Source organism: Drosophila mauritiana, chromosome 2L (genome assembly GCF_004382145.1).
Source record: "Drosophila mauritiana strain mau12 chromosome 2L, ASM438214v1, whole genome shotgun sequence".
Classification (NCBI taxonomy): Eukaryota; Metazoa; Arthropoda; class Insecta; order Diptera; family Drosophilidae; genus Drosophila; species Drosophila mauritiana.
The window spans coordinates 1,088,175-1,302,889 of NC_046667.1; the positions used below are offsets into that span (position 1 = coordinate 1,088,175).

General features: G+C 46.4%; 29 protein-coding genes across 41 annotated transcripts; 19 read left to right on the plus strand and 10 right to left on the minus strand.

Annotated features, from left to right (window-relative positions):
* Positions 1-7,027: 7,027 nt before the first annotated feature.
* LOC117148850 (DNA-directed RNA polymerase, mitochondrial) lies at positions 7,028-11,883 on the minus strand. The gene is made up of 8 exons (XM_033316550.1): positions 11,554-11,883; positions 11,350-11,487; positions 10,912-11,296; positions 10,695-10,850; positions 9,895-10,645; positions 8,698-9,837; positions 7,418-8,640; positions 7,028-7,361 (listed from the first exon to the last, which is right to left on the minus strand). The coding sequence occupies exons 1-8, from the start codon at positions 11,738-11,740 to the stop codon at positions 7,232-7,234; spliced, it is 4,110 nt and encodes a 1,369-aa protein (XP_033172441.1). The 5' UTR covers positions 11,741-11,883; the 3' UTR covers positions 7,028-7,231.
* A 116-nt stretch (positions 11,884-11,999) lies between these two features.
* On the plus strand, positions 12,000-16,203 carry LOC117148918. 2 transcript variants are annotated; one of them, XM_033316676.1, is made up of 7 exons: positions 12,000-13,431; positions 13,492-13,952; positions 14,009-14,203; positions 14,790-14,923; positions 14,977-15,490; positions 15,550-15,966; positions 16,022-16,203. In XM_033316676.1, the coding sequence occupies exons 1-7, from the start codon at positions 12,237-12,239 to the stop codon at positions 16,157-16,159; spliced, it is 3,054 nt and encodes a 1,017-aa protein (XP_033172567.1). In that variant the 5' UTR covers positions 12,000-12,236; the 3' UTR covers positions 16,160-16,203. The 2 variants fall into 2 exon arrangements, with proteins under 2 accessions (XP_033172567.1, XP_033172599.1); XM_033316708.1 differs by having other exon boundaries at positions 13,492-13,898.
* Positions 16,204-16,483: 280 nt separating this feature from the next.
* On the plus strand, positions 16,484-17,649 carry LOC117135948. The gene is made up of 4 exons (XM_033296538.1): positions 16,484-16,649; positions 16,701-16,998; positions 17,056-17,262; positions 17,324-17,649. The coding sequence occupies exons 1-4, from the start codon at positions 16,485-16,487 to the stop codon at positions 17,446-17,448; spliced, it is 795 nt and encodes a 264-aa protein (XP_033152429.1). The 5' UTR covers position 16,484; the 3' UTR covers positions 17,449-17,649.
* Positions 17,650-18,188: 539 nt separating this feature from the next.
* On the minus strand, positions 18,189-32,264 carry LOC117135953 (protein pinocchio). 3 transcript variants are annotated; one of them, XM_033296554.1, is made up of 5 exons: positions 32,109-32,264; positions 31,416-31,629; positions 20,961-21,033; positions 19,960-20,209; positions 18,189-19,460 (listed from the first exon to the last, which is right to left on the minus strand). In XM_033296554.1, the coding sequence occupies exons 2-5, from the start codon at positions 31,627-31,629 to the stop codon at positions 19,251-19,253; spliced, it is 747 nt and encodes a 248-aa protein (XP_033152445.1). In that variant the 5' UTR covers positions 32,109-32,264; the 3' UTR covers positions 18,189-19,250. The 3 variants fall into 3 exon arrangements, with proteins under 3 accessions (XP_033152445.1, XP_033152438.1, XP_033152455.1); XM_033296547.1 differs by lacking the exon at positions 32,109-32,264 and having other exon boundaries at positions 31,416-31,644; XM_033296564.1 differs by lacking the exons at positions 31,416-31,629; positions 32,109-32,264 and adding an exon at positions 22,058-22,530 and having other exon boundaries at positions 18,190-19,460.
* A 331-nt stretch (positions 32,265-32,595) lies between these two features.
* On the plus strand, positions 32,596-35,683 carry LOC117146865 (TBC1 domain family member 23). The gene is made up of 3 exons (XM_033313455.1): positions 32,596-32,793; positions 33,100-34,462; positions 34,552-35,683. The coding sequence occupies exons 1-3, from the start codon at positions 32,777-32,779 to the stop codon at positions 35,239-35,241; spliced, it is 2,070 nt and encodes a 689-aa protein (XP_033169346.1). The 5' UTR covers positions 32,596-32,776; the 3' UTR covers positions 35,242-35,683.
* LOC117146874 lies at positions 35,618-37,382 on the minus strand. The gene has a single exon (XM_033313467.1). It carries the CDS (start codon positions 37,325-37,327, stop codon positions 35,768-35,770), a length of 1,560 nt encoding a protein of 519 aa, XP_033169358.1. The 5' UTR covers positions 37,328-37,382; the 3' UTR covers positions 35,618-35,767.
* Positions 37,383-37,950: 568 nt separating this feature from the next.
* On the plus strand, positions 37,951-44,222 carry LOC117150394. Its single transcript, XM_033317257.1, has 5 exons — positions 37,951-38,295; positions 41,715-42,158; positions 42,225-42,486; positions 42,559-42,839; positions 42,901-44,222. The coding sequence occupies exons 1-5, from the start codon at positions 38,115-38,117 to the stop codon at positions 43,023-43,025; spliced, it is 1,293 nt and encodes a 430-aa protein (XP_033173148.1). The 5' UTR covers positions 37,951-38,114; the 3' UTR covers positions 43,026-44,222.
* Positions 44,223-46,319: 2,097 nt separating this feature from the next.
* Positions 46,320-50,470, plus strand: LOC117135233 (sialin). Its single transcript, XM_033295355.1, has 4 exons — positions 46,320-46,548; positions 48,530-49,558; positions 49,625-49,911; positions 49,979-50,470. Exons 1-4 carry the CDS (start codon positions 46,509-46,511, stop codon positions 50,159-50,161), a joined length of 1,539 nt encoding a protein of 512 aa, XP_033151246.1. The 5' UTR covers positions 46,320-46,508; the 3' UTR covers positions 50,162-50,470.
* Positions 50,471-50,870: 400 nt separating this feature from the next.
* Positions 50,871-52,450, plus strand: LOC117135232 (5-methylcytosine rRNA methyltransferase NSUN4). Its single transcript, XM_033295354.1, has one exon. The coding sequence runs from the start codon at positions 50,916-50,918 to the stop codon at positions 52,425-52,427; it is 1,512 nt and encodes a 503-aa protein (XP_033151245.1). The 5' UTR covers positions 50,871-50,915; the 3' UTR covers positions 52,428-52,450.
* Positions 52,451-52,491: 41 nt separating this feature from the next.
* On the minus strand, positions 52,492-53,768 carry LOC117135234 (general transcription factor IIH subunit 3). The gene is made up of 5 exons (XM_033295356.1): positions 53,669-53,768; positions 53,431-53,611; positions 53,183-53,378; positions 52,702-53,120; positions 52,492-52,637 (listed from the first exon to the last, which is right to left on the minus strand). The coding sequence occupies exons 1-5, from the start codon at positions 53,697-53,699 to the stop codon at positions 52,565-52,567; spliced, it is 900 nt and encodes a 299-aa protein (XP_033151247.1). The 5' UTR covers positions 53,700-53,768; the 3' UTR covers positions 52,492-52,564.
* Positions 53,769-53,823: 55 nt separating this feature from the next.
* On the plus strand, positions 53,824-54,727 carry LOC117135235 (vacuolar protein sorting-associated protein 29). The gene has a single exon (XM_033295357.1). It carries the CDS (start codon positions 53,916-53,918, stop codon positions 54,462-54,464), a length of 549 nt encoding a protein of 182 aa, XP_033151248.1. The 5' UTR covers positions 53,824-53,915; the 3' UTR covers positions 54,465-54,727.
* On the minus strand, positions 54,728-61,193 carry LOC117135231 (adenylyl cyclase-associated protein 1). 3 transcript variants are annotated; one of them, XM_033295352.1, is made up of 5 exons: positions 61,085-61,193; positions 56,425-56,782; positions 55,810-56,357; positions 55,216-55,739; positions 54,728-55,159 (listed from the first exon to the last, which is right to left on the minus strand). In XM_033295352.1, exons 2-5 carry the CDS (start codon positions 56,541-56,543, stop codon positions 55,076-55,078), a joined length of 1,275 nt encoding a protein of 424 aa, XP_033151243.1. In that variant the 5' UTR covers positions 56,544-56,782; positions 61,085-61,193; the 3' UTR covers positions 54,728-55,075. The 3 variants fall into 3 exon arrangements, with proteins under 3 accessions (XP_033151243.1, XP_033151241.1, XP_033151244.1); XM_033295350.1 differs by lacking the exon at positions 61,085-61,193 and adding an exon at positions 58,814-59,568; XM_033295353.1 differs by lacking the exons at positions 54,728-55,159; positions 55,216-55,739; positions 55,810-56,357; positions 56,425-56,782; positions 61,085-61,193 and adding exons at positions 56,792-57,423; positions 57,569-58,070; positions 58,814-61,037.
* Positions 61,194-61,652: 459 nt separating this feature from the next.
* Positions 61,653-63,237, plus strand: LOC117145346 (dehydrodolichyl diphosphate synthase complex subunit NUS1). 3 transcript variants are annotated; one of them, XM_033310973.1, is made up of 3 exons: positions 61,653-61,814; positions 61,871-62,471; positions 62,776-63,237. In XM_033310973.1, the coding sequence occupies exons 2-3, from the start codon at positions 61,980-61,982 to the stop codon at positions 63,118-63,120; spliced, it is 837 nt and encodes a 278-aa protein (XP_033166864.1). In that variant the 5' UTR covers positions 61,653-61,814; positions 61,871-61,979; the 3' UTR covers positions 63,121-63,237. The 3 variants fall into 3 exon arrangements, with proteins under 3 accessions (XP_033166864.1, XP_033166873.1, XP_033166856.1); XM_033310982.1 differs by having other exon boundaries at positions 61,653-61,786; XM_033310965.1 differs by having other exon boundaries at positions 61,653-62,471.
* Positions 63,238-63,315: 78 nt separating this feature from the next.
* On the minus strand, positions 63,316-66,986 carry LOC117145338. Its single transcript, XM_033310953.1, has 5 exons — positions 66,840-66,986; positions 66,068-66,217; positions 64,949-65,168; positions 64,312-64,891; positions 63,316-64,241 (listed from the first exon to the last, which is right to left on the minus strand). Exons 2-5 carry the CDS (start codon positions 66,154-66,156, stop codon positions 63,466-63,468), a joined length of 1,665 nt encoding a protein of 554 aa, XP_033166844.1. The 5' UTR covers positions 66,157-66,217; positions 66,840-66,986; the 3' UTR covers positions 63,316-63,465.
* A 565-nt stretch (positions 66,987-67,551) lies between these two features.
* Positions 67,552-69,547, plus strand: LOC117150925 (integrator complex subunit 14). Its single transcript, XM_033318090.1, has 2 exons — positions 67,552-68,189; positions 68,248-69,547. Exons 1-2 carry the CDS (start codon positions 67,649-67,651, stop codon positions 69,468-69,470), a joined length of 1,764 nt encoding a protein of 587 aa, XP_033173981.1. The 5' UTR covers positions 67,552-67,648; the 3' UTR covers positions 69,471-69,547.
* A 33-nt stretch (positions 69,548-69,580) lies between these two features.
* On the plus strand, positions 69,581-70,340 carry LOC117150974. Its single transcript, XM_033318161.1, has 2 exons — positions 69,581-70,044; positions 70,105-70,340. Exons 1-2 carry the CDS (start codon positions 69,682-69,684, stop codon positions 70,282-70,284), a joined length of 543 nt encoding a protein of 180 aa, XP_033174052.1. The 5' UTR covers positions 69,581-69,681; the 3' UTR covers positions 70,285-70,340.
* Positions 70,282-73,038, minus strand: LOC117150919 (phospholipase A-2-activating protein). The gene is made up of 4 exons (XM_033318078.1): positions 72,755-73,038; positions 71,822-72,688; positions 71,136-71,765; positions 70,282-71,078 (listed from the first exon to the last, which is right to left on the minus strand). Exons 1-4 carry the CDS (start codon positions 72,910-72,912, stop codon positions 70,367-70,369), a joined length of 2,367 nt encoding a protein of 788 aa, XP_033173969.1. The 5' UTR covers positions 72,913-73,038; the 3' UTR covers positions 70,282-70,366.
* Positions 73,039-73,308: 270 nt separating this feature from the next.
* LOC117150980 (zinc finger matrin-type protein 5) lies at positions 73,309-73,898 on the plus strand. Its single transcript, XM_033318175.1, has 3 exons — positions 73,309-73,475; positions 73,531-73,665; positions 73,722-73,898. The coding sequence occupies exons 1-3, from the start codon at positions 73,346-73,348 to the stop codon at positions 73,871-73,873; spliced, it is 417 nt and encodes a 138-aa protein (XP_033174066.1). The 5' UTR covers positions 73,309-73,345; the 3' UTR covers positions 73,874-73,898.
* Positions 73,859-75,738, minus strand: LOC117150933. The gene is made up of 4 exons (XM_033318103.1): positions 75,142-75,738; positions 74,846-75,045; positions 74,162-74,775; positions 73,859-74,064 (listed from the first exon to the last, which is right to left on the minus strand). The coding sequence occupies exons 1-4, from the start codon at positions 75,736-75,738 to the stop codon at positions 73,901-73,903; spliced, it is 1,575 nt and encodes a 524-aa protein (XP_033173994.1). The 3' UTR covers positions 73,859-73,900.
* A 420-nt stretch (positions 75,739-76,158) lies between these two features.
* On the plus strand, positions 76,159-80,615 carry LOC117150893 (RNA-binding protein 5-A). Of its 2 annotated transcripts, XM_033318035.1 has the most exons (12): positions 76,159-76,447; positions 76,508-76,951; positions 77,006-77,258; positions 77,322-77,391; positions 77,622-77,695; positions 78,023-78,100; positions 78,160-78,286; positions 78,400-78,636; positions 78,692-79,156; positions 79,214-79,994; positions 80,059-80,308; positions 80,373-80,615. In XM_033318035.1, the coding sequence occupies exons 1-12, from the start codon at positions 76,329-76,331 to the stop codon at positions 80,487-80,489; spliced, it is 3,015 nt and encodes a 1,004-aa protein (XP_033173926.1). In that variant the 5' UTR covers positions 76,159-76,328; the 3' UTR covers positions 80,490-80,615. The 2 variants fall into 2 exon arrangements, with proteins under 2 accessions (XP_033173926.1, XP_033173934.1); XM_033318043.1 differs by lacking the exons at positions 76,159-76,447; positions 76,508-76,951; positions 77,006-77,258; positions 77,622-77,695.
* Positions 80,616-80,814: 199 nt separating this feature from the next.
* On the plus strand, positions 80,815-85,359 carry LOC117150906 (RNA-binding protein 5-A). 2 transcript variants are annotated; one of them, XM_033318056.1, is made up of 12 exons: positions 80,815-81,153; positions 81,217-81,612; positions 81,929-82,157; positions 82,215-82,284; positions 82,562-82,635; positions 82,966-83,043; positions 83,102-83,228; positions 83,318-83,554; positions 83,617-84,027; positions 84,100-84,865; positions 84,928-85,177; positions 85,243-85,359. In XM_033318056.1, exons 1-12 carry the CDS (start codon positions 81,008-81,010, stop codon positions 85,357-85,359), a joined length of 2,901 nt encoding a protein of 966 aa, XP_033173947.1. In that variant the 5' UTR covers positions 80,815-81,007. The 2 variants fall into 2 exon arrangements, with proteins under 2 accessions (XP_033173947.1, XP_033173956.1); XM_033318065.1 differs by lacking the exons at positions 80,815-81,153; positions 81,217-81,612; positions 82,562-82,635 and having other exon boundaries at positions 82,139-82,157.
* A 5-nt stretch (positions 85,360-85,364) lies between these two features.
* Positions 85,365-87,090, minus strand: LOC117150943. The gene is made up of 2 exons (XM_033318116.1): positions 86,602-87,090; positions 85,365-86,542 (listed from the first exon to the last, which is right to left on the minus strand). Exons 1-2 carry the CDS (start codon positions 86,990-86,992, stop codon positions 85,566-85,568), a joined length of 1,368 nt encoding a protein of 455 aa, XP_033174007.1. The 5' UTR covers positions 86,993-87,090; the 3' UTR covers positions 85,365-85,565.
* A 55-nt stretch (positions 87,091-87,145) lies between these two features.
* On the plus strand, positions 87,146-88,788 carry LOC117150951 (queuine tRNA-ribosyltransferase catalytic subunit). Its single transcript, XM_033318128.1, has 2 exons — positions 87,146-87,306; positions 87,376-88,788. Exons 1-2 carry the CDS (start codon positions 87,218-87,220, stop codon positions 88,568-88,570), a joined length of 1,284 nt encoding a protein of 427 aa, XP_033174019.1. The 5' UTR covers positions 87,146-87,217; the 3' UTR covers positions 88,571-88,788.
* A 400-nt stretch (positions 88,789-89,188) lies between these two features.
* On the plus strand, positions 89,189-99,757 carry LOC117150959 (dnaJ protein homolog 1). Of its 2 annotated transcripts, none has more exons than XM_033318141.1 (6): positions 89,189-89,524; positions 94,381-94,519; positions 94,584-94,893; positions 94,954-95,182; positions 95,244-95,613; positions 99,170-99,757. In XM_033318141.1, exons 3-6 carry the CDS (start codon positions 94,668-94,670, stop codon positions 99,395-99,397), a joined length of 1,053 nt encoding a protein of 350 aa, XP_033174032.1. In that variant the 5' UTR covers positions 89,189-89,524; positions 94,381-94,519; positions 94,584-94,667; the 3' UTR covers positions 99,398-99,757. The 2 variants fall into 2 exon arrangements, with proteins under 2 accessions (XP_033174032.1, XP_033174040.1); XM_033318149.1 differs by having other exon boundaries at positions 89,190-89,524; positions 95,256-95,613.
* Positions 99,758-101,344: 1,587 nt separating this feature from the next.
* Positions 101,345-102,140, minus strand: LOC117144792. The gene has a single exon (XM_033310167.1). It carries the CDS (start codon positions 102,047-102,049, stop codon positions 101,477-101,479), a length of 573 nt encoding a protein of 190 aa, XP_033166058.1. The 5' UTR covers positions 102,050-102,140; the 3' UTR covers positions 101,345-101,476.
* Positions 102,141-107,282: 5,142 nt separating this feature from the next.
* LOC117150447 lies at positions 107,283-108,188 on the plus strand. The gene is made up of 4 exons (XM_033317333.1): positions 107,283-107,462; positions 107,571-107,693; positions 107,768-107,846; positions 107,912-108,188. Exons 1-4 carry the CDS (start codon positions 107,314-107,316, stop codon positions 107,984-107,986), a joined length of 426 nt encoding a protein of 141 aa, XP_033173224.1. The 5' UTR covers positions 107,283-107,313; the 3' UTR covers positions 107,987-108,188.
* Positions 108,189-122,099: 13,911 nt separating this feature from the next.
* LOC117144201 (nose resistant to fluoxetine protein 6) lies at positions 122,100-124,955 on the plus strand. Its single transcript, XM_033309253.1, has 8 exons — positions 122,100-122,328; positions 122,385-122,763; positions 123,018-123,079; positions 123,144-123,453; positions 123,508-123,724; positions 123,781-123,968; positions 124,030-124,501; positions 124,569-124,955. The coding sequence occupies exons 1-8, from the start codon at positions 122,100-122,102 to the stop codon at positions 124,785-124,787; spliced, it is 2,076 nt and encodes a 691-aa protein (XP_033165144.1). The 3' UTR covers positions 124,788-124,955.
* Positions 124,956-135,315: 10,360 nt separating this feature from the next.
* On the plus strand, positions 135,316-137,526 carry LOC117150357 (carboxylesterase 1E). The gene is made up of 2 exons (XM_033317216.1): positions 135,316-136,245; positions 136,324-137,526. Exons 1-2 carry the CDS (start codon positions 135,343-135,345, stop codon positions 137,455-137,457), a joined length of 2,037 nt encoding a protein of 678 aa, XP_033173107.1. The 5' UTR covers positions 135,316-135,342; the 3' UTR covers positions 137,458-137,526.
* Positions 137,527-151,554: 14,028 nt separating this feature from the next.
* On the plus strand, positions 151,555-191,391 carry LOC117148033 (roundabout homolog 2). 3 transcript variants are annotated; one of them, XM_033315218.1, is made up of 14 exons: positions 151,555-152,111; positions 168,601-168,794; positions 175,513-175,615; positions 179,451-179,735; positions 180,147-180,287; positions 180,349-180,480; positions 180,588-181,892; positions 182,003-182,101; positions 182,360-182,600; positions 183,012-183,172; positions 184,316-184,589; positions 187,528-188,468; positions 189,840-189,948; positions 191,208-191,391. In XM_033315218.1, exons 1-13 carry the CDS (start codon positions 152,057-152,059, stop codon positions 189,908-189,910), a joined length of 4,002 nt encoding a protein of 1,333 aa, XP_033171109.1. In that variant the 5' UTR covers positions 151,555-152,056; the 3' UTR covers positions 189,911-189,948; positions 191,208-191,391. The 3 variants fall into 3 exon arrangements, with proteins under 3 accessions (XP_033171109.1, XP_033171101.1, XP_033171118.1); XM_033315210.1 differs by lacking the exons at positions 189,840-189,948; positions 191,208-191,391 and having other exon boundaries at positions 187,528-189,572; XM_033315227.1 differs by lacking the exons at positions 180,588-181,892; positions 189,840-189,948; positions 191,208-191,391 and having other exon boundaries at positions 187,528-189,572.
* Positions 191,392-214,715: the final 23,324 nt, after the last annotated feature.

Consider the following 214,715-nt stretch of genomic DNA (forward strand, 5'->3'; position numbering starts at 1 on the left):
AGGAAATGCCCAAAGACTTGCATTGGCTAATTGGGTGAATCGTCGTGGGCCATAAAACAAACACACGAAGGCAAACGTTGCCGGTTAGACAATTGATCCAATGATTAGCGCACTCTGCTAAGTGACGGAACAACGTAGTAATTAGTTATGTAATTATTCGACGGAGCAGTATATGGACACCAAGTACAAGCAGTGGAATCGAAGTTCCCGGAATCCATTGGCAGCCTCATCGGATTTAATAAGCAAGCGTATTAAGTTCTCAAAACTCAAATGGAGCGAAGACAACTTGAACACCTGCTGGGTTCGCAATCATTTTCTCATCTTTCGCTGCTTTCCCTAACCCCTTTTCCGGATCAAAGCCCCTTCTGTCCACGGAGGCCCAGCTGTTGCATGGCCGGTGGTTATAGATTGCCTCACAGCACATTACGTTTGATTATGAGTCTGTGTGCGCGTGTCGGCGCAACTACGCCTCGCAAGTGCCACTGCCCTCTGCCTAGCATTTTCGCCCATTTCCCCGCTCATTTCCCGGCCATTTCCCACAAGCACTGCAAGTACAGGAAGGAAGCTTCAAGACGCGATTAAATCGGCAAATAAAACAGCAAGCGGACGGTGTGTGGGAGTGAGATGGAGCCGAGGAGATAGGTGACTGAGTGGGGAGCAACAGGGGAAAAGCAGGGGGATATGCGGAAAACTCGGAGATGGAAAGCAGCAGTGCAACTGAGTAAACAGAAAAATGAAAAAGCAAGCTGGGCAAAATGAATTTTTGAACAAGTTAAGCTTCTACGTACAGCGGAGCCTCGACCGTCTTAAAATGTTGAATTTTTTGGCAAGGAGCTCTGCTTTTCCGACGGACTTGACTTTCTGATTGAATAGATAAGTGAAGGACGGAAAAGCACTGAAAATTGATGGGCTTCTCTATTGAATAACACAATGCGAACTTGTTTGTGTGTGTTCGCAGCGAGGAGAACAAATGAATAGACATGAATATAATGGATTCGAATCGAACGAAATGGAAAAATGCAACTAAGCTGATAACAAATTTGTTTACCCGCCGAGTTCAAGGCTGCCAACAAGTCGCTGGCTTTGGGGCAGGTGGGACGAAGGACTTGCCACATATCGAAATTTTTAATCAATCGAAGGAAATTCTACAACATTTGTAAACACACAACAAAAGCCGACGAACTGGCGAAGCAGAGTGTTAAATTCATTCATTTAACCCTTTCGATGCCACTTAATTTTGTATAGATTGATTCAGTGATAGTGTTTCACAACCAGCTTGTATTTCCCACCAAGCATTTATTTACCGGCTGGCAATTCAATTCACTGGCCCACAGCTCTTCCACTGATTAAGTTGTCGTCTAGACTTGGGCACTCGTAACACAAAACCGTTGACAAATTGAAAATCGAGCGGAAGGCAACAAAATGACAAGAAAAGAGTTCGTTATGCGGGCTTCACCTCTTGCCAACTTCCCCGAAAAATGTCTCAAATGCTGTGCGTTGTTGGCCGGGCCGAAAATGATGTGAACCAGCCTAATTGCGTTGATTCCCCAGTTTTTTGTCAATCTTTGAGGTGTGCGGAGTGGTGGATGGAGCAGATGGAGTCCCATGGTAATTGTTGAGTGCCATGGCAACGACGAGGCGTCGGTGCAGGAGAATCGCATTAATTTCCCAACCCAACGTGGCCAATTACCGGTCAAATGCTATTAGCCACAGACCCGCAACTGGCCAATTACGAGGGCAGCTCGAATGGGCGAACCTAATCAAGGCCCGAAAAGAGCTGCCAAAATGTTCAGCTTGAACTGAAGCGAAGTTACGTGAACAGCGCTGCCCCTTTTGATTTTGGCCAAAATCATTTTTAAAGGCCAACGAGCAATTTAAGATCCAGCTCTCCGGCTCAGGAGGGGATTTTCTTGGCCATCTCGGCCATCTTGGCCATGTCATGCTCATTCCACCGCTGACAGCTTGGACAACTCTCTTTGGCTGTGGCTTCTGTTCTGTTTTCGGGTTGCTGCTGCTCTGCCGGTTTTATGGCAAGTCAAAAACCTATTAATGCCCAGCTCAGCAGCACGTTCAACTTGCCACAATTTTATTCCCTCTTTCATCGCTTTCTTCATACTCTTAAAAAAAGTTGCTTGGCTCGGCGATTAAAGATTTTTATCGAAGGTGTATTTTTGTCGCACATGCATATTCATATTCAGATTCAGATTCATATTCATGCCCACCTCCGGATGACCTTGGCCCGCCGAAGTGACTGGCCATGTCAGCTTGGCTGTAAGCATGTGTAAAGCCAATCGGCCGAGGAGAAAAGTCGGAAAATGTGTTTAAATGCCAGATAACACCTTTTGCAAGGTGTGTTAATCAGCATGACAGTTTGAAAAGCTCAATCAGAAGTCAATAGAGTATTGAAATGAATCCGAAAGTAAGCTTATCATCATTTTAGACTTTTTATAACTCAATTTTCCAGATAGACTCAACTCAATTATTTTCGTAACAAGTGTATAGCATGTTCGCTTTGCTCGAATTTAATTCGTCTCTTTCCTGTTCTTTTATTTGTTTTCTACTAGTATTTCCGCCACTTGGCTTTGCTGTGGCTTTTGCATTAGCTTCTGCCTTCAAAGTATCTCATAGGTACGAATGTATATACATGTGTATACAGTACGTTCGTGCCCCCGATTGCCCCACCCTGCCAGTTCCCCCACCTCACAAACAATCCTCTATATCAGTGAAGCGAAAGAGAACCGTGTATTGAGCCGCCTTTGGCGCATTGTTTGACATGACTTTAATATTTCAGAAAACGATAAAAAGCGACGAGTTTTTTGGTGGCAATATACATTTTGGCACTATTGTGTGTGGCACTTTTAATCGATACGAAATATCAGTACAACTGCATTCAGACCACCGATTGCTCGGCAGGTGGAATTTTGATTCTCGAACGGTTACCAATTGTATCTGGTATCTGGTAACTAGTATCTGTATCTGGTAGCCTGCGCAATCAATTTCAATTAGGGTAAGTGGGCCAGGGAGGGTGGGGGCGCATAATTAAGCTGCGTGTCATTATGCATTGCTGGCCAGGATCGCTGGGCTTAATTCAATCAGGAGTCCATTGCTTCGGCTTGGAATGAACCACCCCGAACCATGACTGTTCCCGGCCAGCAGCGAAATAATCACCGGAAATCTCCGAACGGAAACGCTCGTAATAATGGCACCCAGACGAAATGGACGACAGCGCCGCATTTAGGCAAACAAAGTGAAGTGAAGCCACCTTGGCATTGGCCATGTCCCTTCGCCTTTGGGCCAAAGTGTTGTTGTGCATGCCAGCGGTACATTAATTCGCACTCATAAATAACGCCAACGAAAGCGAAAGGAAGCCGGTCGCCTGGCTTTCCCAAAGTGGAAATCAATGCAGTCCAAAATGGAGCAGTTGGATAAGATGGGGAAACAGTGGTCAGATTGTCTGATTTGGTTTTTTCAGAGCTGGTCTAATTGCTCTCACGCCAGGCGACCAGATGACAAATGGCAGCAGTCGGAAAAGCAGGGAAACATAATGGGCATTATAAACGCATGTATAAAAACACGCAGGTAAGGATGATTGTCCCTCTAAATGGGAAAATAAATGCATAAATAAATCAAGGGAACGTACTTCTATAGCTTCTCTACTTAAAGCACCTACTAGCAATGTGCTGGAATATTTTCATATTTAATCTCAGTTTCCAATGTTTTCCCAATAGCATTGCCCATAAATTACCACCAGTGTCGCCATATTTCTGTTAGTGCCTCCGGGCGGCAGAAAAGTGAGCTGCCAAAAAGCGTAATCTCTGCCTGCACTCGCACTTGACTTGATTTGACTCCCCCGCCCCCTAATGGCCACAGCTCACGCGAGGAGTGGGTGGTTGGGAGTGGGTGGACTTCGAGTGGGATTGGGGCAGTGACAGGCGGTAAGCGGTGAGTGGTTAGGTTGACAGCCGGCTTGCAGCTGACTAGCTTCTTATCTGTTGCTGGATTTGCGAACCAGGAATCAGGCATCATCCTCTCCTGACATCGCTGGCTTGGAATGGATATTGTTGTAAATTAAATATGCAATAAATTTCCCGTGCTGAGTCACAGCATAAATTCAGTTGTCCGGGAAGGCATTAAGAATGACTCAACCTTATGGAGGCGCAGGGAAAGTGATATTGACAGCACTGAAATGGGCAAAAGTATTGCTCAATAGCTCCGATTAAAGTCGCATATCTCTCGAAAATATTCCACCAACTATTTTGCCGGAACTTCAAGATGCTTGCGCTTGCGTCAGCATATGAAGGGAAAGTACGCATCGCATTTATCTCACTGCTATCGGATTTTACCACTTCGGGTGCGGTAATTCTAGGGCCCACAAAGCAATAACTCTAGCCAAATAAAATAAATCTTAGCCCCACCAGTTGGCACCCCATATGCATCGCCATCGCCATCGCACGATGATTTAGGCACCTCATCCTCCGACGTCGTGCCGCACGCCACATGGCAGGCCAGGACAATAAATTTAAATGGCCATTTCCAGCGTGGCAAAACGGATAATAACCCATTTGATGTGCGGACACACTTTTTCCATTAGGGCCAAAATACAAAGCGATGCTCGCTCACCGGCAAAATACAGCCCAAAGAGGCGTGGCGTAAAAGGGGGCGGAATTACACGGCGCTTGTGGCACTCACATATTACGCATACGCACGATTGGCCCATAAAAATCATTTCACTATTCATGGCGATTGTTGACTGTTTTTAATTGAAATCAAGCCATGTTTTCGCCCAGGAGTCGTTCGTGTGTTCCTTGCTAATGGATTTGCTCCCATATTACGTATACGCCCAGTGGCGCTTGAAACTAAAACGAAAACTAGTTGAGGAATTATAAAGTTTAGATAACTATTTCCAAGTCCTTTTTAATTGAAACATTGCTTGGTATCGCTAACAAAGTCTGCAAGTGAACTTTATTTTCTTTTTGCAACTAATGTGCATGTTACGTATACGCCCCGTGTGCACATGTGTACTTATTTTCCAAGCTGCAGCTTGTTCTGCCACTCACAAAAGGGTTAATTTCCATTTTAAACGTTTTCAATTGCCACCGTGTCGAGGCCTTATCAATATTTTATCAAACGCGTTGCGATAATTTCGTCACTTGCTGCCAACTCACTTGCAACTCAATTTCAATTTCCCCCGCAAACTCAATCAAACTCGTCCACAGGCCGTCAATTATGACATTATCACGAGCAGACAACTAAGTTCCAACTTTTGAGTGCACCCATTTACAAAGTGGGTTTATCTATATATGCTACTGATGTGTTATTGGGAGCGTTCCTTGCCATTTGCATGCCCCTGCTCACATGGCCGTAATTGAATTAGTTTTAATGCGATATTCGGGCGATAAGGCGACACCCAGATAGCGCCTTTATTCGCTTATGAGTGGCCATTTATCAACTGCAACTCGCACGATTCACTCGCACTTACCCAAACAAAAGGCACGCGAAAACCCGAAAGATTTAGCGCTGGGAAAACAAGAAAACCAGAGAGTCACATTGGCGGAAAACCACGGGGAGGAACAGAAACTACGAGGAGGGAAACACAAGTTCATCTGTGTTCACCAGATTACTTAAGAGAACAACTGCCTTGTATACACTTCATTGAATATTCAAAGCATTATTTTTTCTTTTCAGTGTATTTGTTTGGCGGCTGCTTAGTGTCTTTCAGCACACATTCACTTTGCTGAAATTAATTTGCACTGCACTCTGCGGTTGCCGCTCATCCCGATGGATTGCAATCCGATGGATTTCTGTGACATGCGGTGATAAAACGCTAATCAGCCGCCGCGCTGCTCCCGTTACCTGGGCGATCCACCTGTGCGGCGGAGCAGGTGCAGCAGATGCGAGAGTGCCGATGCAGATGCAGATGCCAGATGCGGAATTCCGTCGCTGTTGCCTCGGCAATCAGAAGTCGGGCAGCGGACTCGAATCGCAACGTTCTCGACGCGTCACATGAACTTTTCAGACTGAGCGGCAACTCGGAAGCGAGCGGCCAGCCGAGCCGAAAAAAACAAACGAGAGCGGAGCGGCCAAAGAAAGGCGACGCCGACGCCAACGCCGCCGGTCGCCGGTGGCAGAGGCAGAGGCAGCAGCAGCAGCAGCAGAGATAGTACCAGTAGCCAAAGTGGGCGCATGTAAAAAGGGGGAGTGGACCCGAACGACGTGGGCGTGCTCCCATGAACATCCACTCGGAATCGGAATTGGATTCGGACTCGGACTCGGAATCCGAGTGAGTGAGTGAAAACGAAAGCGGAGCAAGGCGGTCGCCACTGGCCAAATCGGGATGAGGTCGAAAGTCGAAGGTTTGAAAACCACTTTCGATTTCAGCTAAGTGAATATTATAGAGCTAATTTCTGCGTATGACCATATATATTTCAAAATCATTAGATAATGTTGTGTTATATTGTTCCAAATATAAATATTATTTAAACAAGCAAAATGATGCACTTTCCCAGAACATAAGCTTTCATAAACAGCAGCACAAAGCGGTCGGAACCGCATAAATCGGGATGTGGCCATGAATCAATGGATACCATACCCATCATGCCAAACAATATGCCTTAAAATTAAAACCAATCAAATGTAATTGCCACAAGTTAATTGAAATTCAAAGGAAAAGAAACAAACACTTTCCGCATAAGAGTTAAAGGTACACTTAAATAAAATATTTATAAACACAATATGGGTCTTCCACTCAAAAAATATTTAAACTTAAATAGCAATGAGCACAAGATAAACTCGCATACTACTGACTGTTCGCATACACAGAAAGCAGGTGGAATCCACGATGTGGTGGCCAAATTTAACTAAACAATCGCTTTGTGGCGCAGATCCACGCGTTCAAGTATCAATGAAAAACCTTGAGGTAGCATACAAATAAAATTTAAATTAAATGGAAAACAAAATGGATCATTAAATGAAATGGATTAGATATGCCTACTTCCTCCAACTCAGCATAAAAATTGATTACAGCATGTCCTTTAAAAGCGTTTTTTAATCAATTTAATCAATTTATCGTTACAAAATCACATCTGGCGTCGATCCACTTGGCGCCTCGTGTAGCTTCTGTCTTCCTTCGTGTTTTTGGTATAGAAAGCCGAATTGTTCAACAAATTTAACTGGTATTCTAACTAAAACTAATGACTACGATTAAGCCTAGGCACTGTCGTTTAACTAGCATCTAGCTGAAGAAGTACACTGAGTCGAGCACGTTGCGCAGGTCAAAGTCTCCCTTCTGGGGCAGCTGCTTCAGAGTGCGGTTCAGCTGGCGCTTGGACAGATCCTCCACGGAACCGTCGTTGATGAAGTCGCTGCGGGGAATCATGTGAATAGTTGATGCACTTAAGTCGGAAGTGGCATTACTCACCTGTCCTTAAAGCTGTAGGTGTGTCGCATGAACTCGGAGAGCTGCTCCAAAATGGGCTGCGAGTGCAGGGCCACAAACTGCTCCCGGCACATCCGGTTGAGCTCGGGCACGCTGTTGGCGTGCGTCCAGAAGCAGTCGTGCACCGAAACGAACGTGATGCCCTGCCGCTCGCAGTGCAGCGAGGTGAGCATCATGTGCGAGGAGTCCAGCGAGTGGATGAAGTTCGGCGGGAAGGCGTTCTTCTGCTTGAGGATGTTTGGCCGCTCGTACATGTCCATGGGCATGTTGGCGGAGACCTTGAAGCCGCTGCGAGGCGAGTGCTTCATCTCCTGGCGGTTGTAGGGCTGCACCACCGGCAGGCCGAGTGGCGTGACCCACTCCACGTTCTGGCTGCACACGCCGGAAATCAAGCGGGCGCACTCCGTGAACCAATCCTGAATTTCTCTCGTGGACGTGAACATTTCCCGCAAGCTTTCGAACGTCTTGGTGGTCAAGTATGTGGACGCAGGCCACACCCAGTCCTTGGGGAAGTCGTCGATGTCTTTTAGCTGGCGCGCTATCTGCAGTCTGGCTCCGTAGCGAGTCACTCCGTAGACCGTTGTCATCACTGTTTGCTTGATCACCTTGCGGCGAACGAATCCGGCCAGTGCTTCCGCCACATGGAGACCGTTCTGGGCATCCGCCTTCCTGCTCTTCTCCACCAAAGCGGCTACCGCACTGTAAACGTCCTGCGGAATGGCCGACGGTGCCAGGTTGACACTGCGAGCACCAGCTTCATCTCTGCCCAAGGCAGCGTAGTGCTGCAATCCATTGCAGGAACCGTCTTGGTGAATGGGAAAGCGACTAAGGTAGGCAGCGGGATCGGGGCAGCGATGCACATTGGCTATTTCCATGCAGCACGCCAGCGTTTGCCATGGCTCATCCGATTTGGACCACCACATTCGCCCGGTGAGTGGATTGTCCGCAGAGTCCAGGATATCTGGCATGATCTCTTCAGCGTACAAAAGACGTTCCCTCACCGAGTCCCGCTTCTTCAGACCAGTCAGATTGATGCAGTGCAGCTTAAGCCAACTGAATCCATCGACTCCCAGAGGCTGCGCTTGATCAAAGATGAGCATCGAACGAGCCAGGTCCGAACCCAGGTGATTGAGATGCGGCGGCACGGGATAGACACGTCCACGGAAGTCCATGTTGTGTGGCAGCCAGAAGACCTTATCACGGTACTAAAAGCGAAAGCAGTTTTAATGGAAGTTCATGAAAGATTCCCAAGGACAACTTACATGCTGTGCCAGCGACAACCTATAGAGAGCATCGCACCACAAGCTGTACATCTCGGCCTGCTTCCTTCGATGTCCGAGCTTGTCCCGGAACTGCTTAGCTCGATCCGCACTGGAGGTGGCATTGCCTTCCGCGTCCTTAGCTGGCAACGTGGGAAGCGGCGGCAGGGAACTGGGCGGCTGAGGAACATCCAATTTCGCATCGCCTCCGTTCTGGAACACCTTTATAATCACATCCAACAACTGGGTGTTCACCCGCCAAGGCACACTGGCCAACTGATTCAGAGAATCTAGAGCAGGATAAAGGTGCTGCGGGTTGGAAGCCATAATGCGGTCCCACTGCTGGATGGCTTGGTGAGGCAGGCGAATGAGCTCAGACTTGTTCAGCAGGTAGCCACCATTGTGCGGAGTGCTCCACGGTTGCGGAGGACACAGCATGGGCACCAGGTTGGAGTCGAACGTGAGCGTCTGTTGGCGGGACGCTCGGAATAATCTCGAGAGCACCGGATGCGGCTTGACTTCCTCTTTAACAAAGCGTCCTTGATTCCGGAAAAGAGTGTAAAAGGCGGGCAACAGATTTTGTGGCTGAGCGGCCGCTTTGCTTTTGCTCTTCTGCCTCATTATATGGGCGTCGATCTTGATGTCCCGCATCAGAATGTTGTACAAAAATCGACCCACGCCTGTTAGGACATTCGACGGCCACGGCACCTCCGGCAGATCCATGCTGGGTCCACTCTCCCGCTGCTCGTACACGAGACGCTGCCAAGCCTGCCGCGTGTTATCCTGCGACATTCCGCTGCCCCACAGCTCACAATACGAGCTGTATATCTCGCCGATCTTCTCCAGCGTCCCGTTGTGTTTCTTCTGCTCAATTTGATATCGTTGCTGCACCTTCTGCCCGAGTTCTTTGTACAGCTGACCCACTGTTGGACTAAAGGTCTCTGAGCCCTCGGCCAGCTTGTAGAGCTCCTTAATCAGGATGTCCGCAAAGTGCGAGGCGTCGAGGGTCTTTAGATACGTGTAGTAGTTCATGAAGCCGTGTGGCTTGAAGCGCACTTGTGCACGCAGCGTGTTGAGATCGCGCACAATGGCTGCCAAAATTTGTTTGCGCCACGTGTCCTCCAGTTCCCTCAGACGTTCGCGCTGCAAGTAGTCATGTTTAGATATAAGAATAGTATATTTTATTAGGTTCTAGCATACGCATTTCTCGGAGTTGGCGAACTCCTTGGATTTCTCGATGGACTTGATGGTAATGCTGCCGTCCAACTCAATTCTCAGTTGCTCCCGAGCTAGCTGTTCCAATTGAGCCGTGGTATAGCCTCGCTTGGAGTTCATTATGGCGTAGTCAGCTTTTCCCGGTTCTTCCTTAGCTCCAACAGGTATTATGTGCTCGTTGAGGTGATCCAGCAGTTCGTTGTCGTATCCGAGTTGCGGTGGCACATAGACCGGCTTAAAGTCCGGTCGAAGCCGTCTTATCGCATCCAAAGCAATGTCCCGCTGGTCAGCTACAAACTTTGACTTGTCCATAATCTGATTCAAACTGAATCCTTCCTTTTCGGCTTGGGAAACGTATTCGGATATGAATTGGTGGTTCTTCTCGTCCGGTTCCAGGCGACCCAAGCACTCGAAGATGGCTGCGTACGTTTGCTCGTTGAACGACAGTCCGTCCTCTTCGATGAGCTTGAACACCTCCTGGGATCGATCGAAGGATCCCTTGCCCGCATAGCCGTGCAGTAGGATGTTGTACAGGTCGATAGTGATGAGGCCTTCGGACATGTGCGGCAAAGAACTCTTCCTCACCTTGCCGCGATAGGCAATGATGGTGGACAGGGCGCGATTCAGCATGTTGGCCGAGACACACACATTGAGATATGTGATCAGGTTCATGTGCAGTGCCCGCTGCTTGGCCAGACGCTCTTGCTCCTCGTTCACGTGAACCTTTGACTTGAAACTAAAAGGATTTGGTTAAGGAATGTTATTATTTCGATTAAACTGCTCACCGTTTCTTCGACTTGGTTGTGACTGCACTGGCGTTGGGCACGGCCACAGCAGTTGATGAACGTTTGCTCTTGTCCAGGGGACTGATGTACGGCTCAACGGCCTCAAACGGATCCAGCGTTTCGTGTTCTTCAGGAAGCATTTTTGTGGTGCTCAGACTAGAAGATGACAGCACATACTTTAGACAGTTACATATAGCTCAGTATTTGATGTTGTTACCCAAAATCCGCTTCGTGCTGATCATTTTCCATGCTCTCGATGATGTCCCGAAAGTTGTGGAAGCTTTTGAGAATGTTTTGCACCTCCTCGGGATTCGCTATCACCTGTTTGGTGTACTCATCCTTGCCAAAGAAGAGCATTGGCCGATCGTCGTATATTCCAGACTCTAGAATAGATCCATCCAAAGCCTCCATATCGATTTTCTGATACTCCACAGGCTGACGCTGCGCCAGGTCGAGTGCGCCTTTGCTTTTCTTATCCTTGCGATCCTCGCGGGCGCGTCGCTCCAGGATTTGCTGCTGAGCCTTATGTATGAAGTCGGCCAGCTTCTTGGACTTCAGCCGCTTCACCCGCGACCTTCGTTCGCTGATGGCTTGTTCGGTGACTGCAAGGATCGGGTTATACCGGGTCGAAATGCCAGGACGAGGAGGCACTTACCCTCGAGGAGCTCCACGTATTTGGCGTAGCGCGGCTTGCGCAATCGCTTCTTTTTCACCTGGGCCGCTGCATCTGTTTGTGTGGGTGTTGTTGTTTGTGTGCGAGTGGTTGTCGTCATTGTTGTTGCTGTAATTGCCCCTGCAATGGAAAAGCACATGTTGCATTAGATCCATAACACTTTATCCGTTATAGTTAGCTACTCACCTGCCGGCATTTGGCGGTAGAGCATTTGATAATACTGCTGATAATGCACGAAATTTGAAGGCGCAATTCCGCAGCCGCAGCACACTGTTGTTGTTGTTGTAGCTGTTGTTGTTGGGTGAGCAGTGGGTGGCACTCGCAGTGCTTTTTGCACGGCCGCCGCCCGATTTGCACTCAGCAAGCGATACATTCCGATGAACTGCAGCTAGAGGCACACGTTCCACGCAAGCGACGGCAAATTAACGCAGATTTTGGCAGTTTTCACACAGCATTTGTTGCATAATTACACACCGATTCCGACCAATTGGTTGTTTATTCCCGCACTTCACGTGTGGCGGCGCAAGCAGTTGGCAGCACTGCTTGCTGGGCAGAACAGCTGACTGCGATGCCAGGGCTGGCGAGAGGAAAATACTGAAGAACATACTGCGAACTACAAAAGTTTTAATTTATTTGCCAGTTACTACAAATGTTCGAATTTACTTATAAGGCTGCTCTTGTATGGCAAATCTAAATAACAGCGAACAAAAAGTCAAATTTCGTGTAGCACAAACCCTTTAAACCTTTTAAAGCATTGCGAAAGAGTTACCGATTTTGGTATTTTTCTGGTATTCATTTTCCGACTAGCTGTACCGTTGTCAACGACTTTTCCGTTAAAAGTAAACACAATTCAAAAGTTCGAAGCGAAAATGCCGCCCAAGAAGGCAAAGAAGGGGGCGGGGCCGAAGAAGGATGACGATCTGGAAAACCGCCCACAGCCGCCGAATGTGTTCCTGTACATCCAGCTGGCGGACATCGTCAACGTGCCCGAGTCGCAGCATCCGCTGGAGATTCACATTAGCCAGGGCGACAGTTTGCTGGTCAAGTGCGATGAGCACTACAACACCGATGGCATCATAGTGCAGGAGGAGTTCCACTCGAAGCCCACGTTCACGCTGATTTTCCAGCAGGACAATGTGGACCGGATCAACCATGCCGCCGACAATCCCCTCCTCGTCCAGCTGTATATGCGCGTCTTCCCGCCGAGAAGGATTGTCCAAGTGGAGTACGAGATGCTTGAGGAGGAGCAGGAGGGGGACCTGGAGGCGGATTCCGACTCGGATGTGACCATGTCGACGACTATAGCGACGACAATGCTGGACGATGACGCGTTCGAGGCCAGGGAGACGGTCAAGCTGGTCCTCCTTTGCGTGGGCTATCTGGACGTGATCAAGTTGTTTGGCCACCGGCGCAGCATGATCTGTGAGGAGCTCTACCTCTATCCCATGCCGGATGTGCCCAACGAGATGCGCTCTACCATCCACACGGAGTGGCACCTCTACACCCTGCTGCCCATTGCCAAGAAGCTGATCTTCACCAACATGACGTTCGTGACCTTTGAGAGCATCTACTGCCTAAAGGACGAGTACGTGCTGGACCTGGAGACCCTGTGGGTGCGGGTGAGCTTCCGCTCCCGGCTGCCCGGCGACCGAAACGAAGCCCTCATTCCGCTCTGCGAGTTCGGGAACCTGGAGCGGAAGATCATATGCATGCAGGACAACCACCACGTGTTCGAGTCCTTCCGGCGCAGCGTGAAGCCCTGGAACGTGACCGGGCTGAAGTCCGCCATGGAGGTCCAAAGGCACCGACTCTTCTCGGAGCTCTTTTACTCCGAGAACATGACGCCAGACTTCGATGAGATCGACCCGGCCCTGGACGAGGCCCTCGTCTGCAACTCCTTCCACCGGTTCATCCTGACTCAGAGTATGGCCGATATCCTCTCGTTCGCCATAACCTGCCAGCAGTATGTCCTCGCCGTGGAGGTGTTCCAAACGTTCGGGGGCGCCAAGCCGCAGAAGGTTTTCCAAGGAGTCATGGACCCGTCCATCATGGTTTATCCCGGGGGTAAATATACCACTATCTGGAGAATCCGGTTCTATATCATTTTACCTTTATTCTGAGCAGTGCAGAACATGAGATTCGCTGTCCAGCTGGACTACCTCGGAAAACTTAAGCCCAAGAAAATAATGAGCACGTTTAATTTGAAGGCTATGGAGCGTGCGAAAACCCTTCCCACATTTGCCATCATCAAGCTGTGCCTCCTGGCCCCGATTGGAGAGATCTACAAGGAGCTGAAGGTGTTCCGGGAAAGCTTCATCCGGCAGAACCGGCTGCTCTTCTGCGATCGTCCTTACGGTGCCATCAATGTGATGTCCCTGCCCGAAATCCAAATGGAGTGCTACGCTCGCTTCGACAAGTTCATCCGCGACTGCATATCCTTCATCATCGACAAGAAGGTGATGAAGCTGGAGGACAAGAAGCAGCACTTTTGCTGTGCTGTGCAAAACTTGACCAACATCCTCATGAAGGTGGTGGGTAGTGTCTACAATACCAGGACGCCCACGAATACGAGCGTGGACTTTGCGGTGCGTAGTCCTCTGGAATATTGAATATTATGTTTCGTTGCTTCTCCCATCCCCAGAATCTCTGTGCATTTGCCTACAACGAGTTGGAGCCCAGGGTCCACACGGTGGTGGAGCAGATCGAGAACGAGGGCTTCGATAGCTACACGATCAGTAAGCAGGTCCAGAATGAGCGAATCATCGACTACTTGAACACCATCAAGCTGCTCCTCATGGTGAATGATGAAAACCATGCTCACCTGTTGATGGAGAAGGTCAGTTGATTGATTCATTCGTTGGCTGTCGCTGGAAATGTGAATCATTGATGGGTTTTGGGTGCCATCCCACCATTAAAAACTTTCTTTATAAGTTCCTAAGCTTGGTAATGAAGTTCTAGCTACTTAACTATATTCTTTCTATAAAACAGATGACCATCAACAGTCATTCAGCAATATCAATACTCTCTAATTTAATTGCTTAAAAATTATTGAATTAGCATTGATCTGAGTCATGTAAGATTAAATTAACAACAGATTTCAAATTCCGATTAACTTTCGATATGATATAACCGGAAATGAAAAAGCTTCATCAAAACCTGTAAGTGATTCACATAAATTGTACGCTAATTTGATTAGATTGTGTATAATGAATAACGGTAGTGTATCAGTTATGAATGAACAAAATTCGGAAGTAAACAATTAATCATTAAGGTGGTTAGGCTCTGAGTTTGTCAACAATCAAATTAAACAAAACTCGCTTGCAATTTGTTTAAAAGTAATTCAATGAGTGTGGAAAAACCCTGATGATGAAACATTTTTGCAGTTCTGTGGCCAATTTCCTTTAACTATTTTCCATTTACAGGCCATCACGGAGTATCCAAGTAACGAGCGCTTCTTGTTCTACATGGTAATCGCGTACATGGAACGCGGCGAGCTGGAGAAGGCGAAAGTGTACTTTGAAAAGAATCACCTGGCGGACACCCACGACTATTTCGCGTAAGCCTCTTGATATTCCACAAAATGAAGTGAATAGCGATATGATATCACAGGGGCTGGATTAAGCTGTACATCAACTACGTGGACACGCGAAACAACCCGGATACCGCGCCCGACTGCACGGAGTGCCTTCTGAAGAGCATCACCAACTACGCCGAGCGGTATCCCCGCCAGCAGGACGCCTGGATCCTGCTCTTCTGCTACTACAAGCGCTTCAACTACGAGCCGGGCTGCGCCTTCGCCCTCTGGAGATTCGGGGATCAGCATGGGCACTGCCGGCTCAGCTCCTCCTCCAATGCACCGCACAGCCTGTGGGGCCTCTATGTGAACCTAAACATCACCATTCCAACGAGTCGGGGCACCATGTTCCTGGAGGTCTTTAGAACCTTCGCGCGGCTGGGCCTCTATGAGTTCGCCCAGGTGGTCATCGCCGCAGTGTTGCAACTGGTCAGCGATGCGGATAGGTATATGCTCCAGACCCAGCTGGACATGATGCTCAACCAACTGGACGAGAACTTTGTGCCCCAGAGCTTTGAGTTTGAGGAGGGCGTGGAAGGTGACTATGCGGTGAGTTGCTCATACTCCTTTGAGGATCTTTGATTTGAGTCCGATTGACTCCTTTGCAGGCCGCCATGAATGCCCAGATCAACGGCAATGTGGAGTTCCAGCGTGGGAACCTGGAGGAGGCGGCCTTGTACTACGAGAGCGCCCTGACCCTGCCGCCTCCCGAGGTGGACGAGCGCGACTTCTTCGAGGTCAGCAGACTGCGCCTGGGCTACATATCCTACGAGCTGGGCAACTACAACAAGTGCATCGAAGCATTGTCCTTTCCATTCGCTGGCCAACTACTCTCCATTGTGGCCAACTATATGATAGGCAAGTCCTACTACAAACTGGACCTCTTGGACCAGGCTCTTGAGTCCTTCGCCAACGCCACCCACATGGACACCCATGTGCCCAACGTCTGGGGTTTCCTGGCGCTGATTAACCTGAGGCTGGGCGAGAACTACAAGGCCATCGAGTGCTGGAAGTACGCCAAAATAGTAAGTATTCCTTTGCAGCTCCTAGATGTCATCGTTACTAATAATCTTGCCGCAGGAGCCCAACTATCCCATTGACGACATGATGATCTATGAGGAACTGGACGCCATCGACTATGACTCCGTTGACCTGTACATAGATGCACCCAGTCAAATGGTGGACGACATCTTCAGGGACTCGCAATCGGACTCATAACTTGTATATTTTGTGTGAACCCATAAAGACCAACATTCTGGCTGCGCTGCTAAAATGGCTATGTTCATAATGGCTTCATCTGGGCCTGCATCCAAATGGGGTAAAGGGATGGGGGTTTGCGGTGGGCTACTTTTTCCACGAGGCTCATTTGTTGCTGTTTAGCTGGCGTGACTTGTTGACACAAGGTAATGAGACGGGGCAGCAGCAATTTGCTTGCATAAGACAGTCCACCCAGCCAGTGCACAGACATGTGTACATATATATCCTGGCTTTTTATAGAACCCATTCGTGGCTTGAGCTCCGCTGCTGCAGTCTGCATCCAAACATGGCCCACGGAGGAGGCATCAGCTCGTTGGCCGGGCTGGAGGAGAAGCCAGCGGCCTGTGTGGCCAGCAGCACGGCCTTGGCCATTAGGAACTCGACCATAATCGCCCACCGGCTGTCCATTTACCTGCCCCAGCTGCTGCTGCCCTCGCGGGATCCCCAGAAGGCAGGGCATGCCACTCCACAGCCATTCGAATTTTAATTGAATCCCTTCCAGCTCATTACCGAAATCAACTGCTACGTGGCCCAGTTTCGGGAGCTGCTCATCTTTATTGGCCAGGCCCGCGATTCCCCAGAGCTGCGCGAGAAGATCAGGAAGCTGAGGCGCAGCTGTGTGGATGCCTGCAAGCACACCGCCCACCTAATCACTCCCCAGCCGCGTCACTGCCTGGGCAGCCCCAGTGAGAGGATGCACTTGACCCTGCTCTACCACCTCACGCTGCAGTTTCAGCACGAGTTGATCAAGAGCCATCGCTTGATCCAACTGGTGCCGCTGGACATGACGGAGTACTATGGTTAGGGGTCCGATATACTGGGTGAGCTGATGGCTAAGCTTCTATGCTCTCTTCCAGCTCCTTCCCGCACTGCTCCATCCAATCTGGGCAATGTCATCAGCCAATTCTTGCTGTGCAAGCAGATAAATCCCGATTTCCAGCAGGAGGAGCTGTGCAGCATTGTCAAGGACTCGCAGGAGCTCAGCGAGCTCTTGGAGGAGCTGCAGGCCCACATGCCCTTGACCGAGGCATCTCCAGAATCCGAACTGGATCCAGCACAGAAATGTGAGTCAGTTTTATAGGGCTTTTATACCCCCAATCGTTAAATCTTCATTCTGTTTTTCAGCTGAAAGCAGCCTTGTTTCCCTCAACACTCCGGATTGGTATGCCCGGCAGCGCAGGAGGAGTTGCAAAAGCCGGAGTCGTAGTCTTTGTTGCTGCCTGGCCAGGAAGTCAGCCAAACCCTTTTAGGGGGAGGTATCTAGCAGCTAGATACATAAATAGTTCGCGGTCTTTCAATGTTATATAGTCATAGTTTCCTATAAGTTTCGTGTTAAATGTCATGTAAGGGAAATGAAAACCTGTCCAAGATAGAAGCCAACTATCAACTAGGAACTAGTGATTTTACGCCCATTAATAAGTCAATAAATCTGTAAATGTAGCACTGTTCAATGATAACGTGCCAATTTTGGAAGCGATAAAACGTATTCCCAGAAATGATAAAAACGCCAGTTATACCGGCAAAGTGGCACCTCAAAGAGATCCAAGGCAATAATCGTAACGAAAGCGATTACAAACCGAGTATTGGTGTTTTCTCGATTCGGGGAATCTCGAGCAGAATGATGAAATCCGAAATCAGTGCCCATCACGCGGACAAAGCGACATAAATTCACGAAGAGCTGGTGAAATCCCGCTTTACGACCCCCGAGAAAGATGTCACATTTATGGGCGAGAATCCCAGAATTCCCCACTTGTTTACAGACTACTTAGCGGAGGAGGTGATGTCGGCTCTGGGCAGGCGTCGCCCACCTGGCAACCGTAAATCAGATGAGATTCCGGCTTACACCGCCTGCCGCTCGTCATCGGACAATGGCGAGCAGGTTGGGGGGATCGCGATCCGCGACTGCTGATGCTGATAGAGATGCTTGGCAACAGAGATCTCGCATTAATTAGAATTCATTGGCTGGCTTGGTTTTTGCATAGTTTAGGTATTTAATTTTAAAAATATGCCTTTGTCTTTTACAAAACATATCTCTACATTAAAAATATATATATTTATTTATGTATATTGTATGCAGATTTATGTGGTATATAATATATAGGTGTATATATTAGGTATAAACTTCTACATGTCATATGGATTTTCACAGAAAATCTTCAACTTTGAGTAATGCTTTTCAATTGTTTCCTTGTGCGTGATCTCACATCCTTAATTGCTCATTTCTCGCGCTTTCACTTTCCCTTGGAGAGACTGTTCAATCCTGTAGTTACTTTGTTGAGCTCTATGCATTAGGCAATCTGGAAGATTCTTCTTTCTTCGCTCACTGAGCCCTCCGCCGGCACCATCGCAGCTAGCTTTGATCTGTGCCCGCGGAGCTCCTCGCTTCGAACAAGCTTTGACACAAGGCAGAAAGCAACAACTAACTAATTGTTAACAACAATCTCTACGCGATTACACGGGTTGTTTGATGTGTTTGTGTGCGTGTGGGCTATACAAAAATGATCATCTCATGTCGCTTAGCTATCGTTAGACATTTGCTACATCATTTAAATTCACTATTTGCTCACGATTCTTTCTGGCTAATATCACCGTTATCACTGCATTGCCTAAACTCGGCTTAAGTCTAAGCAGAAAGAAGTCTTCTCCTGGATAGAACAGGTAATGTGCGCAAACCAAATGGTGCCATTGGAAGGTAAACAAAGGAACTAACTTAGTGGCTAAACATTTGCACTGTCACACAACGAATCGGAACGAAAACGATACCGGTGAAATCATAAAACAAAAGATTGTGTGTGCTAAACAAAGAACTAAAGACTCAACGCTGCACAACAATAATACCTTACAGCTAAGAAGCTTAGTAATTAGGCCCTAAATTACGGGTGAGAGACTGTGTGTTTGGGTGTGCAGGTGGAGCTGATTCCGCTCCAGCTTTCTGCTTCTGCTTCAGCTATCTGCTTCTGCTTTCCGGATGAATGGCTGTGTGCGGGGGTGTGGCTGATGTGGAGGCGTGTTTGCAGTCTGGCTGTCGAAGGAACTGGGCGGGGACTCCGCTCTAGATGCGACCGCTTTTGCTCGCCGTCGACATGGACAGCTGTTCCAGGCGGGAGCGCAGCTCCTGGGCCAGGCGCAGTTGATTCGCAGCGGCGGCGGCACACGAGGTGGCGGCTCCAGCGGCTGCTCCCACGGGCAACTGGACTCCGGCCACGACTTCCGGGTAGCTGATGCACACGCCCACCCAGCGAGCTTGACTGCAGGCATGGGACTGTAAGGAAAAGAGGAGGAAATGGTTAGTTTGGTAAGCAAACACAAACGCGTTCAGCTGAATTTGTATAACTCGAATATGTTTCACTTTTATGAGAAACTTAAGTCGTAATATTTTCTATTGTTCGCCAAGTAGAAGCTTGGAACATTTGTTTAAACAATCTACGAAAAGTGTATGCGCGTATAATCTAGAAAACCTCAATGCTAATTCCCGGCTTTGAATGCTTTTCGGTGTTGACTTATCGAAAAAATTTGGAGGTGTCAAGCGGAGCTGTTATGCATATTAACTTTTCTCAATTATTATCGGTTTCATTTTTCGTACTCCCAAATAATTAGTATCCATCAAAATGGGACTAGCAGAAGGGCTCAACACAGCGAACAAACGGCTTGAGATAAAGAAATTTCAGTTATGACGAGCAGTGAATCCAGGAAACTTTGGCTTTGGTTCGAGTTACGCAAAATTCGACAGTGGGAGATTCCACTCGTTAAGTGCAACTCACCATGGCGAAATCACGTTTCCATTGGACACCGCACTGGCCGTCGCACAGGGGACAGGGACGCTCCAGGCTGTAGCCACCGCACTCGCTGCAGTCGAGGGACACATGGTCGTCCGTCCAGGAGACGCCGCAGGTGAAGCAGGAGCCCATGTGCTGGCGCAGCTCCTCGATGGTCAGCACGTTGTCCATGCTGATCTCCAGGGGACTGCCCACCAGATCTGGCAGCGAGGCAGACAGACCGAGATTGTGATGCCTGGAAGAGATTAGACCGAAGCGGGGAATTCTTGATTAGTAATCGTGACCAATTGCGGCTGGCGTCGGGCAACCGTGACCTTGCCAAGTGGGTGGCGGCGTGCGCTGGCGTGATTATGATAATGAGCTGCGTGCCGGTGGGCAGAGTGGTGGAGTGGGATTGGGATGGCCCGAGTGGGATGCGGGGATGGGGACGAGGGCAATGATTGGCAACTGTACCCGACTCTACGGCGCGACTTTCGCCCGATCATGTGAGCGATGGCGACGGGCTTTTGTTGCTTTTGTGCGGCCCCAAAATGCGAAATGATAATGATACGACTGCGAACTTGTACAAATGTATATATATGTATATATGTATATGTTTATGGCTGTATACAAACACAGACGGACGCCAAACTGTTGAGCTCTGAAGGTGCTGGCCCCCTTCATTAATGGGCCAAAGTCGTGGCCAAATTGCAGGTGTGGTTTCTACTGCGACACTGTGTTTATTGAGTGGTATTGTGGCTGTGTACTCTGCACCCTGGCCCAGTCGCCATTCCCCGCCCGATAAGATTGCTAAAACCATGAATGAGCCACCTACTCACGCCCCTTCGTATCCCCCACAAATCAGCCCTGACATTGTTTACATCGATATTTAGCAAATGCGAAAACGGAAATGGAGGCGAATTAAATCGAATCGCTGCTTCCAGCTAAATGATTCATGAATGTACGTCTACAGATCTAAAGATGGGCATCCAAATGGAAATACTTACGACAGGGGACTGCAGATGTCGGCGATTTGGGGACCGTGAACACTGGCGATCGACATATTGGCTGCTGATGGCACTGCAAAGAGGGAAACAGAAAGCAGAAGTCAGTTAAAGTTCATCAAATGTAACAAGGTGAGTTCAATGCTGGTTGGTAGGTAAACAATCGACGGCGAAGGTAAGCGAGCTTGTTGTACAGGTGCGTGACTCAAATGTCGGAGAGCTCGACTGTACACACCGTACCAAGCTGAGCTTCAGATCATTCAAATGGCTATATGTATCATTTTCCGCAGCAACTCGGACGACATTCTTGGCTAAAATTAACAACTATTCGTGGGGAAACTGAAGGTGGAGTGCGGTCCAAGACCACAACCGCTGAAATCCGGTTGAAAGCACCATAAAGACACTGCGAGGCCGTTGATCAGTGCGTCATCTCGTGTAGTTTCAATTGTTTGGGGCTCGGACAATTAAGAAACTTTAATGTGCGAATTATTCGGAATTGGAAGCGGAACGTTAATGGCCCGCGCCTGTGTCTCAAATGGGGGAATACTGCTTATAGGTATATGTGGCCAATACTATGAGGCTGGCCGTCTACATTGTCCACACGATTTTGGCAAAGTTGCAAAAATCTTTATGGCGAGCCGAGGCACATGACTGCCGTGGCGTCTGCTGGCCTGGCATCATAATAAATAAATAAATAAGTACGTTTTCTGCGTTGTTATGCGGCCATCCGTTGGACGTTCTATATTTAGCTGGATCGAATTGAGAAAGTATGTATAATCGCGGGACGTGACCGAAATAAACCAAACAACATGGGATAGTCTGGGCATTGGTTTGCGCGCCTGCTCGGCTGCAGTTCGGTTTGAGCCTCGGCTGAGAGGCAATTTTCAGTTGCTGAAACGGCAACGGCGCAAAAGCGAAATTGCTGTAATTTATCCGATCCGAGCATATTGTGTGCCGCACACACAACTAGTTGCATTTAATTTGATTTGATTTTATTTATTTATAGAAGGGCACACACACAACGGCACACAAATTGGGGGGACACAGACGGGCGCTTCATTTTTTTTTTTTTGAGTTATTTTTGGCACGGAAATACTTACATTTGTTGGGTTATTTACAGCAACGGTTGTTGTTTTATGTTTTTTACACAGCGCTATTAATAAATCCAAATTGGGATTTCTGTGCTGCTTTATTCGCCGTATTTATTGGTAATTGTAGTTGGCCTTGCGTAAGCCAGACAATCGAATTGCTTTTTATAATTGCCTGGACATTAACATTAACCGTTGGCAATTGTTTTTGTGTTGCTTGTAACTTTTCACACGCGATGCGAGACAGTTAGCTCATGAAAATGCAATTGGCAATTGTTTGTATCTGAATGCAGTTGTTTGACTGGGACTGCAGCGCACTTTTATAGTTGGACTGGGAAGCGAAACTGAACTGTGTAGCTGGGACTCGGACTGATTTCCCCAGATTCAATTCGATTCGATGCGAGTAGTTTTCTCCAGAGCCGAAAGACCAAGTGGGCAAGCAAAGCACCTCGAACCGCGAAACTCAAATGAACGGCGCTCGCCGAGATCGCACCGCTTTTATAGCCGATCCGACTGGCGAGAGCGGAGAGCCGTTAGTCAGCCCGGAGAGCGAGTGCGAGAGTCGAGCGAGTGATATTGCTCGGACCCGAACCCGAATCCGAATCGCATGACAAAGCAAAGCTAACGAACTGAACTTGCCAAAACACAAGCACACGCACGAATTTAAAAAAATCACCCAAGTGCCGTGCAAAACACGTAATAAAGATCAAAACACAAGCAAAATGCCAAAACAAAGTCTGATGCTGCCCAAATTAGCGGTAGTTGGCAACAGGAGAGGCTCTCAGCGAGAGCAGAGATAAGAAACCAAAACAAAGCGATAACTAGCGAGTGTCCCGACCCGAGGATACCTGTTACTCGCTGGTGACACCAATTATGTGGCATCGTTAAACCTTCTCGGTCTTAGATAAATATTAGATAATTGCAACTATTAAGTTCAAGGTGCCTGAACTTATCTATTCCCAGCATTCGAATCATATTCAAGGTATAGAACATGCTACACATATCGCTCCTCAAACACGTTATACCCTTTGTACTCTACGAGTAGCGGGTAGCAGCACAGATGGCGAGAGGGCGAGCACATTTAACGGTCAAGCACAGCAGGCGAGCACCCTTACACCCATGCACCCATACCGATAAGCAGATACCCACACCGATATCTCCTCCATACGCCCCGTCGGCCGGACGGTACGTATACGACACATTGACCGGACGGACACTAGTACATCGACTAGGTGTAATCGCCCGCTGGTTATTGACGCATGTCCAAGAAGACGGCAAACAAGATGCCCCCTGACAACCGTCAGAGGAACCGGCGGACGACGTTGCTTCATTTGAATAACAAATCACTTCGCGCTATGACAGGTAGAGCGCCGGGCAAGGACAGGGACGGTTACGGGTTCGAATTCGGGTTCGCGTCCGTGACAACAGCGCAGGTGGAAAGCCGCAGGAAGGACAGAGAGAGGTAGCCGGAAGATGGGATCCTCGAAGCGGCGCAGGTAGAGCGCATCCCTAATCACTAGATCCGCAATGGCCTGAACGGAAAATTCCATCCGGGGGTGTTTTCCCATAATCATAATGTCTAATAAATGTTATTCGGAAAATCACTTAGGATTTTCGAACTATGTCAAAATAACTCGGTGAGAATTGCGACATTTTCAGACCATGGGAGCCAGAAATGTATATTTAGTTAGTTCAAAAAGGCATTTAATCAGCGAAAGATGACAATATCATGCTGATAGTATTATTCTTGCTCTGCGGTTATTTCCCCACCATAAATATACATAAACGCCGCACATCCACCACTTTTCGCTTATCAATCTGCTCATAATCTTATCAGCAAAGTCCGCCTCCCACCCCCTCCTTTTGCCCCTTTTTTAGCAATGCGCGTGTCTCTGCGGCAAATTGTAAAAAAAGTGTAATGGTGAAACCCACTCGGTATGTATAATATGAAGACGGGGTGACTCCCGCGGCTGTCATCCCGCCGGAATGGAAATTTTCGCTAGCGCAGGCATGTTAATGGACAACAAACTTGCCAAACTGCAGCTAGACAGGGCCCAACTTATGCACATGAGCCGGCTTCCAAGGCGCGCGTCGCTCCAAAGGTGTCTCCAATTACGCCAGCCAAACGAAAAGGGAGCACAGCACTCCGACCAAAGCCGCAGCCGAAAATTCAAAACCCAAAACCAGAGACGAACCAAAGCCAATCCGAGCGACCCTCGCCAAATTAATGCAATTCAGCGTCGCGGGCGACGGTCAACTACACACAGAACCAGATACACACATAACTACATAAACTCGGGCCAGCATGCATAGTATAAACAATTAATGTTTATTTAGAAAGCAAGAACGGAACCCTCGCCATACAGCACGCTTTTCAACTGATGTCGCGACGCAGTTTCGAGCTTCGCTGCACGGAGAGAAACGGAATCGGATCCATTCCGGCGGATTCTGGTGGAAATCCGTTCGATGGACAAGCCACACTTCATGCGTAACAAACATATTAGCTTAGATGACAGCCATCGTTTTGGGTAATTGCATAATGACCGCGATCATTTCGCGGCACTTTGGATTTGGCGATGGTGGATGGGGAAGTGGAGCAAGCGGGGGCTACCATGACAATGGGAGCGGGAAGGTCACACGGCAATTGCCCGAGATGCTCGCACAAAAGAGACAGTCCCACCTCAGCGGAAATTGCGTCAGTCAACGTGAGGATATTAGTCCGAAAATAACAATATTTAAACAATATTTTGCAAGCCTTTTAAAAACTTATTAAGTGCCTGCGCACTCACGCGTGTGTATTTATATACCCTTCCTTTCCTGATTACTATATATCCACCAATTTTTCACTGGCGCGAAAATAATAACAAATATATTTCGCCACCGGACGAATTAGGCTTGCATTTGGACAGAAATATTTATTTCAATCTTATCGCTTGATTTATACACCGGGAAGGTGCTATCGATGGATCGAATATCATAAGAATGTATTTGTTTATAGGGGGCCTTCCATTAATATATACAAATATTCTACGAGGTATATAGAATCCCTTTCAGGGTATACATCTGTTTATTAGAAAACGTAAAGCTGTTTATTTTTTTCCAAAGCGTGCTTAGAATTCCCGGAGATTTCCATCGGGAAAACTGCAATCTAAGTGATTTACGCTTAAGTACGTTTTTTCAGCTCTCCAAGGGCTTGTGGTGATTATTTTAGCCGGCTAAATTGATTTAGAATGTATAAATCAGAAGCTCGACTTAATTGCACACTTAGCTACCGGCTGAGCTACCTTACGGAAATAAATCTTTGAAATTTAAGATCATTTTCTGTATACGTTTGCCTTGCATTCCGCAAAAAGCAATTTAGTGTGACTAAATCAAATAAAGTTAATTGCGGATTCAAAAACAAATAAATCATACCGCGTTGTTATTTGTTGTGAGCAAATAAAATAGTATTTAGTTCATTTATGATCTGTAAAAAGGAACCCGAAACTATTTGGCCAGGGTATTGCAGTTTCACCTATGCCGCAGCTACAAAACTGTGTGAGCCGAGATAGCCCATTTGGAACCATGCGAACCCATAGTGCTCAAGTGCTGCTCGAAGACATGCGCTTCCTCTTCGGATTTGGCCAGCACGGGAGGCCTTGCCTTGCTCCGCCTGCAGCTCAGTTGCGAGCAACTTGCTCCGCAGCTAAGCAAACAAAGCTGCTCCTGAAAGTAGCTGTTAATTATTGTTATGGGTGGCTGTTGTGGCTGGTGTGTAAATACACAGCTCACATGCGGATGGATCCGTCACAGCCAAATGCAAAAACAAAGGCGATGGCTTGACGTCAATGGCGAGGGAAATCGGGAACCCAGCCCCGAAAGACAACGACCATGCAGGGCAGAAGCGCGGCTTTGTTTTGCCTTCGATGCCCAAAAGACGGCGACGAGCTGGGGTTCGTGGGAGGCTGATTCACTGGACTGGGCGGGAAACTACGCCACTTTTGGCCAGTCAGCGCCACACTTAGATCGTAAAACGGGTCTTTGATCGGGGCTCCGGTGTTCCATCATCACATGCTGATGCTAATGAGTTAGCTCGAATGCGACAAACCCGTTCCACGGGATTCCCTCGCCCCGAGATGCGAGTGTAAACAAACCGAAATCAGAATTCCAAACCGCGGCTGTACTATGGAAACCGTTTACTTAATTAATGGGGGAAAAGTACCCACGAATCTCGGGGTAAACTGCCAAAACGGGGCGTGACTCCGTCTGGGCGCAGCAATCCAACGAAAGTGGCTATCGGTTCTATAACCACAGGCGCACTTAGTACCCGACCCCATACCCTCCCGCCCCAACCGGCAATTCGATCCGACGTCGATCGGAAAGATTTACGGCCGCCAGACGAAACTGTTGACAAGGGCAATTAGAAAGCCGACGGACGACCCTGACCCTTGGCCCCGTGGGCATGCTAATTCCACGGGTTTTGTAAGACTTCCACGTAATTAATTTGCATAGCGTGCCAGATGAAGCGATCTCGTCATTGGGAAATGGGAAAAGCTCCCATAAAGAGGTCTATGACATGTTGTCTCACGGCGCCATTGCATGTTTGCGAATGTATACAAATAGATCACGTTGCTCTGGATCGACCAACTGACTGACACTGGTCGCGACCATGTCCATGACTGGAAGCGCCAAGAAGGTGGGCTCAGGTTTACGCGACCCTGGCCCTGGATATGTGTAATTCGTCCAAGAACTGGAGCTGCCTCCCCACCGAATGCGACGATGAGTTGCTGAAAGAGCGCATATATCATCAGTAAGCAGAAATGAAGGGGTTATCATCTTCGAAAGTCATAAACAAAGCGGTATTTCATCTTAAATAACATGCATGTTTACTCATAACTAAATAAATAATAATATTCTAAGGGCCTCTGTCGCATGCGGTACATACATATATGTTATTTATATTGGGCAAACCTATTTCCTATAAACAAACTTAAAAATAGAACGTGTTCTATTCAGGTTTAATGACGCCTCTTCAATATTTATAGATCTCGTTTATTTTGTCTGATCGTCTCACTATTATATACACATACGATTCATACGTAACCTTCGGTAAACTCGACTGCAATGATGGGTGATAAAACCACAAAGCGATAAGATCACAGGTAAAGTACGTTAGAATAATAGGGCAGGTTCTAGGAACGAAGTCTAAGATCTTTTAAACTAATATAATGAAACAGCACTGCATGGAGCAATAAAACATATAAAGCAATAGAATAACAATAATTGCTGACAAATATGAAAGCCGGTAATCCCAGAAATTTGCAGAAGTTAATTGCCGTCGAGTATTGACTGATTAGAAGAATTAACTTGAACTTAAAAACGATTTACTTCGCCATAGCATTAAACGGTAGTCAGAATAGGATTACTTGTAAAATCCACTGTTATTAATACTCCTCAATGTTTATTCAATAAAAAAAAACCCCCTACTCATGCATCATCCCACTGGAAACACAAGCCGCAGATCACATATGTTTATGTCCAGCTAAATTCCTAGGAAGCGATATAAAATGTACTGAAAACAGTTGCGATATGTTCTATTATCCGGGGATTACATATATCTTTCCGTGCGAAAACAGAAAATTCGATTCGATAGAACGGCCCAGAAACACTTTGTTGTGTTTCTATTTCGATTCCTGGATTATATGGCAAAACAACGCCCTGATTGTTACGCAATTAAATTAAAACGCGAAAACACAGGGCGGCTCATTGAACGCTAGTTCAAGGTACTACTTGCAACGCAAAATCGCGATTTGCAAAATTCCCAACCTCAGGCAAAGTGCGAAATCCCCAGTCGGGAAACTAGAACACTCCACATGGCCAAGGGAATGGGATGGAATGGGTTGGGTTGCGGCTGCGGTTTCGCTTGGCGTGCGACAATTAACACTTGTGGAAGTCTGGAGAACACTTAATTAGCAATTTGCATAATGCAACAGTTTGTTAATTACACGTGACCCACGTTGATTTCCACGGGAAAGGTGTTCAGCCCCGTGAAGATTGGGTTCGGTTCGATCTGGTTTCACTCTCCGTTTGCTCAATGAATCTAGTCGAGTTTCGGGTTTTAGGCTTTCCCTTGGACAATATTTAATTAGTTTTTAGCAGGCACACGGCTAACAAACAAACTGGTTCCCCGAACTGACAATTTTCTCGAACTTGCAGATCAACCGGAGAACAATGCGGTTTAATCTGGTTTGCTTGTTTAATTTTCCCAGTCTAATCATTTCGAACTGCGAGCTGGAGAATGAGAAGCCTAATTAATAAACTGTCAATTAAGAAACTAGTTTGATGAGCTACATTATATGGCTGAAAAATGAAAAGCGTGCTGAGCATAGGGAACTTTTCTAGTAACTCACTAACTAAGATCTTAAAGGCTTTCTAGTAACTCTAGATTAAACATCGCGATTCTACAGAACACTAGATTAGTGCTTTCCCAAGAAGATTGCGGCTGAATTCTTATCTGTGGGCCTCAACTGTTTAGGTTCTCAGAAAATTGGATTCCTATTTGAACTATGCTTTGTGTAAATTGCGCACAACCTGGAGTTCGCCAATTACGAAATAAACAATGGAAATGTGGAATCTCACAGCTTTGTCCCAGGTCCCAGGTGGCGTCTCCTAACCCTTCAGATCCCCATCTCTATGACGACTGTTCGAGGGGGTATATTTAGTCAATAAAGTGGCGCGAGCGACTAACTGACGTCGTCAGAAGTGAGAACGTCGTCATCAGCATCTCGCCGAGCCGTTGGAATACCAGAATACTATATGGAGGAACTGCGGCGCCGCATCCACATCATGGTTGGGCTCGCTGTTAGATTTGCGTCGCACGGAACATTTGCCCAGTGTAAACATACACACAACCGGTGCCGGTTTGAACCGATTTCGACCGCCGTAGTGGCCGGCAATGGCTCTATCCACATACATCTGCTCGATTGTGTGTGTGCTAAAATTGTAAATTAATAAAAGAACAAATGAATGAATGAGTGAGCGAGTAAACGGGCGCAATTCGAATTGAAATCAATCCGCAGCACACGGACACACCCAGCAATCGCATCGGCCGGGCCTCTCCAAGTCGAGTGGGGCTTTAACTTTACAGAACACGAAAATACTTGTAACTATAGATTAGCTGCGCTCTGTTGCCAAGTAAATATAGAAATGCTTTTGGCCCCATCACCTCGTTCTAAATCGAAACTCCTCGAACGGAGGAGCTGAATGAAAAAGTTTAACAATATCAACAATGATTATTGTGGTCCGGTTGGAAGCGCCTATTGGTTGACACTCTGGTGATCTTTTCTCGCTGTGTCTTGGATTATATCCGCCAAACGGGAGCTACTTAGCACCGAACCGGTTGAGCCCAAAGCGAATCGGTTGCACCCATCTGGAGCCGCCTCTAACTGGTGCCCAGACCACAAAGCCCGGCGCCAGGTCCCGATCAGAAGTCGAAGCTGGCGGATCGGATTGCATTTGGGCACTTTCCATCACGCCATCGCCGCAGAATCAGACACATGTCCGCACCTGTGCACCCAGCACACGTCCACTGCGTTGCGGAGGGCTATCGGCTTTCGCCGGAGATGGGAGAACCTGAGACGTCGGGGCTGCTGCGCCATTCCGGACGTCGGCGGGGGCAGTCAATGGGACTTATCATGTACGGACGCTCGAGTCGACAAATTAAACAAAATCGTGAACGGACTGCGCGTGGCGGTCCGTTCTATAATGAGCATGGGAACACAAAACGCAGACAGTGGGTTGAGGGGGCATTGCGAAACCGAAAACGGTTTTATTTTTAAAAACTGTCGTTACGTTTGTCGTTTTAATAAGCATTTTATGCATGCAAAACGCTTATGCAAGCTCCCGTGTCCGCACATGAGATTCGCCAGCGAATTCTACAAACGCTTCCCACCGCGCCAACAATTATAATTAATGTTGTATAAGGAATAGCCGGTCTAGACGGCGGATGACTCAAGTCCCACGCGAGATAAGCGCAAGAGCGATCAGTTCAGATAATAAAATTCCACTACATCCATCATGATAAGTGGCAAAGGTACATTAGATCAGATCTAATGTGCGTGAGTCACGCCGATAAAGCTGACTTACAGTCCTATAAATAGTTCGGATAAATCGCTGCTCAGCTTTGATCGACCGCGATTCTACGATTCATTTAAAACCTTACAACATCAACGTGAGCTGGCAGACGAAGCTGATTGCAAATCGTCTGATGCAATATGCTAACCATCCGCAAATGTGCGAGCTAAGCGCAATAGTTTGCAAGTGACCAACTTTCGCTTCCTTTCGGGTTGAGCAACGAAAAATGTGGGAACCAAAGTACCAATATTTGGAGCAATAAACCAATCAGTCTTAATAAGAAATAAATCATTCCTAGAAGTTTACTTTTATTAACTGGCCCACTTAAGACAGGTCCGGATAAGGGACATCATTTGTAACACTCATGGTGGGCTCACACGCAACTTTGGCTCCACAAGCCCTGCTCCACAGAAGCCTTTTATGGGCGACACGTGCCGGTTGTCGGTTGGGCAATATGCATGCAAAAAACAGCTCACGCTAGCACGCATAAGCCGGCAATGTACCAAAATTGGGGAAAAATTCCACTTGAACTGCCGGGCCATTGGAAATGTTTGCTCACTCTTTTGGCACCCATTCCGCAGCCGATGAAGCGAAGGAGAGGCATGATCGGCTGGAGAGGCCTGTCCGCTTCGCTTCGATCCGATCCGCAGTCACATGACAAACGCGTGAATTGGGCGGCTGAGTTCTGGGTGACAGGCGAAACGTGTGAATAGGCTAGTCGCACGACTCGGTTGTACGGCTAATCAGATGGCAGATAAACGGACGGGCAAAACAATTAGCCACACCGGGGAGCCCACTCTCTCATCCATTTCGAATGGTAATTGATGGATCGCCCAATTTTCGTGGGATGCGCACGGGTACGTGCTAAAAACAGCACGGATGGCACTAATTTTAAATGGAACTCTTTGGGGAAGACAGAGTGTTGGCTATTCCCGGATTGTATAATTGATGGCCCCTGCTTATAGGCGACCGACCCACTATCAATGCCACTCGAAGATAAAGCCGGAGTGTATGGGCATTAATAAAAGTGTACGGCAGTTTCCGCCCGATCAGACAAAAGCCGGGACTCCAAGAGTCGGGAAAACCACTGGGCGATAAGCCGCTGCAGCTGGTACAAAGGTGCGACTAGCCTTTTCCGCTGCTCAATTAGTGGGCTTCGCTACGGCTAATCGTAAATAACATAGATTACTCCGATGTCTAGACTATAAATATAATCGGGTGGCTAATTATATGTACGAACTCGCTACGGCGCACTCACCTATGAAGTTCAGCTTGTCGGTGGCCAGATTGCAAAAGTCGGGATCGTCCACATCGAAGATGATGCCATCCTCCCACTCGGTGACAATGTGCGACGAGGAGACGGAAACGGAAGTGGAGGAGCGTTGCTGCTGCTGTTGCAGCAAGGAGCTGTTGTTGTTGTTGCTGCTGCTGCTGCTGGCGGAGATGTGGTTGTTGTTGCTGCCCGTTTTCATCTCCATAGGGGTAAGAGAAACGCAATTAGAGGATTCCTTGGCTAAGCAGATACGTGCTGGCATGCAAACAGCAAAAAGTACACACGTGGCTCAAAGCGCAGCTTGAGTTGATTGGCCAAGTGGCTGGGTGGAAGGGGAGGGGGGTGGTGATAACTGAGTAAGGGGGGAGGGGAGCAGGCACACAGCTGTTGCACACACATACACGCGCTTACCCCTCCCCGCACTTCTAGCAACTCTTCTTTGCACAAGTGCAACATGCAAATCAATAGATGCAAGCTAAATTTTATTTGGGTGAAGGCTACATGTGTGTGAGTGTGTGTTTGCATGCATGAGTGAGCAATTGCATTCGCTTCGTGTGTTTGTTGCTATTATTGCATTTGCATTTGGCTTTGCAAATTTTGTTTGGCCCCCATACATGTGTGTTTGCATGGTAAGGGCTTAAAGCCTGTGTTACCGTGCTGGCCTTTAAACTCACTCACCTTTATACTTGCCGCACGCTCAGTCGACCAGCTTAACGTTTAGTATCCAAATTTAGGCCCACGCAACCGAATTTTAAGTTAAATTTGGATAAAATTCCTGCAAAACAAAACTTTGCTTGCAAAATTGCTGGCAACTGGAGGTGGTCCGCTGTCGATTATTGTAGTTGGCAACACTAATCGATAGGACAGAAAGCGTTATGCATTTCAAATTTGTTAAAATAAACAACCTAAAATATTCTGTTCCCTTTTGATACCTGTAATTTGAAAGTAATATAGATAGTTTGCTTAGATTATATATAACTATATCTTAAATTCATTTTCTAATTTGTTATTTCAAATTTTAACATGCTGACAAGTATCAATTATTATAAATTTGTAAGCATTTTGAACGATTTATTATAAATATCAATTCAATTGTATTATACGTTCACGTGCACACTGCCATCTCTAACGTGCGCCGTGGCAAACGTAAGCACCTCCCATCGCTATAAACGTAACCATCATAACGTAGCCAAAATTCGATCAAAATAAATTTGGAATATCACAAAAATCATTATTCGCACCTGGAACAGAAAGAAAATGCACCAGCCTGGCCTTCTGCAGCTGAATAGATTGCACTAAGGCAGCATTTCGAATCCGAAACGTAGGAACTAGCCCTCAGCGAAGTCATGGAGGAGAATATGTGGTAAATAATAAACATTGGGTTGGGGCTACGTCAACAACTAAGATTAGTCAGAGAATCTGGAGCTTCAGCTCCAGCGTCTCATTTGCTTTGGCATCCATCGCCTTTGGCTTTCTCGAACAGACCACCATTTGTTTCGCTGATTGAGTCAGCAGCCCGGTGCTTGGCCAGCGGGACGCGGAGCACCTGGGGGTGTGGGTGCTCCGCCTTATCAGCAGCTGGTTATTTAGACACGTTGACGTCCCCTGCACCCGTAGCATGAACAATACAAGCAACTGATTGTGATGGACATCCCTCTCTTGTATGCAGGATCATCGAGCTGGAGTCGGCACTGCTGGACGACTGCAATGTCAACGACATCTACGGCATATGCCAGGGCAAGGCTCTGCCGGAGGCACTGCGCCCGGACGTGTGGCAAGTGTGCCTGGATGTGCGCCACAAATCGGATCAAATGTCGCTCTTCAACGAGATCTACGACCTGCCCTTCCAGAGCCAACTGCGCGAGGATTGCCAGCGGCACGTCGATCGCATGGGTAACGACGAGGAGGACAAGGTCTCGGTGGTATCCGACCTCGAGTCCATCATCACCTTCTACTGCAAGAACAGAAACCTTCAGTATGAGCCGGACAACGGATGGATTGAACTGCTGCTCCCGCTGTTCGCACTGAAGCTGAATCGCTCCGACACATTCAACCTGTTCGAGTCCATACGGGACACGTACATACCCAAGGGCTGCCGGCCCAAGGGCAATGTCTTTCATGTCTTCCGACTGCTCCTGCTTTACCACGATCCGGAGCTGTGCACGCTGCTGGACACCAAGAAGATCACGCCCGACTTGTACTCGCTGACCTGGTTCCAGTCGCTCTTCGCCTCCTGCAGCAGTCTGTCAGTGATCATTGCCATGTGGGACCTGTACTTCCAGAACGCCGATCCCTTCATGGTCTTCTTCCTGGCGCTAATAATCTTGATCAACGGCAGGGAGCAGATCCTGCAGATGAGGAGCTCGTCCAAGGAGGAGATCATCAAGTTCCTGGGCCTTATGCCCTGCGCCCTGGAGTTCGACGACGTCCCCGACTTTTGCTCCCTGGCGCAGTACTATGCGCTCAAGACACCAACTTCCTTCAAGACGGACTATCTGAAGGCGCTGTACGGCAAGCAGAATGACACACCGCGCAGCCAGGAGGAGGCAAACAAGGTATCACAGGCCCTGTGCCTGCCCGTCTCCGTTTACGAGCTGGTAGAGAACTCGGCCACGGAGTTCCCTGTGCCGGATGCAGTGCGTTTCTTTCTCGTTGACTGCCGCCCGGCCGAGCAATACAACGCCGGCCACCTGTCCACGGCATTCCACCTGGACTGCAACCTCATGCTCCAGGAACCTGTCGCCTTTGCCACCGCCGTCCAGGGCCTCCTGACCGCCCAGCGGCAGGCCATCGAGGCCAACTCGAACGCCGGCGGCGAGCATCTGTGCTTCATGGGCAGCGGTCGTGTCGAAGAGGACCAGTACACACACATGGTGGTGGCCTCGTTCCTGCAGAAGAACACCCACTACGTGTCGCTGCTAACCGGTGGCTACGCCTCCATCCACGACTACTTCGGCGATCACATGGCCGATTGCCTGGAGGATCACAATGGGCGCAAGTGCCTCGTCTGCCAGCAGCACAACGTGCAGCAGGTAAGACATCGATAACTCCGGAAATGTACAACTCTTGATACTTTGAATCGAATTAACTTACTTATAATCTCTCAATTCCGCTCCTGCAGACTAAATCAGCGCCGCTAAAGACTTCAACGCCATCCTCTACCGACCTATTCAGCAAGTTCTCCGCCGCCATGAAGTCAAAGTCTGCCGAGGTCAAGGGCAAACTACTGGACATCATCGTGAATCCCAGTGCAAACGGCGGAGCCACGGCCAGCGGCTCCAATGGTGTGCCTTCGGCGCCAGTGCAAGAGCGCCATGTTAGTGCGAAGGAACGGAACGGCAAGCGCTACCGCAACGTGGCACCTGTGTTCAGCATCGACGATGAGAACGAGGATGCCTTGGACGGGGCTGGGGAGCGGGATGACCCACCGCTGACCGGCGACGGCAAGGAGATCGTGAATCTGAACCAGTACTTCAAGACGGCGGACATCATCAACGCCTTCAAGTGCCAGGAGGTGCACATGAGCGGCTACATGTACGACAGTCACTTGATCATCACGCCCGGGCAGCTGGTGGTGCTGCGGGAACTGGGACGCGGCCAGGCGCAGATAATGGTGCGTCGCCCGCTGGCCAGCATCGTGAAGATCACGGCCAAGAAGCGACACCGCGACCTCATCACGTTCAAGTACGGATTCCCCGATGGCGACGGCCTGCTCATAACCGACATGGACCGCTTCCTCATCCCAAATGCGGCCGAGGTTACGGCACTGATTTCAAGGCTCATCGTGCAGGTGCTGGACGACGCCAAGTAGGCTAAACCGGACATCCTCCGCATGCTTTCCTTGTTTCCGCCTTCCCGCATCAAGCTTTATTTCATGAACGGCCACTGATGAAAAATCAGAGACACAAAGTGCAATGCGCCGCTGCGAGCGGTGTAATAGTTTGTAATTGGCATTGTTTTCCTTGTATTAGCTGAAATAGTATAGTTCTTATTGTAAACGAAGCCCTGGCTGCAATTGTAACATAGTGCACTCCGGATTTGCAGAGAGCGGATTTGCGGAACCAGAAGAGGCGAACGTAGTCGCGGATCACACGCCCCTCCCCAGCATGCCACGCCCCCGCCCCGATTTTCTAAATTTCTAAGTGCGAAGAAGGAACCCTTACCGAAGCCCTGAGACTTACGACGTGTACATGAAGAGAGTAACTAATATTTATTGCAATCAAACCAAACAAATAAAACTGTATTATAATCGACACAAGAACTTGTTAAAGAATCTTAGCTCTCTTTGCAATTTCATCAGATGAACCTATGCCCACGCAGCCGCCTCTCCGGATTTTCTAGGTTTCCTGTTTTTCCAGCAGGGGAAGATTGCAGGTTTTGCGGCGATTCTGTGGCTCCTGGAGACCATTGACTTCGTTGACTGGACTTTGAGCCTGCGCAAGTTGTTTGCTCCGATGGGTGCGATATAACCAGGTCGCCGAAGCCAGTAAGGCGACCAGCAATATGGCTGGGCAGACAGCTATGACCACCATTGGAAAATCTCGGACAGCTTCCGGCTTTTTCTGGTTCAGCTCCAGTTGGCCCACGATCGCCAGGAGTTGATTAAATGATTCCAGGCTCACGGATTCCCGTGAAGATTTTGAGTCCTGCTGCAGCGCTGCGTAACCCCTTTTCGAAGGAACTGTTTTCCGGGGTTGTCCATGGAGGGTGACAGCTGGACTGCGCACGGCACAGTCACTTTGAATGCTCAGGATTCCACTGCCATTTATCTGGAGCTCCTGCCTCTCACCAGAGCACACTCCTATTAAAGTTAGCTCCTTGGTAAGGGCCACCATCCAGGAGTTCGGTGCCACCATCTGTGTCCACAGACTCTTCTCCTCCACTTGACGCAAGGTGCAGACTGCGGAAGACTGGTTCCGTATGGCCGCCAGGGAGCAGTCAAAACTGTCATCCCCAGTCCCGTAGATAATGTGGTTGTGCCTGCAAACGAACCTTTCTTCGCCCAACTTGATGCAGTCGTCCAAGTTCTGAAGCGGAAAATACCTGTCCAGATGATCGTTGATGCCCAGATAAGGTGTTTCGGTTTCCACCAGTTGGATTACGCCATTGTTTAACCGTGGAATGGGCGTCAATCGGTAGATATTAAACTTCTCCGCATCGAGCAAGGGCACTGTGATTTGGAACTCCCATTGGTTGCCCCGCTGCCGAGGAACAACGGAGGCGAGGAGGTAAACATTCCGGATTCCACTCCGTGAAAGATCACCCAGAATTGGCGGCATCTTCGCTTGCAGCTGTTTGATTGAAAGGACAAGAGGACTAAGCTTTCCCTGGTGGGCGGAGATTATGGCTTCAGTTATGGCATTCTGGGCACTTTTTAGTCTGTTGCCCATAAAGTATAGATACGGCTTCATCATATCTTGAAGGGGTTCTTGAAGGCTTACATTTATAACATTAATGGAGCTGTCAATGCAGGATGTTCCCATCCTAAGCTCGTTGCCCACGTCGTCTTCTGCTGAAGACCGTCGTCCGGCCATCCAGTACAACGCGTTCTCCAAGTCCATTAGTCCATCGTGAAGAATACTATCCGCAAACTTTGTAATGTTCATAATTTCTGGACAACTATTGCTTTGCCTTTCGCACTCATCGACCACATCCTTGTAGACACTATTGAATGCAATTATTGCCAGATAAAGCGACTCCAAGTTGAAGCTGGCACATAACTCCCAATCTTTGGAGGCTAGCGACGCCTGACCGCTGTACTCCACGAAAGTTCCCAGGCTGTTGTTGAATCCCCGCATCGCCATCGGACCTCCGATCGCCTCCCGACCAACTGGGCTTCCATGGGAGAGCGCTACCCGCAAGGTGACGAGGATGAATCCCAAACCAATCGCTTTCATCTTTCGCTTCTACAGGTGCTCGTTGCCCAGAGTTCCGCGCTAAACTGAAGGCGAGCTCCTGAGAGTCGAGTAGCAAGCGGTGGTAGTGCATGTCCAAATGTACGTATAATGGCTGATATAGCAAAATGATCGGATCAATGTGCGCAATATCAGTTTTGAAATTTTTGCAAGTCCAGCAGTTAGCCAGAGTGGCTTTCATGTCATGGGTTAACTCAGTCACTTGGAGTTATACATGAAACATAAGCTCCACAATTAATATACATTTTACACTAGTCGAGTGCATTGAGTACTAATATATTGAATTTACATAACAACCAGTGTCATAGCGGCATACCCCCAGCACCAGAGGCCCACCGATGCGACCTGGCAGTAACGCAGCTCTGTGCAGACCCGGCGCCGGCGCAGTGGAGGATTGGCTCGCTGCCTCGCCAGGGAAGTACGTAAGCAGGCTCCTCCGAGCTCCGCGGTCTTTATCAATGAGAGTGACGTAGGTTGTGTGCAGACCGGACGGGATTCGGTCGGCGGGTGGAGGAGGTGGGTGGCACTTCAATGTGGTCTGCAAGCCAACGGCCAACGGCACGGAATCGGGGCAATACGTTAAAAACTGTTGCACTGCGTCGCTGGGACGTCAGTTCATTCAGAACAGTCGAAGTGCGCAGACCACTGGGAGCGAAACACCGGGAGAAACCAGGCCAGGAGTCGAAGTCGACCGCCCACCTCCAGCCAGATCCGAATCCTATTTGGGACACCACCAGCCAGTGCAAGTGAAGTGCCGCTCGCCGTAAACATGCCACGCATCTCGTTGCCCGGCAGCAGCCTGCTGCTAGTCCTGGCACTGATCCTGTGCCTCAGCCCTCCCAGCCGGGCGGTGCCCGCCTCCGTGCTCGCCCAGGACACGGAGCTCTCCACCAGCGCCAACCACAAGCTCCAGCAGCAGCAACAGCAGCAGCAGCAACAGCCGGCCGCAGGTGAGTGCCAAAGTTCAGTCCAGGTGGAGCAGCAGCTCCGCCCACGCCCATTCTTAAGGCTAAAGGTCACTGGGAAAATGCGAGTTTTTGAAAAGTGCCCGGCCCGAGGAGGCTGTGCCTCCAGCCAGCTCGTCGTCTGCGTGGGTGGGTTGCTGGCTTTCTGGGGTCGGGCATCCGCTCGAGTGGCTCCATTCGGAGCTCATCTCGCTTAGCATTTTCCATTTCCCATTTACCGCTCGTCGTTCGCTGTTTCTGCCAGGAAATTGCGTAGGTGTTTTGCGCCAGGACGACAGCTGTCGTCCTTTTGAATGCCCCGCTCCTTGAGCGATTTACAAATTTCCATCCTGCGGTTGTTTTTCTTGCACTGGCTTAGTGAATCATTACTGTGCCTGCACAGCGAAAAAACAACCAAACTGTGTCGCGAATCAATTAAAATAAGTATTAAGTCTTAAAATTTAAGTTTCAACAAATAAAGTATATAAATTATATTAAATTATATGCATACATATATATATGATGATCAAATTTCTGCCAAAATATTCACGAAACATATATACTATATCTATATATCAAGCTGCGACTTAAGGCACAATGTTGCCTTTTTTCAACACCTCGAAAGAAACATATGGTGTACTGAATATACAACTCACGATTTCTCGCAGTGCAGTTACACTGCTCATACATGTAGCTCAGCGCTTACCAACACAGGCACATGGGAACCTACAGCGCAGTTAAACATCGCGTAGGCGTTCGCCACACAAAATGGCGGCCAGCCTCCTTTGTGAGCGTGTGTTCGTGAGTTCGTGTGTGTGTGTGAGTGGGGGCCTTCACGCTGTTAAAGTGTGCGTACGTGCGCGCGATTTCATTTCTATTTTTAGAAAGCGAGTTAGGCGAAAGTTTTCAGTCCCTTCTGCTCCCCCAGCGCCTCCTGCGCTTTCTGCTCGCCTGGCGCCGTTCGCCTAGCATCGCCTTTCGCCATCGCCATTCACCACATCTTGGGAGCCAGTGCCGCCCACTTTCACCGCAGCATTGAGCCCTTAAGTAGGCAGCCAGCTCAAGCTGTTAAGCCTTTCCGATCCATCCGAGTATGACTACGCGTCCGTGTGTGCAACACGTTCGTTAGCGGCCCAAACCGCAGCAAATATGGCCAAAAGGAGCGCGCTTTGGTCAGATGTCAGTCGCCAAAAGCCAGCGGCAGCCAGATCAAAATGTAAAGGGCAGAAAAGGGGAAGCCTGTGATTGGGGTGGACAAGTTAAAATTTAAATTTAAATTTCCAATCTTGCATTGTTCTAATGTAGGTTGGTAGATGCTAAATATGCCTTTGGGCTAGAAACAAATCTCTGGGGATTAGAATACATGACTTCAGTATTCGGAGTCCTTCAGGGACGTTTTCGAGAGCGATAAGCTCTCCATCGCATTTTTCGTAGCATACTTCCAGGCACTCCGCACTTCGTGGCACCACTAGCAGATTTTTGCCCCAGCACAGTTCGCCCTAAATAGATTTATTAAGCTCCAGAGTGGGCGGAGTGGCGGCCCCCCGACGTGTTTACAGAGCCACATATGGCAACCTAATGACAAAGGCAAACAGGCTGTCGCCGCCGAGTGTCCAGCTGTCGGGAGTGCTCCTCACTCCTCGAAATGCAAAGTGAAAACAGGGTCCACCCCAGCGATTAATCCACGCAGCAGCAGTCAAGAGGGCGCATTAAATATTTATGAGAGCAGTGCCTGCCCCTTTCCTTCCTTCGCCTGGTGATGAAGTTGTCAGGTGGCAAGGGGGGAGCATCCCAGTTGGCACACCCAATCCCGAAACCACAGGCTCCCTGCGCTTGACAAATTTTTCCATATGCCGCGGCTATTAAGTATTTCTGTGCGGGGCCAAAAGAAACGCCCAAGGACTTGGCCGTGGCGTTAATTGTGTCCATGTCCATGTTCATGTCGCGCTGTCTGTGGTGGCGACTTTTCGAACAGCTGCTGCTGGCCAAGAGCCACCCGCCAGGCCCCAATCTCTGCGCATGTGTGTGTGTGGGGAGCAAACAACTTGTTGATACTTTCGCAGTTCAGTGAACAGCCTGGCTAAGTGAAGGGAAGGGAATGGAGGCGCTGGGAAGGGAGGAGCAGAGGCCGAGGACGGCGTCAGCCAACGTCAGAGCCTGCCAGCTTTTTACTCATTTATTTATTCAAGTACCCCACCCGGAGCACCCACTCCCACTCGCTGATGGACATCCGAGAGCAGGACATTTGCCACACATAAACATATTCGAGGCGGGGGCGTGGGTGGCGTCATGGTGGCGAAACACGAGCGCATTGTGGGCATTAATGACTGCGAATACGGAGAAGCGTTTAGCCAGCGGGTTTCAGGAACTGTCGGCTGGCCCAAGGACTCCGGGGAACCGCGAACTGGGTTACGGGCAATCCATAAAGTGTGTCCACATTCAGAGAATGTGGAATTTTACAGCCCGACTAGAGTTGCACCAGGGAACGTAGTGTTTCTCAGAAGAAACTTATGTTTCCAAGCAACCTGTTAGTCATCCCTTTGAAAATAAACATATCGAAATAGCTTTCAAAGTTATCTAAATAACTCGTTTTTAGTTACGATAGTAAAGTTAGTAAGTACAAACTTCGGAACATTCATTTCCCATTCGATGCGAACCGCTAGTCATTTTATGGGACCCCATTTCCTGACAGCCTAATAACACATTAATCATTGGGGTCGTATAAATCATGGCTATTCGGGTATCTACTCCACTCCACTCCACTCTATATGCGATATCTCAGTTCCAATAATCATGGAGATAAGCTATAGATACTGGTATAGATATTCGCAGAGACCTGCGAAATACCTCATCCAAGTCCACTGCAGGGGAGTGGAACGAGTTTGGCTGGTCCATCTGAACTCGGGATTGGATGGCAGTTGGAATAACCGCATGCCCATGAGGAGGACCCGTGTCAGGTGCTAACTGAATCCTAATTGGCGGCGGCCAGCGCTCGATTAAAGATATCAACCGATCCGAGATATTAAAGCCCGTCCAATTAGCGGACCAACTGTTGCGCAAAGACCCCTTTTCGATTGGATGCCGGTGGGGCGGCGGCAATGCGATTAGGATAAATAAGGTCAGTCCTCCTCCTCTGGGGATTACATCGGGGATTAAGTGGACATAAAGCCGGCTGTCAGGGCGCTAAAAGCAATTAGCCCAGACCGAGAAATATGCTCGGGCGTATAAAACAATTATGGTACTCGTTCTGCGGACGGCGGCTAATTGGTTTTGCGGTCACTTCTCGGCTGCGGGCATGCGAATTTATTGAATCAGCCCCGGGTAAATGGTAAATGGCAAGTGGGAAATGGCAAGTTGCAAATGGAAAATTCGAGTGGCCCGGACAGCAGCAGCCGGCGTTACCCATTCCCCATCTCGTTCACCAGCCAAACGCTCCGAGGAGGCGAGTGCCGTGCCCACGGCGGACAAGAAGTCGAGTCCGGAAATTGTGCCCGCTTCCTTCAGCAACGCTCCGTCGGGCCGGAACAGCCCAGTTCCGGTCTCCAGCCAGCAGCAGCAGCAGCAGGTGCCGTCCGGAGTCTACGCCCTGCCCTCCAACGAGGAGATCCTGGCCGCCGTGGCGGCCGCCGCCCAGAACAGCCAGCAGCAGCTGCAGGAGGAGCCCTCCGCCCTGGAGGAGGCGGTGGCCAGCTCCACGATGCGCAAGCGGGGCATCAACTACGAGTACAACCCGTACTCCGTGGCCTCCAGCGACTACGGCAGCGATGTGCCCAGTGGCGTCTGGGCCGACGACTACGAGGCCGCCGTGCCCGTCAGCTACGGCGAGCGGGATCTCCAGGAGATCGATGACTACGTGCCAGAGCGAAGAGGTGCGTCCAAGAACATGGCACATCTATTGCTAACTAACTTGAATATATTCCAAACTGAATTTCCAGTGAGTGGCTCGAGTGCGCGGAACAAGGCCTACGACAACCTGCAGAATCTCCTGAACGCCGAGGCCTACCTGGAGAGCATTCCCCTCTCGGTGCCGCTGACCTATGCCAACCGGAACTACAACCTGGATGACCGCAACAAGCGGGGCATCTACTACAACCTGGCCACTCCCGGCGGCAACGGGGCGAGCAGCCTGGGCAGTGGAAGTGGCTACAACGGCGAGGGTATCAACCTCAACAAATACCGACGATTCAACGACATGCGGTGAGTTAGTTTTCCTAACTCATATAACTATTACTAAGGGGTAACCTTATGTGTTCTTTGCTCCAATCCCAGACTGAAACGCGACACCCAGCTGAACCCCGCCGACATGCTGGCCCTGGTTGCCCTGGTGGAGGCCGGAGAACGGGCGCGCAAGGAGGGCGATGCGGAGAGCTCCGGACCGGTGCCCATGATCGCCTCCGATGACCTGGACTACGCGCCCGCCGGCAGCTGGTTCGACGTGCCCGTGCAGGCGGACTACTACGGCGCCGGAGTGCCGCTGGACAACCAGAACCAGGCGATGCCCAAGTACGAGTACGTGCCGCGTCAGCACAAGTACAGCGGAGTCAATAGCCGTGAGTCCGGACTGGGTGGGCAGCAGGTTCGTGTGCTAATCCAATCTCAATAATCCCGCAGGATTCGGCTCCTCGAAGCAGCGCTACATGGTGGCCAAGAAGAAGCGCTCGGTGAGCCAGAGCCAATTCATGAACGAGCCGGTGGCGGAGCGCGGATCCGGCTACAATGGCGAGAAGTACTTCTAAGGATCCCGCGCGGAGATAGTCTACGTAGCACCTAATGATAGCCACAGGCCCCACGAAGAGTTTTCTCGTTTTTTGAGCATTGAACATATTGAACATAATCCAAGAAAGCATAAACCAAAATCCAAATTCAATTTCCAATTCAATTATGGTAAAGAGCTAGGTCAACTCGTGTGCAATTTTTGTGTAGAACTTCACTTTTAGAAGCCACTGGCGAGAATTAAGCTAATGTGGTGCTTCAGGAACATAATCAATCAGTGTCTAGGATTTCGTCCCACGGAATCCGCACCGAACTAAGCCGAATCTATATCTGCGCCACCTAATCCCTGTAAGAAATCGGTGTCTATGTGCAACTACTGCAATCTGGAATCCAGCGGAACGCAACTTGTATCTGTATCTACTTGTGTAATACTTATCGAACTAGAGGCTTCCCGACTAGTACAAACCGAGAGGAGAACGTCAACTATGAATATGAATATATATGAATATACCCATACCTATATCAATCCTAATCGAGCTCAGAAGCAACTAGCAACTAACCGCTTTAATTTAATCTAAACTTGTACTAACTAAAGCTAAAGCCAAAGCCAAGTATTTTGAATGCCATCACATTCCGAACTACACTTTTTATGGATCCCCGCCGACTTGGGGACAAACGATCTGACAATTGATGAGAATTTTAATCGTATTTAGCGAGTATCGCAGCTAACATGTTGGTAAATTATATATATATAACTATACGTATACAATATGCAAACAATTTGTCGAAAATTTTGTTAAGAAATGGCTCAGGGCATAAATATTTTAAATATTCTATGCCGACGACGGATAGGCGTATCTTTAATTTGAATAAAATTGTCTGACTGTTTTCGGTAATAATCAAATATACATACATATGTGTACTACGAATATGGTAAAATAAATTATATTATACAGACTTAAATAAAATAGCGTATATATATATGTGTGTGTGTGTATACAATACAATGCAGATTATATATATACGACGATATATATAAACGTATGTAAATGAACACTCAAGTAACCTTAATATTATATATACTTTCACTCTGAATATTCGGCCTTTGATTTGCGCCTTAAGTTCTTGGCGCGAGCTTAGTTTGAAGATACATTTATTTACAAGCAACTGATTTACGATTAATAAATACGTCTTTGGTTTGAAAACCAACCAAAATTGTATGAACGGGGAGTTTTTTGAACAGAAAACCAATTGGCGGTGCTCAATGGCAGAAAATTCAATGAAAGTGGGGGTTTCCCACCCATTTCGAATCTTGGAAATGTGTCAATTCAAAGCTTACAGCCATCGCCATCAGTTACAATTAGGGGAATTTGTATTTTCAGCTGCGCAGTACCGCCGCTCAATGAAAAAGTCATAAAAATCATTTTCCACTTCTACATTCGGTTGGTTGCCAGCCGCCGAATTGAAGGCGAAAGTTTGAAGGGAAAGTTAACTAATGGGAAATTGGGAGACAATTCAATGAAGACCAATTAACAACAACTAGACTTTTGGGGCCTTGCGAGCGAAGTGTGTGCCAAAAATTAAATAAAAAGCAATTGGCCTTCGCACACGCGTTGACATCCATCGCCATTCGGATGGGTGTCATCATCAATGTTCCATGCGAAGCCCCATTCAAGTGCTGCATGTCCGGAAAATGAGTGGAAAACCAGATAGCCGTGAAGCCGCCATTGTGGCCACTGCAAATGGGGAACCACGTTCTGCTCCGGACACCAGATGAGGTCCAACTTTGTGCAAACAGAGCTCGGAATGGCCACAAACGATTGAATAGAATGGCCATAAACAGTAAGCCAAATAAACAAAACATCACTGGGCTCCAGATAATCAAATGCTTTTGGCACTAGGGGCTCTGCTTTTTATATTATTATTATAATGACTACGGAATGCCCTTCATAGTAGTTATCAACCTGCATTGGATGCAAGTTGCATGGACACATCATGTAAGTTATAAACTAAACTAAATTCAGACTGGGTTGCAAAGTGTGCAAAATGTAATGCCTTTTGTATGCCAAATTGTTGCCATATGGCGGGGAATCTAAATAAGCACAAAATATGCATGGAGTGTGTGCAGGAGCATTGGAGCCTGAAGATTCTGGCAGGGATTCGGGTGCGCATTTGCATATCTCATCAGCAAATGACCAGGAAGACAAACAAGCTGGGCAACGAGGCCGGGAGCAGTCTTTAATGAATACGTTTAAAGTTAATTTCTCACCCCATGAATATGAATATAACTAATGTTAACTGCTCACGGGAATAGGAAGCATTTGTTTTAGAGATTCCCCCACGGGCAGCACGACTTCGCACCTCTCATCATGAGATCAATCCGCTGCAGAAGTTTTGAGATTGGCGTTAATTAGACAGCCAAGTGGGGAATTCACTTCGATTCATGAAAACTACACATTTTATAAATATATATATTTGATACATTTGATGGGCCATTGGGTCTGGATCGTCTTCCGAAATTTATACTAATTTCATGCACGCGTTTTGCATGTTTAATAACCGCTTTATATGCTTCGTTTTGTCCACCTGTAGAGGAAATTGTATCTTGTGGATTTTGTTTTTGTGTTGAGTAAGATTATATAAGATTGTATAATGCATTCAAATGAATTGCAGGTAGAAAGTAACTTCATATTTAAAGTACTTCATTTCGGATTTGTTATTACAATTACAAAAGAGACCCAAAAAACCGATCAAGATTGAATTAAAATTCGAACGAGCTGGCTCATAAACTAGCCGCTTGAATGGCCGTTTCCCCTCCATTCGAGAGTCTTTCGAAATTGGCTCAAACACGCGAATAAGCCATTGGTATGCTGGCCAAGTCAAATGCGTGGGCGCATTCGAAAAAGCCAACTTGCCCAGGACAGCAACCCAGCGGGGACACGAACCCAATGTATCTGAGGGATACGATGCAATTGAATGCGGGGCTCATGAAATTGAACGACGGGTGTGGCGCGTGTTGAACGAGGCATTTGACTTTGCGGTCTGGATGGGGGAATATCATCATCGGGTTTCGGGCTTGTGACAAACCATTTCCGAACCCCCAGAAACGAAGCCACCAAGATAAAGATACGCGCCAAACGACAGGCAGGCCAAGTTACTCGGCGTTTCGGCAGCGGAGAACAAGATCCCAAAACTCGGGACCCACCACCACAAGTACTGGGTCGGAAGCCCAGAAACACAGAGACACAGATACACACGCACACCGGCGCGAAACGAGAATTTCGTTTTTTGGGGACGACGCACAAAATCAAAGAGTATTCCAGCTAGCCGCTTCAGTTGGTGAGCAACTTTCGAGGCAATCGCACGTGGACTTCGATTTCGGATTCGGTTCGTTTCGTTTCGCATCGGTACGGTTTCGCCGCCTGAGAATACATCTCAATCTGTTTAAAGAAGATATTAGCATTCGCCAGCCGCAGTAAGGCCTATATATCCCCGGAAGCCCCAAGATGACGGACGAAGTGCCCGCCAAAGGCAGCATATTGGGCAGTAAGTTGGGGCTTGGACATCCGAAGCATCTGTTTCGAGATTGCACCACTGGAGTGCATCATGCATCATGCATCATACGGCGGTGGTGCAGCAGTGCAACAAGTGGGTGGGCTGAAGGCTCTCTGGGCCAAGATACACGTTTGACCTCCAAAGGTCGTTCGTGTGCGTGAGTTCCAGAAATCTTCCTTGTTCCCAGCGCGTATGTGTGTGTGTGTGTGCCACATCCTTTGGGTTTTTAGGTTGCTGTGGCTTTTTTTAGACGCCGCCCACGCCACGCGGCATATTTGATTTGTTTTTGGCGTTTTTATGCCCGGATACTAATGTCCGGACAAGGTCAAATGGAAGTCATAGATATAAACAATATTGGCAGGCGAATATATAGCCAATTTGTGTGCGTATCCCAAACAAACGCGACATTCTTGAAATTCGTCTACCTATCCCAACAAAAACGGCGAAAGTTTTCCAAGCTTTTGAATGGGGTAAATAATAGTGTTTACTTTAAGCAATCTACGTGATAATCTCACGCGGCGTTTTCAAATAAGTTTCAGTTTTTTAACATATGTCACCAAAGATGTTAAATTTAAAAGTTGATCTTAACGATCCACAATACTAAAGTTATAAGAAAGTAAATACATAATTCCACAAAGTTAACTATTTACCAATTACATTTCATCACTGTGCAATGTTTATATCACATTTGCTGAATTATTTATTGTTTATATACTAATATTATTGTATGACTAGCATAGTAATGATCTGAATCATTTGGGGAGTCGTAAAATATGTGAAACTTGCGCTTTTTTCCCACAAAGAAATACATTTAGAATGCCATGAATTATAAACAGGAATATTTCTTATGACCATGTTAAATGAAAGCATTGTTAGGAGCGATCTTATTTTAGCTCTCTATAGATTAGCCCAAGCACTTGAGATTTACCACCACGCACCACCTAATCAAACAATCAAATTAGTCTGGAAGTCTTGGAGAATTTATGCATATAGAACATCTGAAATGTATTGGTGCTCTGCAGCACAGAGAAGGAAGTACCAACGAAGTAGGGATACTCTTACATAAATCCATTTATAAGGATGGTATATAATGTCCTTCGAAATCACATCCTCTTTTCTAGCATCAACTAGCTAGTTAGTCGAATTAGAAAATTATTAAAATATGTCAAACGAAAGGGTATATCTTAAGACGTTGAGGCAGTAATTCCCCAGTATCGAAGGCACAATTAGCAGATATAAATAATCGGTTTGCCAGCTCGAAAAGCTTACTGTGACAGCCATGAAAGTGAAATTGAAAACACAGACGACGAATTTATACCCCTTGTTATCGCAACGCAAAGCACTCATAATTGCTGGACATGATTGCCTCCCCCACCGATTCCAAAAGGGGTGGATTATATCAATGCGCGTGCGGCGACTCCCTCTACTGACCCTACCCAACTGCCGATAATCAGTGGCTGCTCCATGTGGAACTCGTGGGTCACCAGGTGATTGGGCTTGGAGCAGCCGAGTGGTGTCATGTCCCTATAAATACCTTAATGGTAAGGACTATCCCTACTGTCTTCAGATGTTTGCCCTTCCTTCCGTTCAATTGAAAAAACAAACGAGAACGGTGTCGTTGCGACTATTGGATACCCTTCACTCAGACAGTGAAGCAATCATACGGACAAACAGACGGACATGGTCAGTTTGATTCGACCAGTGATTCTGATCAAATTACAAACACACATTTCACACGTGTCTGGTATACCCATTAGATCTTCGAGTAAGGGGTACAACTAATTCCTTAACTTGCTAAATGGAGCCATTTGTCGCACCATGTCCAATACGAATATCATTGGCATTAATCAAATTGACTTGTCAAGCAAACCAACCAAATGACTTATACATAAAGTTGCACTTTCCATCGATCCAAAATGGATGAATCAAGTAAGAATGAAGATTTACAAAACCCTTTCCATCTACTTTCCAGAACTTGTGCCCGCCCGCTATGTGCTGGCCCTCCTGGGGTCCATCGGCATGGCCATTGTGTACGGCCTGAAGGTGAATCTCAGCGTGGCCATGGTGGCCATGGTGAACCACACAGCCATTAAGGCCCACGGAGACGGCGGTGGACATGGGGGACACGGCAGCGTCATACTCTCGAACGCCTCCCAAGTGTCCCTGGTGGAGGAGTGCAACCCGCCGGGTGGAGCCTCCAATGTGACGGCTAAGGTGGAGGACGGACCCTTCGACTGGAGCGAGCCCCTGCAGGGAACCCTGCTGAGCTGCTACTTCTGGGGCTACTTGGTCTCGCAGATTCCGCTGGCTCACGTGGCCGAGAACTTCTCCGCCAAGTGGGTGATGCTCTTCTCGGTGGCCATCAACGTGGTGTGCACCCTGCTTACTCCCGTCTTTACCGAACTGCATTACGGTGGTCTGATTCTGATGCGAGTGCTCGAGGGCGTCGGCGGAGGAGCCTCCTTCCCGGCCATGCACGTGATGATCGCCTCCTGGGCCCCGCCCACTGAGCGCATGGTCATGTCCACCATCATCTACGTGGGCACGTCTGCGGGTACGGCTCTTTCCATCCTCCTGGCTGGAGTGTGCTCCGCCCAATGGGGCTGGGAGTCGGTGTTCTATGTCATGGGCACACTAAGCTGCATCTGGATGTTACTGTGGGTCATCCTGGTCCAGGACAACCCCAACAAGCAGCGCTTCATCAGTCTGGAGGAGCGCCAAATGATCACCAGCTCGCTGGGCACCGAACAGAAGACGGAGCACCACCCGGCGGTTCCATGGGGCAAGGTCTTCACCTCCGTGCCCTTCTGGGCCATCCTCATCGCCCACACCTGCAGCAACTTCGGCTGGTACATGTTCCTCATCGAGATTCCCTTCTACATGAAGCAGGTGCTCAAGTTCAACGTGGCCAGCAATGCGGCTCTCAGTGCTCTGCCCTACTTCCCCATGATCATCTTCAGCATCTGCCTGGGCAAGCTCCTCGACAGTCTGCAGGCCAAGGGTAAGTCGGACACATTATTGAATTTTTGAAGGGTGTGAGTTATAAATACCCAAATTTGCTTTCCAGGTAAGATCACCACCACCTTTGCCCGCAAGACGGCCACCTCCATCTGCACCCTGATCCCTGGAGTTTGTCTGCTGGTCCTCTGCTACATCGGATGCCGTCACTATGAGGCGGTGTCTGTCATGTCCGTGGGCATAGTGGCCATGGGCTCCATGTTCTCCGGCTTCCTGTCCAATCACATCGACATCGCCCCGAACTTCGCCGGCACCCTGGTGGCTCTGACCAACACGGCGGCTACGCTACCTGGTATTGTTGTGCCCCTGTTCGTGGGATTCGTCACCAAGGGAAATGTAAGTGAAATGCATCTGGATATTCTCGACTATATCTTCAATGGCCTTCTTCCATTCATTCTTTCAGCAAAACATTGGCGCCTGGCGCATCATCTTCGGAGTGACCATCGTGCTGTTCGCCCTGGAATTCTTGGTATTTGTGTTCTTGGGATCCGGCAGCGAGCAGCCGTGGAACAAGGCCGGAACTCCTAAGGATCCCGAGGCCAAGGACGAAAAGACTCCGTTGAAGGAGCTGCCAACTAAGCCCTAAGCCCACAATCTCGCCCCGAATCCTCTGCCTCAATTACTCGACGAACTGCTGCTTATTCGGATGCCTCTTGGATGAAGCCAGTTCCAAGTGGAATGGTCAATGCTGGACTGTAAATACCAATTACAAGTGTACAATGCCCACCCTGAATAGGGAGCGTTCGCTATTTGGGGCGTGCACTGTAGTTTTTAGATCGCTGTAAACCAATAGTTAGTAGCCGTATCTATTACGGATAAACACTTCAGCCCGCCTAATGTACTTAACACTCTTGATTTCAAAAGTTGTCTACAAATAAAGCGACGTCTTAGTGGATGCATGGGGGTTTTTAAACAAATTCTGGCGGGGAAGGGAGAATGGGTCTCACCCCCAATTTCGATGGAAATTCTGGGTGATTTACCCCATTTTCCTGTTTATATTTAGCGCTAGCAATAAGCCATTCCACAGAATCTCAGAATCTATACGTATATAAACAGGAGATCTGTTCTAAATGGATTTGGTTGAAGATTTGAGGAATTGCATGATGTAACTAAATGCCGAATGATGTAAGTCTAAAGGGTTATGCAAACTCAATAATGCAAATATTGGGTTGTGAAATTGATTGTAACATCTAAGAACCAACATTCTTTGCATCCTTATCACAATTTAAAGTCCGATAACCTGAGGCGCCAAAAGACAGAATCAGCTATCGATATTCCGGCACAAACATATGATTTCATGTAATCAGTTTGCCTTTGCCGGTTTCAACGGATTGCGGAAAATGCTGAAAGTACGGAGCGTTTGCTTGCTGTCCAGGAGGTGGAAGAGCGGCGCCAAGAAGCGATGGAATGTCCTGCAGAACAAGAAGAACAACTGCGACCGGGCGCTGGAGAACTTCGATGATTTCTACGGGAGTGTCTACGGCACCCGGTGGAAGAACATGCGGGCGGCGCTCCTCACGAGGCACAAGTACGTCGCCCTGGTCAACAATTTCGGGGACACGGAGCAGACGTGCGGCATGCTGGAGTCAGATGGAGCCATCAACATGAAGTCCCTGATCAACCTGGCACAGGATCGGGCCAATGACAGCACGGAGACGGTGCCGGAACAAGGCAAATCCCGCCATGAAATCGAGGGCAAACTGGATGCACTGCTGCGGAAACAGCAGGAGCGCGAGGTGGCCTCCATATACCCGAGCTCGCCAGAGGATGGTTCATCCGCACCACTGCCGCTGGAACTGAAGTTTGACAACGTAGAGGAAGAGCAGCCGGAGCAAGTGAATAATCCCTTCAAGCAGAGCCTGACGAAGGCTTTGGAGGAGGATGTGAAGCTGGACGAACATCGGCTGGTGGATCCCCAGTTCGGCACAGGCGGACTGTACGAATACATGCCTGCCCACAGCATCAAGGGCATGGAGGACTGGGTGGCAGAGTCGGAGCACTACAAGTACTACCAAACCAGCGCCGACTTCCCGCTCGCCATTGAGCCGGAGGCTTCATTTCACTACCCCGAGCATCTGTCCCTGTACACCTATGAAATGGGCAACTGCTCGGACTTCCAGGGACCCAAGAAGTGCATGACCGGTGTGCTCTCCCACTTCATGATGGATGGTGCCTCGACTTTGCCGCCTCTCTTCCTGCAGGTGAAGCCTGGCGAGCGCGTGCTCGATGCCTGTGCCTCTCCCGGTGGCAAATCGCTGCTTATGCTGCAGACGCTGCACTTGGACCACCTGGTCTGCAACGACATCCAAGAATCCCGCCTAAACAAGCTGCGCAAGGTGATGCAGGAGTACCTGTTCGACTACAAGGAGCGCTGGGCGGGCAAGCGCCTCATCTTCAGCCAGAGCGATGCCCGCAATCTGGACCAGTACGAGCAGTTCGACAAGATCCTGGTCGACGTGCCCTGCACCACGGATCGCCATGTGCTCAACGAGCAGGACAACAATATCTTCAAGCCGACGCGCGTAAAGGAGCGCCTGCGGATACCAGAGCTCCAGGCTGGCATCCTGGCCAACTGCTTGCGGCTCCTGCGACCGGGCGGCAGCCTGGTATACTCCACCTGCTCGCTGTCGCCCATCCAGAACGATGGTGTCGTCCACATGGCGCTGCAAAAGGTCTTCACGGAGTACGGCATCACAACTACCATCAAGGATCTGAGTCGCCACACGGCGCTCTTCAGCGATGTCTTCAAGTTCGAGCACCCAAAGGGACTCAAGTACGGACAAATGGTGGTGCCCTACCTGCCGGCCAACTTCGGACCCATGTACTTTAGTAAAATAACCAGAAATGAGTGATGAAATGAAAGTTCTCGTCTGATTAACGAGACTATATTCCTGTTGCCCCAATAAATCATTAGAGTTGTAAACTAAAAAGGTACCTTTATATTTAACATACTGCTTCCTTTGGTAACCAGTATTTCCTACTGCTGGAATTACATTTGCTTGTCGGTCTTCTTTTTCTTTTTACCCTTGATGGGCAGAGGGCCGGGATTCTTGAAAATGGTGCTGCAAAGTATAATAAAGGTAATTAAGTATAGTTCTAGTTAGTTGAAGTTTAAATTATACTCACTGGCAAGTGGTGCATATGGGACTGTATTTGCAGAAGACCGAGAGGCAAACCGAGCAGACGTAGCCAATGTCAATGAGCTCACGATGGCAGAAGCAGGAGGCGCGGTAGTCCACCTTGGGCGGTGGCGGCAGGACCAGCTTGTGACGGATCTGCGGGGCGGGCAGGAAGACCCACAGGAGGTACTGCAGCAGGCCGTCCAGCTGGGTGACCTTGAGGAACTGTCCGGAGGTAATGTCACAGCCTTGCTGGAGCAGACTGAGGGTCTTGTCCAGGGCGCAGGTATCGATCGTAATGCCCAGTTTCTGGGCGGTGAAGAAGACGTTCATGAACGTCATGTACTGCGAGGCACACTCGTTGCTGCCGGTGAGGACCAGGATGCGGGAATGCATCTTGACGCCAGGAGCCAGATTCCTCTGGAGCTGTACGGGAGTATTTCGTTTTAGATTTGGTTTCCCCAAGGTTATTCCTAGCTATTCTTTACCCTTGATATGTAGCACAGCGCCATGGACATGCTGCCGGCCAGGAGACTCTCACAAGGAGCACTGAGCCGTGGTGCGTTCATCAGGATGCTGCCCAGCTGCTGTTTTACCGTCTTCTCTACCAGATTAAACGCCTCGTACTGCCCATCCATTTGGCGCAGCTCCACTTGTCTTCTGGGCAGCGGATACAGGAAGTTTCTGTAATGGAAGAGCCATTAGCTGGTGCTCATGTGTGGCAGCGTCTACTCACGTGGCATGGTGGGAGCAGGATACCACAGCCAGTTTGTTCTGGGCCTTCTGCATCAGGTGAGCATTCCCGAAGGCAATCACCGCCTCCAGGATTTGCGTGAGGTTCTGTGGGTTCTGGCGCACGAAGTGCTGGGAGGGGTTCGTGTCCAGCACGATTACCAAGAGGTCGATGCATGATTCGGCTGCAAATTGCGTTCATAAAGCATTGTTTTCATTCGATTCTAGCTTAAAACAAATACCTTCCTTGCTCGCTGATTGATCCGCTTCCATTTTCGCCGGCAATGTTATCGCTAGAGATGCGCACCAATCGATGTTTGCAGTAGGGTAGCACAATAAACTTACGTTTTGTTTATTGAACACAAATCGGTCTCACCACCAGCCGCCTTCGATCAAGCTGCTATCGTTATCGCAGCCACCTATCGTTTGATTCGCTGGGCGTTTCACAATTTTTTTTGCGAATCACAACAAAGCTCCACAAAGGACACGATGCTCGTTCTGGTACTCGGCGACCTGCACATTCCGCACCGGTGCAGCAGCCTGCCGGCCAAGTTCAAGAAGCTGCTGGTGCCGGGCCGCATCCATCACATCCTGGCCACCGGAAACATCTGCACCAAGGAGTCGTACGACTACCTGAAGTCCCTGGCCAATGATGTGCACATAGTGCGCGGCGACTTCGACGAGAACCTGACGTATCCGGAGCAGAAGGTGGTCACGGTGGGCCAGTTCCGGATCGGCCTGTGCCACGGCCACCAGGTGGTTCCCCGCGGAGACCCCGAGGCGCTGGCCCTCATCCAGCGGCAACTGGACGTGGACATCCTGATCACGGGGCACACGTACAAGTTCGAGGCCTACGAGCACGGCAACAAGTTCTACATCAATCCGGGCTCGGCCACGGGCGCCTTCAACCCACTGGACACCAATGTGGTGCCCTCGTTCGTGCTGATGGACATCCAGAGCACCACGGTGGTCACGTACGTGTACCAGCTGATCGGCGACGAGGTCAAAGTGGAGCGCATCGAGTACAAGAAGATCTAGGGTCCTAGTATTAGCCACCAGCCATTCCCCTCCAATCCAATCCCTGACCCACGCATTCTGAGCTCGGCTTCATTAAAGAAATTGTAAATGTACGTAGCAATAAATCAAGTTCTCATTTTTTTATCTGATAAAAAATGCTAGCACCTTGTTTAAATAGAGAATAAAAGTACGAACGGACGAAAGTGGAGTTTTAGATTTAATGCAATAATAAACGAATACAAAGTAAGAAAAACACCCCCGAAATTGGGTTACTCCCACAATAATCTGATAAAAAAGTTTAAATTTTATTAAATAGAATATAAAAAGGAGTTACATCTGATGATCGAGTAAAGAGTCTGCTTAAAAGTGCGGAGTTTCTCATTTCAACACACATTCTCGATATAAATACATTGGGTTCGGTTTGTGGCCATCGCTTTTCCATCGAAATAAATTATATAAATACTTTCCACGAGCCAGGACAGCAATGTTTGTTTGGCAACATCATCAATACGAAAAGTTTGATCTAAAAATCTCTGAATTACGAAAACTGCACTTAGATTAAATACAATTATGATTGCTGCTGACGACAGTTGGAAAAGCAACGAACTGGATTCCCGAGGAGGGGAACCGCCTTAGCCGAGGCTGTCCACGCACACAGTCTTCAGGGTCTTGCCGGCAATCGTGGTCTTATACTGCTCCGGTAAAGCCAACTCGGTCTGGAAATCACAAAAATATAAACGACTGAAGACAAGAGAAAAATTTTTGAACTCACATAATCGCCGCTGTCGTCGGGCAACAGGATGTTCATCTCCGAGGACTTGGAGTTGACGATCTCCACGCCCAGCGAGTCTTTGGACAGATACATCTGGCAGCCGTCGGTCTTGTCGATCGATACCGTCGGCACCGAGCCGAGCACCTGCATCTGCACGCTCTGGCAGTTGACGAACTCCACGGAGGCCACCACGGAGTCGAACAGCAGGGAGCACTTCTTGCAGGAGTCGAAGACGATGTTGTTCACCTTGCCCTTGACGGTCAGAGTGGATCCCTCGCACCTGAACACATACACCACGTTGTTCATCTCGGCGTTCTCCACCAGCAGCCCGGTGTTGTTCTTCTGGTACTCGATGATCCACTTCTTTCCGTCGCGCTCGAAAACGGGCGCCTTGGCTTGCGCAGCAGGTGGAGCAGCAACGGCCTTGCTGCCGCCCGACTGGGCTGGCGATTTGAACGGAGCCGGTCCAGTGCGCAGAGATGGATTTTTGTGGGTCTGCATGTCGCCAGTGACCTTCTTCAAGCCTGTGGGTTCATCGAAACATACATGTTCTTACTATAGGAGCACTAAACCATATTTTCGGTGGCTGCTCACCCTTGGTGATGTCGGCACCCTGGTTGATCTGGGCGAAGAGGGCGCTGCGATCATCCCCGGCGCTGTCCAGCTTGAGGGCACTCAGATCCAGCATGGGTGGCGGTGGGGGCAGACCACCGGGTGGCGGTGGTGGCGGGGCACCTCCGGCGGGGGCCGCTCCCTTGCCGGACCACACCAAGCCCGTGGTGTGGTACTGCCGGATGTAGGCCTGCAGTTCGGTGAGCGTCTGCACCCAGGCGCGGGCCCACTCCACATGCGTGACATCCTTCTCCTTCCACTCCTTGAGCACGCGGTTCGTGTAGAACTGGCCGGCGTCGTTCATCTCCTTGACATAGGGACCCGGGGTCTTCTCCACGCACACCCAGCCCAAGGCGGGAATGCTTTCGCTGATGGCCGACAGGTGGTTGAAGAAGGGCGAGGAGCGGTGCTTCTCGCGGAAGTCCTGGATGGCGCTGATCTGCGTCGAGGTCGGCTTCAGGAGCTCCGCCTGCTTGGGCTGCGCCGGCTGGGCAATCTGGGTGGCCAGCGTCACGTACTGCAGTTGGGAGCTGTTGCGGAATTCAACGATGGCATTATTACTCTTTACCCATAGATGACTCATCCAGACTGACTCACCCAAAGGCGCTCCTCACGAGCTCCGCATGCTGCGCCACATCGCCGCCAATTTTGGCGGAGAGGGTTAGGTATTGGCTCAGCGGACCCGCCACAATGTCCTCGAATCCGGCGACACTCATGTTGCTGCTGGGCGGCGAGGGGGGTGGAGGTGGTGTCTCTGCTTTTTCAAAAACTGGAAGAGCTTCCTCAACCTCTGCTTCTTCTTCGGCTGGCGGGGGCGGGAGTGTGGGCGTGGGCAGTTCTATCGGCTGTGGCGCTGTTAGAGTCCGTTCCAATCGGTCGACGAGGGTCTCCAGTCGCTCGCAAATGCTCTCCAAGTGGTCGACGGCGGCCGAGGGCTTGGCTTCCGGCTCGTTATCTGAACCAGAATGACGCGGAGGAGAACGGCAAATGGTTAGTTCGTTTGGCAATTATCTCCAATTATTCAAATAACACTGAGTTTATAAAGAAAGTAACTTGAGTGAGATGATGCTTCAGCGTGATAAACCCCGTGAATCGTGCACTCACAATATCTGACAAAAAGGCGATATAAACTAAGGTGTCTCGAGAGGAATACCTCATCACGAGCTTGTGGATGATGATGAACTGGTGCGCTTAATACTTTTAACGTTCAATATGCAAAAAGAGCTAATCCCAACGAGTGAAAGTAATAAACCACATGCAAAAACGGCACAAGACAACGAAAAATCAAAAGAGAGAAGAACTAAGTTGAACCTTTAAACGGAAACACTTGACTTGCGAACCTATTGGCCATCGGGAAGTTAAGTGAATCGCTAGACTCTCAAAACTCCTTCGAAAGTCAAGCATCCGCTTAAATTACTGCTGAGATCGAAAAAAGAAACAAAAGAATCGGACTCTATCGAAGCTTGCATACCCCGCACGGCCACGCTATGCTCCACAGCCGCATGGGCGGCCCGCAGGAGCTCCGTGTAGAGACGCTGGCGCTTCAGCTCCAGCTCGTCGCGTCCCACCGGCGTGACCGGGGGCTCGATGCAGCCGCTGGACATGGAACGAGGTCAGAGGAGACGATGTACTAGCAATTCAAAGCGGGGCTGGGAATGCAAGGGTCGACCTGTTCTGGTTTCAGCTTAACTAGATGGATATCTGGGGCGTGAAACCAGAACAGGATCTTGGCTAAGCATACATGTCGTTCAGGCGCTCGTCGTCGAACCACGAGGGCAATCCGTGGGCAAAGAAGAGTGTTTCCGAGACGACATCCCCCTCGATGTAGGGTGCACACATGCTCTCCCGCTTCGGTGGCGGCAGGGAGTCGGAGAACACCTCGTCGTCGTCCAGCAGGGAGCCCTGATTCTGGCTGGCCAGCAGGAGCAGTGGCAGTGGATCCGGCTCGATGATCTCCGCCCGGTTGCTGATGTTCACCTTCTTCTTGATCGACTGATGCGTGGAGTTGTGCCTGGACAGGCAGCTCTTGGTGGGCGGCGGCTGCGGAGGCGGTGTGGTCGGCGTCACCGTCGCCACCACCACCACTTCGTCCGCCTCCTCCGCGTCGCCGCTGGTCATCGAGGCAGGTGGTGCCGTGGATGTGGAAGAGTGCGTGGAGCGGGCCAGTGGCTCCGGTTCTTTGGGTGCTGGTGCTGGATTTGCTGGTGGTGCTTTGCTAGCCGCTTCAGCCTGAGTTGGTTGGGCTGTGGAAGTGTTGCTTAAGATTACTCTACATGAAGCGACGAATTACAGAGACGGTCATCAAGGAAAGCGCCGATACTTAAGTTGATTACTTCACTTCACTCTCTGTTCACCTGGCTTCCTGGGTTCATTATGTTCATTTATCGCATTTAAAAGGCAGCATTTACCATGGTTTTCCATGATGTCATGGTCACTGATAGATTGAGTAGTTAGTTTTTACTGCTCACCTTTGATTATAGAATCTATAAAAAGTTGCATTTTCTTTCTAAATATTTCCTAAAACGGTAGAAGATTGACCTTCATTTTAGTTTCTATATTCGTCACGTAAGCTTTAAGTCACTACTATATACTATACGTTCACTTTGACGGATGAGCACGATCTAAGTGCTCAACAAAAACATGTATGCAATGTCATTAGCTATTCCTCATTAATCAACTGAGAATCGGCGCAATTCCTTGATATTCTTAGGTATAAAATTCACAAAAATAAACCGAAGAGAAAGCACAGGGAAGACAACTCAAAAGTAAACAGAAAAGGACACTCCAGGCAGCCGGAGTGCCTGGTTTGAAATGAAAGGAATCAGAAGTGGTGGTCAGCTGCAGTGGCAGTGCAGTGAGTGAGAGCCGGCCGGATACGGCTCTTCGTTCCGGAGAGCAGACAAAAGCCGAGACAGCTGTTGAGCTCGAAGGCCGGAGAACGCGAATAGATGGGGTGGTGGGTAAATACTTAGGGTTGCGTCAGTACCAGTGTTTGGCTGGGTGCTGGGCTCATCCTCGGGATTATGCGCTTCCAAGGGCTCCTTTTCTGGTTTCACAGGCTCTGGCTCCTCCTTCGGAGTTCCTGGCTTGCCGTTCAGCTGGGGTTCCTCCTTTTCGGTGGCCTGTCCTCCGTTCTCCTCCTCCGCACTCCGTTTTTCTCTCTCCTTCTTGCCCGCCTTGGGGTTCGATCGGCAGCAGGAGAACATTTTGCAGTCGCTTGGCTGGGCTTTTCCGGTGCTCAACACTCTAGATACGAATCAAGCACATTATGTAAGTTCCGTGGCTGGACTGCGGATGCCCGTGAAGCTCAAGCGGCGGTCACAACACTGACGGCACACCAAGCCAAGTCGAATCAGTAGAAGCAGCAACAGCAGCAGCCATACAAGACACTCAACGGGTTTCCAAAGGACGTGGCCACTCCTTGCTCACTGTGTACATATATCCAGTGTGTGGCCCGAATGTATTGGCACATTAAAAAGGTCCTCCGAGTTGTCCGCGCCTCCAACTGGGTCAAGTGACTGCCGACCAAGCACGGAACCAAATGACACACAAATGCGATTACACACGGAGAACAGAACACACCCTAAACGAAGCGCACGCCCACACACTCGGATTCGATTGGATTTCGAACTCGAACTCGAAGGACTCAACAGGACTCTGTTAGGAGAGCTCCGCTGTTAACTGTTGAGTTTCGCCGCCTTGTTGGGCTACTCCGCTCTGCTTTTGACCATTTGGGGCCAGCCACCGACTGGCAATGAAATCTGTTTCATTAATAACCGCTTTTGGCCTGGCATGCAGGATTTTGTGCCAGCTCCGGCGATGTCTTGCACTTTTGCAGCAGAGAAAGCTTACGGTCCAGGCGGAAAATGGAAAACTCTCCGAGAGAGTTGCGCAGACACCACTGTGATTTCGTGATACCCTCCTTGCCACGGGTGGCGCGACTTAAGTGAAGGAACACCACGCCGATCCCATAGTTTTATCATGTAAGGCATGGCAGGGTTTGCCTATCAATTAGTTTTGACAACCCCAAGTTATCTTTACTATTTGGAAAGTTTCCAGGAATGATCGAGAATGAAACTATGTTTCCATTTGGAGCATGAACATAGCTTTGAAAGCTTAATAATAGAGAGACGCAATGATCATATCTTGGCCGGCTATATAAGAGTTGAGTTATTTGTAAAGCAGAAGGGTATAAAGACGTCGACATAGCTCAAACTTCCAGTTTTTGTTTTGGCCTTAGTGCAATGGGTTTATTGCACCGGCGACGTTGTTTTTGTCTTTAAGTAGCTTAAAACAAATGGCTGGCAATTAGAGTGGGAAATGCATCAGTAGCCGGTGGATTGGAGGGAGGGGAAGTAAGCCGAGATTCAACTTTCGCCTGGCGATACTAGTTCTCCTTGCAGTCTTGATGCGTTTTCTGCGGCAGATGCGTTTGTTGCGTGCAGAAAGCAAAGAAGAAATGGGAAAAAACTAGAAACCAAGAAGATTAAATGTCTGCAGCTGAGGAACCGTTATTCCCGCCGCGAGAGTGTGTGTGAGCTCGAATTACCAGGGGGGAGGGGGGTCCGTAATGGTGGAAGGAAAATCGCCCACCTTATAAGGCGAGGTGTTATTTTCTTCCACCGAAATCGAGTGAGTGGTAATCTCTGCCGATTTTCAATCGCGATTCGCTGATAAAAGCGTTTTGGCCAACTTTTTGACTCATTCGCGCACGAACACAAGCAAACGTGTTTGCTCTTGCGTAAACTACATACATACATGCATGCATATATCAACTATGTGTCTGTGAGTCAGCGAAACAAAAACAAAAAATGGCCACAACAGCTGAGTAGTTACTTTTTCTTATCGGGGGTTAACAATCGCAATGGCAGCTGCTAAGGGTTAATTTGCATACACTTGCTGGCAGGCAATGAATTAGTTGTGTTTTTATGCCATGGAATCGGATATGAAATCATCGTTAAAAATACACCAAGTAGATTTAATTTTACAAACAACATGAATCACACAAAAATAGCCATCACACAGCTGTCTCTTGTCTTTTTGGCTCTCTTCGCAGTTGTTGTTGTTGTGTGTGTACAAACACCCACAGCCTGCATCACACACACACGCTCAAATTCGTGACAGCACCACCCACCCCTCCCCGATAACCGTTAATTCCGCAGACACTTTCAGCCGGCGAATGGGAGAAAAGAAATTGCGAAAAATAGCAAAGCCCCGCTTAAATGAACGCTTTAAGCAAAAATCAGGCGTTACTCACCTTCTTTTGTTGCTGATGAATTTGCAAGGATCTGCAGTTGTATTCCAATTAGAACTGACGAGAAGCTGAGTAGCGAACACCGGCGAAATGGCGAAAATAATAACTTGGCGTGGCCTTTGGTGGGACCAGGCGTACATTCGTGGAAATAGTCAAACGATTTAACCCTTATGTGTGTGGCAAGAATACTAAAAGTATATGAAACAACAAATTTTAGACTTAAGAAAAGGTTGGGTTTTTATGCATAAAATATAATATAAGAGCAATAACTAATCTTATAAGCTAATTCTATAATTATTTGCAATGCATTAAACACTTTTCGACAAACATGTCAACAAACTATATTTTGATTGTACACGGTACATTTCTATTAGAATTCATCTTAAGAAATTGACGCTATTTCTCGTTCTGCAAACTTTTTTTTTTGAATCGTTTATATTGTGTGTTTAATCCAATAGAATGTTATTCCCTTCTTACTAAGTCAACCATATTCATTAAATAATCAAGGCGCGTGTTTTATTTTTTAAGTTCGTTTTTAATAATAAAGTTGCTCCAGAATTTGCAAGTGGCCCCTTGATATTTGGCGGAATCCGGCGCCTGGTCACACTGAGGAACACGTATTTTCATATTCTTGCGAAGCGCATCGCTTAAAACTTGATTACGCTCGGATAACAAGATGCACCCGCGTCCCAAGTGACTGAACAGGTAGCGAAGTGACCCTGGATGAGCGTGGGTAGGCAGCCGGCACCTCTGGAAAGCCCTAATCCCAGGTCCGCCACCCGTTTGCAGGTTATGTCCGCTTGTGTACACTGCGACGGGAAACCGAAGAAGCAACAGGAGCGGATTCCTGGCAGAATAGACAACCGCTGGACGAGAAACCGCCCCTGACCTGCGCAACATGATCGAGGTGCTGTGCCTGCTGCTGGGCAGGATCCTGCTGCTTCTGGTCGGCGGCTACGAACTGATGTGGCGGCTCCGAGAGCGCCTCAATGCACTGGTCGTCCGGTCATATGACCTTTGGCGCAGCAGAGCGGCACGTGAGGCGCACGAGCGGCGCGTGCTCGCCGACTGCCGCTCCCAGTTGACCAAGACGCCGCAGCATCTGGTCCTGGTTATCTCCCCCGGGGATGCCGGCGTGGATGCGGTGCTCCTCAGCAGGATCTTCGACTTTGCCCTGGACGTGGGCATCAAACACGTCAGCCTGTACGACAGGCGGGCGAAAGGCAGGGGCTACGTGGACATGGCCGATCTCTGTCGGTCCACCAGCGCGGACACGGGCAGCTGCTTAAAGTGGCCACCCGTAGCCAGTCCCAGCAAACTGGAGAACCAGCCCAAAAACGGACAAAAGACAAATGGTTATGTGAACGGTTCACATTCCCCTCAACTGCAGGTGAGTGGCGTCGTCTGATAAGCCGTGATTAGTAATGGACTTTAGAACGATGTCGGAAATTCCCTTACAAGTGGTCTGCACTAAACTTTTTGTTTAATTTGCTGAATGATAGAAGTAATCATCATTCACATGATTATTTCACAAGCCAAACATTTGTTTAAAATACACATTCTTCGTGCTGAGAACCAGTTTCAACTTTGTATCCATTAAAACCTTTGTAAGGGTATAGCAACGTAATCGATTCCCGGAATTAGTCGTTGCCTTATCAGTTTTTAATTGACTTTTCGGCTTCCGCGTCTTTCAGCTCCATCAAATCAGCGCCTCCGACGGCCATGCCCTGATCGCCGACGTCTGCCGCGAGTTGTACGAAGGCAGGGAGACGGACTTGGTGCAGAGTTTACTTAAGCAGAAGCGCGAAGCGCTGACGGAGCAGATCAGCGACATGCTGAGCAAGCGACTCGGGTTCGAGGCCCCGGAGCCGGAGCTGGGCATCGTGTTCGCCCGGCAGACGTGCACCTACGGCCTGCTTCCCTGGCACGCGCGCTTCACCGAGTTCCACACGCACCCCAGCGGACGCCACTTCGACGTGGAGGCGTTCGCCAGCATCCTGTGCAAGTACTCGCGGTGCGAGCAGCGGTGGGGCACGTAGGCACATCGTTCGCGTTCGGGAAGCGACACCCTTATATTAACTAGTTACCTTAACATTATGTAAATTATCGCCAGGAATTCCTTTTAGTTCGTAAGAGTAAAGAGAGTGTATTGTTCACATGAAAGTGTCTTTTGCTGGACAGGATCGTGCGTTTCGAATCGGATCTAATATCCAATGGCGGAGCAACGCAGCAGCTCGTATCTTGTACATAATATTCGATCTTTATTGAGAGACGTTTTGCAAGGCGCAACTAGATGAGTATATGTAAGTGGGCAGACTTAAGCGCTATGGTTAGAAGTATTGTATTGCTTTCCGTTCAAGTTCCATCTCCGACGCTCCGCAGCTCTACTCCTGGCCGGCCTCAGCGTGGCGCTTGGACAGGAGATTGACGTCGGTCAGATACGTGTTCTTGTCGATGTTGTGCGGGCCGGGACCCGTGGGCATCCGCTCGTGGAGGCCGTGGAAGGAGTTGCGCAGATCCTCGAGGGAGTCGGCCAGGCCCTTCTTGATGCTGGCGAACTCGGTGGACATGAGCGACAGCTTGCCCAGCAGATAGTTGAGGTTCTCGTCCATGTCGATCATGTGCTTCTTGGTCTCCTCCACGCGGCTGCCGAGACCCATCATGGTGATGAGAGTGCTGTTGTTGTAGCCATCGGAAGCGGACTGGATCTCTCCGAGCATCAGCCGGCTCTGGCTGATCTCGCCGGCCATGATCTCGATGCGGTGCCACACCTGGTTCAGCTCCGTTTCCAGCAGTCCGCTGATGTTCTTGTTCGCCTCCTGCTGGATGCTGACCACCGCGCCGTCCAGCGACGAGAAGCGCTCCTTCAGCAGCCCGCTCAGCGTGGCCATTTCCTCCGCCAGCAGCTTGCCCACCCGCTGCACCACGTTCAGTGTGCCGAAGTCCACCTTGCGCTGCGTGTCCAGCACGACCTCCGAGTTGGTCATCATGATGTTGTTGAACTTGCCGAGCGCCTCCAGGCCCTCGTTCAGCTTGGCATTGCTCTCGTTCGTCGAGGCGAAGTGCTTGTTGAGGATGCCCACGTCCGCGGACAGCTGGCGAACGTCCGCCTGGATGTTGGCCTCCGCCTGCTGCAGTCGCTCCGTGGCCTCCGTCGCAGCTGTGTGCATAAAAGGGAAAGAGGAAGTGGATGTGGATTGACCCCCAGCTGCGAAAACTTCTACACTCACCTGACTTCTGAACCACCGAGGACTCGCTCTTCAGCTGCGCCAGCGCATTCAGGGTATCGTTGTTCAGTTCCTGGATGTAGGCGCGATCCTTCTCGCTCAGGTCAAGCGGAGCAGCTGGACGCTGCACAGTCTCGCTCAGCGCGGTCACCTTGCCGCCCAGCGAGGTGAGACGCTCCAGGAGTTGGGCCTCGAACTCAGCGTTCTTCGGAGGAGCGGCGGTGGTCACGCTGGCCGCGTGCTCCTGCAGCTTGGCCTCGATCTGGGACAGCAGCTCCGGTGCCTTGGGCAGACCCTCGAGGCGCTTCTGTGTCTGGTCAGCCGCCTTCTGGCTGCTTTCCTTGAGGGCGGCCACGCTGGCCGACAACTTCTGGATCTCCTCGAGCAGCTTGGCGTTGAGGCGCTTCTGATCCTCCAGGAACTCCTTGGGAATGGCGGGTGCGGCGGGCGCGGCTGGGGGAGCGATCAGGTTGGCGCTGACCGGCGGCCTCTTGAAGCACTCGTCGTTCTCCCGCATCCATTTGAACATGTGCTCCGTGGCCTGGTTGAAGCGGTCCGACTGCGAGTTGTACTTCTCCTCTTGCTGGGGATCGGATCAGTTTGGATGATAACATCTAATCCCCCCTTATGGCTGACTTACCGTGATCAGCATGGTCTCTATCTGGCTGACCCGCTCGTCCAGGCGCCCGAAGATCCCATTGATGGGCTCCAGGCTCTTCTGGCCCTTCTGGAGCGACTGCAGCGCCTTCTTGAGCAGCTCGCCCAACGCACGCTCGCGATGCTCGTGCCGCTCCAGCTTATTGTCCAGCTGGTTGTAGGAGTAGATCAGCGACTGGATCGTTCCGCGCAGCTCCTCGTTGCTGCAAAGGGCAATGGTGGTGGGGAGGGGGTTAGGGTTAGTGGCTTAATTTTAGCCTCGCTGCGGACCATTAATCATCGGAGTGGGGGAGGGCAGATGGCAGCGGGACCACCACCATGATGGCGCGTCTATAAATATTGAGGGCTGGGATCTCAGGGTCAGGAGCCCTCCACTCTAAACGCTGTTTGTGTGAACTGCATTGATGCCGATGGATGTGGCATGGCTATGTGTGGCCGTGGAGGGGGAACACGGAACACATGCCCATTTGCATGGGCGAGCACTGGGAGCTCTGGGAGCACTCCCCCATTCCCAGCCAGAGTCCCAAAATAAACAAACAAATAGGCGCAGCGCCAACATCTTGGCTCCCTTTGAAGTCACCACTCACTACTGGGGAGTGGGAGTGGCTGTGCATGGGCTGCATCCATACTCCACGTCCCACAACCATGATGCACACATGCGACGGCCCCAGGCGCCGACAACTGCACTTAGTTTGAAGTCTGGGCACAGTGGAGGGCATTATGAGCGGCTGTGGGATGGCCCGGGAACCAGAACCACTCCGCGATGTGTGACATGTGTCAAGACCATAAAACCGGAGGGCTGCAGTTGTGGTTCCTCGAATCCACCATGGGCATAGATGGTTTGAGCACCCAATTACCGCCCCTCCAAGAGATTCAAACGCAGAACTTGAAGTGGCATTGGATCAATTGGGTCTAGAAACTGAAGATCTGAGTGATTTTACGACGCTAATGGAAGTTTCCGATGGAGTTGGGCAATCAATAATGTGTATGGAATACCAGGAGTGTTGGTATTAAATGGTTTAAGGGAAGGGTTCCACTATGTCATTGGACCAAAGATCTACTTGTTCGAGCTTTTCCCCGAAAATGGATGCAATCTACTTACGAGACCAATCCAGCGGCGATGGGTTGCCATTGGGCGAGGGCAACTAACGCCAGGAGCACTAATTGGAGAGGGCGACTTCCTCCGGACATCGTGGGTTTGGTGCGTCGATGCGATCTTAAATTGGTAGCGAGTCCACTGCGTGTTGGTGACCTGGGGAAAACGAAAACGAAATCGATATCGAACAGAAACGGGGGATTGAGGATGGGTAGCGATGGCGCCTCCGTTCGCCGCCAGTGGATGCGGATACTTCCTCTGGAGCTGCGTCGGCGACTGTTTATCGCCAGCGACAATGGGGTAAACAAATGTAGGCTAATTTATGTGCCATATTTGCGGCGGTGCAGGCGAGCAATAAAGAAATGCCAGTGGAACAAAGCGGATTGGTTCCTTGTCCGGATGGACCTCGCTAAAAATATATATGTGTGTGTACATATGTGGATGCGATATTGTTCTTGTGGCGATAAACAAATGACGCGAATTATCCGCTGGACACTGCATGTGCCAGATGCAATCTCCTCCTCGCGGGAAGAAGGGAGGAAGTGGAGTATTCGGGAAATTGGGTCAGAAATGAGCGAGTGAAATTCGCGAGGGCAAATCGAAATTACAATAAGAGCGACCAGTAGCCATCGCAATTTCCCCGGAGATTGCTGTAGGTTGAACATATTCGCGGCGATAAGGATTGGGTTAGAGGTTGACGAATTGAGAGGGGTGCACGAAAAGTTCTGGCCTCGCTCACTAATCGCACATTGAACCAGGTAGATACGGAAAAACTCACCCTTGGCGGAAATTGAATGGTTCAAGTTCGAAGAGTAGCCTCTGTCTTCACACACACTTGGATCACTTGGGTCGAAAACTTGGTGGTGGTGCTCCACCAATCGAACTGGACGTCCTAACAGCTCGAGTTGCGAACGAGGAATGATGCTGGGCCAGCCGACTTTTCCGGAGCAGCTGTGGATCCGTGCTCCTCCCCGATAGTGGATCCTCTCTCTCCGCTCTCAGTCGCTCATGCGTTCAGCAATTAAAATGGGAGATGATGAGTGGATGAGTTGATGCGATGAGTTCCCGCATGGAGTCAAGTCGGGGTGCCGACGAATCAAAATTCAATTTATTCTAATACAAAATCATCGAGCGCAATGCAGACAAATGATATGGACGGCGAAATCAAAGCCAATTAAAAGCTAGCATCCCAAATCGATTGGTTGAGTTACTTATTTATTTGTCCCAATATAATCTAATTCCGCTGGGGGCGATTCCCGGAAATTTTATTCAAAAATGGGTAAATAAGTCTATTTGGCGTTTTGTTTACTTTTGGAGAAGAAAGTTACATAAGCTCAATTAATAAGTAATTCGTTTTCATAATCATCAAGATTGTATATTATCAAGATAGTAAATTCCACACTTTAAATATTTGAATTTCGGTTTGGCGCCAAGCCATGGACATAAAGCATTCACCCGAAACAATAAACCGTTATTCGCTGCGCTGCGAATGGCACTTCAGCTGGAGCAGAAGAAGAAGATGCATAAATAACACTAAATTGGAGAAAACATAAATAAAGCGTTGAACAAATTTAATTAAGCTACGAAATGCCCACCTTAATAGCGCTGGATGCATCGCTATCGATGCTGCGCCCGGTGCCGGGAAGAAATGAGCACACCTACCAGTCGCTGGCCAGCAAGGGCATCCAGCATCTGCTGGACAATCTCACGGCGGCCGGCAAAATGGAGCACGTTGCTCTGCTCTCCTACTCGACGACGGCGGAACTGAAGGTGGACTTCACGCGGGACTACGACCAGGTGCGGCAGGCGGTCAAGAAGGTGGAGCCCGTGGACAAGGCCTGCCTGATGAGCATGCTCAAGGCGGTGGTGTCCATCATGTCGCCGTGGGGCAACCAGAACATCCTGCAGGTGGTGGTCTTTACGGACTGCGGCCTCGGCTTTGGCAACACCTCGATCACGGGCTTCCTGGAGGCCTACGCCGAAAAGGAGTCGGAGCCGGAATTCGGCTTCCTGAAGACTCTGGCCAACTACAACCTGAACTTCATCTGTCTGGGCCTGCACAGCGATTACTACTTTACCAGGGGATTGGCGGTGTACCAGCAGCTGCTGGACAAGGTCTCACTGAAGGGTGAGCTGCACTCTATTCAAAGATATTCATGTATCTAATGGTGACCCTACGTTTCCAGGCCAGCTCTTCATGACAAAGCCCGCCAAGAGCAGCGATGCAGTCGAGGGAAATCCCAATCCCAACCCGAACCCCAGCCACAAAAGCGAACTGGGCCGCACTACGGTCTTCGAACTAATTGAACGTCTCTGCGAGGCCAGCTACAAGAGTTCGGAGGTGACCCTGAAGTGCGGCAGCTACTTCCGCATGGAGGCACCTGTTCTGCTCTGGCCACCGACGGCTCCGTATGAGCAAAAGTCCCACATCTTCGGCCGAGAACCCACCATTCGCCACACAGACCAGAAGATTGAGGTGTGTGGCTTCCTGGCCCTTTCAGACATTGGATCACCGGCCACCCTGAGTCGACACTGGGTGCTGCCCAAAGTGGAGCGGGAGAAGAGCGGCGGCAGTCGGAGGTCCGGAAACCTGAGCGCAGCGGCCAAGCCACCGAAACTCAATCTGGATACCAGCAATCCGAACTACGAGCTGGAGAAGCTGGAAGCCGATATCAAGGAGTTTTACGCCAAGGATTCGAAAGACACGGAGGAAAGTGGCGACGATGATGTGACCATTGTCTTGAAACCAGGTCCCCAGACAGAGCATCAAAAAGAAAACTTGTGCGTCCTCCTTCATGGAGCCCTCAAAATGGAGAACATGGCCGCTCTGGTTCGAGTGGGGGACAAGTGGTACGGATTCATATATGCATTCACCGACAGCAAGAAGAAGTCGAACCTGATGTTGAACATACTTCCACCCGGCACGAACGTGATTCCCTGGCTGGGAGATCTGGAGTCGCTGGGCTTCCCCGAGGACTTGGCGCCCGGAGAGACAGCCAGTTTTCCGGTGCGTGCCGACCGCAGATCCTATTCGCAGAGCAGTGTGGTGTGGATACGACAGGCCAGCCTGCAGTCCGACGTCCAGAAGGTACTGCGACACGCCAAGAAGATGCCCGACAAGACGCAGCACTTCTACAAGGAGCTCAATCGGATCCGCCGCGCTGCCCTGGCGCTGGGATTCGTCGAGTTGCTCGAGGCTCTGGCCATGCTGCTGGAGAAGGAGTGCGCCCATCTCAGCCTGAATGGAGCCAGCAACGACTGCACCCTGCAGCTGCAGCACGCCGCCACGGAGCTGAGGAAGACCTCGAACAGAGACATCAAGTCCACGATTGTTCCGCTCCAGAAAGTGGGTGCATCGGATGCGGGCAGCACGGCTGCCACGGCTCCCGCTCCTTCATACATGTATTGAACATTTATTACGACCTTACTCTAAGACTGTGTTTATTTTGTAATACAAATATTCGTAAAAATTTAAATCGTTTAAAAGTTCGGGTTTTAATGAAAGCGTAACGGTACATTTCGGCTCTTTCCGTTTGCTCTTCACAGCACTGGCAGCTGTGCGTTATCGTTATCGATGACCAAATAATATAGTAACAATATATCTCGTAAAAATAATAACAATGGGAAGTCCAGAATTGCCTTCAGATCCCGGTCAAGAGGGACTTCCCACCCCACCGGTTGACCATCCAAGGGGAGGAGTGGAGAGCGAGGAGGACGATGATTCGGATGCCTACGACGGCTACCAACCACTCGCCTTGGATGATGAGAACGATGCAGCGGATCCCGAGGAGATTTCCAGGGAGCACGAGACCCCGTCCGCAGATAATGACGAGGATGTTGACCTGATGACTGCCCCAGTCACCCACGGAGACCCCAACATGCCTGACATTGAGCCCGCTGACGTTGAAATCGAGAGACAAGTCTGGAGTGAGCCGAGACCCAGGGAACTCCAAATGGATCTGGATAAAACACGAACGGAACAGGTAAGATATTCCAATTTACAATTGCGAGACATACCAGCAATTTTCATCCCGACACTCCAGATACTCAAAGCCATGTCCACGATAACGTTACCCAACATCACAGTGCCGGAATGGGCCAAGGGAGTGCCCGAGGAGCATTGGAAGCATGAGCTGCTGGACCGGATTAACAACCGACACCATCCACCCGAACCCTCAACGTCGTCGTCGCGCGAAAGTCATCAGCATTCCAAGAAAGAATAGCGTTTGTTTTGTATATTTAGAAAAAAGTTCTCCAATATATGTATAATTTAGAATGATCATAAGAAGTTGGTTGGCGGAGATCCTAGAACACAGCCAGCAGGGCCTGGCCCACAGAATTCACCTTGCTGAAGTTCTTGTCCTGCGGAGTAGAGGTGAGTTTCCTCAGCTTGTCCATCACATAGTCCACGGACACCACCTGCGCAATGGTCTCCTGACCGCACGAAGTGGTGGTCAGGTTGCCGATGGCCTGCATGGATCGGTAGCACGCCTCCAAGTCCATGGTCCACTTGAGCAGCTCCACAACACCGGAGGTGACCATATGACACACCTCCGACTTCGCCGCGTTCAGAGTCTGGGAGATTGTGAGGTTCAAATAGAAGGTGGCCACGGCAATTTGCAGATTGGCACTGCCCGTCTTGATGGCTCCCACGAGTTCGATGATCTCCGCCAGACGGGACATCACATGTTGCCGACCGGTGGCGTGGCTCATGCTGTTGGCCAGGCAGCGCACCGCCATGAGCTGGTTGGCTCCCGAGCCGCTCAATTGAGGGATAACGGTCGCTAGGAAGTTGTGACTGTTGTTCAGGACACTGAAGATGGCTTCATTCCGCACGGCCAGGCGAACGATGTCCAGCACGGGGAACTGCATGGATGCTGGCCACTTCAGCAGGATGGCCAGAGCTTCCAGGGAAGTCAGATCGAGCTCAGGCGATTGATCGGTTAGTTTGATTACGGCCAACAAGACTTCCTCTCCCACTTTTCCATCAGGTAGGCTTAGCTTGCCATTGAACTCCCTGCCAAAGAGATGTAGGGATTAGTTGGGGAATAGCTGACGAAATAACTGAACCCACATCATTTTCTCTAGCACCTTCTTGGCATCACAGGTGTCGAAGGTGCGGTAGTTGCTGACGGGAAAGTGTTTGTCTCCAGACCGCACAAAGTTCACATCCACCTGCGACTGAGCGTTGCTACTCGCTGTGGAGTAACTCGAGGCTCCAGTGAAGGGATCCAAATTGCCGCCGCTCCGCATATTGGTGTGGCTCGATCCAGGAACATAGCGGGAGCCACCAGTAAATGGATCCTGATAGCCGGTTGGCGCCTGCTCCATCAGCCCGGGCCCACCTTCCGCGTTCTTTATAATAAAGTTGGCCACCTGGTCGAGGTAGGCCTGTGGGAGGTTATGGCGATGGATGAAGGTCTGGGCCGCCTGCCACGGATCTTCGCTGCGGTTGTAGGGCAACTTGATAGGTGGCTCCGTGTCCGAGATGTCCACGCTGAACACAAAGTCGTACTCCTTGCCCTCGTGCAGTTTCTTGCCGGAGTTCGCCTGCGTTCCTCCAGATGCGCCGCTTACATCGCCAACCAGGTTCCAGTTACCCAGTGTCCAGCTGTAGCACTTCACGGAACCATCGGCATGGCGCACCATCTTCGTTTGACCCTCGCGCGTTCCATTCGACAGAAGAGCCTCCGGACCTGGAAGGCTGGAGAAGGATAACCGTATGTTTAGTCCTATAACAGAGATTAACTTGTAGCTTACTCAGTTTTCTTGATGCCACCAATCTCCTCGTTAATCTGAGACTTTCTGGTTGCCACTTCCAAGTCGAAAGCTTTAAGGACTGCTTCGCTTGCTTGGCGAGCAGGAACGTGGCTGAATACCCTCACCACACCATCGCTACATCCGGTGACAATGTCCCCGTTATTTAGGCACGTTACGGACCACACTGAAATGCCGGGATGGATGATGGGTGCTCCCAGCTCTTCGCCGGTGATCACATTCCACATGCGCAACGTGCTGTCCTCGCCGGAGGAGACCACCACTTGGTCGCCCAGAGCCTTATTGTGAGCCATGGAGTAGATGTAGTTGGTGTGTCCGTTCATCTCGCGCACACACTCGCCATCCTCGTTCCAGAAGCGGAGAACAGCGTCATTTCCGCACGAGAGGAGAGTGTTCGCATCCAATCCCATGACACCCCTCACGCAATCCGTGTGCCCCTTGAGCAGACGCAGCTTCTCGCCCTTCGCGTTCCAGTAATAGATGTTCTTATCCGCACCACCGGTCACATACTTTCGCTGCTCCTTCAAGGTGGCCACCGCCCAAACCGCCGCCTCGTGTCCCTCTAAAGCAACAAAGGACACATCCCCCGCCTCGCTGATGGTCCACACCCGAGCGGTCTTGTCCCAGCTGCCGCTGATGAGGCTCCGTGGCTCCAATCCTGCCGAGAGAGCACACACTGTGGACTCGTGACCCTTGAGGGTCAACAGGGGCACAAAGCCGTCATGCTTGTAGATGCAGATGGTGGCGTCGTTGCTGGACGTGCAGATCCACTGCTCCGACTCCAGGAAGCAGATGTACGAGATGAAGTTCTTGTGGTCCTGCAGAGTAAGGCTCTCCACGTACTCGTTCCTATGGGGATCGAATGCAGTTTAGTATGTTTATAATTAATAGCGACCAGACAAAGCCAAAACTCACCCATGGGGCTTCCAGACTTTGGTGCTCTTGTCCCGAGAACCGGACAGAATGGTCTGTCCACCTTCCGGAGTTGGAGGTCCCACCGCCACCGCCCGCACATCCATGCTGTGGCCCAGGAGCTCGCAGCTCAGCTTGTAGTTGTCCAACGATGGCTCCATGCTTGTTGTCCTGCTCTTCCTGTTATCCTGTTTTAGCAGCTCCGGTCAAGAAATGTTACTTTGTTTGCCGGCTGTCAGCGATTTTGCCATTCGGTGCGAAAAAATCGCACACTCAGATAGTGGTGGACCGATCCGATGGGTTTGAGGTCAATAGACGATAGTTTCTGAATATTCTAATGTCTAATCTATTAATTAAGAAGTAAATATGTTGGGTATTCGAAATATGTAATGTCCTTTAAAATTGAATATTAAATTTTTAATTAGGTCAAATACTGACAGTTATGGTACGATTATAATTTGTTCTCAAAATTTACGATTTCAAAGAAATTCATGAAGGTGGTAGTGTTGGTAAGGTTATCTATGCTCCCGAAAACTATCGAGCACATTTGCCATCTCTACGCTTGAAAGTATTGTATTTATTGTTTAGATTTAAATGGGTGGCAAAAGTTATTATTGCGACTACTGCTGTTGCTTTATGAAAAACGATCTGAATGTAAGGAAATTGCACAATGGTGGCATTGCACACGCAATTGCAAAGAGCAACTATTTGAAGCGTTACGAGGGTAAGGCTTTTGGTGCACGAAATTCCCGAAAGAGCTCAATTTTCAAAATTTGTAGATCCGAAAAAGATTTTGACTGAAGAGCGGCAGAAAACTCCCTGCAAGCGATACTTCGGCAGTTACTGCAAGTTTGAAACGTATTGCAAGTTTACCCACTATAGTGGCGAGAATCTGCAGGAACTGGAGAAGTTGGGTGCGTGATAAAATGCAAAATTAAAACGAAAAATACTTCAGCTTGGAAACTTTCAGTTCTCGCCAGGAAGAAGAGAAAATCGCGAAAGGAAAACAAATGCAAGAGATGGCCCTGGAAAACTCATCTGCAAAAGGGTTTACCCCCTTCCTTGCAACACATTGACCCAGCAAAACTCAAGCAAACCAACTTTGAACTCAGTTGGGGCTAAATATATTTACAGAATGTACACTTAATGTCAAGTATTTAGTATGCCAATTACTTTCTCCATGACGCGCGCCACTTTCAGGTTGATGCGCAACGTGCGAGCGTATTCGTAGTGAAACGATTTCGGGGAATGCCCGCTTAAGTTCTCCTCGTCGGGATCGGCCAAGTGCGCCAGCAGGAAGTAGCACAAGTGTTCTGTACAAATAGGAAACATTTGAGCTTAATCGGACTTCTTCAATGGTTTGATTGTAATCCATTTAGAACGCACTGCGACTAATAGACAGCAACCTACCCTGCTCCCCTTCCACGGCGTAGAAAAGCGGCGGGTTTCCGCCCCTCGCCTCGGATGCATTGATGACATTCCGCTTATGTGTACGGTTCTTCAGGAACGGCTTGCTCATCTCCAGCCGTTCGCAGGCACGATCGTAGTACTTGGCGAAGCCCTTCTCGTCCCATTCATTTGGATTCGCTGCCTCCTGGGTTCTCCTGTACACCGTTTCCCCCAGCTCGCACTCGTCTATACTGTCTAGGATTGCCTCGGCAACAAGGAACTGATTATTGCGCACTGCCAGGTGCAAAACTGTATAGCCATCATCGTTGGTTAGCAGAAGACTGTTCAAATCGATTCTACGCAACAGCAGCCTAATGGACTCGATATTTATGTTGTTAATCACCGCCAGATGAAGAGCTGTGTTTGAGTTCTCGTAGAGGTGGTCGGTCATCATGCGAGCGTCCAGGATGAGAGATATAATCTCGGTGTCCGTGTCGTTCGTCAGTGCAAGTTCCAGGCAGTCCTCGCCGTCCCTGGTTAGAAGTTCGTTGATGTTCACGTTCGTGTGGCAGCACACAAATATCTGACGCTTTACGCCGTAAACATCGCTGTGCAGTATTTCCTCGTGAATGGGTCTGATGTGCCATAGGAAAAGATGATATCATTACGATGATGATGATCTCATTCGACTAAATGGATACTTACAGCAATCCTTCTTCGGACATTATGTGCCACTTCCTGAATTCGTTTGCCATGATGCGTATAATGCGGTCCTCGTTGTTTCCGCTTATAAAGTTTTCCACCCGGTTCAACTCCTCTGAATTGATCGATATATCCGACATGATAGAGTCGCTGCGCACAAGGGTTTTATTCTGTATCCGATTTTCTCCGAAGTTTTGAGCTTGCTGAAAGAAAGATATTTATAATTAAATCGTATATATATTTCCATTCTTAGTTCTTTCCAGGAAGAACTACTACATCATAATAATACTTGTACTTACGGTGACATCCCTTTTCTTTCTTTTAGTGATCACGGGCGTGAGCTGCTTCTCCTCGCGCTCCTTAAGCGCCATCTCAGCCGCTGATCGCTTGACCACCTGTGGCACGCAGTTGTTTCGCTTTCTACCGCGCTTTTTAGGAACTTTGGTCGGTTCTACTGGCGGTTTTATAGGTTCGGAACTTCGACCGGCCATGTGGCTATGGGAATTCCCATTGGCTTCACATGAATTATTAGTAATGCTAGGCTTATGCGATTCCTCTGTGTCCCAATCCGTTTGTGTAGATGAATCGACTTTTTGGACTCCACAAGAACATTGTTTACCTTGATTGGAGATAGCGATCTTATCGCTATTATTGCTCCCGTTCATCGCGTCAATCACCCTTTGGGTGAGGGCCTTGTCTGGGATTTTCATGAGTAATTTGAAGATGTCCTCATAGACGGGCTGGAAGGACTTGCGCTGGATGTAGGTCGCGGCGCTCTGTGGCGCTGAGATGGATATTACTCGCAGGGAACCGACTGGCTTGATCACCAAGACATCCGAACTACTAGCGACGACTGGTTGGATGTGCTGGGCTTTGGTCAATAGAACCTTCTTCATCGTGGCTGGTTTACAGTACACTGCTCAATCTCGCAATATCTACCAGCGATAAGGCGGTCAGCTTGTGATTGAATTCGTGGGACTTACAAGTTCCTAAACTTGTCCAAAAAAAATAAATTGGTTTTTCCCCACGACACGCTGCACGGAATGGCAAGTGGCGGCACTTGGGCGCTGCTCAACACTGCTGCTAGGGATGGGCGATGGGTTTGGTGGGCAGTCAGACAAGAACACTGTTGTTGTTGATAGCTAATGTCATGATTGTACTTTAAGAAGATAGAGTAGTTTTTGTTAAAAAACTTTAGACTTATGTTATGGTCTAGCACCTAGAGTTCTTCATGCTTAAAAATATATTCCCATATTTCCTTGCAAAATACATAAATATAAAAGGGCCATCTCTAGCTTCAGAGAACTTATCGACGTTTCGCTGCGAATGGTTAATCGAGTATTGAGAAAAAAGATACGGTGGTCCTCCATAAGGAACCGGGATAAAAATATTAAAGCTAGGTAGCCAAACAGATCTTGAGGGATTCCGCATCGGGGCTCTATTGCCACTGGTGCCTGTCCAGCGTCTAAGCCATAGCAAGTCGGCAATGGACTCCAGTAGTCGGCGCAGTTTCTCTGGAGGAAGTGGAAACGAGGGGGGACGCGGCAGCGACTACTATAGATCCAGGCCGGGGTCTCGATACAGTCGATCCAGGTCGCGTTCCCGGTAAGGCTTACCTACCAGCTTAGTGCGATCGTGTTCATTAAAACTGTGTACCCTTTTCAGTGAGCGCAACCGCGGCCATGGAGGATTCAGGCACCGGAACTCTCGCTCTCGAAGTCGGGATCGGTCGCCCGGTTTCAGGAACGACCAGCATCGCGGTGGTCGAGGAGGAGCTGGTAACGGGGACCCCGACCTGTACCACAGCCTGATCAACGACGACTACAGGGATCAGGATGAGCGCAACTACAACTCCAGGAGTAATTTTGACAATCGTCAGTTGCGGAGACATGATAGCTTCGACCGCCGGCATCGGGACAGAGATGGCGAAAGCGATCGGGAGCAAAACGACTACGAGTACGAACAGCGCTCCCGCGACTTGGACTCACGCGATCGTAGCTCCACGGACAGGGACTGGTATCACAACAAAAGCCGCAGCAGGGAACGAAGCAGACCCTGGAACAGAAACAACAATCACGACGACAGAAGCAGAAGCAACGAGCGGAACACGTGAGTATAAAGTATTCATACATTTCAGGCTTAATAATAAATCGGACTATGCAGGCGCCACCGAGATCATCGCATGTACAACGGAGGTGGTAGCAACCATAATCGCGATCGAGATCGAGATCGGGATAGGGAGCAAGACCGGGAACGGGATCGAGATCGCGATCGGGATCGGGATCGTGAGAGGAGGGGCTCCTCAGATTACGACAGCGATGAAGGCCACATGCGCAGGAACAAATACCGATCCACCACTGAAGCCCTCAATATTATTATAATCTTCGGTCTAACCAAGGAAATGACCAGAGCAGATGTAAGCTACGCAGAAGAATGGCAAATGCAACTCCTTCAATTACACATGAACTAATTTCTCTAGATTATGAGCGAGCTGATAAAGGTGAACATGGAGCCAGCTTGCATTCGCATTATCCGGAAGCAGGGAACAGGTGGGTTACGAAATCACTGACTTTGTTCTTACAGCGCCAGACGTAAGTAGGTCCCAAAAGTAGGAGCGGCTTCGCGCTAATGGAGGCGAAGTGTACAAGTACCAATCGAATTTAACCGGCCACATGAATCGAAAAGAATACAATAGTCCACAAAAATGTTACAAACCTATCGAAACATTCAACATTTTTTGACGAAAACATTTTGTATCTGCTTCTATCCGAAAATTTAGATTCATCACGCGGTATAGCGTTTGTCGAGTTTAACACCGTTGAGGAGGCAAAGCAATGGATGGATATTACACAGGTATCAGCGCAATCGACCAGATCCCCTTGAAACTTGATCATCAGCAGCCAAGGTTCTTCGCAGGCAATGATAATAAGCAGTTCCTCACTGTTTAGTTCCTTTGTCCAACCGAAAGTACTTCTAGTTGCAAGGAAACTAAGCACTTCAGTATTGCTTCATTAAAATTGCCCAAGAAAGCCACTCGATGAGATTGCCAGCGGCTAAAACTTCGCGTTACGAAACACAGAAGCAATCCGGTGACTGTGTAGAGTGTGAATGAAGTCATCCTAGCGATGGGTTACTAATCCGCAACCTTTCCTTCTCCTATTTCCATGTCTGGCGCTCCAGGGCGTTCTGAAGTTAAATGACGAGCGGGTGAGCATGCGGTACAGCCACAAGCGGATTCAGGACTGGAACTGCAACAAGGTACGTGCACTGAGAGGATCATATTCCCTATGGCGAGTAATGTGTTTCGCTTGTTCCAGTGCGGCGTCTGTAACTTCAAGTTTAGATTCTATTGCTTTGTGTGCAAAACATCCCGGGAAGACAGCGAAACCACCTTCTCCTCCGGCAGCGAGGGCGTGGACGAAGTCAGCAGCATCCTCACCAAAAGTATACAAACCACATACACTCTCTTGCCATCTCGTTTTGTAGCTTCGATCGCAATGAAGTCCAACAGACCACTGACCGCCACGATTTCTCTACCACTTCCTCAATCCACGCAGAGATCATGCTACGCAACCTGGACGCCCTGACCAACGAAGAGGCTGTGCTGACTGCCCTCCAACTTCACCTAAAAGATCTGAGCAAGACTGTGAGCAAGGTGCTTATCAGTCGGGATTCCTTGACGCAGGCATCGCGTGGAATTTGCTACCTTCACTTCGACACTCTAGTCGACTCGATGAATGTGCACAATGCATTGACGGCGCTGGATCCTCCACTTACCCTGGACGACAGAGTTGGTAAGTGGCCTTGTGTGCTTCTTATAACTTAAATAATAACCTATATTTCGTCCAGTGGCAATTACCTATTGCACCGACCTGGAGGAGCGCCAAGCATTGCCCAAGAACCCTAAAGAATTGGCAGTTAAAGATCCAAATGTCAAGAGCGAGAACATTTCAGCAGTTTCGCCCTCAGGAGTGGGTGGAAACTATACTCTGGCCGATGTGCCACGACTCGCTGAATATAGTGCCTCCCTGTACGCTTCGAATCCCGCAGAGCACGCTTATTATGTCCAGTACTATACGGAATATTACACGACAGACATAAACAAAAAGAACAGGGATTCCCATTTGACGGAAGCCAATTCCGGAGCAGCGGTTGCCCTCTCGGCCATCCAGCGCAAGCAGAAGAAGATGAACAGTATCGAGACCACGATCACAGCGGCGGCCACAGCGGCCGCACAGGCAGCGGCGCAAGTGAAGGCCACATTGGCTGCTCAGGTGGCCAGTGCGCCCAAGGGCAACGATGGAAAGATCTACCGTATGTCGCCACGCACTTGTGTTCTCAAGCACTTCATTATATTTAATTATGTTGCAGCCACTCCCGATGTCACGCATTACCAGTATGATGAGACATCCGGCTACTATTACGACAGTACCACGGGTCTCTACTACGATGCGCACACGCAGTACTACTACAACAACGAGACGGGCGCGTATCTTTACTGGGATCAGCGCAGGAGCACCTACGTGCTGGCCACGCCCGCCTCCACTCAGGCAGCTCTACAGGAAGTCCTGGCCGACGCCGAGCAGAAGGGGGAGGAGGAGGCCAAAAAGACGAAGGAGAAGGAGGGCGGAAACAAGCACGACAAGGTCAAGGTGGCCAAGAAGATCGTCAAGGACATGGAGAAGTGGGCCAAGCAGCTAAACCAGAAAAAGGACTACACAGCAGTGGCCACGCCACAACCAATATTGGCGAACGAGGTACCGACCACTTCGCGTGGCAATCAAGGGGGATATGCTGATGTGGGATTCTCCATCCTCGAGAAGAAGGAGCGGGGCAAGTTGAACGACTATGCGACAAACCCGACTGTGGGTCCAATGAACAAGCTTGTCAATGCCTATGGCGGTACCTCGGACTCTGAAGAGGACAGTGCTCCGAGTTCGCAAAACACACAGAGTTCAGCTGTTGTAAGCGGCGGCGGAGGCGCTGAAGAATCCGATTACGTGGACTTCCAGAAGCTGACGTGCCTGCTCTGCAAACGTGCTTTCCAATCGTTGGAAATCCTCCAGAAGCACTTGAAGATGTCCACTCTGCACAAGGAGAACCTGGCCAAGCTCAATCAAAACACTAGCAGTAGCATCGAAGAGGCACTAGCGTAAGTGAAATTGCGATGTGTGCTGGAGTGAGTATATTATCATTGAATTCATTTTCTTTCCCAGCTATCGTGATCGTGCCAAGGAGCGCAGGCTGAAGTACGGCGAGAGCGATCCTCCTCCACCAAATAGGAGCAGGGAGCGATTCGAGCAGGAGATCAAGACACTGCAGTCGCGGCAAAAGCAGTCTACTAGCGCTACTCCAGCCATGCCCATCAGTTCGAGCAACGTGGGCAGTCGACTGCTGCAGAAGATGGGTTGGTCGGAGGGCCAGGGACTGGGCAGGAAGAATCAGGGACGCACACAAATCATAGAGGTAACTGAGCTGACGCCAAGCTATAAAATGGATTAAAAAAATTAAGCATTTTGTGTTCCTTCAGGCGGACGGACGCTCCAACCACGTGGGTTTGGGCAACAAATCGGGACAGATGATACCGGGAAACGACTACAAATCCTACATAAAGAAGATGATGAAGCAGCGCTACGAGAATGCTTGAGAAATTGATTTTTAGCCGTTTCACATGTTTTATTTCAACTAAAATAGCCGTTTTATTCATCTTTTCAACCGAAGTAGAAATTATTTCCATATTATATATGAAGCTTCTTGAGCATTGTTTTCCTAAGTGATTGGTGTTCTTTTTAACAAGGAAGTGTGAAAGCGGCCCTCTAGGTTATAATTTATGAATAAGAAAATTCAAATCCTTTTTCGAATGTACAAAATAAAATGTATCGTTGAAAAGTTCAAATTGTTCGGTGTTGGAAAACTGCTGTTAGCTGGCACTTGGCAGCCCTGGAGCTATCGGTCAGTTATCGATAGCTGGCAGTCAGATACTTCGGGTGAACGGCTAAAGAAGACCGAGAATTTTTCTATTCGGGTTTTTTTTTTGGCCGGATAACTATTTGTTTCTGTCTGAATGCACAGAGACTTCCAGTTCGGGAACAAGTTTAACCAGCTTCCAATCCTGTTAGAGTCGTGGTAACCAAGTAAGATGTGCGCACATAGACGGTTCATCTAATGGCAAAAGGCCAAACAACAAACACTGCATTTAATTACAATCGATTCGCATTAGATATGGATTCTCGATATAGTCGCAGCTTCTCGGGCGGTAACGGAAACGGCAGCGAATCGGGCTACAAGCGCTACACTCGCTCCCGATCCAGGTAGGTCGACCTCTGTTCACCTGGAACCTCTTAGTGAATTACGCCCAATTGCCATCATTTCAGGGAACGAAGTCGGGACCGCAATGATTACAGACGTCGCAACTCCCGTTCGCGCAGTCGGGAGCGGTCCTCACACTATAGAAACGACCGCAGTCCGGATCGCGATCTGTACCGCGACCTGATCGACGAGGATTACGAGGATCAGGGAAACTACAACTCGAGACAGAGCCTTGACCATCGCCAGCGCCACGGCGAAGACAAGTACGATCGTTGGGATGCTGATAGCCAGGGTCGCAGGGATCACGATAGCTACAGCAACCAAGACCGTCATGATCAGAGCAACTACGACAAGCGTGGCCAGGATAGAGATAAGGACCGCGATCACCGCTGGAAAAACTACGATCGCCTTTCGAGAGAGCGCAACCATGATGACTTCGATCGGGGATCGGAGCGCAGCAGGTAAGAAATACAGATTGCATATTACCCATATCGTGCTCAGTTTTATCAGTGCTCTAGTCTCCATTCACAAAGCTTCAATAAGCTTCACCTTTTACTTGCTAATCACTTGTAATAGAAGTCTAATTAATTAGAAATCAACCCTTTCAATAATGTACATTTCCCTTTGTTCGCATCAATGCATACAAATCATCTTATGAATTATTCATGCTTGTTGCCTTTAATTAGACTGGATGTGGAGTGGAGGCAAACGATGGTTTCAAACGAACCGATCGGAAATATATGCAACAAAGTGCTAATTGTATCGCTTTCCTTTCAGCCGCAGCAATGACCAGCGGCAGTTCAATAACAATGGAAATAGCAACTCCAGCAGCAGTAACAGAGATCGCGAGAAGGAGGGCGATCGCGATAGACGGTATTCCTCGGACGAGGACAGCGACATGGCCAGCGAATTCAGGCAGAGAGGTGCCCCCAACAGTGGCAGCAGCGTTGAGCCCTTGAACAACATAATCCTCTTCGGACTGAAGAAGCACGTCACGGAAGCAGACGTAATGTTTAAGCGATAAGCAAAACGAATGCAGAATTAACCAAGTAATCCTCCACAGATCATGGGCGAGCTGATCAAGGTCGACATGGAGCCCACATCCATTCGCGTGATGAGGAAGCAGCAAACAGGTGGGTTACATTTCCGTGTGTTACATTCGATTTAAAGTGAAATTGTAGAGAAAGCGTGAGTATTGCGTGCCCAGCAACAAGTTCGATGTAGGACTTATAGCAATTTCCATTATACTTGGCTTACGACATCAGCAGCAAAATTCCCCAAAAACATATAGACATATCGAAAAGTACAAACCGAAACAAAAACACAATCCCCAAAAATGATACAATGCTAATGAAACAACCAACATTTTTTGACAAAACATTTTCGTATCTGCTTCTATCTAAAATTTAGGTGCCTCACGCTGTTTTGCATTTGTCGAGTTTAAAACCGTTGAGGAGGCGACTCGTTGGATGGAGTTAACCCAGGTATCCCTACAAACCACAAGAATCTAGAATCTTCTCAAATCCGCCAAAATAGAAATGACGGCAAGATCCGATAGCTTGGCATCAACTGTTGACAAATGTGTGCCTTGAGTTCAATTCTGCTGGTGGGCTGCTTCCCTTCCATTTTCTGCCTTAGATCAGGGAACTGAACTCGAAGGCGGAATCGAATCTTACGTAAAGGAAGCAACCAGCATCTGCGTGATGCCGAAAAACACAGAAGCAATCTTGGTGACTGTGTAGTCTGTGAACGATTAGCTTCTAAGCAGTTTCCGTTACTGATTCCACTTTCACCTCTTCTATTTCTCCGTGCAGGGAGTCCTCCAGCTGGGCGATCATCGTGTCACCATGCAGTATAGTCACACTCGCATCTCCGACTGGACTTGCATTAAGGTATGTTCCGCAACGATGCAGATTGGCAACAACAACTAGCTTTTTCGCTATCCTTCAGTGTGGTGCCAGCAACTTTAAGCGCCGCTTCCAATGCTACATGTGCAACGCGTCGCGGGCGGAGAGCGAAAATGCTCTTCACGGAGACGGCGAGGGCATCGACGAGATCAGCCGCATCCTCACAAAAAGTATATCCACCATGAGCAATATCTTTCAATGCCGTTTCCTAGCTAATCAGCTAAATACCCCACTAACCTGCCACGCTTTCCCCATGCAGAGATCATGCTCCGCGGCTTGGACGCGCTGACAAACGAGGAGGGCGTGCTAACTGCCCTTCAGCAGCGCCTGCCCGAACTGGCCAAAACAGTCAGCAAGGTGCTGGTCAGTCGCGACGTCCTAACCAATGCATCTCGGGGCATTTGTTACCTCAATTTTGACACACTCATTGATTCTATGAACGTGTTCAACGGGCTGACGGCGTTGGATCCGCCACTCACTCTGGACGACAAAACTGGTAAATTATCACCTATAACTAATTTCATCTTTAAAAGCTAAAGTTTACACCATGCCCTTCAGTTATCGTCACCTACTGTATTGACTCCGAAGACCGTCAAATGATGCCAGCCGAAGGCAACTTCTTCACAGCTGGTGAAACAGCGATGTCTCCGTCGGCCATTACGGCCTACACTTTGGCGGATGTGCCTCGTCTCGCGGAGTACAGTGCATCCGTGTATGCTTCCAATCCGTTGGAGCATGCACAATACGTCCAGTACTATACGGATTATTACACGACTGAAATAAGCAAGAACTGCGGAGGTCGTCACGTGACGGAGGCCAACTCAGGCGCTGCCGTGGCTCTCTCGGCCATCCAGCGCAAGCAAAGGAAGGTAAGCCAGATGGAGACCATGAGTTCGGTGACAGAGGCGAAGGTCGCCTTCCTTGCCAGGGGCGAAAGTGCTCCTAAGGGGAATGATGGCAAAAAATATGGTAAGTGGGTATACACTATTCTATCTATCTATGCGCTCCAGTAATGTCGAACATTTGATGCTCAATGGTCAGATACTCCCGATGTGTCCAAGTACCAGTACGACGAGACCTCCGGCTACTACTACGACCACGTTACAGGTCTCTACTATGATGCCCACTCGCAGTACTACTACAACAACGAGACGGGCGCGTATCTGTACTGGGATCAGAAGCGGAGCACCTATGTGCTGGCCACACCCGCTTCCACTCAGGCAGCCCTCAAGGAAGTATTAGCCGATGCCGAGAAAAAGGAGGAGGAGGCTAAAAAGGCAAAGGAGAAGGAAAGAGAAAAGGAGGAAACCGGCAAGCCCGACAAGGTGAAGGTGGCCAAGAAGATCGTCAAGGACATGGAGAAGTGGGCCAAGCACCTGAACCAGAAAAAAGACTACACAGCAGTGGCCACACCGCAGCCCATCCTGTCGGATACTGAGTCGGCCACCACCTCCCGTGCTTCCCAAGGGGCATATGCTGATGTGGGATTCTCAATCCTTGAGAAGAAGGATCTTGGCAAGCTCAACGAGTATGTACCGGAGGCAGGACCTCCAGCAATGAGCAAATTGGTTGGCGCTTATGGAGGGCCTTCTGACTCGGACGATGATAATAGTGGCAATCCGAAAGCTCTTGCCGATGAAGCTGACTACGTGGATTTCCAAAAACTTACTTGCCGGCTCTGTAAGCGTGCCTTCCAATCGCTGGACATCTTGCAGAAGCATTTGAAAATGTCGAATCTACACAAGGAGAATATGGCCAAGCTTAAGCAGAATTCCGCAGTTGAGGCTGGCACGGATGAGGGTCAATCGTAAGTGGAAATATGCTGCTATAATGGGGATAAACTCACTGATTTTACTCACCCGTATTTAGCTATCGTGATCGTGCCAAGGAACGCAGGCTGAAGTACGGTGAGAGCGATCCTCCTCCACCAAACAGGAGCCGGGAGCGTTTCGAGCAGGAGATAAAGACTTTGCAGTCGCGCCAGAAGGATTCTTTTGGCGCTACTCCAGCCACGCCCATCAGTTCGAGCAACGTGGGCAGCCGCCTGATGCAGAAGATGGGCTGGTCGGAGGGCCAGGGACTGGGCAAAAAGAACCAAGGGCGCACTGAGATCATAGAGGTAGGAGTCGACTAGGACGACGAATGTCAGAATATGGATAATTCAATGTCAATGTGTATCCACAGGCTGATGGTCGTTCTAACAACGTGGGGCTGGGCAACAAGACTGGCCAATTGACGTCTGGAAACGACTACAAATCCTACATCAAAAAGATGATGAAGCAGCGTTATGAGAACGCCTGAGACTCTTCTTGATTTGTGTATGATTTTATTCCGCTTGAGTATAGGGCCATTTAAGCATTGTTTACCTCGATTACACTTCCCCCACCTTGTCGCGCCCATTTAGCATTAGTTGCGAAGTTCAAATTGTAAATAGTTCGTAAATACAGTCTCAAATTAGGTTTGACTTAAGTTTTGAATGCTTTAAGTATGGAATTTTGCGAGGGAATCTAAATCTCGTCCATGTAGCCATGCTCATAGGCGTGGCGCACGGTCTTGAAGATCTCCTGGTTCGCCTCATCGCCTGCGATGTCCAAGGACAACTGGTGGAAGGCGGGGCCGTGCATATCCGTCTCAAAGAGGCGGGACAACTCGGCGCAATCCTTCTCGGTGCCAAGCAGCCAGGGAAGGAAATGCATGCATACCATTGGTCCGTAGAAGGCATATCGTTTGAAGTGGGCGTTGAAGCGTTCGAAGCTGTATTCCTGCAGCAACTGGTCCACCCGATCGTCGGTCAACTCGTTCCGGTTTCGGCGCAGAACCAGTTCCAGCATTTCGATCATGCTTCGATGGTACCTGCGCAACAAGTCGGCGTAGATCTCCTTCCTTCCTTCGGATGGCGTGTTCATGTACATGAAGAAGCTCAGGTCAATGGCCGTGGTACTGAAGCGCAGCTCCTGGAAATCTATGGCTTTGATAGCGTCCACCTTATCTTCGGCTCCGTAGTGGAACAGCACGTTGTTCCTGTTGTAGTCGCCGTGCAGGAAGGTGGAAAAGTGACTGTCCGGTTGATCTTCGGCAAAGGAGCTGGTGCGGATTTTCTCCAGCAGGAGAGTTGGCTGCTTGAAGTACTTCTCCCGCAGTCGCTCGATGGCGGCCCCGAATCCGGGATCTGCCCCCTGGAGGAGCTGCTCCTTCTGCCGGTCGTAGAACTCGTAGAACCGATCGAAAGCCACGCGATAGAGGACATCAAAGCTGCCCTTTCCTGAGCTGGAGACGAAGGGCATGTCCACCACTCCGGCGCGCAAACGAGCGTGAACGTTCGGCTGGAGGATTTTCGTGGCGTAGCCCAGGGCATGGAACGGACCCACTAGTCCCACCATGGCCTCCAGCTGATCACGACGGAGGGTGAGCCTTGGTCCCAACTGGTAGCCATCGCCCTTGAGATGCTTCAGGGCCAGCACTGATTCCCTACCATTCCCCAAGCCTGCAGAAAAGTAAACAGTGGAGGCTGTCATGGATGAAGTCGTGGGAGAAGAAACGCACCTTCAACCTGGCCAAACCTGGCGAAGTAGCATCGGGGAACCCAGTTCTTCACCACTTCGCTTTCCAGATGACTCGTCCGAAGGACACTCTCGTAGGCGGGCAGGATCTCGGCGTAGGCGAAGATCTCGTTTGAAAACTGGATGTACGAGTTGCTGCTCTCCCGGAACTCCTCCGTTCCCTTCATGAATTTGACCAGGACGACCTCCGTCCGCTTGCGCTCGGCGATGACCACGTCCAGCGTAACGGTGTACAAGGCAGACATGAAGCCGTCCAGTCCATTGGAGCACTCAACGCTGTGCGATTCCAGCGAAGCACTCGGACCGAAGTCCTTGAAGATGTCGTACACCAGGTGGCGCTCTATATAGTCTAACTGCTGCTGTTGCGTCGACATCGTGACCACCACGCAGGAATCAATTGCGATCTTAATGGGTAATCTTAACTGACAATAGACGCAAGTACGTATATATTTGTCCGGGCGGGCAACCAATCAAAGTGGTATCGATAGCCACGCGCAGGAATTTGGTATATTCCCGGTTTCAGCGAAGTGGTCACACAGAATCGCGATTGAAACGTGCACCGGCGTATTGCGCGTAAACATAAGACATTACATTATTCCATGGGTCCCAGCCAGATTCCTCCGCTGACCTACAAGGTCGTGGCCGAGTGCTCCGTCTCCAAAGCCCGGGCGGGACTCATGACCCTAAGGTGAGCGTCTGCAATAAGATAGACCGCTGAAAACTGTGACTAATCCGCACTACCAACTATCCTAAACAGGCACAGCGAGGTAAACACACCGGTCTTTATGCCCGTGGGCACTCAGGGAACCTTGAAGGGCATCGTGCCGGACCAGCTTATCGAGCTGAACTGCCAGATCCTGCTGGGGAACACCTATCACCTGGGCCTGAGGCCCGGAATCGAGACACTGAAGAAAGCCGGTGGTCTGCACAAGTTTATGGGCTGGCCCAGGGCCATTCTGACTGATTCCGGTGGCTTCCAGATGGTTTCCCTGCTGCAGCTGGCCGAGATCGATGAGCACGGTGTGAACTTCCGGTCGCCCTTCGACAACAGCCGGTGCATGCTGACACCGGAACACTCCATCCAAATCCAGAACGCCATTGGTGCGGATATTATGATGCAGCTGGATGATGTGGTCAAGACCACCACAACTGGCCCGCGGGTGGAGGAGGCCATGGAGCGGACTATCCGCTGGGTGGATCGCTGCATAGAGGCCCATGCCCGCGACGATGACCAGTCACTGTTCCCCATCGTCCAGGGAGGATTAGATGTGCCGCTGCGTCAGCGATGCGTTTCCGCTCTCATGGAGCGCCAGGTTCGAGGCTTCGCCGTGGGCGGGCTAAGTGGTGGCGAGAGCAAGCACGACTTCTGGCGGATGGTGGACGTGTGCACTGGCTATCTGCCCAAGGACAAGCCGCGCTACCTGATGGGCGTGGGTTTTGCGGCGGATCTGGTGGTCTGCGTGGCCCTGGGCATCGACATGTTCGACTGTGTCTTTCCCACCCGGACAGCTCGATTTGGCTGCGCCCTGGTGGACAGTGGGCAATTGAACCTCAAGCAGCCCAAGTACAAACTGGACATGGAGCCCATCGACAAGGACTGCGACTGCAGCACCTGTAAGCGCTATACCCGCTCGTACCTGCACCACATCGCCACCAACGAGAGTGTCTCCAGCTCCCTGTTGAGCATCCACAATGTGGCATACCAGCTCCGCCTGATGAGGAGCATGCGGGAGGCCATCCAGCGAGATGAGTTTCCCAAGTTCGTCGCGGACTTCATGGCAAGACACTTCAAGGCGGAACCCGTTCCGGCTTGGATACGAGAAGCGCTGTCTGCCGTAAACATCCAGCTGCCTGCGGATCCGGAGAGGAGCGATGACCAGGACCAGAAGCAAGAGACCGAAAAGAGACGGGAAACAGAGGACGCGGCAGACGAGCAGGTGGCCTCCAGCTAGCATCACATAGCAACCCTTGTATTTTGATAACCCAAAGTTCCGACTAAAGAGGCATTTCTACTTAGGAACCTAATGTTCCTAATTGACACATTTAAATACCGCGAGGACAGTTAATGTATTTTACATGTCAAATGTCATGTAAGTTATTTTCATAAGAATAAATACTTAATAGACATAGAAAAAAAAGGAAAAATAAATGACATCATGACATTCATTAATGGATACAAGTGGATACAATTAATTCTGCTTTTTTTTATATTTAATTTTGCTTAAGGTTAAGGTTAGTAGGTTAGTCTATCATACCCCATTGCAGGGTAGCAGAATACTGGTTTTCTGCTCTGCTCTGCCCACGTTTGTTCCGCTCTTGCGTAAAGCTCCCGACTCGTTGTTACCTATGGGAAAAAGCTCCATGTAGCCATAGTATGACGCATAGTGCAAATCGGTGGCGATCGTGGATCTCGCGTGGAACGACCGTCCAATTTGTGATATTCTACTGATTTTCGCCTTTTCCACGGCCTCTTTTCGCCCGTTCTTAGAGTAGGTGTGTGGCAAATGGGGATCGTTGGGAAACCTCTCCACTTGGCTCGGAGCTCTCTTCAGTGCTTGGGGCGCATCAGTTTTGGACCTAACTCTCTGGGGGACAAGAGATCCCCGCGACTCGCGATCTCAGAGAGCGGTAGCGCGAGATCGGGGCAGTGGAGTGGTGCTGGTGCTGATGGCGGTGGTGGTGGTGCTGCTGCTGGTTCGGTGGATCGTTCAGTGAGTCCCCAAGCGTTGTCGCGTCCACTTTATCGCTGTTTCTGTCGCGGATTCGAACCACTGACTAACGGTAGTGCTGCACGCACCTGGCGGCAAATTGGCAGCGAGAAGCCCGCGCTAATAATACATTCTGAAAGCCGTCGAAAGGATTGCGAGTCCATATCAAGCATACGCCCGATCAGCCGCCAATCGATTGTAAGGAGCCCCGAATTTATTGCTTTTCCACTGACAATTAATCACGGACTTGCTGTGCGTGTGTGTGCGTTTGTGTGAGTGCTGGAGTGACTAGTGTGTGTGTGTGTGTGTGTGTGTGATTTTGCCTCGCTTCGTTTGCCAAATGTGGTAAAAGCGAATAAAATAAAATGAAAAACATTTCGAAGTCGACAAACAATCGTGCTTTTTATGGCGCTGTCGCCTTTGTTTCTGGCCAGGATTCCGATTGGAGCAGCCGCGCGGAGCGGAAAGAACCCAAAAACCCTTATATAAAGTATACGCCAAGTATACCTGCCAAGTCCAAAAGCGATATTATTTATATTTTTGTATTGCCATCGTTTTTGGCTTTGGCCTGTGTGTTTTTGAATTTCATGGTTTCATTTCTTTAAATAAGTTTTATTTTTAGCACTTTAGTTATTTTTGTGTATATGTTTTTTTTGTTCTCACCAATTTCGCTGCTGCTGCCCAGTTCGCCTGATTATTTTCCGAAATCTTCATGCCGATTCTTTGGAATATTCATATGGGGCTTCCATTCGAAATTCTACTGTGTGCTCACAATGTGTGAAGTGATTTGTGTTTGAAATTCGGTTTAGTTAAAGGTGCCACCAGGGTGGACCACAAATCGGGGAGAAATCGGAGGGAATCACTTTCAAAACACAAAATGTAGTACTAAGTGTACATAGAGTTCAGCCCAACGAACCTTCCAAATAATCCCATAAATAAACTACTCAAATGAGTATTTCTGCCTTCTATGACCATTTTTTGGTGTCCACTAACTATTGCCTCATTTTTCGCTGGCCACAAATTCATGAATAAAAAGTAAACACACAATGGAGCCGATTATGATTGAAGGCACTTGGCAAAAAGACTGCTGGCCTCCAAACTCAAAGTCCCAGCCAAATACAAGTACCAGGCCAAATGGCCAATACCAAGTGGCAACAAATTACCAGCGAAGAGTGTAAAAATAAAAGGAAAACTATGATGATTGCCGCTAATCATAATCACACCAGAATCTGTCTGCTTTTTGTTTTTGCCCAGTATTTATAAATTATGACACATTCGCGAGTGGAAGAGAAAAGATATTTCTTCGCGCTGCCACTCTTCGAACAGCTGCTGCGTGGGCGGAAGACTGTGGGGGGCGTGGTCGCAGAATTGTTTTGACGGTCTTCGAGCCGCAGAAGAACACATGCAAAGTTCGTCAATTTTCGAAAAGAAAAAACGAGAGTGAGAGCTGGTCAATTAAGCAAGTAATTATGGGGAAAGACACAAGGAAATAAACTTTCGCGGCTTTGTTGTGGAAATTGATTAATTTCAATCTCTCAGTCGTCGGCTAAAAAAAGCTCGCCTTAATTATATGAATTAATGAACCCTGTTTATAAGAGCGGAAATTAAACTCACTCACTTAGGAAGATTCACTCACTTGGCAAGCTAACTAAAATCCAAAAAAAGTGTATTGAATGGAATAATCCATGTTTCATAAGCGAAATACTCTGCAAACAATTCTACTAAAAGCCTTCCACTTATGCCTCTGATTAAACATCATTGCACACACTTACTTATTTTAATCAGAGTGCCCAACAAATCAACAAGAATTTCCGCACTATGAACGCTTATTCCAACCAGCTGAAACAAGTTTTTCAATCTTTTGGTGAGGCAGCAATTTGAATTTTAAAATCTTTGCTTATAGTTATTCTATGCAAATCGTTGTTTGCATAAATAAACGGAAACGGAATGCTTGCCTGCATGTTTTGCCGCCCAGAAATCAATGCTCTTTGGAAATTAGCACGAATTCCGGCGAAAACAGAGGTTCATCTGCAAGATAAACCGCGCCGGAAAAACAGAATCACCCAATCCCGTGGAAATGGCTGAGTGCTGATTCACTTGTCCAAACGACGAGTAGCATTTCTCCAAAATCGAAAATGTTTGGCTGCGGATTGTGTGGGCGACTTGTTCCGCGTCCAAAGGTAAACCCGCTTAGTCATTGGACCTATTTTTGCAGCAGATTTGCGACTTGGAAACACCCACCCCCGAAAACTGGTAGTTACCTTAGACCTTGGACGGATTTTTGGACATCTAATGCTGCTGCTGGGCCTAAACGATTTGCCTTCGGTCACGGCCAAATGTTCGATTCTTGTCGCACCATTTTTGTTCTGAGTGTGGGTGAACAAACTTCACGGTTTCGAATGGTTTTGGCCAAAAACATTGCCATTCAGCCAATCGCCATCAGTTGACAATGAATGGCTTTTGTTGCTGACTTTGAAAAATACAAAATAAAGGAAAAAAACATGATTCGCGTTCGTATCTTTGAGAGCGAGAGTAAACGGCTGGACTTGAGTGAGATTCATGGGATCAAGAGTTATGACAACCTTGAATACTCAGATTTGTGGAATGTAGCAAAAGATATTGGGACGGAAAGTTACAAATTATTATAGCTAGCAACTACTTTTTTGAAATATACAAACATATACATCTATCAGATACAAATTGGTAATGAACTTGGCTTAATTAAAAGATGTAACGAAAGATCTACTCCAAAGTTGTCCTGATAAAACTCGTATATATATATATATATAAAGCTTAAGTAAACCTTTTTCTATTTATGAATCAATTAGCTCTGGTTTGAATGTTTAAAGTGGCGATCGAGTTTGTTTATCCGAGGAGACAAATGTTGACTGTGGCATTAGTGAGTGATTTTATCAGAAAAATCTGAGGCACCAGGCCATGAATAAGAGATCCGAATGGCCCCACATAAATCACTTCTCCAATTTGAAATTCGTTCATTATTAAATTCAGATTCTTTTAATGCCAATTTCCATTTCCCCACTCCATTTTGGCATGTGGCATTAGTTGAGGCACCGAATGGGATTGGGAATTAAAGTTGCCGGGCACTAATAAATCAAGTTCAATTCAATTAGTGCAATCCGGGGACACAAACACTTTCCAGTTGGCCCCAGCCCCAGTTGGCCTCTCATAACCTACGACAATTTATAATGCTGGCAGAAGTGGAAAGAAATGCAAATGCAGATTTGCGGCATGCAACACAAACGGGGTGCGGCATGCAACAAAATGACAATGAAACGTTGCAAATGCAATTCACTAATAACGCAGCGTCCAATAAATTGTTAAACAAATGCTGTTCGGCAATCAATAAATGAGCTGCCGCCAGTGTCTGGTGAATAATACATGCGGAAGTGGGCGGTTCCGCCCACCCGAAACATGTTGTAACTGACATAAAAAGCGGCTTTTTATGGCCGGAGTAATTTTTCCAATCGGCATGAATTTATTTTGCACCTTAAGCCCGTAATTTTGCACGAAACAATGGCTATAATTCAATAAAGAACCATAAAGAGCATTATTGAAACGCGTGCGAAAATCTGCGCCTTTAAAAAATATATAATTTAATTATCGGAGTGTGCAAAAAATACACATAAAACTCATAGCATAATCGCCTTGCGTAACAACATGCTTTGCATATCCCATTTTATTTATTTGCTAAAAAGACAGAGATACTTTCTTTCAATGAACGAAAATGTTGGCAGTGAGTCGGGGAAAATTCAGAAAAAATATCAAAAATATCTGCGACCTTGTCCCCTGCTCGCTCAATATGGCACACATTTGGAAGCGATCCGGAATGTATCTCACGATCCGCGATCCGCGATCCGCCGGCAATTTTATGCACAATGACTGCAGCTGACTAATTTCTGGACGGGAATGGAATGGATTGGATTGGAATGGCGCTGATCGCATCAATCGTCCGCTGTCAATATCGCAAATATTCTGCTTCGTACCGCTCCCCATGAAAATCTCAACTGAAGGCGCACATTTGGCGTCAAAATTGTCAACGCGATGTATCTCGCAATGAGATTCCAAGATGAAATCAGTTAGGCCCAAGGCTGGAGAGCGTTTCGAGTACGGATTGCCGGCCGAGTGTTGACATCTTGAATGCTAATGAATTTTCTGGACGCGACCTTGAACTTGAGCGATGACAGGCCTTCAGTGCAATTAAGGTGGATGGATGGATCATAGAATGCTGAGATGTTATGATAGCTGTTGGCCATAAAAACAAAAGAGATAAATATATGTATAATATATAGACAATTTATAGTGTGCTTAAAATAATAGGTTTCTTGATAGCATTCATATTCTGTCGATGTTTTATTTCCTTCCTCCTTAAAATCTCATTCCCCACCAGTTATCACTATAAATGCGGCCCGATTGTTGTGGTTAGGAACACAGAATGCTGTCAGATTCCCAAGAAGATTAACTTTTCGCGATGATCTTCAGTAGATTGATTTATTAGGAAACCGCAGTTCAGATCGGAGCAGGAACAGTTTTATGTTACAGCTGTCTCCACGCCCCTGATAGACTTGTCAACTGATCAAGCCATAGTTCTAGGAGCTCTTCCAACCCCAGTGATCTCGGGCTGTCGCAGAAATATTCATAAATGTCATCGTCAATTCCCATTCAAATGGCTCATGCTAAACTCAATTGGACACCCCAGATCTTCAGATCTCTCGGAGATGTTGGGGTCAATGCAAATTGGCTCGCGAGCAATTCTCACAGCTGAAAACAAGAGATAATATTAATAAAACTAAGTAAATGGCTGAGTAAATTAAAGTATCCATCAATAAAAAGTGTGTGTATTTGGGTTGGGTGAGAAGTGCGCATAGAAGAGCTCCAATGTTCCGGAAAGTGAATAAATACTTCTAGCTGGCCGGTCTAAAATTAGTGAAAGGCGTGGGCAGTTCAACATTGAAATCTAGTGACGCGTCTTATGATCCGAATGGAACTACCTATACACAGCTAAGTAGATATATACAATTTTCGGATTTTTGCAGATCTTCTCCGATAGCAGAGCAGAGAGAACGACAAGATGCATGTGCCATTATAAGGATAAAGGGAAGGACATATTTGGAGCAGTATCATAGCAGCTAAGCAGGTCCTCGTTATATATGGAAGCCCACAACTGATATTATTGTAGGTAACTAGATCCGCTGAGAGATGGGAGCCCTTCTAATGCCATCCCCACTCCAAATTGCAGATACTAGACTACAGTGAACTTGAGAGTCAACTCTTTACCCACATACCTAGAATACCCGCTCGCCCCGCACAGAAGTAACCTGCAATGGGTAAGGACTACTACAAAATCCTGGGGCTGCCCAAAACTGCCACCGACGATGAGATCAAAAAGGCCTACAGGAAACTGGCCCTGCGCTATCATCCGGACAAAAACAAAGCCGCCAACGCGGAGGACAAGTTCAAGGAGGTCGCCGAGGCCTACGAGGTCCTTTCGGACAAGAGCAAGCGGGAGGTGTACGACAAATACGGCGAGGATGGTCTCAAGAGCGGAGGTATGCCAGCACACTTTTAAGGACCTTTCCCATAGCTAACCCTGAAATGCTGACTTGCAGGCACACGGAACGGCGGTCCGTCGACCAACTCGTTTACATATCAGTTCCACGGCGATCCGCGGGCCACCTTCGCCCAGTTCTTCGGCAACAGCAATCCGTTCGCCTCGTTCTTCGACATGAGCGACAACCTGTTCGACAAGAAGGTCTTCGATCTGGACACGGAACCCGACTTCTTCTCCTCGCCCTTCGGCGGCATTGGGTCGCGACATGGTCTGGGCAGTGGCTTCAGGTTGGTACATTCCCACGCAGGTTGTGCTCCCTGGAGTTCGTTCCTTGCTCATCTCTCGCAGGCCCTCTTTCAGATCACACTCCTTCAATGTGCACACGCCGTTCAAGAAGGAGCAGAAGCAAGACCCGCCCGTCGAACACGATCTCTACGTGACGCTGGAGGAGATCTACCACGGCTGTGTTAAGAAAATGAAAATCTCCCGGCGCATCGTCCAGGCGGACGGCAGTTCCCGCAAGGAGGAGAAGTTCCTGGCGATATCCATCAAGCCCGGCTGGAAGTCCGGCACCAAGGTCACCTTCCAGAAGGAGGGCGACCAGGCGCCCGGCAAAATCCCCGCCGACATTGTGTTCATCATCCGGGACAAGCCGCACGCCATGTTCAAGCGCGAGGGCAGCGATCTGCGCTACACGGCGAGACTGACGCTCAAGCAGGTGAGTCCTGATCCTGATCCCAATGCATCCAATAGCTTGGGATACTATAGACTATAGAACTCAGAAGTAGTAGCCCTTGCTGATAGTTTCACGTTCTGAGCACCTCTTAACCAACGTGGTCAACGTGGTTCCTCCCAATATAGGTGCCTCACTTCCACTTCATCTTAAGAGCCCAGTTCTCAGAGCCGGGTTCTCACAGCTCGGCGCCCAATTAGAGGCGCAGCCAGTGCCTAAATCGAATTGTAATGAAATCGGGCAGACGAGATGGTTATGGCCAGATTTACCATATACGCGGCGAGCGGCAAAGCAGCCGCCAAATTGGTCGACATGGTCAAGTTTCAATTAACGGAGACGGAGAATGGGTTTTGGCCAGCGGGCTGCTCCGTCGATTGGCTCCCACAGAGGTGTTAGATTTTTACACGGTCGCCGAAGCGCAAAACTTCGCACAGCATTTTTTGTGGGCAGCAGCTCCTCACTTGGGGGTTAAAAATATGGTCAGGTCGGGAAAAATATCGAAAATGCGAAATTTTGAAATGCTCAAAACTGGCGAACAAGCCGAAATGACACGCCGCTGAGTTGGCAGTCATGTTAAAATTGTTAATTGCATTAAGTAGATTAAATAGTTGAGAGTTGGCTGCCTCGCAGATTTTTAACATTTTATTGCTTGTTAGTGCGACAAATTTAGTAAATACTTTTGGCTGCTCGCTCGCTGCCAGCCACTTTTGGCATAGTTGGCCAAAGTTTTCCCACTGGCTCTGCTTTGAATTTATGAATTGCATTTTGGCTCTGGTTGTGAGCTAAAAGTGTCATGTTGCTCCTTCTATATAGCAATATTTGACACGGTCATTTGGCGCCGAGTGGACACTGCGAATGGGCTTAATTGAAATATATTTCGACCTGAATAATCGCATATCTAGATTTACTCGCCAATCTGGTTGATAGAGGCCAATAAATCTGCGCTCCAAGACTCCGCTCGCCCCAATAAAGCAGCCGAAAGGCAATTGGAGCTCCATATATGACCATCCACATAATTGCGAACAGCGTTTTCCATTTTTTCTGTCATATTCTGTGCGGCAGTAAATTTAATGCGACTCATAAATTACATCATCGTTTACGATAATATTGAAGTCAATGAGTTTCGAATTAATTTCTTGCTCCACGTTTTTGGTCTTGTGTTGTTTTCATTCCGATGATATATAGACTTAGCACGTATCGGTTTGAATTTTAAATTCTCGCCAGTGTGTACGTACTTTCGAAATGGAAATCAAATTTAACAATGCTTTTGTTTTCAAGTGCCTGCGTCAGAGTTCCGCAAATGCAGCGAACTAAAACCGATGGACGGAGGATTCAAGGACTTCGAGGATGTGCGAGTGTAACCAGGACTCCTGGTGCTGTGTAGTTGACGGCCAGACGTTGTTGTTTTCGATGTCTGCCCACTGGCATTGTCATTCGACTGTTGGCCCAAATGATTTGGAGTCCTCTTTTTATCCTTTTTTGGGTAAAAAATTGGAAGTTCTATACAAAACCATTTGCTAGTCGAGAACTTCGTTTGCATTTTGATGACAGTTGTCAGCTGGGCAAAAAAAGAGGCGGAATAATAATGCCTTATGACATGCGATTGAATGCTGTTGATTTGTTTTCCACCCTCTCGGAAAAGCGGAAAAGTCCCACCTAAACCTTCACTTCTTTCGGCGAGAGTGATTGTCTAGAACAGTTTGGAAAAAATGGCCAAAAGCGACCATAAACTGCAAAATATATGGGTGAATTTATGTTCGCTGTTCTCCGTTTAGCTGAGCCTGACATTCAGATTTATCATCTAGTGATGACTCTGTACACTCAGAGAAAAAAAAAGGGCTGATTCAGCTTGAAAAAAACGTTATTAACACTGAGAATGATAATAATAGTGATTTTGAACACTTGGTTTTCGAACTTTATAGAGAAAATGCACACTATTAACTAACTGGCATTATCAGCTGCTTTTTTCTTAGTTTAGTTTGCAGTTCAGCGGGTTGAGAACTGGTTTCTATATCCTTATACTAAACATACGATCCAGATACGGATTTATCGGTGGAAGGGCATTTGTACGCCCTTTATTTTTGGATAGCGCCGCTCTGCTTTTTTATGTTCAGCTTCCGTAAAAGGTAGCAAAGTATTTAGGCTGCTTTTTAGTTTTTTTTTGTTTGGCTGCGACAACATTTTCAACATTTCCATTAAAAAATATTGATGCTGGTCGTCGTCATCACGGGGACAGGTTGTTGTTGCTGTTGTTGCTGTTTTCTGGGTCTGTCGTCATCAGTTTATGCTGTCATCGCTTCAAAATCGCCAATCGGCGATACAAAAGTACGCACATCTATATTTAAATATTCACAAGGTGTGCACTTTGGTTTTGTCGCAATTTATTGATGTCCATAGCGATTTCTTGTTGAATTCACAACTCATTTTTATTTTATTGGGTGAGGCTCGGGCACAACAACCATTGACAACTATTTAACACGTGTCCGGCAAAGTTCTTTGGTTACAAATCACTTGTGACAAGTTATGGAACGGCACAAAATATTATATCATCCGTTGTTGGGCATCGAAGGGGATTGTTCCGATTGCGGGCTTAGATCAAAAACGTTTTTTTTCAGTTATCTATAAATCACTGTTGAGGCGGAGATTGACAGACATTCCATTTACGGGTTGTTGTTTATGGGCTGTGTCGAAAAGTTTGAAACATAAAGGCGTATCATCCAGTTCAAAATGTAGCGATTCGGACCCGAAAGGATTACCATGGATAATCTGTCTTCTTGGGGTTTCCTTATGGAAGACTTCATCCTAAGACTTGCTAACGAGCTGGGAGATATGATCATGTAGCTTAAAGTGAGAAGATTTCCTCCTGTTTAATAAGCAATGATGAATTGATAAGATAAGCCATTGTGCTCAAGTATCAGCATCCCAATTAAAGCGGAAAATATCGAAGTATTAAATTAAGCCATGTTCATCGCCGAATTTCCTCGGGGAAAAGGTTCAATCAATAGCAGTTTCATCCCAGTTCGGACTGGAATTAATTGAGTAAGCCACATAAATGTCTGGGCCAAAAGCAGAACCTGATTGATGTCCATCTTTTAGTGGGCCAATTAAACAAGTCGTATGTCAATGGAAGAGCCCGGCCGAAAGTGGGAGAAAGTGAAAGTGAAAAGGACATGGCAGCGTGTCAACAAGATGTTTAAACACGAATTAGGCAACATAGAAAAGGATTTACAAACGTTGTGTTCGATACGAGACCAAACAAGCAATTCGATTGGATTGGTAAAAGCTCGAAGGAGCTGCAAAAAGTGCTCTGGTGGCCGGGGCACCTAAACAGGATTACCCGGGAAAGATTGATAGATCCCACTCGACGGCGGCAGCCATGTGTCGTGTTTGCTCATTTCGAGCTTGGGTGGATGGAAGAGAGAGCGGCAAGGAGTGGGAGGAGTATTTGTCGACCTTATTGATTGATAAGCCAGGAACCAAAATAAATATTATAGAAAGTTGTGCTTTGTTAAATTGGTGTGTATCTTAATCCCATTTGCAGGCTCTGTGCGGCGTTGTCTTCCAAGTTCCTACCATGTCCGGCGACAAGTTGCGCATCAGCACCATGCAGGAGATCATCAAGCCGAACACGGTGAAGCGCATCCAGGGATACGGGCTGCCGTTCCCCAAGGACACGACGCGCAAGGGCGACCTCCTGGTGGCCTTCGACATCCAGTTCCCGGAGAAGCTGACCGCCGCCCAGAAGGAGGTGCTCAGGGACATGTTATGAGGAGGGATCAGTGGCCTGGTCACTGGCTGACGACTCCGACGCACCCGCAGTCCCTGGCTGCATCCAGGGACTTAGTCATCCATTCAAACGCACTAAAACCAAACCGATCCATTCATTTCGTAACAACCCATCGAGATCTTGCTCCCATTTTGCTTGTTTTTGTGTTCAGTGAAACATTTGCGCATTTTTTACAGGAACTCCCTCTTAACAATCGGTTGTGCTCATCTGCGCCGCGAACATGTTGCATAATATGTATGTTGACCATAGTTATTATATCATTAATTCTTAATTTATTTGTCTAAATTAAAGCTAAATTTAATAAAATGACACACAAACACGTGGAAGAAAAAACAAGCGAAATGTACTTGTAGTTATATTTCAAAGATACTCCATTTCGTGGAGTCATGTTTCTGCAATTGTAAAGTTTTTCCCGCTCCACGGGAAGTGTGAAAGTGAAATTTGCTCCTTGGTAATCGCCAAGCGTTTGGCTAATTAGCTGCCGTTTCCAGTCGGTCGTCCCCCCAGAAAACACTCCCATGTCAAACGGAATGCTGCTCGTTAAGTCATTAAAATTGCATGAAGTCAAAACTTTATGGTCTGCAAAGTTTGCGTCAAAGCCGAACAACTAACCCAAAAAAAGGAGGAAAATTTGGGAAAGCCGAAAAAATGAAACGGGATAAAAGAATGCTAGAAAGTTGGCAGAAGAAGCAACTTCAAAGCTGCCAAATGGTAATTCGTTTAGCAAGAAAGCCGGCGACAGACGGGACTTAGACATCCACATCACCACGAACGCATTTCATTTGCAGACAATAAACAGCAGCAACAACAACTCGAGGGCAGAGTAAATAAATTAAATTCTGAACAACTCTTTGCATACAAAATAGCGCTGGGGAGGGACATCCCAGCTTGGCCAAAAAAGATTCGAAAGCTTGCTCAGATTTCAAACACATGCCAGCGAGGAGGAGCAGCCGCACGAGGGCGGAAGGAGCAGGAAGGAGCAGCATGGGCCAGGATGTGCAATGGATACGCAGCGCCGAGTGTTCGATCTGCACGTGCCAGGAACACTCCACCAAGGACCTCTGCCGCTGACTCTGTAACAATTCGTTGCGATTTTCCACTTATTTGCTGGAAAACCAGAAAAGGACGAGCACACACTGAGCGAAAAGCCTGTCGATCAGTGGAAAATATATTAATAAATGCACCAACTAACTCTTCAAGAAGCTGTTTTTGAATCTTGACAAATAACTTTCATAGTCAAGTAAATTGTGTTAAATATATAAAATAAATACTTAAATTCTTCTTCAGTGTGCGCATAGCCAGAATTCTATGAAAAACCCCAAAGTCGTAGGCCGAATGGAGGCTGCGGATGAGCCAGCAAGAAGTTGGCTCTGCCATTAGCATTGGTGGGCAGGAAAACGAGGACAAGGAGAAGGACGAGGAGCAGGCCGAGTCAAAATCACAGAAAATCATCGACAACTGGCAAATGTGTGAATTGAATTTTCAAACAATTTGGCCCGTGCAGGGAGTGCAGTGCTCGTCATCGGATTGCTATCCTGGTTTCGGTTTCTGCTCCTGGCGCTCTTCCCCTGCTCGGCGCATTTCCCGCTGGCCACGATGGAAACGTGCATGATTTGAGATTTGATTTGGGCGGCGGCCACATTACAGTCGCTAAACCTCGGCTTCCGTCCCGTCGTCCTGGCACCCTGGCATCCTGGCATCCTGCGCTTCAAAGGCGCGTTTTAAACATTTCGCTCACGTCTCGGATGTTTATGCCATTAGCGTTTAAGTTGCCCATACAAAGTGCGACTCGTAAGTAAGCAAACGTTCCTTTGTTTTGGCTTCATTGTCGTGGCAGAGGTAATCGATGCTCCGGCTAGTTATTGAAAATTATCGAGGAAAACCCGAGATACAACTGGAATAAATTCAATGAAATTGCTGTATATTAGTGGTTTACTAGCTAGTTAATAGCTGTTGCTGTTCATTTGGACAAGTACAATTTATTATCACACAAAAGGCAGGCTACAATCTTTGAAGCTTTGTGAAAGCCCAAAAATATGCTAGATACAATCACGAACAAATTTATCTGCACTCTATGCAACACGCTGAGCAGCAGCAGTGGTAGCATTCCAAGTCTGGATACAGCTCCTGTTCCTCATCCTGTTCCTGATCTAGCTCCTGATCGTACATCCTCTTCCGCCTGGCAGACCGATATAGTCGCCGGATGAGAGCTCCATAGGGTTTCCGCGCCACCAGGTGAGTGGTTGTCTTGTGTATTTCGTAGACGCAATTCGTTTCGAGACACACAATGGGCTCCTCCACCTGCAGGATAGCTTCCGATCTGAGATTGGGTATTGACTTTGGCAGAAGACTCCTCTGGTTCGTCCTGACCAACGCCTTGCTCTTCATGACCCGTCTCTTCTTTCCCATACTGATCTTGCTCTTCTTGACCACCCTTTTCTTGGCAGGATTGGATGTCGTTATGGCACCTTGGATCTCCGCCTCGAAGGATTCCTGGCGCTTGGAGGCCTTGCTCTTCAAGGCCGATACCGTTTTGTATCGGTTCTGGATATCGGTAATGTTTCTCAAGGTCTGCTTGAAAGCAACCTCGACTTGCTCGACTTCCTGCAGCGTATTCCAAAGATTCTTTTCCATAATTTGTTCACAAGGCAATTTATACAATAAAAAATTTGAATATAAGAATGCACACTCCCACTTCAAAAGATCACACTAATATACAAATCCTGCTCGATTGAAAAATCAGGGAAGCTAGATGTGTGTTTTTCTCGTTGCGTTGTCATTGGGAAATTCCGATATGACCACCAAGTACTAACTCACCTTATCGCAAAACGGGCTGATACAATGTTTTAATGGGAAAACCAATGCCTCCAGCGGCTTTAGCCACTATATATAGCGTGGAAATCGAGGTAATACTTCAGTTCAGAACTGAAATTGCTTTGGAAAAATGCCGCCACCACCTCACCAGCCACACCACCCGCACCCACCGAAGGGTCCTGCTCATCCTGGGGATCACCATCCCGGACCACATCCCCCGCACCACGGAGATCCGAAGCCCCATCATGGACATCACTAGGCCCATGGACAAGGACTATAAATAATATTCAATTTCATACAGAACAAAACAAGATGGATACTTTCTAGGGAACTTAGTTTCCAATACAAGTTCTTGAAAACTCTTTAAGCCAAAGAAATAAAAGACTACAAAATAGATAACTCTACTGTTTTCCTTATCTTCAATGATTATGAAATGAAATCTTGAATTGGTGATACTAATTAATGCATTCTAAGCTTTCATTAATTTAAACAAAGCCCTCGTATAGTGATATATTATGGCTATTCCAATTTGTTATAATCAATTTGGGAATTTTAGGGGCTCATTGACTAGGTCACAAAAAATGCGGACTAGGCTTGCCATATATTTTACTAAAAACTTCATATTAAATGTTAAACTGCATCAATATGCTTTGAAGATCTAAATGCTCTTTAAATTATACTTAACTTTTAGCTTAAGATTTTTTTGTTGATTGTTGCTTACAAAAAAAAAAATAGAATAACATCTCCATATTGTTGTACTTATAAACTACCTGCCGAGTCGTCATTTACAAATTCTTTAAGTCACATATAGACATAACAATAAACAATCCGCTTGCTTGTTATTACTAATTTCGAACATTTGCTTTTATTGAGCGAAGTGTTGTTGTGGGAAAACCTGAAATACTTATCAGTCGAGGTGGGCTCGTCTTATCTGGAATTTAGATAAGATTTCAACGTATTCGAGCCATTTTCCTATAAATGCTATGAGAGGATAGGCTTTAGTTTAGTACTCAACTGAAGTCCGAAAAGTCAAGATGTCACCACCACCGCACCACGACCACCACCATGGGCCACCGCACCATGGACCTCCCCATCATGGGCCACCACACCACGGTCCTCCACACCACGGACCACCACACCACGGACCACCACACCACGGACCTCCGCATCACGGACCTCCGCACCATGGGCCTCCGCACCATGACCACCATCATCATGGACCACCACACCATGGTCCTCCAATGCATCCTCGATGAGAACTACAATATAAACCGAATTTAACGTTATAAAGTGATATGAAAAAACAAAATTGTTAACTGTGATTAAGCCACAAACTAACATTAAAATATCTTCACTAACTTCTAGTTAGTTTCACCAAGTGCATGATGTTTTTATTTTATAAATTGTTTAATATTATAACACCATTATTAAGATACTGGTTCTAATGAGCAATTGGAAGAATATTTAAGCAGGAATTGATTAAAAATGCCTGTTAAATTATTATCAAAAAGCCTGCAGATAAGGAAACAAAATATATATAAAAGAAAGTCCCTCTCCACTAGAATGCAGATAAGATTACAGCCTACTAAAAATATGTTACTTTTGTATAAAAGGTCTGGCAGGAGTGCGCAAGTTTAGTGTACAACAGAAGCTCGACAAGCTAAGATGCCTCCTCCACCACCGCACCACCACCACAACCCGCCGCCCCATGGGCCACCGCACCACGGACCACCGCACCATGAGCCACCGCACCATGGACCTCCGCACTATGAACCACATCCCCCGTTCCACACGCCAGTGCATCCGATTTACTACGAACCACCTCACGGAAACAGCTCCGGCTACAATCCTCCTCCGCCCCATGGTCCATATCCACATGGTCCAGGATACGTGGCCCCAGGACCTCCAATGCATAAGCGATGAGAACTGAACTGTAATCAAGATCGGTCAATAAAATGTGATAGCAATAAATGTACATTTGTGTGTGATTCAAAATAATGCTTCTTTTAGAAATATATTCGGACTTTAGTTAGTCACACCGATAAGTGATTTGATATTATACTGGTTGTAGTTTCGATGCCAACAAACAATCCCATTTTGAGTATGACGAAATATGCACCTAAAGTGATAAGGATGGGTTTTTGGAATTCCCATAGGACCGTCATAAAGATAATCCCTGGAAAAGTCGTCAGCTATTCTGGTACTATCAAATTCTTGAGGTAACACGTCATTACTAATATTTCACTGAGAGAACAATCAATCAATTAATACGTCGACTTATCGTATTAGTCGAATATCATGAATTCTTAACTGACCATATCTTTGATTTATTGGCCCTAGGTCACATTAACAATCCATTTATTCAACAAGAATATTTTTGTTTTTATTTTGACACTGAACTATTAGTAATCATACGTATAAACATGTTGTAAACCTTATCAATGAGTTGTTTGGACTCAACGTTAGATAAAGCTATGCAATCTTATCGATAGGAAATACGCATTTGCTTACATTAGTCAGACCCTAACTTAGATTATTAAGGTGATTTTTGGGGTACGACACTGTGGATTTTTAGGGAAAGTACAAAGGGATGATATAATATATAACTTTAAAGACTTTAACAAAAGATAAAAGTGTTTCAACAGTGAAACATAATGATAGGAACACATAGTGGATATTTGTTTTTAAATAGAAAAGATTACTCATCCGCCACGTTGGCCGATATGGTTATGACCTTCTGCCTGGATAAGTAGTGTAATACATGCGATTTTCGCAATAGACCCACCCCGTTTGTGACCGCAATCACTCAGGCGTTTAATAATTGACTGCATCTGCGGTCGAATCCCAATCGAATCGTGGTGGGTACCCACCCACCCGGTTGATAGAACAGACATCGGGGAAAAATCAAGCAAACGGCAAATAAAATTTATAACAAGTCTAACACACATACATCATTTTGATATGGCCACGGACACGTTCCGTCCGTCTATTTGCTTAAGGATGGATGCTTCTTCGGGTGGCAGCACATGGACATGGTCGAGGTCCGGACGGCGGAGCATCCACAGCTGGAGCAGGAGCTGTAGTTGGAGCTAAAGCTGGAGCTGTAGCTGGATCTGGAGCTGGGGGCAACTTCTGGCGGGGCAGACACATTAATTTTGCTGCTCGCTTCCCTAACCGCATGCAATTTTTCTTGGCTGGCTCTCCCTCGGCTATCGGCTTTCAATGGCAGGAAGCGCACCCCGGAGGAAAGTGGGCTGCGGATCCTGGACGGGATGTGCATAGCCCACATCCTTCAGCCAGTCAGTTAGTCAGTCAGCCAGATAAGTGCGGTTTATGTGCAGCACGTAGACCGACTCAATACACTCGATAAATTGCGGTGGCTTTCGGCTTCTTAGAAGCGGGCAACTTGACCGCCACCAAAAGGGGGCACAGTGGAGGTGCGATTACTAGTAGCTCCAACTGATTAACTCAAAACAAGCAGTATATATACGAATAAGAAAAGTTTCTAAAAAGGTTGGAGAATAGAAAGATAATTTATACATCTAAGTGTAATTGCATTTAAACTTCATTTTGATTTATATGAGGGATGTTAGTTAGTTAGCCCAACTTTTCGAAAAATGAAAAAAGCAGATGTGGCAGCCCTCAAGTACCGAGAATCAAATCGATGCAGAGTAGTTTTTCTTCCAACAAAAACTGCAAGTGCACTTTGACCCCTAACCACCAGCCAGCTGACTGTGACCCAGCACCCCGAACTTAACTCAATTTCCGTTCGATGGGCGCACTTGATTAAATAATGTCTAGAGGCATTTGAAAGCCGCATTCCGATTGGAAATGCCGGCGAGCCTCTTCACAAGCAAACAAAATTCCATTGCAAATTTGCCCATATTAAAAGCTCATTAAAGATCAAATGCCCGAGGCCAAAACCCTTGGTTAGCCCACCATTCCGGGGAAAACTCATCGTGGCAACAGCATTCCACGACGGGGAAAAGGAAACCCTGGAACGGAAAATATGTTATTAATTCAAATTAATATAATCCAATTTTTTGCTTTCCCTGGAGTCGGGAAATGGAAACTACTTTCTCAGCGCCGTCGCGCATTACGGAAAGATGTTTTCCCTTTCCGGCTTCCACGGAGGAGGGTCGGATTTTCACGGGTGGGGCTGTTCTATGATGAATAGACATCGCCGTATCTGGGTGGGCATGAGAAATGGCCTGGTTTGGGGATTTGGGGATTGGCGGGTGTGGTTTTTGCATTTGCGCGCGGTGCTCGTGTGTGCAAAAATGTGGGTTAATAATGAGGCCATAGACAGCAGCAGACGGGCTTAAATTCGAAAGACATTTGTCTTGACTATGCCATTACGCTTTTGCATATGATTATTTCCAGGTTTACATATTTCAGGGTAATGGGTTCATTCGTTAAAGGTTAATGGGTAGATGGGCCAACAACTCGTGCTCTTAACGGATATAATTTCTCAACAAAGATATGTTATCCTTCCTGTCATGATGTACATGTTCTCTGGAAATAAGAAATAGATAATGTCTCCATTGAACCCTTTCATCATGCACTTTCCCCATTGAGTTGGAAAGTGGAGACAATCTAATCAAATGCGATTGCCAGCAATCTTTTCTCATATTTAGCCCACATTCAAAGCTCATTCGATGGCAAATCCAAGACAGACTTCATTTCAAACGCGATGGCGTAGATACACAAAATGCACATACAAAAATCCTTCGAAGCTGTAGAAAGGACTCTGAAATGTATTGTAATGGTATGTGACTATTTATAAAACTATTTCGTTCAGTGCAGTGTAAACTTTTCCCTGTGCAACAGTTGCCGATGTCTGGCCACCCACTTTTCCCTTTAGCAATTGTTAGCTTGTTGGTTCGATAAACTCCCTGCCAACAGCCAAACAAAGCCCACTTCCAATGCCAATAGCAATCCCTATCCCAGCTGCACTCCAGCTGCTAGTTCCTCCTCCAACTGGGTTCAGTTCCACGGCGAATGCCCGGCGGTGAGCAAGTGGGAAAATCTGGATCTGGTATCTGGCTGAGTGGGGCCCGGCATAAAACGGAAAACTTGTTAGGATGGATAAACTGCGAGGCAACAATGCGGCTGGCGAGAATCCCTTCAAGCGCCCGATGAATGCCCTCCAGAAGCAGTGGTACCGCGTCCTGCTGGCCCGCCGTGTGGGATTCGGGCAGCGTCCTCCGCCCGACGAAAAGGAGCTAACGTAGTAAGTCAATCGCAGCCACGGCAGCCCCGTTTCAAATCAAATTGTGTGAAAATAGCAATTTCACGCGGAGCTAATGCATTTCACAATTTCCACACGCCTCGGGAAAAGCGCCGACATTTGTCGTAAGCGCTATGCGGCATCGTTCCGGCGATACAACGAGTGTTTCCGCCGGGAAATGGCCAAACATGAGGAGATGCAGCGATGCGCCATCGACGCCATGAGGGTACACAGGTGGGGACTAAGGACTAATCATTTAAAATACTCATTTCTAATCGAAGGGAATTTAAATACTCCCATTGGAACAGAACCTTTGCCATCACCACACTTTGGCTGCCTCTGCACTCGAAGCGGGAAATCAACTCCACGCTGGAAACCCTCGAAAAGGTATGCTACATTTCAGATGAATCTCAGAATCGAAACAGCTGAATGGTATACTTATACTCATTCAGGTTCTCACCGCCAAGGAAAGACGACGCCTGCAGGAGATTCTCAAGCAGGGAGAGTCCTGGCACTCGCACCGCTGAAGCTACATCCCAGGTCACTACTCAGATTCAGATTCAGATACTGATTCAGGCTCGGATTCAGATTCCGAGCCGTAGTCATTCCCTGCACATCACCATCATCATCATCAGCTGCCACGGCTAAGTGAATTCCATTTAGCTTGGATTTCAGTCTTCCAGGGAGCCTGATTTTCTTTTTTCACTTTTCCTTCGCTTTGTTCTTGAAATTTCGCTGTCAGTGGCCAAAGCACTGTCGTAAATATTTAATACCAGTAAAAGTGCAAAGTTCACTTTGGCTAAAACCGAAACTGTGTTGGGACGAGATCAATTTTCTGGGAAGGGGATACTCGGGATTATTAAAAGGTTATAGAACTTGCTGGCTCAAATGGATTGCTGCACTTCAGTTGCAATGAGTTCTTACCCTCTCCCAACTTAACTATATTGAATGTAATACTATCATTTCTAAGCATTAAGATTACAATCTATTATTTTAACCCTGTTTAAAGATACACTTCTTGACCTAACGTGTGCCATATTTCAAGGGATTTAGATGTATTATGTTTTCGTTGGCCATCGATTTAGCCTATTAAAAACTGCTGCCTAGGGCAAAGTTGTTCAATGTAAATATGTCATGTGCCGAGAAAGGATTCGCCATAAAACACACTTGTTGGGGGAGGAAAAAGGGTGAACTTTTCCAAATCCCCGAAAATCTGAGAGACAAAAGCCAAGGCAGTTTCAAGCTTAACCCACTCACATATCCCAGTGACAGTTGCTGCCAGGACGAGGCTCGATACTAGGCCAAACGGCAGAAAGGACTCAACCCAATATCCTTGCCAACAGCAAACAGCAAACAATGGAAACAGAAGCTTGGCCAGCAGAAAAACCGAAGGAAAAGTCGACTCGTAGGCTCGAAAGGCCGCAGCTGTTTCAGCTTGGCATATTGCCGACTTGACTTGGCAAAAACAGCAAAAAGAATCGGCAGCGAAACTATTGAACAAAGTGGCGCCTGTCGCACTTTATGACGGGCCTGCAGTGCCTTGTTTCTTCCTTTTCCAGGACCTCCTCCTCCTCCCACTCCGCCTTCCATAATAGCAATCACAGAAATGTGTTCTAATTTAAAGCCATATATATGGAAAAGCAAACAGAGGAGCAAAAACAACTGATAGCAGAGACAAAGGGAACAGCTGCCAAGAAAAAGAAGGAAATCAAAGCAGGAGGATGTCCACACTGCGAGAAATAATAAATATTTTAAAATTAAATATTAATAATTTGTTATAGATTTATCAAAGGTTTTTTTTTATTTATTTTAAAATAAATAGCGTTTTATATTAATAATCTGAAAATCGTTCAGTTTAGAATGGAGATGCAGTTCAGTTCAGTGTAAGATCTGAAACTGCAGTTGGCCAAAATGATTTTTATGTTCTATGTCTGTTTGAGTTGGTTGTGTCGAGGATGTCGTGGATGTCGAGGATGTCGTGGAACTCCGCCGGAGAGGTCGTGCCCAGTATCAACATTAGTTCACGGTAATGTCGTGAACTTTTCCTGGCCTCAGCTGTTTGGCTGCTCGGCTTTGTCAGCGTTTATTGATGGCATCAAAGTGTTTTTCAATTTATTTTATTTTCCGCCGCAATTTATTGGCATGCCCTGCGTGTGGGTCGCCTGCTTTTGGCCTTTTCCCCCGGTGTTTGTCTTGGCCACGGCCAGATGAGAACCGAGCGGTATGATTGATGTTGCAACAATTTTGCAGCATAATTCCGTGCTAGCCAATACATAATGCAATAGATATGGCCAAATGGCTGCTAAGAAGGCAGACACGTAGGAGCCGTTAAGTTTAAATGGCCCAGGGTGTTCAATTGATATGAGATGGGGAAGATGTCCCAACCATGGAATCTGAGATTGTTGGGGTTGAAAGGTTTCCACTTTGACATATCACTTTCAAGCGATATTCAAATATAAATTTACTAGAATTTACCACTACTAGAAGAGATTGGTAGATACTGAAAATTCAAGCAGCAAAACAGTTTGGCCATAATATAGTTCCCACGATGAACCCAATTGGAGAGCAATTATGGCATCAGCATGTGATTGGATCCCTCCGTTCGGAGTCCGAAAAACTGCCAAATGGGCAAATGTCAGAAGCCAGTGGAATCCAATTGGAGGGTCAAATGGGGAGCCTCCATAAGTACATGAATGAATGCATGTCCTGGTACAATGAGTTGATAATCCCAAAGGCAAATACTCGCAGTGGGGGCGGCGAATGGGGGCGGGGCAGTGATATGTCAGTGGCACACACATGCAAACACACGGACATCTATCTATGCAAAGCCATAAAGCAACAATAATAAACGCACATCATCATCATCAACGGCGGCCGAGGTTTTCCCTCAGTTTGCCCGCTTTTCCGACCCCCCTTCCCCCCACCAACCACTGCTGCTGTCAGCAAAAAAGTATGAAATATCATCTAAAATAGGAAATGCGTAAATGCGATGCGCCAACGAACGCTGATGATTTCCCCCACTTTCCATGCTCTGTATGAAAGTCAATTTTTCATTTAGATAACTTTGACATACGCAAACGTCATGGAAAGGAAGCAGCTCTGCACAGTGGTGCGGACTTAATTTGATTCAAAATAATACTAATCAAAGTTTTAAGCTTTTATAGAGTGGCATTAGTTTCCACTTAGTATTGAAATAAGATAGCTTTCTGAATTAGCTTTAATAGTATGTTATAGCTTACTATCCCTCAGCCTTGGTCCCACTGTGCCTTTGGGGCCTTGCCCCGCCCCACCGCCCACCACCCCCTGCGCTTTGCATGTGTGCGTCTGCATACAACGATTTAGATTTGGGGCTCAGCCTCGACTGCCATTCCTGCTGGCGCCAGTCAGTTTATCCTGAGGGGTTTCATCGCGGAAATGCGGGCAGCGTTTTGATAAATGAATTTTCCCCAGCCCCAGCATATTGCGCCCCTCAACCAACCCCCCCGCCCCCTGGTTTATGTGTGCCTGGCTTAAATGAAATGTTAACAATTAAACGGAGTCGGCGGAACGACAAACGAAGTAACACGAAAAGACTATCAGAAAAGAGCAAGTTGCTCGGGCTGTCGGGTTAATACGCTGCGTATACTTAATAAAATAAATAATTCTCTTTCGAGGGGTTGTTGTGATATTTGTTTCTGTTGATTTCTGCTGCTTTGTGTCGGTTGTTTTTGGTTGTTTTGCTTGGGTGGTTGTTTAGTGTAAACTTAAGAAAACAGCAAAACATAAGTGGCAAAAGGGATAAGGATTTCGGTGGTGTGAGCCGTCGGTTTCATTAAGGAGGGTTGTTCCTGCCAAGGAACAGAAGTTATTTTGTATTTACACAGTCTCGCTGCTCACTGCTCACCTGCCCCCAGTAAGCAGACACTTACACATTGTTGTAATCATAAAAAGTATTAAAAAGTAACGAGAAGATGCTACTTTCTCCAGGGGAGGTGGGTGGCTGGAACAGGCGGGGCCATTCTGAAGTTGATTGCCCATTTTGGATGCTCACTTGTTTACCAACTTGAGTCCTTTGTACCGTGGGGTAAAAACCTGGCCGCGGCTTAGGTACAAAATTTGCGCTTACGTTGGCGTGAAATGATGCTGTAACAAAGCCAGGGAATATTTGGTAAGATCGAGCAGGCAGTCGGGTTTGCTACATAAATATATAACTTTTTATAACAATTTTTCAAAATCAATGCAACCTATAGAAATCGCTGCTTAAGTTCGGTCCTCATAATAGATTCCCTAATTATTTTCCATAATTTTTTTCCAATACTAACTGACTGATTATGTCTGAAATGCCCAATCCAGTTTGTAGCGCAGCACAATCATATTTCACGCTTTGCTTCACCGAAGAGACAACGCAAAAAGCGCGGGCATATAAAATTTTATATCTCCACCATAACGCGAATCTCGGGGAATTACCTGGCATATATATATATATATATAATGCCCGACTGCCGAAAAAGGCAAACAACCGGAATCGGGCCTACATTTTAATGAAATATGTTTAAAGTGCAGTGCCAGCTCGTAAATACAACTTTATAGTGATGTATGTGCGCACGTATGCCGATTTGGCCAATCCCCCCGAACAGCTGCGAAAGTTCGCATGATATTTTATTAAAGCCCCAACTTAACCTTCAATATGGTGGCGCCCGCACCCACTCCAGTTCCTGCCACGGTCCATGGAGGGTAGGGAGATGCTGCTGGCCTGGACGCAGGTGTTGGCTACGTGGTCGAGGTGAAGCAACAAAGACGCCAACCGACTTGGAAGCCACAAAAGCAAAAGCAAACTCCGACCCAGACCAGACCCCAGCCAGACGGAAAGGATCCTGGGATCCTGGGAGCTGAATGGCGCGGGGTGGGCATTTTTTGGTTTTACCTTCGTCTGGAAATGCTCTCGGTTTATTTTCCGTTCGCCGTTGCATACCTTTTTGGCACTTTTGCCGAATTTATCGCATAAGCTTTTCGCATACTTCCGGGTAATTGGCAACACCATGTTCTCCAGAACAGTGGGTGTTTTCACTTCTGTTGTGTGTTCTGTGTGCTTGTGTGTGTGTGTGTTGTGCATTTAAAGGCGTTAAGGTGCAAATTTATTTGTAGGAAACCTTTTCCTTTACCCACTACATAACCAGCATCCGGGGATCCGTCCGTCCCCGCCTAATGAGCTCTACGGCTGCGTAATATTTCTCGACCCTCGGCACATGTATGGATAGATGGTATGGGATGGTTTGCGATGGCATGGGATGGGTGAGGGTCCGCATTCCGGTTCCCGGAGCAAAACTCTTTGAGGTCCTCGTTAGGGGCAGGCTTCGCACTTGTGGTCTGGACATTATTGTTCAAAATTGTTAAGCACATTTAAGCTTGATTTAGTTGCATATTTATTGTGGCCATTTCAGCCAGCCATTATAATGCGTTATGTAAACTGTACTTAATTTATGTTCTTTTCCTTTTTATTGCTCAGCGGAGGCTTAAACTCTTAAGGACTGGCCATGAAAATATATATTAAATTATGGATCAAACATAATATTCAAGAATTATTTGTTATAAATCCGTTTGGTCTAACATTTTCATTAAAAAGCGCCATAAAACGTTTTATTTTCAGATTTCATGACTCTCAATTCAACTTTGTGATTATTTTTTTGTGATATTCCGAGGGATAAACATTTATGGACAGCCCAGTTGTCCCAGGCCCGATACCTAGGCAATCTATCTGCCATAAAAACGTCCGCAGAACTACCTCCATAAACTACGGTCCACGGTTCAGGGCCAAAAGTCCTGGGCCACAAAGGACAACGAGTTCTTATCATAATCATTTCCAGGCAGCTGCGTTGACTTCCGCTTCAGATCGCCCATCAACGATTTCGGCGGGGCTGACTAGCCCGTCAGATCCCAATCCCACTCCATAAACAATCCAATCGCAGCGACCCTTTCTGCCGATGATGATGATGGAGTTGGAGCAGGAGCAGTAGCAGTAGCAGTCCGTTCCATTTGCCTTCCGCACTGCTTTATGGCCATAAATATTTCATTATGAATTTTTTCGTACGGACATGCTATCTATAAGTCATTTGGCCTAGCTGCCTGCCAAACTTTGGCCGAAATAAATAATAAAAAATGCAATACGCTGCCGCTTCAATAAACCTTTTTCCGACGGAATATAGCTCAATTTCTGTTTTATTTTTACGCATCAAAGTGCGTCGAGACACGAAAGGGTTAGCCAGGAGTTGGACTCGATGGGGACTCGGAAGGACCTGTGGAATGGGATCCCTTTTGCGTTCGTGACATCTGCAAGTCGCATTAATAATTAAATCAAGCAATAAAAATTCAGCACGAGTGGCGGCCATGGACAGCCCCAAACCTGAAATCAGTCCATGACTGATAGCTCCCCATCTCCGCAAATAAATATATATATTTGGGGAGCCAGGAAACGGATGCTCATGATATAAGTTACTGATTTTGGTAAATACCCTAAGCATAAAGCGGTGAGATTTTTGAGTTTTTCCAAGTTAAGTTATTAAAATGAACCAACTTGGGGATGTACCCCACTGTACCCTACAAATGGTTACAGTTATCGAAATTTGCATAATTTGGATACATAAATCATTCATTTCCATTCACCCCCAGAAGCAGAAAAACAAAGGTTCAATTGACGTTTTCTTTGTGTCCAATTTTTGTGGCTCTTTTGTTTGTTTTGTGCATAAAGTAATTTTCGCACACGAATTGCTAAATTCATAATAAATGTACACTGGCAGAGGGAAAATTGAAAATGCCGCCTGCAACATTCTTACGCACGAACAATTCCGTAATGAAAAGCTTCCACATTGTTGTTAATATTTTCCCTTCTCAACTCGCCCAAATGCGATTAAAATTGTTAGAGCAAATTATGGTGGATGCTCCCTTCAGCGCATTTTTCTGCGCTTTCCCTTTGGTTTGTGTGTTTTTAATCTAATAAAAATAGTTTACGCCGTTGCTCATAAATTCGCAGATAGAAATTCCAGCAGCGTCCGGGAAATTACAACAAAATTAAGAAAGTTCCCAAGGATCGCAAGGAGCAAGCGGCGGGTGGCCGAACTTCAAGTTTAATCAATGAAAGCCGCAGGAAGCCCTTTTTGGCCAAGATGCCAGTACGGCCGGAATGCCCCTCATGCGGAGCTCATTCAATTTTTTCCCAACCACATGTGTCGGCATTATTGTTGTATATTTTTCGGCTGCCACCCGTGGAGCTTTAGTACGCCGGCATTATCTGTTCCCATTCTGGCCAAATAATTGATAACGAAAAAATACCTACAAACAACTGTAGTTATTGGCTAATATATTTTAATAGGTAAAAATGTAGTACAGAGTATATGTTGCCTGATTTTAAATGCAAAATCGTTTATACTATATTGTATCATCGAAAACTTGTTATATTTTGAGCCCAAAATTGTTTGCAGTGCACTTGCCTGCCCTTTGACACTTCTGCTTTTCTCGTTTCCATGGCTAGCATTTTAATTGAAATTATATTTTGTCTGTCATGACAGAGGTCGGGTTGAACCTTAACCTTTCCTTTCCTTTCCTTTCCCATCCTTTGCTTTTATGTATTTGGCCAGCTCTTCGTTGCCTTCCAGGTGGATGATGACATGCAAGGAATCATTTCATGCATTCCGTCACACAGTTGTGCGAACATGCTTTCCGGGTTTATCTTACCTGGCGAAGGTGGCCTTAAGTTTGGGCCGGCATCTTGACTTGCTGCCCGAAAAGTTGAGGCCACAAGCCAAAAGTGACTTTTGCATCGGAAACTTTTTCAAAGCAATTAGATAAGGACTTTGGCTGAGTTTAAAGTTTCGGCCAGAAAATCTGTCTTTCCCACTTGCGTGTGTGTGTGTTATCGGCTTGAAGTGGACTTTGGCCAACATTTAATCAGCAGAAAGTTGGCCAAGTTGGCCAAGTCGGGCAGAACGAGAACCTGGACTTCATGGCAATGTGATTAGAGGGCACAAATTTATATTTAGCTTAAATAATATTTGGGCAAGCGTAAAGCGGATATGGCCACTAACTGGAGCGTTTTCCTGGCCCAAGAACAAAGAAAAATATTTAAGCACTTAAGTGCCGGAGGAAAGGGCTTCCCGATGTCCAGTGAGTCCAGTCAGAAATTAGTTGTAAGATGAATGGCCAAAGTCGCAAAGTTTGTGCAGCTTTTCTCGGGATTTACTGCCGTAGCGGCTGTGGCAGCCACGCCCACTGCCCTGCCTCCTCCTTTTCCTAGTTCGACTTAAGTTTTTTTTTTACTTAAAGCAAAAACTTTTTAATGAATGCTCTTAGTTGTGCACATATTTTTAATGCATCGAGTTCATTAAAAGGCAACTTTCGTTTGCTTCGGCCAGAATCTTAAAACATTTATCGCTTTTAACTGGGATTTACTAAGGAGTCCAGATGCAGATGCAAAGTGGCTTAAGTGTTGAGCTTATGTTATTAGCTGCAAGCTGGCCCATAATGGACTCGAAAATTGGTTTTCCTCAAAGTAGTTTTTGCTAGGCAAGATTTACAGATATTCAGGGCTAGAAGCAGGCGAAGATTAGGATGGCCCATGCTAATTTGTTTTTCCTGAAAATATTCATATTACTAAATGGATGCTTAGCATTTACTTGGCTGCATGGGCTTTGTTTAAGCTGAATTCCAGTTGCAATTGTTGAAATCTGAAATGTTCACTCCTCCTGGCAGCTAAAACCAAACCCAAAACCGAAACAAAAGCTTTTGGAAAAAATGGGGGTTGCATCTTTTGTAGCACATTTTCGTTGAAAGTCATCTCACGTAGCGGACGAGCAGCCAACGTAAAGCTGATACACCGTGTATAATGGGATTTGTTTATTGGTATCATTTGGCCAAACTTTTTGGTAACAGCGGGGGGTGGGGAGCGGGGTGTGTGAGGGCCATCCCCCGAGTGCGTGGCTAAAAAAGTTTCGAGTTGCGCTTTTGGAAAGTGCAGAAGGCGGGAATAAGTAGCCAAAGTGGTTGCCCCTTCCACTGGGAAGTGGGGCCATACGCATAGCTAATCCTAGACAGCCAACAGCCAACAGCCATCATCGCCATCAGCAGACAGCTGGGATTGGCTAACATGTTGCAGGTGGAACCTGCACTGAGGCAAAAACTAGTGTGAATTTCAGGGAACCAAATTTATTATAATTCAAATTTATTATAATGTTAACTGCCTACTTTATATTGCAATGAAATAAAAATATATTGAAAGGGGCACTTCTCATTTGGATTTAATTCTTTGATGGACTGTGACTGTTTGTATTTTTCAGTGTAAGTTATGCTCAGTGTAAGAGTGCGCCACGTGATGCTATAACGCAATATTGACACTTTCAACGACTTTCAACGCCGCCAAAAAGTCATAAAGGGAGTGGAGCTGAAGTCAAAGTTTCCACTTTCCCGCTTTCCCAGGTTTCCTTACTTTCTTTTTTTGTTTTTTGGCCAGCTTACACCGTTCGGCATTCACCTCTCAGATTGCACTCATGCCCAAATGCGAGTGGGTGGGAGTGCATAAAAGTAAATCCTGGGATTTCGTCGTTGTTGCCACTTAAACTTTTTCACACCCAGACACCAAAAATGGCATCGACCCGCCGAGTCTTTAAGTGGCTCGAATGGCTTCCATAGCCTCGCAGCTCCGCTGGACGCCCTCATTTGGGATCCGGACTCAGGACTCCGGATCGCATGAGACGGAGCAGGAGATGGAGATGCGTGTGCCGGGCATTATTTTCATTGTCGCATTTTTCATCATCACCTCCAGCCACCCCATCATACCGCACTCCCGCCAAAGTTTTTATGGCTGGCTTCCCTGGGATTCTCCGGCTCCTGGCTCGGCTTTTCACTAGTCGCAGTCCTCCGCCGCTGCCGTTGGCTTTGGCCATAGCCTCTATAGCTTCTGTCGTTGGCCTGCACCTGTGCGTCGCTTAGGACCGGAAGCTGCACATCAGCGCTTCGTGTGCGTGGGCGTGTGGCAGGATGAGCCACCCTAGTTCCGTCTTCCTGGTACAGTGGGATGAATGTCATTTATTTTGAGTTACAATACAAATATTTCAGTCTGCTAAAAGTAAGGCTATTTCCATATTTTGATGATAATACCAATATAATAATCTTGTATACATTACCCTTACTGATTCCTTTCATCCAGTCCCACTGTTCAGTTTTGTCTCTGGTCGTGGCAATTGCCACTTTTGGTCCGGATTGCATCGTCGCCTTCATTGTCTCTTAGTTTTCCGAACCTCCGCCCATCTCCTTGGCTGGAGTGTTGTTTTTTGCTCCATTTTTTTTTTGGACGAGGTGGGGGCAAATCTCTTTTGAATTATTACTGTAATTACCGTTGAGTTTCGCTTGGCAATTGCTTGTGCAATTTCGCTGCTCCTTGCTGCTCCTTGCTGCTCTTCAGTGGCATCCTTGGCTGTCTGCGTCCTCGCCTTCGGTCCTCATCATCCACTGGTAGCCTGTTGTGACACCGCTGATGACTGTGTTGATCCGACGATTATGATTTTATTACGTTTTCGTGTAGTTGTGCTCTGTGTGCTTAATTTTGGTCACAGTTCCCAGTCCTTATATCCGCACTCTGGCTCCTGTTGGGTGAAATATGGCCCTTTCTCGGTGTCCCCAGAAAACACAAAAATGAGCCAGAAGGATATTCTCAGGATGAACTGGGCAGTGCTTCATTGGGCACTTTTTCTTGCTGCCCTGGTCGAAACAATCAAAATTAATCGTCTGTAATGAAGCAACCTTAATGGCGGGCAGAGCCTAGAGAATCGGAGAATCCAGAACTCCACGACTCCAGGACTCCGGCAGAAGTGATAAACGATGTCGCAATGAGCGGAGCATTTAATTGTGGATTGCCCTTCGGGGGCCCTCCTTGCAAATTGGGTCTACCAGAGATTTCTCGGCCGGACCTGGGATTAATCGAAATTGATGAAACAAAATTTATTCAAGGTGGTGCGATTCGAAATGTTTAAAGTGAAAGCCGAATGGAGTTTTATGAAATGTCTTTTACATATATTTTCCATGCCTAGGACATACCTCTTGATTTGTGCATTCAGCCACCTTTGTCAGCCATAAATTAAACAATTCTCACCATTTCTTGTGGTATTTCACAATGGCTCACATGCCATAACTTATCGTCCTCACAATTTTCATATGCATCGTATATCACATTCCTTCAACACTCACTGCAAATGCTGCTCACCTTTGCTAAGGTTACCTTTGCCGTTCTGGCCCCAAATGCGTATATTGTTCATTATATCCGTCATAACTCACAGTCAGCCACTCAACGCCGACTGTAAAGCCAACCCCCTCCCCCCAAGAAGCCCCATCCCGCTGAGTGCTAGCGAAACATCTGCCTTTTCTAAAATATTAAATAAAGCAATCAAATAAATCTTCCAACATGCCTCATTTATTGCAGATTACCATCCCAGCAAGCTCCACCGAAAAGTGCAGACAAGATGGAAGATGGGAGGCGATTCGGAGGAACATCCCCCCAAAGTTACACGCACGTACAGCTGCAGGCCCACCACTATCATTACGGCCAGTTGCCAGCACCCCCAATCCCACCAAGACTCCCCGTTTTGGGTAGTCAGGAGTGGGTCTGTCTGCAAGTGAACCTTCAATTACGTAAAATTACGACGAGTAGCGCAGATTATCTCATTAAAGGCGACACGCCTAGCTTTTTTTTTTGGATCTTCTTTAAATTCAGCTCAGGATTTTACTGATAGAGGAGCAGGGGTGCAGATCTGTTCAGTTGACATTCTAAAAATATGTTGGCAGTCTAACAGGAAATTGATAAGGGAAGAATACATAGTCATTTCACTTCATTCTGGATACTCTTTCAAGTAACAACGCTCTCTAGGATGAAAAATCAGGATACCGAATTGTACCAAAAAGTGCAACATTTCCTGACCATCTTTAGTCGAAACTTGGCTAAATAGCGGACCACAACAAAAATTTATACTGTTTTGGATAGCTAATGGCCAGAATTAACGACTACTATCAAATATAAAATTATATTAAAAAAAAAAATTTTTTTAATTTTTTCAAATTTTGGTAAGGGGTAACATCATGATTTTTGGCAAAAATGGTCAAAAATTACATTTCCATCTGAAAATGCAGATCGGTTGCAAATTTGAATACAAATTCAACGATATATACCTTTGCAGTTTTCGATAATTTTTTGAAAAGTTATCCCCAAAATACTGTACCGTTAATAGTTCAAAATAACACTATTTAGGTATGTATAGCTTACTGATCTGAAATATTAACAATACCCGCTGTGAGGGTATAAAATGCATGTATCCTTTTGTTTTTGGGTCCTGCCATTAGTGGTTAGCGAGGTCCTGTCTGCTCCATGTCCTTGAATGAAAGTTCCGGCGAGAGTGAAAGTAAAACGCGCGACTCGCTGCGCGACACATTTCGCACTACCCACATTTCCCGTCCCAACTTTCCCTACTTCACTCGCTCTCACACTTTCTCCGTCGCCTTTCCTTTCTGGTCTATAAATTTCTATGGCCAAAGAATGCGTGTTTAATGGCCGGCATTGTGCGAGTGTGTGAGTCTGAGCTTTAAGCACGTGTGGATGGGGATTTCCCGGGCTCAGTCTTTCCCCTCAGACGACGCTTTCCCACGCCGAGCTCCATTTATTATGCTTCAAAAATATTCGCATTTTTCCCGGTTGGTCCTTCGGAATTCGCTGCCTGCTGCAAATGCCATTTTAGAAGATGTTTTATGTGTGTGTTGACATTTTTATTGCGGCAACATGTGTCGAAATTCAGCTTTCTGCCACCCCTAACTACTTTCACCTCCCTTTTCACCCCAAAGTTGCTGTTTTGTCTCTGGGTTTTCGTGTGTGTTTGGGATGTGGCAAACGGTTTACATTGTACTTAGCGCAAGGCAAGAGTTAAATGTATTTCCAGGGATTTTCAGCTGTCGGATTAACGTAGTTACTATTACGTTTATGCCCGTTGGAGAACTGTTTTGCGGCTTAGCTCCGAAACTTTGCCAACTGAAGTTGCCTTAATTACACGTGCTGCTGATAGGGAAATTTAATTAAATTTGTAATGTTCTGATAATCCAGTTCAGATGATTGGGAAAGCGATTTGAAAGTTTGTGTGAGCGAAGACTTTGGCATTAGGTTACAAATTGTATTTAAATCCGAAATACAAGGTATATGTTTCTTCTGGATGAAAGTGAACTTATTACTTCCACGCGAACAAGGTCCACCCTAATCTTCCAGTCAAAATTCACGTATATTTCCAGTCAACTTTTTAAATAATTGCACATGTGTATGTATGTGTAGCTCTCACGGAACTCATTGAGTAAACGGGTGTATTGTAGTTATAGTAATGTTTGTAAACACTTATCAAGAGCCACTTGTAATAATCTCAGAAAGCAACAAAAAGTGATTATTTTCTATTGTTTGTATTTGATGAGTAATGGAACCAATGCAAAGTTGATGAAGTCACGAAATTTGAGCAACTAACTGGTTCGTTGGCTCAGATAATAATTGTAAACAAAAATGTGTGTTTACAAGTTTCCATACGTCAACAATCACCTTCGTAGGTATCATATAATAGGTATCATTTATTCCATACACTGCGTGAAAGATATTTTCGGCAAAATGCGTGACAAGAGCATTCGGAGATTCAGCGGAGAAAGTATTTCGCCCCACTCTCGATTTTTTTCGTCTTATTTGCTTATTCCCAATTCACGCCTGGGAATACCCACACTTTTTTAACTGACTAGCTATACATTTAGTTTTGAATCGCATATTGATTAATGCGACTATTATTGCGCAATAGTAACGACGCCAGGTGGGCTCGGTAGTATCGCCCTTTCCAAGGGCAGCGGGTTCAATAACCCAGCCGTGAACCGCCGAACTATTACAAGTGGCAAATCTACTGGCCAAGGTGAACCACTTCAAATCAGTCAACTCATTGAGCTAGTGACGAATTTATTGAGACTATCAGTAGTGGCCCAGTATCGCCGGGTGATCTGTTCGCCAGAAGTCACTATCGGTCGGTGACCCATTTGTGAAATATAAAACAAACTGACGTAACCGAGTGTTAACCCGTCCATGGGCCAGGGGTTTCCCCGGGAATACACCCTACTGGTTGCGTGATGCTGCAGTTATGCCAGGCAGCTAATAGTTTCTACTCGGCGTCATCGGCAGCGCAGCGGACATCCCCATGTGTGGCATTGAATCTAATTCGGCTGCTATATCGGTCATTGAACCGATTTACCGGCGATCGTCGCAATGATCGTTGCTCGCACGCTGCTGAGATATCGCAAAAGTGAGGTGGTAAAAACATGGAATGTGGGTAGACCCACCTGCTACCCTGCAAAAGGGTGCGAGATAAACCTAATGGCACATGGCCCACGGGTTATCAAGAGTTCCTACTGCACGACCGAGCGACTAACTAGTGCACTCAAGAGAGCTCCTCAGGTAATTAGAAATATGTGTTAGCCATATCAGTCGGACTCGTGGGCCGGAGTGAGCCTCTTACTAGCCCGGTATAAATATCACTCGCAGCGTCATGGCCGTCGCACACGGCAATGGTATTCAGGCAACTAAGCAGCGCGAGCTCATCGCTCCTCATCCCGTCCAAGATGATCCTGGCATTGATCTGGATCATGGGGGTGGGAGTACCCCCCCCTGCTCAGGCGTACAGCTCCAAGGACCTGTTGACTTGGATGCAGTCCAGCAACTTCGGCTACCAGGTGCTCCAGCAGGCCTTGAATGACAACCAATCCTCCTCTGCTTCCGAGGCATCTTGCCTGGCGGAGGTGCGCCTCCTGCTCAAGGGAGCAGAGGCCAAATCCTTGCCTGCTCTTCGAGGTTGGTTGATGGCAACCAATGTGGATTCTTATATACTGATCTTCTTAACCGTGCAGTTTTCGATGCCTGGGGAAAGTTCCCGCAAGGGCTGCTCTACGGACACTTTATGGACATGGGCAACTACGAATGCTGCCTCAGCTTGGATCTCAGCAGGAATCTGGGCAATGCAATGACCATCAATGCTGGAGCCAAGTATTGCTTGAGTCGTATGCAGTTCGAGAGTTTGCTCATGGAAGCCGCCGGCGCAGATTCCCTCACCTTGAGTATAGGAACCTGCATACCCTCATCCTGCAGTGCCGCCCAACTCAGTCGATGGATGTCTGCTCATCTGAAGGAGATGTTTGGGCAGAATTCGACGGAAGCTACTTTGGTGCAGGAAAAGGACTGCACTTTGGCGCACAGAGATCCGATGAATGGACTTGACTGGTTTGCTGTGTGAGTAGAATCAATGAGGATATGGGGTATTCCAGGTATAGATCGTATCTCCCAGCCTTTGTTTGCTCATTTCTTACGCAATAAGCACTGGAAAGACAGGTTGTGTGCGCTTAGACTTGTTTGGCATGCCAGCGAATTTAAGTGCCAGAATGCGTTTTTAGAAAAAGCTTTGGGCGAACGAAACTATAAAACTAATTACTATAACTTTGTTGAGTTTTTCAACTTAATGAATATGTATTTCTTATTGTTTTTAGGTCAATACTCATCTTATTGTGCACTGTCGTTTTGCTGGCTACAATTTTGGACTATAGCAGCGGTAAATTAATTGGTATTACTCGCAACTCAGGCTCTCATATTCATTTCTTTGTTTCTTCCAAAAGTGTCCAACAAGCTGCTGGGCGCCTTTTCGCTTCGCAAAAATGTACCCCAGTTGCTTAAGACCTCGAACACACCATCGTCCCGAGTGATTCCATGTCTGAATGGCATTCGTTGCTTGACCATCATCTGGATCATACTTGGCCACGGCTACATGTACCTCCTACTGGCGCCCACCATTAATTCCTACGATATCGTGGCCTGGGCTCAGACGCCCTTCTCCATGATCCTCCAAAGCGGCACTACGTCTGTGGACACCTTCTTCCTGCTCAGTGGACTGCTTCTGGTTCTGTCCGCCCTGCGGGAGATGGATCGGTGAGTTTCCCTAACTTCAATCGAGGAATCCATATTAAATTCGAATGATCTCAGCTCCAAGGGTCGTCTTCATGTGCCACTGATGTATCTGCACCGTCTGGTGCGCCTGACTCCCGTTTTGGCACTGGCCGTGCTCATCTTTATGACCCTTTTCCCCCGACTGGACAGTGGTCCTTTGTGGAATCAGTTCACCGGCTCCTCGGAGCTCTGCAGCGACACCTGGTGGGCCACTCTGCTCTACGTCCAAAACTATGCAGCTCCTGGTAGGATGGTAAGCTACATCCAGGAACCTCCCTGTGCGACTGTTAACCGATTCAATTCATCTAGTGCTTGGGTCATTCATGGTATCTGGCTGTGGATATGCAACTGTATATTATATCCCCACTCCTTCTGATCGCTCTCTACAAATGGGGAAAGAAGGCTATCGCAGGAATTGTCCTGCTGATCCTTATGCTGTCCGGCTGCGTCTTTGGTATAGTTATGCTGCGGGATCTGAAAGTGTTTGATCGCTATGGGTAAATATAGCTTAATATAGACCTCAGTTGTGATAGCTATTAAACATAACATCTACCATAGAAACCTTGGTGGTGACAGCACCGAGATGCGCCTCATCTACTACACCACCCATGCCAGAGCCACTCCCTGGTTGATTGGACTGCTTTTTGGCTACTTTCTGCACCACCAGAATGTGCGCAAGACCCGCCTGCCCAAGTGGCTGGCTTTGGTGCTCTGGATTCTGAGTCTTTCCATGCTGGCCACTGTAATCTTCGCCGTATATCCCTATACCCAGAGTGGGGCAGGGGACATTTCCGCACTGGCTGGAGCTTTCTATCTGTGTTGCAGTCGGATTGCCTGGCCTTTGGCCTTGTGCTGGATAATCTGGGCGTGCCAGAATGGACTGGCCCCCATTGTGAATGAGTTTCTGAGCTGGTCCTTCTGGCAGCCACTTTCCAAGTTGTCCTACTGCCTGTACATATGGCATCTGCTGGTGGAAACGGTTCATATAGCGCGAATCAAGACGAGTCTGCACTTTTCGGACTACGACGCTGTAAGTACATCCCACACTTTAGCAAAAACTCACAAAGTATTTACGTATATGTTGAATCTTTTTCCAGATTCTCCGCTTCTGGTCGGACTTTGGCATTACCTTGTTCGTATCCATGTTCATGCACCTTTGTGTTGAGGTGCCATTGGGGCGCCTCGAGATGGAACTGCTGAAAAGGTGTCAAAAGAAAGAGGACAATCCAGAAAGTCCAAAGGTAGAGACCTCCACTGAACCAACTGAAGTAATTCCAGCGACTAGCATTTCGCGCCAGAACTTAGTCGACCCCTAAGCAAAGATTTTATAATTGTTATGTACATTTAACTCAAACAAGTTAAATTGCAAGTCTACTAATGTGATATATCTACAAAAATTATTTTTACATTCATATTGCATACACTTTACTTGTACATAAACTTAAATTAAAAACCCCCGAAAGTATGCAAGATGAACACTAAATGTCAGACAAGTAAGAGAAAACTTTGTAAGTCTCTCGAAAAGTTGTTGTTAGCTTAGCTAATTAACTGAAATAAATAAATATCATTTAAAACCAAGCTCAGATATTTCTACTCACGTTCCCCTTACATGCGATGTAAAATGTTGTGCTATAAACTTTAGGCCCACATCACGTATGAGCAATGTGCCCCACTCATATATCACAATCCTTTCAATCAGCTCCAAAAGAGCAAGTTCTGCCCAATTTTCCCCCGGCATAGCCATATCTTCATAGTAGACCCATTTCCCACAACAATTACCCTTTAACATACACAAATTCCACATCACGTATACGCCTCGTGGGCCGCCCATTCGTTCGAAAATTGGTCGTTGGGTTTTTCGGGTGTTCGCCGTGCCATCAAACACCGAGGAAGTGTCGGGGGCGGACATCTATGCAAAGCTAAACGTGCAGCAACTAACAACTAAATTTCATTAAACCGCAGCGCACAAATTGAACTACAACAAACCCACCGCCAAAACACCATCCTCATCAACATCAACGGCAAAAACAAATGCCGCCGGAGGGAAATTTAAGTGCCTTCGGCGACCAAACGAACCAATTTTGGAGCGGCCATTTCAGGGAGCCAAAGCTCCAAAAAAGTCCGAAAAAAGATGCCCAGCAAAATGAAGCGGCATGAAGTTAATGCCGCAGACTCTGCACGGCCATGTGCTCCACGAGACAGCGGATGCCAAAAAGCAGCAGCCAGGACAACAACTCGTGCATGAAGCGCCCCAGTGGGCGGGGGGCCCAAAAGGAGCGGGTGGGTGGTTGTCGCAAGGACGAGGGGTGGGCAAAATCACGCAACGGAGCATGACAAGCGAACGCAACGTAGCGCATCCTGGCTGCCTTTTTGCCACGTTTGCCGGGCACAGGATTGCGAGCGGCCCGGACTCCTGGACAACTTCAAAAATGCTGCAGCTGTTCAATGGGCCAGTACCTCGGCTGGCCCCTCGGAACACTCCCCCTCAAAGTCCACCATTTTGCCACCCGCTCTCTAGTTCTGCGTGATAATAAAATGAAAACTTTGAACGGCCAAGTGGAGGAATGAAGCAGTATCTAGTACACTGAAGAAAAATGTGCTGACATTTAATTACATTTCTTGTACAGGTTTGTTCAGGAATTATTTCCTAAAATATAAGTAGTATGTATGAGTTTTAGTCCACAAAATAAGTTAATTGCTTAAACGATCAATCGCTATTTTCTCTCTGTGCACCTGGCTGTTCCAGGCGACCAACGGCGCACCGCATGTCTGGCATATTTAATTTATTTATTTTATGCAAATTTTGGATAATGTATCTGCGGCCGCAGGATACCAAATACGAAGTACACAAGCACAAACAACGCCGGAGCGGAAACCGCAGCAGCAGGAGTAGATGTAACAACATCAAGGGGTTTCCCAAGGTGGAGCCAACCACTTTCCCGGCCCCCAGCTCCATTGCCCATCTCCTGCAGCTCCAGTCGAACAAAAAATGTTCCGTAATGAAAGCAATTGTTGCCAAACCGCGCAGCGCACAAAATTATTCAGCATAGTTCGAGCAAGAGACACCATAAACGCGCGCAGGACGAAGGACGAGGGACGACAGCTGGATGCGGTTGGAGAGCGATATTTAGCATTATACGCTTCATTGTCTAAAGTGGTGCCCAGGGAGAACCCCGCCTCTTATTGTATTTATTCAAAAGTTAGAACACCGCCTGCTTGCACTAACTACTAATGTGCGGTTCCCTCCACACACAAATGGGGGCTGATGGAACGGGGGCGTGGCACATCGGTGGCAAGTTCTATGCAGCGCCATTTGCTTTTTATTGTTCAAAAACTGTTGAAAAGTTTTGCCATAATTTTGGTAGATTTTTTTGCATCTTACTGTCTTTATCTATCGAAATTCGGTGGGTTTTGGTTATAATGAAAATTTCGGAGGAGAGCATAACCATTAAGTTAACTTTATAAAATATATTTGTTTTTCTAGAAGGAAAAATACAAATTATATAATTTTTGAATTTTCTTTTTAATTTTTCCATTGCCACGCCAACCAGCTCTTTCAAATTAGCAGCGAAATTTCGACCACGACAGAATAAATATTATGTATACGCAGAGTTGGCGGGATGGGGATTTCACTAATTAAAATGGTTTTTCCGCTGACGCTGCTGCACACCCCAGCAAAGTATATAATTCCCCAACGATTTGCGAAATGCAGCAAAGGAAACACACATTTATATACGCAGGTTTAAATGGAACCATATTTCAGGCAGCTCATGAATAAGTTGTGCTCCTCATGCGAACTCAGCCCGTCCATAAATTAGCATTAAAAGAGCTCGGGGCGTGGATTTTGATGATTTTCGTGGCCATTTTTTCTGTCGAAGGAGACCACTATCACGTGCAGCTAATAAATCTGCCCGAGAGGGGCATTTAAAAGGATTACGAATCATCGAAGGCCCGTCCGGATAAAAGTGATTAAGTCTGACCACGACGTGGCAACCTTTTTGCGTACCCTCGATACTTTCTTCTTTTTTTCGCTCCTTTTCTTTCTTTCTCTACAATAGGGGGGTTTTATATTCTTTTTTTGGCTGCGATGTTTGTGCAATTGTATGTGAAACATTTCTGGACTTTTAACCCTTTTTTATGGGTCTGACTGGGGTCGGAGGTCTTGGACTGTCGCTTGCAGTCCATTTACCTGCACAATTGAATGATTTCCTAAGCCCCCAAGTGGCGTGAAGAAATGTCCTTGATGGGCAAGGGTTTGGTGGTGAAAAGAGTGCGCAGTTTATTTATCCTTTGAGCGGTAAGGGAATTTTAAGCGATGTTATTGGCATTTCATTAAGAAGTAATGTATGAGACCGTTTTAATTAAATGTAAAATTCGAAATATATTTAAACTAATTACCCTTACCTTATACCATCTCTGCATTTAATTTGCACAAAATTAGATTCTTCTTCGCCGTTCTTACAAAAATAAATTCGCCAGCATAGTTGCCTCATTCATATCCTTTATGATTTAGTTGAGCCATAAACCTCTCAGGAGGACCGAGCACTGCCCGAAAATAAAGCCTGAGGAGCATGAAACAAAGAAGAGGAAGGGAAAGAGTTCGGAGGATGCTCTTGTGTTCTTCCGCTTCCTCTTGGCCTGTCGGGCAGGCAATCATAAATATTCACTAACTGAGAGGAGGAAACGCCGGGCGAGGACATTAGTTAGCCGGCGAGGACAGGGCCAAAATTACAATTTTCGCCAGCCAACTTGCCGGTCCCTATTCCTATAACAACGTACTACTCCACGGAAAGCCGGAGTCTATGCTGTCTGGCTCTTCATAAAGGACGACTCCCACGCAGGATCCTTCCCGGGTGGAATTTTATGTGTGGTCAGGCAATTTGCTGCTTTACAATAAGTGGCAGGGACATAAAAATAATAATTATGCTTGTACCTTTTATGATTATGGTGTGAAAACAACAATTGTTCGCAAGCCCCAAAAAACGGACGAGGACAACGCACAACGATACTTATGAGCCATGTGTAGGTGGCGCTTTAAGGAACAAATTATTAAAACAACAACGAAAGGAGCCACAAAAAAAGCTGCGAGAACAACTCAATGTTAATGGCCAAGATTAAGGGGCTGGGCAAGTCCTGCTCCTGCAGGACTCTCCATTTCCTTGGCCTTAGCTCCGAGCTTAACGCCTTCCCGTCTGCTTTCAGCACAATAAACAAAAAGTAATTTTCACAAATTTGCCAAACTTGTAAGCCCGAAAGCAAGCGAACCATTGGAATTTATGTGGCGTGCCCGCTTTCTGAGAGTGGACCCAGGTGCTATATCCGCCACTCCCACGAGATCCAGACACGAACCTTTCTTAGTTACCTGGCATGGCAAGTCCTCGATACATACACTTCTTTCTGGCGGCTTCCCGGAAAGGAAACTGTCGCGACGCCATTTATTATCCCCTGTCTGAATGGTCGCCCATTGTCGCCTGCCGCCGGAGTCGCCCCAACCCCCTTTTAATAGATATGGTTAATGTGTGTGGAGCTAAGCTATCTCTGCATGTGCATCCGCAGCCCCAAATCCATCCCACACTCCGATTTGGGGTTCCGCTTGATTGTCCTGCTCTGGGGAGTGTTTGAAAAAGTCGAATTTCGGGGGATCTGTTGCGGTCGACGTAGAAAATCCTTAACCAGAGACGTAAAATATGGAACGCAATAAAAAACCGATGACAGAGATCAATTACATTTATTACCTTTTGACCTTAAATCTCATAAATTCAAACCAATTATTTTGAAATGATACCAAAGTAACTACTTTACTTGTAACTTGTCGAAGCTGACTAAGTGCATGGAATTTGTTCAAAGAAAGTTAAAGTTGAAAGTTTACCATTCCCTGGTTCACCATTTAAGCAGGACTCATCTGTGATTTCTTATCTGCCATCCTTGCCTAATTCAATCGGCTGTGGCAAATTAAAGTTCCATTTCTCTTTTGGCAAAGGCGTCAAACCCTTGCCAAATCAAAGGAAAAATCCTTCTTATCGGGACAACCCTTGGCCCAGGGTCAAAGTTCGACTGAATCCCCGACCACGCTTAGCATATGCGCATAAATCACTGGGCAAAAAGGGGAGCGCGGCCCCAGGAAGAGCAGACAGAAAGCCACCCGCTGCAGGACAATAAAATGGCTAAACGCTACAATGACAATTCAAGCATGTAAATGGAAGGCGGACTAGGAAAGGAACAGCGAAGGGGAGGTCCTGGCACAGGACGGGGAATCGAAGACGGCAAAGGACTTTGGTAGATGCCGCGCGCAAATGAAATTAAAGGCGAGCAAACAAGTTACGGTCAGACAATCAGGAGCGTAAAAAAGGACGAAAGACACTGGCCTGCATTGTGCCGAACGCACATCAGCCCCCTTTTCGCTTTAATCAATTCCTGTTGGGGCACGCCCTCTCAGTCCTTTTTTGCTTTCTGACTGACGAAGAATCTGCCTTTTGGGGATTTCTTGCCTGCAACGCAGAGATTGATTCGTGCTGGTCGTGAACCCCCTTTGATGGCTGCCCTTGTTTGGCCTTTGATTAAATTAGATTTCACAGGACATATGTACACATCCCGAAATACGCTCAACTGGAAGGGATCTTCTGTTTGTCCGGATTTGAATGGAAAGTTTAGAAAAATTGCGCGTAATTTGCAGCAAATCCTTCGTGTAATTTGTTTGTCAGCAAATTGGGCTCGGACCTGGGTAACGAATGTGTAAATGTCGCCCATTTAACATTTCACCCAAATCCCGGATTTTTTCCTTCAGGATCAGAGGTTTTTATTCTCTGTGACATTGTCTAATGAGTAAATTAGGCTGGTGATGCGGGTAGGTGGGTCCGTTCGGATTCCATCATGGGAAACATTTATTTCAAGTGGGTCAGTGTCCTTAACGATGATGTCCTGTAGTGATGGATAAGGCACAGGTTGTGATTTTGATGTGATGTATACGAGATACACAGATAAAAGTAGTAGTTACCTCCTGATTGGTAGTTTCCTAATTGATGTTTCTAATATTTAACAGCATTACTTAGCCCACACTTTGATTTATAAAACTTTTAAGCGGCTTAATGGCGACAACCACAAGTTCTAATGCGATAATTCTCCCCGTCCACTACACTCCCCCGTTCTTATCCATTGCCATATTTGGCCAAGGCTGGCATCAATGTTTAATGTCCTTTGGCAAGGACTTTCCCTCTGCAGTTCGATGGAAACCGCAATAATTTCTGTGGCCATGCGTTCGAGCAACATTTATTTTTAGACTTGCCCCGGCTCTTCCGTCCTCACAAAACTAGCCACAAAGGATATGTAAAGGGGGCGATGTGTGGCTTGAAGCCTGTCAATGGCCATGGAAGGACATGCTGGCAAGGAGCGGAGGGAAGCTGGCCAAAGATGGACAAAACAAAGGCAAATTGAAATGAATGCGTGCGGCAAAAGTTTTGCGGGCAGGAAGGCCAAAACTCGAGTGTAGCTCGCAGGACACGACCAGTGGAATAATCCTTTGTCCTGCCACGGATGTTCTCCCCGAAAACTTTTGCGGTTCAATTTGAAAAGGAAACTGCAAAGGAAATTCCAAGGACACACAGCCACGCACACACGAGGATGAATAAAATTTTAATTAAACTAATGAAAATGTACATGGCCCTGGGATATCAGAGGAAATGTATGTCCTGGCGGGCGGCCAATTTTTTTCGGTTTCGAGCGGAAAACATTAAAAATTAACTGGCAGAATAATCGAAACTGTTAAAACGTTAATTTAACACTTAAACAAGCCAAACCGCAGGACAACTCGCAACAGTTAACTGCGACTGCTAACGGCAACTGTCACTGTCTATTGGGTGGATAGGTGGATAGGTGGGTGGTTGGGTGGCTGGTTCGTCCTGTGGGTGGGCGGCATTCCGATTGGCAGCTTCTCTGTGTGTCACATTTAATGCAAGAACGGAATTCCATTAAGCGACAACCGCAGCGCTGCTGACGTTGCTGCCACAGTCCAAACCAAACCCAACCAAACCAAACCGAGCCAAACCAACCCAAAACCCAACCGATCCGAGCTGAACCACCCAAGCCAACCACCCTAACCCACTCGCATCCGCAGGAGAGGAAACGCATTTGTGGTGCCAAATAAACACGCGTTTCGCATGGCACAAGCATCCTGGCGATGGAATCGTGAGCGAAGCGTGCAGTCCTTTGGGCAGTATTTTAAATATTTTTACAACACTGTATTTTTGTTAAAATGACTTTTATGAAAGTGCCTAAGTAGGCGGTAGAAGAAGACTTTGGATTATGTGATTAAAGTTAGTTTATTTGAGTGGACTCACGACTGCAGCTCACAGAGACCCAGAACTGTAAGTCAGGGGAGCACACACGAACGCCCCAGCAATCCCAGCCAGGAGGAGTCCCCAAGCCCCGGAAAACCCCATCGAACCATTCGAGGAGCGACTGCAGTCTGATCCCGAAACATTTCGACCCTTCCCGTGTTTTCAGCTACCCGGAACACGCAGCATATTGCAGATGTTTAAACACAAAGCTTCAATTGATGTGGGCCGGATTGGAGTGGAGTGGATTGGGGGAAAGAATCACAGTGAAGCTCCCCACATGTAAGCTGCTTGTGCGAGTGTGTATGCGAATGTGTAAGTGTGTGTGTGTGCTGGGGGCGCACATAAATTGCAATCGGAATATCAAATTGGCAGCTGGATGGGGCAAAAGGAGGGGGAGAGCGCAAGGACGAGGACTCGAGGACTCGCCTGGCCGTTGTGATTTTATCAATTCAATAAAAACCAAATAAAATCAGTACAAATGCAAATACCATTAATGTATTGGGTTTAACTTTGTTTTGTTTTCGATTCTGCCCTTTTTTCCATGGCCTTCCGCATCGTATTGTTTTCTTTGTAAGCGGAGTGGGTCGCCCATTTGATGCAATATTTTCATATTTATTTATTATTATGTGCATATATTCTTTTTGTATTATTTACGCTCCTGTGCCTTTTTATAGTTGACTGGGGACAAAAACATGCGAGTTGCAAAGTTGTTCGGGAAATAATTTAAAGATTTTACGCAGTTGCAAAAAATGTTTATTCAAATGGGAAAAGTGGGATGTTCTCTAAAAGGTATGAGCATTATCGATCGAACTATTTGGTTTACATACTTTTCATGATGCGAAGCTGGTAGTTATTAATCTTCAACAACTTTCCATACGCATTGCTAAATGATTATGAGAGCAATTAATTTCTTTTCCCTCGAACTAAATCCCCAGCTTAGCCACCTGATAAATTCCACTTATGGAACGCCGTGCTATCCTATTAAACTGCAATCATGGCCAACTAATTTGTTTTCCTCCGACAAACACCGCCAGATGCCAAAGAAAAATCGGTCTAGCATAATGAACTTTTCGCGTGTGTGTGTGTGTGTGGGTGTGTGTGTGAGAAAAATGGGTGGCGAGGAAAATCGCTCACCTTTCGACGCTCACTCAGCTGCCAAGAGCAAGAGCACAATTCAATTATTGTTTTATAATTAATATTTTGCACATCAAAATCGCATCAGCAGCAGCTGGGAAGCTGCCGCTAATTTCCACGAACGCCTCCCACGCACTTATGGGCGTGGCACACGCACATTCGCCGGAGTTGGGAAAACCGGGGCAGCTGGAAAATCCTAGTTGCGTTGCGTGCAGCACACAACATAAAGCAACGAAAAAAAATTAAGATAAATTAGGCTGGCGAAACGTGTTGGTCGGATAAATGATAAGAAAGATAATTAATACTTCGGGACCTGAAGAGTAATGATCGAATGAAATGTTTGATATTAATAAATATGAAATACCCAGCTATTGAGTTTCTGAGTAGGAAATAACTCTACATTATATTTTCTAAGCCATAACTATTCGTGCCTATCCTGAAAAATATATATCCTTAAATGGAAAAGCACTTTATATCCTTCACTTTACTCTTAACAATGTAGGCAGTAAATCAAAACCCATTTCACTTCACCCCTGGAACAATGTCCACTTTATGCAAATCACTTTGATGGTGCATTTAAACTCAATTAAAGGCAAAATATTTACTCGATGGCCCGAAGATTAATAACTTTTTAAGCACTTCTATCTGGCAGGGACAGTTGGGATTGAGATAGCCCTAGATAGTCGGCCAGAAAGATTAATCTCGTTAAACGCTGAGGCGTGCCAGCCAGTTGGAAAGTGGCTCCGCATCCGGAATCCCTTCTTTGCATCTGGCCAAAGTTTGCGTGCTGCAAGAGTGTTGCACGCCTCTCGAGGCAATCAGGCAAGGATCCTGGAGCTGCCGCTCCTCATACATATATAATTATTCTTGGCCTGGCTAAGGGCTCCTGTTCCTCCTGTTCCTTCGACCTCGCCTGGCGTCAACTCCCAGAAGTATACTTAATTATATTATCGTAACTTTAAATGTCATTTGGCCATTGTCTGCGACACATGAAAGAGCCAAGTCGACCAAGTCGGCAGTGCACTGAGAGAAAGTTTAGTTAGATTTTGGCTTGAAGTCCCCTTGTGCAGCCGTTTTTACTTCCCCATCGGAGAAATATTCACTATATAACTTATTAGAAGACATTTTAAAGTTAGTTTTCTCTCAGTGCTTAAATGAGTGGAGCTAATGGGTAGCAGGGGTTTTGAGGAGCGAGATCTGGAACCGAGACTGGGACAAATCAAGCGACGTACGTGGCCGCCTGGCTGGACAGCAGCATTGAGATTCATGTGGCAGGTCCTTCCAGTTGGGGCAGCGCGTGCCGCTCCGTCGGACTCGGCACTCCGGCCTAATCCCCAGACGAATCCGGGTCCTAGTTCGACTTGGCGGCACTGGGGGATGGGTCAAGAAACTTGAAATCTCAACATGCGTTTGCGTCATGATATTTGTTGGCATCCGGCCCGCGCCCTCCGCTTCCTCTGTTTGGCTGTAAATATGCTGGAGAACATAATTCATCTGGCAAAAGATAATGCCGCACAGCTGTAAAATGTGGCACTATGGACTCATATGGCCAACCGCTGCTCCCCTCGCCCATCTCCCAAAAGTCGCATTTACAGACAATGACCGCTGGCGGCTTTAAAGTCTCATTATTATTTCGCTCATGCAATTGAATTTCAGCGAACATCGGAAGCATCAACAATGCGATGGGAAAACCAATCTGACCAGTTAGTTATTAAGAAATTTTATGGGGGATGAGGCGTTTATTCTGTCAAGAAATCTCACGTTGCTAGCACAATAATAAAGTAATTCAGCAAATTGTCTCCGATTAATTGCCTTTAAGCAAATCAAGAGATGAGCAAAGGCATCAATCATGGAAATAAGCAAAGTTGAATTCTTGGTAAGAAGAAATAAAACCTTAGTTGCAAACAGGTTATTGGATTGATGTGTAGTTACTAAGAAGGTAGGGTATCTTGGTATTCGTATGCCTTGGTACGGAAATAAAGATTAAAGTTCATGCATTCAATACTTGAATACTTTTGGGATACACATAGCTTTACAAAGTGTTTGCTCGCTGAAAAGTTGACCGCAAATCCCCCGGCTAATTCCAGATTCGGAGTGACTCAGTGAACTATAACTGGCATGGAGTACGTGATTAGAATGCCGGAGAAACAAACGCTGCCCCAAACATGGCCTTATCCAACTTATCCAACTGGAAGCACGCAAACAAGGCGGCCGCAAAAGTTTAGCTTTAGCTTTGTTTTTTATCATTTGTGATGCTATTTTTGAGCTGCTCATTGTTTTTATTTTACTCCCCGCTGTTATTTATCGCCAAGCTGAGCAAGTAGCCGGCCTCGCTTTTGAGCAGGGGATCCGATTATACTGCCAGCCAGAGCTCAGTTCCCAGTTGACAATCGAGCGAGGCGAAATGCAATCTCAGCTGAAGCGGAACACTTTGCTGCTACTGCTAGTTTCGGTAGTGATCTTGGCCAGCTGCGAGTCTGGCGGGGGTGCGCACGTTCGGGTGAAGCGGATAGTGGGTGGCAAGCAGTCGAAGGCGCCGCCCGTCGATGATCCCGTGATCTTCGCGAGACTCTTCGATCGCGATGCGCGAGTGGAGGGATTCCGGAATCCCAGCACGGGCATCTACTCGTTCCTGGGAATGCACTACGCGGAGCCACCTGTTGGTCCCCTGAGATACTCCAGACCGGTGTACAAAAGGCTGGCTGGTGACTTCAATGCCACCAAGCATGGCCCACCTTGTATACAGCCGCATCCGCAGTTTCCCCAGAGGATTATCGGCGATGAGGATTGCCTACTGCTGAACATCTACACCCCGCAAATGCCGGATGAGAGCACGGGGCTGCCAGTGTTCGTTTGGATCCACCCGGGTGGCTATCGATATGGATCGGCGGCCCAGTACGATGCGACGCCCATGGCCCAAAGGGGCGCAATCGTGGTGGCTCCTCAGTATCGCCTGGGATCACTGGGAATAATGGGGGATGGCACCAAGCAGTTCGATGGCAACCTGGCCATGTTTGACTTGGCCGCCGCTCTCCGTTGGGTCACCGATTACATCTCATACTTCGGGGGCAATCCAAAGCAGGTCCAGGCCATAGGCCACGGATCCGGAGCAGCCAGTGCCATGTATCTATCGATGTCGCCGACATCGCGAAGTGCTGGCGATGTTCACGGAGTGGTGGCCATGTCGGGAACAGCTCTCTCTCAGTATGCCATGGATAAGGAACCCGTTCAGAGCGTCCAGGAAGTGGCCAAAATCAATGGCTGCCCCACAGGAAACGAGCTGGAAATCGTCAATTGCTTAAGGAGTGTAAGTTTATATAGTATAATCATCCACCCAAATGTTTATATGGATCTAAGATAGAAATTTGTTGTCTATTACGTATAGAAAAGTGCTGAGGACATAATCAAGAACGATGATAAAGTTCAAACGGAGCGTTTGGCAGGACGTGCCCTGGTCAAAGGACTAACTGGAAACGTAGGCTTCCAGCCGCACATCGAAAGCGAGGACGATGGTAGGGCACTGCCCAGCTTGATAGTTGGAGAACCGGAGCAGCAGCTGAAGAGCAGTAACTTCTCGGGGATTCCCCTGCTCACTGGCGTCACCAAGCACGAGACAGCGAATTCCGTCACTGTGGAAACGATAGAAAAGGTCTTTGGATCGGCGGAGCAGTTCCTCGGATCTCTAAGTGACTCTCTAAAGAAGTTGACTAGTTTTCTGAAAATCGACAAGCTAACCGGTCAGATCGCCAAGCCGGAACTGCCGGGCCTCACGAGTGTCCTCACTCCCACTCTCCAGGACGTTTGGAAGGTGCCGCAGGCGCTGAATGTGGATCAAGTGCTGTCCAAGGTGGTGGAGTCCACAACCGACGTCCTGTTCAACCTTCCGGCTGTTCTGACCACCCAGGTTTGGTCCAAGCTAGCTCCAGCCTTTATGTACAGCTTCGAGTACAATGGCACCAAGTCGAAGGGAATAAACTTCCTGAAGGGTCTGCCCATTGTTTCGGAAACAGCCCACGATAAACCGGAAACGGTGGGTCATGGTGATGAGATCGGCTACATGTTCGATGCAAATGACATATTCGGGAATCCCATGGAGGAGACTCGTTTGACCAGCGCCGAGGATCTCAAAGTGCGCAACAACCTCATCGATCTGCTGGTCAAGTTTGCCAATAAGGACAAGGAAGATGGCGGAAAGAGTTCCATTTTCCAGAGTGTCACGGGAAAAGCCACGCCTTTTATCAAAATAGATACGAAACTGGAGACCTCCAATGATTTCCGCTTCTGCGAATTGTCCGTTCTGGGCGCCTCACTTTCTCCGCTGAGTTCCACCAGCTGTGCGGGATTGGGTAATTTGCTAGGCCAACTTGGAAGCCTGGGAGGCGGATTGGGAGGCACCCTGGGAGGAGTGGGAGGCACCCTGGGAGGAGTGGGCAGCAAATTGGGATTGGGTGGCAATGGAGGAGGTGGTAATCGGGGCATAAAACCGGGTGGTGGTGGTCTCGGTCTTGGAATTCTATAGGTATAGTGTTACCTCTATCACATTGTTGTGTACTTAAGGAATAATAAACGAGAATATTGTAATCCATAATCTATATGCATGACGCACTGGTCAGACAACTTGTCCAGAGTGCAAGGCTAATCATTTATTTATCTGCCGCATAAACGCTCGTAAAGTTTCCCTTTCATTTCGAGTGCAGATTTGATAAATCCGGCTGGTTCTATTGATTTAAGCTGTAGCCATGACTGGTCGCTCAATTAGCAGAGCTCTGTGCCGGCTCAATGCCTGCCGCACTAATCTTCCTATTGACTTTGGTTGGCCCCTCCAAAAACACCGACCCCCTGAAACGACACCCATGGCATCCAGAGCCACAACTGAAAAGCGGCGATAAGCAAATTTCCGGCGCGCAAAATTTAAACAAAGAGAGAGAAATTTGTTAGATGAATGGATGGGCGAGTGCGGAGAGCGGAGGAGCTGGGGTCTGGATGGAAGTTGGGGCCACCAGGCAGTTTTATAACTTGTGGCCAGATCTTAGCCCGGGAGCCTTCTGCATAATGTTGATGATGGTTGGCACTGGCAACAGTGCAAACAATGGGCATAAGCCCCAGCCGACGAGGATGGGGAATGGGCTGGCTGGGAATGGGGGCAGGGGATACGAGTTGCCTTGACGCCTTTGTGCAAATTCCCGGCAAGCGTTGAACTATGACCAAAAATGCCAAAGCCAAGCCAGAGCCAAAGTCGAAAGCCGAAACCAAAGCCGGCTTATGGCGTCGGAGTTCCAGCCTTGTTCCCGGACAGCTCCACTGCCCACTCCACGGTGGGGTTCTGCTGCCAAGTGACGATATTATTAATATTATTAAAACTAATTTCATGAGTTTAAATCATTATCCACTCAAATGAAAGAGCAGTTGGGGCTGACTGTCTTTGGAAGCGACTGAGGAAGGGAGATGATGATTCTTCAAGAATTTTTAAAATATAATTTCTATGACTAGGAAAGAAAGAGTTTAAACCTATTCTTGGGCAGTTGCAATTGCGAAACTTTGATATATTAATCATCCGACCCGATGTCCCGGCAATTACGACATCTGCGGCAGAATTAATGGGCAGAGCATTTCCAGCGGAGCGAGAAAAACTTTACAATTAATTAGGCAACAGATGATGAACGATGATTATAGTTGGCGAAGCAGTCGTAAATGGAAGATGTCTCCATTTGTCTGGTCAGGGATTTAATGGCGCCCATAAAGGCATTACGGCTGCGGAGTCCGGAGTCCGGAGAACACAGGTCTGCGAATAACAAATGATTAGACGACGATGAAGATCAAAGCCGAGTGCGGGCTCTCCCACCCGTTTAACTGCCATAATCACCCTCTGCAGCGGATTCATTTCAGGACTTCACTTCATTACGAGCCAGTTTACCTGGACGAGCTTCAATTGGCATAAATCAGAGGCCTTTTATGGCTAAAGTGTCGTCCAATTTCGGAAAGTTTTCCCCGCCCTGGAAAAGTGCGGAGCGGGGCGCTAGTTTTCCCAACCAGCGTGGTGGGGCAATTTTTCTTCATTAATGCGTAGTTACGCAATTTCCGTATACAAAAAGTTTTCCACTCTTTGCGTTAATTTTGGCCAATTCAGACGCAGCACCAGCTGAAATTGCACACCCCAGCATCCAGCTCCCCCACTTTTCCTCGTCCTCATGCCACCCCTTCAAGGATCATCATTCTGGTTTTTGTGGTCGTGCCCGGCCTATTTCGAGTCTTTTGCCAAAATTAGTTCCGCCCCTCGATTTATATTGTCATTTCGTGCGTTTCGATTGTGTAAAGCAATTTCCCCCAGAAAAGTCGCAGAGATGGATGTGGGCAGGGGATTCCCCACCACACACACACACACACACACACATAGTTTCGGTTGAGTTCTAGTCCTGTCTGTGCGGCTGGTTTTCGGCTTAGCTATTCCATCAAGTTACGCCATTGCGGCGTGTCCTGGCACATCCTGCTGCTCCCCCTCCTCCACCAAAAATGGAAATGTTGACTGCAATACAATTGTAATTCCCCCCACCATGTGTGTGCTTTGGGGCTCGGACCAAGGTGCATAAATTAGGCCAGTCATTTACTGTTAATAGCAGTTGGCAGCAGCAGTAGCAGCTGCTCCAGTTGCCCAATGTTGTGTACTTTCCAAATTACTTTGCGTTTGCCAACTTTGACCCCAGTGGATTGGCAGCTCTGGCAGATTTCGGCTTTGAGCCAACATTTTTAGGTGAGCAAGGAATTTCAATTTGTGCTAATCCTTTCAGTGGCTATTTCGACTCAAATACTAAAACTACTAGTAATCCTTGATATTTAAACAAAGGTAATTTGAATTTATTCGGCATTATATTTCGTGGGGCTTAACATCCTATCTATTTAATGCAGTTAATCCTAATTGATCGGCGCTGCCATGGACTGAATGTTTGGGGGTAAAACTATAATTTGGGCTTTCAATAGGCGCTATGGCCGAATTCAGAGCAACAATTGGTCTAATCCAAATAATGGAATTTTGAAGCCGATGCTTCTGGCAGACCGAGCTTCAATTTCCGAGTGCCATCCTCCACAGGCCCAGCTCCCCACACTCTGCTCCTCCCACTCGATGCGGCTGACTGTCCATCAGTTTCGATTTGAATGAGCTGCAGGATGTGGATGGGGATGAGGGTGGGGCCGACCATGAGGGCTGTCAGCCTCAATTTTGGGCCAGCCACTTGGCCATTGTTCGAATTTTGACATAAGCAAAAATCCCAGCTCAATCCCCCCTTCCAGCTTTTCTCCCCATCGGATATGTGCACTGCAAGAGCATGTTCTTTTTTTTATGAGTGTAATAGGATTAGACTGCTACTGCTCGTAAAAAATTAAATTAACTTTAAGGCGGTAGAAAGGTATGCCGTATTTAATTTTGAATATTATTGGCTGCATATTTTCATGGAATACTATTACTCTTAAGTACCCTTACACGTTTTCTCGCAGTGCACGTCTAAACATAATGCTCGGATTATGAGCTGCGCTTCGACTACGTCAATTGCAGTCCAGTCAAATTCAGTCCTGTTCACTTGATTCACTCGATTCACTCGCATTCAGATGCGTTTGGACAGAATTGAGTGAGTTGCTCGAAGGGCTGCGGCGGGCCTCGTTCTTGGCGTCTCTCTAATTAAAATTGATTACCATAATTTGGGGTATTGATTGGCCTCGAACACGCACAATGACCAAGCCGAGTAGCCCGCAATTCTCACCCATTCCGGCTGTTAACAGTTTTGACCCGCGATGTCTTTGTTTTGTACCCGACACCTTTTGCTGGTTCGCCCATCCAACTATTAATTAGCCGCACGCAATTGGTCGGGTCGGGCTTATTGATTACCTGGCCATAAGTTTTCTGGCCAGGAGAGGTGTGGTGGATTCCTGGCCATCCTGGCCTCGATGTCACATGTGGCTGTGTGTGTGTGCGTGTGGAAGGGGTAGCCTTATGACTTATTTACGCCGCTGATTGTTTCTGACATCTGTTGTAATTGACACTTTTCGCAAGGTTCTCTAATGGACGCAGAGGCGCAAGCAGACCGCAAAAGCCACTGTCAGACCGCAATCTCTTCGATGGCCCCCATCCATTCCATCCGGCTATCCATCAACATTCTATTCTACCCCATCGAAGACATCCCTAATGGCTGCCAAGTGAGTTTCTAGTTGCAGGCACACGAGCGAGCTCTGTTTGCAAAATATCCAATTACATTTGCATTTGACTATTATAGTTCGAAGCCATGTAATATTTATCAACTTGATATATTCAACTAATAAATAAATTCGCCGTATCAAGCTACGCTATGCGAATACTTAATGCCATTTTACATGGGCTGCATTGTAGTGAAACCTTTTATATTTACATGTTCACCTGAGCATAACTACCTTTGAAATGTGTATAAAACATAATAAATACCCCTCACATATTCAGCACCATTTAAAGGCAGTTCCAGCATTTTTCACACCATCTGCCTGCGTTTATCTTGGCGAAAGAGTTCATTAGAAAGTACGTATCCTGCATCCCTGCATCCCTGCACGTCGGCAGCAGTGCCTTAATCTAGTCGGGAATATAAATTTAAAATTACATTACGTCTATGTCGCAGGAGTGGGTATGTGTGTTTGCCAGGTGGTTTCGGGTGGATTCTGATGCTGGATGCCATGACAGCACGACAAGCCGGCATCCTCCGCTGGAAATCAACGCCAAATGTGAGTTGCTTTTACAAGCGCCGCGGGTGCCTTCTGACAAGGAGTGGGTCCTGGTCCTCACACCTCCTCCACTGCCACCAGATCCTCCCGCCTGCCTCTCCAGATGGGAATCCGAATCCGGTGCCATGCCAACCCGCGACCCGTACTCCGTGTGGCTGCTCGGGCGCCAAGTGCATTGGAATGTGTGGCAGCTGCAATTGTGCGGCAATAAATTATTGTGCAACACGCAGACATCACAAGAGGGGGCAACTCCCGCTGAACTGAACTCCAACCAAGCCCAAACCCAAGTCCAAACCCCAACGCATACCCTCGCAACTGAGTGACTGGCAGGCGGCATGGTAATGAATGCTACGAAAATTTTTAACAATTTTTTAACTTAAAAATTACGACAGCGCTGACAATTTGCCATAAAAAGCGACGGCATTCGAGGACTACGGAATGGCGGAGGCTGTCTGACTTTAGTGCTGACTCCACAGTGACTCTTATTTGTGGGAGCACGGGGCGTATACGTCTTGTGCTCATCTCATTCCGCCCAAAAGAGTTGCACTTCAAATGGAAATTCTGACTAGAGATGACTGCGTGACGGGTAGAACTGAGCTAAAATATCGCACAAAATTATATATATTTATTTTAGATAAGTGAAGTGAAGTGGAGTTCAGATCTACTTCAAATTTTATACATTTTAATATTTAAACCAATGAATTTGGGAATTTTTCAATACTTTTTTAAAAAATATTAAAGTGCTTTTTAAAACCAATTTCCTTGCAACTTTTTCATCTCAAAGTTTCACAATACTATTAATGCCCGTCAGCTCTGTTGGCATTTTTGCTTTTGTTACACCCATTTGGGTACCTTGAAATTGCATGAGTGTGTGTGTGTGTGAGTGCTGTCTGCATGTGTGTGTGTCTGTGTGAGCCTGCAATATTTTACTTTGCAAATGGGGAGGTTAAGGCTCATTTGTCAAACGTCACGACTTGATGATGCAATTGTTGTTTGTGCCACGCATGTTGTCATTTGGTTTGCATGCAGATTTATGCCCCAGCCAAGTTTATTTAAATATTCCTTTATTTAATGCCCTCGAACACTTGTTCCTCTGGCCGTTCTTTCGCGTTAATGCTGTGATCAGGCCATTTATGGCTTATTTATGCACGCTTTAAAAACAAAACCCTGTCAACTGTCAGTTGGCGTTTTGATTGACAAGAGCCTTTTACCTGTTTCGGGTCAACCGTGCTTCCTCCTTAAGTAAACATATCGTATTACGACCCCATCCAGAGCTATTTTCATAGGGGTTAGTTGCCGAAGAATAGCACTTAAAGATGTGGGTGGTGGCTCTGGGATTCCACCCCCGATGAACCAATGACAATTTATGCGTTTTTAAAGAGCCTGGTTCTATTTCCCATTTCCACCCCTGGAAAATCTTGTTTATCTTTTCGTTTTTTCAGTTAACGGTCGCTTGCATTTTTCGTGGGTGCCCTGAGAAAATATTATTCTTTAATTTCTGCGCTATTGCATTTTCCTCCCTTTGCTGTTTTTGCGCTTTTTGGTACCTTTGATGCAGCCGACTCGCTGGCAGCCAAAAGGCATAAATTCACAATGGTTAGGACGGAGACAGATTTACCTTCCGAAAGTTCTCCTCATCTTTCTGGCCAAAAACTTTGCAATTGGTTCCTACTCCTTTGCATCTCGTTTTCTTTTCTCCTCTCGATTCCTGCGAATCGCATCGCTTACAGAAATCGTTGCACAAAGTTTGGGGCGCCACACAACTAACTTTGATGCATAAACTTCTGCCTTGCCAGCCGTGGAATGAATGGAATATTTTCCTCTCTGCTTTCCTGCCTTTTTTTTCTGGCATCTCAAGCTGTTTAATTGTCAAGCGAATTTCGCCTGGTTCATTGAATTCAAAGTAAACTTTGTGGGCGACTGCGGTGGCTAACAAAAAGGGGAAATTAAGAGTATACCTGACTGGAAATTATATTGCTGAAAATTGGTTTCCAATGCTTTTTACCTTCCTTGAAGAGCCTTTCCTCCAAGACCACTTTCATAATGCAGCTTTGCCTGAAATCCCGCTGAAAATGCATTTCGGGACCACTTACTGCGGATCCTGTCAGGACTAAGACCCGCTAAGCCCAATGCTGAAAGGGGAGCCAACTTCAGCAAGGAATCCTTGTAGCTCCGCGAGGACGTGTAAATATTTTGCCAAGTCTGTTCGGATGGGCATTAATCATATTAAACAGAGGCAGGCGTCAGACGACGGCGGGATTTTCTTTTGTTCCGCTTATGTGCGAGTGTGTGTGTGAGGGGGGTGGGGTGGCACACAGTGCGTATGATTATTACCACTATTATTAATATTATCATGTGCTCGCTCGTGGGCTCGACTTGGCGCCCGGAGGTTGTTTTTGCGGAATTCGTACGAGGTCCTGGCAAGGGGGCATCGTCATTGCAATTATTTACAAAATCAGAGCACGTCCTGGCTCTGCTTTTATGCGATTACGTGTGTGTGAGTGTGGCGTGTGCACTAAAATGCCTCGAGCCGAATCGCTTATTACGCCACCGAAAGAGATAGCAGGCGGTCGGGAGCGGGACGGGGAGAGACACGGTTGTTGACAGGCTGCTTTTCGCCAATATAAGGTAGCAGGAGCTCTTCGAGATCGGCCTGGCATATTTTTATGTGTTCCCAACTTGGCTCCTGGTCGTAAACATATATTTTTATTCGGGAGTATCCTGCGATTTTTATCGGCTAACTAAGCCAGCCATTTCTTGGATTAGTTAATTGGAAAAGGACGTGTTTCTTTCAAAGCGAAGGCTGTTGCATCAAAGATAATCTAGGGTAGTAAAGGTTAGAATGACCAAAGAACCAATACAACATTATTCATTTTATTATTTATAATCTTAAGATAATTTAATTTATTGATAAATATAAACTGGCACATAGATGATGGACCCTACAAAGTACCCAGTTTATTAACGGCAATTTCGTTAGAATGTATTGTCACCCGCAGGAAACCTTTCAATTACACAATGCAGGAGTACTGAAACTTTTTGGAAACAATTACGTCAAGTGCTGGAAATTGTCAGCCAACTCATTTTTCGACGAATGTACGTAATAAGCCACTTTCCTTAATGACGAGACGTTTTCAGATCCTGAGACGGAACTTTTTAATTTCCCAGTTTGCCCATCCGGCCACCATTAGCATATAGACAGTGGATTCGAGGATTCTTGGATTCCAGTCCCGGCGAGAGTGCAGCCATAAAGAAAACTTTTGATGCCCCTTCCACACGCCCTTATTGTTAAGCCACGCATGCCCCCGTGCAACATCCATTTGCGCCCCAAACTCCTTATCGCATGGGGCTGTCTATAGGTCTGGTCCCCCATCCGGAGCCGTAACTTTGCGGCAGTGGTTTTAATTTAAATTGACAACATCAAGCAGTTAAGTACTTGCAGCGACATTTTAATAGCTTGTAAGCCCCACGAGTACCCAAAACTTCCCCTCAGCCCAGCTGAGCAAACCCATCCAAACCCATCCAAACCAAACCAATCCGAACCGAATGGAACACCTTCCCCGCCAGAAACCCCCCTTTTGTCCGGATGCCACGTCAAGCTAAAGAAAACAAATACAACGGACGCTTATTTACATATTCCCAAACGTAAATACGCGCCATTTTTATTTGCTCCACCTTTTCATACATTTTTCTTGCTTTTTTTTAACGCGTATTCGGGCACTCAGCAAGTCTTTGCGGGTTTTTTTTCATACCCTACACATGGGTGGGGTTAAAGGTTAAAGCTAGCAATAAAGAGATATAACATCTTGTTAGATATAATATATATAAAATTATAATTACGCTATATTCCCAATGTAGGGAATTCATGTATTAATCAATTATTACCATAATTAATTTAATTTTTAATTAATTATACTTATTTTATTCGTACTTTACGTTCCAGGCTAAGTCTGCATATAAGCTATAAAGTTTTACAGGATATCCCCCCGTCGATTGACTTGCACGCTGTCCTTGCCTTCCATTTGATTTCGTCCTTTTTCTGGTCGTTTTTAAGAAGGAATTTGCATAAAGTGAAAACAAGCATTTTAATTTCGCTCGCCGTAGCAAAAATGAAATGTGCGACAGCATATACGGAGCGGTAGTAAACGCTGCCGTTTACCGCTCCCGCTGCTCCAGGCCCCCAAAAGTCCCCAGAGCGATGAAAAGTTTTGCCAGTGGAAAAAAAGGTGAGCTGGGGGCGACAGTCGTAATTGTCGAGGACCAGTCAAAGGGAGATGTCCTGGCAGATGGAGCGGGAAAAAGCGCAATGCCAGCAGACAAAAACAAACCAATTTAAATTAGACGACCCCCGCTGGGTGGATCTTTCACGTTTTGCTTCGGTTTGGGGCCAAAGTGTTGAAAACTTTTGGCATCAACTTTTGACATTTGCAGTGCACTAAATGGAAATGCTGGTCGGGATTAGGCAAAGTGTCCGAGTCGGAGAGTCGGCGGGAGCAATGATAAATGTCTGTTCTGCTGTTTTGCTCTTATAAAAATAATACACCTAGAACAATTGCGTGGCAAACAGAGGGTTTTGAAAGTCAGAAACTGATGTCAAAGGACATTTACACTCACTCTAATTTTCCACAGTGCCTGAGGTAACATTACGAAAACAATTCCTGGACTGTCCCGTTCCCAACTCTCGATTGGGACTCCCCACTTGAAATGGGGCACATGCCACGCTGGCAGTTTAATATAATTTAAACCTAAACACATACCACTGCAGACAGCACACCACACACTCACTGTTCGCCAGGACGAGTCCTGTGAGTTGGGGTTTGTCAAGTAGCCGCCGCGTCTGCCATTTGACGCTCGGTCCCATAAATTACCAGACACTTGGCAGGGACCGTAAACGTACGGGGATATCCTGACCGAAGGCATCTTCACATTTCTGGTTAGTCATTTGCCTGCTCCGCTGGCCCCTTCCAATGCTTCTAGACACAAAAACAAAACTATTAAGTGGGCATAAAACTGGCTACGCTACGGTCTGTGTCCATGGGCATTTCGCCCACTGAGGAGGCTCAAGGACCTCTTCTGGATTCTCCGGGAGGCGGGGACAGCTGATGTTTGTTGTTACTGCGGAGCAACCCTCGGCCTAATGGAATATGCAAAAACATTCCGGCAGATATAAAACAGGCAAAGAGGCTTAATAAATCCCAAAGATCCTCCTTTCAGGCGAATGTCTGTGCTCGTGGGCGGATCATAAAACTAAACATTTCGAGCTATTGAGTGTGGGCGGTGGAAGATTACTGTAAGATTTATACTTGGATATTTCTATAAATTTGATGTTTACTTGGACTAATTATGTGTTCATTAACTTGCCGCACCAACTGCTTTCATGCACTTTTGCCGCTCATTTAAATTCAGATGCAAGTGCACTGCAAATGAGTATTTATTGGAAACTAATTTGGCATTGATTTCAATAAATTTGCATTTAATTGATCGAACTCGTGTTTTTTTGTGGGCCAATTCAGTGCGCTAATTGACAAAACCGAGCGAAAACAAATGAGATGGCGTGGTATTGCATGTGCAATGAGCCAAGTTTTTAATTGGATGAACCGGGGATGCCCCTGCCCTCGAAAGCCCATCAATTGGAAAGCAAGAACAACTTGGCCACCTTTTTGGCGAACTGTATTTGCCCTCCGTTCTCCAGACATTGTCAAGTGAAAAGTTTGTTCTTAGGCTGGTGGCAATGGCATCTCCTGGGATTCTAGCACCGCTCGACTGGAGTCGTCCTGTCTTAAGCGGGGAATCCTTGGATTCGGGGGTTGTGCATTTAGCTGCTGGAGAGACAGCAGTGGGCAGGGGTAGCTCAAATGTCAAGGATGCGCCATGCACGGGGGTTGGCCGGGTCTAAAAAGTCAATCACAATTCCCAGTGCAATCACGGCACGCGTATTAATATTTAAAGAGGTCATCGGAATTGGTTTCTCTGTCTTTGAGCCACTTATTGCCGGGAAAGTGTGCGGAGTTTCAGATAAGACGTAGCAATTTGTGGCCTGCAATATTTTCCACTTATTTGGCGATTTGTTGCAGTTAAGTGGCAGCGGCATCAACCCCCAGATGTTCCCATCCAGACGTATTTTATGTCTGGCAATTTTCTTGCCGCTCCCCCTTTTTTTTATGATTTGTCTAAGATTTCGCTTTCATTGTGACCAGGTTGTTGCATCTTTAATGCCAGGTCCCGGATTGATTTCGCATTTGCATGCGCTCCGATTCTCCACCTTTTATTTATGATTTTACGCCAGGATATGCATCTGGTGGATTCACAATGACAGCCACTGTCTGCTCGCCGTCTAGTCGGATGGCGAATGGCATGGAAAACTTGCCTTTTGGCTCTGGGGAAAAAGCGAGGCGGAGCGAAGTGAAAACTTTCCCTTTTTGTCACTGTCTATTCAGCTCCCTCCGTTCCAAGTCATCCCACCGCCGAACTTGGCGGTATTTCAATTACGATTCCCTCGCAATCAATCACACTCAGAGCTGGAAAAGCTTTCCTCCACATCCTGGCAGCCAGAGAGTGGAAAAACATTTTGCATTTCCCCTTCTCCCAGAATCCCAGTAAGTGATTTGCCCATTGATCATTTGTCTGGGCTATTGGACATTCCGATTTACTTCTGATTTGATTTGGGCCTTGTCAAATAGTGTCAGAGAATCTGAATAATAATCTAAAATATAGTTTATCTTCTAGGTAGATATATATATATTTATTCCTAACCAGTTCTTTTTTGGGCCAACATTAATAATTCCCACTGGAATCCAGCACTTACCTCGTACAATTTTCTTATAATTTGTTATGCCAGTTGCTGGCCAAACTTTTAATTCAACAGCAAAACCCGAATGAATAAAATTATGCCAAGGCAAATGAATTAACACTTTTGGGTGTGCTATACACTCCTTTGGGGGCACCGATCCCCCTGCCCGGCCTGCCACGCCCCCTCCAGCATCCCTCGGCCGCCCTGTCACCGCTCAACTTTCAGATATAATTCCTGGCTGAAAACTTTTCTCCCGGGGAGGGAGTGCGAAAGGGGAAGGACCCCGGCTCAACCGGAACTTCCGTGCACTGCTCAAGTTCTGGGCCGTCGCTTCGCCTTGGCTGAAAAGAATCTCTTCCGCTTTACCCCCTCTCCCAGCCCCTTTTTCGGGGTGTTGTGGGCGTGGCGGCAAAATAAATTTGTATTGTTTTGTCTGGGTGGCGAGAGGCTAGGCCAAAGAGCAAACAATGCGAGCTGCGAGAGCTCGAAAACCGCAGCCACTAAATGCATTACGTGAGGGGCGAAGTGGAAAGGCGGTGGGAAAAGCGGGGAAAACGCAGGGGATGCGGCGGGAAAACTGGATGCCGTCTCCCTTTTGCGGCTACACTGTAACGGCTTTTGTGTGCGGGTGAGTGCTGGTTTTGGCATTGTTTTCCTGCACGGATATCCTTAATGAGTGGAACTGGGCTACCGCTCCTCGAGCAGCAGCATCACAACAGCTGCCACCCACAACCGTCATAATTACCCCGCCCCCTCCGCTGGACCAGCCCACCCTCCACCATCTCCCCCCAACCCAGCTGACAAACACACTCGAGCTCCTTGGCACTCAAGAAACTGAAAACGGGGAACTGGCGCTGGAGACGTCCTGGCGGGGGTCCTTCGTATCTCTGACCACATGAGCACATAAATCTTCGGGCACGGTGGCAGTGGCGCCCCCTGACGGACGGACCCAGCTTGACGCCCAAAACCACGGTGCCAAGGAATGCGAAAAGTGCTTTCTACTTTTTATGAAATATGGGTTGACAGATGGCTCATCTGTTATCTAATAAATGCATTTAAAATTAAACAAATGGGCGCAAAAGTGCTGCAATAAGTTAGATACTATGACAGTATAGTACATTTATATTTAATTTATACTTGATTTGGTAAAGCAACTTATAATTTGTATTTTTATATGTATATGCTATGTCCTTTATAGTTCATTTTGACCCACTGTGCAGTAGACCCATCATTATGGCCGTGTAATTATCACGATGATCACTTTTCAACATAACCAAAGCGAGGAAACTTTTATATTAAAAGTAAACTTATGACAAACGAGCAGAAGAAGGCCAGCTGGAGGAAAAGTGGAGTCCTGGACAGTGGAGTCCTGCCACACACGCGTCACATCTGCTGCAAGAGTGGGAGAGGATGTGTGGGGGTGTAAGGGTGTGTGGGTGTCCATTGTCAAGTGTAATTTATCATTCAGTCAACGTCCTTCGATTGCAGTTTATCTTCGGAACTTACTTTACTGGGTCGCCAGTGTAATTTCCCACTCCCCGCATCTTTCCATTCTGCCTGTTCTCCGGTTCTCCCTTTTCCCACGAGTAAAAGCAGAGGAAAGTGAACTAGGGGAGCAGCAAGGATATTCCCTCGGAGTTGTTATTGTCCTGGCCGTAGAATGAATGGCAAATCAGGAAAATCTGACCCCCAGGTTGTTAGTTTTCTTGCAAGGATTTTTAAAGCCAATGGGAGCAAAATAGCAATTAACATGGATTTTGAAGCATCCACCTCGACCTCAGCCACCCATCCCTCGTCCGAGTTCCTGGTAATAATCGGAAATAATTGAAGAAAGAGAAAAACAGCGGGGAACGGAAAAAAGAGGATACTTACCGGACTGAAAAGCCGGGTAACGGAGCATGGGCCACATCCTTTGAAGGATGTTTTTGTGTGCAATTTGTAGCGTTTTAATTGTTGTTTATGCGATCTAGAATGGGGGCGATAGGAATGATGTGGTGGGGACTCCTAGGGCGTGGGGACCCAAGTGCATCACCACCGCAAGCCACTGAGCTAATTTTGATTGCGGTGCCTGCAAACGACAGGAATCAGCAGGTGAAAGACGATGTCGGCTCCCGAGATCCTAATTAACTATGCCACTGATGTTTGGTTCAATTCAGCAGATTGCCCTCAAATGCGGGTTAGCAGCAAGTTTAAGTGCCTGATGCCCCAGGGGAAAACAAAGAACTAGAAGTCATGTGAATAAAGTCAGTAGATTGATGAATATGTAGAAGGATATGAAAGCTATCAAATTAAAGCAATACTCCTTTTAATATTAGCAAAGGATGAGATATCCATCATGCTACTAACATCTGTATTAAATTCTTGGTAGATTCTCATTACTATGCAACTGGAGTTATATTTAAAAACGGAACATATCTTAAGTGCATCGGTATTTAACGGCTATTTCGAAATATTCAAACTTACTCGCTGCTTTTCTGGTTCTCATTCAGTGAATATATTTTACCATTCTCTCCCAGTGTTGTAAGCATTCAGAGAGCGAAGGAATTCCGGTTGTAACTCCGAAAATGTTGTTTATTCGCTCAATGCGCAAACTCACCACTTTTGCCGGCAGGATTCAGCAACAAATGATAATAAACAAACCTGGCTGGGACCAGAAACTGCAATTTAAGAAGCCATTTCTATATTGTTTAATAGTTATTGGATATTTTGAAAACCTTATTGAATTTGAACACCAAGCTACAATTAGAAGGGCTGACATTTTGTTGTAATACGTACTATTATGATTGTATTTTGCAAAAACACTTCCACATAACATTACGAACTTTATAGAAAGCCCCTTATATGATAGTACTTCCTTATCATCCAGAATTCTATTACTTCTCGTTTTCCCGAGCTTTCCCCGCTGAAACAGCTGATTTGCCTGCAGGAATTTACTCCGAAAAGTTGCTCTTCCGACTTCCCCAGTTCCCCGAGTTCCGAACTGGCCGAGCTGCTCCGAAGGCCGGAACTCACCACCCAGCGAACATTGCTGTGGACTGTTCCCGGTCTCCGGATCCCAAGGAACCCCATATCGAGTTGGCCGTGGGACGCCGTTCAGTTGAGTTTTGGTTACTGCCGCCAACGGTTATCGAGCTGAAAGTGAGCGCGTGTCGAGCTTTTTTGGTGCCCAGTTGTTTGGGCCAGCTTCGTGGGCGACTGGATTGGCAGCAAGCATAAACAAACGAAGTGCGAAATTGCTCGGAAATCAGCTAATTGACACTACGGACATGCGACGGCCAGACTTTGGCCAAATTTGGCCTGGCCAAAAGGAAGCGGAAGCACTGCGGCCGCAAAATACATTGTAAACTGCTAACTGCTAAACTGCAGGGAAAGTGTAGCGAATAGTGTGCGAATGGAAGTCGAGTAAAACCAAGCAACTCGAATAGATATATATACATATATATCTTTATATCCCTGCGGGAGTCGCTCCCCCGTGTGTGTGTCGGTGTGCAGTTGTGTGTGTGTGCCAGGAGTTGGGCTGGGCAAATAAGTGCTCGTGCTCTGGTTTTTTAGCCAGTTTATCTTAAGGCGAAATACTGTAAAAAATTGTAAAATGGATTTACGTTTCGTATTCATCGTTTTCCTGCTCAAGTGGACCCATGCACAAGGTAAGCTCGAATAAAAATACACAACTTGTGCAAAAACCCATCCTGGTCATGGACTTCCTTCCTTCCTTCCGTCCAGCCATCCATCCATCCATCCTCTCCTGCGTTTGCCTGGCATTCTCTGTTTGTGCAGCTGCCACAAGCTCTGGGTTCTGGGCTCCGAGTGGGTGGATGTGGGATGTGGATGTGGATGAAAGGCGGAGACGGGTGCAATTCAAGTGCAATTCAGGCGGCCTGCAATTGCAAATATTCCATAGAAAATTGCTCAACAGAGACAGAAGTGCCAGCTCGTGAATGCACGACATTTGTATGGCTCTGCGATCCCGTAATGAGTTGCATTTAACTCATCCGACTCACTTGGCCGAGATGTTTTGGGAGCCGGGCATATTTATGAAGATTGCCGACAGGTGTTGAATGGCTCGTCCAAAGGCTTGCCAGAATGTTGGCTGTCAGGCATGGATTCACCTGAATGCTGGTTTATTGATACGTAGGCTTGTCTGGGAATCTGCATTCCGGAGACAGACTTGTCCCAGAAAGATACATAAATACTCGGCATTGGTAGATGGATAAAGTCGGTGGTGATAGCTGAAGAAGCCACCAAAGCAATTTAACTGGACTTAAAACTTTGAATCAAGATGAGCTAAGAATGGACTGAAATATAATTCGGTTATTAACATTTCACACATAATATTCTAAGTAGTAGAGTTATTGTGGCAACATTTTCCCATCAAATCTACACTCCCTTGCTCATCCTGCCTAATCGCTAGCAAACTTTAGTTGCCAGATTAGCATATTTCCTGATTTGCATTTATTGGCCTAAACTGGCGCAGATATCTTAAGGCATTTCCCGAATCGTTCCATCCGCCCAAACATGCTTATGCGTAATGCATTGATTACTTCCTCCCGAAAACTTTTGCCAACTATAATTCATAACTCTTGCTTATCTCACCATTAAGTTGTTGCCATCAAATGGGAATTCGTATGAGCGAAACTTTTGTGCCAGACGCAAAACAATTTCCGCTGCTTTCAGCCCAACAAATTAGTGGAAAATGTTCTGCCAAGAAACGAGAAACAAGCCGGGGATTCCCCTCGGGCTGGCTAACTAAGCGAAATGAGTATGGATTCGAGTCGTGGGCCTGAATACGAGTGAGTACTCAGGGGCATGGCTCAAGCGGCCTGCTTTTGTTGCATAAAATATGCGCATTTAACAAGGGGCTTCCCACACTTGGCCCAAAAAGTACATATGAATTTCAGCCCGGCCGCAAATGATACAGAAGATTATTCATATTTTTCGGAGGTAGCACACCCATATATGTATGTATGTACATGTGTGTGTGTGGCCATGTTGCCGCTGTTCAATTTGCGTTTTTTACGCTTGGATCTCCTTTTTTGGTTAAGGGCGTTTTTATTATGTAGTTCATGCATGTAAACGAATTCAATTGAATAATATCCTGTCATTTTGTTGTTACATCCTCTTTGGGCTTTCCATTATCCCCCGCCGAAATTCTTTTCCCGGCTGCTCCCCTCGTTTGGCATGTCAAAATTTTTATCAGCGCACAAAATCCGCCAATGCAGGATGAAGGATATGGAGGAGTAAATAAATAAATCCCGACAACACGCGTGTCCTTGTATCGCCGTCCCGCTCGCGCAGATCCTCTCGCTCGCTCCCTCGCTGCGCTCGAAAGTATGCAATAAATTTCGAGCAAAAAATATATTGGCATTTTAGTGGGTTGGCTGCCTTCCGCGTGTGTGCGGTGTATCCAATAAAAGAAAATTAAATACTTTCGGCGAAAGATTCTTCTTTTGGGTAAATTAATCGTACCTCTGTATTCTGTCTGAGTTTCGGATTTTTTCGGGCACCCAAATATGGATTACAATTCACTAAGAGCCTTTAATTGCAATGGTTCTTTTTCGAGCTTCATTTATAAATGTAAATACAATATTTTCCCATATCCTATACAGCTTTTGGGCCAATTCGTGTGCCATAATTTTCGTTTTCCAACTTTGCCCAAGTTTGCTTAATTTATAAATTATGCATTATGTAGACTGCGTTACCAGGCAATTATCATTTTCCCGGGAAATTGCTGGGTCGCTTGTTTTGCTCCTGGTCTCTCGCCAAAGAAAGTAGGCTACGCAAAATTAATTTCTTCTGTATGTTTTTGCCTGTGTGCTGGGCGGCTCTCCATGTGCGTGTGCTTATTTATTTGGCTGGGATTCGAGAAAGGACTCGGATCGGTTGTCTTGTATTTGGCCCTCGTGCCTGGCGGCTACCGAAGCAAAGGGCATAAATTTATTTGGCAAAAACACAGGGCCATCCGCACGGCGAAGTAGGAAAAAGTTTGGCAGACCGGAATATTAATGAGTATTTAACCTAAATTGTTGCTGCCTTTGATAAGTGCCACGGAATATTCCCCATGTAGCACCGCATCTATTCTTGCCCCTTAGCCTGCGGCATCAATGGCAGACGGGAGAACCTGCCGTCTCTCTGCGGAATGTGTGGGCTTCCCTCGTAACTGAGGCATTAAATTACTTTAAAAGAAGGGGAAAAAAGGGTTAAATTATTTTAGATGCTAGAACGAACGAACGAACCCCAGCGGCTGCCTTTAAGACTTTCCGCCCAAAAACTCAAAGGACCTGCTCGAATTTTGCTCTTTTCCGACTTCGGGTTCGGTGCCATGAGAATAGGTATTATTTGGCCAGACTCGAGTTAATTGAAAGGACGAAGGTATTTATTCCTTCAGGGAGCAGGACCCGGTCGGCAAGTAATAAAGTAATATGGAATTAATTTGGAGTCCATTAAATATAGAAATATTTGAGAAATTGACAGCCAGTCGGGTAGAGATACAGTATCTACTTGTCAGTTTATCAAGCACAGTGGCAATTGACCAGGAAAAATTTCTAGATATCTATGGAAAATTCAATAAGAGAGGGCTCACAGTTTTATTGAGTATATCAACATGCAGAAATAACTAACATTAGTTGAAACTACAAGCGAATTAGATAAATGAAACAACAAAGCTGTGCAAAAATATTTGGCTTAGTATAAAACCCATTAGCTAGTCGAATGTTTATTTTAGCCAAATCCTACTGTTACACACACAATTTCCATGCAAAGCAATTACCAGTTTCCAGTTGTATTCACAACGTCCTGGCAAATTGTAATTTATCTTAGCCTTGGGCCAAAGGACAATTCAGGCAGATAGTCCTGTGGCAAACACACAAACACAGCCGCACACGAGCATGCGAGGGAAAATTTTAATTAATTTCAGCATCAATTGAACGGCTGTCATAATACAAATAGAGGAGATGCGCACAAAAACACACAGGACACTTGTTTATTTGCTTGCTGGTGCAAACGCACTAGGCAAACAATGGCCACAAAGGACATGCAGGACACCATTCAAAGCGAGCCCCATAATCGCCATATTTTGATTAACTTAATTAAGCGATTTCTCGATGTCGATGTCCATGTTTTGTGTCGGCCAATGCTAATCCTATACCCCACCCACCTCCATCCAGATATCCCGCTGAGCCTCGAGTGTTTGCCATGGGAAAACATAATTCACTCCATTATTATCCGAACTGGGGCAACAACAAAGGAACAGCGGGTAGCGGAAAACTGCAACAACATAAAAACAATAATGAAAATAACAACATCTCGGAGCGGGGCAATTGAGCCTAATGAATTGCCATAGTAAACGTGGCTCTAAAGCAGCTGCCAAGGCGCTTGAAGGCCATCAAAACTTTAAAGTGCTCCAGTTTCCCATTAAAAATGGAGGAGAGAAAAAATTAACACTGGCAAGAACACGGAAACAAAAGCAGGGGTACTTTCCATAATGAAACAAGGCGAAACTTTCATGTTCTCGGTGCGAAACGGAAAAGTTTTCGTTGGAAAGCGTGTTGTGGGATTGGTTATCATGCCAAAGCCACGAAAACAATACTATCACTTCCATGGCTTATGAAACTATTTACAGCTATATGCTCTAGAAGCTTCAAAAAGAAAATGTTCTTATGCTTGGGGGGATAATAAAATTGGGCTTAAAATTCACCCAATTTAGCTTGGCTTAACTTAATTTAAAGAAAATATAAAGCTTTTAAGCATGTATTATAAAATAAAATAGTCAATATTCAAACATGCATTGTTTAATTTCAGAATATTTTTGCTAATTTTTATAGTATGAGTAAGATTCTCTGTAACAGTATTATATATTGTAATGGCAATATTTATTTAGCCAAACAGCTTGTTCAACCCTTTTCCAAAGTCATGACAACCGACTGACTGTATCCCCTCGAAAGTAGAGTGCCCGAATATGACGACGTAAACAAGTGTCGAGCACATTTTTTACGACAACTTTGATATTTTCCAGCCCCATTTCCACCATTTCCACCAATCTGCCAGTTTGCGACGCCGTCAAGTAATCATAAAGCACTGCGAGGGCGGCGGAAAAAAGTGTGGAAAAAATAAGAATGCCATGCGGTCAGTGATGATGTCTGGGCTCCACCATTGGATCCCATCCCATCAACCCACCCAGCCATCCATCCCGCCAAACAACTGGTTGTCCGCATTTCTCGCGCATTTTTCAAATACTTACCCTTTGGCCGGGAAAAGGCGGAAAAAGGGTCTCCGGACCTGCGGACCAAGTGTCATTGACATTTTAATGTGCTAATGAAGATGACGACCCCAAAAAGCGGAAGAAAAATGCTTAAGTTCATAATATAATCAAATTGTTATAAAAATAGTCGGCGGTGGCCAGCTTGACAGGGTCCGTCGCCTTCCCGTCCAGCTTTATGTATTGTGGTTCTCCATTCTGCCCTCCTGTGCGGCTCTTAGTCGCTTTTCCTGGGTTTTTAGTGGATTTGTATGTCCTGTACTCCTGCATTCAGCTGCTCAAGAACTTGCAGTGTTTATGGGTTGTTGCAATTTTATTTATTTATTTCGTGGCTTTTTTCCCCGTCGCATTCTGGGTCCTTTGGTGTCCTGGCAGTCAATTATGTCAAAGTTGTCGATCCAGGAATGAAAAGTGCAGGGCGTTGGCGTAAGCAGCTTTTGTACAAGAAGCTATTTTCTCATTTTATTTGTATGCCAGAGTGCGGAAAATGTTAAATGTAGGTTATAATTTCAAGTGCACCAAATGGAAGGCTGGAATGGAAAAAATGGAGTGCTTCTGGCAGAGACTGCAGCTGACAAACTCAAATTGAAGGGGGCACAAAAGTTTTCCCTTCGTTGCATTTGGATTGGCTAAATAAACGGAGCTGCAGTAATCAAGAATGAAGTTTTTAATTGAAGGACTTCATTCGCCGCACAAGTTTATGAATAATGGGGCCATTACAGTTTTAGTTGAGTGCTAAAGAAAGGGAAATAAATATCAATTGTAACATTTAAGTAATATTTTCTCGATTTAACATATTTGCAGCTTTTCGTGACACAACTGCTTAAATATTCTCCACGTTTTTTGTCCCTCTGGAAAACTGTAGCTCCATTAAACTTTAAGTCGAAAACTCTTATCAAGCGTAATCCTTAAGCGGCTTCATCTCTGGGGCACTTCAACTTGAAATGCCATTTGTTAACCCCTTTGCCGCCTTTTTATGACTTATAATTTTTGCCAACTCATTGCCTTTGACTTCGCCGGGGAAAATCGCAGTCACACTGTTCGACTTCACCATTTGTTGCGCCGGAAATATCCGAGTAGTCTGCATAATTTATCAATGTCAAAGCTGCCCGATGATGAACGCCCGAAAATTGCCAGGACAGCAGATTGTAGCCGGGCCCACTTCATTGTCCTTTCCCGGCGAATCGATAAACGGACTTGTTGCCCCAGCCAAGGAGTACGGGGGAGGCCATAAAATTTGAGCTTTTTAACAAGCAAATCGAATGAAAGGCCGACGACAGGGATATTGTTGATATGAGCGAAGAAAAGAAAAGAAATGGAATGAAAGGACATGCCTGCTGACCCAAGTCCAAGCTGCTTATCAATGGCCTAAGCCAAGCATTCCATTCCATTCCGCTCTTTTGTTGACTTACCTTTTGTATGGCAGGCAGTCAGGACATTTTATATTTATTAAAAAGAAGAGGGCACAACTTTCGCTCCGTTTCTGGGTTTTCGGGTAATAGGCATCCGGTCATAAAAACATGAATTGTGGCTCTTAGCAGCAAATCCAATTGGGCATAAATCGGCTTTGTCGGCAGCACATGAGATGGATCCTTCCTCCCAGATAGGTCCTTTTACCTCCCCGGCTTCCTTTTAGGTTCTTACGTCCTGGCTCGTTTCATGGCTTTGCTCGGCTCTCCATTGTAGGCTTTATTTTATGTGCATTTAGGCACAATGCGCTTATTGACTTAATGACAAATGTAGTTAGGCAACACAATGACTGACAATGCACTGCGAGAAAAGTATGTTTTTCGAGACTATAAAAAGGATATTGAGTGCCTTACATATTGTTGATTACATACACACAGCTTGATTGGCGATTTGGAGTTCATCGTAGTTAAGATCATTAAATTAAATATCCCTGATTTCGTGAATTACAAAATATAATCTATTATGATTGTAACACAAATTCTGTCAGTGCTATATCCCATTCCTTTTCCGTTTCCCGCTGCCGTTAACGTTTCTCCTGCTGTTTGTGAGCCAAAGTGCTTGAGTTTCCTATTATAAGAGACTTAACTGAAATTGCATTGTGGCCTGCATCCTGCACTTGTCACCGCCAGCACCCCGAGCTATTTTCTTCTTCATTCTCCGCTGCTTTTCTCAAGGATGTTGACAAATTTACAAACGCGAAAGTGAATTTTCTTTCAATTTTGTTGCAACGACGGGAGCCAGGAGCTGCTATTCCGATCGCCTCTCTCTTTCGCCTGCCTGCTGGCGTCTCTTTCACTCGAACTTTCCCGCTCCCCCGATTTTTCCTTTACTGCCTGCCTTTCCTGACAGCCAGGATGCGCGCCTAAGTAGTTTTTGTATAATTGCACTCGTCATTGTCGCCGTCGACATCCTTGCCGGGGATACTTGTGCCTGTCCCTTTCACACCAGTCAACCCCTCTCTCTTGCACCTTGCTGCCCCTCTCTTTCACTCCTCAGCAGGAGACTACCTCGCGGCAGTGACAACAACAGCAATTAAGGAATGTTAACAAGCGCACTTTTCAACTTTGGCTCGCGGCTCTCAGTTGCACTTCAAAGGTGTGCCGCTGTGTTTTTCCCTGCGTATGTGTGTGTGTGTGTGCTTGTGCCACGCCTATCCGCCTCCTTTCTGCGGCTTTGTCAGGACACAGTCTTATGCACACTCTTCAATTTGGTGACTGATTGGTTGGGAAATCGTTCGGATGAGATACCGTGTGATATTTCGAGCATGCTCGCTTTATAGTAAGTCTCATCTTAAAATATAGTTGAAAATTACGCTTGTATTAAACCTTTTTCCAATCATATACATCGACTATTGATCAAAAACATCTCAAATATGGACAGGTCCTTTCGAATCACCATTAAATCCAATTCGCTAACCCACTTCAGGTCGGTTAACCTTAACGTCTGAATTATTCATAGAGCCACATAACCCAATTGCATTTCCAAGCAAACGATGATTGACACATAGCCCACTTAAAGTACCCTGCCAATTAAAAATCAATTTTACAGGACATGTCTTGCATGCCACCATATGTCTTCATTTAACAAATCTGAAAATAATTGAAAGTTAGCAGCATAGGTCCCCGAAAACTATGGCATAGTTTTAAAAATTCCCTTGTTGACAATTAAGCTAAGCAGAAAACACAACAAGGACCCTGGGAACCCGAGGCGAAACCAGTCGCAGACACAACAGAAGCAAAACAAAAGCAAGCTGAAATACGTCAAAGGCACGCAACCCTAAACACCGAAAAAGGATAAAGGAATGGGAGGTGAAAGGAGCGTGGGTGGGCTACAGATATATCCACCCACCCATGAGAAAGGAGGAAAACTGGTTTCGGTTTCGGTTTCTGCTGGTTAGCAACCCTAATTTACTTTTAATAACTTCATAGGCAGAGCTCAAAACAGGCAACGCAGGCAGGGGAGCATTAAAAGTGTCCTTTTTCACATGGCCGAGGATGAGGACGAATGTGGCGGCGTTAATTTCGATTTTGCTTAACGAGGGTTAAATGCCTGCCCCACGCCAACAGTTTAACGCAACTTGTCAGAGTTTGTCAGCAGCACTGGCAGCCAACTGGGCGTATGAGCGATATCGATAACGATAATTACACATGCAGACATGCTCCACCTCCTCTGCTTCCCCCTTCCCCCTCCGCACTACTCCCACCACCCACCTAGACGCAACGCATTCAGGTGAAAAATTCAATTTGCAACGTGCAGATAGGCCCGCCAGGCCGAACATGTCTAAGTGTGCGATTGGGTTTCGCTTGGCCTGGTGTTTTCTGCGTGTTTTTTTGTTTGGGGAAAAAACTTTATGCGGGAGACATTCGGTATTTGGCTGGTTCCTGGCTTGAGGCGCACCAAGTGTGCGGCTGCATGACTGAGTGACTTTGCTGTTAGAACATAGATTTGTGATGCAAGAGATGCCGAAAAAATGAGTTGAGGGAAAGGCAGCCAAGACAGATGACAACCACAAGTGTGTTGCAAATAACGATGGCATCGTGTCACGCTGGGTTGACAGCTCGATTTACATAATTATTAGAACTTGAAGTAGCACTTCATTACTTCTACATTTCGGTTAAGCAGAATAGTAGTTTTTAATTTCATTTTCTCACTGTACATACTAAGATTTGCTCCTTCTATCCGGATTCAACTTGGCTTTAATTTAAAAATCGATTAAAGTAGTTTCGACTCCCATCGCTAACCGATTTAGCAGCTGCAGATGGGCAAAAAGAAGACGAGCGAGAAATCGAAAAGACACAGCCCAGAATCGATGGGTAGAGCAGACTTTGAGTGACTGAAGCGGAACTGTGAACGCCAGATTCTGTGATTTGGTGCCATGTCCTGGCGGTGGAGGATGTGGTTGTGATGACGCCTTTGCCGGCTACCAGCCTCAGCCTCAGCTTCTGGTTCGGATTCAGCCTCAGCTCCATCAGCTCCTTTCCATTTCCATCTTGGTCGACCAGCCCAATGCCATTGCCATTCCGCATTGCCTGCTTTTGACAGTCGTTTTGCAAACATGTCGAAGCCATTAAGACAATCATGCGTTCTCTCTCCTCCGGGCCCCAAATCCCCATTCTACTACATCAAGTGTTTTTTCGGAATGCTCCTCCTGCGCACACTTCTCATTCCAATTTTTGCAGATTTTCCCCCTCGTCCGTGTTTTTTGTGTGCTGGATCGTTTTGTGATGCATGTTTTGTTTTTGAAAAATGGCTGTCGCGTCACTTCTATTGTGTTTCTGAGTGTCTGTCCTTCATGCTCCTCATCTGCCGCTCGCTTTCGTCTGTTTGTCACAAAGATTTATGCGTTGCAATTTACACAGGAACAAAAAAGGAGAAAAAATCCAGAAGTGCGGCAAAAATGTTTGCCCAACGCTTAGATTGAGTGGAAGTCCTTTTTGTGGGCACTGCGGAGGTGTCGAAACGGATTCCAATACCGAAGAAGGACTTCTCCCTTCTCACTTTTTTAGCTGTCTCTTTCGAGGGCTTTACAAGTCTAGTGGCTGTGTTTCTAGGGAATCATTTTTTACCGGCTACTATTTATTCATCGGGGTGTTAAATTACGAGAGTGGTTTAAAATACGGCTTTTTATCGCGATGCATTGATATTGATAAGACCGAATAATGCAAATGCATTAAAAGCGATACTCAGAGTTGTTAAAAGTACGTATTGAAGTATTAATAATAAAAAACAAACAACTCGTTTCCTTTTTATTTATATTAATTTGGTTTCATGCCGCCATTAAGCTCAAAAATAATGTCGCCATGAATTTTAATCAGAATTTTCAGCCCACCGAAAACAATTCAAAATAATATTCCATCGGGCAGGAAAACTTAATGACTTATGAGTGGCATAAAACGGGGCCCAAACTAAATTATCCCATGTTTCAGAGGGGCCCGTCGCCACGAAACACCCCAAAAATGGAAAACCCCAAGCCAAAAAACCAAACGCATTGCAGCATAAAAAGTTTCAGAGACCATAAAAAGCCGGGATGGGTGAAAACTAATGAAAGGAGCCAAGCGGGGATGGAACTTTCCCAATCGTTATCACAACAAAAAACAAGGATAACGGAGGACAGGACCGGGACAAGGACCACGAGCATAACGACAGATTGAACCCTTCGCTTTTAATGCAATTAAGTTTAATTGAAAATTTTCACTCCGAAATTATGAGGCGAACGTGTTGCTGGAGGAGCAGGAGCAGCTTCGGCAATCAGGCAGATAGAAATTAACATGAACACACTGTTATGGAGTGGAGTGCCATATCCTGGGTGCTCGGCACGTCCTTCGTCCTGACTGAAAGCAATCAAGCGTTCAAATCACTAGCCCCAAAAAGCCCAAGTTTCTTTGATGCTGCGTGGCGGAGAAGGGCGGGATGGGGCGTGGTTACCCGGCAGGACTTTATTACAAAACAAAAAACGAAGCGACAAAGTGAGACAGCAATACCAAGCCCCCCAGCATTTAACTTATCTTTTATCTTGATTGCTGTTGACGATGACAGGGATAATGATGATGATGGCGCCTGTTCACGGTCTCCTGTCCGTCCGATCTCGCCGATTTCAGTTTCAGTTTACCTGTTCCCGGATGGGATTTGTGTTTGAGCAAGCGAATGGCGCTTGATTTTAATTAGCATTTGACACAGCAGCTTGACAGCTGGCAGATCCTTGACTCCTGGCGCCTGTAGCTCTGCGGCTCCTGCTTAATGAGCCATCACCCAACTGGAATTGCAAATGTCCCCGTGTGCAAATAAGTATATCCTTGTGGCTGCTCTGCTCTGGACCAAACAAAACGAAGCGAATTCCCCTCGTAACATTTTGCGCTCGACAAAGTTTCCGAACTCGAAAAAGTAGTTGCTGCCACTGAAACTAAGCTTGAGCTGGGGTAAAATTGAAAATACTCTAGCTGTGTTTCTTGGGAATTTGCTTTGGAAAATTGCAAGCTATGCAAGACTTTAAAGGACAGCTTTAACCGGAATTCATTTAGAAACAACTAATCAATTTCCAGTGCCTTTTTGCTTTAACAGCGTTACCTTAATTTCCCAAATCTCGCACTGAATTTCCAGCTTGAATCCAAGCCTTGCAATAAAGTCTGCACACTCTTAGCAGATAGATCTGACTGGGAATTGTAACTGGGATAACTGACACTTTCATCCATCCACCCAAACACACGTAGGACATGGAAGCCCGTCCAAGGATTTGTCACCGGATGCGCTGCGCCGGAAAATTCAATGTGAAAACTTTGCATTTGCCATGTGCGATGTGGGATGTACGAATGTGTTTGTGCGGCAGGATGAGGCTGAGTGTGTGTTTTTGCAGATGGCATAGTGTCAGGTATGCCTGGCTGGAGACTAAGCTGCCGTTAAGGCTCCAACTGGAGCCGAAGCCAAAGCTCGAGCCAAGTGCAGTTGCATCTACCTGAATTCATCCATATGTATGCCAGATATTGGACACATGCTATTTGCGGGGGAAAACGGGAAAAGGGACCTGCCGAAAAATGTGGAGCAATAGCTGGCAATGATTCTCTGTAGACAAACTAACCCACATGTGGGAGCGGCAATAGATATGCACAAGACAGTAAAAGCTAAGCACTGGGAAAAAAGGAGTTTAATATTTGATATGCCATACTGTTTAATATGTTGTAGTTTATGTTTGGTCCTTCAGGATAGACACTGCTGCATGAATTCTGTATTGGCGGAGCCAGAATGAAGTTCATTCATACTCTTTTCTCGCAGTGCATGTGTATATGCCACAAGTATTTGCAAAATTTTTGTGTGCCCCGTGCTCCCCCCTCTCAGCATTGTAATGCATTTACCAAGGGGCACAAAACTTTCTGCCCAGCTCTCAATGCAAATGTGTGAGCTCTCCCGTGCGTCCTGAATTATTTATACTGCTGGCACTCTATATGCACAAGTCGAAGTTGCCTAAGCATAAATAAAGTTGGCAATAAAAAAAGGCAGGAAAATTGAAGTTTTCCTGGGCTGTCGAATGCATCATGACTCTTGAACGTTTCACTGGTCAAAACTCACTTCCAGGGGTGTTACGAACAATTAGAAGAAGTGTCACTTCACCACACCCCGCAAAATGGAAAAAAAATACAATAGAAAACCAAGTTAACAGAAGTGAGTCATGGCCAAACACCCAAACACCCTCGTCTGCGATTGGAAGAGTAAAATGGTACAATTTATGGTTGTTTCGGGTTGTTTCTGCCGTTGTTATAACGATGGGTGTGCGTCGTTATGATTCATAACTAAACAAGAACAACCAAAGAACTCTCGACAACATCCCCGGAAACAATTTGCGGCACACGAACACGAGGCGTTTACAAAAGTTTAATTTCACTCACTTTTTGTGGACGGTGGTTTTTTCCTGGTTCCTGCCGGTGGCAAATGTTCACAAAAACTTGGCCCTTTTCGTTGTTTCATTGCGAATTTACATACTAAGTATATGGTGGAATTGTACGTGGTATTTTCAGACTCGAAATGGAGTCAGTATGTTTCGTATTTGGTTAGAGCGATGGAAGATTCCTAATAAATTTATCTAAAATATTTTCACGCACAAGCCACCTTACCCAGCTGCAAAATCCTCTACTTAATTATATTGCTTCTCTGGTAAGAGCCTTTTCCTCCAACGCCTGCATGACAGACTTAATTTAGGAGGATGAACATGAATATACATATTAAATATACATATTCAGTCCAATTTGGAGAGCTCCTCCATCGCTAAATGCCCCACTGACACCCATCCGTTAGTGCTGCCTGCCTTGGCTCCCTACAAGACACATTTTCCAAGCAGCTGTTGCTGTGTCTGCTGCTTTTCACGTAAATTATAGCAAAATTTAATTATTGCATTGGCCGTTCTACTTTACTTAGCCGGCAAGGACGAGGGACGCAGGGTGGGAGGGCCCAACTAACATAGTTCCTTAGTCGGAGGCAGCAACAAGAACGATTACAACAAGGGCTGTATGTCGAAAAGTACGCTACTAAAACAATTAGCAAGTCTCAGAGCGGGGCTATAATTAAAACAACAATGGGGATAAGGAGTCGCCTCCTGCCGCCACACATACGGGCTGCCTTTGATTGATGATGCAAAAGCAGCTAAAGCAGGCTGCCCCTTGAAGTATGCAACACATAAGCAACTTGCAAAGGCGCTGAAGGGACTCGCACTTTTTGGGGCAAGAGCTGGAGAGTGGTGGGGGTGGTGCAGCTCCTGGGAGCTGCTCCTTTCCTTTGTTTTTGACCCGCCAGCGACGGCAACAAACTATGCAGTGCCACAAACAACAAGGGAAGGAATCGCTGGCAAAAACTCTGAAAGAAAGGAGAAGTTTGAATACCCTTGCATTTACTTAAAACCCTTAGAATAATGCTACCAGTTTCGAACTAGGGTATCACTTTACATAGTTCATTATAGCAAATAAAAGTATATATATTTACTTAAGATGTATTTATTGAATATATTCGTCTATACCCACTTCAGTTGGCGATGCCCACCCAAGCAAATGTGTGTTATTACACACACTCACACACACACATGCCCCGAGAATACCCCACTATTTCCACTGTCTGCCAAAAGGAAAGAAAATGTTTAAGGAAATTGCAGCAAATATTTTGCTTGTTAAGTGAAACCCAGTTTGGCGAAACGTTTTCCCAGCAATTTCTTCGGGCATTTCGACAACGTCTTGGCCCCGAGTCCGGACTGCCTGCTCCTGGAGTCGTGGGGAACTGGATTTTAGTTGCTTACTCCAGAAAACCATCGCCCCTCCACCAAATGCACTACACACAGCACTATTTGATGCATTTTGCATAAGCGCTGGGCAAATGCCTTTGCTGCTTTTATGCAAATTTCTAGCATTTTCCATGTCGTTACATTCTTCGTCGTGTTTTAGCTGCGCCGTAAATGCATATATGCATGGTGCTGAGTATATGCGAGTGCAACTTTCCTTTCCTTGGCATGCAATTAAATCTAAATTAGTAGGCCTCTGGGCCACATCTGGTCGGCTGCAATCGCTGCTGTTGGCAAATTCGCCCTGTTTACTAATTGAATTATTCAGCTGCAAGTCGCCAAAGTTACTCTGCCCTTTCGGTGGGCTTGGGGAAAATGAAGCGTAATCAAAACAAAAGCCCCCAACCGCCAACTATTCGTTTGAACCCTTTTTTAGGTGTTGAACATCACCGCAGGGCCCAAACCGCACAAGCCAACTTTCGTCCTGGCGTGGTCCTTGTGCCTGGTCAGCAAAGATATGCACAAACAGGAGAAGCGGCCAAAAAAATTATGTCCTGGTTGAGCAACTTTCGGTGGTGAACACGCCCTCAACGCCCCTTGCCTTCGCATTTCTTTTTTTCGGTTTTGGACAACCCCACAAGCGACATTTAACCCTCGAATTGTGCTCAGAGGACACATTGAATGCTTACACTTGGTCACGAGTTGTGTTCGCTTTGCTCTGGGACTTGTGGAAATGAATGTGTGTAAGGAATGGGAGTTCTACGTGCTCCACTAATATAAATAAGTTTTAAGTTTAACAACAATTTTTGTTCAAAAGTTTACAGTATTACCCTATGACTATTTTAGGGTTTATAAGGATCTGCTCAATCAGAGGGTATCCAGCGATCGTTTCTTTTATCTGCTTTCTTTCATTTAGAATTTCTTATTTCCTCCTTTTTTGAGACTCCCTCACCATTTGCATTTTTTTTCGTTGTCCTTGCATGTTGATTTTTCGACTGCCATAACTCCCATTTCCATTCCCCTTCCCATTCCGTGCCCACTCCAGCTCAGTGTTTTATTTTCATTTTCGTTGTTGAAATAACATTGACATGCCGTCTTGCTGGTTGACCCCTGGCTCCCCCACGGGGGTGGAAAGTTCTCCTGGCGGCAGGACATGCAACACGTCTATGCGCACCCAACACCCCCGCCCCTTCCACCAACATTATTTTCCCCGAACTGCGATCCGGAATTCGATTTCCAACTTGCGACTTGCTGGGTGCAACGTCTGTCCGCTTTGTTGTTGCTTGCTCCGGATGACATGCAACTTTTGCCCCGAGCTGTTTGTTGCTGTCGTTGTCGTGTTGCAATCGACAACAAACTGGAAGAGCAACAAATGCTGCCTCGACTGCCTTTTATTAAATAACGTTTCAATATTCCAACATTTTCTGACATATCAATTTTCGCGCGGCGTAGCCAGCATAGATATATAAAGTCATGCACTGGCAGAAAAACATAAAAATTTAATAATTCTTCAAAAGCATTATTATTGCTATATGAACAGATTAGGTTAAGCCTTCTAAATCTAGTTATCATGCCTCAAGATTAATTCGATTAATTCCCTAAATTGCATTAGGTAGTGTAGATACCCTGAATATCCTGATGGCAAACTTGTAGTTTCGCTTATTCTCAGTGCAACAGAAATACGTTTATAGATTTGAGCTGCGATATGAATAAAGTTTTGCATCTTGCTCCGTTTGCTTGGCGAGTGTTTGTGGGTGACAGCAAATTGTTTAGATATGGCATGAAAATTGAAATTTATGTCCTTGCCATTGACAGATTGCTAGCAGCAAATACTCGAGAGTTGGTCTGCGGTTAGCAAATAAAGATTGTGCGATTTCGCAAGTGTTCCTGAATGGTTTGTCGGGGTGTTGGGCGTGGAAAGCGAGTGAAAAATGGATTTTCCTTCGATTGCGGGGGTGGAAAGTATCGCAGAATGCTCCGATCAATTTGAGCAATTGAGATTGCGAAATAGTGGCGCAACGGCCATCCATTTGCAGATTAACCGCGATTTTAAATTCAGAAATCCTAGACCAAAGTTGCTCTTTAGCTGCTTAAATTGTATTCTTTCAAACCTTTTCGCTGGCATTTAAGTTTCCAAATAAAGTTTTGAATGCGAAGGTTGGGGAATAACAAAAGACTATGCTAATGCCTGGCTTATCTAACCTATGAACCCAGCCCTTTTCCACCTTTTCCACCCAGTTAATTTCCCAGCGTTTGCATTATGCAAAACAAAACAAAAAGGGGTGAAATGTGCAGAGAAAAAAACTACTTAGCTGCTAAGCTGCCGGATCTTTTGCCGCATATGCAAATCTAAACAAATTAATTCCAAACTGAGTCCTTTGAGCGGAAAGTCCTCCGCCCCCAACTCTCCGCCCCCATTTGCTGCAGTTTCAGCTGCGACTTCATTTGCAACGTCAACGGCAATGCGCATTAACATTGTTTTCATTTGCCAACGAGCGATTTTCGCTCTTTTTTTAATTTTTTCGTTTCGTTTCTTTTCGCATTTATACAAACCGCTGACGATGATGACGCAGCGGAAGCCGGAAGGGGGCCTTCCCCCATTTGATACATATATATTCCACATTCCTTTCATATCCACCTCTGTCTCCTCTTCTTTCAGGATCCCATCCGCCGCGGATAGTGGAGCATCCCATAGATACGACAGTGCCGCGACACGAGCCAGCCACGCTTAATTGCAAAGCCGAGGGCAGCCCCACGCCCACCATCCAGTGGTACAAGGATGGGGTGCCCCTGAAGATCCTGCCGGGCTCCCACCGCATCACCCTGCCAGCCGGCGGATTGTTTTTCCTCAAGGTAAGCGGCGGTGGAAAATTGAAAAGGTTAAGTGCAGCCAGGGGGTAAATGGAAATTGGGATACCTGGATGTGGAACGTGAATGATTGTGGTATTTATGGAAAAGTATGCTTGGCACTAAATCTTCCTTTTTATAGAAGGCACAAACTTATTAATTCAAAATGATTGCTTACATAGCTGATTCAGTTTTATATAATCAAGAGTATACTTACAATTGATGTGCTCAATAGTTATCCTTCCAATGAGGAACTTCCTTCAGAGACAGTGAGACCGTGTTCCTAGCCAAATGGCCTGTGCTGTATTTACATTATTTCGCCAGCTTGGATTTTCTTCACTTCAGTTCGTTCTCTTGTTCTATTTGCATGCATAATTATTATTTCAGTTGAGTTCCATGCTTTCACTCATAATGAAAGAGACAATGGAAGGAAGGAGTAAAGGAAGATCCTGCGAGTTGCTTAAAAAATATTCATTTTGCCAGGCCATCTGTTGAGTGACGAGCAAACTAATTGCTTTTATTTTTAACTCTCCTTTGTCGGCCAACTTTTTCCGCTCGTATCATTTGGCGGCAAGCTGCAAAAATATTTTTGCAGAAAAATTGTTCGGTCTTCGCTGGGCAACAACTTCATTAACGCAAGGTAAACAAACATTAAGCGGGGAAAGTCGGAAAAGCGGGAAAGCGGAGAAAGGCAGACAGACAAATAAAGACGTAACGGAAGCCGGTGGAAGCGGAGCCAGCAAAAGTCAGTTGCAGCCTGATGAGCTCTGATTGGGAGGAAATGGGATGGCTAAACACTGAGAGAAATACCAATACTCTGAATTCTGATATTTCGCGATTAAAATCGAAGTATTTTGTTCATAACTTTCTTAGAAAACTCCTGAAGATGGAATGTCATACATCGTTGAACTCGTTATAAAATTTGCAATCGAACTGCATTCACGCCTGAAAACTTTATTTTTTAGCCATTTTTCGCAAAAAATCATGATGTTACCCCTTTCCAAAATTCAAAAATGTTGAAAAAATTAATTTTTTGTGAAACGTTCAGAAAGTGATTCTAGTGGTTAGTTTAGGTCAACAGAAGTTCGGAAAAGTCACAAATCCGACTTTGGGGCAATTTCTACACATTTGTACAAATATCGTATGTCCTTCATATACAAGATATTTCTCTCAGTGCAGCAAGTATGAGTGACTGCTACGAGTGACTCCCTGGCCACGGACTCTTCGCTGAGCTGAGCAGAGCACTCAGCAAATTTACGACGCAAAAAGCCAACGGGAGCCGCGTTGATTATGCTGATGATGCAGTTGGAATCGCAGCCTCCGCTGCGTGGGATGGGGATTTGGGCTGGATGGAGCGGGGATTCGGGATAGAGGATTCGGGACTCAGGATTCAGAACTCAGAACTCAGGATTCTGGGTGCAGGCTGCAGCGGACTGGGGATGCGGAAGCATTCTGAGCTTGCCACTTTTCACACTCGATCTGCCTGGGTGTCTGGGCGCTTATGGTTCAGTATTTGTGCTTGCCGCATGCCACTGTATTTGTTTATCACTTAAGTGCAAAAAGGGATTTGAGCATTTTCCTTCAGCCATTGCCTCTGGCATTTCCAGACTCCGGCTTCCGCTGATGCCTGCGAAATGTCTCTGTGCCATCGCTTTTTGCGGCGCTTTCCTAACGACTTTTAAATGAATTAATTCCACGGGTGTCCTGGCACCACATCCTGCCATCTAATGTGTCCTTTGCCTTCGCTGAGCCACGTTTTATGGCGTTCGTGGCAATGGTGAGTTGGTGAGCCTTTCCCATGGATACTATTTAGTTCTGAAATCCCTATGTTCCAAAAGTTAAAGTAATGGAAACCCAGGCCTACTTTCTAGAATTTAATAACTTGTTGGAAGGTCCCTGACCTTTCTTGTTACTTTATTTACCACTGTTCCGGCATATGAAACCCTGCGTAAATGTTTCACAGACCCAGAACAAATATACTTCACATCATTTCATTGCTCCCCAGAGGCATAATTTAAATTCTAATTCCGGCAGCCTCCAACTCCCCGAAAAGGACATTCATCTTACTTATAAGTGCCAGACCACTTCGAAGGAAACTTCAACCAGACATTATTGCTATAACGATGGAGCCCAGTTGCGAACGAAATGGGCGGAAAGTGTGCAACACTATCGAATGTGTCGCCTCCAAACAGAGGGAGCTGAAAGGAAAATCCCTCTTTAATTTAGGGGGCGAAAATAAAGTTTTCCTGTTCCATTCGGGGGCTTTAAGTGCTGAAGCGGAGTATGGTCGGGAAAATGTACAGGCGAATAGGGAATATGCAATAAAATACAAAAGCATGTACAATGTGTATATTTGCGGGAGAGATGGAGTTTTGCCCAAAAAAATATAGGAGCAGCACGCTGGAAGCGTAGTGAGAAGTGACACGGAGAAGCGAGCGATGGCAAGACAGACAATAATTTACGTAACTGCACGACAGGAAAATGGGGGAAAAAAGGCAGAATCGAAGAAAAGTCGGGGAAACACACACACACTCGTGCAGTGGAAACAAATGTCTGCGTGTGTGTGCCCAAGTGTGCGTGTAGTCGTGAGCAGCACTTTCCGCACATCATCTGGTGGAAAGTCCTTAAAGCTGGCACTCGTGCTGAGTTCTCAAGGAGTCACTCTTCCGGTCACGAAAACGGCAATGGGTTATTCCGCGAAAATAGTTTTTTATACGCACACCATGCATTTAATGCTACATCCGTGCATCAGATCAGAAATCAAAATATCTAATCAAAGGAACTAGTTAACTATAGTTCACTTTTCAGTTTAAGCTTTAAGGCTAGCATCTCCCATGTCGCTGCCTGCAGAGGCATCCTTCCATTTCATGTCCTTGACTAAAGTTACCCGAGCTCTCTATTTGCTCCGTCTGACTCTGAAGTGCTAGCATGCACTTACATATACGTACGTACATCCGTCTGCCTGCTGCCACCCCTCTTCTCTCTGGTCCACCCTTAACGTTTATTTAAATGTCTGCCACATTTGGCCATAGTTTCCTTGCCGCCCAAGAACTACTTATCCTTGCTTCCAGACTGTGAGGGAACTTTAAAAAGGCAATCAGGTGGCGGAGGGCGGGGGCGAATAAATCAAAGCGCGACTTTGGATCCTGGCTGATTGCATTTTGGAGGTGCTGCCCGAGAAGAGCGTAATTAAAAAGCAGTCGAGGCTCAAAAGTTAATGCCTCCCTTTTGGGCGGAAATAACTTTATGCACTTCACTGTACAGTGAGCACATTTTAATGAGTTTACAAACGCTCGACACATTCGCGGGGCCATAAAATAAAAATCTCTTCCCCTATATATGCACATAAATAAATAAATACAGGACTCGAGCCGAGTTGAGTGGTGTTGGGAGCAACACTGCGTATGAGTTATGTTTTTATGAGCAGGGCGACGATTTTTCCATCATGTGCTTTTTTCCTCTTTTTTTTTGCTTTCCTGTGCCTCAGGGCTGTTTATTAACTGAAGGTGTGAGAGAAAAATGCTTTTGAGCCGCGTTTAATGAATGGTTGGAAGGGAAATGGGCTGAGGGGCGGAAACAGGGCTCAAGAAATTCCCCTGGATGATTGAATTAGTAGGGGGAAGGGGGAGCTGAGGTTAAAAGGCTGGTTTTTAATGAGGAGATTAACGGGGAAGTGGGGTTAAGGCCTGAATGATGCAAGACTTATTAAAAGGAATAAACAAGAAGTACACTTGCTTTCAAAATACTTTTTTAATGGAGTTTTGCTGCTTTGCAGAAGTTGGAAGCCATACGGAACTTTGATTGACATGTTTTTAATTCACTTATATCGTAGTCGGATAAGAAGCAAGCATTAATTAAAAAGAGAAAATGTATCCATTTGATAACTCTGTTATAGCTTTCTTTTAAGATGAGTTATGTCCTCTTTTTACCATTACCATTAATTTTTTATCAATGCTCCAAATTGGAATGTTATAACCATTCCACAGCTAATTGCTCTCACTTTTCCGCTTTCCAAATTGAAAAGTAAAAGTGTTCTAACCAAAACCATGCCCATTCAGTCGACAAGCAGATTTGCCTAATTCCATTTCGTTTCAGACTCGTTTCGGGCTCAATTAAAACCATTTACACGTCGCACTTTTCACGAGCTTTAAAATTTAAACCAAATTATAAAACACTCAAGAGTTAGAGGGGATGCCCCCTCGTAAAAAACGGAGGCCTGCGAGTGCGAGGGAGACGGCGACAGATAGGCCATCTCCCTCTGGCACACGCAGCAGACAATTACGAAATGTTGCAACATGAAAACGGGAATGGCTCCCAAATGAAATGTTTGAAAATTTATGGGTATTTTAAATTAAAACGGAAGCGTGTTTTCAACGCGCTCCTCTCGCAGACTCACACACACACAGAGACACAGTGGCAGTCACACAGATACAGCCAATATATTTTATAGCTCCCCCTTGTCACCCGAAAACCCCCCGGAAAGGAGATTCCCCCCACAAAAGTTGCACGTAGCACACGGCAAATATTTTTCCCCAGCTGCTGCTGTTTTATTTTTTGCTCTTTGGTGTCAAATCAGTTTCAATGTTTGCACGCACAACAACAAAGGGAACAACAAGCGGGGAATAATAACAACAATAAATACAAGCAACCAATTCGCTGCGAATCGCCTGGCTCAAGTCATTAAAGATATAAATAAATTTATGTGACTTCTGGCAATGTTTTCTTCGCTTTCCCGTTGTTCTCCTTTTTTTGGCTCACAAAGGCAGTTACTTGCCAAATCCAAATTAAATTTTCAGCAGAAGAAAAGCGGGGAAAACGAAAGTCAGGACAGTGCGTTACATAACCATAGTTGCTGGGAAATAATAAAGTAAATTAGACCATTTCTGCATAGGGTCGAGTTAATCACTAGTAACTTTACAAGTCTAAAGGTTTCCTTTTCAACTTATAATACATTTTCTAGTGAAATTCTTATTTAAATTTAAGTACTTTTCAGCCCTCACTGCCACCTTATATACTCCGTTTTCTTCATCTGCTGCTACGGTTGCCATTGCAACGAATACTGTTTAATTTTATTTGAGATTTGTGCCCCAGCTCCTCGAAAGGATAGTGAGCACGGCTCCTGGGAGGAAGCCCTAGTGGCGCCTCGCCCTAGTAATTCATTTCAATTTTTAATAGGAATCCGCCCTGTGCCCAGCTAATAAGCTTAGCTTCGGCTTACCTTTCCCGGGGACCACGTTGCGTATGCTGAATATTCAGCGCGCCAGTTGATGATGGAAATGGGTCAGTGGTAATGGTTAGATTGAGTTGGCTAAGTTCCTTGCTTGGTTTATCAAAGTTGACAAAGCTATGTAAAAGGAAAAGTTCAGGTGGACTTTAAACTGACCTGATTTGAAGGCAAGAAAAGAAGTACAGAAAATTAATGAAAGTTCTTGGCACAGCCCTCTTTAAATGCCCCATACCATACGCCACTTTAATATCCTTTAAGACTCTGTAAGCAAAGGATATCCTAGTAAATGTGTCTGCTCGCACTTTGTGCTACGTAATCTTGCAGCCTTTGAGCTGTTTCCTCTGTTGTTTCTGTTTTTAGTCGCTGTTCTGTTCGCTTTTCCTTGCCAACTCGCTCACATATGAAGTATGACAATCGAGGAGCCCGAGGCGCTCCAACTTATTTGTTTTATAAAGCGCACCCGCGGCTCAGGACTCGGGATTCAGGACTAAGGAGCAAGGACTCGCTGGCGACATGTGTGTATACAGCTGGCGAGGGAAGATTAAATGAAAGAATAATACAGCTGAAGAACCCTTTTGTCATCTTCACTTAGCGCAACACTTAATTTCACTTGGATGAGGCACAAGTTGTGTAAATTGTGCGAACTTTGTTGCCGCTGCTGCCTCTCATTTTCTCCTGCTGCAAGGAGCAGATAAATATGCCACACACACAAACACACGCACAGAGGACACAAACACACTTAGTTTGACATTTAATTTTAAGCGCATGTTGGGGAATTCTTTTGTGCTCCGAAAAACAAATAAACAAACAGTGTAGACAACAAGCCCGAAGGGGGAAGGACTCCCCCAGAAGGGCGAGGGGTGCCACGAGATGTAGTAACTATAAAGTTGCTCGAGAGACATTTTATGATTTGAGCACTTGAAGGCAGCAGACGCGCAACAGACAACAGATTGCCGTCTGTTTTATGGCTTCGAATAACCAAGGGGTTCAAGGATGTGCCGGACGGAAGGAACCCATCCCTTGAAGGAGCAGGGCTCCAGAGAGCCTGCAGAGCCAGCAAATCAACGTCTTAGGGGTTCTGGATGGTGTATCTCGGAGTTGTATCTTTCGCAGTTGCCATTTGTGAAATTACAAATAGGAACGGATTGACGGAAAAGAGCGAATGGAAAGTACCCTTTGAATTAAAAAAGAATATAAAGGAGGATACTAAAGACACTAAATGTAATCAACGAAGTAGCGAATCTTTTAGGGTTGATATTCAAAATTCAAAAGGATAATTCCGCGAAAATCAAAGTGCGTTGCGAAGTGAAAGTATCCCAAACAGAATCCCTTTCCATTTAATACTATGACCTGCTCATTTCAATTAAAATTACCCACAGCTTGCCCCTGGCTCTTGATCCTTTCTCAAGGTCCCTGCAAACCATTTTTTCGCAGCTCGTCTCCAGTACTTAACTCATTCTAATGCCACCATCGTTTCTTATCCACTTCTTTTTGCAGGTTGTCAATTCACGTCGCGAAACAGATGCGGGCATCTACTGGTGCGAGGCGAAGAACGAACTGGGCGTGGCAAGGAGTCGGAACGCCACGTTGCAAGTGGCGGGTAAGTCGTCGCCAATCCACGGTCCCCCCATGTCCTTACACTGATAAAAACACACATGACTGCATGATGCAAATACGATTTAGCGTTGGATTAAAGTTAGTGACTAAATGATACTACAACAAAAGAACTTCAAATTAGTTAGTAGCTATTTTGGTTAAAAAATTGAACAAATTCCAAAGAAGACCTTTTTTCTTTCTCTGCATAAACTCCTCTCTAGAAGCGTGTGGTGTGCGTTTTTAATATTCTAAATTGATGTTGATTTTTGCTGCTGCTGGTGATGTTCTTTATGTTGTTGTTGGCTGGGGCGGTGGGGCAGTGGGGGCGTGCCAGCTTTGCCCTTTTCCCAGCCAGCAGCCCAAATCACCCGCCCACTTAACTAACTAGCTGTGGAGCTGCTGCGTATACAAGTTTTCCGCTCGAACGCACCCACTTGTCTTGCCAGAGGTCTCCTGCCATCTCCCTCCCTCCACTTGTGGCCGTCTCTTTCTCTGGGCACGCTCTATTGCCGCCTCCATTAACCCGTTTTCATTTCAGCTTTTCCTTTTTTTATTTTCTTCTATTTTTGGTTATTTTTGCCAGCTATTTTTTGCGTTTCTGATGCCTTTTTAGCTCAGTCTGATGGCCCAAAATGGTGGGAAGGGGTGAAGTGTTCCTGTGTGTGAGTGCTGGATTTATTGGACCATATGCAAAAACAAAAAGCGAGTGGTTAGCCATTTCCAAGTTGGGTCAGGTCTGAGATGAATTTTGATGGCCTATGTCATGGATTAATGCGTGGCCAAACAGAAGAGAGATTTAATTAAAATAGACCCCCAGCCTCCTACTTTCTCTTTTATCAAGATGACTTTACTCTGGGATATATTATGGCGCCTTCAAATTAATAGAGTATACGACATGTGGTTCACTATATCATGGCAAAAAAAAACTCAATTAATAACATCTTTAATTATTCAATATTATTCAAAACATGTATTTTATAGATAGTAGTTATTTTGGTTCTGAGATGGGGTCCATAGATTTTTCTCCTCAACAATTGGTAGTGAATGTGATTGAGGGTAGTGGGTCCTATCCACCCACCGATGCCACCCACTTGGCACCCACTCCATTGCGGCTGAGACCGCCACTTTGTCTTTTGTTGGCTAATATTTCTTTTATTTGCCGCTGCCTTTTCATTCCTGGATGTCTGTCTGGAGGTCCGCCCAGTCCGCCCAGGCCGCCTGTCATGTCCTGGATCTCCTCCCACATGAAAATCGATATTGCTCAGTGTGGAGTTTATTTTGCCTTCGTGCTGGATTGCCCCTTCTCTTGCTGGTGTCTTTCCTGCTTTTCGAGTCCTGTTTAGCCTCAGCCCGAGTTGGGTTTGCTTTTTGCGGTATGTCCTTGGGGAATATTTTTCAATATTTGCATGTAAATCACGAAAAGCACGTCAAATTTGTTTGCTTGGTTAAAACGTCGTTATTGCGGCTTGCGGTGTGGGTGAAGCGAAGGCAAGAGGCGTTCACATTGATTGGGTTAGGCAATAAAAGAGCGAACTGGCAAAGGAAAAGGATCGGGAGCAGGAGCAGAACCAGAAAAAGGACCTCAATTCGTATGCGGGCGCCCTTGTTCACGTGGCTTTTCCTACGTGGCTTTTTCCGGGGCCGGGAGTTTGTCAATAGTAAACATAAGTTGCACATTGTGGGCACATAAGTATATACATTTGATGTTGTCAGCGCAATTTCGCTTTGAGGGCTGTCAACGCACATGAAGCCTTTGACCTGATATTAAAAGGAGTCCTTTGCAGGACGAAAGTGTGGGAGGGCGGCGGCGGTAGGAGCCACATGCTAAATGTGAGGAATTAGAAAATTGTAGGGGAATTATTTCCGGCGTTTCGCAATCATATCTGTAATTTGGTAGGGTCTTTACTTCGTCGGATTACATATATTATGAGCTGGCAAAACGAGAAGTAAGTTGAGGCCTTCAATATTTTCCTGGGCATGTTATTAAAGCGGCTTTGAAATGTTCTAAAGGTCATTGAAGCAAAACTAAACTTTGCTTTAGAAATCATTACACAATAAATCACATAAATAGATGCCGCATAACTTGGCTGCCTTAGTGTTTCTCAATTAAGCCCAAAATGCGTGTTCATTAGCTTAAATTGATCACGTCGCCGAATTGAAGTAGTTGCCATTTCGGGCATCCATCCAATCATAAATCTCCCGTGAGGAGAACCGGGCTGATAAATATAGATAAGCGGTCATTTATTAACTCATTATCAGCAGCTGTCCGAATTGGCCGCTGGAAGCGATTTGCACCTTTGGAACTGAGGCTTTTCCGCTCCGATTGGCCCCTTAACCCCTGACCCCTGACCCGGGAATCACGAAGTTGACTACGACGAGGCCTACACAACTTTTGCCCAGTGGCACTGAACCTGACACTGATTATGACTTTGATTAATTTATTGATGGTTGGCGTGTTTCCCGCTGTGCGGGCTTCCTTTTTTCCTTTTCCCGGTATATTTCAGGGCTCTATCAAAAGTTTGCCACGACTTTAATGGAGCCTCGTGGGTTGGTTGGGGTTGGCTCCCCTCTTTGATTCGGGCTGATTTATTGCGCTTCAACTTTAAATTTAATAACAGTCATGGTTTTAGCACATTTTGCATAACCAAGACGGGCAAACTAAACCAAAGCAAAAACGAATCTCAACCGAAAAAATGTGTAAAAGAATTCGCTTATTCACTTTGAAGATTAAAAAATGAAAATAAAGGAAGAGCGAAATTTAATTTACGTAAAAGCTGCTTTCGCTATGGATTTATTCGTTGAATTTCCCAGCCCACATATATACATATACTATACTATATTTTTTCGCTGCACAAAAGGTTGCTTTTGAGGGCAAACGAGAAGAGTCGAAAAAAGCGGAGAAATTCACTTCGCTTCGCTTTTCAAGTGCTTGAAAGTTGCTTGATTTATTACACCAGAAGCACAAATACTAGCAGCACCAACTTTCCTTCTCTGATATGCACACAGGACAAATAGAGCTCTGAGGTGTGTGCAGATGACTCCGCTCCCCGCTGACCACGCTCTCAAAGGACATAGGACAAAGGACGATAAGAGGCAGAACCAGCCGAATTATCCTGCTTTTGTCGCTCCAAATCTGCGACTGCTGAAGCAAAATGTTGATAATACGCTGATTTACTATGCAAAAGGAGGGGGAAAATAGAGAGCTCGGAAATGCGCTCCGGGAATAAATGCAGTTGCCATGATTGTGGCACAAAAATGCTCGAAAGTAATGGCAAATAAAGTATGAAAGAGATCTTAGGGATGGAAATCATTTTAAAGCAGAAGTGATTGCGTTGGAGTATCTCAACTATAGCGAAATTCATAAAGGTTTACAACGATATAGATCAAACTTACATTTATATAAGTTATAAAACCCAATCAATTCCTACTTTTTTCGGCTGAACTGTCAAGGCTTATTAAATTAGCCTAAAAGCTGCGAGTAAATTGCTGTCCCTGATGGATTTTTTACAAATTAGAGGGTCATCTTTCCCAGAATTCCCTCGTTCTCCTCCTTGTGGCGCATAAAAATCACATTTATGCCATTTACCCACGATTTATCTCTGCTGTCAGGCCGCAAACACGGGCTTTCTCGCACGTTGAGAAAGAGGGATGGCCAGGGGTCAGAGGTCAAGGCAACGGGAGGGACAAAGAGACACCGACGTGGGGCATTTATCATGCAAAACCCCCTGGTAATTTATAACCCCCAACAAATGGACACGGGCCAGGCCACACACACTCTCCGCAATAATCATTTGCTCATCTTTCAACCACTTGCCCATCTTCTCCATCCCGCCATCCAGTTCTCCGCGATGAGTTCCGCCTGGAGCCGCAGAACACACGGATCGCCCAGGGCGATACCGCCCTCCTCGAGTGCGCCGCCCCTCGCGGAATCCCCGAGCCCACAGTCACCTGGAAGAAGGGCGGCCAGAAATTGGATTTGGAGGGCTCGAAGCGAGTACGCATCGTTGACGGCGGCAATTTGGCCATCCAGGATGCCCGCCAGACTGACGAGGGTCAGTACCAGTGCATAGCCAAGAATCCTGTAGGGGTGCGCGAGTCCTCGCTGGCCACACTCAAAGTGCACGGTAAGCGATTAACCCCTTTCATCAAGGGTTCTTTATACAATTTAGAAAATAATGTTGATAAGCTTACATGGTTTTTAAGATTATATTTATTTTAAGTACTTTTTTTATAATTTATATAACTTTTTCCATATAAAAGATTAAAATAAGCTCTCAGTTTATTTACATTTGTGTTCCATACGTTACATTCCTTGTTAGTGGGCTTATAAAGCCCGTGTGCCCTCATGGGTTAAGGACTAGAAAAGGGTCCTTGGCCACCGCCCAATCCAAGCACCTCCAATCAATGTGTCATGTCCAATTTGCCGGAATGTGACTAGGGTTGGGTTCGGCGTGGCAGAAAGCGGTCTTATTGGTTTGAGGTTTTTTGATTAAATTGCCGCTTATCATTTCCCACGTTGGCTGTTTCCATTGCAGTCAAGCCGTACATCATCCGGGGTCCGCACGATCAAACGGTTTTGGAGGGCGCCTCGGTGACCTTTCCCTGTCGAGTGGGTGGTGACCCCATGCCGGACGTACTGTGGCTGCGAACTGCCTCGGGTGGCAACATGCCACTGGGTAAGCTATACAAACAAGGGATTGTTAATTGAGTTGGTGCTTAAAGAATGTTATTTTAAAGATCGCGTGAGTGTCCTGGAGGATCGCAGTCTGAGACTGGAGAGGGTCACCATTGCGGATGAAGGCGAGTACAGTTGCGAGGCGGACAATGTTGTGGGCGCCATCACCGCGATGGGAACTTTGACTGTTTACGGTAAGCTCTTTTTTGGTAGATCCCATTACCCGATTATAGACAACCGCTAGCTGGGCACTTTAGCTAATTAGTCTACCCCTGCTCCTTCCCCCGCACTCACACTGTAGCCCCCCCGAAATTCATCCAACGTCCAGCGAGCAAATCCGTGGAACTCGGCGCCGACACATCGTTCGAGTGTCGAGCTATAGGAAACCCAAAGCCCACCATCTTCTGGACCATCAAAAACAACAGCACGCTGATATTTCCGGGAGCCCCGCCCTTGGATCGCTTTCACAGCCTCAACACCGAGGAAGGGCACTCGATACTCACATTGACCAGGTTCCAAAGAACGGACAAGGATCTGGTCATCCTGTGCAACGCCATGAACGAGGTGGCCAGCATTACCTCAAGGGTGCAGCTGAGCCTGGACTCGCAAGAGGACCGGCCGCCGCCGATCATAATCTCCGGCCCGGTTAATCAAACCCTACCCATCAAGTCCCTGGCCACACTCCAGTGCAAGGCCATCGGTCTGCCCAGTCCCACTATTTCCTGGTATCGCGATGGAATACCAGTGCAACCCAGTTCCAAGCTGAACATTACCACATCTGGGGACTTGATCATATCGGACCTCGATCGCCAACAGGATCAAGGCCTATACACCTGCGTGGCCAGCTCGCGGGCTGGAAAGTCCACTTGGAGTGGTTTCCTCCGGATAGAGTTGCCCACCAATCCGAATATTAAGTTCTACAGAGCCCCGGAGCAGACTAAGTGTCCCAGTGCCCCGGGACAACCGAAAATTCTGAACGCCACCGCCTCGGCACTGACCATTGTTTGGCCCACCAGTGACAAGGCGGGAGCATCGTCCTTCCTGGGCTATAGTGTGGAGATGTACTGCACCAATCAGAGCAGGACTTGGATACCCATTGCATCGCGTTTGAGTGAGCCGATTTTCACGGTCGAGAGTTTGACACAGGGAGCGGCTTACATGTTCATTGTTCGAGCGGAAAACTCTTTGGGCTTCTCTCCACCCTCCCCCATCTCGGAACCCATTACGGCGGGAAAACTTGTGGGCGTGCGGGATGGTAGTGAAAGCACCGGGACCTCACAGCTCCTCCTCAGCGATGTGGAGACCCTGCTGCAGGCCAACGATGTTGTGGAGCTACTGGAGGCCAATGCCAGTGATTCGACGACTGCTCGACTGTCTTGGGACATAGACAGTGGTCAGTACATCGAGGGCTTCTATCTGTACGCCCGGGAGCTGCACTCCTCCGAGTACAAAATGGTTACACTGCTCAACAAGGGTCAGGGCCTGAGCTCCTGCACGGTGCCTGGACTGGCGAAGGCCTCCACATACGAGTTTTTTCTTGTGCCATTTTACAAGAGCATCGTAGGCAAGCCCTCGAACTCGCGACGCATGAGAACTTTGGAAGATGGTAAGGACTAGTTAGCCATCCTCTGCTCGTCATTGAATCTATTTCATTCTTATTTATTATGATTTATTTATAATCTGCTGGCATTAACATGGCTTCAACTTCTTTCGCAGTTCCGGAGGCGCCACCTTATGGCATGGAAGCCATTCAATTCAATCGCACCTCGGTCTTCTTGAAGTGGCTACCTCCACAACCAAATCGGACTCGGAACGGTTAGTAGATATTTAAATTGTTAAAAGAGGTTTCTGAGCAGGGATCCTGAACATTAGTTTGATATGATAGCCGGTTTTGGGTTACCAAACAAGAAATGTGATAGGCCCTGTTCCGATTCCCTCATATGTGAACCTCCGGTCAGTTGCTTTGTGAAAATAGCTCGGCCAAATCCACTCGTTGCGGATGAATTCTCAGCTCTTTGTTTACATTTAATTTCATTTGCTCTGTCCAACCGCCCAAATATCCCCGTGGCACAGGCGTCCTCACCAGCTACAATGTGGTTGTCAAAGGCCTGGACGTGCACAATACGACGCGGATATTCAAAAATATGACCATAGACGCGGCCACGCCCACCCTGCTCCTGGCCAACCTCACCACAGGAGTCACCTACTATATCGCAGTGGCGGCTGCCACGCGGGTGGGAGTCGGGCCCTTCAGCAAGCCCGCCGTGCTCCGCATCGATGCACGCACCCAATCCCTGGACACTGGCTACACGAGGTGAGTGGGCTGCACTGGGAGAAAAACTATATTTTTTACTCGAAACCATTCCATAAAAGTTACAGATAAATCGAAATAATATCGTGACTTATCACTTGTTCTTTGATTACATTTTATATTAAGTTACACTAATTTGAAGTACCTTTAAAACCTTTTGTTAAACTTTTATTTCACACCCTCATTTTCGCCAAGTGTATTTTCCTTTTGTGTTGGCTTTGTGGGCATCGGGCATTGTGGAGCTGCTCATTTGACTGCCAAGTGTCGCTTCGGGGTCCACATCAATCCATTAACGGCCAACGACAATGGGCAACGACTTTTGCGACCATTAAACTAAGCCTCCGCCCGGCACGTACGGAGCTCCATCCTGGATAGCGTTCTCATTCCGGGTTCTTTATTGTGTGCCTATTGCAGATACCCCATCAGTCGTGATATTGCCGATGACTTTTTAACGCAGACCTGGTTTATCGTCCTGCTGGGCTCCATCATTGCCATAATTGTGTTTCTATTGGGCGCATTGGTTCTATTCAAGCGCTACCAATTTATCAAGCAGACCTCGCTGGGCAGTTTACATGGTGAGTGAACTTTAATTTAAATTTATACTTATTTCCCTTTTGCGCACTTCTTTTGGGGGGAGCTTGTTCTTTTTGTGTAAGGATTTACGGGTGAGTTGAAGTTTAATTTACTCGCGAAATGGGGGATGTTTAGTCGGGATAATGGTCACAGTATTTAAGGTTTAAGCGGCTTAAAAACGGTGTATATTCTAAATGAACATTTATGATCACAGCCATAAGTATCGTTTGCATCATGAAAATATTCAAATATAGACTACAATTTGCATTCTGAATTTATTTCCCTGTACTAGTATTCTACCTCCGAGCTCCTTCATCTGTAAATGCTCCCCACTTTTATTGGACAATCTCCATTCCAGCCCGGGACATGCAAGCGTTTTGCTCCAGCTCCTCTGCGTAATCTATGATTTATGACTGAGCATTTATGGCCGGTCTCAATTAGGTTGCCATTTTGTAAGCCACAATAACTGCAGACATCGAGACACGCACTCATAACATTCTGCAGACTCGAGAACCAAAACCGAGGGTAATAATCTTTGGCAGTAAGCCACAGCGCCAAGGTTAAACCGACTATAAAAAGATAAACAAGCCACGATAACTGGAGCAGAAGTCGGGGAGTCTTGGGGGTAGTCGTGGGAAAGGGGGTTTATATAGCTTATAAGAACGACAAATGCTCACGTGAAAATCACATCAATTGTCTGACTGGGAAATTCTAAATATAGTTGGAAAACAAGTCGTTTTAGCTGACAGTGGGGAACTGCAGATACCCTATGAAGTAAGTAACATACGGACAAACTTAAGGACAAACGTATGGACATTCTGGCACACACACACGCAACAGATTTAAGGAAATTCAAGCAGCCAAATGAACTATTCATACTGAATAGAAAGCACACAGATACCTAGATTATCAAGACCAAAGGTCGTTTCGGAAATCAAATGCGAACTTACTCGCTCAACCCATCTACTTAAGCTGAACTACAGGGCATTTGCGATGAGGTGGGTAAAGGGCGTGCAAGAGCTCTTGCCAATTGAATATAAAAAGTAATTTCCGTCTTTTAGTTTTAACGAGCCGTAATCATTGCCAGCCCCCACATGGAAGCCATTTCGATGTATTCAGTCTCCCGTATGTACTTTTTATTTCAGGCAATCACGCAATCGGAACCGTGCGAAAGTTTCCAACATTGCCGCTAAATGGAGGCGGAGCCGTCGGTGCCGGTGGCTCAAATTCGACAGCCGCAGCTGGGCAGGGTGGCCATGGCCTGTGGATCGATCCCACCAGCGGCGTTTGGCGACAGGCAGCGGGCGGCGGCAATCCTGGCGGAGTGGGCTCGTGTTCGACAAAGGAGCAACTTCCGGGATACGCACAGGCCACCGCCCAACAAGGACAACAGCCCACGCTGCTCCCCGACTACGAGAGGTGAGTCTCCGACTGTTTATCTGCTCAGGAAGTTGCCTTAATATCCTGTCCACGCCTCGCTGACTGTTTAATTACAATAAAAAATTGGCGAGCATTGGTAAAGGATGTAGGATAAAGGCTCGTGGCGTACAGAGAAAGGGTGTGCACTTTGAAAAAATAAACTAGTTAAGCATGTGAAGTTATTATGTAACCAATGGCAAGATCAATTATCCTTGCTGCTGCTAGGTGCCTCTTTCCTGCAATGAACTTCCTAGAAATGGTGATGTGGTATATTTTTTGTTCCGTGTAGTAGAAGCCGACTACTTGGTGTAAGTAAAAGATCCATTCCACTATTTACGAGCCGGGTCGTAAAAGATATTTTGTGGAGCTGCAACCGCTGCCACCATAAAGATTCCCCCGCCAAAGCCGAGCCACCCTCGCAGTGGAGGAACTGAACCCTCTGCTCCATCCGAAAACCGCCGCAGAAACAACAAACGCCATTAAATTGTTACACTCGAACGGGTTTTACTTTGGGCCATGGTAACTTACTCCGCCACGAAATGTTTACGTTGGCAGGAGCAGCAATGCAGCCGTTATTTAATTTCCATATACGCAATTCGTTCATATTTCCTGGGGCTGTTTTATCTCCCTGTTTTCTGTGTTTTCGTGGGGGTTTCCTTTAAAGGTTAATGAATTTTCCATCTGGGAAATGCATTTCAGTCGAACGGACTCTTAACCTACTTTTATTTAAGTTATTTGCAAAGAAAACATGTTTAACTTAAAGGGACTGCAGTATGTATGTAACTAATCCTCGAATTTATTATTTATAAAGTCCTTAAATTTGTCAATTCATAGCAATACTAAGTAGGACTATTCTGTCGGTGAGTTCAGAGAACTCTAAAAGTTTTCGATCCCAATTTTAGATTGTGACTATCAGCCAAGTAATTCAGGTCAATTTGTCAAATTTTTCTGGGAAAATCATCCGAAAGTTTCGATGAAGGTTTTCATCTGAGCGCTTTAATTCGGGCTGTCCATTTGTATTTCCCATTCCATTTGGATTTTCTTTTCACTTTTGCTCAGGAATTTATATAGGAAAACAAATTTTCTTTTGTTTCCTTGCTGTTTCTTTAAGCTTAATGTACCGTTGTGGCAACAATAATAAAACAAAGCAGTAATGCAAAAAATAAAACAAAATCCAAACAAGGGGCAATAAAAAAGTGGCAACTGCTGGCGACATATTGCTGTCCCGCTTCCCCCTTACACCTGTCCCACTCTTTCAAGCCGGAAAACTGTAGCGTATTTATTTGCGGCATTTTACGCATTTATTTGTTTAGACTTCCTTTCTGCGTTCCTCGAGTGAAATATCCGCCCACCTTTAACCCCTCACCCACCGCGCGCTTTTCCTTCCACTTCACTTACAATTTGGAACAATTCCTACCACCCTCGCATAGCGAGAAAGCCTCCCCCCCTCGGAAAATGCGCCACCCCCTAATGCCGTTGCCACTTCCGTTACGCGATTTTCATTATTTCCGTTTCAATTTTTCCGTTGTATTCCTGGGAACCGCCACTGCTCACTTTTAACAACGCTGTAAAGTCGTAAAAAGTATAGAATAAGCGCTGGAACCCAAAACAGGATCTTCTTTTATTTTCCTTGTTTACATAAACACTCCCAGAAGTTCCTTGCCGAAACACGTGCGTCATTACCCAAAATTTCCAATTAAAATATTTAATTTCTTTCGCGGGTTGTCTGATTCGAGGAGTTCTTAACAACCACCCAGCGGAAATCACAATTTTCACCGCTAAATTAACAATTAAAAATTGATAGTCCTCGGGGAAGAAGCGCAAACTCATCGCATCTGCATATTTCCATATTCCCCCCGTGTCCTTGAGACCACCGCTTAAGAGATGCCCCCATTCAAATTACTTGACATATTCTCAGGCGTCCTCCGGAATGTGACATTTAATTGGCTCGAGTTTTAACGGTGTAGATTTTGACATATTTTAGATATTACCATTCGAAAGCGTAGAGTCCATCTTCAATGCGATGAATTTAATGCAAGTTCCTTTCTCCCCAGTTGCTTCCAAACAATCCGAACCACCATGAAATGGCGAAAACTCTTCGCATTTTCCAGCGCCACACTCCGCATTTCAAACATTTTAGTAAATTTTTACGAGAACTCATTGGAAAGAGCAGAGAGATAGATAAGCATTATCTCATTAGCTAATTAGTGTGCAGAAATTTGTGCAATAAAAAGTTTTCCCCGCTTTTCTGTCTCGGAAACGTTGATTTTTCGTGTTGGCAGGAGAACTCGCACGGATAAAAGTTTGATTTGAATGGGAGTCCTGTTTTTTTCCGCTCCCAAATTGGTTGCTCCTCGTTCTTTGGCAGCTCCTCCATTTCCGGCGTTGGCCCATTTTAATTCCAGTACCTTCCACGCGGAGCTCCCTCTAATTACGAAGTTGAATTGCTAATGGGCGGAATTTTGTATTGTATTTGCCATATTTAACCAAATTGCAGTGGCAGAGCGGTGGGGCATTCAAAGGGAAATTGCAACGAAATTTTTAATGAGTAGGTGTGAGACGGGCACAATTTCCGGAGTGGCATTCAGTGCCTAACAAAAGCAATTTCCTCCCATCAACAACAACATCGAATGATTTATGAAATCTGTGATGTGAGCGCCAGACAAACATAAATCCGCATAAACCTATTTACACAGCAACTTATTTTAACCTCATTTGTTGTTAATGTTAAGTTTAGTATAGAGGTGTCTATAGAATTCAGGGGAGGAGTTTCGCATCCGGTGTAATTAGTACTATTGCAAACTCTTGGATACTTATGCGGTAACTAATCTGACAAACTCTATATCTCTTTACCATTTCTCCCAGTGTATTTATCGTTCACACTCATGTCCGCACTGAATCAATTTTAACTGCTGATTTCAATCCCCTCCAATTGCAGACTATCGCCGCTGAATATGCCCGATTACGCGGAAGTCGCCTGCTCGACATTCAAAAGCCCCACCCACGGAGCACCACCGATGGGTGGTGGTGGCCAGTCGGCCTCCCTGTACGACAGCTGTGGGGCATACGCCACCACCAATGTGGTGGCCAATGTGAAGCTCTACCAGAACCGCTATGCGACAAAGCCGAGCCAGAACAGCGGCAGCAATAACAACAATCACCAGGGCAATGACTACCAGTCGACCGGGATGTACTCCGCTCCACCGAGCGCCCACTACGGATGCCTGGAGCCGAAGCAGCAGCAGCAGCAGCAGCCCAATCTGATGACCACCTCCACGGCCAGCACGGCCATCCTGACGAACTCGCCGGCCAAGGTGAAGAAGATCAACATAACCGAGAACAAAATGGATCAGCTGGAGGGCAAGCCGGAGCGGACGAACCCGTTCAACCAGCAGCAGCAGCTCCTCCTGGCCAGCAACGCCCTGAAGCAGGGACTGGGCGCCTACGCCAACACCACCTTGGCGGCCCAGATGGCCAGTGGAGGTGGAGCGGGCACCTTGAGGCGCCAGCGGCAGCCCAAAACGCTTTACAAAAGCGAGAACAACATACTGGGCAAGTCTGGTCTGCGGCAGAACACCATGAATGCGAGTGTGGGTGCTCCCAGCAACGGGCAGATGGACTTCCTGACCGGCGGGCCTCCGTCGGAGGGCGGAGACTTCTCCGGACTGGGCCTCTGCAACTCCACCAACCAGCTGCTCAACGACTGGGCCTCCAGTGCCTCGATCGCAGCTCCCGGGGACTATCATTTCGGCAGCAAGCAGCCCAGCAAGCAGCACCTCTACGTGAAGGCCAAGGACGGCACCTGGTCGGCCGTCAGCTCGGATGCCTATCAGTCCTTCAAGCACCAGCAGCAGCACCATCCCTTCCTGGCAGGATCAGGTGACAACACCAAGTCCCAAGCTAGTGTAAACAGCTTAGCTGGCGATAGCAAATTCCTGAGTAGTTTTGGCTCTAGTGCCAATGTCTAGAGTCAACCTTTAAGCTTGGGTCAATAGAAAAGTGCTCAATAAGTTAGAGGATTCTAGAGGATTCCCAGAGGATAAGTTGTAGGCGTATATCAGTTGGCAGGTGGAAGCTGGGGTTGTGGAATGTTGTGAGGGTTTGGTGGGGGTTGAACTTCTCTAAGAAATGTGTAATACCTTTCCTTTTAACTCCAGTATTATATGATTCCAGCCGATCTAGCTATCCCTAGAGCAATATATAAACGCCATAACCCTCATTTACCCACCCATAGCTCGATTAGACTTCCACCATCCGATGAAAGTCCCCAAATCAGAATCAACAACGAAATGTATGTAAAGAGATACAGAACGACCGCAGTAATTGGCTTGTAAATATAACTCCCCTAACTATATCCTATATATGATATGTAAAACCTTAACCCTAAAGCATTTAGAATATTGCATTTGGAGCAAGCAAAATAACTCTAATTTACACAAGAAACCCGAATCCAACCCAAATAGCACAGACGTAGTTGAAGTAAGTACAGCGATGGAAATCTTTAAAAGTTTGCAGCAAACCATTACGAACTTTTGCAGAAAGTGTTCCCACAGATAAGGAAACCAATGTTGAAGCCAAAAAAGAAGAATACCCAACCCTAACGAAAATATTACTTAGAGTTACATGAAAAGCACGATGAAGTTAGTTGTGTGTGTTGAAAGTATTGAAACTCACCTCCCGCAAAGCTAAATAAATGCTAATAATAAGGCTGTTAAATGTAAAATATCATAAACGATTCAAGAATGAATGACTAAACCTACATTTAAACCGTGTAATTAAAGCATTAAAATGTAATTAACTGACACTAGATTTAGTTTGAATAGCTAAAATCGGAAAATCGACACGAGAGAAAAGCGAAAGTGCAAGGATTACAGCAAATAGGGGGATTTAGCTGGAAAAAGACAAAATAATTCAACTAATCAATTAATTGATAAATTATGCAATGAGAAAACTAAAAATAAAGAAAAATATAAAAGCAATCAGTATCTGACAAAGTACAGTGCGTTTCGTATTGGTAGAATCGGATTTGATTCGTAATTTATTATTCTAAATAGATTGATGGTAAGTAATATTTTTGGTAACAAGCTTGTAGCGTTGATAACTGATAGTGCAGGCCTTATTTAGATGGAAAGTAGACGTTCCAATTAGATACTCTGCCCATTTTAGTTGCAAATCGCTTTCTACTTAGCTGCACCGCTAATTTTTTGTGGGAAAACGCGCTCAAATGTGCGCGCCAATTTTCCATTTCAGCAAGGACAATTTGGCGGCGACACAGTTGTGCCTACATGGTGCTGGACAATTCGATGGATTTTGTGATTTGAATTCATTCGCTCGCCGTGTTTGTGGGCGGAAAATTCAGGTAAGCCAACTATTCTGCGGCCTGCCCACAAAACTTTTCACTGATTTTCGGGTAGAGTTGCATTTCCCCCGCCGACCGACCAGCTAATTAATTATGCACTTTGCCCGCCAGACCCAAATCCCAATTTGTCCTACAAAATCATTAATGCAGGGCTCCCTAATGAGGCATTGTCCTTTTTCGCCGAAACCCATGCATTTCAATAAAACATTTGCAATTGCGAATTCACGATAAACAGAATTATTTTAGATTGCTGTCTCCCTTTGTTTGCCATTGATTTTTTATGGCTCGTTTTTGAATTGCCAGCATTGTTGCAAATTGTTGCTGACAGTTTATGATGTCTGTTTTTGTTGTCCATGGACCAGCGCTTTGAAATTAAAACCAAACGAGGCTTTACAAAAATAATGCACTCATGTTTGCATGGGAAGAAGTCAAATGAAATGAATATCAATTTGATTAAATGAAGCGTAATGTTTTTCAACTTTTTATCGCCATAGCTCCATGAAATGCAGAGTACAGCTTAAAATGCTGCTAATGAGTAGTAAAATAATCTATAGTTTATTTTATTTAAAATATTTTAAGTAATTGTTTTAAGCAGTAATTCCTACTGCTCGTAGCTTTAGTGGCTAGTGTCCTTGAAGAGCTAGCCAATCCCCAGTTGCTTCACATTTCCCTGGGAAATTCGGATCTTTAACTGCACTGCCGGCTTATTACCCTTGGATGAACTTTAAGCTTCTGCCGCTCGAGCAGCACCAGCTGCACTGGATGCCCAAATGCCCAGGATAATGTATCAGTGACCAGGCCCACACCATTAGCTTCGACACCCCGAATGGATGCCCTCCCATTTCTCCGTTTCCCCATAGCCCCACATCCCCATTTCCCGATTTCCACATCGCAACCCACGCACATCGCATCCCCAGCCAACTGGCCAGGCCTAAACTACAAATAGCCTTGGTGTCCGAAACACTGGCTACCGATTGCCATTGCCACTGGCCAGCCGATAAATAAGCCCGAATTTATCATGAGCACGGAGCACACATTCTCCGGACTGTCCCATATATCGTGGGACTATAATAGCAGTGGCAGCCTCATAATTTTTGGCACCAAATTGCCCGATAGGCGTTGAAGCGTTCAATTGAATGTCGTCTAGCCGAGGACCTTTCCTTGGACCATGTCCATCCACGCCCACTCAGCTCGCCCCGCCCAACTATTGTATAATCAAAACTAATGGTCTATAAAGAATCAATTCTCAATTTGTTTAGCCAGCTGCTGCCCGGTCCAATCTGAGCCGAGGACACAAGCGAACAGGACAATGACACAGGATAATGCTGCAAAACGCTCGCTTCCATTGCGCCAACTAAAAGTTTTCACTTCCCTTCGATTTTCCCCGCTTTTCCGGCCCCTTGTGTGTGTAACACATGCGGCGAATAAAATTTAAATGCATTTTGTAAATAGTTCCATATTGAAAGTTGTTATTATTTCGCCGGGGGCAATGTGTGGGCTTACAGTAAGTATTATGTATAACTTTTGGGGCTTGGGTAAAGCTGGAAATGTAAAAGTGTACTTGGTTAATGTATTAACAAAGAGATTCGGATATTTTCATTTGCAGTAAGGGTTTTCCCAACTTAGGTGTAATTTCCGCTTTCTGAAATAGAAAACTCCCTGGGAGTGAATACAAATAGCTGCCTTATTAGCGATATTTGCACAAATAGTTTCCGCAATTTGATGCATCGTAAAAACATTGCAGCTGTGATGTGAGGATTGGAATTTTTGATGTGATTGTGTTTAGGCAGTCGAGTGTGAGAGCATTTTGGGTGGGGCGGGAGTGGAAGTGGGAGTGGCAGGACAAGCGGCAGGACGAAGCACTGATTCAGCAAATTTGCCATAAAGTTTAATCAGCAGCTTTTGGCAGCATCGCAAAAAAGCTCGTAAAAGAGCAGAGAGACACTCGCATGCGGGGACAAAGTTTTATGCGCATTTGAGTGACCATAAAAATGCTCCATGGACTCTAGTGAAGTGTCCTGCCAGCGCTGCGGAAAAGAAGGATAACGCACAACAAATTGGAGGACAAGTCGCGCAATGTCATCTCCACTTGGACCATTCCTTTCGCAATCACTTGCGATAAGGAAATTATGCCAAGGCAATTTGAAGAGAAGTTTGTGGCCACAGATACGAAATTCAAAGAGCATCGCAATTAATTGTAGAAAAAGATACAATACTTTTCATTTTAGTTGAATATCATGTGCAGGATAGGTATTGCTGTGTAACCCAAACCCCTTAAAGTCACATAAGTTCGCAAAAGGTGGGCATGGTTTTGAACCCATTGGACCGTTTCTATAACAAGTGACCTTTGCTATTGTTTCCACACAAAACAACACCTAACTTTTAGCACACAGCATGCAAAGCAAGGAAATTTGGGAAATTCCCTTTCGTTTCGTGCAAAACCAATTTCATTTGGCCTCCCCGACGGACAAAAAAAAAAACAGCAAGAATTTAAGTGCAGCAGACAGAGAATCGAAATGGGAAATGGTCCAGGAATGCTGGGATGGGGAAAAATCTGCCAAATCTAGTGGGGAATTTTCGTATATTGTGAGGCAGAGCAAACATTTTAATTTGTCCATTATGTTATTTTTGATTTTTCGGCTTTTTCCTGGCATTCTCTCGGCTTTTCTACCCCGAACACAGGCACAGCTTAATTGAAAATGGTCTGCTTAGCTCGGAAGGGGCGCCCCCAAGGGTTGATTACACATTTCTCTTTCACTTTCTCCCCAGAAGTTGAGTCCTTTGCTACATGCACACACTAATTAAATGCCCCCAACAGAAAGTTTCGGCTTCCAAATGAAATGCTGGCCGTGGTTTCGGCTTTAAATGGCCAAACTTACATGCCAAGTTAGTCAAAAAGTTTAATTTGACCGTTGCAACTTACACATCTTGTTCTTGAGCAGTTCCTCCTTGGCTTCTGCCCTTCTTGGGTAATTAGCAAAATGCATTAAAATAAATGAGCTGGAGGTAGTCATCCGGAGTAGAGTTACCTGTTTTGAGTGACTGCCCTGGGTAGTTGGAAATACTAGATTTAATGTTCATGTATTCTGCTGAGGAATGTGTTATGGTGGTTGAATCCTTAAAGCTGATTGGTCCTGCACTTACACATAACCAACTTTATGACACAACCATTTACAACTCGCTTATTCAATCAACACATTACGCTCTTCTGGAATTCAGGGTAAAATGCGTATCCGCCACGTTGTCCAAAGCAACATGACAACCTGGACGTTTCGAGGAGACAGCACAGAAAGGACAAAGCGGCGACATTTCAGCAGGCCATAAAATACATTTCGGACGCCTTTTGTGAGTCCTTTGCCGCGGGCCTTTGGCGCTGTAATTTCTTGAATGTGTCAGCCAACGACGTTGTCATCCTCCGGAGCTTCTGCCGCTCAGTCTTCGTCTATTCTAATTGCAAAATATGGCGACAATTTCAAAGAAGTTAAGGCCATTGACGCCCCTTGGACTCGCTGCCAGGGGATAATACGATTTCGAGTGACATTTTCGGAGCGGAGTTGTAATAAATATCCGGCGAACCCGAGGGGAGCGAGGGTCACCACCCCACTTGAACTGAACTGAACAGGACTCGCCTCGTTATGTAATGGATACTTAGTGGACGTACAGAGGAGAGCTCCCAGCACAAAAATGCAAACAAAACTATTAAACGGGCGTAAAAAAAGAGAGAAAATGTGGTAGATGCGACTATGGCATACCCTAAAGTCACAGAAATTGCTAAAATAAATGCTAAAACCTGTAAGAGGTTTTAGTAATATTATATAAATGGAATATAACCATACAAATAACAGTTAAAATAGTAGTTTCCTGTTGCGGAAACATTGACATGTATAACATTCCCCGTTTTTCACCCACCTCGAACTAATCCGTAACCCAAGCCCAGAGAGCTTACCCCGCGCCCCATTGTTTCCCCCAGTGTATGGCCCCACTTTATGAAACGTTTTATTATACTAATTTGTAGGATGGCAATGGTCGAAATGGTAGCCAGTTTCGGTTACATCGAATGGCCAACTAAAAATGGCAATTTGCCATTGCATGAAATGAGCGTGCACTGGCAGCCGGGCTGGATGTGGATCCTTCACTCACCCTGGAGCCCGGAGGAGCGGCAGGACACTTCAGTCGAGTCTCTATTAGCAGACAATGCTCTTGAGGGTCGCACAAAGTGGAGGGGGCAGCTGGAACCAAACTGGTTTCGGTTTGATTCTCAAACGTGGCCAACAAACTGTCTCCTAATACATATGGAAAAGGTAGTTATGTGCATTAGTTGCGCGGTAGCAAAGGGAGTAGTCGCACAGTGATAGGTATTTCACTACGATCTGCTTGTATAATCAGATCCTAATGGTTCCGATGAAACATTGTTTAATAACTTTAAACAATTAAGGTATGAAAGTGTTAATTCTGCATTCCTTCGTACTCCTGTAAGCCTTGTTGTTGTGCAGCCCTCACCATATCAAAGGATAACAGGAGTCCTTAACTTTCGGAAACTTTCAATCGCTTTAAATGCGCTCACGAAAATTGTTTAAGTGTGTTCGGGTGAGAGTGCCTCAGTTAAGGGATTTTCGCCTGAGTTTTATTAAAATGCCATTGTACGGGTTGGTCGCTCGGTTCTGTAGTCCAAGGCCCGAGGAGCGCCAAGTGGACAATGCGCTACGCATTGGAACCCCACTTGGGGACCCCCATCACCCCACCCCCTCACACACACACAGTGACCAGGGGAGGTGCTCGTTTGGTGGATCGTTAGCATTGCATTTGAAATGCAGGGAAGGTGGTAGTTGGGGATTGCCAAGTTTTAACGACTTTGTTTCCGTTACGTCTAATTTAATGAAATTCGTTTTGCTTTTTGGTCGTCCTGGTTGGCCTGCTCCTTTCTGCCAAGTTTGGTGCATAACATTTTCGAAAAAGAGAATTCTAATGACTGGGCGTCGTCGCAAAGATCCTTCTCACCACTCTCGTCTGTTTCGGTTGTGGGTCTGGGTCCAGTCTGGCGTGGTTTCTATATGTATGTAGTTCGTTTCCGACTCCGGTCTATAATATTTTGTTTGGTTTCTGATTTAATGATGGTGGCGGGAATGCCCCACTTGCGGGTGGCCTTGGTATCCCCGCTGCCTGGGAGCTCTGCAGGGAAATGAAGACATCGCCGTGAGTAAATGATATGGTATGGGCTGTATGTGTGCTCAAGGGGTATCGACTGGATGAAATGTTAATGTACGGGGCGTAACCTCGATTACTTTCTCCGATAAGCAAACGATTATGGAACACTTAGCAATTAGCTTACTTTCGCTTTATGGGCTGCGGATAATGGATGACTTTATCGTAGACTTTACGTGCATTTTTTGGTCTGCCTTTTAAAATTGTAGCAAAACACATGTTGGTTTCATTGATAGAAAGCATTTTCATTAACTCCAGTTGGCTCATCAGAAAATCTAGTCATAGAAATTCAATTTCAGCCAAATCGCCATGGAGCGAATCCAATCCGTTGCATCTTCAATTACGTGCAACCCATAACTAACCAGTGAATTTCAATTTAGTTGCATGTTGCACTTCGGCCACGCCCACGCACCCGCCTCGCCCCCGCAAAAGGGCAACAGCATAAAAAGCGAATAAGAAGTGGAATAAATTTATGCGGGGTGGCAAGTTGCACCGCCTCAAAAGTTATAACTATTTGGGAAGATATATATGCGGCGTTTCGGGGGGCGGGGTGCAGTAAGCAAACTGATTTGCATTTATGGAAATGGCATTTTAGCACACATTTCGCCCCGCAGCCCGCAGACCTTACGTAATGGCGTAAAAATGCAAAGGCAAAGGGAAATGTCTGCAGGAAAGCGGGAAATCCCTTTCGACCAACTTAAATAGAAATGTCCAGGGAATGTGTGAGTGTGGCATAAGTAAATATTTATGTTTTATGTTAATGAGAATATGTCTGACTTTTTGCTATTTGAATATTGGCAAACGGTTGCGAATGGCTGGCTGGTTGTCCTCGTTGTCCTGGCTGTCCTGGCCCAGGACTTTCCCTGCCGCACATTTGTTTGCATTTGCCCTGTGTGTGTGTGTGTGAGTGAGTGTATGCAAGTGTGTGTGCGTGGGTGTTCGCAGTTTGTTGTCCTGGCCCCAAGAATGACAAATGCGTCGGGCTCTGGTTAAAGCTGCGGTTGCAGCTTGCATATTTTTCATTTAACCAGCAAGCAAACAAATGCCGGCTTCTGTGGCTTTATGTGGGCGTGGCCGTGCTCCAGTGGGCGTGGCACATCGGAGGTCGCTCTCATTACTTCGTGGGCATGACTTTCGCTGGTAGCCGCCTCCCAGTGGCTTGTTTGCCCATAATTGACAATTTAATTTGGCCAAAGTGTTTGGGTGGCTGCGATAAATAAGGGGGGAAATGCATGGTGGAAATAGGGAAAATAATATGCTAATTAGGTGGCGGCATTTCGAATACGCTCCCTGGCAAAATATTTAGATTTAAGGAATTCAAGATCTAAATAGGGTTTGGTATTCTGAACCAGAAAACTATTTTCTACCCAACAAGTCAAGTTGTAATAACCATCAAATAAACTACACATCCTTTGAAGGCTCGCAAATATAAACAATGTGCTCAATGACGCTCTCATTGTTTACTTTAGCTTAAATTAAAACCTTTCATTAACCTTGTTTGCTATAATTAGTCAGCATCCAATGTGGCTTAACTTTACAATGATATCCATTAAATGGTTAAATTGCACAGTGAAATGTGATACAAAATGTAGTCATTTCGGTCTATTTAATCAATCAAACATTTTTGTCAGCTATTTTTTCAGGGCATTTGTTGTTCGGATAATTTGATGCTCAAATTAATGTATGCATTTTTTGCAGGCATATTTAATTAGTTTGTTTTTCATGGCCTCCGTGAAAGTTGTTTGTTTTGTCTTTTTGTTCGTTGACTGTTTTTTGTTTTTTGTAGTTCAACATGCTCATATGGTTGTTTGTGGTCGCTTGTTGTTGTTTATTTATTTAACCCTTTTTCGCTGATAATTTATTAATGCTGCACTGATATGCCGCTTAAGCTGACGTTTAATTAATTTTATTAATTTTTTGCCCGGCCAGAGCATCAAAATAAAAACTGCATTATTTTTGCGGCTTTTCGTGTTAATGAAAATTGTATTTGTAGTAAAAGAAAAATTGCGATTAAGTAGACTAATTCAATCAGAGCGAGTACGCGTTTTAAACACAAATAAATTGATTGAAAACACGGCTGGCGTTTTAAACATTCAAGTTCGTCATAATTTATTTAAAGCCTAAGAATTAAAGCACTAAATACGAAATAATTAAATTGATATATTAAACGTGTTTCTGTTCATACTTTCGTGAATATTAGAGGACATTGGGTGTTCCCTTATCCTGCAGATTTATAAAAAGGACCCTTATATTTTGCTGGGGGAGTTTTCCAATGCGATGCCCCGTTTATGTGGCCTTAGTTCAATAAACTTTTATGCTAAACCTTGCCATTCATTCGATGTCTGAGGAAAAGACAACAAGGAAAAGCGGGCATAAATATGCTCGGGCATGTTTCAAGACTTCCAAATGGAGAGGTGGAGAAACGGGTGTGTGGACACACACCGAAACCGAGATTGTCAACAGGAGGGGCCCAAGCGAAAGTGATACTGGGATTTTCCACAACGGCAACACGATGTGGCAGAGGCCCAAAGTAGACAGCGGGAATCGCTCCCGTCACTCCATCCTGATGATGATGATGACACGGTGCGGCTGAGCAGCTGGTGGGCAGCGGGGGGCGGAGGCTGGGGAGCGGTCTTATGTTTGACTTCGAAGCTGAAATATGCATTATAGTTATGGTAATGGCCTGGCCGGAGCTGGAAACTACCCACACTCTCCACCCCGCCGCCATCAGGAAGCTGATGTCAAAATGATGACAGGCATATTTACGCGCGATTCGGGCTCGCCTCGAATACCCTTACTCCAGGACGAGATCGTGGGATTTACGGAGGGATTTGAAGATATCTGGTAAATCGCCATCTCTTGGGGCTACCGAGTTACTCTAAGAATACTATGAAAAATGAAAATACATCCCTTACTATCTTTAAATGGTAGAGCAATTCAAAGATTAAAGGATAGTCCATTAATAAATATTAACAAATTAACTAAATACTTTCACCTATTAAATTATTTTATTCTAGTTGACTATTTCAGATATTTTCCTTTCAGGGAAATCGCTATTCGTTGGATTTACTATGCTTGTTACAGTTTTGTCTTTTGCAGCTCACCGCCATTGTTTTTTTCCTTGGGCTTTCGGTTGTTTGCTTGCTCGCCGCGTCGTCTTTGGTTTTATGGCTTTTCTTTTCATTTTCCACGCCGCTTTGCGAAAATTTACAGAGCCCACGAGGAACAGAGAGGGAAGGCGGCGCGAGGGAGACGGCACGAGGGTGCAGATGACAGGCCGTGCAAGGTTAAAGTGACAAGTGCGATGATGTGGCGCCCTGCATAATGCCATGGTGAGGAGGGAAACTAAGGGCTTTTCCCGGGGGGTGGGTAGCCGCCCTGTTATGGGCAACATATTTGCGTCGCGACAAAAACAAAATTACGTGCAGCCATCAGCCGGGAAAAAATATGAACGAGCGGAAGAGCGAGCGGTAGACGTATAAAAAACTTTTGCAGACTGCAAAACGGGAATGCTTCTTGTTTACCTGCTAGTAAATAGTGTGCGGGGGCATGTTGCACTTTCTAACATTTCACTTTACTGCTAGAAAATGTAATATATCACAGTACAACCTATTATCCGGCTACATTACTTAAGGATCTACAAGCATGCATGCAACAAAGAGAGGTGCATTTAAAGCTATTGTTGCGCGTTAGAGGGTGTCTTCTAGTCGCAACTCGAAGGATCTGTGGTTGCCACACCGGGGCTCGTGTTCTTCGTGTTGCTGCTGTTGTAGTTGCACTTACATATATATCCTTCAGTTGTTTTTGCTGCTCGGTGTTAGTTCGCTGTTTGACTGCGGCTTTTGCCTTTTGTTTTTATGCCACAGTAAAACAGTGAAATGCGATACTATTGTTGCAACAATTGTTGCTGCCACGTTGTTTTTCTTGTTGCTGCCGTAGTTACAGGCACATTGCCCAACACCTCGATGTTTTGTTGGCTGCCTCGCACAATGTGTGGCCATGTTTGCCACGGCTGCCAGCATGAAATCTATGGATTTAGCAAGCACTTAAACTTTGTCATATGCCACACAAACGGGCTTCCAGCCTGATGTCGTTGATGAGGATGATGACGATGTTGTCGCCGGCTTTGGCACTGCTTTACACCTTCTCCGAGCTCCAAACACCTCTGCATATAGCCATGTGTACACTTACCCCTGGCCATTTGCACTTGAAACGTCCATTGGAAGCGGCCAAGAGGAGACAGTCGAATGGTGCATTAACCTTTGGCATTGCAGTCGCCAGTGCCAAGTGCTGGAATGAAATTATGATGCCAAATGGAATTACAGGCGGTTAACTCGACGGAGCTAAATGCTAAATCGATTAAGGGAGAGAATAGAAGTCGCAAAATAAAAGTGTTTAAAGGGAGAGTAATTTTAATCCTTGAAATAGTGAGATAATAGAAGTTCCAGTCTTTCGGGGCTCCAATAGTTCTTTAAAAATATTTCCTCTTGTCCAATATCCGATTCCCTTTGGGTGTGGATCAAAGTGCCAAAGCGGAAATAGTTCAATCAACTTAGAACGCCACTCGGCGTGAAGAGAGTGCCAAAAACAAATCGAATAGCGAAATCAAACTCCTCATCCTTGGGATCAATATATCTACGTACAGATATGCAGGGATATTGGCTCGTAATCCACGTGGATTATGTCAAAATTGGTATATCATAAAAACGTCGCGTACGTGATGCGAATCCCAAGGCCCGTTGAGATCCAAAAACTGCCAAAATACTGCCGAAGCCCACTCCTTGTGCCCGTGTCGTCCTGGAACCCGCGAAATCGCTTGCACTCGAGCCCGGGAACCCAAACTCAAACCTTTTTGACCGAATGATTAATTTGTATGCGCCAGGCGGTGACTTTTGCGGTGCCGGGACAAAGGCCAAAAGTGTTTGGCATGTAACGGAAATGCGCGGCCAGGACCACGAGGCAGGAATGGAAAGCGGGAAAACGGACTGACTGACTGACTTTGGGAATATGCAGCCGGAATGGGCAAATAAAGTTTTCCCCGACTATTTTTTCCACTCGCCTAACGGATTTTCCTCAAGGGAACTTTTCCCTTTATGGCCATGCCATATAAACTTCTTGGCTTTTTGCCAACAACTTGTTAAAAAAAGAAGGCACGGGAAAGGCCAACTTTTCCTTCCTTCTTTGTTTAATTTTTTACAACTTGTAAAGAGCAAAATAAAATTCATTGCGCGACAATTGGCCGAGGGGGCGGGCTTGGGCGGTGGATTTCCCCCGAAAGGGTGGTAAATTGGTCCTACTAGAGTCCGTGTCAAGATTTCATTAAGGTCCTGGCCAAACAGCAAAGCTCGGCCAATGCATGTTGGAATGGAAGGCTGGGCAAAAAGCGGAGACCGGAAAAGTTTGCCTCATTAATTGAGTCGCTCTATTAGGCAGGCGACCCGCGGAGGAGCAAACAAAAATTAAACAAAAATCCAGGCAAACAGAAAGAATTCCCATAAATATAAACGATCCTAGTTCAGCTGGAGTTGGGAATTTAACTGGCGGAGATTGAGCAAACACATGGATACCCTTTGTGCGGCTTTTGACTTTAAGATTGTATAGAAAGGTATTCAAAGTTATTTTGAGCATACTTCATATTCTTAACGATCTTTAGGAATTGAGTTCCCATAAAGTGCGAATCGAAAAACCACTTCCATTCCAATATGCCCGCCCACGACCAACCTTTTTGTAATTCTTGCCGTCATCCTGCGGAATGAGTTTCCTCCGGGAGGAAAAACCGGGCTTCCTATTTCAATTTCGTATATCAGCAATTTGAAAATGAACTTTACACTTGGCCTGGCGCCGTGTTCGTTGCGATTCGTTTGCCCCGCCAGGATATCTCAGGCATCTGTATCCTTTTCTTTTTATTGTATTACCGCGAGTGTTATGCTAATTTCCGGAACCGGAATGCCAGCTTCATCTCCACCCTCCCTCCTCTCTCGGTCCCGTGAACTTAGCTCCTTCATTCTGTCTCGCCGTACGGGAAATGAAATTTAACTGAATTTGCATTGGAATTCGATTAAATCGTTTATGCAAACATTTCGTTTCATTTCATTTGCGGGTTTTTCGCCTTCCCGCCTGAGAGACTTTCGGGCCGTCTTTGCTCCATCGTCCTCCCAAGGACTCCATGTGAATGTGGGAATCCTTTGGCCTGCTCCTTGCCGCGTGGAAATTTCATTGAAAAGCCCCAAGTTGATTTTAGCGTTTATAGCATTTGCATAATACTCATACATTTGTTTGTTTGTATCCCCATCCGTTTGTTGCTCAGCTAAATTCGTGTTGGGCTTGTTATTTATGAATTAATTTCATTCGGCATGTAAATGTGCATCGAGGTAATCGAGTGTGCCGCCTTTGAAATGTTTCAGCAATTTGCATAAAAATATGAACACATTTTCAACGGAGTCCTGGAAGAGATTGATGCCAGATGACAGCTGGTGGGAGGTTCTTCCACTGATAGGCAGAAAATAAGAAGGGGAACTCACTGAAGGTGTCACAGTTTCAATGGCTGGGTAATGTTTGTACATTGAATTGAAAATGAAAACGTTATCTGATTGTATTTACAATTTATATAGCCAGACAAATATTATGTTAGAACATTAGCCTTGTATCTCTCGTATATTAAACATACCTAATAACTTATGATTATTGCTCCCATTCACTGAACTCCCATAAATATATTGCCTTTAATCTCGGCCACGCCAGCTCTTCAACAAAATACCCACCACCCGGCACAACTGACCCAACAACTAGCATTAAGGTAAATCCTTTCAAGCACTTCAAGTGTTTGTCGGCGGCGTTGAGGGTGGGCGTGTTTGACAAACACCCCATCGACGCATTTGAAGCCGCGTCGAAAATTATAAATAGCGGTTATTATGAAGCCATAATTTATGCAAATGAAAGGTGGGAGCCCCGTTTCAAGAATGGCAGAAGGGGTTCGGCTGCTTCGAACTCCACGCAGGTCTAATTGTTTGATTAATGGTTTTGGTTTAGCGAAACTGCGAAGACCGCGGCACGTGCTGCCCAATATGAGAGGCTAGCAACCACCCACCCATCTGGCGGAACCACCCACTTCCTAGCCCGAATCCCCAACCCAACCACAACCCACTCTTTCCTCAGAAGTACAGACTCCGCAACGGAATCTGAAGGGCAAATATTGTTTCAATGCGGAAACTTACCTCTTAGGACGCCAGAATTTGCCCCACGGCCACAGACAAACTTCAGACTCCGGCGGAGAAGGCGTATCTGCTGGATACGCGCACGTATCTGTAGTGCCACAGAACACGGCCAAATGTAAATATTTCACACACATCCGAGGGGCTACACTGTGAGCTCAAACTATTCTTGTAATGTAAGTGAGGAATGATTATAATATATAACCGCTGTTATAAAAGTAGTGTATATTTCTTTCAGTGCACTATATAGGTTGATATATCATGAGTTGCGTTTTCATGCCTTAGCCCGCCAAGGTTTCTTGCCGCTTTTTCCACACTTTTTCAACAAGTTTGCTTGCTGTTTTTCATGTTTATAATAGGAGCAAAGTTTCCCATGCCGCATATTTGGGACGGAAAGGCAGGTGGAAGCAAGGTGGATTTGGCCAGAACATTGAAATTGCATTGTTTGCCTTTTGGCCCGGCCGAGTACCTGGCTGTTTGCATTCCGGCTTGCGGCTGAGCCAGATATTTTATGCAGTTTTTATGCATGGCCATATTAAAAGTATTGTTTGCCCAGTTAAGCCCCTCGAGTTGCAGTCTAATGGCGCCATATTTTGTGATTATTATTCAGGTACGAGGACTGGAAGACTAGACACGGTCATAATTTGGCCGACCTGGCCAGCTCACCAGCTCTCGAACAACTATCCATAAAGCGGATATCGACGATTCCTTCATAGACACTGCAGCACAATGGAGCAGATGGATTCGAAGACGAAGAAGTTGTTAAAGTTCTTCGGAGGAGGGCCACAGAAAGAGATAAAATAAAGTTTTCAATATGCAAAAAACAGCAGAAGATAAGATGGAGGGGAACAAAGTGTGCAGCAAATTGAAAACCCAATTGAAAAGTTATTGAAATTGCACAATAATTTCTTGAATTGCATGCCCTATTGAATTTCTGTTATAACTTTTCGTGCACCCCTTCCCCTTTTCCGCATTTTCCTAACTATCCTCTTTATATCTGCTTCTTAGCCATTTTCAAGCATCATTTGCATGGGCCAAGGAAAACTTGATGGCCCCGGGAAATTCCATTGTATTATTGAATTGTTTAATTATGGCTGGGAAACTTTTTCGGTTTCTTTTCAGTTTCTTCAGCTGACAATGAGTGCGGAATGAATAAATCGTGCCCCAATTATTAGATTATTTATGAGATTCTGCCGCTTAGAAGGTTCTTATAAAAAAGTGTTGTTATCTAATTACTTTCCCTGTAAATTCCTATCTGAAGTGTGATCCTCACACATGATAGGAATGAAAAGTGTTTGCTTTAGGCCCTCGGCCTATTGAATCCTGCCGCTGGTGGCACTCCTGAATCAGGAGTCCTGATCCCGATGCTAAGTAATTGCCGGACAAAGGGACCCTCAACTGCCGGCCATCCAAATTAAAAGCCAACTGAAGAACAATTATCCTGTGGATGCGACTGAGGGCGGCCCGAACCCAGGGATGCATAACAATAACAATTAAATCGTACGACAACTGCAAATTGAAGATGTTTGCAGGCGTAATCGAAGCGGTGGAGGAGGAGGAGGAGGAGCGGGTCTCACCTGCCAGGCAGATAACGAAGGTTCCTTCCTCATCCTGCTTATGGCACGTACCTAAAAAGCATAAATAATGGGGCTGCATTTGAACAGGACTCTCATTTCGACCCCTGCCCGACCCCGTCTAAGTCTGCTCTTCGAGTTGAATGCCAAACGCCTGCGTCCAAACAACGCCAATGCCAATGACGTCAATGCCAACGCCATCATTGTCACAGACACTCACCCCCTTGCACACACTCGGGCACACACATCCTGGCAGCCAGGAGCAACAGCATCCAGACTAGGAACAATGTCGAGTCCTAGCCAGGACATCTACCTGCTGACAACCTCAACGGAGCTCCAGGATGGGATTGGGGCAGGCAGACGACTGCCACACTGTACGAAAATATTGTTTGCAATAGTATTGTATTATGGCTAATGGATAGCCAAAAATTAGCTATATTCATAATCTGCCGAAATATCGAGTTTGCTGGACGGGTTTTCCATCATAGCTCGGCCAAATAGCGCTGTACAGATGAAAGACTGACTGTTTTTTACAGCTAATGATCTAGACTAACCACCCATATCATTTTTTCGTTAATATAAAAAAATTATTTTTTGACCAATTTTTACATTTTTTGTAAGGGGTTACATCACGATTTTTTGCGAAAAATGGCCAAATTTTACATTTCAAAGTGTGAATGCCATCTGAAAGGGAATTTTATTACGAGTACGACGAGGTATGACATTCCGTATTTTTGAATAGTTATGGTATAAAAATATATTATTTTTGACGAGAATTTCATTTTATGAAAGCAGAACGATTGTTTTTCGCGATTTTTTATCATAACACGGTCAAAAAGAGTTGTGCAGATGAAAGAGTGACAGTTTTTTACAGCTAATTATGTATACTAACAACCTATATCATTTTTTCGCTATTATAAAAAAAATAATTTTTAGCCAATTTTTACATTTTTTGTAAGGGGTTACATCACGATTTTTTGCGAAAAATGGCCAAATTTTACATTTCAAAGTGTGAATGCCATCTGAAAGGAAATTTTATTACGAGTACGACGAGGTATGACATTCCGTATTTGGACCAAGATTTCCGATGCTGTTGAGATAATGCTGTTTATTTTTTGACAATTAAAATCAAACTTATTCAGATGGGGAGTTTTAAAGTTGTTATCTTAAAAGCTAATGGTCTACATTAGTTGTTATTCAATTTTTACAGTTCAATACTTAAAATTTGTAATATTAGCTTAGTAGATGCGCCACGTTTTTTGCACTGTGCATCAGAATTATTGGTAGCTGTCCACATGACCAGGAACCAAACACAAAGGGAATAAGTGACTGCAACTGGGAGTGGAGAGGAGGATTGGGAGCGCGACAGCTAGAGGGGTGGGTGCGGATCGTTGGGGGCGGGGAGTTTTAGAAGACAGGCAAATGGGTTTCGCCCCCTGACACGCTGAACTCTCAAAGCGAAATGAGAAAAATCCCCACACACGGACGACACCGGAAACTGGGACAATCACAACCCACGCCCCGGCACGCCACCCCCTTAAACCAGACGCCCATGAACCCCACACCCACCAGGCAGCCGAAGCGGGGCTGGAGCATCAAAAAGCAATGGCTTAAGTGCCCTGGCATTGTGAGGCTGACAGGAGCAGAATGCGTCCAGAATGGCGGCTGCGAGGGGGAACAAGGGCGCACTGAGGAGGTCCTGGGGATCCCCCACTGTCACTGGCGCAGGAGTGTCGTGTCACCCATTGTTCTTTTCACAACTTTTTTCTTATGTACTGCGCCGCCGAGTTGTGCAAATGAAAAAGGTGCCTTCGGTGGAGGTGCTGTGCACTGAAAGAAATGCATTTATAACTATGATGAGAGGAATCAACATTATTGTGAAACTCCTCTTCAAATGACAGATGCTTGGTTAAGTCTGGTCTTTCTAGAAATGAAGGCTTATATAAATGGGAGTTACTACCATTTTTTTCCAGTGCAGCTGAAGGTGTGCGACAAACCGCTGCAGTGGGCGGCTGATGGGTGGTTGGAAAAAAGGGAAAACAAGGGCTGCAGCGGCGAGTTGATTACGGGCAGTGCCCCTCGGGTGGACTTAAGTGGGCTGACTGACTCACCAGAACAGGCGGTGCTACCGGTCGCAATGAGCCACCTTTTGTTGTAATGAGTTTCGAGTGCGATTTTTGAATGTGCCGCTCTGGCCGGTGGAGAAAAATGCGACCTCTCCACCGCGCCCACCGAAGGATTTTCCCTTTTCAGATTTTTAAGCGGCTTATGGCGGATCGGGCGTGGAAAATGGGGGCGCGACCGACCTGCGTCTGGCCGAGCAATTCCGTCATTTTCGGTTGCCATGGTCACGAGCGGGAATTTCGGGAAATTATTTTCGTTTTCATTGCGGACACCCAAATCCCTTAACTGCAGTGGACTGCATCTTTTCAAGTGGCAAGTGTCTCACTTGCTTTAAAGTGGAATGCAAGTCACAGAAGTTTGAAAAGATAATAATCGAATAATAAACTCATATTTCTCATTTTCCTAAATAGCGAAATATAATTAAAAAACACGAATAATTCCTAATTCTAAATTTGAATTTTCCGCCAGCTTAAATGTTGATGTATTTATTTAATTTAACTGGATTACATTCAAATCAATTTCATGCCAATTCCGAAACACCAAAAGCATTTTGGACTTTCGTTTTAATTATCGCCGTTCCACAACTAAAACGCAATGCAATTAGCATTAAATGGAAAATAAAACCGAATAGACAAACACACACAATTAAAACGAAATTCGGCTTTAAAATGGCCAGCGAATTTCCGAATCAGAAATTAAATGAACTGATCAACGAATTGAACTGCCTGCGAAATGGGGCGGAAAGGGGCGAGTGGGCGTGGTCCAAGGCCTTTGTAAAATTTCCAATTGCAGTTGCCAATTACAGAGGAAAGTGCACGGAAAATTCTGTCCGCCTGCCGGCTCTTTTTGTGAGGCCCCGGCAAATTGAATATGAAATGAAGAGAGCATTTTCGGGGAAATTGTGAAATTTTATAGTGATGAAATTAAATGCCCTGCAGCTCAATAAGCCGGAGAAGAAATGTTGGCTCAAAAACGCACTAACAATAAGCAAACATTTTTGCAACGACAACTAAATAAACTCGGCGAAAACTGAGATAGAAATGGACCTGGTCTGCTAACCAATACAAATATGCTCAATGGTACACTTAACAAAGTTTAACTTCATTTTCAACCCAAAGTTCTATGTAATAGAAGGTAGAAGTCTGGTCCTTCTATCTCAAATAGCCAAACTTTTTTCGCAGTGCACCTCCCATCCATTCAGTCGAAATGGACCCCACAAAAATCAAACTGACAACAAATCCCAATGACAAAATCAAGCAATGGCAATCGATAGCTTCCCCAGTAAATGGTCATGTTTCGGTCTGGCAGCCAGGACGAATCCTGAAGGGGTTTCGGGCTCCACGGGGCTCCGAGGACGAGCAGTTCCCTCTGTCGAAATGTCAATGCAATTGTCATTGTCTTTCCCCCGAACATCTCCCTGTTTTTAGTTGCTTCTCGTGTTTGCCGTATGCATCATCAATTCTGTCTGTCCAGTGGCAGGGTTTGTTTTTCGGTGGGATCGGAATCGGAGTCGGGATCGGGATTGGGGGATTGTGGGCTGGTCGTGGGCATGGGGCATCCTGCATCCATCTGCTGTGGCCCTTCTTATTGATGGGTTAGACAACTGAAATGCAATAACCGATTCGAACTACTTATCGGATGAGTTTGGGAGCGGAGCAACTGCAGCAGTTAGTCAAATGAGGAGTGCGTTTAAATCATGCACTTTTATGATTTATATTTGCAAATAATACAGACATTGTCCCACTTCTTAGCTCTTATTAAATGCTCATCATGCCTCGCAGCCCCATTCCAATTGCTCCTGCGACCTCTGGGTTTCCCTCTCATCTGGCGAATTTCCAAATCGACTTGAGCACGTTTTTCCTGCCCGAACTTCCTTGGGCTCGAAATCGTGAGGCAAACAAGTGAAAGGCGCCTCCTTCGAGGACTTCTTTTGGCCTTTGGCTTATTCCATCCTGGTCCAGATGGTTTTGCATCTTTAATTGGAATCAAATTGGACTCTTTCGTTTTTATGAATAATTGAAGTGGGCCAAGTAACTTAACCGATAATCCCCCACCCTCGATCAATTTCAATTATATAATAATCATTTCCGTCTGGCGTCGCAGGGTCGAAGGCTTTTCCAACGAGTTTCCCGGGGTGCGCGTGTCTGTCACTCATAAATGCCAGACTGCGAACTGATGTTGGGTACAGAGATGGCCACGTGATTGAGGAAATGGTTAATGGATAAAAGGTAATTTAATTTATTACTTTTATATTTTCAAGCCATAATGTTTCTTTTAAATAGTATTTGTTTTCCAAATATATTCAACTAAACTTTAACCTCTCCAACCTGATAAAAACCCAGTCGCGCTGGCATCTCCGTCGAGATGGAGCTATGCCAATCTCATTGCTGGAAGCTGCGTTGGCATTTGCTGCAAGTTCATGCCAATTAAGGCTAATCAAATTATTTATAATGCTCAACCTAATTTCTCCTAGACGAACGTCACTCCCCCAGCTCCCCCCCTCGATCCACCCTGTAACCCAATAAAAAGTGCGCCAATGTGAAAGGGGAGTGAAAGTGGAAGCGCCCAACACTTTCGCTACTTGATGCCGCCTTTTTGCCAACTTTTGCAATAACCACTTAAAATTCACTCAGCTGTGAATTATGCTCACGACGCGGAGTGTTGTTCCTGTTCAACGGCGAGCAGGCAGGGACGTGGGCAGAGGGGGATCAATCATTTCCCTTTTCTATATACACTATATTCACTAGGCCATCTGACGCTTAAACAGTTAAGAAATAAATAATATTTAATTGAAGTTAAAACCCCTTTTGAAATCATACGCCTCTGGCCGGAGGGTCCGTGCCATAGATCCAGTGCCCGTGGCAGCCCCGAATGGACGTATGTGCCGCTGATGGTGGGCGTGGCATGGCCTCGTTGTGGGGCGTCGATTTTAATTTGCCCCCGATGAGGATCCAGTCGAGTGTGTGACTTTTGGCCACCCAGCGGATGTCGGGGCAACGCGGCGATTGAGTCTTTAAAGGTGTGAGCTCTTTATTCCGAAAGGGTGATGTAATATAGTTAGGCTAATATAAACAATTTCCTTTTAAGTTTAAATTGTTCTGTTTCTTATTCATCCCTTAATTAACTGCAAACTAACGAAACTTGCAGAGTGAAAATCTTATTGGCTATCCATTTACAAGCGCCTCAGCTGGTGGCAACTTAATTTGTCAACTCGACTGTAATTTATCTGCCCCACTCCCGGAATCCGAACAGCCTTCATTTCTCCGCTGGCGACTCATTCATTATTGTAATTTATTTGCAGCTGAAAAATGTCAAATATTTATTTAATTTTCGAGTATTCTTCAATTTATTTGTTTGCACAAAACCGAATCGCAGACAGATCCAGCCAGAGTGCCACCCCATTTCCCACTCAGCCCGGCTGAGTGACATTTGGCAAGGCATATCGATTGCGATTAGTCGAAAATTTTCAATTTTCTTGGCGGAAATGTCAGGCTGGCGAAAAGCAGCCTCGAGCTCAGTGTACAAAAATGCGGAAAAGAACAAAGAAACGCAGCACAGCAGGAAAAAATGTACAAAAAATCGCTGGAAAACAAACTTTTGGTTTTGCGCTTCTGGCGATGTTGACACCCGATGGCGGCTTTTTCCCCTGGCCACCTCCAATATCCTTAGATATCTCCCCGAACTCCGAGGCAATTTGCCTTCTTGGTGTAACCACTGTGAAAATATTGTGTGGCATTATCGACACGGCACAGTGGGGCAAAGTATTTATTCCTTAATGGTTGCTAGAGTCAAAACAAAAATATCCCATCAAAAGATCCTTGAAAATCCTAAGTAATTTGTGAAGATGAGTCTTACATTGATTAAGCTTTTTCAGAGTCTTTATTCCTGGGGAGAAACCACTGTACCATGACTGAAACCATGCCCACGTCGCAGGGATGGTTGCTATGGTCCCCGCTCCATCTGACTCGATTTGCCCTGTAGTACAGTGGAGTCCGTGGGTTGGGGAGCCTGCTGACGGGCATCCCCCCTCCCCCCTCAATCCTGGCTCGCTTCTCTATTTGAAATCCATTTTGTTTGCCTTATGGATTTGCGGGGCTTAAAGTGGCTTCGCCGCTTCGTTTGCTTCATTTTGCTATTGTTGAAAATTTCAAGTTGTGCCCCACAACAATCCCGAGCCGAAACCCCGGAAAACCCCGACGTCAAGTGTGTCGTCTGGTCGCTGTTTTGTTTTATTTTTCCATGTTGACTATTGGCTTAGAGTTATGGGCCAGCGGCAAAACTGTTTACAATCGCGGAAGGCGAAGGCGTCGGATTTTTGTTGGCGCCCTAAGACTTTAATTGGGGGCGCCCCCAAATAAAAGGCGCTAATTGGGAGCGGGCACAGTTTATGCGGGGGATTAGCTGGGGGCTGGGCAAAATCCAAAAGGGATCTGCACCGAAAGTCAAAGCCGGGTCAACAGGTTGGATTTGGTAGTTTACATGTGGCGTTAAAGAGCCTTCTTAAAGTAGTGCAAACTAAAAGAATTTAGTAATGATTTGGACCTAAATAACAATACTTCAAATGATTTGATCAGATGAATGCTCATACAAAGTCGTTAATGGCAGAGAATTAATTACTTTACAGTTGACTTATATTCTAATAGTCTTAAAAATATACATATTAATTACACCCTTCTGCATGAAGACGTTGCAAATTGGCTTTCCTTTCAAATTTCCCTCAAATCCTCGTTACTCCTCGTTTTTCCTCCTTTTTGCAATTAAACTTTTCTGGCGTTTCATTTATTCCGCTTGGCTTTATTTGCTGAATTCCCGTTTTCGCATTTGATTTATCAGCGCTTCTCATTTCCGTTTTGGCCATTGATTATCTCCAGCAGCTCCTGCGTCCTTTTGGTCCTTTGGCGTGCGTGTGTGTCCGTGAATCGCTGTATCCTTGTATCTCACAGCTCGTTGTAAACTCGTTCTGGCAGCTTTAATGTTTGCCTAAGCGGAAATGGAAAACTTTTGCACGTAGTCCTTCGTTTTCTAAGTGGCCAAGTAGAAGAATGCACGTTTCAGCTCCCATTTTGTTGCCCCAGCGATCGAGCATGAAAAGTTTTGGTTTCAGTTTGGCCGTTCACGTATTTGCACCCGCACACATTCCACTGCCATGTAACACTTGCCAGGATTTCTTTAAGGACATAAGCGGGACTCCAGATGGTCTGAGCTCGAATTTGCACGCACGTCTGCTCATTAAATACGCATAGAAACAAAACTGAAATGAATAGATGCTGGCTTGCCAGAGGCGCAGGTGCAACTTCAAAGGGGATTCTTAAAATGCCAAGAAGTGGCCCATGGGAATACAGAACTGCAATCTACATGAAAATAAAAATGATATATATCATTTTTGAAAGATAGATTAGTAGCCATCATACTCTTAAATCTTCATAAAACACGGTTACCTCTTTCTATTTCAAACTCGGACTCAATTCAAGGATTCCTATGCCCCTGGAACTGCGAGGACACGCACACACTTGGATGTATGTTGTGCTAGATAATGAATCTTCCGATTCCCCGATCCCCCCGACCCACAACCGCTTTTGTATCCATCGGATTCTCTGTCTGTGTGTGGCTGCTTCTGTTGAGCTGCTGTCTGCCTTATTTGCTTTTATTGTCTTCAACTTTATTCATATCCTGTTAAAATGTATAACTTTGGGTTTTCGGGTTATAAATTAAATACGAGACTATGCGACGAGGACGGGGCGGGAGGGCAGTGGCCTGGAGGGAGCTTAGGCTCCTCAAAGTAGACGATTGTGTTGATAAACTGCGATATGCAGCATAATTAATGAGCTTGTCATACAATGCCAATATTTTACATTACACACACAAACATACACAACCAGAGAGACATGTTTGACATGTGCATTGTGTACTTGAGGCAAATGTGTAATGGTTTTAATGAGTAAATTACATAATGCACTCGAAATCCTGCTCCAAGCCATGCTATTAAATTGAGATAATTGCTTTCGATTCCCAAGCAGCCTGCACTTCTTATAGAGACACTCAGCAGCGCCATTTCTGCCTTAATTAACTCTTACCAGTGTTATTTGCGGTCCTTAATTTAGCGAAACTTGACAGGTCATCAACCAGCTGCCAACCAACCTGCGAAATTCATCGAAAATTGTTCAAAAGCAGGAAAACTCCACAGAAAAAAGAGAAAACTGTTGAGGCACAAAAAAGCTTTGACTTTTGGTTACTTTTCATTGGCTATCGGCAACAAAATGTGGCATAAAAACAATTGATGTGGCTTCTATAGATATTTTGAACGATTTTTAAATACTCTTTAGTCATAGAGTAGAGGTAGAACTGCAAATTAAGTATATTAGGTAACAATTTTCAAAGCAATCTTCGAAGGTCCCAGACCCCAGCCCAATTAATACAAGCTGGCTTTTTAACGCAACCCAAAGTGATTTAAAGTAATTACCCCCAGTTAAGGGTATAAATAATGAAAACCACTTGAACAAGTCAAGTCCAGCCGAGTGGAAGACGTTGGAAATCAATATACAGAAGCACAGACACAAAACCAGCAAAAGAAAATGGCAAAGTCGAAATGCAAGACGAAAACGATAAAAATCAAGTTCATTTACCAAACCAAAGAGGGCAAACAGGTGGAGACACGGGCAGATACCACACCTGGTTAGTTCGTCGTATTTTTTTAAGAGCTGCTGGTTGCCTGGCATTAAAGTTAATAGAAAAAGTTGCTGTTGGCCAAGATTCAATCATGCGATATAAACAAGCAAGCACACACACACTGAGACCGAAAAGTTGGCGGCCAGGTAAATAAAACAATGGTCAAAGTCAGCACCCCTTCTGCCCTGCTTTTCCCCAAAGAAATTCCCTCACCACAGTAGGAAAAGCGATAAGAAGTCACAAAAACTTTTCCCTGCTCCTTCATTTCCTTGGCTTTCCCATTTTTTGTCAGTCTCAAGTTGAAAAATTACACAATGCAGGACAGTTGGGAGAGCTAAGTTTTTGGCCTTTCTCTATTTGGCCGGCTGATATTTGCCGGTGTTGATTGAAGTTTGCATGTTGACTATCAGCCAGGAAGAGCAACTCAAAGTAACTCAAATAACAACTTTTAAATTCACCCTTAAACTAAGTTTGCAAATTGAAATACTCAGGCAAAGTGATCTTGAAAAGTGAAAGGAGAAAGGTAAGGTATAGAAACCTCGATATTTATATTTCATTTGATATTCGCTGTTAATGTTTCAGATCTATGAAAATATTAATTCAGTTTGGATAAAGAATTCCTTTTAAATACCCCATGGCAACATCCTTAATCTTTAAGTCAAAATCAAGCTCCTTCCATCGAAGTTGTGCCCCTGCCGCTTCAGATTAAATCCGTTGAAGCATGTGCCCGCATATTGAAATCTCATTTAATTCAATCACAAAGCGCCACAACTTAAAGCAGACAAAGGTCCTGAGGGGTCAGCCAGTGAACTCCAACCAGATTTTCAGCCCCTGTCGGAGTTTCACTTACGATTATTGCCTACTTTTCGGGGTGGCAGGACGGGAAGCAAAGGCGGTCCGAGCTGATGGCTAGTGTACAACACGGCTTATGCGCCACATGCAACATGTATGCCTCCGTTTCCGACTTCTCCTCATGCGAACGGATCTGCCTGCACCCCACGTATATACTTTACATGCTCGAATTGTCATTGAAGCGTTTAGACATTTTATTAGATTGCTCCAAAGACCATAGCCAGGATATCGCCCCTTGGCTCGACTGGCCCGAGATTTATGCACATATGCTAAGCACAGGCAATCGAGGGGTTGTCCTGTGGACAAGGGGTTGTCTGCTGACTCCTGGCCGCCTGAGTTTTCCGACTTCTGTTTGGCTTGCCTTCCTCCGCTTTTCTTTGCTTTCCTGCTTTTCGCCTGCCTTGGCATTTCCCCGCTTTTCCGGCTGCTTGTTCCCCCCAAATTAAAATTGATTTGATTTTTGTGTGCTCCCTCCTTGACTTCTGGGTTTTTGCTAATACGCTGAAACTGCACATGTGCTGGACGGTTTGTCCTTTTTGAGCATCCTTGGAATTTTCGTTAATAAGGGCATCAAGGAATTTTAATTTTGAGTAAAAGGAAAAGTATGCGGTTTGCTCGGATTTAATATAAAGTGAAAAAAAATAATGTAAGTAGTATGATTTATTAGAACAGAGTGTTTTTATTGGATTCAAGTAATACCAATATGAGCCCTTTACCCTTAACCTCATTGCGTTGAGCTCCCAAAATCAATCAATTAAATGTAACCCTCTAAAAGCCTTGCTTAAAAATCCAGACACATCCCCTGTTCTAACCAAATATCCAAAGAATTTGTGTAAATTCCCCCATAATATGCTGTTCCCCCAAAACAAAGAACGTTAACCGTCTATGCATGCAAAAATGCTAAAGATTTTTTTAATGAAGCCCGGCACACGCCTGGCACACAAATCTCTCTGGGATTTGACGAGCGAAAATTAATACGAAATCGAAAAATCATTTACCGTCGCTTATCGCAACGACGACAGGCAGGTTGAAGGGCCAACGCTGCGTATGCGCAATGCGGAGCAGAGTGGAGCTGGAAAGTAGCTTATTTAAATTATCAACACGTTCGATACTCAGCTCCACGGGTCGCCATTGCCAT

Excerpts from the sequence above, each read along its gene's own strand:
- LOC117148850 (XM_033316550.1), bottom strand. The coding sequence starts at position 11,740 with ATGTATCGCTTGCTGAGTGCAAATCGGGCGGCGGCCGTGCAAAAAGCA. Across the intron at positions 11,297-11,349 it reads ATACGTGGAGCTCCTCGAGG|TCACCGAACAAGCCATCAGC; the intron begins GTAAGTGCCTCC and ends CGATCCTTGCAG. Across the intron at positions 8,641-8,697 it reads GGTTGTCGCTGGCACAGCAT|TACCGTGATAAGGTCTTCTG; the intron begins GTAAGTTGTCCT and ends TTTCGCTTTTAG.
- LOC117148918 (XM_033316676.1), top strand. The coding sequence starts at position 12,237 with ATGCCGCCCAAGAAGGCAAAGAAGGGGGCGGGGCCGAAGAAGGATGAC. Across the intron at positions 15,491-15,549 it reads GCGTGGAAGGTGACTATGCG|GCCGCCATGAATGCCCAGAT; the intron begins GTGAGTTGCTCA and ends ACTCCTTTGCAG. Across the intron at positions 15,967-16,021 it reads GCTGGAAGTACGCCAAAATA|GAGCCCAACTATCCCATTGA; the intron begins GTAAGTATTCCT and ends ATCTTGCCGCAG.
- LOC117135948 (XM_033296538.1), top strand. The coding sequence starts at position 16,485 with ATGGCCCACGGAGGAGGCATCAGCTCGTTGGCCGGGCTGGAGGAGAAG. Across the intron at positions 16,650-16,700 it reads CCTCGCGGGATCCCCAGAAG|CTCATTACCGAAATCAACTG; the intron begins GCAGGGCATGCC and ends AATCCCTTCCAG. Across the intron at positions 17,263-17,323 it reads ACTGGATCCAGCACAGAAAT|CTGAAAGCAGCCTTGTTTCC; the intron begins GTGAGTCAGTTT and ends TCTGTTTTTCAG.
- LOC117135953 (XM_033296547.1), bottom strand. The coding sequence starts at position 31,635 with ATGGAGATGAAAACGGGCAGCAACAACAACCACATCTCCGCCAGCAGC. Across the intron at positions 21,034-31,415 it reads CGACAAGCTGAACTTCATAG|TGCCATCAGCAGCCAATATG; the intron begins GTGAGTGCGCCG and ends CCCTCTTTGCAG. Across the intron at positions 20,210-20,960 it reads GACATCTGCAGTCCCCTGTC|GCATCACAATCTCGGTCTGT; the intron begins GTAAGTATTTCC and ends AATCTCTTCCAG.
- LOC117146865 (XM_033313455.1), top strand. Across the intron at positions 34,463-34,551 it reads AGCAGCACAACGTGCAGCAG|ACTAAATCAGCGCCGCTAAA; the intron begins GTAAGACATCGA and ends CCGCTCCTGCAG.
- LOC117146874 (XM_033313467.1), bottom strand. The coding sequence starts at position 37,327 with ATGAAAGCGATTGGTTTGGGATTCATCCTCGTCACCTTGCGGGTAGCG.
- LOC117150394 (XM_033317257.1), top strand. The coding sequence starts at position 38,115 with ATGCCACGCATCTCGTTGCCCGGCAGCAGCCTGCTGCTAGTCCTGGCA. Across the intron at positions 42,159-42,224 it reads CTACGTGCCAGAGCGAAGAG|TGAGTGGCTCGAGTGCGCGG; the intron begins GTGCGTCCAAGA and ends CTGAATTTCCAG. Across the intron at positions 42,487-42,558 it reads CGACGATTCAACGACATGCG|ACTGAAACGCGACACCCAGC; the intron begins GTGAGTTAGTTT and ends CTCCAATCCCAG.
- LOC117135233 (XM_033295355.1), top strand. The coding sequence starts at position 46,509 with ATGACGGACGAAGTGCCCGCCAAAGGCAGCATATTGGGCA. Across the intron at positions 46,549-48,529 it reads CAAAGGCAGCATATTGGGCA|AACTTGTGCCCGCCCGCTAT; the intron begins GTAAGTTGGGGC and ends TCTACTTTCCAG. Across the intron at positions 49,559-49,624 it reads CGACAGTCTGCAGGCCAAGG|GTAAGATCACCACCACCTTT; the intron begins GTAAGTCGGACA and ends TTTGCTTTCCAG.
- LOC117135232 (XM_033295354.1), top strand. The coding sequence starts at position 50,916 with ATGCTGAAAGTACGGAGCGTTTGCTTGCTGTCCAGGAGGTGGAAGAGC.
- LOC117135234 (XM_033295356.1), bottom strand. The coding sequence starts at position 53,699 with ATGGAAGCGGATCAATCAGCGAGCAAGGAAG. Across the intron at positions 53,379-53,430 it reads TCCTGCTCCCACCATGCCAC|AAACTTCCTGTATCCGCTGC; the intron begins GTGAGTAGACGC and ends CTTCCATTACAG. Across the intron at positions 53,121-53,182 it reads CGCTGTGCTACATATCAAGG|CTCCAGAGGAATCTGGCTCC; the intron begins GTAAAGAATAGC and ends ACTCCCGTACAG.
- LOC117135235 (XM_033295357.1), top strand. The coding sequence starts at position 53,916 with ATGCTCGTTCTGGTACTCGGCGACCTGCACATTCCGCACCGGTGCAGC.
- LOC117135231 (XM_033295350.1), bottom strand. The coding sequence starts at position 59,033 with ATGTTCTCCTGCTGCCGATCGAACCCCAAGGCGGGCAAGAAGGAGAGA. Across the intron at positions 56,783-58,813 it reads CAGCACCCAGCCAAACACTG|ATAACGAGCCGGAAGCCAAG; the intron begins GTACTGACGCAA and ends ATTCTGGTTCAG. Across the intron at positions 56,358-56,424 it reads CTCGTGAGGAGCGCCTTTGG|CTCCCAACTGCAGTACGTGA; the intron begins GTGAGTCAGTCT and ends ATTCCGCAACAG.
- LOC117145346 (XM_033310965.1), top strand. The coding sequence starts at position 61,980 with ATGATCGAGGTGCTGTGCCTGCTGCTGGGCAGGATCCTGCTGCTTCTG. Across the intron at positions 62,472-62,775 it reads CACATTCCCCTCAACTGCAG|CTCCATCAAATCAGCGCCTC; the intron begins GTGAGTGGCGTC and ends CGCGTCTTTCAG.
- LOC117145338 (XM_033310953.1), bottom strand. The coding sequence starts at position 66,156 with ATGTCCGGAGGAAGTCGCCCTCTCCAATTAGTGCTCCTGGCGTTAGTT. Across the intron at positions 65,169-66,067 it reads ATCGCCGCTGGATTGGTCTC|CAACGAGGAGCTGCGCGGAA; the intron begins GTAAGTAGATTG and ends TGCCCTTTGCAG. Across the intron at positions 64,242-64,311 it reads CTCGGTGGTTCAGAAGTCAG|CTGCGACGGAGGCCACGGAG; the intron begins GTGAGTGTAGAA and ends TTATGCACACAG.
- LOC117150925 (XM_033318090.1), top strand. The coding sequence starts at position 67,649 with ATGCCCACCTTAATAGCGCTGGATGCATCGCTATCGATGCTGCGCCCG. Across the intron at positions 68,190-68,247 it reads GGACAAGGTCTCACTGAAGG|GCCAGCTCTTCATGACAAAG; the intron begins GTGAGCTGCACT and ends CTACGTTTCCAG.
- LOC117150974 (XM_033318161.1), top strand. The coding sequence starts at position 69,682 with ATGGGAAGTCCAGAATTGCCTTCAGATCCCGGTCAAGAGGGACTTCCC. Across the intron at positions 70,045-70,104 it reads ATAAAACACGAACGGAACAG|ATACTCAAAGCCATGTCCAC; the intron begins GTAAGATATTCC and ends CCGACACTCCAG.
- LOC117150919 (XM_033318078.1), bottom strand. The coding sequence starts at position 72,912 with ATGGAGCCATCGTTGGACAACTACAAGCTGAGCTGCGAGCTCCTGGGC. Across the intron at positions 72,689-72,754 it reads AAAGTCTGGAAGCCCCATGG|GAACGAGTACGTGGAGAGCC; the intron begins GTGAGTTTTGGC and ends CGATCCCCATAG. Across the intron at positions 71,079-71,135 it reads AAGGTGCTAGAGAAAATGAT|GGAGTTCAATGGCAAGCTAA; the intron begins GTGGGTTCAGTT and ends TCTCTTTGGCAG.
- LOC117150980 (XM_033318175.1), top strand. The coding sequence starts at position 73,346 with ATGGGTGGCAAAAGTTATTATTGCGACTACTGCTGTTGCTTTATGAAA. Across the intron at positions 73,476-73,530 it reads CTATTTGAAGCGTTACGAGG|ATCCGAAAAAGATTTTGACT; the intron begins GTAAGGCTTTTG and ends CAAAATTTGTAG. Across the intron at positions 73,666-73,721 it reads GCAGGAACTGGAGAAGTTGG|TTCTCGCCAGGAAGAAGAGA; the intron begins GTGCGTGATAAA and ends GGAAACTTTCAG.
- LOC117150933 (XM_033318103.1), bottom strand. The coding sequence starts at position 75,738 with ATGAAGAAGGTTCTATTGACCAAAGCCCAGCACATCCAACCAGTCGTC. Across the intron at positions 74,776-74,845 it reads ATGTCCGAAGAAGGATTGCT|ACCCATTCACGAGGAAATAC; the intron begins GTAAGTATCCAT and ends ATGGCACATCAG. Across the intron at positions 74,065-74,161 it reads CGCCGTGGAAGGGGAGCAGG|AACACTTGTGCTACTTCCTG; the intron begins GTAGGTTGCTGT and ends CTATTTGTACAG.
- LOC117150893 (XM_033318035.1), top strand. The coding sequence starts at position 76,329 with ATGGACTCCAGTAGTCGGCGCAGTTTCTCTGGAGGAAGTGGAAACGAG. Across the intron at positions 76,448-76,507 it reads CGATCCAGGTCGCGTTCCCG|TGAGCGCAACCGCGGCCATG; the intron begins GTAAGGCTTACC and ends TACCCTTTTCAG. Across the intron at positions 77,259-77,321 it reads AGGAAATGACCAGAGCAGAT|ATTATGAGCGAGCTGATAAA; the intron begins GTAAGCTACGCA and ends TAATTTCTCTAG.
- LOC117150906 (XM_033318056.1), top strand. The coding sequence starts at position 81,008 with ATGGCAAAAGGCCAAACAACAAACACTGCATTTAATTACAATCGATTC. Across the intron at positions 82,158-82,214 it reads AGCACGTCACGGAAGCAGAC|ATCATGGGCGAGCTGATCAA; the intron begins GTAATGTTTAAG and ends AATCCTCCACAG. Across the intron at positions 83,044-83,101 it reads CCGACTGGACTTGCATTAAG|TGTGGTGCCAGCAACTTTAA; the intron begins GTATGTTCCGCA and ends GCTATCCTTCAG.
- LOC117150943 (XM_033318116.1), bottom strand. The coding sequence starts at position 86,992 with ATGTCGACGCAACAGCAGCAGTTAGACTATATAGAGCGCCACCTGGTG. Across the intron at positions 86,543-86,601 it reads CAGGTTTGGCCAGGTTGAAG|GCTTGGGGAATGGTAGGGAA; the intron begins GTGCGTTTCTTC and ends ACTTTTCTGCAG.
- LOC117150951 (XM_033318128.1), top strand. The coding sequence starts at position 87,218 with ATGGGTCCCAGCCAGATTCCTCCGCTGACCTACAAGGTCGTGGCCGAG. Across the intron at positions 87,307-87,375 it reads GCGGGACTCATGACCCTAAG|GCACAGCGAGGTAAACACAC; the intron begins GTGAGCGTCTGC and ends TATCCTAAACAG.
- LOC117150959 (XM_033318141.1), top strand. The coding sequence starts at position 94,668 with ATGGGTAAGGACTACTACAAAATCCTGGGGCTGCCCAAAACTGCCACC. Across the intron at positions 94,894-94,953 it reads GGATGGTCTCAAGAGCGGAG|GCACACGGAACGGCGGTCCG; the intron begins GTATGCCAGCAC and ends GCTGACTTGCAG. Across the intron at positions 95,183-95,243 it reads GGTCTGGGCAGTGGCTTCAG|GCCCTCTTTCAGATCACACT; the intron begins GTTGGTACATTC and ends CATCTCTCGCAG.
- LOC117144792 (XM_033310167.1), bottom strand. The coding sequence starts at position 102,049 with ATGGAAAAGAATCTTTGGAATACGCTGCAGGAAGTCGAGCAAGTCGAG.
- LOC117150447 (XM_033317333.1), top strand. The coding sequence starts at position 107,314 with ATGGATAAACTGCGAGGCAACAATGCGGCTGGCGAGAATCCCTTCAAG. Across the intron at positions 107,463-107,570 it reads GACGAAAAGGAGCTAACGTA|CGCCGACATTTGTCGTAAGC; the intron begins GTAAGTCAATCG and ends CCTCGGGAAAAG. Across the intron at positions 107,694-107,767 it reads GACGCCATGAGGGTACACAG|AACCTTTGCCATCACCACAC; the intron begins GTGGGGACTAAG and ends CCATTGGAACAG.
- LOC117144201 (XM_033309253.1), top strand. The coding sequence starts at position 122,100 with ATGATCCTGGCATTGATCTGGATCATGGGGGTGGGAGTACCCCCCCCT. Across the intron at positions 123,080-123,143 it reads AATTTTGGACTATAGCAGCG|TGTCCAACAAGCTGCTGGGC; the intron begins GTAAATTAATTG and ends TTCTTCCAAAAG. Across the intron at positions 123,454-123,507 it reads GCCCTGCGGGAGATGGATCG|CTCCAAGGGTCGTCTTCATG; the intron begins GTGAGTTTCCCT and ends GAATGATCTCAG.
- LOC117150357 (XM_033317216.1), top strand. The coding sequence starts at position 135,343 with ATGCAATCTCAGCTGAAGCGGAACACTTTGCTGCTACTGCTAGTTTCG. Across the intron at positions 136,246-136,323 it reads TCGTCAATTGCTTAAGGAGT|AAAAGTGCTGAGGACATAAT; the intron begins GTAAGTTTATAT and ends TATTACGTATAG.
- LOC117148033 (XM_033315210.1), top strand. The coding sequence starts at position 152,057 with ATGGATTTACGTTTCGTATTCATCGTTTTCCTGCTCAAGTGGACCCAT. Across the intron at positions 168,795-175,512 it reads GCGGATTGTTTTTCCTCAAG|GTTGTCAATTCACGTCGCGA; the intron begins GTAAGCGGCGGT and ends TTCTTTTTGCAG. Across the intron at positions 175,616-179,450 it reads CGCCACGTTGCAAGTGGCGG|TTCTCCGCGATGAGTTCCGC; the intron begins GTAAGTCGTCGC and ends CCCGCCATCCAG.